At 41.6% G+C, this 226,881-nt stretch overlaps 1 protein-coding gene across 5 annotated transcripts; it reads left to right on the top strand.

The window, feature by feature from the left end:
- Window positions 1-13,221: 13,221 nt before the first annotated feature.
- On the top strand, window positions 13,222-131,965 carry LOC132406177 (neurturin-like). 5 transcript variants are annotated; one of them, XM_059991478.1, is made up of 3 exons: window positions 13,222-13,766; window positions 110,887-111,088; window positions 128,792-131,965. In XM_059991478.1, the coding sequence occupies exons 2-3, from the start codon at window positions 110,914-110,916 to the stop codon at window positions 129,235-129,237; spliced, it is 621 nt and encodes a 206-aa protein (XP_059847461.1). In that variant the 5' UTR covers window positions 13,222-13,766; window positions 110,887-110,913; the 3' UTR covers window positions 129,238-131,965. The 5 variants fall into 5 exon arrangements, with proteins under 5 accessions (XP_059847461.1, XP_059847462.1, XP_059847460.1 ...); XM_059991479.1 differs by lacking the exon at window positions 13,222-13,766 and adding an exon at window positions 14,423-14,510; XM_059991477.1 differs by lacking the exon at window positions 13,222-13,766 and adding an exon at window positions 14,526-14,760.
- Window positions 131,966-226,881: the final 94,916 nt, after the last annotated feature.

Consider the following 226,881-nt stretch of genomic DNA (forward strand, 5'->3'; position numbering starts at 1 on the left):
CCCAATAATTTTGCTCTGCTGAATGCCTTCTTTTATGCTTTTATGCTGTCTTTGACTTCCCTTGTTAGCCACAATTGCCTCATCCTCCCTTTAAAATATTTCTTCATCTTTGGGATGTATGTTTCCTGTGCCTTCCGAATTTCCCCCAGAAACACCAGCCATTGCTGTTCTGTCGTCATCCCTGCTAGTGTCCCCTTTCAATCAACTTTGACCAGCTCCTCTTGCATAGCTCTGTAATCTTCTTTACTCCACCATAATACTGATAAATCTGATTCTAACTTCTCCTTTTCAAACTGCAGGGTAAATTCTATCATATTATGAACACTGCCTCCAAAGGCTTCCTTAACAGTATCTTAAGTTCGTAATCAAATTTGGGTCATTACATAATACCCAATACATAATTGCCAGTCCCCTAGTGGAATCAACCACAAGCTGCTCTAAAAAGCCATCTTATAAATTCCTTCTCTTGGGATCCAGCACCAACTGGATTTTCCCAAAATGAAATCCCCCATGGTTGCCCCTTGTAAATTTCCAATAGAAATGAGACAAGATTCCTGCCAATTCATCAATTTTGAACAACTATTTATCAATTCATTTACAGACCAAGAATTTATTATTATAACTGCTCTAATATTTCATAAACTACATAACAGTAAACTAGGCCCACTACAGCTGACAACCTCTTGCCATCAAACACTGGGCTTTTCCCTTACGTTTAATTTTCAGAACTAAGGTTCTTTGAGTGGTTTCTCTAAAACCCAGACAACTGCACAGATAACATCAAAACTCATCACTGAGGAGGATCCTTAGCAACATCAGCTCAAAACATTTCCAAACATCCAGTGACAAACCCTACAATATCTGTCAAACCTAGCCCTAGGCAACAAGAATTAATCACGGAAGTGAACTCTCATCTCAATGCACTCTGGAAGTCACTCAAATCATAATTTTCACTTTACAACCCGTTTAGGGTCAACTCGTTATCTACTTCAGTGACAAACATGTGATCAGATCAAAGAAGGCAGCCAGGTCCCTTTTTTCACAGTAGAGAGAAAGAAATATTTATTTTAGAAGTGGAATGAGCTTCATTTTTTTAATTGAAGGTTAAGCCATCTCAATGAGCATTAATAGCCGCTCGGCTAGTTCAATGTGTTCCACCATTTTGCTGTCATGGTTCAGTTGTTATAGTTTGATTCTGTGGAGGGGAAATTCTACATTTTTGGGAGCAATGTTGGTTCATAGAATGGGTGTAACACTAAAGAGTTCCTCCAGCATTTTGGTGTGTTGCTTGGATTTCCAGCATCTACAGATTTTTTCTTATTAATGAAAACAACGTAATCAGTTTGTACATTTGGGCTTCTGCTAAGGTTATGTGATCCTTCTCTTTGTAGTCCTGAGTATAACCTTCCCTTTTCCATCACTGTCACCTACACAACCATTCCTTTGCAAAGTATCTCTCACCTTCTTCGATTGACCTGAAATCCTCTCTGGCCTCTTACTCACGCTACATGTTATCCTTATGAACTGCCAATAGCATTAACATTTCAGTTTTCATGCTGTACTCACTTCATCTAAACTGCATGTCTCTCAACCCTTTCCATCTTCCAGAGTCCATCCATAAATCTGTAGCACACTGCTCTTCAGCCACATTTTGACTATTGTTATTGAGACTAGTAAATTATAACTTTTTTTTAAAGTGGTAAAGTGGTGTCCACCAATAACGACTGAGGTAAAATTAGACAAGGGAAGGATAAATTAAAAGTAGAAAGAGAAAATAAAAGTTCCATCAGGCAAGAATAGAATGCTTTTAAATCCTGGTAAGAAGGTAGAAATGGGTTGAATGCAGCTGGTTGAGCTGCTCAAAGAGGGTTGAGGCTGAAGATGGAAGATTTTCAGAGGAGATTAAGTAAATAAGAGTCTGGGAAGCAAAGGATTGGTGCTGTTGTAATCTGGGATAGGATTAAAATGTTACAGTGCGTCGAAACCCATTCTGCAGATGTCAATGCAAGTCAACAATGGTCTTTTGCTGATTGACAAACCAGTGCTGACCTGTGGAAGCCAATTCACTGCAACAACCTAATCCTGCCCCCAAATTATAACTACATCGATCCATTACTTCCCTAGTCTAGTCTTATCTCAAACATGAGTGGCACTTGGTGGACACCACTTTACCACTTTAAAAATGCCACTTTACTGGCCACAGTGATATTATTCTCAAATAAGATATTTCAGTCCTTCTCCAACCACAGTGGTCTGATGATCTTCAATATCTTCCATCAATATAAGGCCAACATATCCCTGAACGTTATTGCTGTCCGTCATCTGACTAAGTCAGTTCTCAATCTGAATAATATTTGTTTTGTTCCATTCTTTGTAGTCAAATCTTGGCCATATATGTCAAACACTGTTTGTTTCAATCTGACCCAGAACCAATCACCCACCTCTTTCTCTGAATATCGATGATTATATCTGAGCTTTTTTGCAAAGTTGCTATATTTTCCACCTTCAATCACCTTCTACAATTACCTTCCAGAGGCACTAACTTCAACAATAACCAAGTGCATTGAGCAGCTGGTTGCAGATCACATTAATTTTCATTTTAATCTGTTACATTAGACCCTTTCCAGTTTGCTTATTACTCAAATCAATCCACTGATGATGCCATAGCCTCTGCTCTGCACTGTCCTGTCCCACCTGGAAAATGATGCCTCATATCCAAGATGTTGTTTATTGCCTTCAGCTCAGTGATATGATCAGCCCTCAGAAGCTGGTGGTTAAACTGCCTTTGTTGGAATTCAGCATCTCTCTCTGTAAGTGGATCCTGGACTTCTTGACAGGTAGGCTACAGTCAGTCCGTGTTGCCAGGAACATCTCCAGCTCTGTCATGCTGAGCACCTGCGCTGCACTGGGCTGCATGCTCAGCCCAGTGCTGTTCACGCTGCTGACACATGACTGCACTGCTAAATCCAGTTCAAACCAAATCCTGATGACACAACAAGTGGTTTCATTAACAGCAATGATGAGATGGAGCAAGGAGAGGAGGCTGGTAGATCGGTGCAAGAACAATAGCTTGAGTCTCAAAATGGACAAGACCAAAGAGATGATTGTGGACTTTAGGAAGGTGCAGGGCGACCACTCCTCACTGCACATATGTAGGTTTTCCATGGGGAGAGCTAGGAGCACCAAGTCCCTGTGAGTGCACGTAACAGGTGATTGCACTGGTCCCTCAACACCCCCTCCTTTGTCAAGAAAGCACAGCAGCATCTCCTCTTCCTGAGGAGATTGAAATGAACGAGGCTCCCCCACCCCCCAATTTTGTCCAGTTTTTGCAGGAGCACCATCAAGAGTGTCCTGGCTAGCCACATCTCCGCCTGGTATGGGATTGCAAGGCATCTGACTAAAAGTTCCTACAAGGATTGTGAGGACTGCTGAGAGGATCATTCGATCCAGTGGAGATATTAAACAATTTTAAATCCTGAACCTTGAATTTTGAATGGTAGAAACAGACCATTACTTCTGTAACATTCTGATCCACTCTCTCCACAAGGCACCTTCTTGTAATTCTTCGGTTTTTATCTTCTTCCTTCCCAGCTTCCATGGGACTAAATGCACCTTACAAGTGAAACATTGAATTACTTCTTCCAATTCGACATAACGTAGTTGCTGGTGACTCAATGGAATTTCCTACTCTGCGGAACGATTGAGTAATACCTGATCTGTCCACAAGTGGAACCCGGGGCAATCAGCCTCCAGTTGCTTTAATTTTCTGTCGCATTCTCATGCTGACTCGCTCGGGCCTTGACATCCAACTACATTCCAAAGCAGTCAATATATGCTTCAGGAACAGTACTTCAAGTTTTGTAATCAGTATTTTGTTCAGTCCCTTAAGATAATAATTATACAGCTGCATTTTTGAATTTTCTTTATCCACCTCCTTTTCCCTCCTGCTCTCCTATTACCCACTAGCTTTTGCTCCTCCTGCTTCTCTACCCTTTCAATCTGGCTTCTTCACTCTTCCTTTCCAGTCATGATGAAAGGTCTCAGCCTGAAATGTCGACTATTCATTTCCCACCATAGATGCTGCCTGATCTGTTGAGTTTCTCTTGCATTTTGCGTGTAGCATTTCACCTAATTCCATCTTTCCTACCATCTTGATTTTTCTTTGCCAGAACTGGCACAATTTTTTCTTACACTGTTCCACTTTTAAAAATTCCACATCACAGTTTATTTATCTTCTAATCTTGTTCATACTAAAGTTAGGGTTCCGTTATAGTTGCCACTTCTAGCTCTTCTACATGGTCATTTGGTGATAATTTCTAGTCTACAGTTTAAGCTAGGTCATTAGGTACTTTTAGCAGCCCAGGACTAAAAGGTTGTGAGACACAAAAAGAGCTTAATGTGATATGGGAATCTTTATTATTGAGAAAGAAAACATATGACTGTAGCACAAGGTGTAACAGAATTAAAAGAGCCATCACTGTATCTGAATGGTTCAATATGGGTGTCATAGAGTGAAAAATAATTATAGCCAATGTTCATTGTCCACCCCCCAAAAAAGAAAGTTAATCCAAGTAAAGACAAACTTTCTTTGATTAACTAGCAAAACGGAAACTTTACTGATTCTTGATTTTAATTTTATCCAATCATATGACTTCAGTCCTCTTAGAGATTTTATACTCACAGAGGACACATTGTATTTTTGACTACAGAATTTAGAGCATTAGAGCTAAATTTTCATTAGTAGATATTTATGCATTATTCATCCACAGGACAGACCATTTGGGCCATGATGTACTGACCTTTTAACCTACACCAAGATCAATCTAATGCTCCCCCCCACATAATCCTCCATTTTTCTTTCATCCATGTGCTCATCTACGAGTCTCCTAAATGTCCCTAATATATCTGCTTCTTTCGGCACCTCTGGCAACATGTTTCACACACCCACCACTTTCTATGTAAAGAAACCTATCCCTGACGTCCCCTATGCTTTTCCTGCAATCACCTTAAAATTATACCCTTATGCATTAGCCATTTCTGCTGTCACCTCTGTTAATGCCTCATATCATCTTATACACCTCGATCAAGTCACCTCACTACAATCAACATTATTTATGCAACTAAGAATTTTGTTATCAGTGCAGTCAAATAAGAAAAAAATGCAACCTCCTGAACACTTTCTAAAAATATGAGTTTATCTTTTCTGTTGGAGTAACCATCTAGGAAATATAATTCCTTTGAAAGATTCATTATGGGTGATCTGTCATATCTTCCCAGGCACACGTCCACAATCATAAAGGATAGGAAGGGTCAGAACTTATTGTGTGGTCATCAATTACCCCAATATGGGTTCATATGGGGTAATACTCTTTACAAGTATTTCACACTGTTGACAGATCTGGGTTGCACTTTCTTCAGTGAAAACTGATGTAAACAAAAGTGCAGTGATTTCACTGGCCTAATAATTCTCCAGTATTCAAAGAATTTTCTATCAACGATCTTGTAACCGCAACCCATTTGTTCATAATTATTCAACCTGGGGCTGAGCTGTTTGCCTGGCACACTCTCAGCAATGGAAAGAATCTAAAGCTACCCAGTCACAAAAGGTGTCAGCAAGGGAATCTGTTATATGAGGCAGAACCTATTAGGGGCTATCAAGATTTGGCCACCGTGTTGTCACCAAATCTGCTTGCAAACAGTGAGACTGCAGCCAAGACCATGTCGAGATAAAAGTGAAATGGCTTGCAGCCAGAAAATCAGGAAGGTGGGGACAGTGAATGAGTGCTTCTGATGAGAAACTAAAAGCTGTAGTAGAAATGCTGGTCCCTACTGAAGAAGATAACAGTTAAAACCAGTGAAGGAAGAAGTGCTGACTATGAAGGACGGACAGAATTTCATCCTCTGGGTTCTAGATGTAAATTCCAGAATAAAGGAATATATTTCTAATTACCTTTACACAGGTTTCAAGTTAGGACTGGGGCAAAGTCTGTTGTGAACAGTGAACTGTGCTTATTTAGAATATTTAAATATGCCTGTCAAGTAGTCAAGTAGAATTCAAACGTGCCATCTGTTTGTGTTTTAAGATTTAATCCGTGCATCAGCTTGTTAGTCTTTTATGAAAATATATCAGCTATTTAATCATTCATTGAAAGCCATCGGGTCAACCAAATGAATTGGCCAGTCAAAGGGTCAGGTGCTACTTGCTCTTACAGCTCATATGCAAAAATTTGAGCTGGAAAAATAAAAAATGAATCTAGGGTTTCTGGACATGAAAGTTACTGCAGTGGAAAATAGTCAGTGAGGTTGTGCATGACAAGAAGAGTTAAACAAATCTTTTAAATTAATTTCTTATTTCAATAAATCTATCTGTTTTTTTCTCACATTAAAAGCTTATTTTCCCAGAAAGCAGTTGCTAGTGATTCTAGGTATACTTAAATTACATAGTCTCTCCAATGTTAAACTTATTGCACCTTCGAATTTTCTGAAAGCTTCCTATAGGAAGAAATGCCAGCTATAAATTGGGATAATGCATGTAGATAACTTCAAAAAAATCATGACAAGTTCATAATTCAGAGCTGTGAATTTGAATTCACAGTTTACAGATACTACTGGCAAGGTAAGCACCTGTTGCTCATGCTAGCTCTCTGTAGATGTGCTAATTAGCCACCTGGAACGTTTGTGGCATTTTGTGCTATTTTCCAGAAATAATTCATGTGTTTCTAAAGGGAGAATTATGACCGAGGATGTCAGATTACCTTCATTGAATTACTAATAAGTCAGAAACATTTTTACATTAGTCTGAATTCAGATTTCACTCATGCTGGTTGGATCTCTGGATCATGAATCAAATGCGTGAGTTCGGTAACATAGCCGTGGTTGTCCTTGGCATTCTGTACACAGCCTGTCCTGAAAGGCTCAGGCAACTATGGCAAAAGATGCAGCTTCTGAGGTGGTGACTGGTGTAGTTAGAGATTTTACACTTAAGCCGCACAGAATCCATTTTGGTTAAGTGTTGTTTGAATGTGCCCTTTGCTACTTCTTTGTATGTTGCAATATGAAAACAAATAGAATCTAAAACAATAAATAAAAATATTAGCAACACACACAAAATGCTGGAAGAAATCAGGAGGTCAGGCAGCATCCATAAAGAAGAATAAACTGTACTCATTTCCATAGACGTTTCCTGACCTGCTGAGTCCCTCCTGAATTTTGTGTGTGTTGCTTCAGATTTCCAGAATCTGCAGACTTTCTCACGTTTCTAAGGAAAATTATTGTTGGGAAAAATTGTAGAGGCTACAATGTGGAGGAAGTCCTTGCGGGATGGTTATTTAAAATGCATTCAAAGACCTTCACGTTCATAGACATGTGATTGTCTGGACAAGGCTTACGTTGTGCATGTAACTTCAACCAAACCCATAAAATATGGGACCAGGAGTTGACTTATTTTAACAGATGACATGCATTTCTGATTTGTGGCCTCAAAGCATTCACTACGTATAGACTCTGACAATGGAAACTTCCTGTAGATTTAATTCTTGGAAGCAAGAAAGATAAATTTGCAGGAGTGAACCTGGTGAAGACTTGCCCAGTTCTGAAATCCACCCTGAACTCATTCAGCATTTGCAGATGACGTTGACTTTTGTCTGGATGTTGAGCCCACCTCAGACATTAGAATGTATTTCCTTTCACACAGTGCTCCAACATACCCAGATTTAGCGCACTGGTACTGAACAATAGAAAATGCATCAAGCTAATCCATGCATTAAGACGTACAAAAGTGCTGGATGGACTCAGCAGGTCGGGCAGCATCCATCGAAAGAAGCAGTCAAGGTTTGGGGTCGAGACCCTTCGTCAGGACTAAAGAAGGTGGGGGCAGGGTGGAAAATCAATCAGAGGAAAGATCAAGGGGTGGGGGAGGAGAAGCAGGGAGGGGATAGGCAGGAGAGGTGAAGAAGGAATCTAAGGGAAAAGCACTATGGGTAGTAGAGGAGGCCTTGTGAATTCTCCTTTACATTCCCATTCGGATATGTCCATAAATGGCCTCCTCTTCTGCCATGAGTCCAAACTTCAGTTGGAGGAACAACACCTCATATACCGTCTGGGTAGTCTCCAGCCCCTTGGTATGAACATCGAATTCTCCAACTTCCTGTAATTCCCCCCCTCTTCCTGCCCCCATCCCACCTTCACTCTGTCTCCTCTTCTAGCTGCCTATCACCTCTCATGACTCTGCCTTCTTCGACTACCCATAGTGCTTTCCCCTTAGATTCCTTCTTCACCTCTCCTGCCTATCCCCTCCCTGCTTCCCCACCCCCACCCCTTGATCTTTCCTCTGATTGGTTTTCCACCTTCCCCCCCCCACCTTCTTTATAGGGCCCCTGCCCCCTCCTTCGTTAGTCCTGACAAGGGCCTTGACTGCTCATTTCCACTGATGCTGCCGACCTGCTGAGTTTATCCAGCTTTTTTGTACATCTTGATTTGACCACAGCATCTGCAGTGTACTTTGTGTTTACTAATCGATGCATTAACTGATTGGTGCCAAATATGGGCAAAACTAAGGTTGGGCTTTTAGATATTAATCCTTACCAATGGCCTTTTGGGATTTTAGTGAAGGGAGTACAGATATCCTTGTGTGCTCATTCTACCCGCTTTGTTAGGACACTGAGGGTGGGAAGTGTGTTTAATGTTGTATTCCCTAAGTATGACCATAATACATCTGCTTAGGTTGTGGGTAGCTGTACTTTGCATGGAGAAAGGACTAACGCAACAAGGCCACACCGTGCCAACTCCCCCAACGACTCTATAAAGCGGAAAGGGTCTTTTGACTTTCTAATGCACTGAGTCCAAAGATACAAAACAAAGTAATGAACTACCAGAAGTTTGTTTGATTAACTACTCCGACGTGTCAACCTCCAGTTCGAATTGTCCTGCAGTTTTGTAAACAGCGCGCGTCCAGCGGTCTCAGCAAGCGGAGCCGCGTAAGATATGAAGGAAACTAGCATCAAGACAGAATGGATGGAGCACGTCCAATAAACATCACTGCCCTTGATTGTTATGTTTAACTTTAAGTGGTTTTAAAGGGACTATTTTCGCCACACAACTATTTTAGTTGTTTCCTTCAGAGCGTTAAATCTTTTTCAAGGGTCTTATAACGCTCGGTTAAAACCAGAGAGAATACAAACGCGACCGTTTTGATTCTCGCATATCAGAGACAGGGGAAGAAAAGTAGGAAAATTAACTAGGGAGGAAGAACGATAGAGGAGAAAATGAAAAAAAAATAGAAAGGGGAGCGAAAGACAAAAAGATAGAGATATAGTGAAAATATAAAGAAAGAAACATTAAAAGGAATGAAACAACAATAAAGGACGAAGGACAAAGTTGCAGTAGGAGTGAGGCTGTGCTGTCTCGGTGATCGCTCTTACTCCTGAAGGCTAACAACATATAGGATGTAGTTTAAAGTTCAGTCGCTTTTTACAAGTTCATAGTTTAACAGGAAGTAAGCCTGTACGGCATATTAAATGCAAAAGGTTAAGTTTCAGATTATATAGAAACTGCTCGGCTTTGAGTGTAAGAGTATTTATCGGGATTATGATTCGTATCTAACGGTCCTGGGCAGACTTAGAGTCTTTAAAAACACACACACACACACACACACACACACACACACACACACACACACACACACACACACACACACACACACACACACACACACACACACACACACACACACACAAAACAAGAGATACAATCTTTGTCCGTCAAATGCGAAACGTTCTTGTAGTCACGCTAGGACCCACAGAACATCCACTAGATAATAACCGAATCTGGCGGCCTTAAAGATTTCCCAAACCATTTTACAGCCTACTTAATGTTGGAAAACAGGAAAATGAGGCATTCAATTGTGCAGGTCTCAACATTATAAATAGATAATGTTAATATAGTGTCAGCATATCTCCGGTTGCTTAACGGATAAATGTTGGGAAGAGATCTCTTCATTAAGCAGCGGCGTTGGGTATTTCACATCTACACAAGATGGCAGATGGATCTCTGGTGCGTTGCCTCACCTGGAACCCCCCAGAGCCTTCGACAACAGAACATTTCCACTTCAATCCTGACGTGTGCATTCGAACTAGAGTAACAGAAGCGGTTGTAAAGAACAAGAGTACTGAAAACCCTGCTAAAATCGTGGATTACGGATTAAAATGTACTGGAATTTGCTGAAATAGCTCATCATATACTCTAACGACACACACAAGATGCTGGTGGAACACAGCAGGCCAGGCGGCACCTACAAGGAGAAGCGCTGTCGACGTTTCGGGTCGAGACCCTTCGTCCGGACTATAGTACTATTTATCTTTCCTTTCGGTTAGTCCTGACGAAGAGTCTCGGCCCGAAACGTCGACAGCGCTTCTCCTTATAGATGCTGCCTGGCCTGCTGTGTTCCACCAGCATTTTGTGTGTGTTGTTTGAATTTCCAGCATCTGCAGATTTCCTCCTGTTTGATCATATATTCTACTCAGGATTGGTCTCCCAGACCTCTCACTCTTCAAAGTGATAATGACAAGCCACAACGCTGAAGCCCAGAGTCAAAGAGGAAAACAATGGACATAAATATATTTTAGGACTTTTTAAGATTTCTAACTGCATCAATTCATTTCTTGGAAGTTAAACTCAATTTCCGACCCTTGGTTAGTGTTGCTCCTGGCCTTAAGATCTCGGGAAACATCTTGAAATATCTCCAGGGTAACGAAACTGAAATCTCGCTTGCTATCCTGGCTTTAGTTTCTGAAGGGACTTCAGTTCTCCCGCAGTCTCAAAATGCAATGAACCATTCATGGCATCAAATATCATTTACATTTATTTGACAAAAGATGGCCAAGTGTGTATTTACAGTCGTGGACTAGACTAGGCGTCCTTGAGTGGACAGAACAAGTCTGCAGGTTCCGCGGAGTGCGGCGCATCGCCCGCCCAGGAACGCGTCGCATCGCCTCTCAGCGACCGAGGTCGCTCCCGACGTTCGGTGCTGCCCGAGCGGAGGTTGTGCGTTCTCTCCAGTCCGCCGGTTTCCTCTCACATCCCGAAGACCAACTAGTCTGTAGGTTGGTTGTCCACTGTAAGATATCGCTTAGTGTAGGCGAATGGTGGGAGAAAGTGTGAAAGAACCGATTCCTGGGAATTGAGTGGGGAATGGGATCGCCTTATGAGCCAGCATCGACTCGATGGGTCGAATGCCTCCTTCTGTGACGTCATGGAACAGGAGAAGTGCAAGTCACCATTGGCTTCATTTCCCTGAGAAACCCACTTTGGAATTACCATGGTCCCAACAGAAACTAAAATGCACCACCACTCCTCGGAACTAAACATTTTTTGTAAACATACTTTCCAGGGAATGAGTAGAGGCGCTTTATTAACTGCCAGGGGTTCCAAACTATCTCACCCCCCCCAACTCCCATTCCCAACAATCATCAACCCTTCCAATTAAAATCGAAAACTTCCTCTCCTACATCTCCAAAAGAGGAATTTCCTGGAATACCTCTCGATTTAGATTCAAACGATCAAAATCAATAAAGTAGGTTTGTTAAAGTGATATCTTCTGTCACACTGTTAAGGTTCAAGATAGGAGGTGTGAATCGCTCACGTTCTGCGCTGTTTTGGAGATCAAAATGTGATTCTTGGGACGTTAACCCGCAGAGGGATGTCAGCGCAGAAAAGTACCATCAGGAGCCCCAGGTCGATAAAAAAATCGAGATGATTGACAAAGGTTTGTAGATCCAAAGTGATAAAAGGGCAGTTTAAGAAACGTCATAAGGTTCTTCAGTGACAGGGAGGGTAAAGGCAAAGAACAGGCTTCCAGGTGAGGCATTCGAGCTTTCCCTGGCTCCTCCGCAAGGTTGTTCAGTACCTTACTGTTACTGGAAAATAAGGCAATGGGAAACGACGAAAGGACCAAGGGATAGCCTCCCTTAATTTATCAATGAAGTAAATTTACAAACAGCCCCACGTAGTCCGCACGGAAACTCCCCGCCATCGAGGATGTCTACAAGAGGCAATGCCTCAGGGCGGCAGCGTCCATCACCCTCGCCGCCTAGGCCATGCCCCGTTCTTTTAGCAACCACCAGGCAGGAGCCCGAAGGCCCACAACTCAGGGTTCAACTCCAGCAACTTCCTCACTGCATCGGGTACTGCAAAGGACCTGAAATGCCCTAATCCTGCCTCGGACTCTTTCAACTTGTTCGAATGTCATTATGTTTATTTTATTTTGTCGAATGTTATATATTATTATGTTACATTATGTTTAAGTTCACTTATGTTTGTCATGCTGTGCTGCTACCGCATCTGGCTAACTGTTACACCCAGCGCATATGACAGTGTTGGTTGTCCATCGAGTCCGACGATGACAGGAAACCTGTGCGAGGAAGTTTTTAAAAGTGGAAAAGACGTTGCACGGGGGCATTTCCACTCTCTCCACCTCGGAAGACCGTGTCCAGTGGTACACGTGTCACAAGCTCGGGTTTTCCTTGGTTGCGGTGAACGGCCGTGGCGTGTTCAGTGTCTTGTCGTGACCTCCGCTCTCCACCGAGCGTTGCAGTACCACCTTCCTAGCGGCTGGATCTCACTCACCGCCCCGGTCCGACCGAGCTGACTTCGCATGCTAGGACAGACCACGTCCCTCTCCCAGCGGGGTAGGAGGCCGCCGGCTTACCCTCACCTGGGCCCCATCACCAGAGGTGCTACCCCCTCCCTGGACACCCCGGACAGCCCAGTGACAATACATTTCAACTGAAAACGAAATGCAGGCTGGCTGTAAACTGCACGCTCTGAATTCCAGCGCCTGAAGTTCAATGTGGATTCAGACCCCATCTAACTTCATCTTTCCCCGGTGAGAGTCCCGCGCTATCATCACCCACAGGTACAGCAGTCTCCCCTCCCTGTCGTCCGTGTGCTGTTGGACAACGGTAATGGTGGCAGATCCGGCGGACTTTGTGGTCCAGTTACCGTTCGGCCAGGTGACTGGACCTGGTTTCAGACCCGCCGGTGGTTTAATTACCCCCGGCTGCTATTCCCCACCTCAGCGTCGGGAAAGCGAGGGCAGTCCCCACAGCTGTCGTCAAAGTATTAAACGGTTCTCAGTAACCTGACACCCACTTCCGCAGGGAGGGGCTGGTTCAAACTCAGCCCCCAAAGCCCGTCCGGAGCCCAGCTTTTTTTGGGGGAGGGGAAAGAGCGGTGCAACAGCACAAACACACAGGCTTTCGCTCAGCTCGGAGCGCAGAAGAGATTCTACCCACATCATCTGGCGGCGTGTCCGGGACGGGGAGAGCCAGCTGGTGGGAGGGGAGATCGGCACTGCCTGCAGTGAGCCCCGGGGGTGTCGGGCAGCTCCCCGTACCTGACTACTGACAGCTGCGATTCAAACCCGCTCGCCGACGCTGGTGAAGGCGGGACGTGGGGAGGGGAGGGAGGGGGGTCACAGCAGAGTGCAGCAGGAGCAGGGTCACCCCTCCCACTCTGCCCCCGCTGTCCCGATAACTGTAGGTGCTGGGCGATGGCAGCCCCCCTGCAGCCCGGCGCTAAGTTTGATGCCCGTGGTCTCTGCAGCGCGGACGGAGGGCAGCGGCTACAGCCGAGGGCGCTCTACAAGTGAACATTCCCAGGGTCTCTCCTCCTGATGACTTGGAGAAGCATTTCAGCACCGGGAGCTTGAGACATTCTGAGCGGGACGACAGCGACAGTGCAGGGGCAGGTCTGGATAACCCGGGCTAAAGGTAAGGAGGCAGAGACCCTGACAAATTTGGATTGCGTGTGGGAATTTACTCTGGGTGTACTGCAGTCAGCCGTGAGTGACACCGAGCAAGAATCCGCTGTCCCGGTTGAAATGATCCCAGTTACAGGGGTTGTGACACGGGAGCTTAAAGCGAGCTGCAGAGACGGGGGGTGGGGGGTGGTATTGGTGGAGCGATGGGAGTTAGTGAGAGGTACCCCACTCCCCATCCACTCTCGACACCCCTAAACCAGTCTCACTCCCCTCCACCACCCTCACTCTCTCCTGATCTTGCACAAGCACACGCAGGAGCAAGCAGCACAAACTCCTAACGTTGAGAAGCACTCATCGACAAGAGCGTTGGCAGCTGAGCTGTGTAAATAATTGATTACTTCGATGCATGGTAGAGGTTAATTCATTCCTATTCGGTGCCCCGCGCCGAGTTTCCACTTTCTCAGTGTCGCCGAAATGAACAGCAGGTCTTTAAGTGTCTGCTGTCCTGCCTGCTCCGACCCACCGTCTCTCCGTCTGATCTCAGTTTCTCCCTCACTCTGGGTGACTTTCTCCAATTCACTTCTCGCCCAGCCAAGTGTCCTCCTCCGTGGCAATTCCTGCCTCACCCCCAACCCCGTTTGTCCCTCCCACAGTTTTAATCGCCCTCGCCTCCTGACCGTGTTCCTTTCTCTCTCCCGCGCCCCCAGTACTTGGCACTGGAAGCCGTAACACAAAACAGATACCACTACAGAAGGTACGTAATAATTATTCTCCATATCTGGGAGCTGCTTGCCTGCACTGACAGAGCGGGGCGGGTCAGAGATCCTTGCTCGTTCTGTCGGGAGACTGTCTTATCGCTGGTGTGGCTGAGAATTAGCGGACACTCTGTCGTGTCAGATAGACCCTGCACTCGATGGAAATATTTCACCTTTTATCTGCTACTGGGAGCTGGATTAAGCAACTGGGACCGAGCAGAGCGAGGAGCAGGCGGGCGAATAATGAGGGTAAGTTCCCCCTGCGTCCACCCCATGTTGGAATGTTCTGACAGTCCCCGGGCTGGGGCCCGGTCTCGGCTGAGGGAAACCCTCCACTCCTATTTCCCCTTTGGGGAAACCTTCACGCCTCATTGGCCTCTTTTATCCCCATTCATATAGATGTCTCATTTCCCCTGTGCTTCGGGCAAACCCTGAATCCTATTGCTCCTATTGGGGAAAAGCTGTATTCCTGGTGCATCTTTGCCCCCTCCCACACATGCTATGAGGATCTACCACGTCCAGTAACGCTGAGGGGAAAAGCCCCTTTCCCCACTACCCCTTGGGGAAAGGTCCCATTTCTCTTTCTCCTCAAGTAACTCCATCTTTGGGGGAAAAGCCCCAGCCTCACTGACTCCTGGGGAACTCCCCCAACCCCATTGCACTGGGGAAATCACCCACACCCAAACCCTCCTGGTGAAGAGGCACATCTCCTGCTGCTGAAGTAAATCCCCTACACCACTGGTTCTCCAGTGAAATCCCCCTCTGCAGCTACCATCTTTGGGAAACCACTCACTCTTTTTAATCCTCTTCCATTAAATCTTTGAGGAAATGCTTCACTCCCATCACCCAAACATCTCTTCTTAAACCCGCTAAGGGGACACTCTTCATTCCCATCACCCCTTTAGGGAAGGCCCTTATTTCCATTATCTCTTCAGAGACATTCTTCACTCTCATGGCGAAACAAGAAACTTCTGAAGCTGGAACCAGGAGCAACAATTAGATTGGCAGATGAACTCAGCAGGTCAGGGCAACATGTGCAGAGACAAAGGGGGAATGGATAACATATCGATAGACTACCTATTGCTTCCCAGCTCCTGCCTCTCCCTCAACTTTGTATGCTGACTACCTCCTCCTTGCATTCTCAGTTCAATTCTCAACCTGAAACGTTGACCATCCCTCTGGCTTCCCAGAGCCTGCCTGACCCAGCAGTTTGCTTCTCTCTCCCGCATGCTTAGCACCCCTCTTGATATCCCCCTTAACGATTGCTCAACACCATCTAAACCTGTGGCACAGACCAGCCAGACAGGAAGTTGCAGAACTTGTACCTGAATTTGGACTTGCTATATTTGGGATTCAGGATCTATGTGGGTTGGTAGTTTGAGTGTCTGAATGGAAGAGATCAGAGTCACATGGATAGACATTCTGATACAGATTGCAAACCACTTGATTTTTTTTATTCAAGAGGGTGAAAGGTAAAAAAAAAATTACAATTTGAACAAAGCTGAGTGGCTGTCAATTCTGACAACAAATTTTGATATTTGGCAGAGGACAAAATGTTTATCATAGAGGGATTGGTGGGATGTTTCATTTCCAAAACTATCCTCCTCAAACTGAATTACTGCTCCCAGCTGGTCCTGCAATCCCTCTTTCCCTGATCAACGCCATCCAAATAAATTAAACATTCTTTTATCCCCTTAACACTTTCAGGAAATTCTCATTTACAAGTTGGTTGCTGCAGTTATCTACTTAATATAAATGGCTATGTGTTAATAAGGATATGGGGGATGTGTGACACTTTCGTGTATTCAGAGAATGGGAGAGGGTCTCCTTTTAACGTCTCTGTAATGTGTCTTTTCCAACCTTGGATTTATAGTGACACTAACTGTGTGAAAACTTAAGTAGAACAACCTGAGGGTGACAGGTGATATTTGTATTCAAAAAATCTGTGAAAAACTATCAAAGATCACATGCGTTGATTTGTACAGCAGTGTTTTGGATAAATTGAATGAACAGTTAATAAATAGCACAGTCATAATTTTGGTGAGCTACAACAACAGTTGAGGGAATCTGGATAAGGATGTATTTTGGAACCTGCAGATGTCTGCAATTAACTTCATCTGCTTTTCTACTTCCTCATCCCACCTACTCACTGCAATCCAAGCCAACAGTTTAGGGCATTTGACTCCTGCAAGCATCCATCCGTGTCGTGTTTTGGTTAAGAGTTTGTGAGGGCAACTTTCTCTTTACTTTTCCTTTTGTCCCTGCGTGAGTTTATTCAGGGAGAGGCCTGTGTGCATTTCTGGTTGCCACACTAGGGGAAGGATGTAGAGGATTTAGAGAGGATGTAGAAAGCATTCAGCAGGGTGTTGCCTGGATTGGAGAGCATTAGTTATAAGGAGAGCGTGGATAAACTTGAATTGTTTTCTCTGGACCACGGGAGGCTGTGGAGGGACCTGATAGAATATACAAAATTATGAAAGATATAGAGTAGATAGAAAGAGTCTTGTCCTAGGATGAAGAGGACAAGTACTAGAGGGCATAGCTTTAAAATGAGGGGGGGGAGGATGTAAAGGAAATTTGAAAGGCAAGTTTGTTTTTAACGCAGTAGGCATCTGGAATGCACTGCCTGGGGAAAAGGTAAAAGCCAGGAACATTTCAGCAGCATTTAAGCAGGTACATGAACAAGCAGGGAGTAGAGGAATGTAAACCATGTACAGGCAGATGGGGATAGTTTAATTTGGCATCATAGTCAGTACTGACATGATGGGCTGAAGGGTCAGGTCCTAGGATGTACAGTTCTATCCCTATGTTGCTTGAGAGTAGCCGGGTTCTTCTCTAAATGTACCTTTGCTGGTAGTCAATAGCATTTGAAGCACCTGCCCCTTTTTTACAATTAGCACGTGCTGCTGTTCACAAGTGTGACATCATGAGACTGATGAAAACTAAAACTACTAAAGTTTAACTACACTCAGGCAGACTTCTGAGAGATTGGGCGCAACCCTTGGTTAAGACGTCTGATTAATTTGCTTTATTTTTCTTTCCTGATTGAACCAGTTTTATTTCAACTTCAGTCAGTAGTTTAACAAAACAAGTTAGATTTTTCTTCAATGATTGCATTGCAATTTACATGCATTGAAGTACATATCCGGTGAAGCTTGTTGTTGTTGTTCCATGAATTTAATCATACTGTTAATGCAGGAGAAAAACTTGTATTGCATTAGATCTGGTTAAATTGGTCAAGAATCATTCACTTTTGCTCCTTACTATATAGTATGTATATTATATATATTACTATATACTCTGCTATGCATTTTAGTTTTACTTTTCATCCCTTGATGTCTTGACATTGGATTAGCATTCAGAATTTTCCACCTTGCTTTTGTAAGTTTGTTTGGAGATTTCCAATTCTGGGACAACATAGGGATACAGAGATGGAATAGTTTTCAGAACGTGATAGTATTGTCAGAATTATGTTCCTCAATCAATAATTTCCTAGTGATGAATTTGATGGTTCCCAGTAATGCAAAATATTCTCTGAAAGAAATAATTCAAGAACACCTCTGTGGAATGAAATAGGATTCCTTCTTCAAATCTCCATTGCAGGATAGGGAAACGTTTATTGCCCGTGGTGCTAATTGCTGAATGGTAAACCATTATGGGGCTGTTTACTTTTCAAATCGACCCACTGGTGCTGTCCCTATAAAATCACACAGAGCAGGTATAGATTAACGAGTACCGTGGCTTGAAGCAGACAAGAATTCTCAAAATCGTGATGATGGAAGCATTGGTGTCAATGGACACCAAAAGCAACCATGATTGAAAGTAGTTTGTTCCTCTCTAACTTTGCTGAAAATTGGAAAATACTCAGAAGAAATGGAAGAAGTGTTTGTTTATGATATTTCTCTGAGGTTTCCGCTGGTCTTTTCGCCAAGCCATGGCAGGAGATTGGGAGAACACCCATGGAAACTCCAGGCGCCAGTGTATTGTATTATCATGAAGCTTTGTCTGTTTGCACGGGAACCCATCCACAAACATCCTAAAGCAATCTCCTTTCTTGGTTGAATAATTGTGAGTCACATGTGTGCTTGGGAAAGCCAGCAATTGCAAATTCCCAGGGCAGATGGCGCTGGTGCTGAACAAATTAGAATCTGGACGTTGAGAACGTACAGCGACCTTCTTCCCAATGTTCGGGGTCGGGTGGAGTGGTTCTCAATAACAGAAAGTGTGCTCTGGAGAATAGAAGAACTTGTAGTGTTTTGGCAAGGAGTTTTGAGCCTCAAAGTGGGGAAAATACATTGTTTCGTGGTTGTGGCAATATGACTTTGCTTAACATTTGCACCCAATTAACTGCAAGTTTCTGCACTTCACATTTACGTTTATAATTGAAATAAAGAAGTTTTCGTAGATTTCAGCCAGCGACCCTATTTTGTATTTCATATTCCACCAATCAAAATACAATGTTATGTCCACGTTAGCTGATGATGTATTTCGGTTTTTGATTTTTTTGCAAAAAAACAAAGGATTTCCTACATAGCTCTGAAAAGGACAGCTTATTTAGAAAAAAAAATACGGGTTCTAGATCGTGGCTAATACGAACCGCTGTGAACCAATTAAACAGTGTAACCCCGACGTTTGACAAACAAGCAAAACATTGGACAAAGATCAGTTAAACAAATAGACATGCCTTGGAAGCACTATAGTGCAGACTATCAGTGAGCATTAATCAGCAATGCTCCAGTCTTGTTAATCTGCTGGAGTTCCTTTGAAGAGGTAGCTAAACCATAGTATAGTTTATCTGAATATCCAGATGACTTTTGATAAAGATCCACATGGAAAGATTTTCAAAAGACATAATGGAATAAATATTGAAAATATTAAACTACTTTGGCAAATAGGCAGGAAGGGTTGAAAAATATATGTGGAGTTTAGTTTTATAGGGATCTAGTTTGAGTCTGTTACTCAAGAAACAATTTTTCATTTCAGGACTTTACACAGACCGTGAATGTATAAATGTCCTTGCTATTGTGTAACCATTATAGCAGCTGATTTCTGTACAGCAGCGAAATAACCTCAATGGTTAACGTGTTGATAGCGGTGCTGGTCGAGAGGTAGGTGGATTTAGATTGGAATATCCCAAAACTGTTCATGCAGACCAAGTCTGAGACTCAATAGCATCTTTTTTTTAAATGTACAGAGAAGCAACAAATGATAGATAAAAGAAAAAAAAACTAGATTATCTTAATGTCAAAAATAATGCAAGGAAAGGTATTTTACCTAGCTTCCAAGGAAAGGATTAGATAGCTTTGGTGTCAATGAAACAACTCTGGCAAGCTCACAGAGTAATAGTCACAATTCTGTGTGTCAGACACACGACAAGTGTATACATGGTCAATAACTAAAGTGGACCAGCTCCATGCTGCCTGTATAACCCCACTGGCACCATGCAATATTCACATAGAGTCAGGATGGGATGAGTATATTCATTATCTGTCAGGACACTGGAGCAGGAATCTAATCGCAGACCCAGTGCTGTGCACACAGTGATATTAATTGAGTAATAAATCTCAAGCTGCAAACTTCAGGCAGCATCAAAGTTCAGGCAGAGATTAATACATCCAGAGAAATCCAAAAACCAGAATCGGGAAACAGGCGGAGTCCACATTCAGATGGCCAGAGTACAGATACAAATGCTGGAAAGGCTCAGGAAAATTCACTGGCATAATCTGGCTACAAATAGGTGAAAACACAGGACTGAAATACACTGAGCAATAAACAGAGAGGCAGATGATAGGTGGAGCACAATGAGACACAGGTGGCAGCAATACAGGTAACAATGAGAAACAGATGAGAGATGGAGTACTCAGTGATACAGGGGCCGGAGTAGAGCAGGAGTGGGGACAGGGAGCACATAGCAATACAAAACCACAGACTGACAGCTAGGGGGAAACACACAAAAAGGCAGAGTTCAACTGGAGGTACTGATATTATCATATATCACACCTGGCCCCACCATTGCATTGTCTTAGCCGTGCTTAGGTGATCTAAACAGTGTCCAGGTCAACTGTTTCATTTACATTTGTTTTCTGTTCCCTACTATCTCCCATTTTGCTGAAGGTAGCAATATATGAAGATACAAGGCTGGAAGGATGTGCCTAAAACAATTTCCCATTAATCTCCTATTCATTCAAGTATCTTCTCAGTATTTCCTTTTTTTTCAATGCTGTCTCCCTTTACCTCTTCTCTGGACAGTCCATTCATACAACATGCTACTCTCTGCTTAAAATCATTCAGTTTAAGTCTTATTCTCTTGCCACCTTTTCTAAATCCGAACCTGTGTTCTTATTTTTCAGTATACAACTGTCCCAACCACATTATTAAAACCTCACTTCATTACTTTGTAGTCATTGCAAATATCTCTCTTCTGCTCCAGGGTCTTCAGCATCTCCGTGTTCTCAAATGTCCTTAGAGAAAAGACGATAATATATAGGAGGAGAATTAAACCACTCTGCCCATTGACTGTCTGCCATTTGATCAGAGCTGATTTTTTTTCTCTCAAACCCATTCCTCTAACTTTCTCCCTTTAACCCTTAACACCTTTCCAATCAAAAACCTATTGACTTTCCTTGGATGAACTACCTCAAAAGTCTGTACATCCCTTGTCCTAATAAGTCATCCACAATTCTTCAGCAGTTAATAATCATCTTCTAACACTGAGGAAGAACTAATCAGCCAAATATTATAGAGGTCCATATTTTCTTTCTGATTTAATTAAGACATATGTAAAAAAACTGAAGATTAATTTACCATTAGTGGTGATAATTTTCAACTTGCTGTACAAGGTATTAATCAGAGGGAAGGATTTCTGCAGGGTTAGAGTCTCTCTGAAGGTAGCACAGACGTTTCAATCTCTGTGTGAAGGGAGTCACTGATGCTTCACAAACAGACACATCTAAAAGCTGCTCTGATCAGCAAAATAACCCACTTTTATTTGGGCACACAGTAAGCATGCATTATCATCTCAGTCACTGCAGAAGAGAGGAAGGTAAACTGTCATAAAAGTAAAGTGTCACTATGGTTACCAAAGCATTTAACTAAAGTCATAACATCATCAAAGATATTGTGAACGGCTCATGATATGCAGTATATCCTGCATGAACTGTTTCCATTGCCAGCAAACCCTTCCAGGAAATTGTCCTATCATTTTGAATCATTTACTGCCTAAATTGAACATGCTTTCTTTAATATTCTGTTTTAGGCTGCACTGGAGAATGGAAATATCAATGTTGTGAATTTTCTTTGGCAAATTAGCACATTATTATATCTTCAGACAGTATGTACCTCAGTTATGTTTCAGTTTATCAGCATATGTGTTAGTGATTCTAATACTCATGTTTATATATTTCAATTGCATTCAGTTATCCCATGTCTTAATCTTTAGCCTTCAGTGACATGAAGGCTTATGACCCTGGTTTTTTTCAGATTCCTTCCCAAGTTTAGTTGCATTCTTGTCCCTGTAAGCTTTATGATCATACATTCCTGCAGGAATTGACTTACCTTCTACTCTTGGAATACAGTGAAGGTAGTCCTTAAATGCGATACCTGTGTCTCACTTATGTATTGATTCAACCTCTTTGTTGGCTTGATACAAATCAATTTTGCTTTAGTTGACAAAGAGTTGCACATTTCGCTTGGCAATTCCAGCCGCTACCTTATAGCCATCAGCAGTTGTTAAAGGTCTTGCCCCTGAGGCCGAAGATTGTGGGTATAAAACAGGAAAATTAAATAACTGCAGATGACAGAAACCTGAAATAAAAACATAAAATGCAAGGCAAACAGCACCTATGGAAAGAAAAACAGAATTAACATCTTTGGCCAAAGTTCACAGGTTGTGAGTACAAGTCCCACTCCAGAGATTAAGAATAAAAATTAAGGCTGGCACTTCAGTGCAGTACTGAAACAGCATTTATTATTGTTTACATACGTCATGAAAGTTCTAATGCAATACACTGTAAGAATTAAAAAAATACTTTAATGGCCTAATTCTCCCTTGTGTCTATGATCTAAGTTACAATTATTAAGCAAGTAAGTAAACAGTGCAAAAGAGGAATAGTGAGGAAGAGTTCATGAACCAGTCAGAAATCTGATGGCAGAGGGGAAGAAGCAGTTTTTAAAATGTTGAGGGTGAGTCTTTAGGCGAGATGAGGTTTCTTAACTCTGCCTCTGATGGACATAACATGTCTCTTGGTAGAACTGTGATTTAGACACTTTGAATTATCTGTTCACCTGGCCAATATTTTATCTTGCATGAAATATTACTAAAAACAAATTGCTATTTTAAGTGCCTTTTGTGGGGTTTTGTTGTGCATAGATTGGCTGTTGCATTTTCTGTATACTGACAGTAGTTACATTTTAAAAAAAACAATTTTTTTGCCTTTAAAGCTCTATGGGTTGTTCTGAAAGGCATGTGATGTTACATAAGAAAATGTCTTTTCTTGGTTATGTCTTATAAATATATAAGAATATCCATTGACTACAATGGACCATCTCACCTGATGAACTAGGTAATCTCAATCCAATCTCCTTGTGACCTTTGGTGCCATGTAGCCAAACTAATTTAGAAATCCCATTGTTTTTACTCAATGTTGTTTGTCTTCTGCTGTTTCCAACTAAGAGGATTACCAAAACTCTTGTCAAACCCCCAACAAAATGGGTATGTGGTGTTGACCAATTGCTGAGACGTTAGAGGCTGGATAAACTCGGGTTGTTCTGGAGGCTGAGGGGAGATCTGATAGAGGTTTACAAGATGAGGATGTTAGGAGAATTCAGGGTGACTTGGATAGGCTGGGTGAGAGGGAAGATACTTGGCAGATGGTGTTTAATGTGAATAAGTGTGAGGTTATCCACTTTGGGAGTAAGAACAGGAAGGCAGATTATTATCTGAATGGTGTAGAGTTGGGTAAGGGAGAAATACAAAGAGATCTAGGAGTCCTTGTTCATCAGTCACTGAAGGTGAATGAGCAAGTGCAGCAGGCAGTGAAGAAGGCTAATGGAATGTTGGCCTTTATTAAAAAGGGATTGAGTAATAAGGGGTAGGTCATTTAGGACAGAGTTAAGGATAAACTTCTTCTCCCAGAGAGTTGTGGGGGTCTGGATTGCACTGCCTCAGAAGGCAGTGGAGGCCAATTCTCTGGATGCTTTCAAGAAGGAGCTAGATAGGTATCTTATGGATAGGGGAATCAAGGGATATGGGGACAAGGCAGGAACCAGGTATTGATAGTAGTTGATCAGCCATGATCTCAAAATGGCGGTGCAGGCTCGAAGGGCCGAATGGTCTACTTCTGCATCTATTGTCTATTGTCTATTATCATGAGTGGCATAGATAGAGTGGACAGGGAGTATCTGTTTCCCAGAGTTGAAATGTCTAATACCAGAGGGCATGCATTGAAGGTGAGAGGGGGGAGCTTTAAGGGGGATCTGAGGGGTAAGTTTTTTGCTCAGAGTGTGGTGGATGCTGGAATGCACTGCTTGGCCTGGTGGTAAAAGTAAGTACATTAGAAACTTTTAAGAGATATTTGGATAGGCACATGAGTTTGAGGAAGATGGAGGGATAGGGATATTGTGTAGGTAGGAGGGATTAGTGTTTGGGATATTTTGATTTGCTTTTTAGCTGCTTTGGTACAATATTGCAGGCCGAAGGGCCTGTTTCTGAGCTGTATTGTTCTATGTTATATGATAATAAATTGCTTACCACTTACCTTGCATGAGCAAGCAACATAAGAAGGAATTTTTTTAGCATCTTATAAAGATACCATGTTAGACCTTCCTTTAAATAAATGCACTCAAGACAAGTTAAAGCATCATACTTGGTTTTTAAACCTATGAATAATTAGATCCATTAGACACCAATACCTTCATGACTATCAGCTAATATAGGAGAAACATGACTATTGTCTTTGAGACATTCAGCAAAGAGATATTACTATTTTGATCAAGATAACCACATGATCCCAGTTGTTGGTGGCATTTTGACATGGACTGAGAGAAGGCATTAAGAGTTTTGCAATAGGGAGAAATAACTGAAATAACGGACAGGATTTGACAAGAGTTTTGGTAGACCTCTTAGTTGGGAACAGCAGAAGATAAACCACATGGGATTTCTAAATAAGTTTGGCCGCATGGCACCAAAGGTCACAAGGAGATTAGGTCTGGTATACACTGGATTGAGATTACCTATTTCATCAGTTGAGATGGTCCATCGTAAGTTAGTAACGGAAATGCTCCTATGCACATAGCCTTGTTGCTGTGTGGCTGGAATTTTCTTTTCTATATAACGCACCGTGCAGTTATCAGGGCCGTTTTCTGCTCAGAGTAATAGTTGGTCCATGTGGCTGTAAAAAAAAACCAGAGGGAACATTGGTCTGAGAGGTGGTGTTGTTTACATGAGAGAGACGGCTGTGTCAGCACAAGAAGCAATGGTGTCAGTACAAGAGAGGCGATGGTGTCAGTACTGTGGTGGTAAAGTGTCAGTATGAGAGATGCAGAGATGTTAGTATGGTAGAGCTAATGGTGTCAACACGAGAAAGGTGACACTGGCAGCATAACAGACACGATGTTGTCAGTACGAGAGAGGCAGTAGTGTTAGCACAAGAGAAACCATATTAGTACGAGGGAGGTGATGGTGCTCATACCAGAGACTTGATAATGTCAGTACAAGAGAGATTATAGTGTCAACGCAAGATATTAAATTAATTCTAACTCTTGAATGAATATGAAGCAGCCTTTTTAAGTTATCTGCTCCCTTGTATATTACATTGATTTCTTATTGTTTATATTCATTTCTGTATTGTACTTGTAAGAGGTTACTTGTAATTTCTGCAGTGCTTGATGTTTGAATCAGTTTTGACTTTCAGTTTTTGATGCAGTCTGTGACAAAATCTGATGGATAACTCTGCCCCGTGGTAATGGTTAAAGGAGGGGTAGATGAATGCCGTGTTTTTAATAGCTGAAGTTTAGTGTTTCTTAGAAACTGTAAGAATTCCTGAAATATCCATCTGAGAATATTAAACTCTAATTATTAAATGCAACTCTAAAGCACTAAAATAAATAACTTGCTGGCTTTAAGTCTCATGGATCTATGTACCTCATGTTTCTACTGCCTCTCCACCCCTCCCTTTAGAACATACGTTACTGGGAAACATGACACTCACTCATCATAAAAAAAGATGGCAAAAATACATGAGATGGGTTTTCAAGATTCATTCTTGACTGCCTCAGACAATCTTGGCCCAGTGATTGAAATGGCCAGCGGGTGACAAATCAGAATTTAAATTTCTGTACATCTGTGCTAGCCATTTCTTTTCAAAGTGACAATGCTGCTTAGACTTGGATTTCAAGGCTCTGTTTGAAATTGTTGCACGTGATTGTGGCTGTGGAACTCTGTTGAAAAATGTGATCAGTTAATTTGAGGCCTGAGGGACACAATGCTTCTCTTTCTTAAAAGAATAGACTCAGAGCTATAGACTTACAGTCAGTGGCCACTTTATTAGGTACACTTGTACACCTGCTTGTTAATACAAATATCTAATCAGCCAATCATGTGGCAGCAACTCAATGCATAAAAGCATGCAGGCATGGTCAAGAGGTTCAGTTGTTGTTCAGAGCAAACATCAGAATGGGGAAGAAATGTGATCTAAGTGACTGTTGAATGATTGTTGGTTCCAGACAGGGATTTCAAGCACAACAGTCTCTCGATTTTACAGAGAATGGTGCAAAAAAAAAACCCATCTACTGAGCGGCAGTTCTGTAGGTAAAAGTGCCTTGCTAATGAGAGAGGTCAGAGGAGAATGGCCAGTCTGGTTCGAGCTGATAGAAAGATAACAGTAACTCAAATATCTATGTGTTACAACAGTGATGTGCTGTAAAGCATCCCTGAACGAACAACACATCGAACTTTGAAGTGGATGGCCTACAGCAGCAATAACCACAACCATACACTGAGTGGCCACTTATTAGACATAAGAGATATCAAGTAATGTGGCCACTTCTATTACAGACCATTTGTTCTGGGTTTCTGTATCTTTGCTTTTATAAATTGTTCTCTCTGGGAAAGGCAATAAGGAGCAGTAAACACACTCTACTGAGTTCCAATGCTCTGTTATGAAATCCAAGATTTGTTTAAAAGAGTTTATGCTGCGTTACTAAACATGGAGCTTGAAGTAAATACAAAAGCAAAGTAGTACAATTTGTTTACATTTCTGTGCAATGGTCTGAGTTCAACTATTGACTTAGCAAAGCTTCAACTTAGTGGGAATTAAAAAAGTATTTTTCCCACATTCTGACAGCTAGACTTTTAATTATATCTTTGTAATTGTATCCCTACTGCTACAAATATTACCCATTTGGCAGAATATTGACTGATTAAACCCCTGCTGATATAAAAGTCTCTCTGTTTTCACTGGAAATCTATTGGTCTGTGGGGACTAATTCAGTCTTTGCTGATATAAACATTTCCTTTTTGATTAGAGATTGGCTAATTTGTGGATCCTGACTAAACCATTCCAGCTTAAACGGCTTGCTCAGTGTTCGATTGAGCTCCAGCTAGTGTGACTGCTCTGTAGAGTCTGATTTGGTTATTTGTTGGGTATGATACTGCTCTGCTGTAGAGTTGCAGCCCAAAGTCAGATGATCCTGCATTTTTGTCAACAGTGCCACAAAAATATTAGCAAATGCTTTTTTCTCAATTTGTACAAGATTTAAATAATAGCAAATCTTCAATATTGTTCTCAAGTCTAAAGAAGCTCTTCCAATTTAAGTTCTTAAATTGTAACTTGATGACATTTGATCAATAAAAGCTGCTTTCCCAGTTTTTATCTCCTTTCCCATCATTTACTCTGCTTCTCCCCAGAGTCCTGGCTCTGATAAACTTAGCACAATTGCTCTATGTGTCAACTTTCACTCTTTGTTTTTGGCTGGTTGTTAGCAGTTAGCAATTCCCCAAGGCTTGTCAGGAACAATGTTCACAAACAACTCTGTATCCAGAAAGTGGCTGGATTGAAAATCTGCTCCATTGATTTCCTTGGATTCTTTGAATTGACTGGAGCTCTGTTCATAAAGCTATCATCAAAAAGTTCAGCCTTTAATTTTGCCAAAACTTTCCTCCCTAATTGGCTTTCATCCTTGTGAAATGGTATCTTCTCTGGGAAGCTTGCATGTTATATCAAATTGAATTTTTGGAATATGAGTAATCAACAATCTCACTGCATTTACATTGCTATCTTACTTGTTCCTGTGTTACTAAGTATGAAAACATAATATCATCTCATAAGCATTTTGATGCACCATCAATAACTCTCGGAGACATGAGGCGAGATATAGGCTTTTATTGATTGGAAGAAAGTTCAAGCAGCAATTGACCACCAGACTACATCCTGGAGACTGAGGGCAGGGCTCAGGCTCAGGCTCCAATCGCCTTTATACCGGGATCTGTGGGAGGAGCCATGGTCAGTGGGAGGAGCCACAGGAGCAGTCAGCGGGGGGTGGGGGGCGTGTCCAGACAGGTATATGTAGTTCACCACACATTTCTTCACCTATCTTGTCACTTAGAAGGCAGAAGAAACTGCAGTTGCTAGAATCTGAGTAGCCAACAATCTGCTGGTGGAACTCAGTGGGTCAGGCAGCTGGAGAAAAGGAATTGTCAATGATTTGGGTGAAAACTTTGCATCAGAACTGGTGCTGATTGTTCGTTGCACATGTTCCACTTACTTTTGCCTTGCTTGATCCAATGGACTTGGGTCTTCATGGAGATTCTCTGTAAGAATGCAGGAGGCAGTCACGTACCTTAAGTAAAGGTAAACATTGCTGTTTGCCAACTCTTGGTAAATGATGACATTTCAGTTCCATTCTACCCAGCCCAGTCATGTTTTGCTTCAAGGAGCATGGTTTTCAATGTTGAACAGTTTTATTTATTTATATACTTATTGAGATATAGCATGGAATAGCGCCTCTGGCCCCTTGAGCCGATTTAATCCTAGCCTAATGACTGGAGAACTTACTTTGATAAATTAACCTTCTAACCAGTACGTCTTCGGACTAAGGGAGGAAACAGGAACACCTGGAGAAAATCCACGCATTCCGTGGGGAGGACGTACAGACTCCTTACAGCAGACGCCAATATTGAACTCTGAACGCCAATGCCCCGAGTGGTAACAGCCTCGCACTAACTTCTACGCTACCGTGGTGCCTGAGCTGTGAGTTTTTCGGCTGCCATCCAGAAGTCACCATCCTGAGGACTTCTACCAGAATTATGAGCTGAAATAAGTAATATTATTTATTTCAGTTGATATTAATGCTAACAAATGTATATTACAAAATTCACGGGTTCAATTCTGTTGCTGTTATTGCATCTACTTCATGGCGCTGACTTTAGAGCTGTTGACGATGTATCATGGCAACTAGCCTTGTTCAACAACTCACATGTAAAATCACATGGAAAGGGCTTCCCGTCCTTGCTGTACTACAAAAGCCGTAGGTGCCAATCCCTGCTTTCAAGAGAAGCTTGTGGAAGTGGAACTGATACAAGTATGGTACTGAGTAGCTGGTGGCAGGCGGTTTGTACGTGTGTCTTCAGCACTACACGGACACCTCCCACCTTCTGAATTTTTACAGGCTTTTGCAAAGTGTGTGAAAATATCTCATTGTTAAAACAAAGCTCTTTGCATTAGTGAATGGAAAGTAAACCAGCTTCAGGTTATTTCTCCTCCTGATGAAGGGTTTTGGCCCAAAACGTTGTCACTACCTCCTCCCATAGATGCTGTCTGGCCTGCTGAGTTCTGCCAGCATTTTGTGTTTTCAAGTTATTTCTCTTCTTCATCCTTTCCTTCCTACCCTCCTTGTTACTTTCCTCCTCTCCTGTCCATTGGTTCTGTTTGAAGTATCCTCCTTTACCTTATTCAAGTGGTAATTCTGTATTATGAGCCTTGATGTTGAGGGTCAATGTGCAGTTCCCTTGCAGTTGAAGGCAAGAGGCATGATTCTAAACCTGCCCTGGTTTATATAGCCAAGTACAGTACATAAGTTTATAGCAGTCTTGCTGCACAAAATCCTCTCCAATAAACTCAAAGAATCAAGGATTTTATAAAGTCATACAGTCATAAAAGATGTACAGGCTCTTTGGGCCATTAAATTTGCACTGACCATTCACACTAAATCCTATATTAATCTCACTTTTTTTCTTCCCTTCTCATTAGCATCAACATCCATAATTTACCACTCACTGTGCACCAGTGGCAATTTACGGTGGCCAGAAAACCTACCACCCGCATCCCTATGATGTAGAAAGCTTTCTCTTTAGTAGCAAAAAAAAATTTGTCAGCTCAAGCTTCAATAATGCACCGTTTGCTGCTCTTTCTCAGAATTGTCAACTGGATTGTAGATTAAAATAGACTTTCCTTTGGAACAGAAGAGATTCTACGCTGCAGTCTGCTGGGGCAGTAGGGTGAGAGAAGCTGACATCAAGAAGATAAGCTCGCACGGAAGGCTGGTTCTGTTCTGGGAGTGGGGCTGGATTCTCTGGGGGGTTGTGTCTGAGAGGAGGGTGCTGCAGAAACTACAGAGCATTACAGACAATCCCCTCGCCCCCTCCATAACATACTGGGCAAAAGAGGAGCACCTTTAGTCACAGGCTGATTCGGTAGAGGTGCACCAGTGAATGCCACAGGAGACCCTTTCGCCCTGTGGCTATAAGACTCTACAATTCCTCCTCCTTAACTGTATAAGTATATGGCTTCATTGCATATCTGTATTTTGCTCTATTACTTTTTAATGCACATTTTGTACTTTTTGTACTCCAATGCTTATTTTTGTATTTTAAAGTACATATGCCTGACTGAGCAACCTTGTAACAATAATTTGGTCCAGTGGGGACCAAACATAACATTCAAAATGATTGTTGATACCTTCAAATTCTTCATCGTTCCTAACTTGTTGAAGAAGTGAAATCATTTCATTCTCACTCCCGGCCGCTTCTGGCATTTCAAGCATTCAAGCGTTCATGCTTGAATCCGCAGTGAGCAAAACAGTTCTGAGTTGTCTTACTGCCCATTTCTAGCCAACTACCAGTGGCAAAAACCACTGCTTTCTGAACAGAAACGCTTGCAACTGACGCTATTTAAAAACTGTTTGCTCGAAGCACGGTGAAGTGTCTAGTGGCCACACAAGCGCACATGACTGATGCTAGTTAGGAAATATTTGGCAATGGACTCCTGCCATAATTAAACAGCACAGAGTCCCAAATAAACAAAGCTATTTTCTTGATTTCTTTTTGTTATGTAAGAGATGATCCAAATAAATGGCTACCTCAATTAACTGATGGTCCAATTAATCAGAATCCAATGGAGATCCATAGAGCAAGAAATAATTTTAAGTTGATGCTCAAAAGAATTTATGTCCTTGTACTTGCATGAAAATATATTTAGGTCCATCTACGGCAACTGGCTTAGGTGGCAAATAGTAAATTGATCTTTATTATAAGCAGCCTGAAATATAAGAGTAAGGAAGTTTTGTTTGGAAGCATAGTGCTTTGATAGGACCTGCATACTGTAATCAGATTTGACCTCCATATTTTAGGATTTATTAGCCTAGTCAATGTTGAAACAAAAGTTTCGCTGACTTACTTCCAAGGATGGAAAGATTGTCCCATAAAGGAAGATTGAATTGGATTTACAAATTAAGATGAATGAGAGGTGATCGATCTGAACCATATGATAGTTAATTGCATGGATGGACTGAATACTGTACAATGGCTTCTATTTGCAGGAGGATCGAAGACTAGGCTGTAGACTAGATGCTGGCCATTTGGAGAGGAGTAGAAATTTCCTGACTGATGGTTGTGAATCTTCAGAATTCTCTAACCTACAGGGACATAGATGTTGAATGTTGAAACATATTGAAGACTGGGAATCAAAACAAAACTGCAGAAACTGGACGCCTGAAATAAAAACCTAAAATGTTTGAACTGCACCACAGAGTCAGGCAGCATCATGAAAAGAGAAACAGAGTTTCAAGTCCAAGACCTCTCTCCAGGATTGGGGAGTAAAAAATGAAATTAGTCTTCCATGGCGGAGAAGGTAGGCAAAGGATGAGCAAAACCAAGGGGTTATTTTTGGTAGGATGAGACCAAATGAGTGAACAGAGCAATGAGAATCAGATTATGCTTTTTTGTGTTGCTAACAGCAGGGTTGTGGGATGTGTTCCTACAGGTCAGACAAAACTAAAGGAAAGAGGAAAGCTGAGCAAAGCTCACAGAATGATGACTGACAGAAATGATCAGATCTGATGGAGACAGAAAGTACGAGTGAAATTGGAGGATTTGATACTGAGTTCAGAAGGCTGCAACTTGTCAGGGCACACAAAGTGGTGTTGTTCCTGAAGCTGATGGAGCTCAAATGCCAATTTGGTTTCTCTACCACACACACACACACAAAGTGCTGGAGGAAATTAGCTGGCCAGACAAGACCCCTCAGTTTTGGGCTGAGATCCTTCAGCAGGAAGGGATTTGGTTTCTCTTCACCTGTCTTGCTGCTGGAGCTGATGAGCATTTTCAGCACTTTCTGTTTTTATATTCAAGGCTGGCTTTGATAGGGACACAAGTAACTGCGGAAGCGGGAATCTGGAGCTTTAAAAAAACCAAAAAAATGCTAGAGGTTCTCAGCAGATCAGGCTGCATCTGTGGAGGGAAAAGAGCAGTCAATGTCTCTGGTCCAGATGAAAGGTTTCAACCCGAAACGTTAACCATCTAATTTCCTTCCACAGGTGCTTCCTGCAACTGTGGGCTTGATATGGTTCTATATGTTAGGAATCAAGGGATATAGAGATAGGGAGAGATAAAGTAGAGAATAATTTATCATTATATTAATTCCTCTGCATGCTGTAAAGAGTTAATTTTGTTTCTGTGTTGTTTTATCCTTATTCTTTATGTTTCTATGATCTGCCATGCTATGGGATGCTTGGACGAAGTGGTAATGATAGCTTTGACTCATTTAATATCACATATGTTATACATGGGGTTCGTCTCCAATCTGTACTGCTCTTTTCTTCACTAGGGAGTAGGGGAAATTTTGGATGTGCTACCAAGAATTATGAACACCGCTGAAAGATCATGTCGCAGCACTGAGGCAGGAGATGGGAAACTCTTTTGCATATTGTGGCAAAGCTAGCTGAATCCTCGGAAAAGAACTTCATCACCTTTCAGCAAACAAGAACTGGGAAATTTGCTGGCTTGTGAACCTCCCTGTCACTGGTTAACCTACAGCATGACGATCATGACTGTCCTTTTAATTGAATCTAGCTCCTTTTGGAGGGGTAGTCAATTCTGCAGGTGTGCAAATAAGAAAAGCCCAAATTAAATGACTGCATGGTTGGAAGTCTCATAAAGGGGCACCTCCATCCCTTTCCTTTGGGCGTTGTTATGAAATAGTTGGCAGAAAGCGAGCTTTAATGGAATTGTTTTCATTTTCTGTGCTGTCGGCTGACTCAGTTTGGATAGCACTTCTGTTTGTTATGTGTTTCCAATATTTTCTGGGTTGGAACATAGAGAGAAGCATTTATTCATTGAGAGGTACAGGGCAGTCGACTTGTTACTACCAGTATACAGAATTGCAGCAGAAAGATTTCTCGAGGAATTCTGCATACCAAACCAATCCTCAGAGCCTCTGAATGTGTCCCCCTTGATCCTAGTGTTAATATTACTGATGCACCATCAATAACTCTCGGAGACGTGAGTTAAGGTAGGCTTTTATTGGCTGGAAGAAAGCACAAGCAGCAAGCGACCACCATACAACATCCTGGAGACTGAGGGAGGAGAACTGCCTCCATTCGCCTTTATACAGGGGTCTGTGGGAGGAGCCACAGGAGCAGTCAGCAGAGGGGCGTGTCCAGACAGGTATATGTAGTTCACCACAATTACCTGTGATATTATTTTCATTACCAGTGAGAAGTTACATTAATTGTTCTTTGACACCTCATTATTAATGCCAGCTGAAAGAGGGTAGGTGGCTGGATACAAGTGTGGTGAACTACATATACCTGTCTGGACACGCCCCCCTGCTGACTGCTCCTGTGGCTCCTCCCACAGACCCCTGTATAAAAGCGATTGGAGGCAGAGCTCCTCCCTCAGTCTCCAGGATGCAGCGTGGTGGTCAATTGCTGCTTGAACTTTCTTCCAGCCAATAAGAGCCTCTATCTCGCTTCATGTCTCCAAGAGTTATTGATGGTGCATCAACATGGCTGGGGCTTGAGTTGTGGCAGAAGTGACCCTTCACAGTGTTTGGTCACCAATATTGGAGACTGCAGAAGGTATATGTTGAGGGAACTGGGTGGTGTTGTGGTTTAAATAAGCTTAACAATAGGAGTGGTCTAAAGCCATGACTTCCTCAACCATATCTAAATATCCTGGCAGGACCACTCTTCATTGACCATGAAATCAGAGGTCATCAGACTTCTGGTTACTGAGACATACCAAGTGCACCAAAGATAACTCAGCCCACTCTCTGAGGTTTGGATATTAGTCAACTGGCAGTGTCACCTGCATTTTCAGCAGAGTACATCTGCCTCCAATCAATTTAAACTCATGTGCCATCTGCTCAACTCACAATGTCACGGGTAAAAGCGATTGGCTGAAACATTCACGTCGTTTCTGTCTCCACAGGCGCCGCCTGTCCTGCTGAACATTTACAACATTTTCTGATTTATTTTAGTGTGACATTCTCTTTACCCGATCAAGCTATCTCATGTGTCTCAGTTTGATGAGCTGCTTTGAGCATCTGTTTTCACTGCAGACACATTTCCACAATGAATTGATTTGAATTCTTTTTGATCTTTAGTATTCATAGAAAGGGGAAAATAGGAAACTTTCTCATCTGTCTGGCTGAATTTGAAACCAAGTTCCCGAGGTGAAGGGGCAAGCTTGCTCATTCTTTGTCACACAGATCCCCTCTGGCTTTTGGGTCAGCTACCGTCCCATCTGGCTTTTTATCATTTGTCACAATCACTTTGACATCAAAGCCCACCAAGAGCAAGGTGCTCACGTTACTTCTCCAGAAGATCTGTGAGATGAATAAAGGACACTACAAGAGGAGTGCTGAATACCTTAAACTTATCTGAGTCTTGTTTGAAGAGCTAATGGAATGGAAGAATGAGAATTTTGTTTGCTTCCTGTCAAAAAAGAAAAGGAAGAAACACTTTTATAGCAAAATACTATTCTGTTTATGGACCCGTCATCATGTCCCCTAAAGCAACAGCATCCTCCACGCCCAGTGCTGGCAGTTGCTGAGAGTTGTGTTATGGAATATTGATATAATTGGTAAGGATTTCCATAAATTATGATTAGAATACTAATAAATATTGATCTGTTGATTTGTCTAGGTCTTTGCCATGTCTTCAGTGGACAGCAGGCTGCCTGGGACCCAAGCAAGACAAACACAATATTTTCAATATTTTTCTTTCCCTTTCCCTACTCTCCTGAGATATGCTGGGATGTGATTTCAGAGATTGCTGGTCTTCACTGTGGGTCTTCGTGTACTCAATGACACTTATGAAGGCTGTTATCACTATAGCAAGTCCTCACCCAATATTCTCACAATCCCAGGTTGGAGTTTGCATCTGGGACAATCGTATTTGTACTTTGCATCTTTGGTACTCCTTGTATTTGGGTGGGGGAATGGAACATCACAAAAGAAATGTTGCAGCCATGGTTGAGGGGAGAGAGGCAATCTCAACTGTCACAGACTAGTCAGTGTAATGAGATAGTGGGAAATGTGTAGGGATAATAAACTATAACAAACACAACTTTGGAAAGGTCTGTGCTAATAAGTACATTCAAGACCAATTCTGTTTAATGAGCTTGTTTGAATTCTCTGATGAAGTAATGGAAAGGATTAAGAGGGTAGTGTGGCTGATGTTTTAAATATGGAGAAAGCATGTTTGAAAGAGTGCCACATAACGGACGTGACAGGGCGGCAAGCGACAGCAGCAGCAGAGATCCAAGCAAGAGGAAGACGTGATTCAGTCTGGTGGGAAGTACAGAGGTTTGATCTTAAGCCCGTTTTATGATCGTCTGGATGGAGGTGAATTCCATTTCAGGCAACACATATTTCAGAAAGAACTGTAGCCCATCAAAGGACAGCAAGTTATTAAGGAGGACATGCAACACTGTACAGCAGTGTTGGGCACATTTGTGATTGTGGCTGAGGTGCAGAGTACTGCAGTAATCTTATGTATTGCACTGTGCTCCTGCTACTGCAACACAGTAAATTTTAAGATGTGTGAGTGATGATAAACCTGATTCTGATATGGGTCTCTATTGCGGAGTGAGAGTGGGAAGGGGGCAGGGGGAGGGAGTGGGAAGCACCAGAGAGACATTTTGTAATGGTAGCCCTTCGGATTTGAAGAAAACACTTGAACATGTGCGTGATGGAGTTTTAAGTGGCGCAGTCGTTGCACGGGGGCAATCCCGCTCTCTTGGCAGAAGATACCTTGATCCAGTGGCAGGGACAACTATTACGTCTGGAGACCTCTCCTGCTGCAGTGGATGACCAGGTCGTCTAAGTGTCTTGTCGTGCTCTTAGCGCTCCACAACACCTACTGGCCTGCCTTCTTGACCGTTGGACCATTAATCGGTCTTCTCATCTCAATCTGCCAGGGCCAGACTTCATGTGCTGGGACAGATAGATCCCCTACCTCACCGAGGGTCGAAGACACGTCAGCTACCCTCACCTGGTTTGGCCCGTCTGCCGAGACGGTTTACCGGGGGTGTGGCCCCTGCGCGTGCTACAGCTACTTGGAGCCACGGGTGAGAGCTGAGCGCCAGGTGGGGACCAAAGCTGGACGAGCTGCCCTAAGAGGGGCATGGCAGGCCCCTCCACCAGAGGTGCTACCCTGCCACCCCCAGACACCCCATACACCCCTGCACCCGCATCACCTCTCACCCCTTACACCTGTCCCACACCTTCCCACAATGCTCCACCCTCACCATTCCCAGGATCCCTCGCTTCTTCCAGATCTACAAACTCACTCTCTGTTTCACACTGGCGAATGGAGTACCGTGGAATAGTCTTGGGCACCCTAGTTATATATATGGGCCTAAGACTTTGGCATAGTACTGTACAGAACCTGATAATTGAACAGACATACAGTAAATAAAATTTGAAACAGGGAAGCGTGCAGAAGTACACTTTGGTGTGACAACTCAGGAGAGTCAATATAAACCATATGGTACAATTCTGAAAAAATGCATGTAGCAAAAAAGTGATCTTTGAAAGTGCTGTTAAAACATAGAACTATTGAAAAATATAGGGGCTTAATTGGATAGGTCTCAAAAAGAGACATCAGAGACTTAATGGACCAAAGGGCCTCAATCTGTACTTTATTATTTTATGGTCTCTTACAAGCCAGGAATTAATCCTCAAGTTTTCCCTATTCTTACTCATTGCTGAATTACTCATAACATCACTGACTACTAATTTGTCTGTTATTTCTCCCTTCACATCACACTTTGATGCAATTATTGGAACAATGCCAACATTGTCCTCCAGCTGGAGATGATTGACACCAGATGAAATTGCCTTGCCTCCTTATTTTCCCAACAACCCTGCTGGAGCTGACTATTTGTAATATTTTTTGGCAGCCATGCTGAGACTGGTAGCTCTCTGACATGTCAGTGAACAAACAGGCACGTTGTACTTTACTAATAGATATCTAAAAAGAGATTAATAAATGTTTCATAATTCCTAAATTTTTTAATCTCTTAATCCCAAAGAGCAGTTTCATACTGACCTCTCCACATACTCAAAATTTTAATCTCTAAATTATGTATGACTTGCTGGAATATTGTCTGGCTACATCACAGCCTGGTATGGAAACCCCAGAGCCTCTGAACAGAAAACCCTACAATAAGTAATGGATTCGGGCCAGTACATCAGGGCTAAAGCCCTCCCCATCATCGAGCACATTTACGTGAAACGCTGTCATAGGAAAGCAACATCCATGATCAGAAATCCCCACCGCTGAGGACATGCTCTCTTCTCGCTGTTGTCATCAGGTAGAAGGTACAAGAACCTCAGGACTCATATGGCCAGGTTCAAGAACAGTTACTACCACTCAGCCATCAGGCTCTTGAATAAAAGGGGATAACTACGCTCAACTTCACTTGCCCCATCACTAAGATGTTCCTACAATCAATGATCTCACTTTCAAGGACGCTTTATTATCTTGTTTTCATTATTTATTGCTATTTACTTATATTTGTATTCGCACGGTTTGTTGTTTTCTGCACTTTGGTTGGTCTTTCATTGATCCTGTTATAGTTACTATTCTATAGATTTGCTCAGTATGCCTGCAAGAAAATGAATCTCAGGATTTTATATGGTCACATATATGTACTTAAGTAATAAGTTTACTTTGAACCTTGAAGTAACATCTTCTCCTACTTAATGCAATAGAACATTGATGCCTTGTGGACCCTGAACATTATGACTGTTACACTGATGCTAATTAATTGGAACATAAATAAAGCAGAGGCATATCCCTCAAACTTACTCCACCATTCAATTAGATCATTACAAGGTCATTCTGAAAGGCTGATATCTGAAGATTCTGCAGATGCTGGAAATCCAGAGCAACACACACAAAATGCTGGAGGAACTCAGCAGGTCAGGGCGCATCTATGGAGAAGAATAACCAGTCAACATTTTGGGCTGAGATCTTTTATCAGGACTTACATTCAAGTATCAGAGCACAAGGCGCAGGAGCAGATTTAGGCCATTTGGCCTATCAAGTCTGCTCCGCCATTTCATCACCAATCTCCTACCATGTACCCATAACATTTCACACACTAACTAATCAAGAACCTATCAACCTCTGCCTGAAATGTGCCTGGCCTCCACAGCCATCTGTGACAACAAATTTCACAGACTCACCACTCTCTGAAGTTGTCCCTCTATTTTGAAGCTATGTCCTCTAGTTCTAGATTCCTCACCAAAGGAAGCATCCTCTTCACTCCCACTCTATCTAGGAGGATATAAGGATATACTGTATTATATTAGGAATATTATCTTTTAGGTTTTGCGATTTGCAGCTCATATATAAAAGAGCAGAGACTCTCAGCTTCAAGAGAAAGGACTTAAACCTTTCTCCCTTGAGAAGCCACCTAAAGGCAGTGTGTCCGTGTTCCCAAACCTTCAAAGGGTGGGTGAAATGCAGCTACCTCTTACTCCTGGTTCCACGTGTCAATCAAGATCTCTTTGTAAACTGGAAGCTCTCATCCTTGAAAGTACTGACTGTATGAGCAAAAGAAACTTACAGCTATATAACAAAGAAGCTCCAGTAATTTGTTCTCCTTGATGTAGCCCATTGCTCTTGCTGTATTGAGAGTCATAGAAACAGGCCCCTAGGCCCCTCATATCCATGTCATCAGTTGTCCCTCCCTACACAAGCTGCATTTACCTACATTTGGTCTGTTATCTTGTATACCTTGGCAATTCAAGTACATGACTAGGTACTTCTTAAATATCCTCTACTACCTCTTCGGATAGTGCATTCCAAAATCCAGTCACCCTTTGTGTGAAATAAAATATCTAAGGTTCTCTATTAATCTTCTTTCTCTCATCTGAAATCTATGACTCTTGTCCTAGACATCCCCACCACAGGAAAATCTTTTTCTTTCCTTATTTCATCATTATCATCATTATGTGCTATATTGTACGACATAGGTAATCATTGTCCCATGACCATGATTGTTCTTGGCAAATTTTGCTACAGAAGTGGTTTGCCATTGCTTTCTTCTGGGCAGTGTCTTTACAACCAGACTATGCAACAGTTTCTTCCCCTAAGCCATCAGACTCCTCAATACCCAGAGCCTGGACTGACACCAATTTACTGCCCTCTACTGTGCCTATTGTCTTGTTTATTATTTATTGTAATGTCTGCATTGTCTTGTGCACTTTATGCAGTCCTGGGTAGGTCTGTAGTCTAGTGCAGTTTTTTTCTGTGTTGTTTTTACATAGTTCAGTCTAGTTTTTGTACTGTTTCATGTAGCACCAAGGTCCTGAAAAACGTTGTCTCATTTTTACTGTGTACTGTACCAGCAGTTATGGTCGAAATGACAATAAAAAGTGACTTGACTTGACAAGGTGAGTAACCCCAGCCATTATCAATACTCTTCAGAGATTGTCTGCCTGGTGCCTGCGGTCACACAGCCAGGAATTGTGATGAGCACCAGCTGCTCATATGACCATCCACCACCTGCTCCCATGGCTTTATGTGAACCTGATCTGGGGGCTAATCAGGTGCTACACCTTGTCCAAGGATGACTTGCAGGCTAGTGGAGAGATGGAGCACCCTACACCTCCTTTGGTAGAGACTTACCTCCATTTGGCCACCCCACTCTTTATTTAGCCTTCTCATACTTTAGATACCTCTTTCAAGGCATCCATAACCTCCCCCGCTCTAGGGTAGTCCAACCAGCCTATCCTGTCCCTACTTGTAACTGTGACTCCAGGTAACATCACAGTGAATCTCCCTGCACTCTAAGGAACCTCTGTTCCATTACATCCTTTAAGGCCTTACATGCATACATCTTACCCTTGTTTGCCTTCTGAAAGTGGATCACCTCATGTTTGTCAAGATTAAATTCCATTTGCCCTTGCACTGCCTAACTTTCCAGTTGATCTACATCATGTTATGGCCCTGAACAACTTTGTACGCTATCTACGAGGAGTGATTGATAAGATCATGGCCTAAGGTAGAAGAAGTCAATTTTAGAACACCTGGCACATTTATTTATCCTACATTTACACATTTAGTCCAGCAGTTGTGAAGCATACGGATTCCTTCTTTGTAGAAGTTGGTGTCTTGGACCTCCAGAAGTGGTCCACAGCATAGGGTGATTGACAAGTTCGTAGCCTAAGGTAGAAGGAGTTGAGTTATTAACTTCAAACTTCAAATAGTTGAACTGCATGTGCGTGTAATGACAGCTGTATAACTCATCTCCTTCTCCCATAGGCCAGAAACTTATCAATCACCCCTGCTGTGGCCCACCTGGAAGTCCAAGACACTCTCGTTACATGCACGTGCGGGTCAACTCTTTGAGTGAAAATGCAGAAAGTTTGAAGTTAATAACTCATCTCCTTCTACCCTAGGCTACAAACTTATCAATCACCCCTGCTGTGGACCACTTCTACAAAGAAGGGATCCATATGCTCCACGACCGCTGGACTAAGTGTGTACATATGGGAGGGGATTATGTTGAAAAATAAATGTGGTAGGTTTTCTATAATTGACTCCTTCTACCTTAGGCCACAAACTTATCAATCACCCCTTGTACGACAACCAGTTCTTGTACCATCTGCAGAATTACTTATCATACCTCAAATGTTCATATCCAGATTATTAATGTACAGTACACCAAAACATCATTGATCCCAGTACTTACCATTGGGGCATGCCACTGATCAAAGAATTACAATCAGCAAAGCAACCCTGCACCAGCACCCTATTACCAAACTGACACTTGCTTCAAAAGTTAAATGGCCATGCTGGACAGGTGGACGTCTCTCAGAGATAAAAGCTAACCTTGCCCACATTCCAGTTTTGCATCCTTGGTTGAGTCCAAGAGCACACCTGTAACCACAGAGCTCATGGCACAAAGAACTTGATAGAGACTGTAATCTGGATCCTAGCCCTGCCCTTCCATCACCTGCACTACTAGCACAGTGCCTGCAAAGTGCACAGGGCAACTCTCCTGGGAATAAGCCTATAACCATCTCCAGCCACAGGTCCTTGATCTTGGTACCAAGAATGGTTGGCCTTTCTCCTATTGTTTGCTTTCTCAGTTGGGTTTGTTGTTGAAGTGGGGTTCCGATCCCATTGCCTGTCTCACCATTTCTTCAAACTCCCAATGAGAAGTCAAAATGGCGCCATTAAGTGGTGTGGAGCTCCAATGGGAATGATCAAATATTCCTGTTTAGGACCACTACAGCTGAAATCTATTGTCACAGCCATGGGTACTTCAGTAAGCAGCATTTTTTAAAGATGTTTTAAAAAAAATCTATCGATACTCAAAATCGACAAACTTCGGATGACAGACTTGGGTCATGAGTGCAGATCCCCTTTAAGAAAACGGAAGTGGCTGTGCTCCATTGGTCTACAAGATCGATTGAAACACAGGCTTTGAACCTCTGCCCCTGACTATCCTGCTAGCGAATGTACAGTCTCTGGAAAATAAATCTGAAGACTTCAGAGCAAGATTGCTGCACCAGAGGGACATCAGGGACTGCTGTGTGCTTTGCTTCATGAAAACATGGCTGTCCCATGCTATTTTGTATGCAGTGCCGCAGCTCGATGGGTTCATCATTCTCCGCAAAGACAGGACAACCTTCCGCCTCAGGTCAATGTGAGACAGGCACTGGAAGAACTGAGCACTATACTCAGCAAGCATGAAACTGTGCCCACTGATGTTTTCCCTATCATTGCGGGAGATTACAACCAGACCAGCTTGCACAGGTGTCTGAGATATCACCAACATATCATCTGTGGAACTAGAGGAGCGAACACACTGTTAAACCACCATCTAGAACGCTTACCGGGCAATCCCAAACACACACTTTAGAAAGTCCGATCACCTGGCTTCTACTCCAGGGATATGGGCAGAAACTAAAGACCACAGCACCAGTAGTGAAGATCAAGAAGGTATGGTCAAAAGAGGTGGAGGAGCATTTTCAGAACAACTTTGAGCCGGTGGTCTGGACAATATTTAGGGATTAATCTTCGAATCCGAATGAATATGCCAGAGTTATTATCCACTTCATCAAGCCCATGTGGATGATTGTGTGCCTTTGAGAACATACTGGACATACCTGAACCAAAAGCTGTGGTTGAACCAGGAGATTTGTAGTCTACTGAGGGTTAGATCTGTGGCTTTCAAGACCAATGATCCAGAACAACACAAGGTCCAAGTATGACCTATGGAAGGCTAGTGTAAGGGCATAAAAACAATTCCAATTGAGGTTGGAGATTGAATCGGACGCACATCAGCTCTGGTAGTGTTTTCAGGCCATTACTTCCTAACATTATGAATGGCTCTGATGCTTAGCTCCTAAATAGCTCAGCGCCTTTTATGCACGCTTTGAAAGGGAGAATAAAACTACATCCGTGCGAATCCCTGCAGCATCTGGTGACCCTGTAATCACTGCCTTGGAGGCTGACATCAGAACATCTTTCAAGAGGGTGAACTCTTGCAAGGCATTGGGCTCTGATGGTGTACCTGATAGGGCTCTGAAAACCTGTGCCAGCCAACTGGTGGGGTGTCCAAGGACACCTTCAACCTCTCACTGCCACAGTTGGAAATTCCTAACTGCTTCAAAAGGGCGACTATCCTACCAGTGCCCAAGAAGAGCATCTTGAGCTGCCTCAATGACTGTCACCCAGTGGTACTCACATCTACTGTGATGAAGTGCTTGAGAGGTTGGTCATGGCTAGAATCAGCTCCTGCCTAAGCAAGGAGCTGGACCAGCTGCTATTTGCCGATGGCCACAATAGGTCAACAGCGGATGCAATCTCATTGGCTTTCCACTTGGAGTTGGATCACCTGGACAATAGTAATACCTACGTCAGGCAATTTTTATTGACTAATCCATAATCTCCAAAACCTGAGCCTCTGTACCTCCCTCTGCAACTGGACCCTTGACTTCCACATCAGGAGAGCACAGGAACATCTCTTCGTTGACAATCAACACCGGCGCACCTCAAGGATATGTGCTTAGCCCACTGCTCTACCCTGTGTACAGCTAGGCATAGCTCAAATGCCATCTATAAATTTGCTGATGACACAACTATTGTGAGCAGAATTTCAGATGGTGCATACAGGAGTGAGATACAGTAGATCAACTGGCCGAATGATGTCACAGCAACAACCTTGCACTCATTGACAGTAGGACCAAGCAACTGGTTGTTGACCTCAGGAAGGGGAAGTCGAGGGAACACACAGTAGTCCGCATTGAGGGATCAGAAGTGGAAAGGGTGAGTAGCTTCAAGTTGCTGGGTGTCGACATCTCTGAGGAACTATCCTGGGCCTAATATATTGATGCAATTACAAGGAAGGCACAACAGTGGCTATATTTCATTAGGAGTTTGACAAGAATTTCTTTGGCACCAAAGGCACTCACACAGTGCTACAGATGTACCATGGAGAGCACTCCAACGGGTATGTAGAGGGTCACTGCACAGGATCTGTAAAAGCTGCAGGGGATTCTAAACTCAGCCAGCTTCATCATGGGTACTAGCCTTCCAAGCTTCCAGGACACCTTCAAAAAGCAATGCCTCAAAATGCCAGCAGCCTTCATTAAGGACCCCTCAACCAGGCTATGCCCTTATTACTACCATCAAGGAGGAGATACTGGAGCCTGAAGATGTTTCAGGAACAACTTCTTCCCCTTCACCATCAGATTTCTGAATGGACAATGAACCCATGAACGCTACCTCAGTATTTTTTTAAAACTTCTCTTTTTGCACTACTTATTTAGTTTATTTTTATATACTTACTACAATTTATAGTTTTTTATTATTTAGTATTGCTTTGTACTGCTGCTACTAAACAACAAATTTCACAACACATGCCAATGATGTTAAACCTGATTCTGAATTGGGCTTTCAGTAGTGGTTTGATTCAGTGATCCAATCTCCTTCAGGAAATCCGAACGGTATTATTGCGGATCAGATGTCCTGAAAACCAACAGAGAAAACATCTTCGTTAGTCTCTCCAAAGCACCCAAGCATTTTCGGACAAGATACAAATTGCAAATATAACTTTGAGCAGATCCCCAGAGCAATGTAGCTGTGCTAAAATTCAATTGCTAGGCCTTTGTCTTTTAACTAAATCACTTTATAAGTATTGCATTATACAGGCAGTGGCCACTTTATGTACACCTGTACATTTGCGTGTTAATGTAAATATCTAATCAGCTAATCACATGGTAGCAACTCAATACATAAAAGCATGCAGATGTAGTTAAGTGGTTCAGTCGCTGGTCAGGCCAAGAATCAGAATGGGGAAGAAATGTGATCTGAGTGACTTTGACTGTGGAATGATTGTTGGTGCCAGACGGGGTGGTTTGAGTATCTCAGAAACTGCTCATTTCCTGGAATTTTCAGGCACAACAGTCTCTAAAGTTTACAGAGAATGGCGCAAAAAACCCAAAAAAAAAACAAACATCCAGTGAGTGGCAGCTCTGTGGGTGATTTGTTAATGCGAGAGGTGATGGGAAAATGGTCAGACTGGTTCAAGCTGACAGGAAGGCAATGGTAACTCAAATAACCGCACGTTACAACAGTGGTGTGCAGAAGAGCACTGCTGAATGCACAACACGTCAAGACTTGAAGTGTTTTGGGCTAAGGCAGCAGAAGACCACACCTAGTTCCACTCCTGTACCTACTAAAGTGGCCACTGAGTGTAATTGGAAGGAGGAAGGTTGCAAGTAAAGAAGTAACGATTGTCACTTTCTGTTTGGTTTAGAAGATTTACTCAGTGAATTTTCAGTGAAATATTTGCCAGACTTCATGTTGCTGGCCGCTCTCTAGTGACCTTTGCTGGATCTGTGAATGTGGAGACCTTGGGGAAGCGTAGAAGTAAGTCGTAGTTCATGGACTTCTTTTAACTTCTTTTTGACAGCACATTAACTATCTCTTTGGTCCGATACTAATAGCCAGTGGGCAGCGTATGCTGAATGGACAGTGGATTGAAGTGGCGGGAAAAGGGCAAAAGGAAATTTGATGAGGAGAAAGAATTGAAACATTACTGGACAAGAAATGTAGAGCAAGACAATATACAGGCTGCCGAAGTTTTGCCAGCACTATGATGAGGTAAATATAGATATGGAAGCTGGGTAAGCAGTTTGCAAGCTTTGACCATTCATACACACTGTAGATTATTTTACAGGCAGTGATTATACAAGAGTAAATTTAAACAAAAGTTAACAGAGTAGCTGGAGGAAGTGCATCTCTTTAGCTGAGATAAATGCTACATGCTACATTAAATAGTCTAGCAGCATACTTTCCGTCGTTGTGTCACACTTGGACCCAAACTTTACTACCACTGACAAACTAAACCAAACAGAATGTTCAATATAAAATGCATCTGCAGATGCATTATAAACACAGGAGATTTTGCAGATGCTGTAAGTCCAGAGTAACCCATACAAAATGGTGGAGAAACTCAGCAGGTCAGGCAGCATCTACAGAAAGGAATAAAGAGTCAACTTTTTGGGCCAAAACCCCTTCATCAGGGCCCATAGATGCTGCCTGACCTGCTCAGTTCCTTTGGGGGGGGGGGGTGGTGTGTGTGTGTGTGTGTGTGTGTGTGTGTGTGTGTGTGTGTGTGTGTGTGTGTGTGTGTGTGTGTGTGTGTGTGTGTGTGTGTGTGTGTGTGTGTGTGTGTGTGTGTGTGTGTGTGTGTGACACATTAAAATTCAATGTTTATGTCTGGACTTTTTGTCACAATGAGTACATATCAATCTACTTCGGTTATTGATATATTAATACCAGCAGTTCTAGCAGAATCGAAGTGCGCTAATCACATGTGACAAAGCATTCACTGGCTGAAATGATAGGTTATTGACCACCATTAAGATAGTGTTGCTCTGGAGTCTGTGATGGGGTTGAAGAGGCCCCATGGAGGGACAAGATACATTCAGCCCTGGCTTTTTAATTCAAGAAGCAGTGAAGTAAACTTAGCAAAAACACACAGTGTTTTTACCTCATTAGGCAAATGTGCGCTATTTCTATTTGTGAATGAATTTCTGTATTTCTGTGCACTGTTTACATATCTATTAGCAATTTCATTCAATGTAAAGATAAAATATACTTAAATATCAAGAATGAGGATTTATCTCATTAATATTTAAACCTGAACAATAGATGGTGTTGGCTGGCATCCATCTGTCTTGAAGGACAATGGCTGCTGATCATCATCACAAGCCTGGGCAGAAGGTATGGAGATCCTGCGATGCCCAGACATCAAGATCCTCCTTTCAGCCTGATGCACTATCAATAACTCCAAAAGACTGGAAGTAGAGTAAATACTGAAAGGCTTTTATTAGCAGTAAAACAGAGCTCGTCCATGCTGGATGACTGTGGGAGGAGCAATGACACAATTACCTTTATCCAGGGGTCTGTGGGAGGAGCCACAGGAGCAGTCAGCAGAGGGGTGTGTCCAGACAGCCTCAACAGTGTAGTCCAAAGGAAAGCTTATGAAGCCATGTTTGGTACCAGCTTGGCTGCAGGAGCTGCTGGAAGGATGTTCAATGATGTCCAGCCACCCCAGGGGCTCCGGATTTGCTGTCTGGGTTTACTCCCATAGCCTTCGTCTCTCCTGAAGCTGCCCACAAGGCGGTGTGGCTAGTTACCCATAGCTGAGGACCTGGTTCATGAGCACCAGGGCCTGTCCACACGCCGGTGGGCCTGCCTGCTAAGTGTGCAGGGGCCAGACCTCCTCCCCATCCTCTGTAGTTCAGCCTGACTCTGAGAGGAGTTCAGCTTCCGTCTGTTGCCAGCGATGAGGCGCTACACGGGGCTGCTGTTGGAGAGGCTAACCACTGGCTGGGAGAGACTTACACATTCAGCTCTCCTTTTTGCAAGAATGCTAGCCAGCACTGGAAGCTGAAAGTGAGAGCGACAAGCACTACCGCACTGGACGCGTCACAACAACCATTTTGAGACCATTTAGATGGTGTACTGATAGTTTATATCAGGTCATACGGTGTAATTTTCCGACTCCAGCTGAGTAACTTAGGCCACTGGCCTGCCACGTGCATAAAATGAAGATTCCAATGGAATTTGGATGAAGACACGGTTACCATTATAATTGCCGCTTGGGGACACCTTGGGTCAGAAACGCTGTGAGAAAATCTGTCTCACAGCCTGAAATTTTTACCGGGCACTCTGGGTGTAATGCTTAAAGTACTTACACACAGTTACTTTCACCGTAGAGAGCTTAATGAACCTCTGGAGTGAAATTAATCCCTCTACAGATAACTAGAAATACCTTTAGGTGTACTTTGGTTTCCTTTGGCCACCTCTGTGCACGTTTGATGTTACTGCACTGAATGATTTACTTCTAACCAAACGTTTTGAGTGTGTTAATGCACTTCTTTTACAGTCCACTGGGAATTACCATAGCTTAGTACACAACTGCTTTTTCTGAATACTATTTCCCATGTTTTGTGGATTGTGTTTCAATAAAAGAAAACTATATTTTATCAAGTTTGACTAAAAGAAACTGAACGTAGTGAATCGCTTCCATCTGCTTGAATCAGTTTTCAGCCTTCGTCACTTCTGCTGTCAGCATCAGAATTTGCCAGCGCATTTTAGCATTCATAGTCACTGGTCTGATAGAACAGTTTATAAAAGGAATGAATGTCTAGACTTGCCAACCAGTAGTAAATGATGTTACAAGCATTTCTGTCTTGCAGGTGAGCAGACAGTGAAGGTAATTGTAACTCTTTAGAAGACACGGGATGAACCACAGAAGCAGTTCTTGAAAGTAGGAAATGATGCCTGAAGGTGCAGATGCTAGTTTAATATTGTTTGAAAAGCAATGAATACAATTTTGTCCTTGGCTGGTAGATCAAGTGGTTCTCTGTGGTTGAGTGTTGCGGAGCCAAACAACGAGAGGGGAATTCATTGGGGGTGCTAGTAATCTAGTGAGTGCTTACAGGTGGCAATTCCTGCATTATGGCTGTTTGGGTAGAGAACTCACAAAACACAACCCAGAAAACTGGGATGTGGAATAAAATTTGTTCTCACAGGATTTATGGGGAAAAAAGTAAATTCAAAAACACAATTTTTTTTCCTTTTCTACTTGCATTTCTTGGCACATGCACAGCTGATTTGGCTTTGCATCACAAAAAAGAATCACAATATGGACCGTTTCCTATGGAAATATGGAACCCTAATCCCACCTCCCCCATCCCCCGACTTCCCCTCCACCATTATGGTAAATGATTCAAACGTTGAGCTAAAACACTGGCAAGTTAAGGCCACAAAGGAATGGAATTGAAGTTTTTGTGTTTAAAAGCTATTAAATTCTACAGTTATCTAGAGGGGTTAAGTATGTACAGGATTCACAGGTCAAAGGAATCAATGAATATTTGATTTTCATAAATCAGTATTTAGTAGTCCATATTTCTGAAATTTTATTGGTTCATCCACAGAGTTTGCTTGGGAACAAACTCCATAATTTCGTACGTTCAGCAGTAAATGCTATGAGTTCACTGCTAAGTGATTTAATGGTGTTAAGCTGATATGAAACAGGTGTTGCAAGAAAGAGATTACAGCAGTAAATTAAATAAGGCCAAGTGAACCACTTTCCAATTCATGATCAGAACAAATTATGGGTTGAAAACGTTCCCAGTGCAAAAATAATAAGGAAAGATTCTAATAAATTAATAACTAAATGGATATTTTATGAAATGATCTGAATGTGGCTGTAACTATGAAGAACATCAAAAGCAAGATCACTCCATCACCACAGCTCTCATCAAAGTTTCTGATTAATTGATACTTTGTTTTCCTAATACAGAACTTGGCAAAAATATTCATTGCTAGCAGAGCAGCTGGAAATTTAGCACTAATTTCATTAGTAATGTATAACACATACAGTGCGACATCTTTTGCACTGTACTGTATCTATCAAAGTGGAATGGAGAGTGAGTTGAAAATTTGGCGGGAGCAAAGGATGTTGGGACTGGTAAGGGTGGAGTGCCGTGGGAGGGGGGAGAGGCAGGTGGCAAAGAAGGAGCACCAGGGGTGGGGAGGGTTGGCACGGGTGCAGACATACCCAGTCCTGAGACACCAGGCAAAGTCATTTGATTCCAAATAACTGGTGTATTGATCATTACAGAATGTCTCTCTGGTGCTTCCCACTCCCTCCGCTCTCTCTTCCCCTATTCCCAAACATGATTCCCCTCTCCCTGACTCTTCCCACTCTCAGTCCACAGTAGAGACCCATATCAGAATCAGGTTTATCATCACCCACAGATGTCATGAATTTTTTTTTTTGCAGCAGTAGTAAAGTGCAATATATAAAACGACTACTACTGTTTAAAAGTCTTGGGCACCCTAGCTGTATATATGTCCTGTAAAAATGCAGTAGTTAAAGTGTGTTAATAAAGGAACTACAAGCAAATTATTTTTTGAAATAAAACTAAAAATGCTAAATGCTTTCACTGGGCAGTCAATATTTGACTGAACAATCCACTCTAATTCTCTCACCATAGATACTCTCTAATCTGCTGAGTATGTCCAGCATTTTCAGTTCCAAAATTTACGATATTTTGCTTTTTCTGAAAATAATTTTGGCAAGTGCTTCTGTTATCTCAGATACCAATATTCAATACTGAAAATAAAAATCATAACTTTTTACTGACAGAATTAAACATGACTGTTACATGACCTCTTATGTATAAATTCCTTTAGCACCATTATACACACAGCCCAAAGCCTCTGCACAGCCTGAGTTCTGAGCTGACTGCATCCAGTGTATAGCCAGCTGAAAAGATGAAGTGGCTGGGAGTTGGATTTTAATTCCATCTTCCCAATGGAACTAGGCAAAGAAAGAGTTAAAGAGTTAAAATTAAGCACCAACTTACTGTAGTTTAAAGTTACTATATCTCGGAACACAACCTGCACAGATAACTCCAATCTGTAAAAGCTGGTAGATATCCATTGGAGACCTAGGAGATAAGTTTAGCACTTCTTATTGTGGGGCTAGGAACAGCTGCAATATTTCTCTAAGTTCCTCAAAATAAATATACACTCACTAGCCACTTTATTAGGTATACCTGCTCGTTAATGCAAATACTCTATCTAATCACCAACTATGTGGCAGCAACTCTACGCATAAAAACATGCCAAGAGCAGGAGTTCCCAACCTATTTTCTGCCATGGAGCCCTACCGTTAACCAAGGGGTCCGTGGAGTGCCTGGTCAAGAAGTTCAGTTGTTGTTCAGACCAAACATCACAATTGGGAAGGAATGTGACCTGTGTGACTTTAGCTGTAGAATGATTGTTGACGCCAAATGGGAATGGCTTGGGTATCTCAGAAACTGCTGTTTCCGGGGATTTTCACACAGACCAGTCTCTGGAGTTTACAGAGAATGGTGCAAAAATGTTTACAAAAATGGCGGTTTTGCAAAAAGCAAAAGCAGTGAACGGCAGTTCTGTGGGCGAAAACATCTTGTTAATGAGAGAGGTCAGGAGAGAATGGGCAGACTGGTTCAAGCTGACTGTGACCCAAATAACCTCGCGTTACAACAGTGGTGTGCGAGCGGGCATCTCTGAGTGCACAACACGTTTAACCTTGAAATAGATGGTCTACAGCAGCAGAAGACCATGAACATACACTCAGTGGCCGCTTTATTAGGTATCAGATGTACCTAATAAAGTGGCCACTGAATGTAGATTTCCACATTCTTGAGCCCCAAAAGGGAAACTCTTCCAAGACGCCATTTTGCTCTGCCTGTGCTTCGTCTGGAGCTCAAGTGTGGCTGAAACTCTCAATCGGTCTGTCTGACCATCTAGCTTCCTTACCATGTTAAGTTGTTGTTTTGACAACTACGATACCCATCATTCATCAAGGAGTGATGTGGTCTTCCAGCTGTCTCAGGAAACGGTGTGCAGCAAAACAAAGTGGGAAGTTGTGCAAACTTTAATCTCCTAAATTATGTGATTTGTTCCACTGAAGCACTTGTAAGTTCCTAATAGATGGATATCACAGTCAGGGTCCACATAAGCCTCAACATTTATTCCATTTGGTGAAGCTTTCCTTCTATTCCATAACAAAAGCAGAAAATGCTGAAATACTCAGCGGGCCAGGCAGCACCTGAAGGGAGAAAAAACAAGAGTTAATGTTTCATGTCTCCCAATTTCTCTTGCATTTTCAGTTCTTAATTTCAATTTTTAGCAACCATATTTTCTTGATATTCCTTCAAATCCTTCTTTGTTTGTGTATTTACAGTCTTGCAAGTGTTTTATTCAAATGTTGGTTTTGAAGTCATGTTCCATTATTTTGTTTTCAAGTGTCATCAGATTCTTTCTCCAAGTAACAAACTCTACTGGGAGTTGGAAATTCGCTTTGAGCTGCCCACATGGCATTCAATCAGAGTTCCTCAACCTTGTCTTTAGCTGTCCTTAATGAGTGACTTGTGGTCTAAGGCTAATTTTTTGTTAAGGTTCTTGTATGTGAACAGTGAAGTTCATGACCACACATCAGTGGTTTTGTTCGTGCCTACATTTTTGTAGAAGTTTATCCAGTGGACAATGGCACCCTGAGGGATAGAGGAATGTGAATAAACAGACATCAGAACCACTTCTCTGGTGTATAATATATGCCTGCTCAGTGTGAAAGACTTTCATTTCATTCCTTCTGAATCACACTCACCGTATTACACAAGGCGGATGTGGAGTGATATTGGCAAGCCAGAGCAGACTAGAAATAATTTTATAGAATATCCTATCATATCCCTTAGGAACACATTAAAGTATTATACAGAAGGTGAAATTAAGCATTATTTTGTTTAAACCAATTTACATGTTGATCCCACTTGATGTAGTGAGGCGATTTAACAGTGAAACTACTTTTACTGATTTTTGGATAGGAAAAAGTGAAAGCATTTGATTACTTAAAATAGCTTAATGGCCTCTGTCATGTTCATTAGACCAGATTTTCGACTTTGAAGTCTTAACCAAATGACAGAACTATCATCCTTCAGCATTAAATGACAGTGTCAATTTAGATTTTTGCTCTGATTCTAAAACCAGGACCTGATTTTGAGACAAGTATGAATAATACTAGTAATACTAGTATTACTAGGTAATACTAGTATAAACTGACCATTTATAACACTATCTTATTAAATCATCTGTACTCACTGGCCACTTTACTAGCTACCTCCTGTACCCAATAAAGTGGCCACTGAGTGAATGTTCATGAACTTTTGCTGCTGTAGCCCAGCCACTTCAAGATTTGATGTCCTGTGGCCTCAGAGATGCTCTGCTGCACACCACTGTTGTAATGTGTGGTTATTCAAGTTACTGTCGCTTTCCTCCCAGCTTGAACCAGTCTGGCCCTTCTCCTCTGACCTCTCTCATTAACGAGGCACCTTTGCCCACAGAGCAACCACTCACTAGATGTTTCTTGTTATTCACACCATTCTCTGTAAACTCTAGAGACTGTTGTGCATGAGAAAACCCAGTGGATCAGCTGTTTCTGAGATACTCAAACCACCCTTTTGGCACCAACAATCATTCCACCACCAAAGTCACTAAGATCACATTTCTTCCTCCATTTTGGTCTGATGGTTGAGGGGTAATAACTGCTCCTGAACCTGGTGGTGTAGCTTCTTCCTGATGGCAGTAGTGAGAAGAGAGCATGACGTGGGGGTCCCTGATGGTGGATACTGTTTTCTTGTGCTAACGCTCTGTATAATGCTCAAAGGTGGGACTGGCTTTACTCATGATGGACTGGGCCTTATACACTACTTTATGTAGGATCTTCCATTCAAGGGCATTGGCGTTTCCACACCAGACTTTGATACAGCCAGTCAACGTACTCTCCACGACACATCTATAGAAGTTTGTCAAAGTCTTAGATGTCATGCTGAATCTTCACAAACTTCGAATGAAGTAGAGGCAGTGCCATGCTTTCTTTGTAATTGATGAGCCCAGGACAGGTCCTCTGAAATGAACACACTGAGGAATTTAAAGTTGCTGACCCTCTCCACCTCTGATCCCCTGATGAGGACTGGCTCATGGACTTCCAGGTTCCTCCTCCTGAAGTTAATATAAGCTTCTGGGTCTTGCAGACGTTGAGTGAGAGGTTGTTGTTGTGGCTGCATTCAGCCAGATTTTCAGTTTCCCTCCTAGGTGCTGAATCATCACCTCCTTTGACTTGGCCTCCTCTACTGCCAATTTGAATTAAGATGCAGATTAGAGGACCAATGCTTCATCTTCCATCTTGGTGGTTTCCAAACTGACATCACTGATTTCTCAAACTTCTGGCCTCCCTTATTGCTGCAATGAGGCTACACTCAGGTTGGAGGAGAACCATCTCATATTCAGGCTCTGTGGCCTCCAACCTGATGACATGAACTTCCGGTAATTTCTCCTCTTTCCCCCATTTCCCCTCTCACTGTTTCCCTTCTTTTCACCCACCTATCACCTCCCTCTGTTGCTTCTTCCCTTGCTTCCATGGTCCATTGTCCTATCCTATCAAATTCCTTCTTCTTCAGCCCTTTACCTCTTCCACCTATCACCTCCCAGCTTCTTATTTCATCTCACCCACCTTTCCCCTCATCTGGTCTCACCTATCACCTGCCAGCTTGTATTTCTTCTCCTCCCTCCCCTCCCTCCACCCTCATATTCTGGATTCTGTGCCCTTCCTCTCCAGTCCTGATGAAGGGTCTCTGCCCAAAATGTCAACCGTTTATTCCCCTCTATTGATGCTGCCTGATCTGCTTTCTTCCAGCACCTTGCTTGTGTTGCAGAGATAAGTACCTGGAGGGGTATCTGTGGGGAGGGATGAGCAGATAAGGGAGTTGCTGAGAGAGTGCTCCCTGCAGAAGGTGGAGCAGGGAGGGCAGGAAAAGATCCCACTGGAGATGATGGAAGTTGCAAATAATGATATGTTGGATGTGGAAGCTCATGGGGAGAAGGTGAGGACAAGGGGAACCCTATCTCCATTACATCGGAGGAGGCGGGGAATGGGGTGAGGGCAGATGTATGGGAAATGGAGGAAATGAAAGTGATGGCTGCATTGATAGCAGTGGAGGGGAAACACTGTCTTTTGAGAAAAGAGGACATCTTTGAAGAACTGGAATAGAAAGCCCGATCATCACCTGTCAGCTTGTACAGAGGCGGCAGAGACAGAGCAGATGAGGGAAGAGAACAGCATCTTTGCAAGTCATGAGGTGGCAGGAGGTGTGGTCAAGGTAACGGTGGGAGTCGCTGGGTTTGTAAGATTTGTCAGTAGAACAGGCTGAACTCAGTTTGTCGAGAAGGGATATTGAATGGAGATGACTTTTGATGTTCAATGAAATCCTTTTAAGGAATATATGAAATAAATAACAAACTTAGCAGCTGGTTAAAAACAGGAAGCAGAACATGACAAAAATGGAATCACTGGATCGTGGGTAGTTCTCTAAATTAATTTTTATATGGGTGTCACCTGCAAGGTTGACATTTATTGACCATTGTTAACCTTCCCTGATACTGACAGTATTTATAACATGTTTTCTGGGGACAGTTTTCCTCCTTCATGGCATTTCTGTGGAGGTTAGACCAAACATGTCGGTATCCATTGCCACAAACGTGCCAGGAATATTGCTCCGGAGACCTTGGAAGCCCAAATGGTTATTCTAAGGAGACAAATTTCAGTGAAGAGAATATTCTCTGAATGTCTGTGCCATTTTCCATGTTTTACCTACTGAATAGAGCAACTGTGTTGGCGCGTGGCCAAGTAGTTAAGGCGTTCGTCTAGTGATCTGAAGGTCGCTAGTTCGAGCCTCAGCTGAGCAAGGCATTTAACCACACATTTGCTCTGCGATGACACCGGTGCCAAGCTGTATGAGTCCTAATGCCCTTCCCTTGGACAACATTGGTGGCATGGAGAGGGGAGACTTGCAGCTTGGGCAACTGCTGGTCTCCCATACAACCCTGGCCAGGCCTGCGCCCTGGAAACTTTCCAAGGCGCAAATCCATGGTCTATCGAGACTAACGGAGGCATACACACACACACACACACACACACACACACACACACACAGAACAACTGTGATTATAACAGGAATTTGGGTGCTCTGTGGGGAGAGAGGGAGAGACAGAGGTAGAGAGAGAGAGGGAGAGAGGGAAAGAGAGAGACAAAGAGAGATAGAGAGAGATAGAGAGAGTGACAAAGACAGAGAGAGCAAAATTGGGAGAGAAAGAGGTAGGAAAAGAGAGAGAGAGTGAGTAGAGGGTCCTCATTGCTCTCTTTGCATTGATAGAATTTTATTTTAGCAAAATAAACTTGGAATATTGTAAGCAGACAAAGAGCTTAGATGATGAAGATTTCTGCAATTTGTTGAGTTTAACTGAAGTTGAAATTAGAGAACAGGGCAATTAACAAACCTTAAAAATGATCAGACTAGAGCATGTTGGGACAGTCTGTTAGGTGATGCTGTTTCAGTTAAGCTTTTACAAGCAGCTGGAGTAAGCTTAGAAATTAAAATAAGGTTAAAGATGTAAAGGTGCAGCTGCGCATGATTATTCCTGGCACCGATTACACAGTTTGGCATTACATTAATACTGGTGATAACCCTTGGATTAAAAGAATGTTAACTCATAATGATAGAAAATATTTGAGCATGAGTCACCAGCTAAACATATCTCTACCGAACAGGGGTTGTTGAAAGACTGGATTACTACACTTAACTACTTTTAGTTAGAAGCTAAAGTTAGCAATTTCTGAGGACTTTTATGTTTGTGTCTTGCTAGTCCTGGATGGAGCAAGGTCAGTGGAAGTTGGAGGTGCCAAATTAATTTACCAAACAGGATTATATTCTTGCTGTTTTTTGTTCTTTGCATCCAGTTATATGTTTATTATTAATTTTCCTTCCACTAGCTTGTTCAAGCTGTTAACACTCGATCAAAAGCAAAATATTTGATGCGAGTGAAGGGCCCAAAGACATTGAAGGTTCTTCATCCTTTCTTATTTCTTATCTTTATTGAATAGCAAAGCAGCTATGAGTGTTATTCTTGCAGATGGTGCTGAAGTAAGAAGATAGATGTGAACATTTAGATTGATTATAGATTTTAGAAAGTATGTACCAAATACACTCTAATATTAACAACTGTGAAGCATAGGACAATGATTAAAAGATGACACAATTTACAATGAATGGTTTGAAAGAATAAATAGTCAAGGGCTTGGAAATAATAAGATGATATATATACTTCTTTGCATTGCTTTCATTTGGCTTCTGAATGCTGGCAAAATATCCAGAGGACAAGTGACCAATCGTGAGAAGGTGACACTTGGCTTTTTCCTGCAGCAGATGATGTTGTGATTGGGAACCAAGGCAGGAATAATTTGAAGGTGGGATGTGCACTTACACCCAGAAACTGCCCACTACAATCCTGCGATGTGCAGCCAAACGCATACGACTCCTACTATGGGAGGTGTCTAGGGATCAAAGCATTAAGCTGCATTCCTTCATTACTTTCAGATACAAATAGTTACTTAATTGACTTTTGGTTGATACTTGGGGAAATGATTTGCTCTTTTTCATGTTTTAATTCTCATGGGAGTTGGAGCAGCAAGGAATTCTCAGCTGGATTAATTGTTTCCTGTTGCCATGCTCCCCGGCCCACCTCCCCCCACCCTCTCCATTTATTCTCACCCTGCCTCACCAATTGCTCTCATTGTTGGATGGTTCAATGAAGGAGATGACAGATTTCCTGCACTTGGTGAGATGTCTTAAACTATCATCAAAAATAACTTGTTACCCCCCCCCCCCATGCCCCATGGAACCACATTAGAATCTCCAGAAATCAAAAAAGAATGCTTCCAGAATAGCATCGGCACTCCTAGAGAAACATCAAAGAAGAATAAACACTTCCTTTTTTGAGGCTGTTTCCTCGTTCCCATAGCAACACACATAAAATGCTGCAGGAACTCAGCAAGTCAGGCAGCATCTGTGGAAGGGTATAAACTCAGCATCCATAGGTCAACATTTTGGGCCTCTATTTCCTCCCCCACCCCCCCCCCCCCAATAGGTGCTGCCCGACCTGCTGAGTTCCTCCGGCATTTTCTGTGTTTTGCTCTAGATTTCCAGTGTCTGCAGCATCTCTCGTGTTTTCGATTTTCCCCTCTTTCCTATCACCGAATTGAACTGATCTGAGGATTCTACAGAAAGCGGGCAGCCAGAGTCTTCACCGCCACTCAACTGAAGTCCATATGGTGGAGATTTTTGTTATGGCATCCCTTACCTGGGGAAGGGCAGCACTTACTGTGACACCTTGTATAGGAAGTTATTTCAGAGAATTCGCTGACATCATAGGTATAGAGAGTCATACTGAGTGACTGACCTTTCCTTCGAACTAGTCCCCTCAGAGCAGTACCACACTTCTTTCCAAATGACATGTAGTTGCTTGATATTGATAATCATACATTCCTCTGTGCTGATCTTTTCTAGAAGTCTAATCGCGTTTATACCCCTTGCTCCACTCCTCATTCCTGCAAAATCTACTTTCCATTGAACCACAGGAAAATTCCCGTGGTACCCATCTGTTCCAGGGTAAACCTGACACTAATCTCAGCCATTTTCTCTCTTGTTAATACCATCAAAGACCTTTCTGTCATGGCAAGATAAGTCAGCCTGTCATTGAACAATGGTTTTCAGTGTCCAGGCAGGGAAGATCTCTACTTAATTATTCACAACTTTTCAAATGTCATGCTTGTGGAACTTATTTAGGGTCAGTAAGGTTAAAATTGTTTCTCTGTATCCCAATCTGAGTACAGCAGCCATGTTTAAAGCCTTGCATTACTGCAAAAGGGAACGTAGCTGAATCTGGAAATGCCAGAAACAGTAGTCTCCCCTCAAGTGCATCTATCAGGTATTTCCTGTACTTAAAAAAGTGGCCACTGGGTGTATTTTCATGGTGTTCTGCCCATCCACTTCAAGGCTTGATGTGTTGTGTGTTCAGAGATGCTCTTCTGCACAACACTGTTAAAATACGTGGTTACTTGTGTTACTGTCGCCTTTTGTCAGCTTGATCTAGTCTGGCCATTCTCCTCTCCCCTCTCTCATTAATAAGGCATTTTTGCCCACAGAACTGCCGCTCACTGAATATCTTTTGCTTTGTTTTGCGCCATTCTTTGTAAACTCTAGAGACTGTTGTGTGTGAAAATCCCAGGAGATCAGCAGCTTCTGAAAATCTCAACCCACCTCGTCTGATACTAACAATCATTCCACGGTCAAAGCCACTTAGATTACATTCATTCCCCATTCTGATGTTTGGTCCGAACAGCAACTGAACCTCTTGACCGTGTCCGCATGCTTTTTGCAATGAGTTGCTGCCACATGATTGGCTAATTTGATATTTAATGAGCAGGTTTGGAAGTGTACCCACTACACGTGTATTCTGGATAAAGAGGGTGGATTTTCTTTTTTGAAGGACATTAGTGAAATAGAAGAACTACAAAAACCTGTTTATTACTTGGCAGCCATTATTGTGACTAGCTTTATTTTCTGAGTTCCATATTTTTTAAATTTAATTACTTGAACTTATACTCCCAAGATGGGCCACGGTGGGACTCAAACTCATATTGCTGAGCAACGGTCTGAACTCTGGCTGCTAATTCGGTCACTGAACTACTTTGCCACTGTGTTGCCTGGCGGACTGACCTTAAGAATAGCGACAAGTCTTTAACTTCATTCTGTGAAGCAGAATTTCTGCTTAGGGAGTGAGAGCAGTTTGCAAGTGAAGTGAGCGCAGTGCATATCACACAGTCAGCTGTAATGAGGTGTTACCCACATTCTGAATAATGAACACTTACATTCCCTACATGGGCTGCTGAGCACCTGCAGGCGCCGCAAACTGGTTCCTGGGCCCGGTCAGCAGAAGCCACTTATCATGTTTGCCGAAAATCCAGAAATCCATTTGGAAGCCATTGAAGTAACAGGTTAATGTTCACAGGCTCGACAGTTTAATCTCTGGCCCCTGCGCGCCACAGCTTGAAAATATTAAACATGGCAGCCTTGGAATGCAGAGTGAGACGCAGGCAGGAGTGAGTCAAAGTCTGCAAATTCCAAGAGTCCATGAGGTTGAGTGAAGGGTAAAATGCCCAAGAAGCCCACAACCACAGATTAAGGCATAAAACAGTGCCAAGAGAAATCAGAGACATGAGCAAGGGGATTAACTTAATCAGTAAAAGCCATGCAACGCAGAAGCCTCAGTGATGAACCCTCCAGAGGACTGTGAGCGAAAGCCACAGATTCCTTTGATCTTACAAGTAAATTTTCTCACATCTTCCCCAAAGTAACCTATTTCCTGCTGTTCCTGCTGCTAACCTTGTTGCTTAGGAGCATCGTAGCAAGAAAACTTACATTTGAGGCGGTCTTAAAGCAAGTCGTGGACGCTGAACTGCCTTTGCAAAAAGATGTCACTGTCATAGCATGGGGCATGGTGGAGGTCAATTGGTGCTCAGTGAGGTCCCATAAGCAGGAATGAAGTGAACGACCAGAAAATCTGTTCCTGCCTGTGCTGGTTAGAATACGAGTTGCTAAGACACACCCGGGATGAATTTATAATAATGGGAACAGCCAGGCAATATAAAGTAAATTTATTATAAAAGTACATACAGATTATTATATACAACCCTGAGATTCATTTTGTTGCAGGCATTCATAGTAGAACAAAGAAACACAAAAGCATCAATGGAAATCTACGTACTAATGAACAAGCAACGTGCAAGAGAAGACAAACCGAGCAAATACAAAAATAAATAGTAATATAGATAAATAATACTGAGAACATGAGTTGTTGCCTCCTTGAAAGCGAGTCCGACGGTTGTGGAATCGGTTCAGTGCTGAGCTGAGTGTTACCCGCACTGGTTTAGGGGTCTGATGGTGACCCAGAAACTAAAGTGTGTGAAGATTGAAAATGGAGTTGTGTAGGTTACAGCAGATTATTGGGATCACATTGGCTTTGTAATCAACAGTGGTATAGACTATCTGGTAGTATTCTGGGCATACAGGATCCTTTAAACTGTAATGTCTGTTCTCTTCATTCTGGCACTGTAATACCATTAGATATTATCTGTCACTTCTGCCTGTCAGTATTGACACTGACATTTCAGTATAGCTTGAAGCTGGCTGTCAGTCCTGAATTCTTACTGACACCCTGTTGTTGCCTGTCAGATCGTCTATTAACACTGATGCTCTAGATAGGCAGCCGTCGGTCCCAGGGGAACATGGGTTTGTGTCTCTGGTGGACTGTGTCCTCTCCGGGGCACAAGCCTGGGCGGGACGATTTGAAGAACCAGCTGTTGCCCATGCAGCGGGCTCCCCCTCTCCACGTCACTGATGTAGTCCGAGGGAAGGGCAAGTGCCGATTCAGCTTGGCACCACTGGTTGCCAGAGTGAAGTTGTAAACATCAAACTGCCTTGGGGACCCCGGCTCCGGATTTCTTCCTCAGGGTTTACTCCCAAAGCCTTTCCCATGGGTGGGTATGGCCACAAGGCAGCGGAGGATTAAAATCAGAGTTCTCCTTCTCCTAGGCGGGCTGCCGTCCAAGGCTGACGAGCCCCACCTGCCCGAAGCAACTGATTTTGAGGCGCCAGTGGTCCGTCTTTGCCCCTTCTTGTGTCAGTAGAAACAGTTCCACCAGGCCTAGTAGCTAAGCCATATGTGAAGGCCAAGAGTTAGACGTGGTTGTCAGAGTCTGTCAGAGACACACGCCATTTAGAGCACGTTATAGGTAGTGGGAGCTTATCCTCACTACCACCCCCGGCTACAACCTTAGGAACTACTGACAATCTAACGTTCTGTGAAGTTGTCTGTCAGTACTCCATTAGCACCGATACTACACTATAGCCTGGTTACTGATAGTTAGTCTGGCATTAATACTGATTTTGGTATAGTCTGCTTCTGCTTATCAACCCTTGGTTAAAACTGGCACAGACAATCTGTTTAATCTGTCAGTACTTCCTTCACAGGCACTGTCTTACAGCCTGGTTCTGCCTGCCTATTCACCATTTGTATTGACACTATATTTGCAGCCTGGTACTGGATGTCAGTACTTCCTTCACACCAGCGCCACATTGAAACTCAGTGCAGACATCATGTAACTGACAGAGCTCAGTTACGCACTCTGCGAGCTTCCCTAGGAGCTGTCATCTGCATTAGTCCATAGAAGGACAGGAGCAAGCGAAGGAAAAAGATTTTCCATGGAAGAGGAAGAGGGAGTAAACAGATAGAGATTTCTTGTAGGGCTTTTCACATTCCATTTAGGGTGTCCCATCATGATTTACAACCAGTAAGGTGCTATTGCAGTGGAGTCACTATTATCATGTCAGAAGAAGTGTGAAACTGCATGGCAGTTTCTGCTAAAGGCCTGCAGGGTCCACTCAGTGGTAACCATATTAGGTCTAGTGGTGGAACCCGGTGTGGTATTCTGCTGCTGTAGCCCATCCACTTCAAAGGATCAACGTGTTGTGCATTCAGGGATGCTCTTCTGTGCACCACTGTTGTGACAGGTGATTATTTGAGTTAATGTTCCCTTCCTCTCAGTTTGAACCAGTCTGGCCATTATCCTCTGACCTCTCTCATTAACAAGGCGTTTTCACCCAGGGAGCTGCTGCTCGCTGGATGCTTTTTGTTTTTCGCACCGTTCTCCGTAAACCCCAGAGACTGTTGCTTTGTGAGAAAATCCCAGAAGCTCAACGGCGTCTGAGAGACTCGAACCACCCCGTCTGGCACCAACAATCATTCCACGGTCAAAGTCGCCAAGTTCACATTTCTTCCCCAGTTTGATGTTTGCTCTGAGCAACAACTGAACCTTTTGAGCGTAGCTGCAAGCTTTTATGCATTGAGCTGCTGCAACATGATAGACTGATTAGATATTGGCAATAATGAACAGGGGTTTACAATGTGTAGCAAATACAGCGACCTCTGAGTGTCAGTCTGTTATTGACAATTGCAGAGTGGTGCTGTCTGGACAATGCCAGCTGCTTTGTTCCTACTAGTGGTGTGCACTATGGCCTTGACCCTGGATGTATGTATTCTTGGAGACTTCATCATTATCTCCAGCTTTCATGAACTATGCTGAAAAATTATATTTTCAAATGTTGGGTGAGAAAACTAGGAAAAATAATTCTATAATGTACTAAAATAGCTGCACTAGGATTCAGCACATGCATATTAATACATTAAGCATTCAAATCAAAATAGAGTGGGTTGTAATAACTAAGAGGAAGATATATAATATAAAAGCTATATTGGACACAGCACAACGAATGTCATGTGCTTGGAATTTAAGGGGGGAGAGAGAAAGAGAAATAGGGGCGTGGTGTCAGTGTTAATGAGAAGCTTGTTTAATGAGATTGGAGTATAAAAGCATTCCAGGAGGTGTATTTAAACAGATGCATATGGATAGAGTTAAGGAATGGGAATGCAAGCCAAGAGATTTACTACAGGATATCAACACTATTAAGGGTTGAATAAAGAAGGACAATTTATCTTGATTTGTGTGGCAAGTCACAAGGTTCATTCATTTAAATCTGTGAAACTGAGGAGAGCTGTTAGCACAGTCTTTTATATACACTGGATTATCCGATCATAGAGAATATCCTCAGAAGGAAAGAGGCCCTTAAATTGCAGGGTGCCCAGGGCGAGAGAAAGGGTCAGCCTGCAGTTCATTTGGGAGGGTTGTGAGGAGAGTGTGGGATTGGAGGGTGGAGATCTCCCACCCTGGCAAAGTTCTGAGAAGGGGAAGTGGCACATCTTTATGCATGTGGCTAGCCCTACAGACATCAGAATCAGAATTCAGAATCAGGTTTATTATCACTGGCATGTGTCTTGAGATTTGCTAACTTAGCAGCAGCAGTTCAATGCAATATATAATATAGAAGAAATAATAATAAATAAATAATTACAGTATATGTATATTGAATAGAATAAAAATCGTGCAAAAAGCAGAAATAATACATATTAAAAAAGTGAGGTAGTGTCCAAGGGTTCAATGTCCATTTAGGAATCGGATGGCAGAGGGGAAGGAGCTGTTCCTGAATCTCTGAGTGTGTGCCTTCAAGCTTCTGTACCTCCTACCTGATGGTAATAGTGAGAAAAGGGCATGCCCTGGGTGCTGGGGGTCCTTAATAATAGACACTGCCTTTCTGAGACACCACTCCTTGAAGATGTCTTGGGTACTTTGTAGGCTAGTACCCAAGATGGAGCTGACTAAATTTACAACCCTCTGCAAACACTAGGAAATCTGCAGACACTGGAAATTCAAGCAACACGCACAAGATGCTGGTGGAACGCAGCAGGAATGACGAAGGGACTCGGCCTGAAACCTCGACTGTACTCCTTCCTATAGATGCTGCGTGGGCTGCTGCGTTCCGCCAGCATTTTGTGTGTGGTGCTTACAAGCCTCTGCAGCTTCTTTCGGTCCTGTGCAGTAGTTTCCCCACCAGCACCCCCACCCCCATACCAGACCTTGATGCAGCCTGTAGAATGCTCTCCACGGTACATCTTTAGAAGTTTTTGAGTGTATTTTGACATACCAAATCTTTACAAACTCCTAATGAAGTATAGTTGCTGTCTTGCCTTCTTTATGACTGCATCGATATGTTGGGACCAGGTTAGATCCTCTGAGATCCTGACACCCAGGGACTTCAGCTCTGGTTGGAAATGCTTGAATAGACTTCATCACATGGACCAGCTCTTCTAGTTGCCCCATTCAATCATGTATTTGCAATCAATAAGTTCAAAAGTTTAAGAAAATGCATTTTTAATGCTCTTATGACTTTGCTAGGCTGGAGAGTGGTGTAAAATTAATCAAAGCTGTGGCAGAAGATTTTCCACTCCTGGATCAAAGAAGAATATATTTGAGTTTTACCTAAATGGCAAGAAGTTAGGAACATATGATGGACAAAGAGAATTAGGAATCCATGCCCACCCGTGAGAAGTCTTAGATCAAAAATGTCAAATCAGATCGCCTGATGTGCTAAGTGTTTGTAGCGTTTTTTGTTTTTATTTTAGGAATAAATACCCACTGAAATGCAGTAGTGCAAAAATAAATCAAAATCATGAAAGGAATGTTAACTTTCGTAAACAAATGACCACAACAAGGAGGAGAAAGGAAATTTTCTTGGGGATTTACAAGCTCTGGTTATCCCACATCTGCACTGTTGCACGCATTCCTGTGGAACCACACTTCAGAAAGTTCCATCATTCTTGGATGAAAATGTCCAGATACACTCAATATGTTACCAGGGATTGTTTATGATGAGCAATTATACAAAAATTATTATATTCCTCAAAAAACATGGGAAGTTCATGGGTGATTTGAGATCTTTGGTATTTTGAAAGGAATTAATAGGGCGAGAAATTTCTCACTGGCAAGAAGTCTAGGATGAAAGGATATAACCTAAAATTCATTTTGGAGAAAAGGAGGAGAACACCTGTAAATCAAAAACAAAACTGTAGTTGCTGGAAATAAAAACACAAAGTGCTGGAAACACTTAGGATATCAGGCAGAACAGTGGAGGTGAAACTGAATTAACAACTCAGGTTAAGACCACTTTTCAGCACTGGAAAATATTCCTTTAAACTCACTCCCATGGAAGGAGTAGGTTTTTACATTTAAGTGTGATTTTAAATCTGAGATTGATGTATTTTTGCTCAACAGTGCTATAAAAGGACATGGAGCCAAAATGAATGAAAAACACAGCACTTATCCCCACTGAGTTTCCATCGAGGCTCAACAGCTCATTTTTGTTCGGTTGATTCTCCCTGGATTGATCTTAACAATGTCTAAGAAATAATCTATAATCTTCAATTGCCAGTGACTTTTGGAGGATCAGTAGATTGGAATGCTAATTGTCTCTGCTCCAAGAATCAAAGAGACATTTATTACCTTAAAAGAAGGTCTACCTGCATCTTTAAGAGCACTTTCGGTAAAAATTGTCTTTGTTCCTCCACCTGTGTGATGTGACATACCTCCAAGATTCCTCGCTGCTGCCTACATCAATACCTCCGCACCAGTACAGGATGCTTACTTTATTCAACCAGATAACCTGATCCCACATTTTGGGATATTCCCCAGGTACCAAGGACGGTCAGGAGTCTGGCTGATGAGGGGTATAAATTGGGCAAATGCAAGCAAGCTTTTTCCACTGAGGCTTGGTGAGACGAGAACTAGAGGTCATAGGTTAAGGGTGACAGGTGAAGTATTTAAGGGGAAACCTGAGGGAGAACTTCTCCACTCAGAGGGTGGCATGAGTGTGGAACAAGTTGGCAGAGGAAGTGTTGGACGCAGGTTTGGACTGCGACAGCTAAGAGATGTTTGGGTGAGAAGGGTATGGAGGGCTAAAGAACAGGTGCCAGTTGAAAGGACGGGGCAGAAAAACAGTGTGGCATGGACTAGATGGGCTGAAGAACTTGTTTCTGTGGCTCTGTGCTTTTAAACCAGGAGGAAGGAGGTTGGGAGAAGAGGCAGAAAAAGCAATCGCAACCTGACAAGTACACAGCTGCTGCTGTTGTTATGGTGGTGAGTTGTGAGATGTATGAGCATCCTGGCATGTGTGCAACACTCCATTAATATTTTTAAATCATGCTCCCACAATGTAATTGGGGAGCTGATTTAAGTTCAGCTGCAGCTGCAGAGGCTCAGCAGGGCTCCGGAAACCCAGAGTAGAACAGAGGCGGGAGCAGCCAGTTTCCAGAAGGCAGTTTCCTTTCCTGACGCTCCCTGTGTGCATCAGGCAGCATTTACTTACTCACCAATGACCTGTTCCCCCGTTGCACCGTTCCGGTTTCCCCAGGACCACTGGGTTCCAGTGAACCGGAGTGTGACTGGCCATAGCATCGAGGAAGCTGCCTCTCGTGCAGCAGTGGGAGGTCTGGTCCGGGGAACTGATGGAAATAAATCGGGATTGGCGTAACTGGGTGCTGGATGATCAGTGCAGATGTAGCAGGTCGAAGGGCCAGTCCTCAATGGCGAGTGAATCATTTCCTGACAACCCAAAGTTTTTCCGCCAACTATAAAGCCCAAGTTGAGAGTGTATTGGAATACTGTCCACTTGCCTGGTTGAGCGCTCTCAAGCAAACACTCTGTAAGCTTGTCCACGCTCCAGAACTAAGCCACCCAGTTAACTGGGACAGCATGCACCATCTTTAACATTCATTCCCTCCACTGCCAGTGCACTGTGGTGACAGCGTATGTTATCTGCAGAATGCTCTGTAATTACTTTGTATGATTCTTCCTTACCAGCAACTGTCTCTCAAAAGGCAGGAGATACATGGGAACAAAACCTACAAGTTCCCCTCCCGAGTTAAACACTACCTTAACTCAATTCTATATCATTGCTCCTTTGTTCTCATTGAGTCTAAATCTGAAAACTTTGTACCCAATTACCACTCTGGAGTATCTGTTGTAATTCAGGAAGCTGGCTTAACACTACCTTTTCTGTTAGGATTGAGGATCGCGGGCATTCCAGTGAGGTCCCCTTCCTGAATCATGGCTGACTAACTCCTATCCTGTATATTCCCATCTGGAGCCGGAACTTTGCCCTGAACTCCAAATCCTCACTCACTGGCCTGACATTTTTAAAAATATTGCATTCCTCCCAGTTTGCATTGCAGACAAAAGTTATCCTAGCTACTCGGCAGCCCACAAGTTGAAACAGATGGAGTTCTGCCTTGAGGAATAGAGAAGACAACTTTCTATCTTTCCACATTGCAGACCTGTACACCGCTACGGGTGTTGTTACACATGGTGTTGAAGCTATCCTGAAACTCAAGCATTTTTGCACCAACCACATACATCTAATCTTTGACTTCAGTCGTATGGCCGCTCCTTGCCACCTGTCATGATGTCTGCACTAGTAACAGTCCTGTGCATTTCCCAATTAATCATCCAAGGTTCTCCACTGCAGTCCCAGTTTGACACCCATAACACTGGTGTATACATTCTGAATACGCATGTAATGAAGAGCCTATAAAGGCTGTTGTCAAACTCAGCACAAGCATACCAAAGCAACAACTAAGATGCCTTGTTAGATGCAAGGAGCTCTAACATTACAGTCAGATCAAGGTATCACGTATCATCCTATTTAGCTTTATGCCTGCCAGATGTTGGAGCTATTTTTCAAGGAAACTCTGAAGGGTTTTGTCTTGCATAATCCTTCCTCCCCACATGCTCGTTATGTATCTAACATCTACTCCATCACCAATGGAGTTGATCACAATATCAAATATCCGAGCATGTGTTTTTTAAAAATCTTTCTATACCGATCTAATACATAAACACTGCTCATTGACAATGATCATTACTTTTTCTTTTCTTCTGTTGAATTTGATTTACCAGTTATTCATCTAATTGCTCAGGTTTTTCAATATCCATGCTTTCTCAGAGATGTATGAAATAATCTGTTTGGCACCAATAGAAGTTGGGAATAATAACTTATAGGCAACAGTTCTCAGAACATTTATTTGATTTCCTCCAATCAAGGGTTCACTCCTACCGAAGTAGCTCGGACTGAGCTCGTAGATAACATCCTGGGCCTACCCTTCTCCATCTGTCTGTGGTCTCTGAATGGTTAATTGTATCATCTTCCCTCATGAGAGTGTCAATGCACTAGCCAGGTTCCATTCTTATTTACATGTTGGCGTGACATGCAACTAGGAACGACAACATCCAATTATCATACAGAATAAAGATCCACATGCAAATAGAAGTTTGGATATGGAATATAATGTGCATAAACACACAAATATCACCATGTATTTACAATGTAAGTACATTGTTCTTTCTGAGGCAGAATCAGAGCAGGAGGAGATACAGACATTGTGGTTAATTAAACACGGTTAAAATCAGAAAAAAAAAGTCATTATGAACTTAAATAAACTGATTGGTACATTCTGACCATTTATTTTTCTGGTATTTTTTGGTCTGTAGGTGAAGGATTTTAAATATAGTAAAAACATATAAGGCTCATTTTCAAGATTTTCTTCATGCCGAGTCATATTTCTATATCACAATTGATGAATTATGTAGTTTTGAATATAAAATCATATTTTTATGATGCAGCTGTACTGTATTGTTTTACATTACAGAAGGTTGTTTATGACTTTATAATGGAGTTTATAGTACCAATGCGTTTCATGTTAGAAATTATTACCACAAAGGAACTGTATAACTGTGTGCCTAAAGTCTCAGTTGTGCCAAATACAACATTCAGAGGAGCATTGTTCCATCACTTATTCCCCGTGTTTAGAGGCTTTCTTGCAGATGGTTGTGATTGATGTTGTGTACTCCACAATTGCCTCTTTCGTTAAACTGCATTGATATCTAGAGTCAGTTGCTGGAGGCTGACCACAACACCCCAAAAAAGATATGCTTTCTGTTGCTGCACAGCTAGCTGCTTCAAAGAACTGATAAGAAAGCCAAAAGGTTGCACAAGATGTTGGCAAATTCCTCCAGGTTTAGTACCTCCAGGCAGGTGGTACTAAAAACGGCAAATAAAATATGAAACTAAACTTTAAAAGTGACCTTGGAAGTTGTTTCATGTAAAATTTGGGATGTTTGTCCCCATTTAAAACTGAACAACAAAAAGTCCTCTGGTTTTGGAATGGTGGGCCATGTAAATGAATTGATAGGTTTCTCTGGATATAACCCAACAGTAGCACAAATATACACATATAAGCTTCTAATATAAACACCTTGTAAGTTGTACACTTCCACAAGAGAGCGTGAACATGAAGCTTTTGCATCAAAAAAGATGAAGAAATTCTGAAAACTTCTTTTGATTTCCTATTATGACAGACCCTGTATCATGGGATTCTGTGAACTCACATAAACTCCTCTGTACCGCTGACTCAACTATAACCTCCACACACACTCACACACATAATGGAAACTCCAGGCACTCATGGTTACACGTGCAATCCTTTTGGGTCTTTGTGGAGTAACTGAAGTAGCCAGAGGCAGCAGAGACGGGCTTACATTATCCAAGTGGTACAGAGTGGAAAACAGACACTGTCAGTGTATCAAACTGACACTTGGCACAGAGTCATTTGGCTCTTACTGCCAAATCAACCAGAAATATCCTAGATTGTGACATTACTTCTGGGGTTTTGATAAGTTCTACATGTTTATTGTTAGACTTTAGAATCCCCATTCGTGGTAATAATGTTTTTTATAATATGACCTAATTTTAATGCTTTGGTCGTAGCATGATGGCACTGCTTTTGGGGAACTTATTGTTAGCCTTTGTTTCCAGTTGGCACCCTGTCTGTGTGATTTTGTCATGCATTTGTATGGGTTTTGCTGTTATTGGCTTTACAGAGACGTTTTGTTTAAGCAGCTCTTTTATCTTGTAATCTGGTTCGCGACATTGTCACCAGGGTTTTCAGTGTTGTAGGGTCTCGGTCATTTGATTTCCATCCCATGCAACGGATCGACAGAATTTCCTCTCTCTCTTTTGGTGTCGATGCTGCGTTTAATTGTCCGGTTTGGGCAACATTCATAGGAATTTATTTTCAAATTCATGGAATTCCAACTTGCATTTAACACTCTAGTTTTGTAGCATGACTGTTGGGACTTATCGTCACGATTCCACGGCTTTACTGTTCAGTTTTATTATCCAGTGTGGAAATCCGGTTTTATTGCACTATCTTTGGGTTTCATAATCTGTCTTAACATTGTTCTAATCTGTTTTATGGGCTGATTTCATGGTGCAACCCTTGGTTTTTCAAACCAGTTATTTTGGGGGTTTATCATTCAGTTTTATACCCTTACTGAAGCACTTATCATCTACTTTTATGTCATTACTACTAGATGTGATAATCCGGTTTTGTAAATCTGTAATATAGCTTACTCATCATCATTATGTGCCGTGTTGTATAGCGCAGGCGATCATGGTCCCATGACCATGATTGCAATTGGCAAATTATTCTACAGAAGATGTTTGCTGTCGCCTTCTTCTGGGCAGTGTCTTTACAGGACGAGTGACCTCAGCCATTATCAATATTCCTCAGAGCTTGTCTGCCTCAAATCAGTGGTCACATAACCAGGATTTATGATAAGCACCAGCTGCTCATATGACCATCCACCACGCTTCACGTGACCCTGATTGGTTGGGGGGGGGGTTGCTAAACAAGTCCTACACCTTGCCTGAGGGTTACCTGCAGACTTGTGGAAGGAAGGAGCACTATACCCCTCCTTTGGTAGAGGCGCAACTCCACCCCGCCACCCAGATAGGCCTACTATTATTCTATAATCTATTTTTCAACATGACAGCGTGGTTTTGGATTCCAGCTTTATACCCAACTGCTGGATGTTGCAATTTCGTGTTAGAAGTTTTTACAGGTTTTATTGGTCTTATTTAATTAATTGCTGGTTTTACACTTAATAGTTTAACACAATCTCGATTGTTTTATTTTATCCATTTTTACTTCCCCTGTTGTTGGGTTTAATGCCCTCACTTTTGTGTTGGATCTTCTCCTCGATATTCTTGTTGGCTTTTCTTCAAAGTTTAAAGTAAATTTATTATGGAAGTACGTTTAAGTTACAAAGTTCTACCTTGACATTTATTTTCTTGTGGGGTTTACTGGAAAATACTGAAATACAATAGGATTTATGAAAAACTATAAATAAATAGCTTTCCAATCTTAGGCCTTCTAGTTGAGTTTTACAGATCAGTTTAGATCAATATTATTGGGTTTTAGAGTTTGCTTTTCAGTCAGACGGTTAGATGTTACTGTGTCCTGCAATATCAATATATTGGGTTTTATAATCCACTTTTCAAACTTTGCCATAGTGTTTATAACCCCACTGGATGCCATAGACAAAACTTTGTACAAGAAGGTGAACTTGGAGTCGAGTAAAGTGCTGCATGTAGCACTAATCACACAAGTCCTTTTGAAAAAATTCAGCAATCTATCAATAGTTTAAATTTATATGTGAATATGTAAATCTCTTTCTTTCCAAACAGGGAAAACAGTATAGTATATGTAAATATGTACAGAGTAGTTAATGTGGGATTCTGTTATCTGATTTTACTTTACTATTTTGTTCTTAAACACTTACTTTTATTTATTGAGATACAACGTGGAATAAGTCTTTCTGGTCCTTTGAGCCAAGCCACCCAGCAACCTCCCCAACTTAACCCTAATCACAGAACAATTTACTTTGACCAATTAACCTACCAATAGTGGGAGGAAACCCACGCAGTACAAACTCTTTACAGACAGTGGTGGGAATTGAACCCCTGTGGCGGGTACTAAGTGTTGCACTAACCACTATGCTAATGCCCTTTTTCATGGAATAGCACAGCTTGATTTGAAACAACTGCTGGACTTTATTTTCCTGGATTTATTGTCTTATTGTGTTTCTGGGTTTACAACCTTCCTGTAGGTTCTTATAGTCTGCATGTTCACCTCCAGTTGTTGCATTTGATTTTTTGATTTTCCGATTTTTACTGTTGAGCTATGTGTATCTGGCCATGCACACTCAATTTTGGGTTTTATAGTCCTTACCATCGTGTTACGTTTCCAGTTTTACACCATAATACTAGATTATATAATCTAGTTTTATGACTGTTACAATGGATTTCTTAAAACTATGTCAGGCAATCACTGTTGAGAGTTACAATGCAGTTGTATATTTTGTAGTTCAGTTTTATACTACTTTTGTTGAATTATATGCTATTATTTTTGGATTATAATCCAGTTTTACATTTTGTCATTGAATTTTATGCTTTGGTTAATTCATGTAACTGTTATATACTTGTTTTATCTCCACTGCTTTATACAAATTCTGAATGTGAGTTTAAAACTGATTTACAACATTACTATGGACTTTTATAAACTAGTTTGATCTAGGGTTTCATAATATCATTTTGTAATCTTGCAGTAAGACTTTATAATCCAGTTTAAATCCTTACTGAAATATTTATAATCCAGGTGTACAGCTTTCATGTGCAGTCTTGCATCCTGCTTTGCCTCCATGAGGTTGGGCTTTGTAATCTGATTCAATGCCTTACCGTCGAACTTAATAACTGGTTTTACATGCTTACTAGAGTGTATATAATTGGAAGATTACCATTTAAGAATTGCCTGTATCATGTGCCACGACCTTTGATCCATTATGCACCAGATAGTTTGCAGCTCTCAATAAAAGATACTGTATTGGGTTCTCTTTGTCTTTGTAAGCAGCATCACTAAAGAGTCAATGTCACAACAATCCTTGCTGGTTTTGCCATCCATTATTGATTTATTAAGAGTTTCAGAACCATATCAGTTTTATAAAAATAATATTTCACATTTATTGACGGGCTTTATGATCCTGTTACTGGCTGTAGAGTCTAATCATCTAACTTGGCATTTTATTCTGTAAATTAATCTTTTCTTCGGCTGTCCTATCGATTTCGATATTGACTGAGGCCTGGGAAAGGTTGTATGGAAGACTGGCAGTTACCCATGCTGCATGTCTCCCCTCTCCATGCCACCGATGTTGTCCAAGGGAAGGGCAAGGGCCAATACAGCTTGGCACCGGTGTCATCGCAGAGCAATGTGTGATTAAGTGCCTTGCTCAAGGACACAACATGCTGCCTCAGCCGAGGCTTGAACTAGTGACCTTCAGATCACTAGACCGATGCCTTAACCACTTGGCCATGCACCAACACCTGTAATATAATAATTTAGCATGAAATCCCTTTTGGGTTTTATAAACCATTTAGTTACCTTCCTGTGTGTTCTGCTGATCCAGTGAGGCAGTTCACCATAGGGTCTTATAATCCAATGTGAAATTATACCCTACAGTTTTATAATCTGGCTTGGCACCACCTTCTATGGATAAGAGTAAGCAGTTGACGTTTGGGGCCAAGACCCTTCCTCAGGAGTCCTGAAGAAGGGTCTTGGCCTGAAACTTTGACTGTTTACTTTTTTCCATTGATGCTGCCTGACCTGCAGAGTTCCTCCAGCATTTTGTGTGTATTGCTTCAGATTTCCAGCATCAGCAGATTTTCCCATGTTTGGTATCACCTTGTTGGTCTTAATCATCTGATATGAGACCTTTAGAATGGTGTTTTATAATCAGGTTTTGCAACTCTATGTTGGGGTATTGGAGTCTATTTTCAGACTTCATTATAATCAATTTTACATCCTTATTTTCTGGTTTGATATTTTACTGTGGAGCTGTACATTTACAAGCATACTTTAGTTTTTTTAAAATTATGAGTAGGCATCTTTATGATTAGTTTTTATATTATATCCTTCGCGTTGATTTTTATAATCTGGTTTCATACACTGTTGTGTTAGATAATGCAATTTGGCAAACTTACTTAAGTTTTCAACATAGAATTGCTAATCTGGTTTTACATTTTACTGTTTAGATTTATAATCTACTTTACACACTGCAGCTGGATTTTATAATCTGTTTGTACAAATCTGTAGGGTTTTAAATCGGGTATGGCACTTTACTTTAACCACAAGTAGCCCCATTGCATTGGGTTTATAGTCTGTCTTTATACTGATATAGATGGGTTAAATAATCTGGTTTTATGCTTTTAGTGCTGGACTTTATAATTTAGTGTTATTGCCTTGTTAAGCAGTTTTATAATTTGCTTTTACACTCTATACGTGGCTTTTATGATCCATTTCTCAATCTTATTGTCGTATTCTATAATCTGGTTTTATAGCCTGACTGTTGGGTTTTAAAATCGTTTTTAGCTTTTTTTGTTGGGAAAATAATCCACAATCAAGTTCGCAGACGACACCACGGTGGTTGGCCTGATCAGAGGGGATGACGACATGGCCACGTGGTGTGCCGACAACAAACTGGCCCTTAACACCCAGAAGACCAAGGAGATCATAAGTCCACAACGCATGCTAGGAGCCACACTCATGTCCCCATCTACATCAACGGAGCTGTAGTGGAGCGTGTATCAAGCTTCAAATTCCTTGGTGTCCACATTTCCGAGGATCTCACCTGGTCCCTGAACTCCTCCATCCTGATCAAAAAGGTGCAACAGCGCCTTTCTTTCCTGCGGAGCATCAAGAAAGATCATCTCAGTCCCAGGATACTGACGGACTTTTACCACTGTACCATTGAGAACATACTCACCAACTGCATCTCAGTTGTCCCGTATCAGACCACAACGCACTCCAGCGTGCGGTGAAAACTGCCCAGCGAATTATCGGCACCCAATTGCCCACCATTGAGAACATCTACCATAAACGCTGCCTGGGCAGGGTGAAAAGCCTTATCAAGGCTGCATCTCACCCTAACCATGGACTTTTTACTCCCCTCCCATCCGGTAGGCGCTACAGGAGCCTCCGCTCTCGCACCAGCAGGCACAGGAAGAGCTTCTTCCCTGAGGCTGTGAACCTGCTGAACCTCACATCACAGCGCTAAGCAGTATTGCACCCATATTGGACAGTCTCAGTACTTTTATATTTGTGAGCTTTAGCACTTACTTTTTATTTGCAGTTATTTTGTAAATAACACTATTCTTTGCATTTCTGGTTAGATGCTAATGGCATTTCATTGGCTTTGTATCTCTACTTGGCACAATGACAATAAAGTTGAATCTAATCTATATTTATCCTGTTCCACATTCTGAATATCCAGTGTTGTAATATGATTTTAAAGGTCTACTGTTAACTTTTATAATCTGGTTCCCAGTCCTTATGTAGAGATTTCCAATTACAATTTCACTATCAATTGCAATGTTATAATCCAGATTTGTACCTTTGTTGTTGGTTTTTGTCATCAGGTATAATGCTCTTCGCAGTAGAGTTTGACTGATACTTTTTAGTATTGAGCCCTATAAAATATAGGATTTTATATTCAGGTTTGGTGATATAATCTGGAATTGCATTACTTTAGGTTATTATATTCCAGTTTTACATACCTACACTTGTGTTTTGCAATCATTTTTCATAGCTTACTGTTGAGGTTTAGAGTGGTAGAGTCATTGAGTGGTATACCAGGGGATCAGGTCCTGTGGTCAATACTGACCATCAACCATCCTTTAATAACTCATCCTATGTTAATCCCATTTTCTATTCTTCCCACATTCTCATTAATTCCCTACAGATTCTATCATTCAGCTCCACACAAGGAACGTTACACAGAGACCAGTCAACCAAGCAATCTGGGTGCCTTTAGAGTGTAGGAGGAAACAGGAGCATCCAGGGGAAATCCGTGTAGGTACAAGTAAAACATGCACAGACAGCAGGATTGGGCCCAGGCCTAACAGCTGTGAACCTTTTACAGGTTTGGATGGCGCTTGACCCAGTTAAACGTTAAACCATCATCACTTGTACTAACTTCTTGTGGCCATGCAGGTCTTACAGTCTTGTTGGCATCAGTACCAAGGCCATTTCATGAGGTGAGGCAGTGACTGAGCTGTAGGTAGTGGCATATCTCTGCTGATCCGATACAGGCTGCAGACAATTAAAGGAATTTAATGAATTACAAGTGACATGATTCATTAAAAAATACTAAATTAATGTTAATTAAAAATAAATTAAAATAAATGCAATAATCAAATATAAACTAAAAACCTGATTAAAGATATATTCTTGCGTGAAGGTCACTTACTTCTGTCAAGTGGCTGGTGTATAGCTGAGGGACCAGATGCAAAGTGCATCCAGATTCTTATTTCATTACGGAAAGTTCCTGGACTTATTGAGGAGTCCAGGAGTGCAGTGAGAAGGTAGATGTATGAACATTGGATGTTCAACACATTTCTGGGCTGCACTGCACATGTGTGGAAGTCCAGAATGCATTATTGCCCACGCTGCTGTTAAACTGGAACTACTGGCTAAAGGAATTCTGGCCAGACATAATTTTACACCCTTACTATTGGTTTATGCAATCCAGTTTTCAACCCTTAACATGTTGTTTTAATTGTGCACTGCATCTTTAAAGTAGAGGTTAACTTGTAGATTTGACATGGACGTAGTTTGTTTTATGCATTTACTATAAAGTTTTGTATCTGGTTTTACCCCCTTTTTCTATGTTTTCACCCTTAGAGTTGCTTGTTTCAGTTTTGGTTTTATGCCTCACTATTTGAATCTAAAACTTAATCCTAGGTTGTATAATCACTTGCTTTTGGGATTTTACAGCCCCTTTTCACTTTTACCACTGTGTTGGTCATCAGGGTTAACGATGTTGCTCTAGTTTATAAGACCATAAGTTAAGATATGGGAGCAGAATCTGGTCACTTCGTCCAGCAAGTTTCCTCTGTCATTTCGTCATGGCTGATCCATTTCCCTCTCAGTCCCAAACCCCTGCCTTCTCCATATAACCCTTCATGGCCTGGTTAATCAAGAATCTATTAACCTCTGCCTTAGACATATGCAATGACTTGGCCTCCCTAGCCACCTCTGGCAATGAATTCCACAGATTCACCACTCTCTAGCTAAAGAAACTCCTCTTCATCTCCGTTCTAAATGGACAGCCCTCTATTCTGAGGCTGTGTACTCTGGTCTTAGACTCTTCCACCATAGGAGTCATTCTCCCCACATCTGCTTTATCAATTATTTTCAACATTTGATAGCTTTCAATGAGATCTCCCCCTCATTCTTCTGAATTCCAGTGAGTACAGGCCCAGAGCCACCAAAGGCTCCAAATATGACAAGCTATCTAATCCTGGAATCATTTTTGTAAACCTCCATTGAACTCTTTCCAGTGTCAGCACATCCTTTCTTGGATAAGGGGCCCACTAGTTCCTTATAAATCCTCATCATTACATCCTTGCTTTTATATTCTAGTCACCACAAAATTAATGCTAATGTCGCATTTGCCTTCCTCACCACTGACTCAACCTGCAAATGAGCCTTTAGGGAATCCTACACAAGGACTCCCAAATCTCTTTGCACCTCAGATTTTTGAACTTTCTCACCATTTAGAAAATAGTCTATGTTTTTATTTCTTCTACCCTAGTGCATAACCACACACTCTGACATTGTATTCCATCTGCCACTTCTTTGGTCATTCTCCTAGTCTGTCTGTCCTTCTGTAGCCTTTCTGTTTCCTCAACATTACCTTTCCCTCTACCTGTCTTTGTACCGTCCTCAAACTTGGCCACAAAGCCATCAATTCCATCATCCAAATTATTGACATATTAGTGATTCCAACACACAGAACCCTGAAGCCAACCAGAAAAGGTTCCATTTATTCCCATTCTTTACCTCCTGACAATCAGCCAATTTTCTATCCATACTAGTATCTTTCCTGTAATACAATGGGCTCTGAACTTGTTAAGCAGCTCATGTGTGACGACTTGTCAAAGTCCTTCTGAAATCCAAATACACAACATCTACCCACTTGTTATTTCTTCAAAGAATTGCAATGGATTTGCCAGGCTGACTACGGCCTATTTTATCATGTGCCTCCAAGTACCCCGAAACCACATCCCTAACAGTCGACTCCAAGATCTTCCCAACCATTGAGATCAGACTAACAGGTCTATATTTTCCATTCTTCTGCATCTTTCCCTTCTTAAAGTATGGAGTGACATTTGCAATTTTCCAGTCCAAAATTCATTGTTTCTTGAAAGATCATTACTAATGCCTCCACAATCACTTCAGCTGCTTCTTTCAGAACCCTGGGGTGTAGACCATCTGTTCCAGATGACTTACCTATCTTCAGACATTTCAGCTTCCCGAGTATGTTTTCCTTAGTAGTAGCGACTGTATTCACTTCTGGCCTCCGACGCTCTCAAACTTCCGCCAAACTGCTAGTGTCTTCTGCAGTGAAGACTGATGGGAAATACTTGTTAGTTTGTCTGCCATTTTCTTGTCCCTCATTACTGCCTCGCCAGAAAAAATTTCCAGTTCTTCAATATCTACCCTCACTTTTCTTTTACAAAGTATATATCTGAAGAAACTTTTGGTATCCTCTTTAATATTATTGGCTAGCTTACCTACGTATCCCATCTTTTCCTTCTATGACTTTTTTTGTTGCCTTCTGTTTTTTTTTAAAGCTTCCCAATCCTGTAGCTTCCCACTAATTTTTGCTCTTTTACGTTTTCTCTTTGGCTTTTATGTTGGCTTTTACTTCTCTTGTCAGCCAGGTTGCATCATTCTGCTTTTAGAATACTTGTTCTTCCTTGGGATGTATCTATCCTGCTCCTTATGAGTTACTTCCAGAAACTCCAGCCATTGCTGCTCAGCTGTCTTTCCTTCCAATTTATTTTGGCCAACTCCTCTCTCATGCCTCTGTAATTCCCTTTACTTCACTGAAATACTGATATATTTGACTTTAGCTTCTCCTTCTCTAGTTGCAGGATATATTCTACCATATTATGATCACTCATCCCCCTAAGGGTTCCTTTACCATAAGCCCTCTAATAAATTCTGAATCATTACACAGCACCCAATCCAGAGTAGCTGATCCCCTAGTGGGCTACACCATGAGTTGATCTAAATGTCCTTCTTGTAGGATATTTCTACAAATTTCTCCTGTTGGGATTCACACCAACCTGATCTTCCCAATCTATTAATTCCTTATTACAGGCGTCCCCTGCTTTACAAATGTTCACTTAACGCCACTTTGCTTTTACAAAGGACCTACATTAGTAACCTGTTTTCACATTACAAAGAGGATTTTTGCTTTTGCGAAAGTTTTTTCCATATAAATTAACGGTTCTTTGCTTTATGTCTTTTCGGCTTAAGAAAGGTTTCATAGGAATGCTCTAACTTTGTAAAGGGGGCGGGCACCTGTATAATATGTTTTGCATTTTACTGTTATTGTTTCAATATGCTCTTCATGCTTGTGGTTGGAATTCTAATCCCATTTTTAAACATTACTGGTTTTATACTCTTATTGTTGAATGTTATTATTGAGTTAAACTTTTATAGATTCATTTCAAGGTTTTATTATTTAGTTTCATGTTCCGAATGCTGGCTTGTATAATGCTGCAATGCAGTCATTTTGTTTATTAATCTGTTTTTATGCAGGAATACTGGGTTTTCTAATCCAGTTTTACTGTTGTACTTTTGGCTTTATAATGTATTTTTCCACTAAATCCCATTGTTGGATTTTATAATCCCACTCTACATACTTGCTATAGGCTTCATTATCTAGTTTTCTATTCGAATGTTGGGTCTAAGCATTCGTTTATTTGCTGAGTTTTATTAACTGGGTTTATGCTCTTACTAGAGAGTTTTTATAATTCATCTATATTCCCTTATTGCTGTGTCCTATTGTCAATAAATATGCCCATTAATGGGTTGGATAATCTATATCTTGCTTTTTAAATTCAGTTTTCATATTTTAATGGAGTGTTATTAATTTTCTGTTGGGTTTCATAATCCAATTTGGTTTTACACTTTCTGTTGGCTTTTTTGTATCTAGTTCTATAACCTTGTTGTAATTTTCTATAGAACAGATTCAACTCTTGTCTAATTGCCTTAATACAGATTTCAATTGTACACTTTCACACCTTTTCTTCTGGGTTGTATAATAAAATATTTGGAGCTTTATAACCTGGTGTATAGGCGGCCTAGGCTGCACCGGTTTGGCCACGTCTGATGCATGCAGGATGTCCACAGCCCAAAAGTCATCCTCTACTTTAGACAAGCAAATCATTGGCCACCCATAACAGTGCTCCAAGGATGGCTGCAAGAGGGAAACAAAGGTGCTGGGACATCTCCATCGGTGTCCAGCCGCACCAGAGGGAGAAGCATCCTGAAAGAACACCTTAAGTCAGTGATGCACCATCAATAACTCTCGGAGACGGGAGGCAAACGATAGGCTTTTATTAGCTGCAAGAGACCACGATTAGCAGCAAGAGACCACCATACAACATCCTGGAGACTGAGGGAGGAGCAGTGCCTCCAATCGCCTTTATACGGGGGTCTGTGGGAGGAGCCACAGGAGCAGTCAGCCGGAGGGGGGGGGGGGGGGCGTGTCCAGACAGGTATATGTAGTTCACCATAGTCAGGCAAGGAGAAACTTCCTGAAAGCAGCAGAAGACAAATAGGACCATAGGAAGGAACACTGCCCCTCCTGCAGAGCTGAGGCGACTTACAGATGAGACCTTTGCAACAGAGACTGCCACTCTCACATTGGTCCCATCATCCACAGACAGCACTATACCAACAATGTAGACTGCTAGAATGCAACTCCCATGGTTGATCTCAACCAATGGAGGGCCACATTTAAACTCCCTGCAGCTAGCTTGTATAATCTGGTGTTAAGATGCTGCATGTCAGTTTGATATCTTAGTTTTATATCCAGTTATACGACATTGCACCAAGCTTTAACACTCCAGTCCTTATAGTTATTGGGTTTTATATTCAGGATTTGCGTTCAGTACGGGACAGAGAGTAACGTAATGAGGGAGAGGGCATTCCTAGAAAACCATCCTGCAATGTAAAGTTGTTTCATTTGAGTATGTGTCAAATGTGAGTTGAGAAAAGATACATTTTGTGCTTCTTGATTTGCTCTTGTCTCATGTTAATTCTGTGAGAGTGAATTCTCCGTGAAGTTTCAGATTTGACCAGAAGGATGTTTTCCTTTTTTTTAAATTATATCCCCAAAATGGACTGCCCAGTCTTTTTTTTGTTTTAGGTTAGTTTAGTGTTTTTTTTTCTTCTCAATAATAGAAATTTTGATTTTTTAAATGAATTGTTAAGAGGAGTTGTGGTTCCTTTTATATATTAGCTCAATATTATACTATACATGATTTTTGTATATTCCTTTGTACTTTTATTGAAATATGTATTTATAACTTCTCCTCTGATTTGTATTTATCCTTATTTTTAAAAATCAATTAAAAAAGATTGAAAATGAAGTGAATTTCTTCGTGTTTGAAAATGAAATGAATTTTTTTTCTGTATCTCAAGTTTCTGGTAGTGATTTGCGAATGCTGTAAGGATGATTTTCTTTTACTCAAATGTCCACAACGAGAGGGTTGCTTGTATTTCATTGCTGAGTTTTGCAATCCAGTTTTACATTTTAGTGGATTTGGATTTTAAAATTCAGTTCTAATGACGAGTTTTATACGCAGACTGACACCTTGCTGCAGAGTGGGATGATCCACATTACTATTGCGTTGAATAATCCAATACACTGATATGCTGTTTGCTTATAGATCTCATTCACTGAAAGAATGCTTTATAATCTGTTTTATGCCTGTATGAAGTTTGTTAAGATCCTGGTTTACAATTGTTTTAATCTGTGTTGACACCTCTCTGGGTTTTATAGTTTGATTTTACAACATAATATGGGTGTTACATTCTAGTTTTATGGCCCTACTGTTAGGTCTTAGAATCTGATTATACCTCTTAAAGTTGCATTGTCTAATCTAGTTTTATATCCTTATGCTATGGGTAGTACCCCAGGGTGGGGAAGTCTAAACCTAGAAGGTGTAGGTTTAAGGTGAAAGGGAAAAGATTTAAAGATTTATATGTTTAGATTTTTAAAATCTTTTGAAGACTTTTATATTTGTATTATTATATGATATTATATTAAAAATCAGATTATTTGGCTTTCTAATCTGGTTTTATGTCTTTATAGGTTTTATTATGTTTGACAAAATTCTACTGTTTAGTATTCCTTATTTTAAAACAGTTTTCCTGTCATTTTTCATAATCTACTTTTCCATCCAGTTTTATAATGACGACTTGCTGCTGGGTTTATAATCTGGAGTGACATTCTTCTTGTCAGGTTTTATAATCTGGCTTCAAACCTTTACCCTTGAGCTTCATAATCTGGCTTTATGAATGAATCTTGGGTAGTTGCGATTCATAGTACTTCTTGTAAACTTTATGAAGCAATTTTATTGCATTGCTTTAGTGTTTGATAGCTTTGGTTTATGCTGCTAGTGTGTTGCTGCATTACTGTGTTTAATGGTATGATTTTGTAGCATTGTTTGAGTAACGCAGGCTATACGTCCCTGTACTGTTGCACAGTGTAAAGCTGCAAGTTGTTATAATCAGTTTTATGGCAGTCTGCTGTTTTTTATAATCTATCTGGCATCATTGCTAAAGACTGTTGTTTAGAAATTGGATTGCATCCTTTTTTCAAGAATTATGGAATGATTACAGCACATAAGGAGTGTCTTCGGCCCACTGCCCACACTAGCTCTCTGTAACAGCAGCCCAACTGGTCCTACTCCCTGCTTCAACCACACCATCAGCAAATTCTTTCCTGTCGGATATATATCCAGCTTTTGCTGAATCTACCTCTGCTATTACCCCTGCCAGTGCATACCTTCCACGATATTAAAAAATATTCTTGTTTAAGTTTCATTGCAATCACTTTCTAGCTATGACACATCCACCAATGTACTAGGTTTCTAACTGTGTGCTTCATGATTTTATATATAGAAACATGGAAAACTTACAGCACAATACAGGCCCTTTGGCCCACAATGCTGTGCTGAACACGTACTTACTTTAGAAATTACCTAAGGTTACCCATAACCCTCTATTTTTCTAAGCTCCATGTACCTATCCTGGAGTCTCTTAAAAGACCCTATTGTATCTGCCTCCACCAACTTCGCTGGCAGCCCATTCCACGCTCTCACCACTCTCTGCATAAAAAACTTACTCCTGACATCTCCTCTGTACTTACTTCCAAGAACCTTAAAACTGTGCCCTTTCATGCTAGCCTTTTCATCCCTGGGAAAAAGCCTCTGACTATCCACATGATCAATGCCTCTCATCATCTTGCACACCAGATCTTCACCAGATCCCCTCGTTCTGCGCCAGGAAAAACAAGACCAATTTCTCCCATTTTATCTACATGACTAATGCACAGTGTCCCTAGAATAATTATAGTAAATCACTTCTGCGCTGTTGGCAAGGCTGTCATATCTTTCCTATAGTATGTTACACAATATTTCAGCTGTGGACAGATCAGTCGTTCATAAACATTCATAACACTCTATAACTTCCAAAAATCCCTAGCATTTTTACTGTCAACTGTCAATGAACTAAGCACATTTACACCCACGCCTTTCTAATCTTGTACCCCTTTTATATCTGTGTTGCACAACTTCCAGAGCTTCTCCTTATTCTTTCTATCAAAGTGTGATACTTCATATTTCTCGGGAATAAATTTCATCTGCCACTAACCTGCCATTTCACTAACCTGTCTACATCTCCTTGAAGTACATAACTCTCACACTTCACCATTTCAGACAAGTTTTGGAATGTCTGCTCTGTGCATCAAGTCTAAGTCCTTAAAAAGAATAAAGAAAAGCAGTGGATAACTCCACACTGTACATCCATCCTGTCTGAAGAACAAACTTTTACTTCTATTCCCTGTTCCCTGTTACAAAACCAACCTTCTATCCTTGTTGCTCAAGCTCCTTTATCCTATGACCTTCATAGTTCAAAGTTCATTCATGATGACAATCTGAATATATGACATCTCAACAAGTAGGTTGTCAAGCCCTCACCAACCTTCCCTGTCACTCAGTTAAAAACCTGCACCAAGTTAGTTAGACATGATCTGCTTATAACTAATTCCATGTGGAGGGGATTACCCAGATTGGGTCAATATTGTCTAGAGATCAGAGGAGGGATGCATACTCTTTGCGAGTATGAACAGTTACTTGGTGAGTTTTGGATGCCCTGTAAGTGACGTGAGCTAAGTTGTCCTTTAAGATACAGAGCTGGATGGATTGTGTTTCTTGTTTCTTTGTGACTGCCAAGCAATAATAATTTTCTGCATCTGGGATCTCCAATTGATGTTGGGAGTGTTTCAAACATGCATGGCATGACAATCAACATCATTGGATGCGTGTCTGGCACTGCGAGAGCAGTAGGACGAACCCTGACCAAAATTACAGGTCCAGTTTTACAACTGGTGTGATTTTATCCAGAAATGATACTGATACTTATAATGATACTTAATGATACATGACTTATTCTGTGGTCCATCAATATTGAATTGCACACAGATTGCGCTAAGAGATCCAGTTTCGACACAGATACCTTACTCAATGCGATTGCATTGCATCATGTCTATGCACTATTACATTTCTGATTGACTTGAGTAAGAGTTTGTCCCATGACTGGCACTTATTTTAAATTCTGCCTCAGACCCTTTCCTGTGCATGCAGTCTCCTCATAGAATCATTAAGGCATAGAGTTCTACAGCACAGAAACAGGCCCCGTGCATGCTGACTGAGCTACCCAACTGAGCAAGTCCCATTTGCTTATGCTTGGCCCATTCCCCACATAATCTTTCCTGTCCCATGTGACTGTCTAATCGCTTTCAACTGTCTAAATCCTCCGGCCGTGTAGTGTATGTGCTTATTGTACTTGCCTCTCTTATCCCTCCGAAGACAATCCAGGTCTCAAGGTCAGGCATTATCTTCTCTTCTCTCCCTCAAAATATAAGCTTCTCCTTAAAATCTACCTCTTTAGTCAGGCTTCTGGTCTCCACCTGTGCTCATCATCTATTTTTGTTTATGTGTCACGTGTACATTGAAACATCGGGACATGCTGTGAAAGGTGTAAATGACCAACATCGTTCGAGGATGCGCTGGCGGCAGACCACGTGTCACCGTGCTCCCGTCACCGTCGGCTTACTAAACCGAACCCTGACCCGTACGTGTAGGGACCGGAAAAACCTGGAGGCAGCCCACGCAGTCACGGGAGGATGTACCAACTCCTTACAGACAGCAGCGGGTATTGGACCCTGATCGCTGGCGCTGTAAAACCCCGCGCTAATCCGTCTGCCTGAAGTGTGCTTTTATACACACCCTTATTGAGTATGCGATACAGACGTGCGAGGCCGCGTGCCACAGAGCTCAAGCCTCCCGGCGCTGGTTGGACTGCGGCGACTCCCAGCCGCAAGCCCACGGCCTGCCACTATGTGGTGCTGTGTCACCAGGCCACTGCTGGCTTATTACACAGAGCACTGCAAGAGGGCTGCAGCCGCAACCCAAGAACTCTAATTCATACCAGCTGAGGTGAAACAGCAGGTATGGGATCTGTAGAGAACTGTTCATAAGTAATGTTTGGGATGGATACACCAACATTCTCTGCTGTTGTGGATTGGAAACTCTCGGGTTTCATGATCTTCAGTGTACCAGCAGAGGGAAATTGGTTGCTCCTCTCTCTAGATCTCAGGAAGACAGTACAGCCTCCACACCCCTACCACTCACGTTGTTGTAAGTTGAAGCCCCATAACCAGGACTCAGGCACTCATCCTGAAATCTGACACTGCAGCGGCAGGGGAGAGGTTAGGATGCTGGATCGGTGGGCTGAATGTGACCTGCGGACCTTGGATTGCATCCTCACAGATGGGGAATTCAAATTAAAGCAATTAAGTTAATCCGAATTTGGAAAAGAAAGCAACTCATCGTAACGGTGACTGCCAAGTCATCCTGATGTCCCAGGTCTCACTTCATAGTCTTTTCTTCAGGGAATGAAAGCCTCTCACCAATCCGACTCATCCAAGAGTCTGGATGAACCAGCGCAGCTGAATCATAACCGTCTTCTCAATTCGGGAACAAACAGGGATGGTCAAAATAAATAAACAAGGGCAAAGCTTTAGTACAAGAGTGTGTGCTTGCTCTCCACTTGGTTATTTAATTCTGGACCCATCTCCCAGTTCAGGAGAGTATCCATGGGAATTAAAACAGGAAATTCCCCGCACATGCTGGCAAGTGTCCTTCCTCAATCCAAAATTGATTGTTTACTCACTGGATGTTTTTGGGAGTGTGTTGCCTTGAAACTGGTAGACGGTAGTATGGTCCTATCTATAATACTGTATTCCATTGTCCTCGAAGTACAACTTCAAAAAGCAAGGATGGCTTTGGTGGTGCTGCTGCTTTTTTTCTGCTGCTGTAGGCATTTCCCTGATGCAAACTAATCTGCAGCCAGGACAGTGTTGGTGGTATTTTTCAGCAATTTTGGAGCTAGCAAACACTCACTCCCATTCAGGTGCTAATTCTGTGCCTACTTTTCCTTTAAGATGGCCAACTAAGTACATGTAAAAATATAAAAACTGGACTGCACACAAAACAAAGATATGAAATAGACATTCAGAAATAAACTGCCTTAGCTTTGATTTGATCATTCCAACCAGACAATTAATGCCATGAACAAGTATTTCTGTGCTTGTTATTCCCAAAATACTAGTGGTATTCAGAATGGTTTGAAAATTGAGATTGTTTCCACCTTACATTTTTACTTCCAATCCGAATTCCAATGTTAAGCAATTGACCTTAACCTTGTTCATCTAAACAAAGTGGTAATTAACCATAGATGAACCATAACATGAGTTAGTGCTATTAAATGCAAAGAGGGAGTAACATTCATTATGCTTTGAGCTGTCACGGGAGACTTCTGTGAGCAAGTGTGTGGGTGTGCCATACTTCTTTTCAGTAATTCTGCCCTGTTCTGCTGCCCTCCCTGTGTCACCCACTTAAGGGCTGGGGAAATTGGATTTCTTGCCTGGTACTGCCCCTATCCTTCTGCCTTCCCCACTTTCCACATGCAGCTCAGCATCGGAGCCTTTTCCCATCTACCTGCTGCATTCCTTGCTGTTCCCCGAATCTGTCTCACATCAGTTGGCCAGGGAGACAAGAACGCTGTGACCACCAGCTGCTCATTCTAAATTGGTTGGTTTAAGTGCATTCTTAGAACATTTACTGAAGCGTTTCGATAAATACCACCTGAAAAACAACAAATTATAATTCCAAACAGACCTGGGGAAGTTAACTCCAGCCCTTCCCTTCCTTACTCTATTTTGACCCTAATGTGTACAATGCCAGCAGTGATGGGCTCCCATATTCCAGTAATTACAGAGCTCTGTCCTCTACGTTTCCACCCTAGGACCTACTCCTAAATTTCCCCCAATACTCTGGCACTCCTTTCATCCTGTGACTACTTTAACAGATGTGAAATTCCTAGATCATACTTTGGTATTCCCACACAGAATTCAACCTAATGTCCCCAAATCTTACAATTTCTCACTTTTGTGGACTTGTCCTGAATTTGGCCAACTTGCCCCCGATGGCCTGAAATCAGTCCTTCAGTTGCTTCAAAACTTAGCATGATCTTCCAAACTCCATTTCTCATAGTTCCATGATCCCTTGTTTCACGTAGTCCTATGCTTTCAGTTGAGTTTCCCAGCTGTGGCCTTTTTGATGCGCTCAGATTCTTATTTCTATATCTCCATAATCTCAGCCATAGCACAGGAAAATGCCCTCAATATCAGTTCAGCGAAACCTCTTCCGCCAAAGCACCTACATCTACTCCAGTCACGTCCATTTTGTACTCCCAGTTTTCAGACCCTCCAAACAGTACTCGTTCTCTTCCTCATTATCTGCTGCTATCTTCTACCTACAATCTGAAACACTGTCCTCTGTTTTCTTTAAAAGTTAAGAGATACAGGTAACTAGTAAATTAATTAAAATGAATAACAGGGACCACTAATTCAGGTTGTAAACACATATGGATGTTATCAAGATCTTCCATCCCAAAACGTTCCTATTAGATCTACTGTCTAATCCAATCAATGGCTCTGATCATCTTTTATGTTAACTAAAACATAACATATGCTCACCAAACACAATTACTAGACAGCTGCATTGTTGTGTATGCTTAAATCTGAGTATTTGTCATGAACTCCCTTATGTACTTCTCATAGTGGAAAAATTAACAATTATATGGCACCTTCCTTGTCATCCCAATACAGTTTACAGGCAATAAAGCCTTGTCTGATTCCTGTTGTTAAGCATACATGATGCTGTGGCTGTCTTGTAACTGTGTTTGGTGAGGATATGATATGTCTTAGGTAAAGTAAAAGATGATCAGAACCATTGATTTATTGATTGAACTGGATTGTAGGAAAATGAGAATCAGATTTATGATTTATGAGAACCAGGAATATGTTGAGAAATTTGTTAAACTTTACAACATCAGCACAATGAGATACAGAGAGATAAACTGAGTTAAATTAAGTTTATACAGCGTATGTCTATTAAATAGTTAAAATAAGTAGTGCAAAAGAAAACAAGTAAAAAAGTAGTGAGGAAGTGTTCATGGGTTGAATGTCCATTTAGATGGCAGAGGGGAAGAAGCTGTTCCTGAATCACTGAGTGTGGGCCCGTAGGCTTCTGTACCTCCTTCCTGATGGTAATGGTGTGAAGAGGGGATGTTCTGGGTGATAGGGATCCTGAATGATGGAAGCTGCCTTCCTGAGGCACTGCTCCTTGAAAATGTCTTGGATACTATGGAGGCTGGTATCCATGATGGAGCTGACTATAAGCTTCTGAAACTTATCTTGATCTTGTATAGGAGCACCCCCCCCCCCCCACCATACCAGATGGTGATGTAGCCAGTCAGAATGCTCTCCAAGGTACACTTGTAGAAGTTTTCGAGTGTTTTAGTCGACAAACCAAATCTCCTGAAACTCCTAACAAAATATAGCTGCTATCTTCCCTATTTTACAGCTGCATCAATATATTACAACCAGGTTAGGTCCTTAGAGAAACTGGCGTCCAAGAACTTGAAGTTTCTCACTCTCTCCACTTCTGATCCCTCTATGAGGATTGGTTTGTGTTCCTTCGTCTTACCCTTCCTGAAGTCCAGTGCTATGTGTGTGAGAAGGGTTGGATTGATCTCAAAATTTGTTAAAAAGTCAGCACAAAGTTGTGAGCCAAAGGGCTTGCACTGTGCAATAATGTTCTATGTTCTAGTTAGACCGGAGGTGTAAGTGGGCAGTCTGCACAAACATATTAACCTGATACTCTGCTTCACGATGTCTTTGAGGAATGCGCACGGAGAGACCACTGATGATAACTCCTCTGCACTAGTTCCAGGGGATACTTCATATCCATCTCAGAGTGCAGACAGGTTCTTGGTTGTGATATCGCAGATGGAAAAGCAGTTTCTGTGACAATGTAGTACCTCTGCGGTACAGTACTTGAGCATTAGGTTAAATATTTCTGCTCATACCTCTGGAGCAAGACGTGAACTTAATAGCTGCTGAGTCAAAGACAAAAACGTCACTTATTGAGCCACATCCGATATACCACTCTTAGCGAATGGAAAATACTATCTAACAGAACCAGTAAAATGCCACGTAACTCATTCGGCAGAGTTAATAACTCAAATTCTGCTTCCTTCTGCTATTTACTGGGGTTTCTGAGCACTGATTCGTGTGACTCTCCATTCATCTGTTAAAACTGTAAGTGAATTGCATTGATGATTAACTCTTTCCCCTTTATTGTGTGCTCAGTTATGTCTTCCACAAGGGTTAAAGCCCAGGAAACAGAATAAGATGATACAGAGGTTGTACAGGTTGGAACTGATGTTAAACAGTTCTGGGAAGCACAGCCAAATAATTTTGTAGTGCTGCACATGGTTCCAATCATTAATTCACTGGTAATGGGGGATGAGAGGAACAGCTGCAAATCCAGATCTTTGGCAGTCTTGTAGCAGAGATACTGTTGAAGTGGGAGCATGGCATTAGGCAGAATAGTGGGTGGGACCTGGATCAGGGCTAAGCACCTCTGGCATGTCACTGATGTAGAAAATGACATGAATAGCACAGCATTAGGAACTATTGATATTTGTTTGTAAGGGAAGTGTGTGGAAAGCTGACATCCCTTGAACATTAACACTGCACTTACGTCATAAAGATTCCATTTTATGGCTCTGCTTCTTTAGATGGCAAGTTTAATAAAATACATGAAACGCTGGAGAAACTCAGCAGGGCAGATCAGGAGAGGAATAAGTAGTTGATGTGTTGGGCCAAGACTCTTCATCAGAAATCAAAACAGTTTAACAGGACTCAACACCCTGATGATGGGTCTCAGTCCAAAACGTTGACTCTTTATTTCCTTCCATAGATGCTGCCTGACCTGCTGAGTTCCTCCAGCGTTGTATATGTGTTTCTCTGGATTTCCAGCATCTGCAGAATCTTCTGCTTTACCATTAATTATCAAAATTCTGTTAGCCAGTCTCGCTGTTCTTGATGTGGGGATAGGACAGTGTGATAGCATTTGTTTGTATTTGAACATAAGAGCATTGACACGTTCACCTCTAATTCACCATTTATCAAGATTTTTCCAACCTTAGCACTAACTTCACTCTCCCATACGCTCCTCAAACCTCTTATTGCCCTTGTAGGTCAAATGTCTTTCGATTGCTGCCTCAAATCCACCTCTTCAGTTCTCTGGGGATAGCAAACTGCAAAGATTCACAAACCCCTGGGAGAAGAATTTCCTTCTCCTCTTGTAGATGGGTTACTTGTTATTCTGTAATCACCTTCTTCCATTCTAAATGTTCCCACTGGGGAAACACCCTCTCAACGTCCACACTGTCAATCTCCCTTGTCATTTTTCTAAGCCGCATTGAGTGTTTGCCCAACCTGCTTAACATTTTGTACCTCAATCCCTACATCCTCGGAATCAACTTCATGAATCTTATCTGTGCTATCTCCAACGTGTGTATGCTTCCTTATGTATACAGTATGTGGTACTCTAGGTATGTTCTCAATGTGTCCCTGTAAAACTCTATCAAACTTTCTGACCATACCCTTTCATATAATGATATAATATAATGATAATGATTAATTATCGATATGAAGATTTCAAACTTCTGAGTATGACATCGAGATCCTCACTTCCCTGTTTTTAAAAATTGCTTCCTAGTATTGATCTAACCAGTCTAATTTTAATCATATAATGATACTGGTCTAATTTTAATTTTATAATGATACGTTTTCATTCTGGATTTCCTCACTGGAAGAAAAAGTTTTCATTAATATTTTATAGGGTCTCAGGCTTGTACGATACAGAAGAAAACCTTTTGGCCCACCATGTCCATGCTTTCTTTTTCTCTTTATTAAATATGCGATAATCTCTTGTATTGAAGGTTCTCTAAGAAAATACTGGCCCCTGAACTTTCAAAAGACTTCCACTTGCCAGCTGTTTGTTACCAGCAAGAATCTGCTTCCAGTTTGCTTTTGACAGGTCTTTCCTTATGCTAATGAAATCAGCTTTCTGCAATACAAGATCTTAACTTGAGGACTAACTTCATCTCTTTCCGTAACTAGAAAATCATGGTTACGCTTCTACCACCTGCCCAGCTTCAATCCTAGGATAAGATTGAGAACAGACCTATCTTACAGTGAGGCGAATATGAGTCAAGTGTAGGGTGTCACACATTTAGTATTAAGGTTAGATTCACTATCAACTTTCTATATGTGCCAAAGTTCAAAGTTCAAATTTATTATCAAAGTGCATATAGGTAACCATATTTAACGGTGAGATTCAGCTTCTTGTGGGCATTCGCAGTAAATACAAGAAACACAATAGAATCAATGAAAGGCTGCCTCCCACAGGACATACAATCAATGTGCAAATACAAAAAAAGAAAATAAATAAGTAGATAAATAAACAATAAATATCAAGATCTTGAATGAAGAGCCCTTGAAAGTGAGTCCATAGGGTTGTGGGAACAATTCAGTGATGGGGTGAGTGAAGCTGAATGAAGTTATCCCTCGGGTTCAAGACCCTGATAGCTGAGGGGTAATAGCTGTTCCTGAACCCGGTGGTGTGGGTCCTAAGGCTCTTGGACCTTCTTCCGGATGGCAGCAGTGAGAAGAGAACATGGGAACATGGTCTAGTTGGTGCCAGGTTTATGAAACCAAATCTTCTGATCAAACTTTGTCAATCTGGTGTCAATCTAAGGAAAGATGTTACTTCCCTTCTTACAGGGACAATACGTGCTTAGTATCCAGACTGAAAGCAGTATTCCAGACAGTGTCTGACCTGGCTCCATATTGCTGGAGTAGCCCTTCCTTGCTTTCGAATTCCAGTCCTCATGAGATAGATGTCAAAATCCTCTAGCTGTTTTGATTAGTTCTCTACATGTGCACCATCTTTTAGTGATTTGTTTTCCTGACTCCTAAATCCCTTTGCTCCTCTGCACCTCCTAGTTTCTCAGTATTAAGGAAGCATTCCCATTTGTCTTTCACTGATCCAGTGACAATGACCTCACGCTTCTCCCACGCGGAACTCCATAAATAAAAAAAAACAGGATAGTCTCTGCAGAACACTTTGAACATGACTAGCTTGCAGATTAGCTCACATGGATCAGTGGACTTTGGAGTTAAAATGGAAGATTCTGACACCTCCTCCTGTGAGCTTTTCAAATAACCTCGGTAACGATAAGCATTGAATGTATTCAAAGCTTTACTGCAGATGCCGAAAACTGGAAGATATCAATAATCTTTGTTTTTGGGAGCAAAATGATTACAAATTTGCACATATGAATCAGGCAGGAGGACCTGCCAATGGCCATCCAGAATTAGAGACTTCTGAAAATATCAGTAGAAATATCCAACAATGGTTGAAGTTCATTGAATTGAAAATGTGTTGTTTTTACTTCCATAACTAAAACTTTAAGCAAAGTTTGTAGAAAATGAATACAAAAGTTGTAGATTGCAACTTGGCAGTTTAAATATCACTAATAAAACTTCATGACTATCTTACCAAAGGGTCTTAACCCAAAACATCGACTGTACATCTCCCTATAGGTGCTGCCTGGCCTGCTGCGTTCCTCCAGCATTCTGAGTGTGTTTCATGACCATCTTCATTAGTTTGTACAGCAGTCTGTACAAGTTACACTGACAGTTTGGAAAATATTTCCCTATGGCCTTTCAAGATATCAGTTTATTGAATAGGATGATTTTTAAGGAAGACCTAATTTCAAAGTTTCATTGGGCAAGTTTGTATACACATTTATTTTCCTTCAGGTGAAACAGAAACTCTCCAATGTTTAGCTCTGTGTATCTCAGAGACAAAGATTCAGGCAGATAAAAAAGACAATGACTTCAAACTTGTCACTTGGCAGATGACACCAAATAAATTTTAAATAAATGATTATTTGATCTTTTTCTCTGGAAGAATTTGTATACAAGTTTCACTGTGAGGTTTCATGAGGATCCTGCAGACTATTAAGTTGTATTTGATCCACGGTGGTTTGGCAGTTTGGTTTAAGAATTGGCTTGACGTAGAAATAGTGGAATGGTCTTTATTCTGGTTGAAGGCCTTTGATCAGTGGTGTTCTGCAGGCATCAGTGATAGGACTGCTGTTGGTTCTGATATATAAATGGCTTGGGCAAAAATTTAGAATGTTGGTTAGCAAGCCTGTAGATGACTCAAAAATAGGTGGAGCTGTGGAGAGTAAAGAAGATTGTCAAAGGATACTGCAGGATATAGATCAGTCACAGAACTGGGTGGAGCTTAATCTGGGCAAGCATGATGAGTTGCATTTTAGGAGGCTGAACGTAAGGGGTAAGTGTACAGTTAAAGGCAGGGCATTATTGGTGTACAGAGGGAACTTGGGGGTCCCTGCAAGAAGCAACGCAAATGGACTGGTTGATGTCATGCTTGCGCCAAACTGGGATCTCAACTAAAGTTTTCCAAATTGGCTGCAAACAAGCACAATATGGCGTCAAAGTTTCAAAGTTCAAAGGTGTATCCACATGCAACTCTGAGATCTGTCTTCTCCAGATATCCACGAAAGTTGTTCAGAGAGAAACATCAAACCCACTCCCCACACAAAAAAAGAACAACATCCTGATCATCAGCCCCCAAACCTCCCTCAAGAGAGAGAGAGTGAGAAAGCCAGAAGGGACTCAGGCACAGAAGGATCACCAAAGGTTCTCTGAGAGAGCCATTGATACACTAGCTAATGAGTGTAAAATGAGGTCCAGTGCTGGAACAAATATTGTGATATTACCAGATAAGACACACACATGTGCCTATTCCCCCTTTCTTTCCCATAGGCAATTCCCAATGCACAACTCTCTACATTTAGATCAAATTCATAAATGTATAACAAAAATGTTATTTGCTTTGTAGCCTGCACTGGAGCAGAAACCACCAAGAATAAGAAGGAGGTTGCCCCGAGGGAGGAATTCAACTCTCTCAGGCCCATTGCCACTCCAAGCTGAGGAGAAAGTCATCAATCCTTTGTAAGCTTTACTACTTTTGGATGAGTGTGAGGAGTCTCCAAGGAGTTTTGGTGCTACTCTGAATTGTCCTGAAGTGAGCTGAGTGGCTTATTTAACGTGTCTAGACGTAGAACTCAATGGGCTGTGCTCTGCGTATTTTCTGGTCAAGAATGCTGAGGGGTTCTAGTTGTTTGGATGTACTGAAGACAGCGCTCAATAGATTTTAGATCATTAAGGAATTGAGGGATATGGAGTTAATGCAAGAAAGTAGCACTGAGGTAAAAGAAAATCAGTCATGATGCCAATTAACCTATTCGGAGTTCTATTTTTTAATGTCCTTGAGAGGTTATTTTTATATACAAAGCTTTATCTACTGAATGCAGGGAGGCTAATCTGCATGATGAAGGGGTCACTGGTGCTCGTCGGACACTGGGAGACTGTTGACAACAGTAATGCCCATGTCTGCTGATGATATCCTGCCAAGCTTTGCCAGTTACTCTGTATTACAATAAACTAGGTTACATATGGCTGGGAAAACTCAAACCATCTGATCCAATAAAGCTTTCAGTTGTTTGGTAAATAAAGTCAATTAACTTAATTTTCAGCTACAAGTAAATTAACTTGTATTTGTTTCAAACAGAAGCACTTAGAAATGCATTTTTAAAGCGATAAAGATTTGCCTTATTTGTGCAATGTACATTAAAGCGTACAGTGAAATGCGTCATTTGTATTAAATCAAATCTGCATGGATTGTGCCGGGCAGCCCACAAGTGCCGTCACTTTTCCGGCATCCCACAGCTCACTAACCCTAACCGTACATCTTTGGGAGGTAGGAGGAAACCAGGGCACCTGGAGGAAACCCACAGGGTAAAGGGAAGAATGTACAGACTCCTTCCATACAGCAAGGTGAAATGAACCCTAGTTCATTAAGAGATTGGACAAGATAAAGGCAGGAAATATGTTCCAGATGCTGGGAGAGTCCAGTACCAGAGGGCATGGTTTGAGAATAAGGAGTAGGTCATTTAGGACAGAGTTAAGGAAAAACTTCTTCTCCCAGAGAGTTGTGGGGGTCTGGAATGCACTGCCTCGGAAGGTAGTGGAGGCCAATTCTCTGGATGCTTTCAAGAAGGAGCTAGATAGGTATCTTATGGATAGGGGAATCAAGGGATATGGGGACAAGGCAGGAACCGGGTATTGATAGTAGTTGATCAGCCATGATCTCAGAATGGCGGTGCAGGCTCGAAGGGCCGAATGGTCTACTTCTGCACCTATTGTCTATTGTCTTACAGCTGATGCTGATCACTACGCTACCGTGATGCCTTCTGTTACTGAATAGTTGCATCAAGTTGTTCACATTCTAATCCAGTTTCCAAAAGACTTATTTATTCAGCTGGACTAATTATTTCCAGTGGAACAGAAATTTCCAGGAGACTGATTAGATTTTTATTTTTATGTTTTCACTTGTTGGCAGTGTAAACTTCTCAGTTGTCATTATATAGAGAAAATTATGGGAGCTTGCATTAAGGAAAATATTGTTTATTGAGGTGATTTCAGGAAGTATGATTGACAGGTTGACTACTCGTTCAGAGGGGATTCCTTATGCAAGGCCCCACCACTCCCCCCCAAGAGATGGAAAGCAGCTCCTGATTATTGAAAACTGAAGTTAAATTTTATGATATCATCTACCCATTCACAGCTCTGCAGAGCCCAAGGGGAAGGAAGGGAGCTACGGTCTCATTTGCACTATTGTGATGTTTACTTATCTGGGCCAATGTGGTTCAAAATGTGAGCCATGCCACAATGCAACTCATTGTGAATCCAGATGTAACTAATTCCATCACTGTTTGGTAAATTTAAGAAAATGAGTGCTTGTCACTAGGTGATCTCACAGTTTATATTTACACAGCTTATTTGGATATGTTTAAATGTTTTATGTTGTAAATGATTAAATTAATAAGAAATGTAATCAGCTCTGTTATTGGTCTTTGTAGTGTTTACTTCCTTAGCTACTTAGTACTTGACAAAAATCTGAAGCCGTAGTTGTCACTGGCTAGCTCAGCTGTTCCTGTCCACCCCTAGATTCCTTGGAGAAGGCACTGACACAAGAGACTGCAGAGGCTGCAATCTGGAGCAGCTAACAGTCTGCTGGAGAGTCAAGCAGCATCTGTGGATCGAAAGGAGTTGTTGATGTTTCGGGTCAAAACCCAGCATTGGGACCCACCAGCCCGGAAATGTCAACAGTCCCTCTCACCCCAAAGCTACTGGGTTCCTCCAGTGAATTGTTGGTTGCATCGAGAAAGTGGTATTGTGCTGTAATCACAAAACGCTTTAGTTCAGATGGCCAAGTTTCTTTCATCGAGAGTGTAAACACAATTTTACATAAGAATATTCACCCATGATATGTGGCCTGGGGAGGAACTTGATGATGGGTTCTCATGCTGGGCCCTTGTCTTTCTGTCAGCAGGGGTCAGGGACTCCTGACGTAAGTGTTTATGCATACTGTACATGAAGTGCTATCGTTTGTACTGTGCATCTTCCAGTAAAACTCCATGTCAATGGAGACAGGCATGAACCTAGCCATCAAATACTCCTGAACTGATAATGACAGAACTAGCTGTTTCATGTTGTGGTTTGTAATTCCAAAACATGAAACTAATCAAAAGGAACGGAGCCTGGAATAGCCTATCTACTTTGTCCTTTACTTTCAGTGAGTAATGACATAAACTATTCACATACTTTTACATATAATCCATAATGAATGAATCAAACAAAGAATGTTTAATCCAACAATATATTTGCAATCTTACTCAAATATTATTGAAATAATGAATACACAACAGACTCACCCCACCATTTGCCGGCCTCATTCCGCCCACCCTTTCCTTGTTGGCCGAGGGTAGGAATCAATCAGTGAGTGAACTCCCAGTCTCTCTCAAAGTTGAAAGTTCAAAGTAAAGTTATTATCAAGTACATATGTCTCCACATAGAGTGCTGAGATTTATTTTCTTGTGGGCAATCACAGTAAATCAACGAGACACAATTGAATCAGTGAAAACAGACACATAACAAGAAGGACAAACAACAACAAACAACCGACATGCAAAAGTCAAAATCTCAAGTCAGTCATTCCCCAGTATTAACTCTTAATGCCACAGAATCTCACTCAACCTAATTCGAGCAATGGCACCGGAACACCATTGAACTCAAGGACCCTTTATCCCACCTCCTCTAAAATACAGGACCCTCTACTCCACCTCTGCTAAACTCTAGCATCCTTCACTCTATGTCTGTTGAAGTACAGGACTTTTCACAGCATTTCTGCTCAGCTGCAGGGTACTTATTCTTCAGTGGAAGGTTACCATTGCCCCACTTCGAATGAGTGGAGATAAAGCCCAGTATAGGAATAACCACATCAGAATATATTCAGAAATAGTAGCAGGAATAGGCTTCCTTTACAAGGTCATGACTGACCTTTTACCTTAGTGTCACTTTCTTGCACTAACCAACCATCCAAATCCATGAGGTCACCTGCCTTGCCAGTTGCAAATGTGGCTCAACGTCGAACTTAGTCTGATGTCATGTTGAGTAGGAATGATAGGTATTAGCATTCCATAACATCATAGGTCAAATCTCAGTATAATCCCATTAATTCCCATTCCCTCATTTATTTCCCTGTAACTACTGTCTCACCAGTTATCATGCCAGCTACTCCATCAGCCCCAAGTCTCCATCTATCCGTCTACATTAGACGTAATTCACAGCAGTTAACCTACCTACAGCCCCACCTCTGGATGTGAGAAGAATCCAGGGGAGATGTTTGGATGACATGGAGATCATGCAAGCTCCTTAAAGATATTGTCAGAGATCAGGATTGAACCAGGGTTCCATGTGATGTGAAGCCAGACTAATAGTTTCTCCACCACTATGCCTTTTATGTAGGTAACATGAAAACAACTGTTAATTTCAGTTCTAGCTTTTACAAAAGTATTGAGAAACTTATAAAGTGGGTAGTAAAAACCTGACTCTGACGCTGTGAGATAGTACACTGTACTAAAATCTCAAAAGGCAATGGCACACAAGATCCACTAACCGAACATTAGTCTCACCACCAAGGATAACATCTCTCTACGGTACACTGCTTTTCGAAAATGGGAGACACATTTGCTAAAAGTACTCAGATTTAATTGAAGTGTACAAGAAGCCAAAGGAGCAGTGTCAGGAGACACGTCTGTACAGCCATGGATGAAAGTGTAATCCACCGTTTAACAAGCCGACTGTTAAAAATTGGCATTAGCAAAACAGGAATCAGACACGTGAAAAAATAGTTCAAAGTGGTTGAAGCTGCTTCATTTATGAATAAGCTTGGTTTGTTAATAACGCATTATAAATACACACACGTTCTAAATAACATCAAAATGATACATTAGTTACCACTGTGTCCCATGGTGTGTAATATTGCTTTCCCTTATAGGCTTCTTGCTGTAACAGAAATTTTGGAATTGGGTTTTGCTGCCTCACTGATCTTCCATTGTTTGTGATAGCAGCTCACATTTGCAGCTTGCCCCTAGACAAAGGCACCTCCAAGCATTTTCCATGCAAGTAGTCTTGAGTAGGAGGGAAACTGGGATGAACAGCATGCAATGGGTCAGTCAGAGAGGAGCTATTGGAAGATAGGGAGTTGAATGGTAAGGCTAAAATCCTGGGGGAGGGTGTCCCAGAGATCAGGTGTATGAAGTTCAGCTCCCAGTAATAGAATGAGGGGACCATAAGATATAGGAGCAAAACTAGGTCATTCAGTACATTGAGGCTGCTCCTCCATTCGATCATGGCTGATTTATTTTACCTCTCAATCCTATTCTCTTGGCTTCTCCCTGTAACCTTTAGCACCCTTACTAATTAGCCTTCGCTTTAAACATCGCTTTAAACCATCTGTGGCAATGACTTTCACAGATTCACCAATCCTCATCTCTGTTCTAAAGGAACATCTCTGTATTCTGAGACTGTGCCCTCTGGTCCTGGACTCTCCCACTATTAAAAACATTCTCTTCATGTCCACTCTATCCAGGCCTTTCAGTATTTGGTAGATTTCAATGAGATTCCCCCTCATTCTTCTAAACTCCAGTGAATACAGGCTCAGAGCCATTAAACACTCCTCATACGTTAATCCTTTCAATTCTGGGATCATTCTTGTAAGCTTCCTCTGCACCTTCTCCAATGCCAGCAGACGCTTCCTTAGATATGGGGCTGGAAATTGTTCACAATACCCCAAATGTGGTCTGATCAATGTCTTATAAAGCTTCAGCATTACATCCTTGCTTTTATATTCTAGTCCTCTCAAAAATAATGCTAACATTGTATTTGCCTTCTTTGCTACCAACTCAACCTGTAAGTTAACCTTTAGTTATGCTGCTCTAGGACACTCAAGTGCCTTGCACCTCCAGTTTCTGAATTTGCTCACCGTTTATGAAATAGGCTGTGCCTTTATTCCATCTACCAAAGTGCATGAGCGTACAGTTCCCTATTCTGGAGAAGCTGGTTAACGTTTGATGTCACAGAAGAGCAGTCAGTGATGGGAAAATATCATGGAATTGGAAAAGCTTTCAGACACTATCTTCACGAGTGAGTGATGATGAAGAAGCATTATTGAATCTTCTCACAGTAAGTACTGGAGGTGAATTTGTGATTATCTGAAGGCGATAGTGAAAGTCACATGGAGAATCAAGTAAGGCTGGACAGATAACAGTAGGAGTTCTTTAGGTGAAGAGAAGACTTAGAGAAGGGCAATGTGCAAGGAAAGGAAGCAGGGCAACAGACCTGTCTAGTTAATAGATGATTAACTCTTTGAACAGGGTTTTGGTTATGTAACAGAATTTCTTGAGAACAGGCTTGGTGATAGATCTGATGAGGAAAGTTGATGCATTTATAGTTGTGACCAAGCCAAGATACTATATTTGTTTACAGATTCTGGGAAAGCATCTGGGGGAAGGGATTAAACTGGGTGGTGAACAATTAAAATTATGTTGGAATGAGTGGCTTTTTATTTCTGGTAGCAACCTCAATGTCAGATCACCAGTTGGAGTTGAAGGCTGTAATCAATAGAAAAGACGATAAGAGATGTAAAGGCTAAGTGACATAAGGATGTACATGAAAGGTAACTTTGTCCCTCTGGAAACAACAAAGAAACATAGAAAATAGGTGCAGGAGTAGGCCATTCAGCCCTTCGAGCCTGCACCGCCATTCAGTATGATCATGGCTGATCATCCAACTCAGAACCCTGTACCTGCTTTCTCTTCATACCCCCTGATCCCTTTAGCCACAAGGGCCATATCTAACTTCCTCTTAAATATAGCTGATGAACCGGCCTCAACTGTTTCCTGTGGCAGAGAATTCCACAGATTCAAGAGTTGTAGTAAAAGAACTGACAGTTTTCCTGGCAGTTGGTATCTTTTCTGATATCTAGAAAGCAAGTACAATGGAAACTGGTTGGAGGGGAAGATTGGTTACAGAAAAGAAGACTGATTAAGTGTTTCTTCAGACTAAATTTTGTAAATTTAAGAAGTCTTTGGTTATGGTCTGTGAGCTACGACCAAGCTTGGAATAAATGAAAAAAATTTTCAGATGAATGGACAGGCAGGCTGCAAATTCTAACCCAAAGTGGGTTACAGAGATGATCGTGTTCCAGAGAAATCTGGTTTTGCTGTCTTGTGCAGTCTCTGAAATTAGAAATTGTAATTTTTCTTTGCTTTTTTTCAGTTATTTGCCAATCATTTGTGGTCTGTGTTACACAGATAGGCCCGTGTTCTGTTTCCATGTGTGTTGATGGTTTCTCCCCACACTGTGAATACACGTGTGTGATTGTACTTTGTCTTCCTATGATGTTTATATACACTTAAAAAGGAAGGTTCTTTTCCTGTAAGTTTAATTTTGGCAAGGGTAATGCAAGTTTTGGGAATCTTGTGATTCAGTTTAACTACTTAGGTACTGCAATTTTAATTACAGAAATCAAAAATCTTGCAGACTCTGGGAAACTGAAAATAATTTTTATTTTTAAGTAATATCCATTGTTCAGAAACTTCAGCTGTCTGAAATAAGTTACACCATTCATGCACTAGATATTTTTGTTTATATTTTAATAACCCAAAAATCAGATGAATGGCATAATTCCTGGTGACTGGTGGGAACTGAAGTTTTTCTTCTACCTTCTGTTAACATTATATGTGTGGTTACTTTTTGAAAATGTTAATTGATAGTGGAACTGTCGTGCCCATCTTGCACTGGAGGCTCTGTAGTACTTTATGGTCAGTGTTAAATTGGATTCAAAAAGAGAGGAGAAGAAAGATAATTGCATGAGAGAAGGAGAGAGGATGGAGAGAACAAGAGGAGGGAGAGGGAAAAATAAAATAAATGGCACAAAAGTAAGAAACAAAACTGAAAGTCCTGGAGTCTCCCAAAAGAAAAAACATTCTCTCCACTTCCATCCTGTGAAGATCCCTCACAATCTTAAATACTTCAATCATGTCAGCTCTCACTCTTCTAAACACAGGCAGAGACCAATCTTTCCTCGTGAGATAACCTACCTACTCCAGATAGGCATGTGAGTGAACTGGTTCAGAGGGATATTGCAGTTTGGCTTATGATGGACTGATCCAGATCATCCAGTGGTTTGTGGATTTATCAATTTTATGTCTTCTCATCTTCCCACCAGTAATAGTGGGCACCATTAATTCAGTATTACTTTTCTAACAACTTTTGCCCTATGAGATCTAGTTTACAAACAATATTTTATTTTTGCCAGCTTGATTTCTAAGTTACTCCACTTCTTTTAGCATTCAGATTTTTGCTAATTCATTAAAAACTTCAAAACTTTTGAATGAACAATAAGTTTCTTGTGTATTAATATTTCACCTATCACCTGGCAGCTTGTACTCCTTCTCTCCTCACCTTCTCATTCTGGCTTCTGCCCTCTTCCTTTCTAGTTTTGATGTAGGATCCTGGCCCAAAATGTCGACCCTTTATTCCTCTCCAGATAGGCTGCCTGACCTGCTGAATTCCTCCAGCATTATTGTGTGTGTTACCCTGGACTTCCAGCATCTACAGAATTTCACGTGTTTGTGTGTTAATACTTATTTTGATTGTTTGAAGTGTTTTTGATACACAGTATATGTTAATACTTATAAACGAATGTGTTCTCTCATTGTCCTTGGAGCAATTAACACCATATGATGGTTATTGAATAAGAAAACAAAGAATAAAATTGCATTTAGTATACATCCATCACACTCCTGGCTACTTTTCATTAGTTGCTGGACTTCAGTCTTTCTCTGACTGTACCTCCTTCTGCTCTTCTCAGTTAGCATCAACAGTTGTCACTTTGGGAATCTCTCCTATTTGAGTCTTTTTGAGAGCTCAAAGAAGATAATAGGGCATGAGGCTTTCTAAATTGACGGAAGATCTAATTATCACTATCAAGGCCAGCATTTATTGCCCACCCCAATTGTCCTTCATGAGGCAGTGGTAAACTCCTTTCTAGAGCTGTAGTTGCCCTTCTGCAGCAAGTTTCACAATTTAAACCCAAGGACAATGACAGAATGGTGATACATCTCAAGACAAGACACAAGTTTTCAAATGTTGCTTTGACCTTGTGTGTGGTTGAGGCTGTAGATTTTGGATGACATTGAATTGGTCTTTGTTAACATCCTCTACCCACCATTTTGACTTGAATGGAGAAACACAGCAGAAGCTAATTTACCATCATCATATTACATCATCAGGCAACCTTAGTTACCTCGTTAGACTCAAACAGGAAATGGCATGGTAGAATAGTGGTTAGTGCAATGCCTGTGATTGCGACCGATGTTCAATTCCTGCCTCTGTCTATAAGGAGTTTGTACGCTTTCCCCATTGCCATGTGGGTTTCCTCCACTGGTTGGAGTTACTAATTTTGGGTATGCTCAGTTGGTGCTGAAAGTATGGCGACACTTCCTGGCTGCCCTCAGCGCAATCCTGAGACTATGTTGGTCTTTGACACAAATGACCCATTTCACTACGTGTTGTGATGTACACGTTGCAAGTAAAGCTAATCTTCATCTTTTTTTAGTTAAACCATGTTAGCAACTTTGTCTTGCCTCATTTGTATGATACTTGGATAGTCAAACGCAATGACAAAAATGTATTAGTAACAAATTTAGTTATACACCAAGTTTTAAAATCAATTCTTAGAAATCTGTGGCCAATGTAAGAATTCAACCTGAGCCACTTGATATGTGAAAACAAATGTGATTTTAAAAAAAAGCCTAGCTCAGATCACCTTTGCTGTGAGAAAGTTCTTTGCTTAGACAAGGCAGTAACTAACACTGAGATACATACTTCCAAGAAGCACCGTGGAGTGGACTCGGAATTCCAAAGGAAATCAAGTTATTTAAATTTTAAGAGTCTTTATTAATGCTGTGGGTGACAGGAATAAATTTCTGCCCCCCCCCCCCCACCCTCATTCATTATACTTCCTGGCCTTTTCTCAGTTAGACTGGATAAATGATTGGCTTACATTTGTAGTAGAGTTGTCATATACAGTATATACAGAGGACAGCTAAAGTTCAGCAAACAGTTCATAGTTGCAGGGATATAGTATAAGTTATCAGGGAAAATTAGGAGGAAGTAGTTTTGTGAAGCAATGAATATTTTGGTATGTGGACAACAGGAAAATGTGTAAATGTATGGTGGAAGCAGAATGCAAGAACTGAAATTCTTGTGCAACTTAGGGGCAATACTGAAAAATAAATAGACAATATCATAAATATTCAGCGAACCAGGAGCATTTGTGGGATGTGAAACTAGAGTTAACATTTCACGTCAACAACTTTTCATAAGAATGAGGAAGTATTAGAAATGAAATAGAGAAAGGTAGGAAAAGTGAAGGGAATTAGAGGGAAGGTTATAATGACAAGAATAATGAAAGGCACAATTTGATGTGATGTCAGCTAAGGATGGTAAAAATATAAAACAAAAATAGAAAATGGGGGGGATACTCAGCAAGTCAGGTAGCATCTGTAGAAGGGGAAACAGAGAGAGATGAGCCCCAACAGATCTCATAAAGCTACTTTCAAAAAAGTGTTATTGGTGGAAAATAAATGAATCTCTTCTGGGATCTGAGATTTTGATCATGCTTTTGTCTTTACACCTTCCATGATCTTCACTTTTATTCTTTCTGTTTTTCACCCTTCCTCTACGACATTAGTTTTATTTTATTTCGAACTTGTGAATGGAGGGTTGTTTGACTGAGGCATTAGCTTGACTTCATCTCCGCTGATCAAAGTTCAAAGTAAAGTTATTATCAAAGTATGCCACCATTTACTAGCTTGAGATTCTGCAGGAAAATGAAGAAATGCAATAGAATTTATGAAAAACTGTACTTAACAAAGACTGATAAACATCCAGTGTGTAAAAGATGATGAATTGGACAATAAATAAATGAAGCAAATTGTATTGAAGTGTAGAGTCCTTGAAAGAGAGCTTATACTATAGGTTGTGGAACCAGTTCAGTGTTGACCGAAATTATCCACACTGATGGTTGAAGGGTAGTAATTGTTTCTGAACCTGTCTGTGTGGGACCTAAGGCTATGTACCTCTTGCCCAGTGGTAGTAGTGAGAAAAGAATATGGCCTGGACGGAAAGAAGTCCTTGACGATGGATGCTGCTTTCGTGTGGCCAGGCTCTTCATCATGTGCTCAGTGATAGGGAGGCTGCCTGACCTACTGGCATGCCAACTATTTTAGTTTTTATAGAAAAAAAGAGATCTTTTCTTCTCAGATCTATACATTTATTTAAATAATAATTTTGTTTGGTTGCTGTAGTAAATAGTGCTGTCTAACTGTCTAATAGTACTACAGGCTGAGTCTAATTCCTCCTCGCCTCTCCAGCCTTGTTTGCATTCCCATTCACATGCAGATCGCATGTAGCAGCTCTCTCTCTCTCTCAAAACCTTTTGAGCAATTCTTGGATTTTCTGGAATGTTCTCTTGCACATTGCTTCTTTTATCTTCTGCATTCTGAGTTAATTGCCAATAGAAAGCGTTACTTATTCGCCCTACAATAATGTTACAATTGTAACCCCTCCACAGAGTTTATGAGACTACTCTACACTGAATAGTGAATTATACTGTATGTACTAAATTGTACAGCAACATTAGAAAGTACTGTTGTGTTCTTCAATTGCTTAGCAGATGCAGGACTTAAAAATAGAGATACTGCATATGTTGGAATGAAAACAGAATTGCTCATCTAGTCAGGCAGCATCTGTGGAAAGAGGAAGAGAGCTTTTTAACCTAACATTTTAGCTGAAGAAATCCTGTATGAGCTGTCCAGTCCAGGTGTCCCTGGCAATTTTCCATTTTATGCTGGCTTTGGCTAAAAGAAGGATTCTACACTTGGTCAGAATATACCTTATAGTCCTGGCTGGAACATTGACACCTGCTGCTAGAGTTGGATGCTCTCTACAGATTCCCTGGTCCAGATCGCAGAGAGACTGTATTTCAGCGATACTTTATTTCAAATCTAGTGGTTTCTAAGAATGTCTCACTAAGATCCGTTCCTTGGTGTACAACGAGTTTCACCCACTGTTGGCTGGTGAGAAGTTCCAGGAACCTGGGTCTTCTATGAAGAGGTGAGGAATGGAGACTAGAGTGGCAAAAGGTTGGAAAGTTATCCATGAAGGAAACCAAAGATGTTGTCTAGTATAATAATAAGTTACTGAAGCTCCATCAGTAAGCAATGATAGCATTCAGACTGCTCCTATGCAGTTAGGGATATGGGTTAGTACAGAAAGAGCTCTGAGATATCAGACAGAACCTTATTGAATAGAATAGCAGACACAGAGGATTGAGTGGTTTATTTCAGATTATATTCTTCTATTTTTATGTCCAACATTTATATACAATGATCTCAACATGACTTACATGTAAGTGTAAGTTTTGGATATCTAGATGTCGCTAATTACCGTATATTCTCATAACTCATTGTCAGCCTAGAACTATATCCAGAAAGTTTTGCTCAGGCACCTTTTATGCCTCTGACATTCCCATTGAAGAGTTGGGACTCCAGTCCTGAATGGATGGGGATCTCATCAACCCAACAAGCACAGACTAATCTGAGCCAGACTGGAAGATTCTATGAGGAGCAGACAGCTTCTGAACTGAGCTGAGCATCAACGCGTCAATCCCTGTGCCTCAGTTTGAATTCAGCTTTTGGATATGTCATTAAAAAAGACAATGTGGTGAAGCAAAGTTTTCTCCTGGTTGTCAGCAGTGATGCTCAGGAATCTCTTGAGAAACTGGGAGCATTGGTAATTTCGGACGGAATGTACACTTGCAAGGTTTAAGTCCGAACAAGAAAGATCACTTAAGGGAGGGAGCACAGGACTACAGAGATATGCAGAAGTGTATCTCTGTGCATTTAGGAGAGGAAAAATACATTGACAGTGAGTGATACTGTAACACGGGATTTAACGTTTAGTGGCTATGCACATTAAGATGCACAGAAATATCAGTGATTAGAACTCTTTGCCTGTCAGGCACACAATGTCAGCATTAAGTACACACAGGCCATGTAAAGCAGTGTATGTTGGAAAGAAAAGCTCACTTTTCTACATTAGTGTGCATTAACCTCATGTGACATTTCCATTTCCCTTAATAACCATGCTCGTAGGCACTTTGACAAGAGATTGTCACTTCAGTGTCAATTACTGTCTAATCAGGGAGTGTAGAAGGATAGAATTTCTTTCTACTGGTTTTAAGTCTGGTCCAGACTTTCAGGATACTATTTTAAGGTCAGCAGGCTAAGTCACCGGATCAAGTATTTGTCTATTGTGCAAACTAAGAATTCGTAATTCAAATCCATAAGATCCTGAAGAAATCTTATTTGAAATTGACTTACAATACAGGGCATGCTGAGCTAAAACTTCAGAGAGTGGTGGACCAATAACAAGTAACAGACACTGCATTGAATGATAACAATGTTTACACAATTGCTTCATGTTTCGTTGTTGGGTCAATTTAAAGACCGGCTCAGACAGACTGAAAAGACAGGGTGCTGTTTGGGACAGGGCTGATTTCGCTCGTTCTCCATGATGGTCATCTCCTTGGTGCTGAGGCTACGAGGACAGCCCCGGCTGCTGTGTTCCGCGCCCCCTAATATGATGAACAGAGAATTGAGGCTTTGGGCCTAGTCCGGACAGCTCGGGAGTTCAGATCTGAGGATTCAATTTTGGTTTGGAACTTTGTTGTTGTTCACTTCAATTGTTTGCGAGATTTGCTTTTCTTTTCTTTCTTGTGCATCAAGTGTTGGTCTTTTATTTTTAGTTTTTATTCTGTTTTTTTTTCCCCTTTTAATTGGGTCCTTTAGGTTTCTTGCTTTGTGGCTGCCTGTAAGCCAGCAAATTTCAAGGTTGTATAATATATACATTCTTTGATAATAAATGAATCTTAAATAAGCACAGTATTTATCACGCAGGCCTAATGTACAAACCATCAGTAAAACCATTAAATGTTTGACTAAATATCGATACCTGGAAACGGATCACAAAGTTAATTCCAAGCAAGAAAATAAATGGTACTCAGAATTTCCCGATCTAATAATTAAAATAATGAACAGGTGCCATTGACATAAAGCAGGACCATGAATGGGCGCATCAGTGAACAACCATAGACAAATAGATAACATCTGGTGCATGAGAAAATCATAATAATGAATAGACTGGCTGATATGCAAAATATGATAGGCAAGTGAGCATATTCAAGCTTCAGACTTAAGTACATAGAAACTGATGGGTAGACACAGTGAGTTATGTTTACCACAGCCTTGTGTGCAGTGGTAGAATTGTGGACCAGCGGAAAGTAATATACTCTTAGAGTTGTAACCTATGGGATCCGATGAGATAAGGGATTTTCTCTACGTGGACGGGTAAGTATAATAGACACAGAGTTTTGTACGTGAAGTAGGTTAATGACAGGTGTAGGGTAAAAAGACAGTCACATGCTAAGGCAAGATCAAAAATTAGTGATGGATATGGGTGGGCACCAGATTATGAATGAGTTGCAATTCAGTTCAAAATGACAGTTGTAGGCCAGATTTAAATATTAATTTACAATAGATAATAGACAATAGGTGCAGAAGTAGACCATTCCGCCCTTCGAGCCTGCACCGCCATTTTGAGATCTTGGCTGATCATCAACTATCAATACCTGGTTCCTGCCTTGTCCCCATTGTGGTGAACTACATATACCTGTCTGGACACGCCCCCTGCTGACTGCTCCTGTGGCTCCTCCCACAGACCCCGGTATAAAGGCGATTGAGGTCTGAGCCCGGCCTCTCTGTCTCCAGGATGTAGTATGGTGGTCAACCGTTGCTTGTTCCTTCTTCCAGTCAATAAAAGCCGATATCTCGCCTTTACGTCTCAGAGAGAGTTATTGATGGTGTATCATCCATATCCCTCGATTCCCCTACCCATAAGATACCTATCTAGCTCCTTCTTGAAAGCATCCAGAGAATTGGCCTCCACTACCTTCCAAGGCAGTGCATTCCAGACCTCCACAACTCTCTGGGAGAAGAAGTTTTTCCTTAACTCTGTCCTAAATGACCTACCCCTTATTCTCAAACCATGCCCTCTGGTACTGGACTCTCCCAGCATCTGGAACATATTTCCTGTCTCTATCTTGTCCAATCCCTTAATAATCTTATATGTTTCAATCAGATCCCCTCTCAATCTCCTTAATTCCAGCTTGTACAAACCCAGTCTCTCTAACCTCTCTGCGTAAGACAGTCCGGACATCCCAGGAATTAACCTTGTGAATGTACGCTGCACTTCCTCTACAGCCTTCCTTAACCCTGGAGACCAAAACTGTACACAATATTCCAGGTGTACATGAAATCCTGTTATGATAACATTGAACTACCGTGCCATTGCACAGTATGGTAATGGTTTTGCAGATGATTAGTCAAATGATCCCAATATGACATGATAACATCAGCTCAACTCCTGTCAAGCAGTGTTCAGATGAACGTTTGTGTTTCGCCTGCTCATTAGCACTGTGTCTCATTATTATTTGTTTTGCAACCATTTGTATCTGCTATCATCCTTTGGCTCCTGTGCCACCAACAGTTCACATCTGCCGCCCCGCACATCTGGTTGATGTGACAGTGAACCCGAGAGTCCACATGGAGGACTTCATAAGTGATGTTGAGGAGTGCGAGCCCTGTCCATCTTGATGAAAGACTTGTAGCCCCTAAATTACTGACACTGGCTCTGTGCTGGGAAGGCATCTGGATTGCTTAAGGTTACAATTTGGCTGCACATGAAGAAATTACTTTATTAATCCCATATTTTGTTTTCTTGCTCTGAATGGAACAAATACAGGCAGTGTTAGACTATTTTTTATTGTTGGATTTAACATCAGATGCAATTGGGCTCATTTTCCTAGATGTTGCAAGAGCACTATACTCTAAAATGTTCAGTTCACCATGAATAATTACTTGCTTTGTTTTATTATAAATCAATCCAAATAATAGAAGGCCTACAATTAGCCATGGTACAGACAGAGAGCATCCCAAAGTGCTTTAGAGTGAAAGAAGTACTTTTGAACGAGTCCACAAATGCGACTGTAAAAACCCTGAGCAAATTTTGCTATAACAACACACTACTTTCTCCACAAATCTGATGGTGAAGTTGCAGAGATATATTTCCTCTCCTCGATTATTTGAACTGGGTTTATGGTTGTTACTTCAGATCAGCCATGTGCAAAGCAAATCATTGTTAAAGCTTGGTCACTTTTGTAGTCAAGATGTTTGCGATGTTTTTATGTGCTGTGACATGTGACACAGGCGATCACGATCTTTTCATGCTCATGTTTGTTCTTGGCAAATTTTTCTGCAGAAGCAGTTTGCCATTGCCTTCTTCTGGACAGTGTCTTTAAAAGACAGGTGCCCCCAGCCCTCATCAGTACTCTTCAGAGATTGTCTGCCTGGTGCCACTGGCCGGAAAATGAGCACTTGTGATATGCATCAGCGGTTCACACGATGATCACTTGTCTTGATGTGGCCCCAATCGAGGGGCGAAGCAGGTGCTACACCTTACCCAAGGTGAATTGTAAGCTAGCGGAGGGAAGGAGTGCCTTACGCCTCCTTTGGTAGAGACATATCTCCACCCCCCCCCCCCCACCCCCCGTCTCCCAAGATGTACCACATCCAGTTTGGACACTGCAAAGTGGCAATACCGTATAATAATGATTGAATAACCTGATTTAGAAATCCTGACGAAGGACAAATATTGGCTATGAGAAAAGATAACTCTGCTGTTCATCTTCATCTTCTTATTTCCTCCTGAGAGACCAGGCAGGGCTTATAGTTTAAAATGTTACCTGCAATATTTTGGCAACAGACCTTTCCAAGGATCGATATAAATCATGCTCTTGGTAGACTGCAAAGAGAATTATCTGTTATTAAATGCTTTGGGAGACATTTAACACAAGCTGGGCAAATAAAATATTCATTTATCATATTAGACAAAATGACAGTGAACAGTAGTAGACAAATTGCCCAAAGCTAACGCTTGGTTTTTCTTGTATTTTGCAGGGCCTTGCTGCTGTGACATGCTCTAAGATGAAGGTATGGAAGGTAGTGGTGATCGCCTCAATGCTCCTCAGTACCATATTTTCAGCCCTTATTTACAGAAACGTGTCCATTAGAGGGAGAACAATGACTCCATCCTCATCAGAAGAGCTTCAGCCCCAGGACCCAAGACTGCCACCCAGCCCCCAGACTTACAAAGTGAAATGTAAGGGACCAGTACCTTTTTCCCTGACACATGTGGAAAGGTACATATAGGTCAGCTCATAGTAGCAGTATTGTACAGTAAAAATTTATTTCTGTTTCAGAGTTACTCTTAGATTGACACAGATGAAATTCTTGGCTCTATCGTTGACACAATGTTTTTCACTGAAATAGACACTGAAAGCAAAGACACTGCTGGTAGATTTATGACTGATTGCATTTAGGAATGTACAACAGGGAAGTGGCTCAACAGTCTCAAGTATTAATCTTGAGCTAATAAGAATAAGTAAAACAAGCATATTGGTACAGACACGAGGAAATCTGCAGGTGCTGGAAATTCAAGCACCACACACAATATGATGGTGGAACGCAGCAGGCCAGGCAGCATCTATAGGAAGAAGCACAGTCGATGTTATGGGCTGAGACTTGGCCTGAAATGTCGACTGTGCTTCTTCCTGTAGATGCTGCCTGGCCTGCTGTGTTCCACTAGCATTTTGTGGATATTGGTACAGAAGAGGTTTACCTGGACGTCACCTTTCTAAGAGAGCATGTGCTATAATGAGAAGCCGGACAAACTCTGGAGCAGTGGAGGCAGACGGGAGATCTGATAGAGGTTTGTAAGATTACAAGAGGCATAGATCGAGTTGATGGACAGTCTCTTTCCCTCAGGTTTGAAATGTCTAATACCAGAGGGCATGCGTTTTAGGGGGTAGTTTCAAAGGAGATGTAAGGGGGCAAGTTTTTTTTTTATACAGAGATCGCTGGGTGCTTGGAATGTTCTGCCTGGGGTGCTACTGGAGGCTTTTAGAAAGGCACATGAATGTGAGGAAAATAGAAGGATGTGGGCATTGTGTAGGCAGAAGAGATCAGTTTAGTTGGCCATTAATTACTAATTGAATTGGTTCAGCACAGGGTCTGTTCCTGTGCTGTACTGTTTTATGTTCTGTCTATCCATCTGTACAGTAGAAGACTGCCAGAAATTGTAGATAAACTAGTTGCAAAACTCAAGTAAGGAACTTACTGAGGTAAACATCACTGGGGGAAAGGGTTTGGATAAACTAATGGGAACAAATCTTCATGCGAGGATACCCTGCGTCCTTGGGTTCTAAAGCAGCATCTTCAGAGACAGTGGATGCATCAGTTGATAAGGTCCAAAATTTCCTGGATTCTGTTAAGTTTTTTTAACGGGTTGGGAAATATTTCTCAAGAAAAGAGGAAGAGAAAACGAACAACAAACAAGAGAGAATCTGCAGATGCTGGAAATCCAAACAACACACACAAAATGCTGAAGGAATTCAGCAGGCCAGCCAGCATCCATGGAACAAAGTACAGTCGATGTTTTGAGCCAAGACCCTTCATCAGGATACAGCCAGTTAATGCCATGTTACTTTTCAGGGAAATTTTGGAGTTTGTAGTTAAAGAAGTGATAATAGAATTTTAAGGAAAGCACAAAATGATTAGGAAGAGTCAAAATGAAAAAAAAAGTATAACAAAGTTAATAGAGTGAGAATGTAATTGGTAGGGTGGATAAGAGGAATCAGTGGGTTTGTCTCTCCAAAGGTTATTCAGTAAGGTTGCTCCGCAAAATAAGGGTTATTTGTAATGAGTCATGTACAGAAAATAGATAATGGGTTAACAGGCAAAAAAAAAGGATAGAGATACACAAATCATTTTTAGGACAGCAAACTGATTAGTGCAGGGCCTCAGGTATTTACACACTATATTAATGACTTAGATGAAGACCCCAGGTGCAATATATTCAAGCCTGCTGAAAATGCAGAGAGAGGTGAGTAGGTAAGTTTTTGTGAGAGCTTAAAGAGTTTGCAAGGTATATACACTTGTTGAATAAGTATGCAAAAAGATGGCAGATGAATGTAAAGGCGATAGACTGTGAGGTTGCTCCATTTAATTAGAAAGAATAAAAGGCAACCTTTTATTTAAATTGTGTGACAATTAAATGTTGTTGATCAAGGGCTGCTAAAAGAAGCAAGGGAGAAAACTGCAAGTTTTACTACATAAATGCAATATTTTTTGGTTCTCCCTGGTTACAGGAGTGGTGCCAACAGATGGAAGGATAGCTACTGCTGTACTGTTGTTTAAGAAGGGAGGAAGGGATAAACAGAGTCATCACAAGGCCAGTTAGTTCAACTTCATTGGTGGGCAAATTATTGCAATACATCTTGAAAGATAATATAAATGTTTGTTTAAAAAGACAGATTGCCTAACTAATTCAATTTATTTGTTTTGTAAATAAATAAATGACAACGTGGGCAGTGTATTTGATGTTTGGCCATGGATTTCATCAAGGCTTTTGATAAAGTCCTGTCTGGCAGGTTGGTCAAAATGAAAGTGCATTTGCGAATAAGAGAGTGGCGAGCTGGATCCAAAGTTGGTTCACTGGCAAGAAGCAGAGGTCAATGATTGAAAACTTCTTCTGTTACTGCTGGGCCTCCCCATCCTCCCTTGAATTTTGATGTATATACTAATAATGCTGACTTAAAAGGTTGAGTGGACAATTAAGAAAACTGCCTTTCTATAAAAATAGGTGGTGTTGTTGACAGGGAGGAGGATTTTCTTTATCGTCAGAGGGATGTAGATGCTCTTGGGCATTAAAGTAGCAAATGCAAATTAATACGGAGAAGTCTGAGGGTTGGGTAGGTTCAAAGTTCAAAGTAAATCTATTATCAAAGTATGTATATGATACCTTGAGATTTGGTTTCTTGCAGGCAGAAATGCAACAAAACTTTTGGGAAACTACAAACACTGAGGATTGACAAATGACCAACGTGCAAAAGAAGGCACATTGTGTAAAAAAAAACAAAAGTAAATTAATAATACTGAGTTGTAGAGCCTTTGAAAGTGAGTCTACGGGTTGTGGAGTCAGTTCAACGTTGAGATGAGTGAAATTATTCACTCTGGTTCAGGAGCCTGATGGTTGTAGGGTTATAACTATTCCTGACCTGGTGGTGTGGGACCTAAGGCTCCTGAACATCCTGCTCAATGGTAGTTGTGAGAGGAGGGCTTGGCTTGGATGATGCCGGTCCTTCACAAAGAGTGCTGCTTTCTTGTTGGGCTGCAATTTGAATGTTGTGTACAGTTCTGGCCACCACATGACAGGAAATGTAATTAGACTGTAGAGGATGCAAAAGATATTTATGAGAAGGCTGCCAGGATTGGAAAATGTTAATAATGAAGAAGGACTGGATAGGATGGGGTTGTTTTCTTTGGAATTAAAGGAGCCTAAGTGGAGAATATTAAGGGATGCTTTTAGAACTAGTTCCTTGTTCCAGCATTTAGACCAATCCCACTAATGTGGGAGACTATAAGATATAGGAGCAGTGTTGGGCCATTTGGCCCATCATGTCTGCTCCACCATTTAATTGTAGCTGAGTTTGTTCTCAATTCCATTCTCCGTTCTTCTCCTCATAACCCTTCACCTACTTAATCAAGAATGTATCATTCTTTACCTTAAATACTCCCAATGACTTGACAACTACAGCCCTCTTTGGCAGCGGCTTCTACAGATTCACCACCCTGTGGCTGAAGATAATCCTCTTCATCTCAGTTTTAAAGGGACGTCCCTTTATTCTGATGTGTACCCTGGGATTGTAACTCTCCTGCATCCATCCACTCTATCCAGGCCTTTCAGCATTTGGTATTTTTCAATTAGATCCCCCACCCCCCCCCCCCATCTTTCTAAACTTCATAGAGTACAGATCCAGAGACATAAAATGCTCCTCACGTGTTAACCCTTTCATTCCCAGGACCATTCTTGTGGAACTCCAGGGCCAGCACATCTCTTCTTAGATACAGGGCCCAACCATAATACAGTGGATTCCATTTAAACTGGGACACATCAGAACCAGTATATTTTGGCCCAAATAAGTGGCTGCCCCAAACAGCTGAACTTTCAAGAAATAGTTAAAAAGGTATAAAAAGATAAATGGAGTAATAAATTATGAATTTAAATGACATACAGAACAAATTAGAACACTGTTAATACTACTACAGTACTATAAAACTGTACTATTAGTGTCTAATAGTTATCGACGGAGGAATTCATCCAGTGTACACTGCCATCATTTTTTGATTGACTGTAAATGAACAAAAAATAGTGCAGAATCCTAGTGTAGATAATGGACTACCTTTATACAATGCTATCAACAATTGCATCATCCAAATCTTCATTTTCATTGTAACATTCAAGATGATCATCAATACCTTCAAATTCTTCATAGTTCCTAGAAGTAGTGAAATCATTTCATTTTCACTCCCAGCCGTTTCTGGCATCTCCAATCCTGAGTGTTTGAAACCACAGTGAGAAAAACAGATCTGAATTGTCTTACTGCTTATCTCTCACCTTTGACAAAAATCACTGCTTTTTGAACAGCAGCAAACACACCTGATATTATTTTAAAAATGTGCATTCTAAGCATAGTATAGTGTATAATGGCCCCACAAGTGCACTCAGCTGACACTAGTTCAAAACTGTTCTGCAACAATCCCCTGCTTCAATTAAGTGGTCTGGAGTCTGAAACAAAAGAAATGGTGGCTATTTTCTCAATTAGTAGTCGTCCCAAATAAGCAGCTGCCTGATTAACCAATGGCCCAATTAACTGGAATCCAGTATTCCTAATGTGGTCTAAATAACACCTTATATAGTCTCAGCAGTCCACCCTTGCTTTCATATTCTAGTCCATTCAAAATGAATGCTAACACTTCAATTGCCTTCTTTACTACCGACTCATTCCATGTACTGTCTCACATGCCCATCAAATCCACCTTGAACCCCCCATAGCCAGCAACGCATGGCTCAAAGGACAGTAACAATCTAACCTGTCAACTTGCACATTTGTTCCTATGTAAAGTCAACACAGACACAGGAAGTACATGTAAGTTCCACGAAATGGAGTTTGGGATGGAACCCAGCAGGAGCAGCACCAAGGAAGGATATAATTACCTCAGAGACTAGGCAACAAAAATTCTACTTCTTGATTCGCAGGCGTAAAGGGGTTAGTGAACAAGGAAAGGTTGAATACATTAGGTCTGTATCACTTGGAAACGTAATGATTGAGAGGTGATCTCAATGAAAAGAAAGTCATATTCTGAAGAAGTTAGTAAGGTAGATGTTCCAACTATGTCTCTCCTGAGGGGGGATGTTTAGAATTAGGTGGGGACATGCTTTTAGAATAAGGTGCCAGGCACTTAAAGACTGAAAGAGAGTGAATGCTTCTCTCAGAGCACTGTAAATCTTTGGGAATTCTTTATCCGAAAGAGTTGTGGATATGGAGTCATTAAGTATATTCAAGGCTGAACAGGTTAGATTCTTAATTTATGGGAAAAACTTAGGACTTTGGGAGTAGGGCAGGAAAGTGAGTGTGAATCCAATGGTGAGATCAGTCCTGGTTGTACTGAATAGCAGAACAGGCCCACAGGGGCTCGTGGTTCACTCAATCTCATTTTCCCCTTATATTCATATGAGAGATTCCTGCACCAAATTCTGTTTGGGTTGTAAACTGTGTTGTGTCTTTCTGTAAGATAAATGGTCAGATTATCGACCAAGGCAGTAGGTCACGGGAAAACAGTGAAAGCTAGTGAAGTAGCAGTAGAGAAGTTTATTTAATTTCATTTTCCCAACATTTCTATGGTTGATCTACAAAAATAACTGCAAAAGATCAGAAGAACCATTGCTGAAGATCATTTCTTTTATCTTAACTCTAAACTTCAGATCTGCTATTTAGAACATAGAAGAACATTTACAGTCCAGGAAGAGGCCCTTTGGCCCACAATGTTGTACTGGACCCAGCAACAAAGTAAATCAAAAACCCTCAAACACTAATCCCTCCTACCTATACAATGCCCATATCCCTCCATCTTCCTCACATTAATGTGCCTATCCAAATGTCTCTTAAAAGCCTCTAATATATTTGTCTTTATCACCATACCAGGCATCCACCACTGAGTAAAAAACTTATCCCACACATCCCCCTTGAACCCACATCCTCTCCCTTCAATGCATGCCTTCTGATATTAGACATTTCTACCCTGAGAGAAAGATACTCCCTGTCTACTCTATCTCTGCCTCTCAGATCCATCAGATCTCCCCTCAGCCTCTGCTGCTCCAAAGAAAACAACCCAAGTTTGTCCAGCCTCTCATGACAGCCAATGCCCTCTAAACCAGCATCCTGGTGACCTCCTTTATACCCTCTCCAAAGCCTCTACATCCTTCCCATAGTGGGGCGACCACAACTGTATGCAATAGTCAAGATGTGGCTTAATTCGCATCATAACCTCTTGACTTTCGAACTCAGTGCCTTGACTCATAAAAGCAAGCATTCCTTAACCTCCCTAACTACCTGTGTAGCAACTTTCATAGAGCTATGAACTTGGACCCCAAGATCTCTCTGCTCAGTGACACCGATAAGGGTCTAACCCTCAACAGTGTACTGTCCCCTTGCATTTGTCCTACCAAGGCTCACACCTTACAAGGTGCAACACCGGGTGAGTGGGAAAGGTCAAGGGAGATGAAGGAACTTGATAGGAGAAAGGGAAGGGGGAAGTGATAGGCAGGTCAGAAGAGGGAAAAGGACAGAGTGGGGAATTGAGGAAGGGTCGGGAGAATTTCTTTTTACTGGAAGGAGTAATCAATATTCGTGCCATCAGGTTGGAACGTAAACAGATGGAATGCAAGGTATTGCTCCTCCTGCCTGTCTTGGCACAATGGGAACGGGAATCAGAATTAAAATGTTTGGGCACTGGGAAGTTTCGCTTGGGGCGGATGGAGCAGATCCGCTCGACAAAGTGGGCCCCCAGGCTGCGATGGGTCTCGCCACCGTGGAGGGGGCAGCATCGGGAGCACTGGGCACAATAAATGACCCCAGCAGGTTCCCAGGTGAAGTGCTGCCTCACCCGGAAGGTCTGTCTGGGGTCATTAATGGAGGAGAGGGAGGAAGCATATGGGCAGATGTAACAAATAATTGTTTTCTGCCTCATTCTAAAAATATGTGGGAAGAAACAACACTGGAAGAAGAAATCCTTCCTCTGCAGAGCAGGGCTGTTCTGGCTGCATATGCCAGGTAAAACTCCTTCTCCAGCTGTACTCCGGATCAGAGCGTAAGGTAGCCTTCAGAGCTCTCTGCATTTTCTTAGTTGTTAGTCTGGGTTACTTATCACTATTTAATTATTTCTGGTTTTATTTTGCTCTATTTCTACTCTATTCTTGGTTGGTGCAACTGTAACGAAACCCAGTTTCTCTCGGGATCGATGAAGTATGTCTGTACGTTTGGGTTGTCAGCCATTCCCTCGTTTAGACCCTTCTTAAAACCTGCTCTCCTTGCACCACTCTACTTCGCTGATGCGTTAAGGTAACATCAAAGAAGTTTCAAGCTCAACCTCTTCTACCTGACCACCTAAAACTGCATCTGCAGTTGTTCTGACCAGGGAAGTCCCCTACAATTCTTACTTGGCACAGTTCCCAAAAATCTTAGTAATGTTTAGAACATGTTTGCTGGTGTCATTTGAGATAATCTGATATAATATCACTGGGGGCAGCCAAAAGCCTGTGTAACTACAGGTAGTTGACTGCAATTTCCATACACTGCAATTACAAATGCTAATTACTGATATTGATTTAGAAGCTCCAATTATTTTCAGCAAATTCCGATCTTGAGCCAGCTTCAAATAGCCCCTCACATCTTGTTAAGGTTAATTAGCTTAATTGCTTAATCCCCTAAAGCTGTCAATTTAAAAAAATAACGGTGCTTATTTAAGGCAAACTCACGTATCCCAGCAACTGTTTGATCGGCTCTTCACACCTTTATAGAATCAAATTTACAGACTAATTTAGTCACAACCCCAAACAACAATGCATAAGATTTACTGGTGGCAGAAAAAAGGAGAAAAATGCATTTCTCACCTTATGTCATTATATGATCAGTGTTGTGTATTTGATATTTTAATAATATTTGAGTAATCTTGTATAATCATTAATTAGTTAATATGTAAAAGTATGTTCATTGCATACATCATTTATCCACATGATATGTGCGCGCCCCATTAAAGTACCGATGCAATACACCCATATTCCTGGACTCCCCGTGTCTTCCTTTGAATTAAATTAAAGCATAACAATCAGGGCTAAGGATTTCAGGGAGCAATATAGCAGACCCTCTAGCTAGCTGAATGAGCCAGCAACCATATCTTGTATCGTTAGTGTAGATCAAATCAAGGTCATTTGCATGGCTGAGGTTATGTGCACTGCACCTGCAAAATTGCTTTGAAATATCTATTACAACCCAGTTACAAAAAAGCAGATAATCAAATGCTGTTTTGATAATTGAACCTCTTGAGTCAGTGCTGGTCCAAGATAGAGCAGTAAACTACCCGATGTTATATGAAGTATCTTTTATACAGCTGCTGAGAGTATATTGTACACATACATACACACACACACACACACACACACACACACACACACACACACACACACACACACACACACACACACACACACACACACACACACACACACACACACACACACACACCATATAGTCAACTACCTGTAGTTACACAGTATAAGTGGCTGGCTCCAGTGATCAGGGATTACACCAGATTATCTCAAATGACACTGTCAAATGGGTTCTAAACATTACTAAGATTTTTGGGAATGGTGCTGAGTAAGAATTGCAGGAGCCTTCTGTCGCCAGGGACAATTGTAGTTGGAGGTGCTCCGGTAGAAGAGTTCAAACTCTGGCTTTTGCATCACTGAAGCTGAGTGTTGCAAGGATAGCACGTTTTAGGAAGAATCTAAATGAGGGAATTAGTTAAGAAGTATATAAAAAGAGAAATTGAATAACAAATTAGGTATTTAAATAAAATGCAGAACAATGCCCTCAGTGATCGCATCCTTCATATCTTCATTTTTATTCTACCATTCAAGATGTTACTTTCAAAGTAGAAACTATGAAGAATTCAGTACCTTCACATTCTTCGTAGTTTGAACTTGTTGAAGTAGTGAAATTGTTTTATCTTCACTCCTGGGTGTTTCCGGCATCTCTAAGCCTGAATGCAAAACAGTTCTGAATTGTCTTGCTGCTTATTTTTCACCAAGTATCGGTGACAAATATTGTTGCTTTTTGAGCACAAACACACACAGATGATGCTATTTAAAAACTGTTCGTTCGAAGCACGGTGTTGTATCTAATGGCCATGCGAGTGCTAACGCTAGTTGGAAATTGTTCAGCAATGGTCTCTTGCCCCAATTACCCGGCAGAGTGTCCCAAATGAGCAAAGGAAATCCTGGCTCTTTTCTTGACTAGTTGATTAGTTTTTGTTCTTTACGAGGTGTCTCAAATAAGCAGCTGCCCGATTAAATGATGGCCCAATTAACCAGAATCCACTGTGTATATACTACATATAAGCATCTGCATATCTATCTAACTATATCTTTATCTATAGTATCTAGCTATCTATGTCTCTATATATGTATATAGAGAGATAGATATATGGGTGTGTGTGTCCAAATTAATATATAAATTTAAATATATATAAACTTAAACAGTGAGTATATCATTACTACTAGAAGATCCAAGTGCAATTTTCAAAATATATTTGGAATTTTCTTTCTAGCTATCTATCATGTACAAAAACAGACATATACACTGTATGTATAGTGTATATAGTGAATTTCAGTGTATATATACTGAAATTGCCAAGTTTGTTTGAAAATTGCTCTGTGCTCTTCTCCATCCAGTCTAGCGTGTGTGGGGGTGGACAAAGTAAGACAGTGTTTTATGTAGCTCCCCTACAACATAGCACTCTCTTGGTACTGCATTGAAGGAGCAACCTAGTTCTGTTCTCTGGAGTAAGATGTGAATTCATGTACAAAACTAAAATATTGCTGATGGTAGAAATAGCAGTGTCAGGCAGCAATTACAGAGAAACAGAATTAAGAGTTTGGACTGATGTTCCTGCACTGATTCATGCCAGTTGCCAGTGAAAGATCATTGAAAAAATGTTTACTCTGTTTCTCAACCACAGGTGCCAATAGACCCAGAGAATATTGGCAGTGATTTCTGATCTGTTTTGTTTGGGTCATCATATGCAGTTTTGCACCACAAAGGGATCTGTAACAGATGGTAGTGCCAACACTGGGCATCAAGGAGAAGACACCTGAAAAATGTGGTACCCTTGGAAATAATTTTTTGCTAAAAATAACACCCCTGCTGTAAAGACTCAAAGCAAGCAGATAACACACAGTAATCCATTACGAATGCTGATGTGAAGTGTACAGAGGGCTTATTTCAAGACTTTGAAGTAGTTTTAAACCTGATCAATCATATCATCAGCTTAGTGGTAATGAGCGACGAGGAAATGGGTGAGAGTAGTATGGCAAGGTGGTTCGAATTGTGAAATACATTTGTACTGGTCAAGTCAGAGGAGTTGGAACCTGCAGCTTATTGCTAATCATGGCAAAACGGCAATGGGAATTCACCTCCTTTACGCACTTCCAGCAAGTGAGTCATTGGTTTTTCTAGCACAGACAGAAGTCATTATGCCCACCATGCCTGAGCCAACTGTCTGAAAAGGATATTGCTCACCCTTTCTCTAAATTCCTTGCATTTTCATTACCCGCTTCCCTTTTAGAAGATGGGATGGATTCAGTCTCCACTGCTGTTTCTCATAGGATCATGTCTTAACTAGAGTTAAAACAAATCTATTTAATTTCTCCTTTACTTTCACTTTATAATTCTGGCTTTACCGACTAGAGGAATTTGTTTTCAGTTTATTAGCTGAACTTTCAGCTTCATGATCAGATCTCACTTTCACTTTTCTGATCCAATTAAAATTGCATCAATGTTTTTAGTTAAAATCTTTCAGTCGTTAATTTCCTTGGCACTCTGCCAGTGGTTTTAATTTGCTTTGTAATGGAAGATGAGGTTGATATTCTGGCTGTATCCTGACCAGTGATTTGTATAGTTTTAATATTAAGCGTTTGTACTCTTAGTTCTAAAATGGAAGATCCCATATATTTTATATTGCTTCACCAACTTTTCTGCCTACTTTGATGAGATGCTTGTATCTAAGTCGCCTTACCCTTTAACTCCATAATGAAAATCACGACACTACGGGAAAGTTGGATGAGAAGTGCTGTGGGATGTCATATGGACATAGTTAAGCACTGCCTACACTTTCATTTTCCCCTGGATTAAAGCTTTTCTATTAAGTGCTCAAGTTGCTTAGAACCCTCTCCACAGCCAGGCTGCAGTTTTAGTAAAATCGTCCAGGAATTGTATCTCTATTTTGCAAATAATTTCCCTTTGAATAGAATGCTCGGATTTAATTTAAGGCTATGCACTCATTTAGAGTTAGATGATTCCCCCGTTATGGAGAGTCATAGAGAGATACACTACGGAGCAGACTCTGAGCTGACAGTGACCAGCAACTAGCCACTTGCACTAAACCTGTTTTTCTCTCATTCTCTCTGCATCTGCATCAGAGTATAGTATTCACCTGCTCACTAGGGAGAATTTCACAGCGGTCAATTAACCAATCAATCAAGCAAGTCAAGGCAATCACAGGAAGAATTTTGCTAACTCCTCACAGAGAGCAGCCAAGGTCAGGACTGAACCCATGTCTCTCACTCTCTGAGTCATGTCCATGCAAAATATACCACTGGGTTGCACGGGGGAAATGACTGTGTGCCTTCACAGTCGACTGTCTCAGCTACAACAGAAAAGCGTTTCTTCTGGACCAGCCCCTCTGCCCTGTGGCCATTATTATAATGCACATTTTTTTAAGCAATGCTGTGTGAACTTGCATTATGAGAGTGCTGGAGAGAGAAGTCAGTAAAGATGTTGGCCAACTTTTAACAGTCCTTACTGTGTGGACAGCACAAAGTGACATTTATGATCAATTCACAGCAGAAAAAAAAGAAAGCAATTTAATTTGTTTCTGGGCTCTTTTGAGAATTGTCTACAAGTCTCCTTCACTAGTCCTCATGCTTGACCTTTAGTTTATGAGGTGAGCTGTGCATCAGCGCTGTATTGTAAACAGTGTTGTAATGACTGCTCTAACAGAGGGAGTCATTCTTCCCTTTTCTAAAGTTACATACCAATAGCTCAGTACAGAATATGACAGTTTATAGAGTTGATAATGACCTCTGTGTAAGAAAGCCTGCAACTGAATAATATCAGGGATCGATACAATCTGCTTTAATTCCAATTCACAATTCTATTTCTTGGGAAAATATTGTGCAAAACATTTCCTCATCCCCATACATATTCGCACATGCCAACTGTTGAAACTCAACAAATCTCCCAATTACCTTCAATTAAGATTTTAAAAATAAATAAATAAATGTAGAACAAGGCCACATGTTAAATTGGTTAAACTCCTCAGGTTTCAGGATGTTTGTGCCTGACTATGAACTGATGTTTACTGCTTGTTATCCTGTGATTAAATACAACCTGTGATCATAGAGAAAACAGAATTGGTTGTATAAATGCAGTCGATTTCTTGTTTTTTATATATATATACCACAAATTATAACTTAAAGAAAAAGTCACCAAATGACAACACAAATAGAGCTAAGTATTTGAAATTTTCTGTGGTCACTGTCCCACATCCTTTCCCCAAATCAAGGCCCAAATCTGGAGACACCATACTCTGTTCATCTTCCTGCTTTTGCACAAGAATGGGTAAAGTTAGCAAAGCGATGGATTATCAATGATAAACTACATTATGTTTTCATTTAGGAAATCTTCCCAGTTGATGATAATTTTTCTCCTTCCAGTTCATTCTCCTCCTGCCCTCTGTCCACATTCCACTCCCCCTCAAGGAGACAATATAATATTAGATTGACTTAGATGCTACGTTTGTATATTATTTCTGATTATTCCATCCTCCAGCCCTCTGGACTGTGTGTTGTGACTCCCAAAGGCTATGCCATGAACTGTAGCCACCTCCTATCTAGTGTTGTTGTAGAGCCGAGGGATGCCATACGAATCCTGTGCTCTCCCTCTCAAACAGCAGCATTGGCAGGAAGCAACGGCAGCTCTGGATTTCATTAGCAAACTCAGTAAAGCCTACAAAAATAGGACTGGCATCAGCCCACTGCTGTGCAATTTATATTTTGTGGAGCCATTTCCCTTTCTGACTAAAATGTGAAACATTCAGGCACTTTGTACAGAAATGGAGCAGTTCCCATTGTTTGCTGATTAGAATGGGGGAACCAAAAGCTGGTACAGATGATGGGGTTGGTTAGGTGTTAACTGAGACACTCTTCTGTTAATCCCTGAAGAACCAAGGGAAAGGCCATGTTTAATAGATAGGTCTAGATCTCAGTCTACTTTCATTTGCTTTGGCTATGTTGCTGTTGAAGTAATTGAGTTCTGCAGTAGTGTAGCAAAAAAGTAGCCTGAAAGTTAACATCGAACATAGAACAGTACAGCACAGTGCTGACCATTCAGCCCACAATGTTGTGCCAACCCTTTAAGCTACTCTAGATCAACATAACCCTTCCCTCCTACATAGCCCTCCATTTTTCTTTCATCCATGTGCTTACCTAAGAGTCTTTTACGTGTTCCTGTGTACCGGCCTCAACCATCACCTCTGGCAGTAAATTCCACATGCCCAGCACTCTCTGTGTAAAAAAAATCTTTGACATCACTCCCATTTTCCCCTCTAAACACCTTAAAGTAATGACCCCTCCTATTAGCCATTTCTGGCTGGAAAAAAGTCGCTGGCTGTCCACTCTATCTATGCCTATTATCTTGTACACCTCTGTCAAGGCAATCATTATCCTCCTTTGCTTCAAAGAGAAAAGCCCTAGCTCGCTCAACCTATCCTCACAATCCAGGCAACATTCTAGTAGATCTCTTCTGCACCCTCCCTAAAGCTTCCACATCCTTCCTATAATGAGGTGACCAGAAATGAACACAACACTCCCAAGTTTTGCATTGAACTGAATTGAAAAGTGCAGTCTAACCAGGGTTTTGTAGAGTGAAGTATTACCTCGCAGCTTTTGAACTCAATCCCTCAATTAATGAAGGCCAGCATACCTTCTTAACCACCATATCAACTTTGCTGCAAGTTGAGGGATTGTGGATGTGGACCCCACTGAGTTCATGCTTTTTCTCTAGACACTTCATTATGATAATAAAAATATGATGTTTTCTGTCCTTAATTCCTTTGTTCAAACCAAAAGGGATCCTTCTATAAGTACAATAGGTATTAACTTTGAATTTATTTCCACAGTTTGACAGCGGCGCCTGTGGATTATTATAAAACTCATCAATGTCTGAGCAGGAAGAGTGGGCTTAGCCAAAGCATTGCTCACAATATTCTATTTTCTTGGTTTGTAGACAGATCTCAATCCCAAAGGAAATATTGTCGCCTCTGATCATCTCTCCTCACCACTGCACCTTTGTCATTTCTTTAACAGGCACCAACCCAGATATTTGGGCACTGACGTAGTATAGCGATTTGGGAGATTCGGCCTTGTTTCACTGCTCTGTTGGAGCCAGGGGCAACAAAGTAGAGCTGACCATGACTGGTTGGCTGCTGTCATGTGACCAGAGCAACAATGAACTATAGTTAATCGTGTCCTAGTGTAATAGTGAGAGAACTGTGTAGGGCAGAACCTAACTGGAGATTTGAAAGCTGCACTCAGGACAAGCGCTATGGAAGTACACAGTGTGAGTCTTGAGAGGTTTTGGCCCTTGAAGTTCATCTGCACGGGATGGGTAAGTCCCCCATCTGAATTCAGTGCGAAGTGGATATTGGGTGGCATGAAGTCACCACAGGATTGATGAAGAGTCAGCTAGTAAGTGGTGTGTGTGGTTGGGCATTGGGATTATGCTCTTCCCAAACTATGAAAAAAACTGCAAAAAATGCACACCTTTCTGGTGCTCTTCTAGTCTAAGAGCCTTTCCACTTGGTCAGACAACAAGACAAGCAGCTTGAGTTACCTCTAGACTAAGCAGCAGTTGGGTGCAAATTATGTCATTGACACTTAATCTTCATCAGTGCAAAGATAGGTTTCTGGAGAACGCCCTGCTCACTGCTCAGAAGAGCTGATGGTGTAACTATAATGCCAGGACAGCATGTTAACTGATGGTTTGGTTTTATCCAGTTGCTCGAGGTTAAAATCAGGCCACATAGACCAGGCTGCAAAAGTACTGAGTGAGACTTCAGCTTAGGGTAAACTGTTGACTTGTCCACCTGATCTGATTTTCATTTATATTAGCATGACAATTGGTTGCTCTCAGGCCTGCGAATCTGGTTGTAATAGGTTTTGAAATCATCAGTAGCTCCTTGATGTCACTCACCATCGTCTTCCGAAGGGCATCAATAGATTCTGAAACTGTTGCTGCCAAAAATATCCTCATCCTATTGTAAGAGACAGGAATAAAGGACTGTATAAGGGTTATTACCCCTCAACCATCAGTTTCCTGAACCAACTCTCACTTCAACTCTGAACTGATTCCATAACCTATGAACTGAAGGATTCTACAACTCATATTCTCAGTATTATTTATTTATTTATGTGTTAGCTTTTGCATTTGCACAGATCGTCTTCTTTTGCACATTGGTTGTCCGTCCTTCGTGTGTCGTTTTTCACCGATTCTATTGTGCTTCTTTCTTCTACTGAGAAAATGAATTTCTCATGAAAATGAATTTCAGGGTTGTATATGGTGACATATATGTATTTTGATAATAAATTTACTTTGAACTTTGAATTGGAGAAAGATAGTTGGACAGTGATTGTTATCCCATCCATCGCACAAACATTTTACCTACACCAAGTCATTGTGATATACTCAAACTTGGAAATGTTTCCTAATTCAGGACAGTTGTAAAGTTTGCTCAGATTGAGTGTGAATGATTGAGTTATGATCTGCTGCAAACCAAAAAGACCTCTAAAGTATTCTTTTTCAAAGAGTTAGATGGGTACCAGCAGGGTATTATAACATAAAGTCAGATTGCTGGAAATACTTAGCAGATCAGGCAGCACCAGTGGATTTTGAGCTCAGGTTAATGCTGTGACATTTGGGCGTTGTCTATGAACAAGATCATGGTATGCAATTTATAACAGAGCAAGCAAAGTCAATTTACCCAGAAACAGAGCCTATTTAAAGAATGGGGAGAATATAAGACAGAAGCTGCAGGGTAATTTTTCCAAACACATTAAATATAAATACAGTTAGAAAATCAATCAGTCAGTTATTCTCAGGTGATTACTAACAGGACTGACAGCAGAATTTCTCACACATCTCCATTGTGGCTGTGAATAAGATTGTTATTCTACTTTTTAAGGGAGACGGGCTATTCAGTGTTGAGAGGAAGGATTTGCAAAATAATATTTCAGAGGATTATAAAATTGTTAAAATCATGGAAAAGGTTATCATGGAAAATCATGGATCACAGATTCAACAAATAAGCAGCAAATTTTGGTGCATTCTACCTTGCAAATAAAGGTAAACTCCAAGTGAAATAGTAAATCTAGTTCCTGTAAAAAAAAATGGTTGCCAAAGTGACGCGCGCAAAATGGGTGATTTTAGGACAGTTCAGAAAGACTGAACTTGGGTGAACTGAACATTCTTCTTTGTCTGTAATCCTCTTGCAGTTAGGGGTCTGATGGATCAGTAAAAACATCAGTAATGCTTCATGTCAAGATGAAGAGTCAGAATTCTGACAAAGAATAACACTTGGAAATATTCCATTGCTTATGTGGGAAGTTTTGAGGACCAACTGTTAAATATGGTTTTATCACCATATCCAATATCTTTTCCTATTGTTTAATTAAAACCAATTCAGTTCTTTTAAAAATAGGCTATTTTGCATTAAGAACTGAAGTAGACAAGCATAGAAATGAAGAACTTTGATGATGTATTGCTGCAGAGCTTAAAACAGCTTCAGGCAGTCCTTTCTTAGTTAATTTCAAAGGAGGTCAGAGTCCATGTTACATCTGCAGTCTGAGGAGGCAAGATTATGCTACCCGAGGAGAGGGAGGAGGAGGCACTCTCAAAGTATTTAAGAAGTATCTAACTATAACTTGAACCATCAAGGCATGGGTGGGATTAGTATAAGTAGATATAATGTTCAGAGTGGATATGGTAAGTCAAAGAGAATAGGCTGTATGACTCTTTAGTGGACTCTTTTGTGGTACATTTGTTATGATGACAGCAGTATCCAAAGAGCTCAGGCTGAAAGAGTGACTGTAACTCAGAAACAAGTGTAACACCAAAGGAGGAGAAGTTAAGTGACACAAAAACAATGACATAAAGCCCATACATCGGTTGCCCAAAGCAAGTTGCTTCCATGTACACAGGCAGCAAATCTCTTGAAGGGAACAAGGCAATGCTGGACCAACATTATGTGATCTGGACAGGAAGCAATAGTTGCTGTTAGAAAGACAGAACTCAGTGAAATCTGTGACTCAATGACATATTGCCTCGGAGTTACAGTCACGGGTAATCCTTTGCTTATGTTAGTGAATTATATATTAGGATTATGTTAAGTGTTGAGTGGCAGGTGAGATATCTGTTACCACGTGAGCCAGTGTAACTAAACATTGTTATAAAACTGTAACACTACCTGTTTTGCATTATAAATACAAATTTACATTTATATTCTAAAGTACATCATATGGATAAAAACAATTCTCTCGTGGTAAAGTAATATTCTAACCACTTTCTTCCAGATAAAAACATGTTTAAAACCCACACAGATGAAGAGGCCAGAGAGCTGGTTAGAGCCTTGATTCAAAGGTACAGAAGGTCACCTGACTGGAGACGTAAAACTCGGACTCATTCGCGACCAGCTATAAGAAGTAAACGAGCGAAGTCAAGAGCAACCAAAGGGTGTACACTGAAAGAAATCAATGTGACTATCAGTGACCTGGGAATCTCCCAGATCTCGGAGGAAGTAGTGCGTTTCAGATACTGCACTGGGTCCTGTGATGCTGAAAAGAAATTCTATGACTTGACTCTGAAAAACTTAAGAAATTCTAAGCTTATTAAAAAAGAGGTCAGAGCCCGGCCATGCTGTCGGCCGACCATGTATGATGATGATGTTTCGTTCCTGGATGTTAACTTCCGATATCATACACTTCGACAGCTCTCAGCAAAGGAATGTGGCTGTGTCTGAAGGATTGTCTATGCATTGAGAATGTGTAAATCCCTTCTTTGAAAGAGCAGGACATTTCAGACCTTGTTAGGCTCCGGGTCCTGCTTAGAATATGGTTTCTTGGCAAGATTTCAATGGAAGGAGATGAGTATCTTGAAGACAGGGGGATGTTATCAATTTTTATTCCCTGTTAAGGTTAAGATTTACAGTGCATAAAGAAGACTCAAGTGCATCAAAGACATTTTCAGCAAATTTGTGTTTGCCATGTCAGGTGGCATTCGTATATCTAACTGCACGGTGAAGTACACACCTACGGCCAGACATCATGAGGGAATGTGGTTTCTGTTCTGCAACTGACTCTCTAGAACTTTTCACTAGCATCATTGGATTCTATACTGCAGGATGTAATCCAAGGGTCACACTCAGTGCAAATGGAATATATTTTGAATAAATTCACCGCTAACCTCATTCCTCCCTCAATCTCATTTTTCCTCTCTGGCTCTCCTGGCTCTGTCCCTCTCTCTCTCTCTCTCTCTCTCTCTCTCTCTCTCTCTCTCTCTCTCTATCCCCCTCTCTTGCTCTCTGTTTGACTGTCCCTCTTCCTCTCCTTCTCCTTCTCCCTCTCCGTCTCCTTCTCCCTCTCCCTCCCTCCCTCCCTCCCCCTCTCTCTTTCTCTCTCTCTCTCTCCCTCATACCCCTCTCTCACTCCCCATTTGTCTCTGTCCCTCTCTCTCTGTTTGTCTGTCTGTCCCTTTCTCTCTCTGTCATACTCAACGGAACCAATTCTCATTCAACTGGCCACTGGTGCAGATCTCGGAGAAATCCTTCTTGGAACTTGTTGGAAAGAACTGTAATGCTCTCATTTGGTCTGTGTGAGAGTGAGTGGAGTGACTGATAGCAATAAGCAGGCACATGTAAATCATAATGACCTTAATCCCATTGTTTTGAGGATTAAATCAAGAACATTATCAAAGGATTGTACTGGGTCGCAATAGCACTGTTGCATTGCTAGTCAGCTAAACCCCGTTAAAAAGGTTAAAACCAAAGTCTATTAACTTTTAGTGAATGTCGGATGTAAATTCCACCAAGTTATCATTTTCCGGAGGCACAAATGTGTGCTTGAAATTCAGAATTCTACAACGTTACCTGATGAGATAATGTCAGATTATACATAATATGAGACAAAAGCAGTAGATACACAACAGTAACCTTAATACATCTTGTCTTTCATTCACATCACCTTTCTTGGTCCTATTATTTAGGTAGTTTTCATTATCCATCTCCACTGCCCTAGTTCCTGTCATCCTACTAGTTTGATTTTCTTAATCACCATTGTGCTTTGTATAAGTGATGTTAATAATGAAAATGTTAATGCGCTGTTCTGGAATGTATTTGTGTTCTGTTTTATTGTTAGCATGAGAGGGTCAGAGAAACAGCCAAAGAAATGTAATGTCAGCGTTAATTTTCATTATTAATAGCATATGGGTTAGGTTTAACCCAGTCATTTTATGCAAAGGTAATGAACTGTAGATTGATCTGATGAAGAGGGCTTCTGGCAGCTATTTGCTCCCCACAAGGCAGGGAGAAGGCATGAGGAAAAAATGCTTTCAGAATCTGTGCAAAACTTTCTAAGATCTGCAGTCTAGAACTTGAATCAGTACTCCATACAAAACATCTAACTTATTCCTCCTGGCATTAATATCAATGTGGCTCCTTTGTGTTATTGTTCATGTGTGATATTACTACAGACAGAAGCTCATTTTCCACCTCCCTCCTTCCATCCCTCCCCCCCAACCAGTGTTGGAAAAGATATTTCTCACTTGTTGCTTACTAGTACCTGTACAACTGACACTGATGCCAACATTGATGTGGTACTAGAACTCTCCAAACCACTGCTGCTACACATGTGCCAGTAACAATGCTTGTTCCCCATAGCTACAGCTTCAAAGGAAAGGGGAAAAACCTCCATGAAAGAATAATTGTATATGACCATGGTAGAGAGGAGACATAGTCTCAGTTATTATTGATGCATTATGCATTACCAGGATGGTAGAAGCCAACAGATGTTAATCCTATATGGGCCAGCAGTTCCAGAATTACAAGGTTGATATGAAATCCCAGAAACTTGATCAACAAGTCCTAACTGTTTCCCAGGCTTACCAGAGTTAATATTAAACTGTTTGATCTTGTGCCAACTGTCTTCCTACAGAATCACATTCACATTAACTGGCACAAAAGGGTCATTGCAGAAGTTTGAACACCGAACGTTACGGCACAGGACAGACCCTTTGGCCGACCTTTTAATCTACTCTGAGATCAATCAAATCCCTCCCTCCATTTTCCTACATCCATGTGTCTATCTAAGAGTTTCTCAAGTGCTCCTGAGTTCTAATATTCATGACATTTATTTTGAAGTACAAAATTAACCAATTAACATGGCACGCCCATTTATTGTTTAACTTTAATTTATCTTCAGCGGCTTCCCAGGCAAATTGTAAATACTTCAGGGCTCTTTACCAGACTGAAGTCTATGATGTTGTTACTTGTGAATAGATTTTGATATGTGTAGTTAGTGACATCAAACTCACACTCCTCCCCTCCCCATTGCCAGCCCCCTGTCTCTCTCTCTCTCACACACACACACACACACACACACACACACACACACACACACACACACACACACATACACACACACACACACACACACACACACACACAGACACACACACACACACACACACACACATCCAGGAAGGGATGGTTTGTATGATATGTATTAAGTGGATGTTTCAATGTAAATAGCCATGACAGTCCACACACACGGGGACCAAACCTGCTGATGAGGTTCATCACACACTACTTCTGTGGATGTAGCTACGGCACATCCACTTTAGCTGAAGCTTTGCATTTCCAATTGTTGCCAGATGACACACCATTGCCTTCCAGCAAATCAGTTTAAAGCAAGATTCAATTAAATAATGACGTCCAAGCCCCCTGGATCTGCGGCTTTGAATTCTGTAACAGCATTCCCTACTCCAGAGTCTCCTGGGCTCTGTTCCCCGCTGAAATTGAATGCAGTTCCATGACTCTATGTTCTTAGTGCTGGCACAGCTAGAAGAACCCATTTCTGTACATTATTGTTGGCATTCTTGGATATTAGCCATCGAACAGTAACTGACCTACAACCACTAGGAAAGGGAAGCAAGTGGGAAAAACACTCCCAACAATTAGAAAGGGGTTTCTTTCACCTTTAGGAGGCCAGTCCATGTCTAAAAAAGGGAGGAAAGATCAATAAAACACTTAGTGCAGATCCTGCGTAAATCTTTCTGTAGGTTACAAAGCGCAGATTGAAAGGATGCCGGTAACTACTGATGGATTCTTTGAGGTGAGAGTAACTTAGGCATGAGTATATCATCATAACTTTGGGTCCGGACACATATTAAAAGCCAACCCTGACTTAAGCTCGACCGGCAATTCTCACTAGCACAAAAAAAGTGAATATGACTTACACAAGTGTTGATGCAGGTCGCTGTAGTTGAAATGGTGGGGACGGTAAATGTTGTTTGACGGACACGTACTGGTAATGGAGCATTGCATGAGGAGTGCTGTGTTCTTTGTGTTTTATATCCTCATTTTTAAACCAAAAGCACTTAAACATTTACCTCTGTAAAACATACTCTGTACAAAATCATCTTCTTTCCTGCCTCTGGTGTTGGACAGCCATGACCGACTGAAGCAATTTGATGCAATGCATCGGTGTCAGTGAAACAGTCTATTTATTGGAGAGTAAATTATGTTATTTATTTAGTATTATTACAAACAAACAATCTGTTTATTTATTTGAAACAGTATAATGTGCCAAAGCAGAGTTCCTTTCATTACAGTCTCTTCCTATATTACCTGTGGGGTACACTTGTTGAATTGAAAATAAAAGGTGAAGAAAAATCAATGCAAGGTGTAATTGATTTATTCCCCAGTGTTTGGGAGGTGGGAATTAAATATGGAATTACTTATTTCTATTTCAACTTATTATCTATCAACTTGCACAGCTGAGTAAAAGATAATTTCAGTGGTTATCTTTATTCAGTGGACTGATTCAACGTGACTGAATCTAGTTCTTTTGACCATCAGCATTGGTTGTGTCTGGGGATTAGGCAAGATTCTTATTACTGGGGTCTAGGCAGCTGTGAGTCCTGCCCTTCAATAAATGGGCAGCTACCTGGGAGAGTGGTGACTTATTATGTCAGCTCTTCTGCATATAATTCTGAACATTACAAACAATCTTGAGAAACCATATACTGTATCTTCTCATTCATTATGTTACTCTAGGTTTATGAAAAGTGGTGGTTAAGGTTACAGTAATTTTCTTTCAGTCGATTCGCTTGTGTAAATTTGCATATACCTGATCAACCAGACATTACATGTTGTGATTTCAAAGTTATGTGACCACTCTGTACTGACTTTGCGATTCATCAGTATAAGACAACATACAGGCAGTTCTGCTCTCGTGTGATAGTTAAGTTCCATTCAATGCTGTGTACCTTTTCTTACATTAAGGGGCCCAAAATGGTTCAAAATACTCCAGGTGTGGTCCGACCAGTGCTTTATAAAGCCTCAGCATTACCACCTCACTTTTATTATCTAGTCCTCTCAAAAAGAATGCTAATATTGTATTTGCCGTCCTTACCTGTGACTCGACCTGCAAGTTAACCTTTAGAGAACCCTGCGCGAGGATTCCCTTGTCCCTTTGCACCTCAGAGTTTTGAATTTTCTCCCTGTTTAGAAAATAGTCCATCTGTTTATTCCTTCTACCAAAGTGCATGACCATACACTTCCCTACACTATATTCCATCAGCCACTTCTTTGCTCATTCTCCCAATCTGTCGACGTTCTGTTGCAGACTCCCTGCTCCTTCAGCTGTACCTATCTTCATATTGGCTGAAAATCTGGCCACACAGCCTTCAATTTCAATACTTAACATATAAGTGGTCCCAACAGTGACCCCTGTGGAACACCACTAGATTCCAGCAGCCAAGCAGAAAAGACTCCCTTTATTCCCATTCTTTACCTGCTGCCAGTGGGCCAATGTTCTATCCATGCTGGTATCTTTCCAGAAATACCATGGGCTCTTGTCTTGTTAAGCAGCCTCATTGTCAAGGGCCTTCTGAAAACCCAAGTAAACAACATCCACTGACTCTCCTTTGTCTATCTTGCTTGTTATTTCCTCAAAGAATTCAAACAGATTTGTCAGGCAAAATTTATCCCTAAGGAAACCGTGCTGACTTTGGCCTGTTTTATCATGCGCCTCCAAGTACATTGAAACATCCTTTATACTGGACTCCAACATATTCCCATCCACTGAAGTCAGGCTAACTATCCTATAATTTCCTTTCTTCTGCCTCCCTCCTTTCTTAAAGAGCGGAGTGACATTTCCAATTTTCCAGTCCATTGGATCCATTCCAGGATCTAGTGATTCTTGAAAGCTCATTATCAATGCCTCCACAATCTCTTCAGCCACCTCTTTCAGAACCCTGGGCTGCAGTCCATCTGGTCCAAGTGACTTATCTATTTTCAGACCAAGTACCTTCTCCTTAGTAATAGCAACTGCACTCACTTCTGCTCTGTGACACTCTTGAACTTCCAGCATACTGCTAGTGTCTTCCACAGTGGAGAATGATGCAAAATACTTAAGTTCATCCACTATTTCTTTGTTTCCCATTACCAACTCTCCAGCATTGTTTCCAGCTGCCAAATGTCCACTGTCATCTCTCTTTTACACTTTATATATCTGAAAAATTTTTTGGTATCCTCTTTTATATTATTGACTAGTTTACCTTCATATTTACCTGTTATTCACTTCAATTGTTCACATGACTGGTGTTTTTCTCTTTCTCTTGTCCTTTGGGTGTTGGTCTTTTATTTTTCTTCTCTTTTTTTTCTTTAAGTTGGGTTCTTTCGAGGTTCTTGCTTTGTGGCTACCTGTGAGCAAGCAAATCTCAAGGTTGTATAATTGATACATTCTTTGGTAATAACTGTACTTGGATCTTGAAATATTTCACCTTTCCTCTCCTTATGGCTTTCTTAGTTGCCTTCTGTTGTTTTTTATAAACTTCACAATTCTCAAACTTTTCACTAACTTTTGCTATATTAAATGCCCACTCTTTTTCTCATATGCTGTCTTTGACTTCCTCATCTTTCCTCATCCTCCCTTTAGAATACTTATTCTTTTGGATGTATCCATTTTGCACCTCCCAAATTACTCCCAGAAACTCCAGGCATTGATGTTCTGCTATTATCCCTGCTAGTATCCTCTTCCGATCATCTTTAAACACTCCTCCTCTCATGCCTCTAAAATTCCCTTTACTCCACTGTAATACTGATTCATCTGACTTTAGGTTCTCTCTCAAAATGCAAGGTGAACTGTATCATATTATGATACAGTCTCCTTTACCTTAAGCTTCCTCTTCAAATCTAGTTCATTACACAACAGCCAATCAAGAATTGCCTTTCCCCTAGTTGGTTCAACCAGAAGCTGCTCAAAAAATCCATCTCATAAGCATTTTACGAATTCCCTCTCTTGAAATCCAGCACCAACCTGATTTTCCCGATCTGCTTTCATATGGAAACCACTGGAGACCATTGTAACATTGTTCTTTGACATTGCCTTTTCTGTCTCCCGCTTAGTTTGTCTCCAACCTTGTGGCTATTGTTCAGAGGCCTGTATAAAATTCCCATCAAGTTCTTTTTATCCTTGCAGTTTCTTCACTCCATCACGTCAAAGTCAAAGTAAAATTTATTCTCAGAGTACATACATGACACCACACACAACCCTGAGATTCTTTTTCCTGTGGGTATATTTGGAAAATCCATAGAAGAGTAACTGTAAACAGGATCAATGAAGAACAAACTGTGCAAATGCAAATATAAATAAAAAGCAATAAATAGCAAGAGCGCGAAATTTCAAGACAAAATGTACTTAAAGTGAGCCTTTGGTTGTGGGAACACCAGAAATAAATTGAATGTAGTTATCCCCTTTTGTTCAAGAGCCTGATGGTTGAGGGGTAATAACTGTTCTTGAATCTGGTGGTATGACTCCTGAGGCACTTGTACCTCCTACCTGATGGCAGCAGTGAGAAAAGAGCATGGCCTGCGTGATGAGGATCTTTAATGATCAGCAATGTTTCATGTAGATGTGCTCAATGGTTGGGAGGGCTTTACCCGTGACGTATTGGGCCGAATCCATAACCTTTTGTAGGATTTTCCACTCAAAGGTATTGGTGTTCCCATACCAGACCATAATGCAGCCAATCAGTACATTTTCTATTGCACATCTATAGAAGTTTGCTAAGGTTTTTGATGACGTGCTGAATCTTCACAGACTTCTGAGGAAGTAGAAGCACTGTTGTGCTTTCTTTGCAATTATGTCTATATAATGGGTCCAGGACAGGGCCTCTGAGATAGTGACAGCCAGGAATTTAAAGTTCCTCTCCACCTCTGATCCTCTGAAGATTACTGGCTCATGGACCTCATGTTTCCCTCTCCTTGATCTTGATCTTGTTGACATTGAATGAGAAGTTATTGTTATTACACCACTGAGCCAAATTTTCAGTCTCTTTCTTGTATGCTGATTCATCACCACCTTTGATACAGCCCACAACAGTGGTGTCATCAGCAAACGTGTGTATGGTGTTGGAGCTGTACTTAGCCACACCGTCACAGGTGTAAAGCGAGCTGAGCAAGGATCTAAGCCCTCAATGCTGTGGCGCACCTGTGCTGGTAGAGATTATGAAAAAGGTGTTTTTACCAATCCAAACTGACTTGGGTCTGCAAGTAAGGAAATCCAGGTTCCAATTGCACAAGGGTGTATTGAAGCCCAGGTCTTGGAGTTTACTGATTAGTTTTGAGGGGGTAATAGTATTAAATGCTGAGCTGTTTTTGATAAAAGGACATCCTGATATGTGAATCTTTGCTGTCCAGATGTTCCACGGTTGTGTGAAGAGCCAATGAGATGGCATCTGCTGTTGACCTGTTGCTTCAGTAGGCAAATTGGAGCAGATCCAAGTTGCCAATCAGACAGGAACTGATATGTTTCTACACCAGCCTCTCAAAACTGTGGATGTAAATGCCACTGGGCAATAGTCATTTAGACAGGTTGCCACATTCTTGGGCATCGGTATGATTGAAGCCTGCATGAAGCAGGTGGGTACTGCACACTGTCAGAACAAGAAGTTAAAGTTATCTGTGAGCACATCAGCCAGTCAGCACAAGTCTTCAGTACTCGGCCAGGAACTCTGGGCAGACTGATGCTTTCCTTGTCCGTCTGTCCTGAAGGCATCCCGCAGGTCATCTTCACATACTGAGATCAAAGCATCATCGGGAGACATGGGTGTGTTCCCTGTTCTGGTGGTCAAAGCAAGCAGAGGAGGTATTAAGCTCACCTGGAAGCAAAGCTCTACTGTCCTCCTATAACGTTAGATGTGACATCAAGGTCTTTTTACCCTTGCAGTTTCTTCACTCTACCTACAAGGAGTCTACATCTCCTGAGTCCATATCACCTCTTACTAAAGATTTGATTGAATTTTTTACCAACGTTGCCAACCCTCCCTCTTTGCCTACCAACCTGTCCTTTCGATATCTGACCTTGGATGTTAAGCTCCCATAAGCTTGGGTGCTATGGATCTTCTTTCAGCCGTGACTTAGAGATGCACATAACATCCCTGCCAATCTCTAACTGTGCTACAAATCATCTAGCTTATCCTGTATACTGTTTGCATTCAAATATAACACCTTCAGTCCTGTTTTTATCACCCTTTCAGACTTTGCTGCAATAATAAAATTCAACTCATCCCATTGACTACAATTTTGCCCCATCACCTGCCTATCCTCATCATTTCACTACACACTGCATCTACTTGTATATCAATGCCCCATCCTCAGACCTATCACTCTGGTTTCCACCCTTTGCCAAATCAGTTTAAATCCTCCCAGACAGCTCTAGCATACCTACCCACAAGGACATTGTTCCCCCTCAGGTTTGTGCGTAGCCTGTCCTTTTTGTATAGGTCATACCTTCACCAGGAGAGATTCCAGTGATCCAGGAATCTGAAACCCTGCCCCTTGCGCCAGTCCCTCAGCTCTGCATTCATCTGCTAAATCATCCTATTCTTATCCTCACTGGCATGCTGCACAGGCAGCAATCTAGAGATTATTACCGTGAAGGTCTTGCTTTTCAGCTTTCTACCTAACTTTCTATATTATCTCTTCAGGACCTCATCCCTTTTCCTACCTATGACATCGGTACCAATATGTACAAAGACTTCTGGCTGTTCGACCTCCCCACTTAGAATGATGTGAAATCGACCCAAGTCATCCTGGTCCAAGCATCTGAGAAGCAACATACAATCTGGGTGTTTCTTTCATGCCCTCAGAATCTCCCATCTGCTCTTCTAACTATGGAATCTCCTATCAGTACTGCACTCCTTCCCCTATTGTTCTTGAGCAACGGAGCCATACACAGTGCCAGTGACCTGGTAACCACAGCTTCCCCCTGGTAGTTCGATCCCCACAACAGTATTCAAAACGGTATACAGTACTTGTTATTAAGGGAAATGGCCACAGGACTACTCTGGAGTGATTGCCTTCTCTTACCCTCTCCTGGCAGTCACCGAGGAACCTGCTTCCTGCAACTTGGGGGTGACTACATGGACTCTTAACAACCTCTTATGTTTGTAAGAGGTAGCTAGGGAAGGAAGAGGCCAGAAGACCCACACTACTTCTCAAAGGCAATAATGAAGGATTGGATAATGATGAAGCAATCAGTGTTGGATGAACCTGGGAGGACAGTTATTGCTGAGTTATTCATTTATGAAGTTACAGTACAACCCCTTACATAGTCAACCCAAATTTTTGTAGCATTGAAAGGCGGAGCAGGCTCGACAGGGCAGATGGTCTGCTGCTCCTATTTCTTATGTTCTTACATTATGTTTTGTTTAGTTATGACGGCAGGGGGGTGGAGTGGCTCTGTTGGTAAAAAGATGAAATTAAATCCTTTGGAGAGGTGACAAAATCAGAAGATGTAGAATCCTTGTAGGGAGAGTTAGAAACTGAAAGGATAAAACGATCTTGATGGAAGCTACACACAGTCCTCTGAACAATAGCCAGAATGTGGGCTACAAATTTGAATAGGAGATAGAAAACAATTGTAAAAATGGCAATATTGCGATAGTGATGGGGGAATTTCAGTAAGCAGGTAGAAGGCTAAAATCAGGTTGTGCTGGTTCCTGAGAGAGGGAATTTGTAGAATGCTTACAAGATGGCTTTTTAGAGCAGTTTGTGGTTGAGCTCACTCGGGGAATGACAATGCTGGATTGGGTGTTATGTAATGACTTAGATTTAATTAGGGAGCTTAAGGTAGAAGAATCCTTAGGAGGCGGTGATATAATGTTAAGAAGGAGAAGCTAAAATCAGATGTATCAGTATTTCAGTGGAGTAAAGGGAATTACAGAGACATGAACGAATATAGGGACGTAAGAAATAGGAGCAAGAGTCGGCCATCTGGTCCGTCAATCCTGCTCCGCCATTCAATGAGATCATGGCTGACCTGAGCATGAACTCATCTCCACCTACCTGCCTTTTCCCCATAACCCTTAATTCCCCTACCGTGCAAAAATCTATCCAACCTTGTCTTAAATATATTTAGCTTCCACTGCTTCATTGGGCAGAGAATTCCACAGATTCACCACTCTCTGGGAAAAGCAGTTCCTCCTCATCTCCGTCCTAAATTCACTCCCCTGAATCTTGAGGCTATGTCCCTTAGTTCTAGTCTCACCTACCAGTGGAAACAACTTTCCCGCCTCTATCTTATTTATCCCTTTCATAATTTTATATGTTTCTATAAGATCTCCTCTCATCCTTCTGAATTCCAGTGAATACAGTCCCAGGTGACTCAATCTCTCCTCACAATCTAACCTTCTCATCTCTGGAATCAACTTGGTGATTCTCCTCTGCACCGCCTCTGAAGCCAGGAGACCAGAACTGCACACAGCACTTGAAATGCACCCTCACCAGTACACTACGTGAGTTGCAACATAGCCTCCCTGCTCTTAAAGTCAGTCCTACAAGCAATGAAGACCAGAATTCTATTTGCATTCTTCATAGCCTGCTGCACCTGCAAACCAATCTTTTGCGGTTCATGTACAAGCACTCCCAAGCCCTTCTGCGCAGCAGCACGCTGCAATCTTTTACCATTTAAATAATAATCTGATCTTCCATTTTTCCTTCCAAAATGGATGACCTTGCATCTAACAACATTGTACTCCATCTGTCAGACCCTTGCCCACTCACTTAACCTATCTATATCCCTCTGCTGAATAGGAGGAACGCTTCGACTCTGAATGGGAAAATGACAGTGTGTAGAAGAACAACCTTCGGTTCATTCCAGAAATTTAAAAATATTTTGAATGAAGCTTCCAATCACTAAGCTATAATATGGATCTGTTCACCATCTGTTACTGTTTTGTGGAGGAAGTGAGAATAAGCAGGAGGGGCCATGAATAACTATGTAGAATACTGGACATTGCATCACTTACAATCTTTCCATTTAGTTAGCTTTAAGACAATAGAAAAAAGGATCATAGTTAAACGTAGAATTAATCATAAAAAGTCTTGCGCTAATGTGGAAAATTTAACAGGATGCCAAACATTTGCTCCAACTGCCAACCTAATGGGCAAAACACATGCAGAGATAAATAAACAGTGCTTAATATTCCGCAGGAGAACTCTACATTGGGAATGAAACTGCGATTTAGATGAACTACTTAGTACATACTGGGAAGGCAGTGACGGCTGACTATGAAACCAGTAAATAATTCCTCAATGGACTTATGGGGAATTGTAGAAATATCACTTTAATTGTTTACTTTCACACCATTAGCCAAATATAGCCACAAGGCAATTAGATTTCTTGTGTTGATGTTGAGGTGAGGCTAACAACGCATGCTGAACAGTTGATGGGTTACAGTACGCATCTGACCGCGGCAGTCTCTGGGGTCTAGATGCTCCAATTATCTGGAGTATGGATATCTGGCATTGTCCCTTTAAAGATTCTGGGCCCTTCCCCCAATTGGCGGCCATGTCTTAGCGCCAAGCTTTGGATATTTAAAGAGCACCTGAACTCAGGTTCGGGGCTCAATCGTCAGCTCAACTGTGATTGCATTTTGGGTTTCTGTCTCGCTTGGACTCTCAACCAGTTTCGTCAGGTTCTGGTCTAGAATCTAGCCATGGACCCTGTTCTTGTCTCAGTCTCGAATCTAGTCTCAGATACTCCTGAACTTGGGTCCTTACCATCCTTGCTTAGGCCTCTCATCACAGATGGGAGTTTGACTCCAGGTGACCCAAAGGAACATAATGGAAAACTGGCCAGCATCAATCCATTAACTAATGGAATCAGTTGCACTGCATAAAATTCCTCCAATTTGGCAAAAATTAATACTAAATTATTACATGAGGACAAATACTTGATTGAAAGAAATAATAAAAAAATAGTTACCCTGGCAATACAATAGGTGATATCCTTAAACCAATTGAATGAGAAGACACCATTCATGTCAGGACCTTCATTATCACAGTACATCAAAACCACTAAACTGATGCTGCCTCTGACGTGGAGATGACAGCTGTCAGTAAAATCAATGAATCAATCAATCAATTTCAACTCACTGAGCATTGTGCTTATGCCACATCAAGAAATTATGGCATAGGAGCCATCAATATTATAGACAAACATCACTACAGCTGAAATCTGAAATATAGTGGATTCCGGTTAATTGGGACACATCAGGAACAGTACATTTGGGTCCTATGAAGTGGTTGCCCCAATTAGCCGAAGTTTCATGGAGATAATTGAAAAGAAGACAAACTCAGTAACAAATTAGGTATTTAGATGAAATGCAGAACAAATTAGAATGCTACCAATAGTACTACAGTACTATAAAACTGTGCATTAGCTCCTAATAGTTATTGATGGAGGAACTTATCCAATGTATGCAATGAACAAAATCAGTGCAGATATCTAGTGCAGGTAATGGACTGTTTTCATATAAGGCTATTGATAATTGCATCCTCCAGATCTTCACTTTTATTGTAAAAATAAAGATAATCGTCAATACCTTCATATTCTTTGTAGTTCCTATCTTTCAGAAGTAGCGAAATTGTTTTATTTTGACTCCCAGTCATTTCTCCAAGCCTGAATGCTTGAAACTGCAGTGAACAAAACAGTTCTGAATTGTCTCACTGCTTATTTTTCACCAACTATCAGTGACAAAAATCACTGCTTTTTGCAAACACATGCAACTGATGCTTTTTAAAAACCATTTGCTCTAAGCACACTGCAGCATCTAATGGCCACACAAGTGTGTGCAACTAACGTTAGTTAGATCCTGCTTGGCGACTGTCTCTTGGCCCAATTAAGCAGCATAGTGTCCCAAATAAAACAAAGAAAATTTCAGCAATTTTCTTATTAGTTTTTATTCAAATAAATGGCTGCCTCCATTAACTGATGGGCGAATTAACTGGAGTCCACTGTGTTAGTCTATCAAGTCAGTCCAGGTGTCCAGCAATAAACATTTCATAATACTCCAATACTTCTCACATTATTCACTGTTTTACTTGTTATTTGCATAGCCAGCAAGCACAGTTTTGAAGCAGTCTTTACAATCAGCCATTGGCATTCCTCTTGGTAATTCATTTCATGCAAAGCAGTTAATCTAAATAATAACGTCAGAGACAAGATTAAGTTTTGTTTGCCCTCGGTCTGCTGTTTAGAAACTGTGATTCATCCCATTTGGTGTGTTAAACTGGTGCTTAGTTTAATGTAGTCACCCAATCTGGAAGCACAGAAAAATATCCTGAATTGGAAACTTGACCTTCAAAGGATGGGTTAGGCTTGTTTTCACCTGCTTCCTGTGTATGCCCAACCTGGGAGGTAAGCTGAAGACTTAAACAGGCATTTTCAGTGGCAGACAGAGCAACTCAAGATTCGAGACCGTTTCATTTCCTTTCCTGTACACAGGTGTAAAGGAGAATGAAATAATTGTTACTCTGGATCCAGTGCAGCACAAAGTAACATGACAGTAATTTAAAAAAATACATATAAATATAAATACACAAGGTACTTTATATCCATAGATTGATTGTATGTCTATAAAGTGATGCTAGACTACATAAGAAGACTGATGAAAAATGATAAAAAAGTGGTGGTTGGGGGTATGAAGGGGTGTGTTAGTGGGTGGAGATGTTGATCAACCTTACTGCTTGAGGGAAGTAACCATTTTTGAGCCTGGTGGTCCTGGCGTGGATGCTACGCAGCCTCCTCCCTGACGTGAGCGGGACAAATAGTCCACGAGCAAGCTGGGCGGGACCTGTCACGATGTTACTGGCCCTTTTCCAGCACCTTCCTGTGCATATGTCCTTAATGGCATGTAGGCTAGTACTGGTGAGGCGATGGGCAGTTTTGACTACCCATTGTAGAACCTTCCTGTCTGCTGCAGTGCAGCTTCCGTACGGTTTCCAGCTGTAGGAAAGGTTGCCGTGGAGATTATTGGACATGTTGGACAGAGTGAGTGAAGGTAACTTGTGTTTTCAATGCATGTGGACACATACAGTAGTCATTCGTATACTGTACGAATGTTCTTTGGTGGTTCCAAAGAACAGGGTTCATCCCTTTATTGATCACAATGGTTCCCTGTTCCGCCCAGCACTATGGTGCTTTTAAAATTTCAAGACTAGAGGAAAATTCTAATTATGTTAACTGATTCACAGCAGGAAGGGAACACCATATTCATGCACAATAAGGCCACATAGCTATGTTCTCTCCACACTCATTAATAACCCAACACATGGATCCATAGAACCCACCACTCATCTCTGGACACATCTGATGGAAAGAGCCATCACTGGTTTATTAAAGACAAAGCCGACATACAACATGATGATCCGCAGGTAGCATTTTCAAGGATGACCCTTCTCATTGGTCAGTGAAATTCTGCAATTAATGAAATTAGATTAAAATGATCAAAGAGCACGTGAGAATGATTCTGACTGAGTTTCTGTGGCTCCTGCAGACATCTCTTTGTGGCTGAAAGGATAAACGGGATTTTCTGTGGTTGTCAGGAGAGCAGCTATTTAATCTCCGGTCCACTGCAACGGAAGGAATTGATTAACTTGGGCCTGTGGTTGTGTTTCACCATGTAAACACTGCACAATTTTTAGGAAACTAATTACGGTGAATTAAGGCTGGGGGTGGGGGAAATAGAGTGTGAGCCAAATATGCATTCTTACGTAAATGTAAAGAGTAGAATTGAAATAACATTAAATGATTCATTACACTGTAAATACAACCTGCAAGAGGCAATATGGGACCGAACTGAAATGTCTGCAGGGTAATTGGAACTGGAAATGAAGACATCCAACCCTAAAGTCCATAGGAGGGATGCAGAAACCAGTAATGGGTAGAGAAAAGCCTTGGTAGTTAAGGATGCTATTACTTCCATGATAAGGAAGGTATAAGGAGAGATGCTCAGGCAATGGAGAATTTAGAGATAGAACTGAGAAACAGGAAAATCATTATCAGTGTACTGTAATGGAATTTGTGTTTAAGACAGAAAACATGAAGTGGCAGAATATACACTCAGTGGCCACCCTCATACCTAATAAAGTGGTCACTGAGTGTGTGTTTGTGGTCTTCTCCTGCTGCAGCTCCTCCATTTCAAGTTTTGATGTGTTGTGGATCAAAATGTTTGCCCGCACACCACTATTGCAACATGTAGTTATTTGAGTTATTGTCTCCTTCCTGCCGGCTGGCCATCCTCCTATGACTTTCCTCATTAACAAGGCACTTTCAGTCACAGAACTGACACACACTGGATGATGTTTTTTTTTGTTTTTCACACTGTTCTTTGTAAACTCCAGAGACCCTTGTACAAGGAAATCCCAGGAGATCAGCAGTTTCTGAGATACTCAAACCACCCCAATTGGCGCCGACAATCATTCCATGTTAAAGTCACTTAGATCATATTTCTTCCTCATTCTGATGTTTGATCTCAACCACAACTGAACCTCTTGACTGTGTCTACATGTTCTTATGCATTGCTGCTCTGCGATTGGTTAATTAGATATTTGCATTAATAAGCAGGTGTACCCATTAAAGTGGCCACAGAGTGTAGACCTTTTTTTAAAAAAAGGTCAAATAATAGACAAAATACCTTGACTTAATGCATCAAAATATTCCTGAGTATATTAAAGGTATGCTATGAAAAAATATTAATATCATGCAAATCAAGTAGATTTTAGGAGATGTATTTTAGGAAATGGTGGGCTATAAGAGGTGTCCTAAAGAACTAAATAAAATTGCAGATGAAAAGATTTAGGAAGAAAAGCCAAAGTTTTGAGCCTTAGCAACTGAAAGCTGTAAATATAGGAATAAGCAGAATGGCTCTTGTCAATAGAATAAAAACTTCTTGAGTGCTAGTAAGATAGTTATCTGAAACAATATGTTCTATGAGAAGTACAATAGTAGACTATTATATGTAGTGATATGAAATGAGCCAGGTTTTGTTAACAGTCTAACATTGTGAACAATTATCTAAAACTATCATAAGATGATTGAGATAAAAGCAGTATTTGAAAGGAGAAACACAGAACTTTAAGTAGTTTCTAGACTCAGTTAAGGCTCGCTTCAAGGGGATGAGACAGAGATTGTTAACTGTAAGCTGGCAAGCCTATTAATGGATAATTTTTCTGAATTTAATGTGAGATGTTCAAAAAAGCACTTGAAGCGACGCAAAACTGGTTGATGCATCCTAACGGCAACGCTCTCATCAGCAAATAAAAACCGCAATGGATGGCAAAACGTGTAAAGGGTGACATCAAACTAAGTGAAGCAGATACCAAACTGGAGAAAGTAGCACAGATCCTGCAAGAAATCAGCAAAAGCTGTTAAGACAGATGGTCAGAACCGCAGTAAAAGAATTAGGGAAGAGAACTGTAAAGAATGACTAACACTTGTGTGCAGGAGAAGATGGTGATCGGAAATTTCAAGGCACCTTGGAAACTGTTAATGACGATATTGTGAAGAGGAAACGTGCTGACTAGGTACTTTGCAGTAGTATTTACAACAAAAGAAGAGGATACCATGCTGAACATCTCGAAGAAATTAATAATGCATTGGTGATGGGACTAAGATTGTCAACTTTATATTACAAAAGTAAGAGGAAGGTTGTGGGCAGAACATGAGGGTTGTGCTTCCTCTGCATAGGGATGGAGCACAAGCTGCCTCCTGTAACTGTAGACATTATATGAAATCATTTTGAAAAGCTGAAGAAGAAAAAAAGAACACATTACAGGATGTGATAAATACCCTGAAATCTTGTACATTCAGAGGTAGACAGTAAAAGCACCACTCCAGGCCAATCAGGAAAAAAAATACCGAAGTATATATTTTATTTTTAAAAAAGCTAGCAGTCAGCCTAGACTCATTTATTCCCTCTCTGTCCTTAACAAGCTCTGCATTTCACAGATCAGCATAATCCTGGGAATCCTGCAAGTCTGTACTGACTGCCTGAGAGGTCCTGATAGGGATGATATTTCAAGGAATAATACAGCTCTTTGAGCTAGACCAGTGCTTTAAAAGTATTCTTTGAGATTATAGATAGAGTATTTGAGAAAACTGTATCCATAAACACAGTACTATTGCTTTCAACCTCAGTGTTATATTGTTGCCCAGCAGTATAGTATTAGAAAGATGTGAAATATAGTGACAGGCCTGTCTTACCCCAGGTTTGTTCAGCGATAGGTAGGTGTTTACATTCTTGCCCCTGATTGCAGTACTAGGGAGGACGGTCCTGGTTCTGGTTTTCTATCTATGTACCTGCCCAAATGGGTTTGTGGCTAAATTTGCAGATGGGACAAAGATAGGTGGAGGAGCGGGTAGTGTTGAGGACACAGAGAGCCTGCAGAGAGACTTAGATAATTTAGGTGGATGGACAAAGAAGTGGCAAATGAAATACAGTGTTGGAAAGTGTATGGACATGGTGGAAGAAATAAAGGGGCAGACTATTATTTAGTTGGGGGGAAAATTCAAAATGCAGAGATGCAAAGGGACTTGGGAGTCCTTGTGTAGGATACCCTGAAGGTTAACCTCCGGGTTGAGTCGATAGTGAAGAAGGTGGATGCAATGTTGGCATTCATTTCTAGAGGTATAGAATATAAGAGCAGGGATGTGACATTGAGGCTCTATAATGCACTCATGAGACCACACGGAGTATTGTGTGCAGTTTTGGGCTCCTCATTTTAGAAAGGATATACTGACATTGGAGAGGGTTCAGAGAAGGTTCATGAGAATAATTCCAGCAACAAAAGGGTTACTGTATGAGGGACGTCTGGCAGCTCTTGGACTATATTCCCTGGAGTTCAGGAGAATGAGGGGGGGATCTCATAGAAACATTCAAATGTTAAAAGGCCTGAACAGATTAGATACAGCAAAGTTATTTCCCATGGTAGGGGAGTTTCGGACAAGAGGGCACAACTTCAGGATTGAAGGACGTCCATTTAGAACTGAGATGCGGAGAAATTACTTTAGTCAGAGGGTGGTAAATCTGTGGGATTTGTTGCCATGAGCAACTGTGGAGGCCAAGTCATTGGGTGCATTTAAGGCAGAGGTAGATAGGTTCTTGATCAGCTAGGGCAGCAAAGTGTATGGGGAGAAGGGACAAGTGGAAGAATTGGATCAGCCCATGACTGAAAGGCAGAGCAGACTCGAGGGGCTGAATAGCCTACATCTGCTCTTACGTGTTATGGTTTTATGGTCTCAAATATCTTTTAAACATTTAAATTGTATCTGCCTCAACAGCTTGCTCTGGCCGCGTTCTATTTACCCATTACCCTCTGTGTGAATAAGTTTCTCCTTAGATGCCTTTTAAATCTTTAATTCTTTCCCTTCTCACCTTGTCTATGTCCTCTGGGTTTAGACTTTCTTATTCTGTGAAAAGGACTGACCATCCAACCTATCTACACCCCGCATGATGTCATCTACTTCCGTAAGGTCACCCTTCAGTTTCCTATGCTCCAGGGAAAAGGTCCCAGCCTATCCTGTCTCTGTTTACAGTCAAAGCTCTCCAGTCCCAATAACACCCTTGTGATTTTTTTCTGTGCCCTTCCTATAGTGAGAATGGAATAGGACAATAATTATTAACGACAATAATGACATTCCCATAATGACAATAGGTTGATAAAGGTGATCCAGGTTATCAAAGAACAAAGATTTCTGTACTTGTGAATATATGATCAAAGTGGAATTTCACACAACAAGCACATTAAGGGATGTCTACGAAGAAGCTGTTTATGTTAAACAGTTTGCTCTACAGGAAATATTTTGCTCAAATGCCCACGCATTTGTCCATCCAGCAAGCAGACCTCCCATCTCTACAGACAGGAATGCTTCTGGCTGTGCAGACCTAAGGACTTGAAAATAAAAAACCCATAAATTAAACAGAGAATCTGCTGATTGCTTATTACTTGACACACCCAACTGGCTTCCTATGGGAGGCAGAATAAATCAACACTCCAAGAGTGGATTAAATAATCAATATAAAGCAGCTATTGAACAGAAATAATTACTGCTAAGTGATTAAGAAGTTTAATCTCCATTATTGCAATCTTAATTGCATTGCTAAATGATGATCGAATGCCAGGAGTTTTGAGATGCGCAAAGGAAAATATTTTTCTTGAATAAAATCCATTAATATTATTTACACTTTTCACCTTTCTTGACTCAGTTTTATTATTGTAAGCTCCTTCAGTTCTGCACTCCAAAGATCTCTGAGTCCCTTTGCTTCTGCTCTTGGTTACATCCACTCCATACTTACACAGTAAGAATGTATTTTTTGGATGACAAGGGGAGAGGGGAGAAAAAAAACCTGGGAGGAGTAGCTAAACCAGGGAGAAAAGCCAAGAGCAAGTGGACTGTTCAAGAGTTCATTAAGAAAGGGATGGAAAGAGGGGAGGAGAGTAAGGGAGATGGGGCAGAGAGCGCCAAAGGAAGCGAGATAATGAGGAGGAAAACATAGATCCTTCATTGGAACTGATGAACAATTTTGGACCTGAAGATTGTTTTTCTTTCCACATTTGCCACCTGACCTGCTGAGTTTTTCAGTTTTCATTTCAGACTCCCAGCATCTGCATTTTTTGTATTTTCATTACAATGTTATCTCCTTCAGATTCACCAGGGTTCCTGACACCACACTCAGGTACTCCCGTGATGTCAAGGGCACTCATTTTCATCATGCATCTGGAACTTAACTCTTTGCAGCACATTTGGACCAAGGCTGTGATAAGAGCTGGGCCTGAGTTTTCAGCAAAATACCAACTGCAAGCTATTGGGGAGATGGCAGAAAAGTCAAAGTTCTCTAACAGGTCTCAGTTGTTTAGTGATGGTTTAAGGTAGGGTGGTGAGCAGTTGCTAGCTGCGTCAGATTTGAGCTGTTTTCTTGTGTAAGCTACACCCCTGGACAATTTTCCACATTATCAAATAGATATCAATGTGGTATTAGATTTGGAAGGGGTTATAGAGACATCATGGGAGTTCAAAGCATTGCAGTGAAGTTTTGTTAGCAGCGATACGCTCAATTGTCCGTTGATGCACCGGGGAGTGAATCGAATTCACTTAAGAAACCTTCTGCAGTGAATAGGAACTCTACTTGACAAAACAAACTCTTTACAATACGTTAGCAGTTAGTGTAGTACTTTTCTGTGCCAGTGATCTGGTTTCAACTCACGCCGCTGCCAGTTTCCTCCCGGTGCTCCGGTTTCCTCCCACATTCTAACAATGCACAGGGTAGGGCTTAGCTGGCTGGTGGTGGAGTGGCATCAGCGCTGGACTTCGGGCTCCCGAGTTCGAATCTATCCGGCTCCCTTGCACGCTTTCCATCTGTACTGGGTTGAGCTTCGAGCTAGCAACTCGACCTGGCAAAAATAAGAAAGCCTGCTAAAGAAAATGCTGTCACGACGGTGTCCGAATAACCCCACCTGGAGTTAAGGGCTTTCTTCTACAGGGCTAGTAAGCTGTGGCCATGCTATACTGACAGCAGAACCATGGCCGTAATTGTGGGCTGCTCCTAGTGGTTCCTCGGACTGTGTTGGTTGTTGATGCAAATGACGCTTTTCACTGAATGTTTTATCGCTTCAAAGTACACGAGACAAATAAAGCTAATCTTTAATCATTGAACTTTTATTACTTTTGTTGTATGTCATCTTAGCTTACCAGTAGTCCTATCTGGTAAAGGATTTCTCATACCTGTAAGGATATGACATTATAATCTGTCATTCTATGAAATCAAGGTCCAGGGCCAGATGGGTCTAGATGTAGAACACAAGTGTACTGTATGTTGGATAGAGGGCTATCACCAAATAATGTTAATCAATGCAGAACTGTCACTGTAGTAGATTAGCCATAGATATGTCATAGTATAATACTGGGGTCCAGCTGTGCTCCTGTAAGAAGTTACTAGTGAAGTACTGAGGGGCAATGATAGGGAATCTGAAGGAGAGAGAAACTGAAGTAGGGAAATAGGGTATGAAGGGGTGGAGCTGAGGAAGAGGCAAAAGATGGTGTGCCTGAATCTGTGTTTAAGTGCAATCAGAGAATACCTTTTGTGCTTAGGATACAGCACAGCCAAGTCTCCAATTATCTTGGACAAATTTATTCTTCAGGCAGTTTGCTTGTGTAATTGGTTAAGCCCGTGTGCAAGAAAAAAATTGTGCAAAGGCATTCTCCTCTCCTCAGAATTGGACTGGACTGAGTGATCCTGGACATGAAGGCAGGGGTCTGATACAGGATGACTCTGAGGAACTGCACCACCGAGTAAAGGTCATCACATTATATCTCTGTGAAACTGCGCTTTTAAATTCTTCTTGTAAATTCAAGAGTACCATATTTGTCATGATCAATGTCAAAGACAATTTTTCTAATCATTTTTCTGTCAATTTTGTACATACAGTAGACCTAAATTCAAGGTCAAGCATTTTTTTGTCATAGACAAAAATGGTTAAAATGGTTGTTGTGATGCACCGAGTGTGGGTGTGTAACAGGTAGTGCTTGGTGCTCTCACTTTCAGCTTCAACCGCTGGCTAGCACTCTTGCGAAAGGGAGAGCTGAATGCGTAAGTCTCTCCCTGCCAGTACACAGCCTCTCCAACAGCAAGCCTCATGTAGTGCCTCCTCGCAGGCGACACACGGAAACTGAACTCCTTTTGGACTCAGCTGAACTACAGAAGACGAGCAGGGGTTCTGGTCCCTGCACACAAAGCACGCAGGCCCACTGATGTGCCCGTGAACAAGATCTCCAGCTGTGGGTAAATAGGCCCACTGCCTTGTGGGCAGCCTCGGTAGAGACGAAGGCAATGGGAGTAAACACGGATAGCAAATCTGGAGTGGAGCCTCTGTGGCGGCTGGACGTTAGCGAACATCCTTCCAGCAGTTCCTACAGCCAAGCTGGTGTCAAACATATTGTTTCATAAGCTTTCCTTTGGACTACACTGGTGAGGCCGAGAGGGGGTCTTGACGACTGGGCATCTTCCGGCCAGGCTTGTGATGATGATAATCATCATCCATTGTCCTTCGAGACAGACGGATGCCAACCAACCAGCACCACATACATAGGGTACATATGCCGTGCAAATCAGCTTTTATCATTGAACATTGAACAAATTAGCATTGACCAAGACAAGGACAAACATAAATTAACAAAAACATATTTGAACTAAATTATACATTGCTTACCTGTATGCAAAATAAACAACAAAATAGCGCAAGATGGATGTATACAATTATGTATGTATATACTGTATATATGTGTGTGTGTGTGTGTGTGTGTGTGTGTGTGTGTGTGTGAGGGAGAGAGAGAGAATTGTCCCAAAAATATATCCTGTCTTTTTAATTAAAGTATTTTTATTAACAAAGGAAAATAGCAAAACATATGTTATAATACAACCAACCATTTTATACCAGTTACAAAAAGAACCCCCACCCCTCAATAAACAAGAACAAATAGAACTAGCCAGATCAGTCAAAAATGGATACAAAGTCCTAGTGTACATATAAAGATATATGTATCTTACTTATTCAAATAATTTTTTTAGCATCCATATTTTTGACAAAGCTTAAAAAGGGTTGCCAAGTGGTGTTAAATCTTGCAGACTGCTCCCCGAATAGTGGATCTTCTCAAATTTTACAAAATACATGATATCTTTGATCCAATGTCCATATGTTGGAGGGGAAGAGTCTTTCCATTTGCGCAAGATGAGCCTTTTAGCAAGAAGTGAACAGAAAGCGATGAGATTGGTTTGGAATTTGCTGAGGTTAACTTTCTGAGAAGCCACTCCAAATAGTACTATTGACAAAGATGGATTAATTAATTGTCCAAAAATGTTTGAAAAAGTTTCAAAAATCAAACCCCAGAAATTTACTAATTTTGGACATGACTAAAACATATGGCAGAGTGTAGCCGGGAATTGTTTACATCTGTCACACACTGGGTCAAGATCTTTATTAGCTTTAGCCAATCTAACTTTAGACCAACGACAACGGTGCACAATTCTAAACTGAATAACAACATGTCTAAGACACACAGAGGATGAATAAATTCTATGAATTGTTTTTTTGCCATATGTCATCTGGAATTTGTTCCTCAATATCCTCTTCCCATTTATAGTTTAATAAATCCAAGTTCTCAGGATTAACTACATTAAGTAGCTCATAGATTTTGCTTACAGATTGTTTCACATCAATTTTACACTTAAGGACTGAATCTAAGAGCAATGAGGGGGGGCAGTAGGGAAAGCACTCAAGATGAGAGGCCATAAATATCTACAGAAGTGTGTCCTAAGGATCTCAAATTTCTTATCTAGCTGTTCAAAAGAGGCAAAATTGCTGTTAATGTAGAGATTATACAATGAAGTGATACTGTGTTTAGACCAAATATCAAATGCTACATCCATTATTGATGGGGTGAACATGTAATTTTTTGCTACTGGTGCAGCGAGTGAGAGGTTAGTAAGAGCAAATTGACATCTAAATTGGAACCAAATTTTAATAGAGTACATTGCAACAGGATTCAGTGTGAAATTAAATGCAGGTTGTGACAGTGGTAGTTTAGCATATATTACTGACAAAGAGGTAAATTGTAAGGATGACTTCTCCATAATCACCCAGCTAGGAGCAGCAATATCATCTCTTGTCCAATATAAAACTGCTCTTATATTAGCTGACCAGTAGTAATACAGAAAATTTGGAAGTGCCAAACCGCACCACCCCTCCCCCCCTTACGAGGCCTCTGTAGTAATTTTTCCTTTATTCTGGGCTGTTTTTTATTCCAAATAAAACTTGAAATTTGACTATTTGGGTTATTGAAGGAAGTCTTCATCAGAAAAATTGGGAGGCTTTGGATCATGTATAAGAATCTTGGCAGGACAGTCACTTTGATTGTATTAATCCTCCCGCTAAGGGAAAGAGATAAAGAATTCCAGCATTCAAATTCCTGTTTAAGATTGGAAAGGAGATGTCGATAGTTGGCTTTATAAAGATCCTTGTAGTTATGTGTTATCCAGACCCCCAAGTATTTAAATATCCTGTCCTTTTAAAAAGTCCAGGCCCTTTGAGAACCAACTCAAAATCATTTGATGTTTAAAAGTGTCAAAAGTATTAAACATGTAAAATTTTGATATGAATTTAAAACATCCAGTATATACAGTCAGGTTAAAAACGATATTGAAAATTGATATGTGATTCCATATATTACAAGAATTGACAGGGTAGGTTTTAATGAAAAGCATATCTTTAATATTAAGCTGTTTCCCATATTCTTAGATTCACCATCATCTGTGGATCTGGAGAAATGTTGCTCTCAGAGACAGAAGTTTGCAGAGATTCATAGTGATGTTTCTGTGTAGCATCAAATTTGAATGCTCTTTTCTAAAAAAAGCTTTAGATACATATTTGCAATAGTAATGTCTCTAGTCTGCCCTTGTCTATCAGACGTTAGCTACAAAAGCCTGAAAGTACACTCCACCAGGCAAAAGGATAGCTTCTACTCCACTGTTAGAAGACCATCAAATGACTTCTGAGAAGGATAAGGACTATTGACCCCACAATCTACCTTATTATGATATTGCATCGTTCTGCACTTTCTCTGTAGTTATTACATTTTATTTTGCATTGCTGTTGCTTTACCTTGTTCTGCCCCAGTGCATCGTGCAGTGGTGTATGAACAGCATGAAAGACAAGCTGTTCGCTGTATCTCGGTACACGTGGGCAGAAAAATCAATTCTGATTTCAATTCATCGGAATATTTACAAAATCTACATGAAGTCCAAATTCATTTCCTGGAGCCACTTCAGCACCCTCGGCCCCCACTGGTCCAGGAAGGTCTCCTGTGAGGCAGCAGAGACCCTGTCCTCCCTCTCCAGGGAATCCAAGGCATAGACATATCATTGGAAAGAGGCAGGCAATCGGCTCGCATGAACCCTTAATGGGTTCCACTTGGTCCTGGGAATGATCACATCAGCTTGACCCAGGAACAGAGCAACAGGAAGGTATCATCCCTGGGGTGAGACAAGTAAACACTAACCTGTCCGCTTTCTCAACTGAATGTAAGAGAGAGCATCGATCAATGTTGAAGAAGAATTTTGGAACTCACCCTAGCAATATAGATACCTCAACCAATATCACTAAAAATAATATCTGGTCAATATCACATCGCTGTGTGAAAATTGGCAGCCCTTCCTCTATCACAAGAGTTATTACACTTGATGAGTATGTAATTGGCTGTGAAATGCTTTGGAACATCCTGAGACTGTGAAATGGGCTATATAAATGCAAATTGTCCCTCTTTTTTAATACCCAAGCCACAGCACTGCTTGGAGTTTTCTTTCACTGACTTCTCACAGAGATAATGGCTATGACAATTTATCGCTGAGATGTGCCTCCTTCTATTTTAATTGATTTACATAAATAGTTAAATGGTATTGTCACGGAGAAGATAGCCGTAACATAAATAAATATTTAAAGGAGAGTGCAGAAATCCCGCTCCCAGCTTCTATTTCTCTGCAGTCTGCTTATGTAGTGATACGGCTGAGTCTGCTGTGAAGAGAATTGACGAGTACCAGACTGACACAGCCAGCTCGGAACTCATTACTGTCAGATTCCCTTTAATCTCTGCCAGCAGCATCTCCCTATCCGATCTACTTGATTGTGCTGGTGTGCTCAGCCAAGCATTCTGATGGCAATTACTCTGTCACTTGCTACAGTTATAAGCACACTGGCTCCTTCCATAACCCTGTGGAGATTTCAGGAGGAAGCCTGTCTCCCCCTTAAATGCCAGAAATCCATAGGTTTCCAAAGTTGCTGTTCAGTTATTTCATGGTTGCAGCAATCAATCTTTAACATTCCTGCAGCACTGTTAACCGGTTAAGAAGTGTTAACATTATTCTTTACAGTAATGTAATAATTACATTCTTAGCTTTGAAATTCCTCTATAATTTTCGATGAAATCGATTCTGTTGCCCTGACTGTACATTGTTCAGTTCCATTTTTGAAACTCAGACGTGACAACTTTGAGATTTTCCTAATGCTCATTCAGTCCTTCTTCTGGACCAGGGATTAAACTAAACTAAAATATTGCCACCATAAACCCAGTAAAGTTATGTTTTATTTCTTTAGAATCAATGCAGATATTACCCCGCCGCGAGCCTCCAAGCAAAACGACATATCAAGGTCAAAATGACATTGAGAGAATAGTTCAACACTGCTTTTGTAATTTATGATTTCATGTCAACTTTTCAATGCATCTCTTGCTATAATATAAACAACCTGTGCTCTGCTTGTATGTAAAGGATTTAGCCTGTGCACTGGTCTCCATGAAACATGCTCCACATTACCTATCCCCAATTTAATGTATCTTGGCTAGTGTACAATAGTTCAAAACCTATCGTTTTACCGCAGAGAAAGATGCCTGTGGTGTGGCTGTGCTGTGCAAGCTCACAATCCGTGCGTGCATTCGTGTGTTCTCATTCCTAGCCATGTCTGTATGTAATGGCGTAGTCTGTACCCACACCTGAGTACGACATAATTAAAAACAGAAATTGCTGAGAACACTCAGCAGGTCAGGCAGCATTTATCGAAAGAAAAATAGAGGTAACATCTTTGTATCAAAGACTCTTCATCTGTATTTAACAAAGTTCTTTGACCTCAAATGTTAACTCTGTTTCTTTTTCCGCAGATGCTGTTTGATCTGCTGAGTGCTTCCAGCATTTCCTGCTTTTATTTCAGATTTCCAGCAGCTGCATTTTTTTCCTGATTTTCCTTTACTCCCAAGTAAAACATGTGGACTATTGTATGAAAAATGCCCACAACTTGTCCCTCCCATGGGTAAAACATAAACTGCACATGTGACACTCTTGTACGTAGTGTGTATATCTATTTGAAATCTGGTTCAAATTTCTCTCTCCGTTAGGTAGGATGGCTGTCTGTGTTTTACATTCCTGTATATTAAATGCTTACTGTGAATTTGCAACTGATTTGCAACTTGTGCAGAACATGCAGCCTTTCACTGTAGTATATAAGATATTTAACAGCCTGTGTACATGCCTCTAGATTCATAGTGCAATGCTTGTTTGAAGAAAGCCAGTGCTAGTTTTTGGTAGAAGTATTGAATTAATCCCACCTGTTAATGTCTGAGCCCTGAAAGTAGGTTATTCTGTGCGGGGGCAGCATTGTACTCCAAGAGGTCCCACAATCAACTTAACCAAGAACTCATAAGTTTTGCATGAAAAAGAACAATGTAAAGGTGGGTAATTGGTCAAAGGAGCTGATTATTTGACTATTGCAGGTAGTTGGGGCTGTATGAGATGTTCAAAGGGGAGTGTGTGGGGGAGAGCTGTGGCTGTCGTTCCTGATTTGCTCTGCTCTTTCCAATAGAAGTTCTTCCAGCAAGGATCATGTCCAAAGAGCCTGGAAATCTTTCTAGGGGACTGACACCAATTGTAGGTCTTGTAAGGATTGCTTGGAATATTAACCAAGTGCCGTGGAAATATGAAATGAGTAACTTTGAACAAAATGGTTTTCAAACCAATCTGAAGCATAGAGGGTTTGAGTAAAAGCTACACTAATGATCAAAAGTCTTCGTTGGTAGCACCAGGAATAAAACATTAATTTGGAGCTTGTCTGATTAAATGATAACTTTTGGAAGGCTGCTGTGTGAACTTGCAGGCAAGAGTATTGACAAGTCTAATTTTCTTAGAACTAATCTCACCTTCAAACTTAACTTGATGTAAGAGGAACATCCCACTGCCCAATCCAAAACCTTCCAACCCATCCTTAGCTTTCAGTTTCTATTGTTACACCTGTGCCCCAACTCTGAGGGGCCGAAGGGTACAAAGTAGCCCCCTCCTTTTTGAGAATCGCAAGATCGCTATTAATTCAGGTCAGGAGACCCAGGAAATGAAAGAGAGATGTTTGGAATGTGTCCTGGCCTTCGCGATACAAAGCCACGGATAACGGCCATTGTCTCTTGGAGATGGAATTATGTATTGAGTACTGTACTTCATGGAAGCACTCAGGGGACGACTAGAGTGGGCTGGTTGAAGGATTGCATCATCCCAACCTGATTGACATCTGAGACCCCATGAGTAAGGATAAAAGAGGGTCTGGGGAACAACCCCTTTAGACGCACCAGGAGAAACGCTAGAAATCCCGTGACAGCGTTCAATAGCGACAGCCGGTGGAAGGCCCACGTGTGTCCTTTCCCATTGCCCGGGATTGAGGCCTTACCATGGAAGACGGCTTAGCTAAAGAAGAGATCACCACCAACGACATTTTGAAGGATCGACATCATAAAAAGGAAAACGGGCAAGTTCTAAAAACATCGTCTCTCTCTCTCCAACCAAAAGCTGCAGCCTGAATGAACTGAAGTGACTTTTATATTTCCATTGGACAATACATTATGCCCTAGACAACGATAGAGCTATTTCTTATTGATGGTTATTATACCCGCGCTTTTAGATTTAGTATTGACGACGTATATTATCTGTATGTTTGCATTGATATTATTTTTGTGTATTTTTATCAATAAATACTGTTAAAAATAGTACCATCAGACTTCAACGGACCTCTCTATCTTTGCTGGTAAGTGACCCAGATACGGGGTACGTAACACCATTAATTGTTAACGTTCTGGAATTTCATGGAATTCCAGTTATTTGCTCCCTCTAATGCAATGTCTCTGATTTTGATGAAAGACGTGATTATCAATGACAGTTCTTATTTTAAAATCAGCGTCATACCAATAAACTTCCCTGTAATCCTGCGTATGCCTTTTGCAAGCAGAAGCATAATTTTAAAGATAAAATATTTGTAAATAAAGGAGATGTATTGGCTATTGCTAAAGATCAATTTCTATATTCAACAGGTTAAAATACTATAGTTGTTTGCATGGCTCTTGTGCAGCAGGCAGAAGGAAATTATTTTGTGCTTTTAATGTTAAATAGAATTTACTAAAAAAGACAGTGAAAACAAGCAAAGTTATACCTCCTTCCCCAGTCTTACCTTCACACCCATTACAATCAAACAGCTGGCTTCTCCTGACAAAAAAACCTACTTCTACATGTTTTTTTAGAGTCATAGAGTCATACTGGGCAGGAAATGGCCCTTTGATCTATCACAGCCATGCTGGCCATCTGCGCTAATTCCACCGGCCACCATTTTGCTTTATGCCTTGCCTATTTAAATGCCTAATTTTCTCTTATATTGATTCCATCATCTTATCTGGCACCACCTAGGATACACTTTGTATCAAAATGATAGGCAGGTAGGCAGAAGGGCTGGGGTAGCTCTGTTGGTAAAAAATTAAAACAATTCCTCAGGAAGTGGAGATAGAATCGGGAGATGTAGCATGATCCTGGTTAGAGTTAAGAAACTGCAAGGGTAAAAAAACCCTGATGGGAATTATATACCGGCCCCTGAGAGGTAACCAGGATGTGGGCTACAAATTACAACAGGAGATAGAAAATACTCGTCAACAGGGCAATGTTATTATAGTTAAGGGGGATTTCAATATGCAGTTAGGTTGTGAAAATCTGCTGGTGTTGATTTCAGATCCCAAGAGAGAGAATTTGTAGAATGCCTCTCTTTCAATATTTTTATTAATATTATATAAATTGCATGAATACAAATACAAAATTCATAAGGATACAAGTAATACAAATTACATTACATTTAAATCACAGTAATATGATCACAGTATCCCATATTCCAAATCAATCATATATCCATATAACAATCACAGCACGGAAACAGGCCATCTCGGCCCTCCTAGTCCGTGCTGAACTCTTAATCTCACCTAGTCCCACCTACCCGCACTCAGCCCATAACCCTCCACTCCTTTCCTGTCCATATACCTATCCAATTTTACCTTAAATGACACAACTGAACTGGCCTCTACTACTTCTACAGGAAGCTCATTCCACACAGCTATCACTCTCTGAGTAAAGAAATACCCCCTCGTGTTTCCCTTAAACTTCTGCCCCCTAACTCTCAAATCATGTCCTCTCGTTTGAATCTCCCCTACTCTCAATGGAAACAGCCTATTCACGTCAACTCTATCTATCCCTCTCAAAATTTTAAATACCTCGGATCAAATCCCCCCTCAACCTTCTACGCTCCAATGAATAGAGACCTAACTTATTCAACCTTTCTCTGTAACTTAAGTGCTGAAACCCAGGTAACATCCTGGTAAATCGTCTCTGCACTCTCTCTAATTTATTGATATCTTATCATATAGAAAAAAAGATTGAATTATGAAATAGAATAAAATAAAATAATTGTATTTTATTAAAATAAAATCTACCCCCACTACCAAAGTGAGCTGGTTGGTGAAAAAAAGAGAGAAAAAAACCTTATCATATAATATTATATTAATAAAGGCTCAGACCCATACTTTAATAACAGTTCAATGATTATGAAAATAATTCAGAAAGGGTCCCCATAACATTAGAAAATCATGTTTAGGATCAGAAATCAAACAATGAATCTTCTCTAGATCAAGGCCAACGTAATTTCAAATAACCATTGAATATGAGTGGGCGAGGCAGCCTCTTTCCATTTGAGCAAGGTTGCCCTCCTGGTCAGAAGAGGCATAAAGGCCAATACCCGCAAATTAGGTGGCTTCAGTTTTGTAATACTACCCTCAACAATACCAAACATCACAGTCAAGGGATTGGGCTTAAAACTAACATTGAAAAGTATTCGAAAAAGTTTGAAATACATCTTTCCAAAATTTTTCAATACTTGGACATGTCCAAAACATATGAATTAGTGTAGCCACTCCATTAGTGCATCTATCACAGAAGGGAGAGATATCTGCATAGAAACGAGAGAGCTTGTCTTTAGACATATGAACTCTATGTACCACTTTGAATTGTAATAAAGAATGACGAGCACATAATGATGAAGAATTAATCAATTTTAAAATACTCTTCCAGCTCTCTTCAATAGACAATAGACAATAGGTGCAGAAGTAGACCATTCGGCCCTTCGAGCCTGCACTGCCATTTTGAGATCATGGCTGATCAACTACTTCAGATATGTCTATGAATTGTTTTTTTAGAGCAGCTTGTGGTTGAACTCACTAGAGGATCAGCGTCTCTGGGTTGGGTGTTATGTAATGAACTGGATTTGATTTGAGGGCCTAAGGCATGGGAATACTTAGGAGGCAGTGATCATAGTACGATAGAATTCACCTTTCAATTTGAGAAGGAGAAGCTAAAGCCAGATTGATGCACCATCAATAACTCACACTGAGACGTAAGGCGAGATATCGGCTTTTATTGACTGAAGAAGGAACCAGCAGTGAGTGACCATCATATTACATCCTGGAGAATGAGGCAGAGGATCAGACCTCGATCGCCTTTATACAGGGGCCTGTGGGAGGAGCCACAGGAGCAGTCAGAAGGGGGCGTGTCCAGACAGGCACATAGTTCACCACACAGATGTATCAATATTAGAGTGGAGTAAAAGGAATTACAGTTGCATGAGAGAGGAGCTGGTGAAAGTTGTTTGGAAGGAGACACGAGCAGGAGTTTCTGGGGGCAATTTGGAAGGTGTGAGATAGATACATTCCAAAGATAAAAAATTATTTTAAAGGGAGGATGAGGCAACTGTGGCTGATGATGGAAGTCAAAGACAGCCATAAAATGAGAGAGAGAGAGAGAGAGAGAGAGAGAGAGAGAGAGAGAGAGAGAGAGAGAGAGAGAGAGAGAGAGAGAATATAATATGGCCAAAATTAATGTGAAGTTTAAGGATTGTGAAACTTTTAAAAATCAACAGAAGGCAACTAAAAAGGCCATAAGGACTGAGAAGATGAAATATGAAGGTGAGGTAGCCAGTAATATAAAAGAGGATACTAATAGATTTTTCAGACATATAAAGTGTAAAGGAGAGATGAAAGTGGATTTTAGACTGCTGGAAACTAATGCTGGAGAGGTAGTAGTCATGGGGAACAAAGAAATGGTGGATGAACTTAATAAGTATTTTGCATCAGTCTCCATGGTGGAAGTCACTAACAGTATGCTGGAAATTCGAGAGTGTCAGGGAGCAGAAGTGAGTGCAGTTGCTATTACTAAGGAGAAGGTACTTGAGAAGCTGAAAGGTCTGAAGGTAGGTTAGTCACCTGGATCCGATGGGCTATACAGCAGGGTTCTGAATGAGGTAGCTGAAGAGACTGTGGAGGCGTAATATTTTTCCAAGACTCATTAGGTTCTGGAATAGTTCCCAAAGGTTGAAAAATTGCAAATGTCATTCAACACTTTAAGTAGGGAGAGAGGCAGAATAAAGGAAATGTTAGGCCAATTTGCTTGACTTCACTGGTTGGGAAGGTGTTGGATCCATTATAAAGGATGAAGATTTGAGGTACTTAGAGGCACTTGATAGAACAGGCCAAAGTCATGGCCTATTTCCTTAAATGGAAATCTTACCTGACAAATCTATTGGAATTCTTTGAGGAAATAACAAGCAGGAGATAGACAAAGGAGTATCAGTGCTTGTTGATTATTTGGGTTTTCAGAAAGCCTTTGACAAGATGCCACACATGAGGCTGCTTAACAATGTAAGAGCACATGGTATAACAGGAAAGGCACTAGACTGGATAGAAAATGGGCTGACTGGCAGCAGGCAAAGAGAGGGAATAAATTTTCTGGTTCACTTCAGTAACTAGTGGTGTTCCGCAGGGGTCGCTGTTAGGACCACTTCATTTCACATTATATGTTAATAATTTGGATAGTATAATTGATGACTATGTGGCTGTTTGTGGATGATATGAGAATACGTGGAGGCAGGCATATTGAAGAAGCAGGGAATCTGCAGAAAGACTTAGAATGGACAAACAAGTGGCAAAGAGAATATAGTTGTAGGGATGTGTATGGTCACGCACTTTGTTAGAAGGAATAAAGACATAGACATTTTTTTCTAAATAGGGAAAAAATTCAAAATTCAGAGTTGCAAAGCGACTTCAGAATCCTTGTGCCGGATTCCCTAAAGGTTAATTTGCTAGTTGAGTCAGTGGTAAGGAAGACAAATGCAATGTTAACATTCATTTTGAGAGGACTAGAATATAAGAGCAAGGATGTAAAGCTGAGGCTTTATCAGGCATTGGTCAGACTGCACTCGGAATATTGTGAGCAGTTTTGATCCCCATTTCTAAGAAAAGATGTGCTGGTATTGGAGAGGGTCCAGAGGAGATTCATGAGAATAATTCTAGGACTGGACAGGTTAACATATGTAGAGTGTTTGATGGCTCTGGGACTGTACGCACTAGAGTTTAGAAGAATGGGGAGGGTATCTCATCGAAACCTATCGAATATTGAAGGGCCTAGAGAGAATGGACATGGGGAGGATGTTTCCTATAATGGGTGAGTCTAGGACCACAGGATACATACTCAGAATAGAGGGGTGTCCATTTAGAACAGAACTGAGGAGGAATTTCTTCAGCCAGAGGGTGGTGAATCTGTGGAATTCATTGTCACAGGCAGCTGTAGGGGCCAAGTAACTGAGTACTTCTAAAGCAGAGGCTGATAGGTTCTTCATTAGACAGGGCATCAAAGGTTATGAGGAGAAGGCAGGAGAATGGAATTGAGTGGGATAATAAATCAGCCACGATGGAATGGCAGAGCAGATTCAGTGGGCCAAATAGCCTAATTCTGCTCTTATGTCTTATGGAGTTAATGGTCTTATAGTGTGCTCCAAATAGCAGCCATTCCCTGTATAAAATATCTTCCCCCTCAAATCCTCTTTAAAAATCCTTCACACCTTGAATCTAAGCTCTTTTGTTTTCTTCTAGCTTTTGTATGCCTGCTTTTTATTAGTAATTGGCTATGAAGACCTGGACAAGTGCACACAGCTACAGGCAAGGCCTTTAAAGGAGAAGACACAAAAATCAGGAATATTAAATATTTAGATTATTTACTGGTCTATTAACAGAAATGTCCCCTATTTAAAATAGAATATGCCTGGTCTCTCTCCGACATATGCAGTGAGCTACCGATCTCTGTAAGGCTGCCAATAAATATTACGATGAGCCAGTTCCCACAGAGATGTTGAAAACACGTTAAGGAGAGAGACCCTTGCTCGGGCCATCAGCTCCAGATGGAGTGCACTTTTGTAATGATTCAGATAACATGGCACCGTGACAAAGCATACCGTGAAGTGAAATGGTGTAATTATCAAACAGGGTGCCACAGTAACGCAGTGGTTAGTGTGATGCTATTACAGTGGGGGGGGGGGGGGGCGTCAGGGTGTGTAGTTCAATTTCAGCGTCCTCTGTAAGAAGTTTGTACATCCTTCCTGCGGGTGCTCCTGCATCCCTTTGGTCTCCGGTATCCCCTGGGTGCTCCAATATCCTCCGGGTGCTCCTGTATCCTCTGGGTGCTCCAGTACCCGCCTATAGTCCAAAGACACACGAGTTAGTAGGTTAAATGGTCATTGTAATGGATTAGAATTGGTCGGCTGCTGAGCAGTGAGGCTCGTTGGGCCAGAAGGGACTGTCTGTGCTGTATCTCCAAATAATATAAAATAAAACTAACAGTCCGATGCTGGAAATCTTGAGTGGTGAACACAAAATCAACAAGTCAAGCAACATCTAAGGAGGGGAATAAACAGTCGATGATTCTGGTCGATAGGGACCATAATACATGGGAGCAGAGTAAGGCCATTGAGTGCATTTTGATTATGATTGATTTATTTTCCCTCTCTACGCCATTCCCCTCCCTTCTCCCCAAAATCTTTAATGCACTTACTAATCAAGAATCTATCATCCTCCGCTCATCTATAATATCCAGTACAAATAGTACTGGAGTACCCGAAGGATAAGGAGCCATTGAAATTGATTGAATTGGTGTGGCTTAGTGTAGCTGGGGCCCAGCTGAATAGAATTATTAAAAGATTTGTTTAGCTCTGTTGAGATTGAAATTTAGTTAACTAAATTAAGCTTTGAAGTACTTTCCAAAGCAAACCGTTTTCATCAGGGCAGCTGTTTCTGCCCAGTCCTAACACTGTCCTGTCACTGATTTATGAAAGTTGCAACTCTATTCAGCAATTTCCTGAACAACATCCTCCGCTGGCATAAGATTCTATCCAGTAGAAGCCTCCCATGGTACTTCATGGTAGCATTGGGAAAACAAATTTCATACTGAGTTATCTAAGAAGATACCAAAATGATGACCAGAAGCTTTTTAAAAGAAAGGTTTCAAGGGATGTCTCAAAAAACAATAGACAATAGACAATAGGTGCAGAAGTAGACCATTCGGCCCTTCAAGCCTGCACCGCCATTTTGAGATCATGGCTGATCAACTACTATCAATACCTGGTTCGTGCCTTGTCCCTATATCCCTTGATTCCCCTATCCATAAGATACCTATCTAGCTCCTTCTTGAAAGCATCCAGAGAATTGGCCTCCACTACCTTCCGAGGCAGTGCATTCCAGACACCCACAACTCTCTGGGAGAAGAAGTTTTTCCTTAACTCTGTCCTAAATGGCCTACCCCTTATTCTCAAACCATGCCCTCTGGTACTGGACTCTCCCAGCATCTGGAACATATTTCCTGCCTCTATCTTGTCCAATCCCTTAATAATCTTATATGTTTCAATCAGATCCCCTCTCAATCTCCTTAATTCCAGCGTGTACAAGCCCAGTCTCTCTAACCCCTCTGTGTAAGACAGTCCAGACATCCCAGGAATTAACCTTGTGAATCTACGCTGCACTTCCTCTACAGCCAGGATGTCCTTCCTTAACCCTGGAGACCAAAACTGTACACAATACTCCAGGTGTGGTCTCACCAGGGCTCTGTACAAATGCAAGAGGATTTCCTTGCTCTTGTTCTCAATTCCCTTTGTAATAAAGGCCAACATTCCATTAGCCTTCTTCACTGCCTGCTGCACTTGCTCATTCACCTTTAGTGACTGATGAACAAGGACTCCTAGATCTCTTTGTATTTCTCCCTTACCTAACTCTACACCGTTCAGATAATAATCTGCCTTCCTGTTCTTACTCCCAAAGTGGATAACCTCACACTTATTCACATTAAACGTCATCTGCCAAGTATCTGCCCACTCACCCAGCCTATCCAAGTCACCCTGAATTCTCCTAACATCCTCATCACATGTCACACTGCCACCCAGCTTAGTATCATCAGCAAATTTGCTGATGTTATTCTCAATGCCTTCATCTAAATCGTTGATGTAAATCGTAAACAGATAAACAAAAGAGAGATGAGCAGAGTGGTGGGGAGAATTAGAGAGAGCATTCCAAAACTAAAGGCTTTGGCAGTTGAACACTTGACCCGCAATATAAGAGTGATTAACCTCATGGATAAACAAAAGGTGAGGAGTGAAGATATATCAGAGGGTTGCCTGCATGAAGAAGATGACTGTGATAGAGATGGTGAGAAGATGACTGTGATAGAGATGGTGGGAGATAACTGTGATAGAGATGGTGAGACTATGGAGGATTTTGAAAATATGCCTGAGTATTTTGAAGAAGTAGGCCGATAAGCACAGGATTGCTGGGTGAATGGGACTCAGTAAACTTAAGACTGGAGGTGGGGATTTGGGGAGTGGAAGTTCAAATCAAGGCAAGTCTGGAAGTAATAGAGGCAATGATAAAGATTTCTGCAGAAGCAAAGCTAAAGAAAGAGCAGTCTCAGGTCAAGGAATGGAAATTGGTGACATTAATGGAGCAATTGCAGGATTATTTATTACATAAAGGCTGCATACAGCTTCATTTTGTATTAGAAAGTTGAGCAGAGAGGCATGAAACTTACGGTTAGTATTTGGTTTTCCCGATATCAAGGACTGTTCTGTTTTCCTGAATTCCAGCTACATAACAGTGGAATGAAAGTTCTTGCAATTAAAGAATCAGGGACTTCTTGTTTGCTAATAAAGCCAGCAGAAGCTGTAAATTCAAGTGCTCATTCAATCTGTCTGGCCTCATTGCAAGCAAAATTGAGATAAGTGTCCATACTGGTGAGCATGCCTTCAGTATCTTCCTCATGGTGCATAACATACCATAAATGACTCCACCGAAGCGGTAGATTGATCCTGAAGCCAAGAAGCATTGTAATGTTAACAGTCGCGGGTAAGGCCTGACTGTCAGATCCAGTAGGTCTTGTTCCAATAGTTGATAAATACTTGCCATATTCGGCAGGACTCCCTGGCCTCATGCTTCTCCATGTTGTGGGACCTATCTGCCTTGTGTGTGCACATACTGTGCAGTTCAATGGGCTATAATTCTTACTGATTATCTGACTTTTACAAAGCTTGTTCTAAAGTTTTCTAATTTCCAGTGTCAGTTTTTGTGAACAGAATCTCATCATTTTGTTGTAAGGACTTTAAAGCCTAGTTTGTCAAGGCGGTTATTGCCCGGGGTGGTAACAGGGACAAGCTCCCACTATTTATTAAACGCTCCCAATGGTGTGTGCTTCAAATAGCCTCTGACAACCAAGTCCAGCTCCTGGCCTTCATGTGTGCCTTAGCAACTAAGCCTGGTGGAACCATTTCTACTGACAGGAGGAGGGGAAAAGGCGGGTTACTGGCACCGTAAAACCAGTCGCTTCAGGCAGATGGGGCTCATCAGCTGTGATTGGCAGCTCATCTAGGGGAAGGAAAACTCTGATCTCAAACTTCTGCAGTCTGCTATCTAGATGATAGATAAAGATAAACTTTAAAGTCCTTACAACAAAATGATGAGATTCTGTTCACAAAAACTGACACTGGAAATTAGAAAACTTTAGAACAAGCTTTGTAAAAGTCAGATAATCAGTAAGAATTATAGCCCATTGAACTGCACAGTATGTGCACACACAAGGCAGATAGGTCCCACAACATGGAGAAGCATGAGGCCAGGGAGTCCTGCCGAATATGGCAAGTATTTATCAACTATTGGAACAAGACCTACTGGATCTGACAGTCAGGCCTTACCCGCGACTGTTAACATTACAATGCTTCTTGGCTTCAGGATCAATCTACCGCTTCGGTGGAGTCATTTATGGTATGTTATGCACCATGAGGAAGATACTGAAGGCTTGCTCACCAGTATGGACACTTATCTCAATTTTGCTTGCAATGAGGCCAGACAGATTGAATGAGCACTTGAATTTACAGCTTCTGCTGGCTTTATTAGCAAACAAGAAGTCCCTGATTCTTTAATTGCAAGAACTTTCATTCCACTGTTATGTAGCTGGAATTCAGGAAAACAGAACAGTCCTTGATATCGGGAAAACCAAATACTAACCGTAAGTTTCATGCCTCTCTGCTCAACTTTCTAATACAAAATGAAGCTGTATGTAGCCTTTATGTAATAATTAATCCTGCAATTGCTCCATTAATGTCACCAATTTCCATTCCTTGACCTGAGACTGCTCTTTCTTTAGCTTTGCTTCTGCAGAAATCTTTATCATTGCCTCTATTACTTCCAGACTTGCCTTGATTTGAACTTCCACTCCCCAAATCCCCACCTCCAGTCTTAAGTTTACTGAGTCCCATTCACCCAGCAATCCTGTGCTTATTGGCCTACTTCTTCAAAATACTCAGGCATATTTTCAAAATCCTCCATAGTCTCACCATCTCTATCACAGTCGTCTCCTACATGCAGGCAACCCTCTGATATATCTTCACTCCTCACCTTTTGTTTATCGATGAGATTAATCACTCTTATATTGTGGGTCAAGTGTTCAACTGCCAAAGCCTTTAGCTTTGGAATGCTCTCACTAAATCTCCCCACATCTCTCTTTTGTTTTTTGAGACATCCCTTGAAGCCTTTCTTTTAAAAAGCTTCTGGTCATCATTTGGTTATCTTCTTAGATAACTCAGTATGAAATTTGTTTTCCCAATGCTACCATGAAGTACCATGGGAGGCTTCTACTGGATAGAATCTTATGCCAGCGGAGGATGTTGTTCAGGAAATTGCTGAATAGAGTTGCAACTTTCATAAATCAGTGACAGGACAGTGTTAGGACTGGGCAGAAACAGCTGCCCTGATGAAAACGGTTTGCTTTGGAAAGTACTTCAAAGCTTATTTCAGTAAACCAAATTTCAATCTTGACAGAGCTAAATAAATCTTTTAATGATTCTATTCAGCTGGGCTCCTGCTACACTAAGCCACACCAATTCAATCAAGTACAAAGAGTAAAATACTTAGCAGGGCTAGGTTTACATTGACAGCCAGATTTGATTCATCTGCCTCCATTAAGCAATGCCAGACATGCTGCAGGAAAGAATGTTAGGTGTGCCAAAAACAATTAGGAGCTTTTGTTCAAAATCATCTTTTTTTAAATCTTAATTTGTTCAAGGGTATGTTCAATTATTCAAATCCGACGTCCTCTGTAAGGAGTTGGTACGTCATCTCTGTGAATAAGTACGTTTCCTCTGGGTGCTCTGGTTTCCTCTCACTGTCCAAAGATGTACCAGTTGGTAGGTTAATTGGTCACTGTAAATCGTCTCGTGATTACACTAGGGTTAAATTGGTGGGTTGCTGACGGAGTGGTTCGAAGAGCCTAGTCCATTCTGTATTGCTAAATAGAAATAAAAATAAAATTGCAATTAAGGATGGAAGAATTGGAGATAGCACAGGTTTACAAACACCAGGAGATCGTTCAGGTTGTAATGGACTACTGAGAGATTCCTTGGGTTGTAGGGCAACTCAGTGTGATTGCCCAGGTGTGTTATTCAAACACTATATAAAATCAAGCCTGCACCTCCCAGAGGTGAGGTGCTCAGGATACAATCATTGTGAGCCATCTGGACATCTATACCAAGCCAGATACAAGAACAGAATAGCTCCTGAAATCTACACTGATCGGTAAACACCAAATGGGATGTCTTGTATGCTCAGGGTTCTGAAAAAAGCTCCAGGAGAGAGTTGAAGCACCACTGGCAGGAACTTACCAGGGAGAAAGGTGTCCTTAGAACTCATATGGTTCCCTAGTACGGAAAGATGGACGCATGAGCTCGCAATTTACCTCATTATGATCTTGCACCTTATTGTTTGCTTACTCTACACTTTCTCTATAACTCTTACTCTTTATTCCGGGTTCTGCTCTTGTTTTACCTTGTTCTACCTCAGTGCACTGAGTAATGGTTTTATCTGCATGAGCAGAGTGCAAGGCAAGCCTTTCCCTGTATTTCAGCACGTGTGACAATGAACTGTAATTTCAACTACAATGTCGAAAGGTTCCCGAGGACATCTAGATTGGAGAACATCTCAAACTTACCAACAAGTACACTATCACATGCTGCATACACCTTATTTAACCATTCATAACTATTCTAGTGGTCACAGACGCTCACAATCCCAGCTATTTGACCATCATACAATAACTCACGCAAACACATCATAACTCAAAAATTGCCTTTCCCTTTCTGGTGAGCCTAATGTACAATGGTAGTGGACTGTCAGGGAGCCACATGATATGGGGAAGGTAAACTCTCAGAAGCCAGACTGTAGCCAGGAACAGAAGGGGATGGAGGGTATGACAGGCTACTCAGTTCTGAATTCCCTTCTCATCACAGTCCCTTCTCTCCCTCAATCACTTCTGCCATACAAGCGTTAAATTCTTCCTTACACAGAAGGTCTGCCACTGCTACTCAGAATCTTGTTTGACTTAAAGTGATCAGTATTCTGTCTTCCAAACTCAAGGGTATTCAGGCAATCCTACTCAATCTCTCCTCATGGGACAGCTCCCTCAGTGAAGAAATCAATTTAGTGAATCAACTCTCCTCTTACTTTAAGACAAGGGCATCTTTCTTTGGAATGAAGAACAAAATTGGATGCAGTGGTACAAATAAGATCTTTGCCAAAGCTCAGTACAATCTCTGCAGGACCTCCTAAACTTTGAACATCTATTGGACTCTCAGTGACAGAGATCAGAGCTAAGTTTTAATCTTTATTCCTAAACTGGCACTGACGATGCTCAGCAACCTTCTTACTGACTCACTGTTGTGGTTGTGCTGAGGGAATTCCCAGAGTGCTGTTATGAAGAACCACACATATTTGCATGTTAGGATAATGTGTGATTTGCAGGTCACCTTATCCGTTTTCAAGTACTCTAGGAATTGTCGCTCTTGTCCCCGTGTGCCAGTGGTTGCTGTGACAGGTCCAATGTGGTAGTGCAGTGGGTGGTGCTTGTCGATCTCTTGCTTTCAGCTTCCACCATTGGCCAGCAGTCTTACGAAAGGGAGAGCTGAATGTGTAAGTCTCTCCCTGCCAGTACACAGTCTCTCCAACAGCAAGCCTCATGTCGTGCTTCCTCAAAGGCTCCACATGGGAACTGAACTCCTTTTGGTCTCGGGCTGAACTACAGAGGATGGGGAGGAGGTCTGGTCCCTGCACGTGTAGCACAATAGAAACATAGAAAACCTACAGCACAATACAGGCCACACACACAAAGTGCTGGTGGAACGCAGCAGGTCAGGCAGCATCTATAGGCAGAAGCGCTGTCGATGTTTCGGGCCGAGACCCTTCGTCAGGACTAACTGAAAGGAAAGATAGTAAGAGATTTGAAAGTAGGAGGGAGAGGGGAAAATCCCTTCCATCCCTTCCCACCGATCTCCCTCCTGGCACTTATCCTTGTAAGCGGAACAAGTGCTACACCTGCCCTTACACTTCCTCCCTCACCACCATTCAGGGCCCCAGACAGTCCTTCCAGCTGAGGCGACACTTCACCTGTGAGTCGGCTGGTGTGGTATACTGCGTCAGGTGCTCCTGGTGTGGCCTTTTATATATTGGTGAGACCCGACGCAGACTGGGAGACTGTTTCGCTGAACACCTACGCTCTGTCCGCCAGAGAAAACAGGATCTCCCAGTGGCCACACATTTTAATTCCACGTCCCATTCCCATTCTGATATGTCTATCCATGCCTCCTCTACTGTTAAGATGACACCACACTCAGGTTGGAGGAACAACACCATATATACCAGCTGGGTAGCCTCCAACCTGATGGCATGAACATTGACTTCTCTAAATTCCGTTAATGCCCCTTCTCCCCTTCTTACCCCATCCCTGATGTATTTTGTTTTTTTCCCCCTCCTTTTTTTTTCTTTCTCTTTCTGCCCATCACTCTGCCTGTTCTCCATCTCCCTCTGGTGCTCCCCTCCCTCTTTCTTCCTCCCTAATGTCTCTGGTCCCATGATCCTTTCCATTCTCCAGCTCTGTATCCCTTTTGCCAATCACGTTTCCGGCTCTCAGCTTCACCCCACCCCCTCTGGTCTTCTCCTATCATTTCACATTTTCCCCTCCCCCTCCTACTTTCAAATCTCTTACTATCTTTCCCTTCAGTTAGTCCTAATGAAGGCTCTCAGCCCGAAACATTGACAGTGCTTCTCCCTATAGACGCTGCCTGGCCTGCTGTGTTCCACCATCATTTTGTGTGTGTAGATTTCCTCGTGTTTGCAGTGCAATACAGGCCCTTCCGCCCACAAAACCGTGCCAAACATGTCCTTACGTTAGAACTACCTAGGCTAACCCATAGCCCTCTATTTTTCTAAGCTTCATGTACCTATCCAGGAGTCTCTAAAAAGACCCTATTGTATCCACCTCCACCACTGCTGCCAGCAGCCCATTCCACACAGTCTCCACTCTCTATGTAAAAAACTTACCCCTGATATTTCCTCTGCATCTGCTTCCAAGCACCTTAAAACTATGCCCCCTTGTGGTAGCCTTTTCAGCTCTGGGGAAAAGCCTCTGACTATCCACATGATCAATGCCTCTCATTATCTTGTACACCTCTGTCAGGTCACCTCTCACCCTCCATCGCTCCAAGGAGAAAAGGCTGAGTTCACTCAACCTATTCTCATAAAGCATGCTCCCCAATCCAGGCAACATCTTTATAAATACACTCTTTCTATGGTTTCCATGTCCTTCTGAGGTGTTCTGAGGTGACCAGAACTGAGCACAGTATTCCAAGTGGGGTCTGACCAGGGTCCTGTATAGCTGTAACATTACCTTTCGGCTCTTAAACTCAATCCCACGGTTGATGAAGACCTTCTTAACCACAGTCAAACCGCGTAGCAGCTTTGTGGTCCTATAGACTCGAACCCCAAGATTGCGCTGATCCTCCACACTGCCAGGAGTCTTACCATTAATGCTATATTCTCCCATCATATTTGGCCTACCAAAATGAACCACCTCACACTTATTCGGGTTGAACTCCATCCGCCACTTCTCAGCCCAGTTTTGTATCTTGTCAATGTCCCGCTGTAGCCCTCCACACTATCCACAACACTCCCAACCTTTGTGTCATCAGCATATTTACTAACCCATCCCTCCACTTCCTCATCCAGGTCATTTATAAAAATCACAAAGAGTAAGGGTCCCAGAACAGATCCCTGAGGCACACCACTGGTCACTGACCTCCATGCAGAATATGACCCATCTACAACCATTCTTTGCCTGCTGTGGCCAAGCCAGTTCTGGATCCACAAAGCAATGTCCCCTTGGATCCCATACCTCCTTACTTTCTCAATAAGCCTTGCATGGGGTAACCTATCAAATGTCTTGCTGAAATCCATATACACTACATCTATGTCTCTACCGTCATCAATGTGTTTAGTCACATCCTCAAAAAATTCAATTAGGCTCATAAGGCATGACCTGCCTTTGACAAAGCCATGCTGACTATTCCTAATCATATTATGTCTCTCCAAACGTTCACAAGTCCTGTCTCTCAGGATCTTCTCCATCAACTTGCCAACTATTGAAGTAAGACTCAGTGGTCTATAATTTCCTGGGCTATCTCTACTCTCTCTCTTGAATAAAGGAACAACATCTGCAACCCTCAATCCTCCGGAACCTCTCTCGTCCTCATTGATGATGCAAAGGTCATCACCAGAAGCTCAGCAATCTGCTCCCTTGCTTCCCACGCAGGCCCTGGTGCTCGTGAACTAGATCCCCAGCTATGGATAAATAGCCCCACTGCATTGCGGGAAGCCTTGGGAGAGACAAAGGCTATGGGAGTAAACTGAGACTGCAAATCCAGAGTGGAGCCCCTGAAGCGGCTGGATCCCACAGAACATCCCTCCGATAGCTCTTGCATCTAAGCTGGTGCCAAACAGATTGGTCCATAAGCTTTTCTTTGGACCACACCGAGCATGAGAGGGGGATCTTGATGACTGGGCACCTCAGGATCTCCATACCTTCTGCCCAGGCGTGCCCTGAGGAGGTCACTCGAGTGCTGCTACTCCACTGTCCTTCGAGACAGACTGATGCCATCATCAATGTCGTTAGAAGTTGAAGATTTTCCTTATGCTGTCCAGGAAGCCTTGAAGCATTATTGGCGTCCATTTTGTAGATGGTACATGCTGCAGAAAATGGGTAACTAATAGTCAGCATTGAATGCTAATGGTGGCCCAGAATCGAGGGTGAATGACTTCAAAACTTCTCATTGTCCTTGGGGTGGTACTGATAAAGACTGCAAGTGAAGAACTTTTCTTGCAGTCAGGACTTGTGCCTTGTAACTGGTAAGAAAGCCTAGGAAGTTCAGGATTTGCTGCTCTCAGAGATGATCTTGAAGCTACTGTATTAAAGAGCCTCACCTGGGTTGGTTTCTCATCATTAGTGACTCCTACATGCTGCTTTTGGGGTTGGGAAAATAATGATGCAATAGTCTGTCAAAGAGAAATTATTAGGAGGCAGCCATTGCCAGGTACTTGTGTGATGTGATATATTTTAATTATTATCCCAGGTCCAAGACCTGGCTGCGTCTGTGCATTGTCTTTGCCTCTTTGTCAACATCTTCATCTAATGGGCAGGGAAATTAGATACTCTCTGAATGGCCAAGACTTCAAGACTTGTTCTTATTTCTCCATCTTATCTTCTGCTGTAATGGCCAGCAGCCAAGCTCCATGCCGTAAGTATAACAAAGAGGAGAGGCAATGTCAACAGTAGTCTGGTTGAAGGCCTCAGTCATTGTCTCCATGGCGGTCCCAGAGGTCCGTTAGCATTAGTTGCAATTCCATTCTCCCAGAAGAACAACTAGCCGTGGATTCAGGGGATAGCCAATGTTCTTTAAGAACTAACCATCCAAAAGGCATGGTAGCTGAAGTAAAGTATGCTTGAGGGGGACTGGAATCAGAATTGGTTTAATATTGTCACATGTACCCAGATACAGTGAAAACCTTGTCTTCCAGATCAAATCATTACTCAGCGCATAGAGCACATTATAGAGTAAACCTTAGTCACAAGGTAAAACAATGACAATGCAGATTAAAATGTATTTAAAAAACATTATTAGTAATTCTTAGAGACAGACAATTTAGATTTAAAAGATTAAAACCATCAGACCATAAGATATATGAGCAGAATTTGGCCATTTGGCTCTTCGAGTCTGCTCCACCATTTATCATGGCTGATCCAATCTTCCTCTCAGCCTCAATCTACTGCCTTCTCCCCATATCCATTCATGCCCTGAACAATCAGAATCTATCGATCTCTGCCTTAAATATATGTAAAGATTTTGGCCCCCACAGCTGGCTGTGTCACAGATTCACCACTCTCTGACTATAGAAGTTCTTCCTCATCTCCGTTCTAAAAGGATGCCCCTCTATTCTGAGGCTGCGTCCTCTGGTCTTAGACTCCCAGCATAGGAAACACTCTCTCCACATCACTCTATCAAGGCCTTTCACCATTCGATGGGTTTCAATGAAGTCACCCCTCATTCTTCTGAATTCTCATGAATACAGGCCCAGAGCCATCAAATGCTCTTCATATGACAAGCCATTCAATCCTGGAATCATTTTTGTGAACCTCCTTGGAACCCTCTCCAGTTTCAGCACATCCTTTCTAAGATAAGGGGCCTAAACCTGCTCACAATACTGCATGAGGCCTCGCCAGTGCTTTATAAAGCCTCAACATTACGTCCTTGCTTTTATATTCTAGTCCTCTTGAAATGAATGCTAACATCACATTTGTCTTCCTCATCACAGGCTCGACCTGCAAATTATCCTTTAGGGAACCCTGCACAGGGACTCTGAAGTCCCCTTTTTATGTCAGAAAATAGTCAACCCTTTCATTTCTTCTACCAAAGTGCACGACCATACACTTCCCGACACTGTAGTCAATCTGCCATTTCTTTGCCCACTCTCCTAATCTGTCTAAGACCTTCTGTAGCCTCTCTGCTTCCTCAAAACTACCTGGCTAGATTGCTTTATCCATGCAAGAACAATTATAATAGAAGCAATGAGTGAATCTGTAGGGAACAGCTGCCGACAAGTCGTCATACTCTGGCACTATCTTGCTATTTGAGTCATGAAAGAATTATGAATGAATGAATCATGAACAAGATGCATGATTCAAGATGAATGCTGATTATGTTCATATATTTTGGTTGGAGTCACGCAATATTCAAATGTTTAGAGAGTGATCACATTTCCCACTTGTGTTTAAGCCAGTGTGCACTGGTGGTGGTCCTTAGCATCACATGTGTGAATCTCACCATTTAAAATCTTCGGGAAGCCCACACCCTAACAAAACCTACTGCATGTGTCAGCATTTGGTGGTGCTCTCTACAGTTCTTAAACAGAAAGAGATTAATTCCTTCATTCTTGAGTAGAGGAGGTCCAGTGGCACAAATCAAAGACTTCTAAGTACATTTATTATCAAAGAATGTACTGTGTAAATGATACAACCTTGAGATTTGTTTGCTTATAGGCAGCCACAGAGTAAGCAACCCGAAAGAACCCAATTTAAAAAAATAGAATAAAGACCAACACCCAATGCGCAGAGAAAGGGAAAATATGCAAATCCCACAACAAATGAAGTGAGCAATGACATTCTGAACCAAAATGAGTCCTTAGATCAGAATATCGGAGTCTGGAATAGGCCCAAGCCTCGTTATCAGTCCATCATACTAGTGGGTAAGGAGCACCATAGCAGTGAACATTACAGGAAAGTGAGTGAAATCAGCTTTCGCCCTGATGCCCTGTCTTTCCAGTCCATTGTTAAATTTCCAAGCAGCCTATTGTACCTTGCACTAGGACCTGGGCCTAGAACACTCCACCCAGTGACTTGGTCCGGGCCCAGATTTCGCCGCCCAGCCTGAAGCTGCTTTCAGTTTCTCCAAATTGACTCAGCGCCCAAGCCAGATGTATGGGCATCGAAACTCCTCTGCCAGGGCTCCCCCTCTCCGAATGGCTCACTCCATCTATGTCAACTTGGCAACGTACTAGCGCGGTTCATCCCTCAAATTCGTTTCACCTTCGTTCGCCCGCCTCTTCATTATTTGCAGTGATAATTTGTCACTGGATTGCTGCAAACCGGAATATGTGTAGAGATCAAACACTGTCTGGAGGCTAGTAACTCCAATTTCCATTGGCATGGTGGGCTAAAAATGAAGATCTCTCTGCAGTTAGTGACAGATCTCTGTGATCAGTTGAAAGTTAGTCTCAGTAGCAATTTTCCTCTCACATGTACAATATAGTTATTCTTTCTCTCCTTTCCCTCTTTTGGACTTCTCTATCTGCAGGGCCTGGCTTTTGACCTCTTTGTTTCCTACACTCAGGTTTCCATCAAGTTCAAGCTCAAGTTTAATTGTCCTCAATCATACACATGTATACAGCTAAATTAAACTGTTCCTCTGGAGCCAAGGTGCAAAACACACATCAGTCACATGTGGCACGCAGCACATATAATTACAACAGCACAGACAGTCACAAAATAATATTAGCCCAAGTCCCTGAGTGGTGTGGCCTGAAGGTTAATGGTGTATGGGATGTTGTCTTGAAGCCATGTTTCTCTGTGAACAAGCACACAGCAGTTCCTCATCTCCCACAGCCACAAGACGAAGGCAATCCAGCTTGTCTTCTGGGAAGTGAACGCTAAAGAGCAGCACCAATAGGACAGCTGGCCTACAGAGGCCAGCCCCCAACCCGGCATGGATTTAGCACATCTGCTGCACCTCTGGGCTCTCCCACACTGCCTCCAGCACCTCCTCCCTGAGGTGACTGTAACAGGTGATGCCTCAGCTCCAGGGGCTGTTCCGCACAACAACGAGGCCACGCAGCTTGCCCCGCTGTTGGACTCATCACTGAACCAATGAACCAGATGTGCAGTATTTTCTTTTACCAATGTCCGTCAGGGTCCTGAAAACACAAGAGCAACGCTTAAGAGAAAAAATTGCCCCTTTTTGTTGGAACAGGAGAGGCCACTGGAAAAGCGTGCTGTTATCTTACTGCACTACCCTGTGACCTTCACCCAATGGACCTATTTACAAAAATAGAGCAGCTTTTACCTCAGTGATGAGACACAGCTTCTGTAATACCAGCAGTTCCAAATTGCAGTCAACTAAATCCAATGTGGTCTTTCCTAACTCAGTCTCCAAGTAAATCCGCAAGTAATTAAACACCCATTTAAACAGTGCAGGTGACTGCATTTCAGACTTCATAACATAGTAATACTCCTTGATATTGTGATCAGGAATTGTGATTAAGTTGTACAAAAGTAGGGATTGGAAATGCCTTAAAACATTTGCTATATAATCCAGGCCTTTATTTGTCTGTTGGAAAAATCATCTTAAATACTGTTTTTGTTTCAGAAGGATCTGGTTTAAGTCCATCCTCAGAAAGATTATTGTTGAAATATTTCAGTTTTCATCACTTGCACATAACTTCATCCTTTTTAATACTTTTTTCATTGGCATTCCTTCAACATGGCTTCCAATTTCTGGGAATGGTCATATTTCTGTGTACAGTAGGTTAAAATTTAATCCACCACAATTTCCAGACCTTCATGTGTTTCATGAAGTCTTGAAAATTATTCAAACATTGGAAAAAATCCCAAAAGCCTGTAAGCCAAGAGTAAATTGTGCTGGAAAAATAGACGGGTGACTTGATTTTTTTGTCTCTTTCTGATGCCAGGATCCATTCTTATCTTCCACATGAAAAAGGTTATGACCTTAAGCAACACAAAGAAAATGCTGTGGGAAATCAGCATTTCAGGTAGCATCTATGGAAATGAATAAACAGATTCCATTCTATTCCACTCGGTTCAGTCCTTTCCCACTTACATCAATGACATTTCTCACGTCATCGATCTTCTCAGCAACTTTCGACTCCCTGGCCCCGACCACCTCATCTTCACCATGGATGTTCAGTCCCTGTACACTTCAATCCCCCGTCAGGAAGGCCTCAAAGCCCTTTGTTTCTTTCTCGACAGGAAAAAAACAGCCAATCCTCCTCTATTACCACCCTTCATGATCTGGCAGAACCCTGAACAATTTTCCCTTGGCTCCTCCCATTTTCTCCGAACCCAAGGGATAGCCATGGGCACTAACAGGGGCCCAAGCTATGCCTGCCTCTTCAATCGGCTATGTAGAACAGTCTACGTCTGAAGCCTTCCCCAACACTTCCTCCGCTGCTTTGATGACTGCATTGGCGCTGCTTCATGCCGAGCTTGTCAATTTCATCAATTTTGCATTCAACTACCACCCAGCCCTTAAATTCACTTGGACCATCTCTGACACCTCCCTCTCCTGTTTCTTGACCTCTCCATCTCCATCTCTGGAGACAAACTGTTAACTGTAATCTTTTATAAACCTACTGATTCCCATAGTTGCCTCGACTACACTTCTTCCCACCCAATCTTCAGTAAAAATGCTGCTCCCTTTTCTCAGTATGTTTGTATCCAGTGCATCTGTTCTGAGGACGCAGCTTTCCTCTCCAAACATAGGAGACGTCCTTCTTTGTTAAAGAACAGGGTTTCCCTCCCTTTCCTGTTGATGCTGCCTTCACCCACATCTCGTCCATTTTGCGTAAGTCTGTGCTCACCCAGCTTTCCGCCATTGTAACAGTGATGGAGCCCCTCTTGTCTTTAACTACCACGCCATCAGCCTCATCATCCAACACATTATCGTCTGCAACATCCTCCATCTCCAATGGGACCCAACCACTAAACATACTTTTATCTCCCCCCCTCCACTTTCCACAGGAATTGTTCCCTCACCAATTCCCTTGTCCATTCCTCCCTCCCCTCTGATCTCCCTCCAGGCACATATCTGCTAGTGGCCTAAGTACTACACCTCCATGAGCTCCTCCCTCACCTCCATTCGGGGACCCAAACAGTCCTTCCAGGTGAGGCAACTCTTTACCTGCAAATCTGCTGGGGTCGTCCATTGTGACTGGTGCCCCCAATGCAGCCTCCTCTATATTGGTGAGGCCTGTTGTAAATTGGGGGACGGCTTCATCTGCCACGAGGGATTTCCCAGTGGCCAAACATCTTAATTTTGATTCCTATTCCCATTCCGATGTGAAGATCTATTGCCCCCTCTTGTGCCAAGATAAGGACACCCTCAGGATGGAGGAGCAACACCTTATATTCTGTCTGGGTAACCTCCAATCTGATTGTTTGAATATTCATTTCTCCTTCCAGTGAACAAAGTTCTCCCCCCCCCTTTGCTTCTTCTCACCTGCCAATCGCTTCCCCCAGATCCCCTCCTCCTTCCCTTTTTCCTATTGTCTATTCTCCCCCTATCAGATCTTTTCTTCTCCTGCCTTGAAATTTCCCAGCCACCTGGCTTCACCTATCACCTTCCAGCAAACCTCTTTCCCCTTCTTTCATCTTTTAATTCAGGCCTCTCTCCCCCCACTTCGCTCTCAGTCCGGAAGGAGGGTCTTGGTCTGAAAAAAGTTGACTCTTTACCCTTTTCCACAGAAGCTGCCTAACCTGCTGAGATCCCCCAGGCACCATGAGTGGGCATCTTGTCTGCACTGAAAGTAACAAACGTGGGTTAATAGTATGTATTATGAGCTTTGTGCCTGTTTTCAGGGCCTGTCTGGGGTGGCCTTCCTACAAGCTGCAATATCATGTTGGAAGTCAGGAGGCTGAAGTCACCAACTATGTCAACATAAGATACCAAATAATCCACATAAAACCAATGTATCTTCATGGAAAAGTCTCTAGCTTGTATGACTCATAGTCATTGCTCATAACCTCTTTATGAGGTTATGTGCCACAAGGCACAGCAGCAGAATTAGGCCATTCAGCCCACTGAATCTACTAGACTATTCCATCATGGCTGATTTATTATCCCTCTCAAACCAGCCCAGTTTTCCTGCCTTCTCCCTGTAACCTTTGACACCCTTACTAATCAGGCATGTCAGCTACATCTGAAAGATTGGTCTATCCTGTTGTTTTCATTACATATTTTTGGTGCCTCTGCAAAATCCAGCTGTTTTGTTTCATGAATTCAGTTTCACAGTTGACGATATTTGGATTTAAATTCTCCAGGTTGCTTGTCCAGCTCCCATCTCCCAGTCTGCAACTTGCCCCATCCACAATAGTATGGAACATACATTTCTGAACCTCAGTGCGAAGCCAGAAGTGGAAAGAATTCTTTCTTATTTAGCCTGAAGCTTTTGCAGTGTTTGAAAGTATTTCCAAACATCAGTAAAGCTGTATCTCTCTTTACCCTGCCGGTATCCAACATTCCTGAGAGCAATGCACCACATCAACTGGAGAACAGCAATGCTCACAACCACATGGTGTAACTGGAGAGCAAAGCTATTGTTTACTTATATTTACGTTGTCAAATAAATATACTCTATCCAGTATGCCACGTAACCCCTCTTACATAGGGTAACTGCATCGAAAATGGAACTTTTGGTTCTTATATTGCAATGATAGAACCTTAGGCTCTCTGCAGTTAATGCCCTCTTTTACAGGTCAGTGTGAATGCCCACATTTAAAAAGTTCCCAGAAGGCAGATTGGAGAGTGATCTAAGTTGAGAATAGTTCAGAAAGGCCTCAGCCTTCTGGAAACATTTGGATGCATTGTACAGAGCTCAACCCATGGAGGCAATGGCTCCAGTCTCTCAGATTTTTAGCTTAAACATCTGTTTGTTGTTCAGGATTAAAAGGTCTCCTGTCATTCAAAAACTGAATTGGATATACAGAGCATTGCCTGAATACTTGCCCAGCTCCGTGAAGTCTGAATAAATATACAGACTAAATATGGCCATGGTGTGTGGAACTGCAAACACTGTGAATGGCACTGAAACAATAAACAGATGATAATCACCAGGTGTTTATTAGACCTCAATTCTTACCTTGTCAGTTTCATTTCTTAAAAATTCTCATTCTCATCTTCCAAGATTCTGCCTTGCTGCTAACAACTATAATGCGTTCCACTTGAATTGGGAGCCACGCGTTTGGCACGAGGTGGCGACTGTGAAGGGTAGTTTCCTTTCGGTGCAGGGATGTACAAGCCAGATTGGATAAACTGCTGCGTTTGTGAGCGGCTGCATGCAGGTGCGGCAATGGAGGGAGGCTGGTCTGGCAGGGAAGCAATACTCCTGTAAGATGCAATGGCGTGCATTGGCTGAGAACATTGGTGGAGCCGAGGGGATGGACAGTAAGGACTGAGATTCCAAAAAGATTCCCTAATCTCATCCCAGAAACCTAGAAATCCCCGTGATTTAAGGTCACCTGCTCTCAGTGTTATTTATGCATGTTCTCTGAACTATTTATGTATCTAGTTTTTATTACCTATTTGTTTATCTATTTATTTATTTGTTTGTTTGTTTGTACAGAGTGCCTTCTTTTGCACATTGGCTGCTTGTCACAATTTGTTTCTGTGTGGCTCTTCATTGATTCCATTGAATTTTTCTATCTTACCAGGAATGCCTGCAAGAAAATGAATCTCAAGGTAGAATATGGGGGCATACAGTATATGTACTTTGGTAACATATTTACTTAAACTTTTAACTTTGAAAAAATCTTAGCTGAAGATCAGAGGATTCCTGGAATATTAAATGAAATGAGATAGCCTACGCATCTGAAAGGGCTATTTGGGAAATTTCTGCAGGACCTTGCATCTATCTAAATGTTCCTTTCTCTGTATTGCCCCAATAAGATGGGATCTTTTCTGTTTTTCCTCTTGTGGACAAGCTGTTAGCTACTGTGATCATCGTTCCAGGGGCCCCAAGAGCATGCAGAAGGGATAGCCCTTGTGCCCTGGCAGTCAGCCCTAATGCTCAGAGACAACTGGAACGAGGGCGGGTGCTTAGCTGGAGCAGTGCGACAGCGGCTCAGGAACCGGTCACAGACCTGCACACAGTCCTGGGCAGCCACACAGTGAGGGGTGGCCGACCCTGGCAACGGAAGCTGCTAGCTGATGGTCAGGAGACACGTGTAGGCAGTGAGTCCCCGACCGCATGGGTAGCCAGCTCCTGCAGTCAGGCCCAAAGCTTTTTTTGTTATTGGAGTGAGACCAGAGGAGGTTCATGAGGGTGAATCTGGGAAAGAATGGGTTAACATATGAGGAATGTTTGGCAGCTTTGGGCCTGTACTCACTGAAGTTTAGAAGAATGCGGGGTGGGGGAATCTCATTGAAACCTCCTGGATGTTGAAAGGACTAGACGGGGGGCATATGGAGAGGAGTTTCTTATATTGGGGGTATCTAGAACTGGGGGCACAGCCTTAAAAATGAGGGGCAATGTTTTAGAATAGATACAAGGAAGGAAGTTTTTAGCAAGAGAGTGGTGGATCTGTGGAATGCTCTGCCACAGACTGCAGTGGAGACCAAGCCCATGTGTATATTTAAGGTGGAAGTTGACAGTTTCCTGATTGATCAGGGCATCAAATAATATGGCGAGAAGGCAGGTAAATGGGGTTGAGTGGGACTCGGGATCAGCCATGATGGAATGGTGGAACAAACTCGATGGGTTGAATGGCCTAATCATGTTCCTATGTCTTATGATCTTATGGTCTAACCCCGTTTATTCTGAGCACCGCATTCCATTGAAAAATGAAATGGTCGCTGTGTAATGCAGGCAAAATGAATGTTTCAAAGGATTTAACGCCCAGAGTTTCATTGAGAACCTACTTTATGTGCTGCTGTAGTTTTAACTATCGAGTTAATAACAATGTTAACTTACACTACAACAGACAAAGCACAGCTACCTTTTCTGGTGTGATTTTTTCTGACAGGATTAGTTGCACAGGACCATCACAACCTGTCAGTGACGAGTACTCAGCTATTGCTCCATCTGCACGGCCTACGGGTGGGATGAAGCTGTCTTCAAACAGCCCACTCTTCGCCTGACCCCACCATCCGTCCCTTGCATGTCGTTGATAACGGACCCAATTATGTCTCCTGCTGAAGAATGCTAACTCGCGCCTCTTATTCCTCAGGAGGCTAAAGGACTTTGGTATGTCCCCGTCAACTCTGACCGATCAATACACCATAGAAAGCATTCTGCCTGGATGCATAACAGGTCGGTACGGCAACTGACAGCTCAGCACATCACAGGAGCCGGCCTCCCCTCCATGACTCTGTCCATACCTCTCGCTGGTTCAGATAATCAAAGACCCCATCCATCCCAGATGTTCTCTCTTCTCCCCTCTCCTATCAGGCAGAAGATAGGAAAGCCTGAAAGCATGTATCAACTGATTAAGGATGGCTTCTACCCCACTGTTATCAGACTCTTGCCTGGACCTATTGGATGATAAAATGGATGCTTGGCCTCACGGTTTACCTCATTTTGATCTCTCTGTTGACATGCATTGCACTTCTTTTGGTGGCTTTTATACTCTGCATTGTTATTGTTTTACCTTATTCTAGCTCAGTGCACTGTGGAGTGATTCGATCTGAATGAAGAGGATCCGAGCTTTTCACTGTGCCTGGGTGCGTGTGACACTGATGAACTAATACCAGCCGTTACCAGTGAGAGATGGTAGCTGTCTTCTGCTTCCTCCTCTCTCTCTGCAGCTTGACTCAAAATGGGCTAAAAATTCTATATCTGAATGCACAAAGTGTCAGAAATAAGGCGGATGAGCTTGAAGCCCAGGTAAGCCCAGGCGAATGGGTAACTATGATGTTGTTGGGATAACGGAGACATGGCTGCAGGGAGATCAGACCTGGGAAATGAATGTACAAGGGTATATGTGCTATTGTAGGGACAGAAATGTGGGCAGAGGGGGTGGGGTGGCCCTGTTGTTGAGGAATGAAATTCAGTCCTTTGCAAGGGGGGACATAGGGTCAGGAGAAGTAGAGTCTGTGTGGATAGAACTGAGGAACAGTAAGGGCAAAAGGATCCAAATGGGTGATGTCTACAGGCCACCAAACAGTAGCATGGATATTGGGTGCAAGTTGAATAGGGAGTTAACATTGGCATGCGGCAAAGGTAATGTCACAGTAGTTATGGGGGATTTCAACGTGCAGGTGAACTGAGAGAATCAGGTTGGTGCTGGACCACAGGATAGGGTGTTTGTAGAGTGCGTACGGGATGCATTCTTGGAACAGCTTGTACGAGAGCCGACCAGGGACAAGACTATTCTGGATTTAGCGTTATGTAATGAACAGGATTTGATAAGCGATCTTGCAGTAAAGGAGCCATTAGGAGGTAGTGATCATAATATGATAAGTTTTTATCTGCAATTTGAGAAGGATAAGGGCAGCTCGGAGGTGTCAATGTTGCAGTTGAACAGGGGAAACTATGGAGCCATGAGGGAGGAGCTGGCCAAAGTTGACTGGATGGGTAGCCTAGCAGAAAAGACAGTGGAACAGCAATGGCAGGTATCCTTGGGAATAATGCACAAGGTGCAAAATCAGTTCATCCCCCAGAGAAGGAAGGATTCAAAGGGGGGAAAGGGGCCAAAGTGGTTGACAAAGGAATTCAGAGATTGCATAGCATTAAAAAAAGGAAGTATGACAGAGCTAAGGTGAGTGGGAGGACAGATGATTGGGAAGTTTTTAAGGAACAACAGAACTTAACTAAAAAGACAATACGGGGAGAAAAAATGAGATATGAACGCAAGCTAGCCAGGAATATAAAGGAAGATAGCAAAAGCTTTTTTAGGTATGTGAAGAGAAAGAAGATAGTTAAGAACAATGTTGGGCCCTTGAAGAATGAATTGGATGAAATTATTATGGGAAACAGAGAAATGGCAGAATTTAATGAGTACTTTAGATCTGTTTTCACTAAGGAAGACACAAGCAATCTCCCAGATGTATGGATGAGCCAAGGACATAGGGTAACAGAGGAAATGAAACAGATTGACATTAGGAAGGAAGCGGTGGTGAGAAGACTGATGGGACTGAAGACTGACAAATCCCCAGGTCCAGATGGTCTGCATCCTAGGGTACTAAAGGAGGTGGCCCTGGAAATTGCGGATGCATTGGTAATCATTTTCCAATGTTCCTTAGATTCAGGATCAGTTCCTGAGGGTTGGAGAATGGCTAATGTTATCCCACTTTTTAAGAAAGGAGGGAGGGAGAAAACAGAGAACTATCGACCTGTCAGCCTGACATCGGTGGTGGGAAAGATGCTAGAGTCCATTATTAAGGATTAAATAGTGGCATATCTAGATAGCAGTGATAGGATTGGGCCGAGCCAGCATGGATTTACCAAGGGCAAATCATGCTTGACTAATCTGTTGGAGTTTTTCGAGGATGTAACCAGGAAGTTAGACGGGGGGAGATCCAGTGGATGTAGTGTACCTCGATTTTCAGAAGGCATTTGATAAGGTCCCACATAGGAGATTGGTGGGTAAAATCAAAGCTCAGGGCATCGGGGGGAAGGCATTGACATGGATAGAAAACGAGTTGGCAGATAGAAAGCAAAGGGTAGTGGTGAATAGGTGCTTCTCGGAATGGCAGGTGGTGACTGGTGGGGTGCCACAGGGCTCGGTATTAGGACCACAGCTGTTTACGATTTACGTCAACGATTTGGATGAAGGCATTGAAAATAACATTAGCAAATTTGCTGATGATACTAAGCTGGGTGGCAGTGTGACATGTGATGAGGATGTTAGGAGAATTCAGGGTGACTTGGATAGGCTGGGTGAGTGGGCAGATACTTGGCAGATGACGTTTAATGTGAATAAGTGTGAGGTTATCCACTTTGGGAGTAAGAACAGGAAGGCAGATTATTATCTGAACGGTGTAGAGTTAGGTAAGGGAAAAATACAAAGAGATCTAGGAGTCCTTGTTCATCAGTCACTGAAGGTGAATGAGCAAGTGCAGCAGGCAATGAAGAAGGCTAATGGAATGTTGGCCTTTATTACAAAGGAAATTGTTAACAAGAGCAAGGAAATCCTCTTGCATTTGTACAGAGCCCTGGTGAGACCACACCTGGAGTATTGTGTACAGTTTTGGTCTCCAGGGTTAAGGAAGGACATTCTGGCTGTAGAAGAAGTGCAGCATAGATTCACGAGGTTAATTCCTGGGATGTCTGGACTGTCTTACGCAGAGAGGTTAGGGAGACTGGGTTTGTACACGCTGGAATTAAGGAGATTGAGAGGGGATCTGATTGCAACATATAAGATTATTAAGGGATTGGACAAGATAGAGGCAGGAAATATGTTCCAGATGCCGGGAGAGTCCAGTACCAGAGGGCATGGTTTGAGAATAAGGGGTAGATCATTTAGGACAGAGTTAAGGAAAAACTTCTTCTCCCAGAGAGTTGTGGGTGTCTGGAATGCACTGCCTCGGAAGGTAGTGGAGGCCAATTCTCTGGATGCTTTCAAGAAGGAGCTAGATAGGTATCTTATGGATAGGGGAATCAAGGGATATGGGGACAAGGCAGGAACCGGGTATTGATAGTAGTTGATCAGCCATGATCTCAAAATGGCGGTGCAGGCTCGAAGGGCCGAATGGTCTACTTCTGCACCTATTGTCTATTGAGATTGATACCCATCTGAAGCTCTGCTTGAACAGCATGGCAGCCCAGTGGAAATGTAACAAATGCACTTGTAGCGTATGATCAGGGCATGAATCGCAAGGCTAGGTAATAATTGAGACTGGACTGGAGGGTGGGAGATTATTGGAGCAGGGCATTGATATAACTCACCCTTCATTTTTCAGCCATACATTATGTCATAGGGTTGTATCGCACTGAAACAAACACCCCCACCCTTCGATAACCTCGTGGGTGAACTACTCTTGGTCTTAGCTCCTCCTCTGTGCCAGATCCTTACAGTTCTCTATCCCCCAATCTTCCAGAAGTGTATCCAAATTCACTTTAAATGCTTCTAGTCATCTAGCCTCCACAACTCCCTGGGGTAGAGAGGTCCAGGAATTCACTACCCTTGGGAAGAAGAAATTACTCTGCACCTTGGTTTAAAATGATCAGCCACTCTTCACACTCAAGACCCTCCCTCTAGAGAGAACATTTTGACATCCATCTGTCAAGCCCCCCATGTGTTTTTATAAGATCATCCCTCATTCTTTTAAACTCTGAAGAATATAGGCCCAAGCTGTTTAGGACAATTATCTCATTGCAGATATTAGCTGTTGAATTGGGTTTGGACTGCTTCCAGTGCTATAATATCCTTTCCGTGGTAATGGATAACAACTTCTTGTTGTCTCCCTGTCTGCAAGTCCAGCCTGGAAAAGTAACTGTGGAGTTTATTAAAGTGTTTAACACGCTAGAATAAACAATGATTGGCAAATTGACAAGGAGTGCCATGCGGCTGAGGGAGAAGTTCCAAAGATTGCGCGATGTGTGGGCAGAAGGCTGCAAACAAGCATGGAAGGAATGAATGAAAGTGCAGACAGTGAAACGAGCCAAAATCCTTGGAGGGAGCAAGCTGTGAGCAGCGAGTGGACAAGGAGATGAGAAACAGTGCAGAGTTGAGAAGTTCACGAGCCGTCCAAGTGAGTGGGTGTGAGAGGGAGCGAGGGAGAAGATGGAAAGGGGAAAAAAAGGGAAATAGAAGAGAGAAAGAAAGAAAGAGTTGCAACACCATGGCCCCTGTCATCTGAATGTCAGGAGATCTGCTGCATCATGGGAAATATGGTAGCCGATTTCCGAACTGGAAACTCTCACAATGAATATTATGTTTAAATAGGCTTCAGTCTTGGTTGAGGTGAGGAAATTATAGATAGGTGAACAACTTTACATAAGGTGGGCAAAGGTGGGAAAAGAAGGGGGGGGGGGGAATTCCAATATCTTTTGTGCAGTCCCTGAATATTTGAAAGACAAGGACTTGCATGGTGAATGTAAACACTGCCTGTAGTGAAGGTGCGTACTGGAAAGGGAAGGATTCACCGTGTTGCTGAGGGAATTATAGAGTAGTTACCATTTTAAAAATGGAAACTCTGCTGCATCACCACGAGCAAACATATAGCAACGTATTCAGAATTAGAGGCTACCCTGTCATATGGAGAAGGGTAGAAATATTTCCATGAGGATCTTGAATTTTTGTAACATTTTTTGTACAGCACAGGAACTAGCATTTGGGCCCATGATGTTGTGCTGAACTATAGTTCTTTCCTTTTGCTTGTTTTTTTCTTGCCACTCTTTTCTACAAGTGTATATCCCAGATAAATACTTTGTGGAGATTTCTGATATATATGATTATATGATATATGTGTACAATGTCTAAAATAAATCTTATGGAAATGTTTGTTTGATGATGAACAATAAAAAAAATAAACTAGCATCTAAATGCCAACCTAAACAAATCCCTTCTCCCTGTACAATATTCATATTCCTCGATTCTCCGCATCCATGTGTCTATTAGCCTTTTAAATGCTTCAGTTGTCTTTGCTTGCACCATCACTCCCGAAAGCTCTTCTCAGGCATGAACCACTCTGTGTAATCAATTTGCCATGTACTTTCTCTTTGAACCTTCCCCCTCTTACCTCTAATATTATAGATCTAGACTCAGGGAATCATAAGCTCATAAGCTTATAAACATCTGCCAAGTCTCCCCTCGGCTTCCGCCACTCCAGAGAAAACAACACCAGTTTGTCCAACCTCTCCGTATAGCTCATGCCCTCTAATCCAGGCAGCACCCTGGCAAATTTCTTCTGCACCTTCTCCAAAGCTTCCCTGTTCTTCTTATAATGGCAAGACAAGAATTAAATGCAATACCCTAGATGTGGCCTAACCAGAGTTTTATAAACCTGCAACATAATCTTCTGACTCTTGAACTCAATTCGCCAGCTTATGAAGACAAGCATACTATAGGTCTGTTTTTAATACTCTCACAATCACTTTGAGAGAGCTTGGACTAGAACCCCAATATCTCTCTGCACATCAACGCCTTAAGGGTCCTGTTGTTAACTGTGTGCTGTCCCTTTACATTTGGAAACTTCCACCTCAGAGAGCCTTGGAAACTGAGTAAATCTACTCCTGCTTCTATTATTTATGAGGTTTACTTTTAAATACAGTTGGTAAGTCTTTTAGTGGCACAATTCCACATCATCCCACGAGGTTCTTTGGTCATGATTCAGCCCTTTCCCTTTCTTAAGCAGCTTACCTGACACCATATGGCAAGAATTCCCTCCCAATCATTCACTATAATAATAAAAGTGTTTGTGTGGCTTCCCTCTGTTTAGTAATGTGTTGTGAAATGTCAGTATAATCTCATTTTCTTTTAAGAATGGTTTTGTCCCATAAATTAGTCACTCGCCACGGTTGGTCACTTGGGAAATCAAGTTATGCAAATTGCATTTCTGAAGAGTAAATCAGTAATGAGTCATTTAGCATGTGGTCACAATACTTATGTTCATACAGTGCATTCATGTGTGACTTAACCTTCACTACATTTGTTAGCAGAATATTTATGAAAAGTGGAAAGTGATAGTGACTTTTGGTCATGTGAGTGAATTGCCTCCTTGGTTAAGATGTACTAATAGGTGTTTTTTTATTACTCTTGCAATCACTTTGAGAGAGCTCGGACTAGAACCCCAATATCTCTCTGCACATCAACACCTTTAAGGGTCCCGTTGTTAACTGTGTACTGTCCCTTTACATTTGGAAACTAAAAGAGTACATTAGGCAATGATTTTGCCTGTTAGTTGAGAACAGTGACCCATATCGTGTGTCCAGTGTTTCCTTTTAATTATTTTATGTAATTACTGTCACTGTAGCTAATCCTATGTTGAATTAATAATTTCTATGGAACAACAAAACACGTTCCCAAGTCTTTCTGACAGTACAACAAGAAATCACATTTAACCCATTTGGATACTCTCATGAATCTGAGAAGCAGGACGTGTGGCCATTAAATCCATGTCTGTAATCTCAGTTCATCCCATCCAGTTTAATCACACTGTCTCCTTTGTAATCTTTAGTATTCCTCTTTTTAAAGTAACCAATTCCCTGTTAAGAAACTTACTGATTCCACTCCAGGAGAAGTCATTAGCTGAGAAATCCACAAGGTATCCTGCCTTCTGCCGTTCTTCTTTTAAACATAACTTTACTTCTTATTGCACTTATCTTAAATCCGCTGGCAAATAGAAAGTAGCTATCACTCTTTCTCTGTCGGAATTCTTCGTAATCTTAAATATCTCTGTTCTTCACTAATCTCAGCTCTGGTGAAAATCATAATTCCCATAGAATCGTCGAATCTTAGATTCACACTGCTTGGATCAAAACCCTTCAACACACTGAGTCTGCATCAGCCATCAGTCACACACTTACATAAATCTTGTTTATTCTTCTCCTCACTTTCCCATCAAGTCTCCCCAGATTCTACCATTTCCTCATCCTTGGAATATTTCAATTAATCTATTTTCCACAATTTGCACTTGTTCTAGATTGCTGTGTATTTGTGCTTATCTTGACCCTTACAGGTTGCTGTCAAACTTCTCTGAGTGTTACGTATGGAACGAAATGTGAGAGGCCATACTGTGTAGATGATTTACAAGCAACAATTAACAGCGGCATGTTTGATCCTCACTTCTCCGACTCTTGTGTGTGTTTTTCACAGCCACCCGGCTTCCGAGTACCACAGACATAACAACTGGCGATGAGGTGACGTGCGATATTTATTGTCTGCGCCCTTCAGCAAGGGAAGTCGGTGTGCAATGCTGGCGGGGTACCGCTGTGCAATGTGGGTGAACGAAGACGCCACATACCATGAGAAAACAGCCATAGGAAGTGTGGAGAGTGAAGAATCTGAGCGGAGACAATGAGAACAGGACGGTTAAGTGAAACAGATAAAGGGGGAAGTAAGAGAGGTGGGTAAGATTAGTTAACTTTTCCAGGATGTGATTGTGTTTGAAAATGGTGACAATGTTTGAAGTATGGCACGGTATGACAAAACAACAGAGCAATGGAATTCATATACTGAAAGATTTGACTATTTTGCACTGGCAAATTAAATTTCAGGTGGTCCTGCCGCAGAGCCTCGGCCCAAAATTTCGACTGTACTTTTTTCCACAAATGCTGCCTGGCCTGCTGAGTTCCTCCAGCATTTTGTGTGTGTTGTTCAGATTTCCAGCATCTGCAGATTTTCTTTTGTTTCAGATGGTATTAGTGTTTCAACTTTTCTGATTATGATGGGTGCAAAAATATTTAATTTATTGCAGTCTAGTGCAACCTGCTAAACTGGGTAATAAGCCTTATGAAGACATAGTTAAAGTCTTAAAGGACTGCTATTCACTTAAACCTTTGATTATTGTTGAGAGGTTTATAGAATCATAGAGTCATAGAACACTACAGCACAGAAACAGGCCCTTTGGCCCATCTGATCCATGCTGAACTACTATTCTGCCGAGTCCCACCAACCTGCATCCAGACCCATAGCCCAACATCCTTTCCATGTACTTATCCAAACTTCTCCTAAAAGTTGAAATCGAAACACATCAATCACTTCAGCACCAAGCACTCTCAACACCATGAGTGAGGAAGTTCCCCCTTATCTTCCCCTTAAACATTTCACCTTTCATCCCTAACCCATGATCTCTAGCTCTAGTCTCACCCAAAATTAGTGGGAAAAGCCTACTTGCATATACCCCATCTATCCTCCTCAAAATTTTGTATACCTCTTTCGCAAACTTTTCCCAATAACGCAGGTTTAGATTTCATAAAACAAATCAAGAGAAAGGGGTGTCTGTTTCACAGTTTGTGGTGGTGCTGGAGCAATTGCCTGAACACTGATTTTGGAAGGTCACTGAAAGACACGTTATGTGTTAGACTCCTAAGGGGTTGAATAGTGAAATGATTTAGAAACACTTGCTTACAGAAGATAGAAGGCAATTGAGATTCGCACTTCTATGGAGATGGCAGCTAAAGAAGCACAGCTATTAAGGACTTTTTTTCCAAGTCCATAAAGTTTCTGCTGTCTTTAATAATGAGTCATCTATTGGTAATCAATGTTACCGTTGTGGCAAAAGTTGGCATTAGGCAAAATAATGCTGGCATGAGGACTTATGCTGTCAAAGCTGTGGCAAAAAGTGACATACTGAAGTAAAAAGACAGTCAACCAAACATACTATAATAAAAGAAATGACTTTTGGAAAAATGAAAAGAAGCATGTGAACAAAGTGGAACATACTGAAGACAGGGTGAATGTCTCTCTCTCTCTCTCTCTCTCTCTCTCTGTGGCTAAAGAAACTTTGCATGGTTTATCTGTTTCAGGACACAAAGGTGGCTATTGGATGACCCCACAGTTGGATTGGGTCATAGTCAGGATGCAGGTGGACACGTGTATTGCAGTATTGCTGGTGTCAGGGACAGCTTACAATTGTAGCACCTCATCCCAGAAAGGGCCATCTTGACTTTAAAAGCTTACACTGATGAGATATTCCAGTGAAGGGAGTAGTACATGTTACAGTGGAGATTAACAACCAGACAAAGAAACTTAATCTGTACATTGTTAAGGGCAGTTATCCAGCACTTCTGGACCACTTGTGATAGGAGCAGATCAAGCTCAACTGGCAACAAAGTGCACAATTGGTGGAAATACTGATCTACAAGAGATATTGAAGAAACACACAGAAATATTCAACAGAGAAATGAAGTTAAGATGGCTGTTAAACCAGACATGAACACTCAAACGTCTGAAGGCAAGAACTGTTCCTTATGCAGTCAAACCAAAGCTAGAGGTTGAATTAGAAAGATTGGTCCAGAGTAAGGTATTGGAACTAATGTGTGTAAGTAAATGGGCTACACTGGTGTTTCTATCCTAAAAAAGAGGTGAGCTTTTAACGTCTTGTGGCGATTTCAAGGTTCTTACTGCTGAACTATACCCTCTTCCTCTCATCAAAGCCTTTTTTTGCAGGATTGGCCAGATGACAGACATTTAGCGAGATTGGTATCTGTCAAGCCTACTCACACATGCACGTGGAGCCAGAGTCACAGGAACTGTTGAACACAGTGATTCACAAATGTTCAAGTACCAAAGGCTACTAATTGGCGTCACAACAACACACACAAAATGCTGGTGGAACACAGCAGGCCAGGCAGCATCTATAGGGAGAAGCGCTGTCGGCCTTTCGGGCTGAGACCCTTCGTCAGGACAAAGTCAGTCCTTCACAAGGCGCCATCAAAGGTGAAGGCAATCATGGAGGCTCCATCACCACAGAATGTAAACCACTTAAAATCTCTCTTAAGATTACTTACATTCCATGAAAAGTTTATTCCTAACCTAGCCTGCATGCTGAAACCACTTCATAAATCAACACAATCAGGCAGTGGACAGATTGCTGTAAAAGGCCTTAATAGCTATGTCACAATTGAAGCACTCATACACTTTAATCCGTCTTTGTCGTACAATTGGGCTGTGATACACCACACTATGGTATGGGGCCAGTTATCTTGCGCACCATACCCTTGGGTGGAGAGCTTCCATTGGCTTTTATATCAAGGACATTGAGCATTGACCACTATGCCCATTTTGAGTGGAAAGCACTCGCAATTGTCTTTGGAGTTAAAAGATTCCATCAATTCCTCTTCGGTTAATGATATACACTACTGACAAATCATTGCCCCTTGATGTCAATTTTTGGTCCACATGCAGGCATTCGATCCCTGGCTGCTAGTCGAATGCAATGTTGGGCTCTGTTACTATCTGCACATCAGTACAATATAAAATACAGGAGCTTCAGGCACCATTCGAGTGGTGATGGACGAATCAGTCATCCCTTAGCTTTTACAGCTCCAGAGCCATCCCCAAAAGCGATCTTTTACTTCAAGGAAGTACCTACTGCTCCGATAACTGTGGCGCAAGTCCTGAAACACACTTGTACTGACCCTGTTCTATCTAAAGTGGTGGACATGGTAAATCACCAATGGAAAGGAGAGCTAACTGTAGAATTGAAACCTTACCTGGCTCAATGGAAGGAGTTCACAGTCCAAACGGGATGTTTATAATGGGGCTATCACGTTGTCATTCCTCCTCTGTTAAGAAAGCAAGTGCTTGATGAGCTACAGTGGTGTAGTGCGCATAAAAGAAATTGCACACGGCTGCTTCTGGTGGCCAGGACTGGATGTAACCATTGAAGAGACGATCAAAGCATGCCCACATTGTCAGCCACTGAGAAATGTTCCTCAGCTTGCTCCTTTGCATCCATGGGAGTGGCCTGAAGAATCATGGCAGAGGATTCACATAGATTTTGCAGGACCTGTAGAAGTCCACAAGTTCTAGGTCATAGTGGACACACAGTGCAAATGGCCTGAAGTTGCCATCATGAAAAGCCCTACATATGAAAAATGCATTGAGGAGCTATGTTCCAACTTTTGGCTTCCTAAACTTCTTGCAAGTGACAATGACCTAGAGCTCCTTTCTGAAGTGTTCAAAGCATTTATGGAAGCGAACAGTATTCAGCACATCAAGGTAGCGCCATATCATCCAGCCGCTAATAGCTTGCTGAACAATTCACTCAACCAAGGAAACAAGCCCTCATAAATTCAGTGGGAAGTGGATCCCTCAAACAGCATCTTGGGAATTTCTTGCTGACATATCACAACACACCTCATGCCACCACCAAAGTGGCTCCAGCTACTGCACGATGAAAAGACAGCTTCACACTTGGCTTGACTTGCTTAGAATTCCAAACACAAAACAGATTGTGTTAAATGAACAGAAAAGCTCGAGCAGAGAGACATGCCAAAGTGCAGTACAGAAGTCTCACAGCAGGAGACAGAGTACTTGCCCAGAACTACACCTCTGGAACAAAGCGGATACCTGCAACAGTGATGCCGCAAACTGGTCCTGTATTGTACACAGTGGAAACTAGAGACCACAACATCTGGACAAGGCATGTTGACCAGCTGTTGCCCCTCTGAGGCTACTGAAAACCAACGCAAACTGACCAATCCAGATCTAATTGTAGAAATGGGACGGGATTCTGAGACAACTGCAGAACATCTGTTAAGATCAAATGACACAGCCAGTTCTCCCCCATCACCTGTGCTTCCTGAGGTGCCCCATATTTACAATGTAGTACCCAAACATACAGTACACTGCCAAGAGATAAAATTACTTGCCCGGCTTCCTCAGATCATTGGTACCCTCACAGGAACAGACGGCTTCCAGACGGATTGAATCTCTAGTGCTCAGCAGCTGGGGCAGAATAATCCCCAGGGCTATGACTGGGAATAGAGGCAGTCTACTGTCTTTCCCTAGTTTACTAAAAAAAAGTTATTTGTTGTTGGTTGAATTTGATAACTAATGCATAAAATGTAGCTAGTAATTAGTAGCTAGTCTGTGCATAGGAAGGGGAAGAAAACTTTAAAATAAGTGGAGGGGAGAGATATGTTACTGCTATGTTTTCTAACTCTAGAAACTAACTGAAAGAAAAACGTCGGAGCTGGGGATACTCTTGCACTTAGTTCTTCTTTTAGTGAGGTGCTCACATATGACGTGGTACCATTCACGTATTTTTACATATAGCCTGTAATGAATTATGTAAACTAAGAATGCTTAATCAAACAATATATTTACAAAGCTATTCACATATTATTGAAATATTAAATACACTACACTCCTCCCTGCTTAGCTATAAACTCCAACTCAATGTGGCATGCACCTCAATTCAAATATGTAACATATTGCTCTCTGGTTATATATATATGTAATGCTCTTGTTAAGATTTCTACTGTTATACTCTGAGGTAGTTTATATTAGCATTTTTCTGCAAAAGCTGTGTGCCATGCTGGAAAGCGTGTTTTGGCTTTGGCTAAGATTAGAACCCATGCTGTCCAACTTAGGAAAGTGAGTCAGCCAGTCAGGATTGTGGGATGTGAGAGAAGGTTCTAGAGATCTGTGGGGAAGAGTTTTCTGAAGGACAGTAGTCTTGTTTGGGGTCTTTTTTTTGGCAGGAGCTACAGTGTGGGAGAAAGGTGAAAATGCCGCAGAATGAAGTTGGGATGTGTGACCCCATTGCAAGAAGTGCTTTGTGCAGATGAATGGCTCTGAGGAGGAAGGGATAGTAGTCCTGAGAGAGAGCCAACTTGTTCGAGATGGGCTTCAAGGAAAGTTCGGTATGTGGTGGGTGCTGTCATGTAGACCGTGTGTGCAGTGCGTGATTAAGAGATACACTCCCGAATACTTCAGTATGAGCTCCAGTGGTTATGTGCACATTGGACTGGTTTAATGTGCTGGACCCTTTTATTTTTCCTAATGATTGTTTGATAAAGCTGAAATTGGTAAATATACTTTCTTTATAATTTCATGCAGTGTATGATCTGTTATTTCTTACCGACTGATAGTTGTGTTTGAGCAGTATTTACAAAGCATTTGCTCAGGTCGAGGTTCCATTAATTGGAACATCCCAACTTCTCTGTTTGGTTAAATCCCGAATCATACCGATACCAGACATATATTGATTACAAAGGTGGCATCTGGAGATGCTGACAACCCAAAGCATGCAAGCTTCTTAATCTGCTGATCTGTCACAGGCCACCAGGCAAAACTTCAAGCCAACACTTTCATCTTGACTATGCCTAAATGACCAGCATGTAGGACCTCCAATATTTCAGCTCTCAATTTGGGATGGCACAATAACTGTCAATCCCCACATAAGGCAACCCCATCAGGGCAAGCTGGCACTGATAAAAATTGGGGAACTGAATTATTGCTGCACATGGCATCTTGGGTTGCCACGTAGACCTGAGACTGTGTAGGGTCTTTTCTGATTTCCCTTTAGATCATCTGTAATATGCAGACTTTTGATCTGCTGTAGGGAGAATGTGTCAAAAGAAGAGTCATCTTTTGAAAATTTTTCAGGTATTTCCTTTTCCAAGGGTAGCGGGACAATGCATCAGCATTTCCATGATTAGTCATCGTCTTGAATTCGATCTTGCAAACGTGTCTTCCAAGAAACAGGTCCCATCTCTGCATTTGGCTGCTGCTGTTAGTGGAACAGTGGATTGAAAATGGACACTAGTGGTTGATGATCAGTAATGAGGTTTAAACTCTTTCCCATACGATCACTGGTTTCAACACTTTACACCTCAATCTAGACTCAAGATCTCTCTGTCAATCTGTGTATAATTTTTATCTGCAGCAGCAAGGGAATGTGATGCAAAGACCATGCGGTGTTCACTTCAACCACTCATAGTATATAACATGACTGCACTTATACCATAAGGCAGACTTCATAGGCAGGGTTCACTGGACAATATGGATCATAATGTGTGAGTCCAGTGTCTGATGTCACCATTTCCTTTGCCTTTTGGAAAACCACCTCAGACTGCTTTGAAAATTGCTATTTCTTCCCGATCTGCAGAAATGAGTTCAAGAAGTGGAGCACTGTGGCCAGGTCTGGCAGGGATCTGTAACTGACAAATCCTGGAAAAGGACCACAACTATGACACGTCACTTGGCATTGGGGCATCCAACACTGCTTACATTTTCTCAGCATGCTTGTGTAATGCTTGTGCATCAATGGTGGGACCACAGCAATAGATGCTCGGTTTTAAGAATTCGCATTTGTCACATTGTGCTCTGAGTCCATAATCTTCGTATCCTTTTAACACTGACTTGAGATTTTGGAGATTTTCCTTGACATCCTCACCAGTAACAATCTAGGTAATCCAGGTAACAATGAGTGCCTAGGCAACCTGGTAGCACCTGGTTCTTAGCTGTCTGCCAGAGTGCAAGTATAGATGCTACTCCAAACATAAGCCTATTATAGCAATAAAACCCCTTGTGAGTGTTTAAGGTGAGAAACACTTTGGACTCTTCTTCCATCTCCATCTGTAGGTGGGCCTAAGCTAAGTCGGCTTTGCGGAAGAGAAAGATTTGCAAAGATATCCTTTATCCTTGGCAGAGGGTATTGATCTACTTTAAGTAATGGGTTGATGGTGACCTTAAAACCGCCACAGGTCCTGACAGGCCCGTCATTCTTGGCTACTGAGACCACTGACATTGCCCATGGGCTGCACTCAAAATTGGAATGAATTCCTTCAGTCTTCATGTGATCTAGCTCACTGGCTACTTTATCACGGGAGAGCATCACTGTCTGGTATGGGGGGTGGGGGCTACTGCACAGGACCGAAAGAAGCTGCAGTGGATTGTAAATTTATTTGGCTCCATCTTGGGTTCTAGCCTGCAAAGTACTGAGGGCATCTTCAAGGAATGGTGTCTCAGAAAGGCAGCGTCCATTATTAAGGACCCCCAGCACCCAGGGCATGCCCTTTTCTCACTGTTATCATCAGGGAGGAGGTACAGAAGCCTGAAGGCACACACTCAGTGACTCAGGAACAGATTCTTCCCCTCTGTCATCCGAATCCTAAATGAACATTGAAACCTTGAACACTACCTCATGTTTTTAATATGTATTATTTCTGTTTTTCACATGATTTTTAATCTATTCAATATAAGTATACTGTGATTGATTTTACTTTATTATTATTATTATTATTATTTTTGTCTTCTATGTCATGTATTGCATTGAACTGCTGCTGCTAAGTTAACAAATTTCACAACAGATGCCGGTGATAATAAACCTGATTCTGATTCTGGTAAAGAAACATACTGGCTTTGTAAAACTTTGGTGTGGCATTTTTATTTAACATTATTTTACCCTTGATTTGTTTGAGTTTTCCAGTGCCTTCCTTGAACACTGCTGTGTCATCATCCAGTACCTTTCCTAATTTGCTTTCAGTTGACTCTATTGGAGGGGATGAGGCATGAAAATGGTGGATGGATCTCCAATCAAGCTGTAGTTGTCTCAGACAATCATGACCCCACAATGTTGGCTCTCCTATTTTTACCAAAAACAAGCTCAATGTGGCTTGTTGGTTGTTGTGTTTCACTGTTACAAATGTAATTCCCAGAGGGGTTACCTTTTCTTCAGCAATTTTTCTGCAGGCTTTTCAGTTCAGTATCTTTGAAATGCCATTCATTTTGTGTAATAACGGACACAGGCAAGCCAGTATCCAATTCGATTTTCATTCATTTTCATTTACTTCTGGTGTAAGCCACATCGCTTGTCTATTGTTAGTGTTCACATTGTAAATTTCAAGACTACCCAGTCCTGTGTCACTCTCATCGTTATCAGATTTTTCACCAATGTCATGCAGATTAGTGCTCTTTTTGAAACTGCATCTTGACTTTTTATCTTTTTCTCTTCCCTGTGCAGTGAATTTATTTTTGGTTGCCTGATATTTTCTTTGTTTGTGTCTTACTTTGTTGCATTTTTTTGCAGGTTTCGTCTTTAAACCTGCATTTGTTTGGTGAAAGTGAAGCCCTGCCACAATGCTAACACAATTAGTTCAGCCAGCCAGGTTTCTGTATAGAGATTGTAATCACGGTCACTTTCATTCCTGCTGCAAGTCAGATGCGTCTCCGCCTGCTGTTTCCATGGATACAGTGATCTCAACTGCTCTTTTCAATATGAGTTGTCCTTCGGTTAGGAGCCATTTTGAATGCTTTCTTGTAGGATTCCATAAACTAAATGAGCTCTCACTGCATCATTAAGCCCATCACCAAATTGCCAATGCTCAGACAGATTCTTTATTTAAGTCTCATAAGCTGAAATGGACTCTCCTTCCTTTTGCTTCCACTTATGAAACCAAAGCATTCTGCATTCGACAATTCTATGTTCTGCATGCTCATTTCATCTGGTTTGGTTGTAGCAGTCAAACTTCTTTGCAAACTGTATGCTTTTCCATCTATTGCACTCAGTAATACTGGCATTCACTTTTCATTGGCTATTTACAATTGCTTCAAAATACTGCTCAATTCATTCATTATGCATCATTCAATCATCTGTTGTGCAATCAAATGTATCTATCTTTCCAATTTAGTCAGCCATTTCTACTTTTAAAAAAAGTTATTATTATCACCCGATACTCACTGTTAATGAACCAATGGTCATACACATTGCTTGTTAATTTCATCTGTTTTCTGCCTTATTTTAACTCTCCCCATGTGAAGAAACAAGTGCTGCACTTTTTGCTTTAGACTCAAACATCTCCCTTTCCCCTTCCAAAGACAAAGTATGCTGTGCTTCAACAGCATGATAGTCATCTTGAGCTTGTTTTAAAACTTCGTCTGCATTGGGACCATTTTGTAACTTCAGAAATCAATTGAAAGAAAAACATGGGAGCTGAGGGTACTCGTGCTGTTAGTTTTATTTTAGTGAGGTGTCCACATATGACGTGGTGGGATAATGAGGTACATCATTCATGGACTTCTTATATACAACTCGTAATGACTTATGTAAACTAACAAAGAATGCTTAATCAGACAATATATTTACAATACTACTCAAATATTACTGAAATCCCTCAGTCCATTAGGCTTTTGAACTCCCTGCCACATTATAGAAACGTAGGAAACCTACAGCACAATACAGGCCCTTCAGTCCACAGTTCTGTGCTGAACATGTATTTACTTTAGAAATTACCTAGGGTTACCTATAACCCTTTGTTTTTCTAAGCTCCATGTACCTGTCCAGGATTCTCTTAAAGGACCCTATCATATTCACCTCCGTCACTGTCGCTGGCAGCCTATTCCACGCATTCACCACTCTCTGTGTAAAAAAAGTACCCCTGACATCTCCTCTGCTTCCAAGCACCATACAACTGTGCCCTCTTGTGTTAGCCGTTTCAACCCTGGGAAAAGTCTCTGACTATCCACACGATCAATGCCTCTCATCATCTTATACACCTCTATCTGGTCAACCTCCGTCGCTCCAAGGAGAAAAGGCCGAGTTCACTCAACCTATTCTCATAAGCTATGCTCCCCAATCTGGGCAACATCCTTCTAAGTCTCCTCTATACCGTCTCTATAGTTTCCACATCCTTCCTGTAGCGAGGCGACCAGAATTGAGCACAGTACTCCAAGTGGACCATGGCCCTATATAGTTGCAACATTACCTCTCGGCTCTTAAACTCAATCCTACGGTTGATGAAGGCCAATGCACCGTAAACCTTATTAACCACACAGTCAACCTGCGTATCATGTTCAAAGTGTCACTGGTACCTCACAATACTTAATTTATGAAGTTTAGTTGTTTATTTATGTGTAATCCACCTTTAGATTTTATCCTTACTTTCATACGTTATTATGTGTTATGTGTGTAATGGGTATTGTGGTGCTTTACCCCCTGGTCCAGAGAAACACTGTCTTGTTTGACGGTATATAGTTAAATAACAATAAACTTGACTCGACTACACTACGGTAATGTATTCGTGTTTATTTTGACCCTTACGGATTGCTGTCGAGTTTCCCTGAGTGTTACGTATGGAAGGGAATGTGAGAGGGCATACTGGGTAGATGACTTACAAGCAAAAATTAACAGCTGCACGTCTTTTCCTCACCTCTCCGTCTCTCATGTGTGTTATTCACAGCCACCCAGCTTCCCAGTATCACAAACATAACATAGCTCATTACCGAAATAAGCAGCCAGAACTGGGCACAGTTCCACAATGCTGAAAAGACATTTTTCAATGCCCTTTCATATTTCTATTATGTGAAGGACTGAGGAAGTACCAAACTAACAGCAGTGGTTCTAGAAGGTGGCTCAGCCTACTATCCCTAGGACAATTAAGGATGCACAATAAATGCTGGCATCGTTGATGATCTGTGAAGATGGTGCCAGCGAATAATGCTACCAAAGGTGACATTCTCAAGACAGGACACAAAGCAACTTCTTTCACGTCTTCTTTTTATTTCAGATGTAGTCCTTTTGCTGTTACCTACATTCTGGCAGTGTGATTTCAGGCTGGTGGTGCGATCTGGTGCTTTGCTGTCTCTGAGGGGGTTCCACGGGGCTGCAAGCAAAGCGTGTGACATGGAGGCCGGGACACCGGAGATAGTGTGAGTACACGCTCGACTCCATCTCTCACCAATCTCGCAGATTAAAGTGGTGTGATGAACTACATATACCTGTCTGGACACGCCCCCTGCTGACTGCTCCTGTGGCTCCTCCCACAGACCCCTGTATAAAGGCGATTGAGGCCTGAGCCCGACCTCTCAGTCTCCAGGATGTAGTATGGTGGTCACTCACTGCTTGTTCCTTCTTCCAGTCAATAAAAGCCGATATCTCGCCTTTACGTCTCAGAGTGAGTTATTGATGGTGCATCAAGTGGCAAGGAAGATCAAAGTAATCGAGGCAGATGAGGAGGATAAGCGAGTGTTCAGCACTATTTACCAGCCTCTCAGTCGCTGCTGCCAGAGGAACTTGTCAGCATGTAACAGTCTCTCTCTGCCTTGCGTTCGCTGCTCATGAGGGAAGACCTTACGTTCGAATGATCTCTCTCTCTCTCTCTCTCTCTCCCTCGATTCTGTCGAAGGATGGTGCCAGAGCAAGGGTTAATCTGTGCGGCTTGTAGGCTGTGAACTCTAATTCACATATGATATGTTTCTAGTTTTTCTGGTCGCTACTTTGTGTGATTTTGAATCAGGACAGCCGACAGATAGCAAACACTGAGAACCGAATACGCCTTTTGATTTTGTGTTTATATTCTGTGTAGTTCGCTCATTTTTGCTTGTTGCTGATTGCATGATTTGGGCTTTTTTTTGCACGTGGCTGGGGAGGGAGGTTTGATGTTTTTTTCTGAATGGGTTCCGTGGTTTTTCTTTGTATCATGGCTGTCTGTGGGGAAGACAAATCTCAGCGTTGTAAACTGCAGGCATACTTGAACTCTAACTGTACTTTGAATTTGAAGTTGATGCCCACATGCAGAAAAATGGGAAAAGAATCAATCAAAGTCATCTCTAAGTTCCTACTAGTCACTTCTTTTACAGGTTTTTATCAAAATGTTTGCTTTGTTGTGCATTTTCTTGTCCAATTTTGAGCTGCCTTACTCCAATTATATTACAAGCAAGAATACTCGGTATCTTTGCATCTTATTTCTTTTTTACTAAATCCATTGCTCTGAAAGAAAGATGATCCAGCCGCCAGGAGTTCTGTAGATGCTGGAAATCACACACTCAAAATGCTGGAGGAACTCAGCAGGTCAGGCAGCATCTATGGAAAAGAGTAAATAGTCAATGTTTTGGGCTGAGACTTTTCATCAGGACTGGAAAGGAAGGGGAGAAGTCAGAGTAAGAAGGTGGGGAGGAGGAGGGCAGGAAGAAGCACTAGGTGGCAGGTAATAGGTGAATCTGGGAGAAGGGGAGGGGCAGAACTGAAAAGCTGGGGAGTTGATTGGTGAAAGAGATAATGTGCTGGAGAAGGGGGAATCTGATAGGACAGGACAGAAGACATTGGAAGGAAGGGAAGGGGAAAGAACACCAGAGGGAGGTGATGAGCAGGTAAGAAGAGAAGATGCGAGAGGGAAAGGGGATGAGGTTTAGGGGCAGGTGTGGTACTTGTTCTACTTGCAAAGGTAATTGCCAGCCAGGGTGGTGCTGTCCACTTCTCATTGTTTTGCTCCTTGCTGAATTTCACTTCTTTTGCTTTTCAAACCCCACTACTAAGCTTGATATTTAGAAAATTTAATGGAAGTCTTGGGGAGAATAGAACACTAAAGTAATAAAATTTGTTCCAATAATACCCCAAGAATGGTTGAAAAGAGATAAAATACTAATGAATATTCTGCTTGTTCGTTCTTTCTTCTCTTTTCTATGTGCATACCTCAGATAAATATTATGTGGAGATGGGTGGCATTTATGACTATAATATATATGTGTACAATATCTGAAATACATCTTATAGAAATGTTTGTTTGATGATGAACTTCAATAAAAATAAACTTTTGAAAAAGTTAGCAATAAAAACAAAGTGCTGGAACAGAAGTAGTATCTGTGTTGCAGGCTTTGGTTCGATGGCCTTGCGAATGGAGTGAGGCTTCTCCCCAAGCAGATCCTTTACTCGCTCTCGAAGGAAGCTCAGCAAGACCCTGGTGGGCAAAGGAAAGGCTTCAAAGATAATATCAAAATCAGCTTTAATAAATTCAGCATTACATCTAAAACCTGGGAGGACATTGCTGTCCGTGGAAACACCTGGAGGAAATCTATTCAACAGGGAGCCGTGCAACATGGAAACGACCTGCGCTGGGCCGCAGAGAACAAGCGCCAGCTCTAACAAGAGAGACTGAGCAAGCAAATGACCCAACCGTTCTCCACAGTCACCGCGTTCCCTCGCCCACACTGCACCAGGATATAAGGATCCCAGATTGGCCTCTACGGCCACGTGAGAATCCAGCAATAGACAACCTAGGAGAACACCATACTCGACTCGAGTGATCGCACTACTCTGAATCGGAAGGAGAGTAAAGTTATAAATCAAGTGAGCTTTAAATTGGAAAGAAGAGCGAAGAGTGGAGAGGACAAAGTCTGCGATAAAGCAGAGAACAAGGGAGACAGAATGTGGTACCTGGAGTGAGAAGGCAGTGAAAGCACCTTTGTCGCAGCTGATGTGTCTGGAGGAGATAAAACCAGAAGAAAATGAATGAGATCAGAGATTGAAACTGATTGAAATGAAGAGAAAAAATAATGCCGGAACTCCAGATACTTCAGCATCTGGAGTGTTTCACCTCCCAAGCTGGCAAGTCTGGGTGTGCAAAATGCACAAAATAGCGCAGGGCAGACAAGAAACTGATTTGATGACATTATATGCTTGAGTAGTCTTTGTTTCCTGAGACAGAGCAATTATTAGACCTTCTTTTTAAATAGCTTGGCAATAGGCTGCTTCAGTTTCTCTACAATGCTGACCTAACCCAGTCTCTTTGGCACATCGGCTGTGTTATCAGCATTGGTCTTTGCACACAGATGGAGTCAATTAGGCGCGAGGTAATAGAGAGATTTCAGGACTAACTTTGGGAGTGGTGCAGAATAAAATAAAAATGTAAACTGAACATGAGCAGAGAAATATAAAGAAATGGACACACATACTGACAATTCATTATAATGGAATAACAGATCAGGTTAGTCACAATAAATATAAAAATGGTATGACCCAAATGTGACATACAGAACGAGAGAATTCATTGCTCCACTGTCTGAGATTCCATCCTTGAAATGAAATGTTAACTCAATGTTTGCTGGCTTCTTCAATTATGAATATAATGGCACCATTATAAAGAAGAGAGAAGTTCTTTCTAACAAAGCAAGAGTATTAGTAGGGGAATAAAAAAACACGAAATGCTGGCAGAACTCAGCAGGCCAGACAGCATCTATGGGAGGAGGTAATAACAACGTTTCGGCCCGAAACGTCGTCACTACCTCCTCCCATAGATGCTGTCTGGCCTGCTGAGTTCTGCCAGCGTTTCGTGTTTTTTAATTTATTTCCAGCATCTGCAGATTCACTCGTTGCCAGTATTAGTAGGGGGTTTTACTTTCCCAGTATTGACTAGGATTGCCTTAATGAAAGGGGTTTACATGAGGATAAATTTGTAAAATGCTTAAAGGAGGGCTTCTTGAAGCAATGTGTAGAGAGTCCTACTGGGGTGGATAGGGTGGGGCAGGAGGGGGGAATAGGTGAAGTAGCTGTACTTGATGTCTTAGAGAATAAGGACGGACAAATGATTGAAGCTTTTGTGGAGAAACTCTTTGGAAACAGTGACCATTGTTCAGTAAACTTCAAGGTAGTTACAGAAAAAGACAAAGTTTGCCCTCGATCGAGAAGTTCAGAATGAGGGAAGGATTTCAATAGTGTAAAACAGGACTTAGGAAAGGTGGAATGGCAGCAGCAGCTCAGGGGATAAATCAAGTGGGAGATATTTAAAGGTCAGATTGTGAAAATTCTGAGTCAGCTTGTCTTTCTAAGGGTAGTCATTTGAAGTTTAGTCAAGTTTATTGACATAGAACATTACAACACAGTACAGGCCCTTTGGCCCATGATGTTATGCTGACTTTTTAACTTACTCTAAAATCATTTCCCTCCTACCCAGCTCTCCATTTTTCTGTCATTCATGTGCTTATCGAAGAGTTTCTTAAATGTCCCTAATATAGCTACCTCTGCCACCACTCCAGCAGGGCATTACATGAATCCACCACTCTCTGTGTAAAAAACTACCCCTGGCATTCCTCACTATATTTCCCCCAATCACCTTAAAATTACGACCCTTTGTATTAGCTATTTCTGCCCTAGGAGAAAGTCTCTAACTGTCAACTCGATCTATACCTCCAATCATCTTGTACACCCCCTCTAAGTGACCTCTCATCCTACTTCACTCCAAAGAGAAAATCCCAGCTCACTCAACATAAGACATGCTCTCTAACCCAGGCAGAATCCTGGTAAATCTCCCCTGCGCCCTCTCTAAACCATGTACTGTGAGGTACAGGTACAACAAAGTTGCCTGCAGCAGCATTGCAGGCATGTAGGTATCGACAACACTGAATCGAAGTTATTCAGAAATTGTAGGTAAATTGTACAAGACAGATTAGAGAGAGAAAAAAAAAACTGCAATAACAAAACATTAAAGGTTGAAAAAATTCCTGTCTCTGGCCAATGAATAATATTTAATGTCTGCAACACTGTTTCTTTACTGTGGGTCATTGGAATTGCATTTCAGAACTACAATAGATCACTCCATTGGATCCAGGAGTTGAGTGAACGGAGAAAGCAGTTGTGTATCCTTTAACTAATGAGGTAACTGTGGATTGCACAGTGCACTGCCTGAACCAAAGAGATATAAGTTAGAAAGGTTGAATTCAGTATTCTACCATATGTCTTCCCTATACTTTCATGGTTTCTGGAAGGATTGCCAGGATCCTGAAGAAAATTGGATTAATACCATCCACAAACCCATAAGGAAGCTCAAATTACAGCTTATGTGGGTCCAAAATGACCTGGGACTCAGGACGGCTGATGTTTACAGGATTCCCTGTGAATACCAAGCAGCATATATCAGCCAGACAGGATGCACGGTGGAAACCGGCATCAAGAAGCACAGGAGGTGTATCCGTTTGGGTTACCCAGAGAAATTGGTGGTAGCAGAACACTGCATTCACAATGGCCATAGAATTGACTTGACGGCACAAAACTACAGTGCCATGCCAATGGCTTTTGGGATCACCTGGTAGAGGAAGCCATTGAAATAAAATTAGAGGAAAGGAATGTTAACAAAGACAAAGGCCTTGCTCTAAGTTAGAACTGCAATTTGATTGTAAACAAGGTGAGAGGCGGAAACCTGATTGGATGAGGACTAACCAATCAGGATGGATGGACGATGGGGGCACAAATACCATTGGACTAGACATGCCCAGGCATCATCCCTGATGAAGATGGCAGAGTTTGACATCAAAATGTCGGTTATAATCGATACCAGTACCTGACTGGATGCCTGAGAGGAGTTTATTCGTCATTTACACTGAGAAACCACGAGATCCTTTTCCATGAGGGGATGAAACTCCATATAGGAGCAGCTGCTTGAGGACAATGGGCAGGGTCACAAAGGCAGCTTGTGTCAGGGTCTGTTAGAGGACCCTTAGAGGGGATCATAGAACATGGAATCTGATGGGTAAGGGGCGTAAAATGTTCCAATTTCAGGTAACCCTCACCTTTGGTTATTTCCTCTCCCCTATCCTTGCAATCCTCCTCTGGTACCCCTACTTTTATCCCCGTTCTCACAACTCCTGCCCCAGCTCTCCATCGCCCATTTTCATTCCTTCTTTCCGTCCACCCACTACCTTGCATTTCACCTATTGGCCCTCCCTCCCCTGCTTCAACTGGTTCTGATTCCAATGGCATTTTGCCCCCTCCCTTAATGGCCGCCACTATCACCTTCCTTACTCTCCAGATTCCGTAAGCAATGGCTTTTGTGTCCCTGCTTCTCACTCTCCAGTGGCTATCTCCACCTTCACCATCCCCTCCCAACTCCTGGCTCCGTCTGCTTGCTTTTTTTCTTTTTCGGTTCGGCTCCATCTTTCATCCACTTGTTTCTGTCTCCCAACTCCAGCCCACAATCCTATACCTGGCACAATCTGCCTGTTTCCCAGTCCCCACCTCCAGTAAAGCATTGCTCTAACTCCCATGCCTGCATGCCACCCCCGTACCAGAATTAGTGGTTCCCCACTTCAATAAATTGGACTCCTGACCTCCTAATCTACCTCGTTATTGTCCTTCACCTTATTGTTTACCTCCACTGCTCTTTCTCTGTAGCTATCACATTTTATTCTGTGTGGGTATTGTTTCACCTTGTTCTACCTCAGTGCTCTGCGCAATGAAGGATCATTGATCTGATCTGCGGAACAATATGCAATGCATGTTTTTCATGGCATCTCAGTATAGATGACAATAGTAAACCAATTCCAATTCCAATTGAACATACTAGGGCAAGGTATTAGCCACACGGTAACACCTCCATCTGCACTTTATCTAAATCTAGTTGTTTCTGATCCACATTACAGGAGAACCTGGACCAAAAGGTTTGATGGCAATTCACCACCCTCTGCAGGGAAAGCAGCGATGGACAATAAATTCTGTCCTTGTCCATGATACCATGTTAACAGTAATCTTTGGGTTTATACAACACACACAAAATGTTGTGGAACACAGCAGGCCAGGTAGCATCTATAAGGAGAAGCACTGTCAACATTGACTTCTCTAACTTCCGTTAATGCCCCTTCTTACCCCATCCCTGACATATTTCGTTGTTTGTTTTTTTTCTCTCTCTCTGCCCATCACTCTGCCTGTTCTCCATCTCCCTCTGGTGCTCCCCCCTCCCCCTTACTTTCTCCTTAGGCCTCCCGTCCCATGATCCTTTCCCTTCTCCAGCTCAGTATCACTTTTGCCAATCACCTTTCCAGCTCTTAGCTTCATCCCACCCCCTCCGGTCTTCTCCTATCATTTTGCATTTCCCCCTCCCCCTCCTACTTTCAAATCTCTTACTATCTTTCCTTTCAGTTAGTCCTGATGAAGGGTCTCAGCCCAAAACATTCATAGTGCTTCTCCTATAGATGCTGCCTGGCCTGCTGTGTTCCACCAGCATTTTGTGTGTGTTGTTTGAATTTCCAGCATCTGCAGATTTGCTTGTGTTTGCTCTTTAGGTTTATACATCTGAATTTAGTGTGTATAGATAACTAAATACATTTTAAAACCAAATATATCCACTGTTTAAGGGTGAAAGAACAAAAGCACATTTTATGTGAGAAAGGGGAAGTTTCCTATCTTGATCGGAGCATTTATTCAGCAGGTAGACATTTGCACTACTCTAAGAGTGAATTACAATCTATAGCATTAAGCAAATGATGCATATTTTACTTTAGACTTCCCATAGAATCATATTGTTGGCTTAAGAGGATTTAAGTGTCTTACTTCTTCCAATTCTAATTGTTTGACTGCAATCTTTGGGAAAATCAAATGATATGAAATGCAGAGGTACAAATCACCAGTTCTGGCTTTGCCTCACTGAACTCCGTGACTATTTTGGTGCCATTCAATTACGAGTATAACATCCCATGTGGAGAAGAGTCGCCTCAAAATCGAATTCTATTTATCAGGAGACTCAAAACAACTTGATTAAATCAAAGAAAGTTCCACTTGAAGAACTATTAAGGAAGAGAGGAAGCAGCATCTGCTCTATGGTTTGACTGGCACTGAGTAAAACTTCACCTTGCAGGATGAACAATTAACCCCTTGGGAACTACCCCTGCTCTGTTATGCAAGTGTTACAAATTGCAGATGTGCCCCTGGATGTTTCCTTTTGTTTCATGCAGAGCGCACAGAGTACACATCATTTATGGAATACTTGTCACAAATCATATGTCATAGTATCCATTGGATCAATTTCACATGATCCACCTGTGACCCTTGCCTTCTGTTTCTTGACCTCCTCATCCCTTTTTCAGAGCATAAGCTAGTGCCCAATATCCATTGCGAGCCCACGGGTTCCTTCAGTGACGAGAAGGCTCTTGGCACATTGGCCATGCGTCAGGGCATGAGTATAGAAGCTGAGAGCTCTTCGTATGGTTGTACAATATGCTGGTAAGGCCATACGTGGAGTATTGTGTGTGGCTTTTGCACCCTGCTGTAAGAAAGTTACTAAATGGAAAGAGTGCAGAAAGATCTACAAGGAAGTTGTCAGGGCTTGAGGTGGGGTTATAGAGAGAGATTGTATAGGCTGGGACTTTTACTCCTTGCATGGTCTTAAAGGTGTATATGAAAGCATGAGGGGCATAGATAGGGTGAAATATCAACAAAATCGTGCTCATCTAGTTCCTAACAAGTTTAAGGTGGAAGAATAAATGTTTATTAGGAACTACATGAGCACCATTTTCTTTTACACAGAGGGTAGTATGTATGTGGAATGTGGAATGAGGAAGTGGTTGAGGCAGGTACAAAAACAACTTTTAAAAGACAATTGGATAGAGAAGGTTTAGGAGATGATGGGCTAAACCCTGGCAAAAAGGATTAGTGTGATGGAGCTCTTGATCAGCTTGGATCAGTTGGGCCAAAGTTCGTGTTTCCATGCGATACCATTCCACAACTCCATTACTACATTTCCTATCACCCTATTACCTTTAAAGACTTTATTCCATTCTCTCAATTTCTTTTTCTCAATTGAATCTGTTTTAATGATGACAGTTATAACACTAGTGATTGCAAGGCTGTACTTCTACCACTGGTCTGCTATCCATGTCCCATTCCCTACATTTTTCATTCTGCCACCCAGAGTATGGCTAGAGTTTCCCTATCCTTATCTTCCATCCCAGCAGCCTTGATAGGGAGGGAGGGCACGAATCCAGATGTTGTGGTCCATGTAGGGACCAATGACGTGGGTAAGATGAGTGAGGGGGTCCTGCGTAGGGAGTTCAGGGAGTTAGGTGCGAAGCTGAAGAGCAGGACCTCCAGGGTAACAATCTCAGGATTGCTACCTGTGCCACGTGCGAGTGAGGCAAGGAACAGAAGGCTTATAAAGATTAATACGTGGCTGAGAGGATGGTGCAGGAGGGAGGGCTTCAGGTTTGTAGATAATTGGGCTTTGTTCCAGGGAAGGTGGGATCTGTTCTGAAGGGACAGTTTACACCTGAACTGGAGCAGTACTAACATTCTTGCAGGGAAGTTTGCTAGTGCTTCTTGGGGGGGGGGTTTAAACTAAATTTGCAGGGGGCGGGGATCCAGAATGTGAGGGAGGATAGTGAGAGGAAGAATAAAGGACAGGTGGGGACTACACGGTTCTGGAATATTAAGTGTGCAGTAGAGGAAGGTGGGGCGGAACAAGTGATAAGGAGGACTCATGTACAGAGGGATGGTCTGACGGAACATGGAGTTAAATGTGTTGAAAGAATAAGTAAATTTAGGAAGGACAACAAAATTCTAGGGGCGTATAGCCCGATGGGAGTTTGGGGGGCTGGGTTAAGCACAATAGGCAGCGATTCAAACAGAGAGAGGAGAAATAGGTTAAAAATTTTATATCTGAATGCATGAAGTGTCAGAAATAAGGCGGATGAGCTTGAAGCCCAGGTGCGAATGGGTAACTATGATGTTGTTGGGATAACGGAGACATGGCTGCAGGGAGATCAGACCTGGGAAATGAATGTACAAGGGTATACGTGCTATCATAGGGACAGAAATGTGGGCAGAGGGGGTGGGGTGGCCTTGTTGGTGAGGAATGAGATTCAGTCCTTTGCAAGGGGGACATAGGGTCAGGAGAAGTTCAATCTGTGTGGATAGAACTGAGGAACAGTAAGGGCAAAAAGACCAGAATGGGTGTTGTCTACAGGCCACCAAACAGTAGCATGGATATTGGGTGCAAGTTGAATAGGTAGTTAACATTGGCATGTGGAAAAGGTAATGTCACAGTAGTTATGGGGGATTTCAACATGCAGGTAAACTGGGAGAATCAGGTTGGTGCTGGACCACAGGATAGGGAGTTTGTAGAGTGCGTACGGGATGCATTCTTGGAACAGCTTGTACGAGAGCCGACCAGGGACAAGACTATTCTGGATTTAGTGCTATGTAATGAACAGGATTTGATAAGCGATCTCGCAGTAAAGGAGCCATTAGGAGGTAATGATCACAATATGATAAGCTTTTATCTGCAATTTGAGAAGGATAAGGGCAGTTCGGAGGTGTCAGTGTTGCAGATGAACAGGGGAAACTATGGAGCCATGAGGGAGGAGCTGGCCAAAGTTGACTGGACGGATAGCCTAGCAGAAAAGACTGTGGAACAGCAATGGCAGGTATTCTTGGGAATAATGCACAAGGTGCAAAATCATTTCATCCCCCAGAGAAAGAAGGATTCAAAGGGGGGAAAGGGGCCAAAGTGGTTGACAAAGGAATTCAGAGATTGCATAGCATTAAAAAAAAGGAAGTATGACAGAGCTAAGGTGAGTGGGAGGACAGATGATTGGGAAGTTTTTAAGGAACAACAGAACTTAACTAAAAAGACAATACAGGGAGAAAAAATGAGGTGCGAACGCAAGCTAGCCAGGAATATAAAGGAAGATAGCAAAAGCTTTTTTAGGTATGTGAAGAGAAAGAAGATAGTTAAGAACAATGTTGGGCCCTTGCAGAATGAATTGGGTGAAATTATTATGGGGAACAGAGAAATGGCAGAAGAATTTAATGAGTACTTTAGATCTGTTTTCACTAAGGAAGACACAAGCAATCTCCCAGATGTATGGATGGGCCAAGGACAGAGGGTAACAGAGGAAATGAAACAGATTGACAATAGGAAGGAAACAGTGATGAGAAGACTGATGGGACTGAAGACTGACAAATCCCCAGGTCCAGATGGTCTGCATCCTAGGGTACTAAAGGAGGTGGCCCCGGAAATTGCGGATGCATTGGCAATCATTTTCCAATGTTCCTTAGATTCAGGATCAGTTCCTGAGGATTGGAGAATGGCTAATATTATCCCACTTTTTAAAAAAGGAGGGAGGGAGAAAACAGAGAACTATCGACCTGTCAGCCTGACATCGGTGGTCGGAAAGATGCTAGAATCCATTATTAAGGATGAAATAGTGGCATATCTAGATAGCAGTGATAGGATTGGGCCAAGCCAGCATGGATTTACCGAGGGTAAATCATGCTTGACTAATCTGTTGGAGTTTTTCGAGGATGTAACCAGGAAGTTAGACGGGGGAGATCCAGTGGATGTAGTGTACCTCGATTTTCAGAAGGCATTTGATAAGGTCCCACGTAGAAGATTGGTGGGTAAAATCAAAGCTCAGGGCATCGGGGGGAAGGCATTGACATGGATAGAAAACTGGTTGGCAGATAGAAAGCAAAGGGTAGCGGTGAATGGGTGTTTCTCGGAATGGCAGGTGGTGACTAGTGGGGTGCCACAGGGCTCGTTATTGGGACCACAGCTGTTTACCATTTACGTTAACGATTTGGATGAAGGCATAAAAAATATCATCAGCAAATTTGCTGATGATACTAAGCTGGGTGGCAGTGTGACATGTGATGAGGATGTTAGGAGAATTCAGGGTGACTTGGATAGGCTGGGTGAGTGGGCAGATACTTGGCAGATGGCGGTTAACGTGAATAAGTGTGAGGTTATCCACTTTGGGAGTAAGAACAGGAAGGCAGATTATTATCTGAACAGTGTAGAGTTGGGTAAGGGAGAAATACAAGGAGATCTCGGAGTCCTTGTTCATCAGTCACTGAAGGTGAATGAGCAAGTGCAGCAGGCAGTGAAGAAGGCTAATGGAATGTTGGCCTTTATTACAAAGGAAATTGAGTACAAGAGCAAGGAAATCCTCTTGCATTTGTACAAAGCCCTGGTGAGACCACACCTGGAGTATTGTGTACAGTTTTGGTCTCCAGGGTTAAGGAAGGACATCCTGGCTGTAGAGGAAGTGCAGCGTAGATTCATGAGGTTAATTCCTGGGATGTTTGGACTGTCTTACGCAGAGAGGTTAGTGAGACTGGGCTTGTACACGCTGGAATTAAGGAGTTTGAGAGGAGATCTGATTGAAACATTTAAGATTATTAAGGGATTGGACAAGATAGAGGCAGGAAATATGGGGGTTCCAGATGCTGGGAGAGTCCAGTACCAGAGGGCATGGTTTGAGAATAAGGGGTAGGTCATTTAGGACAGAGTTAAGGAAAAACTTCTTCTCCCAGAGAGTTGTGGGGGTCTGGATTGCTCTGCCTCAGAAGGCAGTGGAGGCCAATTCTCTGGATGCTTTCAAGAAAGAGCTAGCTAGGTATCTTATGGATAGGGGAATCAAGGGATATTGGGACAAGGCAGGAACTGAGTATTGATAGTAATTGATCAGCCATGATCTCAAAATGGAGGTGCAGGCTTGAAGGGCTGAATGGTCTATATCTGCACCTATTGTCTATTGTCTGTTGATACTCAACAGATCATCTCCCATACTTCCCATTACTTTTCACATGAAGTCATTGCCAGACACATCTTCTTCCCTCCCCTTTTAGTTTTCCCCTGTGACTCCCTGATTCAACCTTTAATTTGCACCAACTCTCACTTCACTTTTCATCGCACTTTTCCATGCAACCAAGGGAGACGCAAGTCTGCTCTTTTACCTCTTCCTGGCATTCCAGGCTATAAGCAATCCTCCGAGGTGTAGTAGGAATTCACTTGCACTAATTCCAATTAATTGTAGTGTATTCTGTGCTAATAATGTTGCCTTATCTACATTAGAGACATCAAATGCAGCCAATAATATATTGACATGTTTTGAGAATTGACTGCAGGACATGAAGCAAAGAATAGAAATAAATGGACCTTTCCCAGATTGTTGGGCTAAGAGTGGTGATATCGTATAGAGATTGATACATTTGCCCTGTTAGATTATGGTGTAGAATTGTTATTTTTCTTATAGTTTAACTTTCCTATGTTTGCTAGTATACTTATATAATCACCTATACGTAATTGTTCAGTAAATTTTCCAGCTATTATGGTACTGTTGTTTCTGCATTTTCTGCTTGAAACTGGCTATTTTGTTGGTTAATTGTTATCACTGGAATACTTGTTATCTCTACTCTAAGATGGTCATGACTCGATTTTCTTGTTTATTTCCGGCTCTTGTAATACTTAATAGAACTGCCGTAAGCAATAAATTTTATGCCTCATTTTTGACTTCCAAAGAACCTTTGGCTCACAGAAGTATCAGGATTCAACAGCGTCAACTATTTTTGATCTACATCAATTGTTTAATTGAGGGAACAATGGATCACATTTCCAAGTTTGCTGATTAAATGATACTTCTTTATGCAGAGGATCATGAATCACAGGAATTGTCTAGCATAGAGGTTCAGCTACTGACTTCATACAAGTCAGAGGTTGTTAAATTCCTGTTTATTAAGAGAATAGAGTAATACAGAGGTAGTACAAGAAGATAACGCAAATGTTAAGAAAGTTAGCACAATCTGGTTGAACGGTGAAGAAGCTTCAAAGGACAAAATGGCTCACTCCTGCTCCTATTTCTCATGTTCCTTTGACTCATTTATCCCAGATCTCCTTTTCTGTTAGTTCGCCACTACACTACCTATATCAAAATATTAATACCAAGCCTGTACCTTCTTATCTTGTGCATTAATCTTTGATGTGGCAATTTATTGAATGCCTTCTTGGAATCTAAATACACTACATCTACTAGTTCCCCATTATCCACCCACCACTTCCACAAAGAACTAGAGTAAATATGTCAAGCATGATTTTCTTTTCATAATAGCTTGGTAACCCTGACTTGATTCTCTTATACCATTCCAAATGTCTTGTTATTACCACTACAATAATGGATCCCAGTATCTATCCAATGACATACGTTAGGCCACTTGGCCTGTAGTTTCCTGCTTTCTATCTTCTTCCTTTTTGAATAATGACATTACATTTGTAGATTTCCAATCCTTTGGGACCTCTCCAGATGTCGACCATCAGTTCTGGGGAACTTATCAGCTAATTTACACATTGCTTTTTCTGTTTAAAGGGTAGAGGTTGTTCTAAGTTCACCTTCTCCCATCACCCCTTTGTCCTTTGATTGTATGTTATTATTGTGATGTATTCAATGTCTTCTGCCATATGATCCCATATTATTATTTAAATTTCTCTCATTTCTCCCCAGCAACGTTCCCCCTAATTTTTTTAACAGCTGCATGGACCAACCATTGCTGTGAATATGAAACTTTTACACAGCCTAAAAACTGACAACTATATAAATTACATGGAAATGGAACTCATGAACAAAAGAGGACAAAGGTGGTGCAGATGGATAAATGGCCCAATGATTCCAAGGACAAAGAGATCATTGAAAGGCAGAAGCAAATAGTTTAATTAAACGATTAAAGGGGAGTTCTTCAGTCTAAGAGGATGTGATTAGTGTGGTGTATTGTGGGCAATAACTCAGTGGGCAATTAGGGAATTTGCCAAGATCTGTCAACACCTTTCCCTCTGATTGTGCCTGGACTCAGTTACCTACTCTTAACCAGTCCCAGTTTCTTTATATAAGGCTCGTAGTTGTGAGCATCTGTTATTTTCTGTGCTTGTTGTCTTGCTCCCAAGTTCCTCCGCAGCCACTTCCATTCTTGTTCTAGGGCCTTGTGCAATCTCCCCAAATCTTCTACATCTTAACGTCCATCTCAACTGAAAGATGTCCATACACATTTGCTCTCAATGCCTTCATGTTTCAGCCTTGCCTGACGCATCAATGCAGTTCCTAAGTTTTCCCTCTTTCAATTAGGCTGCACCTCAACTTGCTTCTCTTGGCTATTCCGAATGTTGTTGACTCTAATTCCTTTCTTAGCGACAATCGTACTTGTCAGTTTGGAGTTACATATAGTCAGCAAGACAGAGTAAGGGTGGTAAGGAAGAATATGAGTAAGCTACATTTAAAAAAAAACATTCTTATAGTTTCAGATTACCGTTATTGATATTAGATGTTTGTTTTTCAAATGTAATTACTTGAATTAACGATTCCCAGCAAACTTAGAGGGACATTAACTCATATTTTAAACAATGCTGAAGGATGGTAAATTAACTACTATTCTAACCATACCCCTTAGCAAAGCTGAGCATTTACTTCCCTGGTTTTCACTCTCTCTCAGCTCCCTCCCTCCATTTATTGACATCCCTTATCTATCCCTAGTTCACCTTGTTCTTGACCTGTGCCTTCTTTTCCCCTCTTTTTTCCCTCTTACACTGCTCCTGCCAACACCGCTGTGCCTTCTTTTCCCCTCTTTTTTCCCTCTTACACTGCTCCTGCCAACACCGCTGTGCCTTCCTCTACTCTTCCCCTTTGTATCACCTGGTACATTCCCCTGCCAGTATTTGATCCTGAGCAGTGATTGAAATGCTGCAATGAACAATCCCTTCTGAGTGTGCACAGGCTCCCCCAGCCCCTACTCCTCCCTTTTCCCCTGTACACTCCTTTCACAAGAACAAAACGAGTCAATTGTTTCAAACCTTATCCTTGGCCTGCATGGATTTTAAAGTGCCAGACATTGGGGAGACACTGAAAAAATTAACCACATCCAAACTAAGTATGTAAAGCTGGCATCTCTACAACTACATCTGTCAGCTTCACTTAAAAGCATCCATTAACATGGACTATAATAAATAGAAACTGAGCTTATCGGCTTACTGTATGTGGATAAATCATCATCTTAACACAATAAAACAGAGGAAGGTGTCTGCGTGTGATGGCCTTGTGTTTGAGTGGTCTCTTTCTCCCTCGATGATGTCAGAGGATGGTACTAAGGTTCTGGCTTTGGGGTTTGTGGATTGGACTGTAGTTCCCAGTCCTTCTTTTTCCGTTGCTGTTTTGGGCAACTTTGAATCGGGGTGGCCTGCCGATAATTAACACTGAGCTAAACTGACTATGGACTCTTTTGATTTTGTGTTTTATATCCTTGTGATTTCGTTCATTCTTTCTTGTAGCTCTTTGCAGGGTTTGCATGGGTAGGTTTTGATGATTTTCTCGGAACAAATTTCTTGGTTTTCTTTGCTTTGTGGCTCTCTGTGGAGAAGAGGAATCACAGGGTTGTATACTGCCTACATATTTTGATAATAAATGTATTTGAATTCTTTAATAACGCTAAAGTGCCCACAGTGATAATGGAGCCCTTCAACGATCCAGTTATAGATTGGGAAGGCAGTGAGGGACAGGCGACAGAAAAGGTTTGTGAACTGCAGAGCAATTAATGATGAGTGGGATTAGTGTTGTCACCATGACAGAGACTTGGCTAAAGAAAGTCCAGGAAAGGAGTTCTAAATTTTCCTGTGTGCAGCTTTTTTGAAAAGGGTAGGGATGAAGGAAAGGAAGGTGACTAGTGGTATTGATTATGGAGAATATTGCACGACCAGAATGATCAAAGACAAAACAGCTGTTTATAGACTGGGATAATAATAAAAGAGGGAGAAAGAGGATGAGGAGTTTTTAATGTGTATTCTTAGATTTCTCTTAATCAGTGCTGTGCTGGTGCAATAAAGATGAAATTGGTTCTTTGAGATCAGCCGGGACAAATGAAGCAAGTATCAGTGGGGGAACCTCTAGGAAATAGTGATCATAACATCATGGTTAAGGATAGTAATGATTAGCATTACTTAACAAGAGATAGCCCAATATCATCGGGATAAACACTTCATTGGCCTGGTAAATTGAAATGAAAACCTAGTACACAAAATTATAATTGAATGAAGGGAATATTTAAGTTTCAGTTTAAGTACAATGCCATGAGGGAGAATAGTTGAGACAGTACCATCTGAGATTCTTAGACCCAAATTAAAGTGAAAACAGAGCAGGATGAGAAAGAATATCACAGTTGTTAACTGAAGTGGGAACCAGGCTAGTTACAGGAAGTTCACATGGGAAATAATAAAAAAAGAAAAAACGAGGCAAAGAGAGAAAGCAAGAAAACACGGGTGCCAAACATTAAAGGAAATCTACAAAATATTCCATAGAAATATAAACAGAAAAGTGGATGTTGAAGAAGAAAAAGAACCTATAAGATATCAAAATAAAAATGTTCCTGTGGAAAATCCTTCTCGAAGGATTGTCACCGTGTCACAGTCAAGAGGCCAGTCAGTTCCTGAGATGCCATTTGCCACTTAGCTCCTGGTAGGCTCACCCATGGTGGTACGGTCAAGGGCACATCACAACGGCAGTCAAGGTGGAGGAAGGCTGCAGCAGTGAAGGGTCCCCAGTTGTCTTGCATTCCACGCCACTGGACCCTGACCCCCATCTCTCATGGACTGTATGGTGTTTGCCTGTGCACCAGTCTCTCCATGCACAGGCATTCTCCACAAAAGGGTTCCACAACTCTTTAGAACATCATACTCAATTCAAATGATTGCATTACTGCTACTCATTGAAGCAGAGAAAATGGCTGAAATAATGATATTTTGCAGTGGCCTTCACCAAAGAAGGAGATGCTGTTGGAGTCTCAGAAAAAGGTGTTTGTGAGGTGCTGGATGGAAAGAAAATTGATAGAGGTACAAGGACACCTGACAGCAGTTTAAGCAGCTAACTCACCAGTTTGAAATGGATGCCTCCTGGATTACTATGGGAAGTAAGAGAGGAAATTACAGTGACTCTGTCCATAATCTTCCAAACATCTATAAAAATTCAGAGATGGCGCCTGAAGATTAGAAAATGATAATATTTCACCTTCACATAATAAACACACAACCACAAACAATCAGATTCAACCTGGTGGCGCTGACAGTTTAAGAAACAATACAGAGGTCCAAAATTTACAGTCAATTGAACAACTACAAATAGAAAAGTCAGCATGGATTTGTTAAATACAAATTATGGCCAATGAACTTGATGGAGGATTTATGAAGTAACAGAGGGCATAAATAAGATAAATACTGCTGATGTGACTTATTTAGTCCTTATAAATATGTTTGAAAAGTTTCATTCATTCAGTTTATTATCAAGATTAAAGGTCATAGGAGAATTAGCACTGTGGATAGAAAATTGCCTAAATAACAGGAAGCGGTGAGTAATAATAAATGGATTTTTTTCCAGACTGGAGGGAAGTATAACGTGAAGTTCTCCAGGGGTCAATGCTAGGATCAGTAGCTTTCTTAAGACTATTAACGACTTGGATGTGGTGCGAGGATACAATTTTCAAATTAGCAAATAACACTAACCTTGTCGCTGCTGGATTGTGAACTGTGAGAAAATGTTAAAAGACTTCAAGCAGATAAGGAGAAACTAGAGGATGAATGGATAGCTGATAGGTAAAAATTAATGCTGAGTATATGAAGAGTTGCATCTTGGTAGAAATAACGAATAAAGGCAGTGTGCATTCAAGGAACCAATTCTAATGACAGCAAAGGAATTCAGTTTTTAGGTATAAATCATACTTTGTTGAAAATGGCAGGGTGGTATGAGAAAGTGGTTAACAAGGTGAATGCAGTTCTGGGCTTTATAAATAGAAGTTCAGAATACAAGAGAAGTTTTGATGAGCCTTTATAAAACAGTGGTTTGGCCACAGATATAGGATCTGGTCTGGTTCTGGCATTGCAATTCAGAAAAGGTGTTAAGGCTTGGGAGAGGGTACAGAAGACATTTACAGGAATGAGGAATTTATTTATGTGAATAGACTGGAATAATTGTGGTAACAACCCCAGATACTCTAATCCAGCCACATAAATAAATTCCATGGAACAGAGGAAGTTATGAAGAAATCTGAGAGAGGAAATTTAAAGCATGAATTGTACGGACAGAGAGATAATTTTATTGGCAGAGGATTCAAGGGGACATCAAAGGTTGGCAAAAGAGCCAAAAGTAGAATATGGAAAAGTTTCTATTGCACAGGAAGAGGTTAATTCTGAACTGCAGGCTTTGAAATTTATCTGAATAGGTACCTGAAAAGAACTAAATTGCAAGGCTATAAGGGGAGAGTGGGACTTGGCGAATTGTTCTCAGATGGAGCTGATATGAACTAGGAGTCTTTATCCTGTGATGTAAACACACTGTGAATCAGTGATTCTGTTGTTTGCCTACAGCTGGGAGTGCAGAACTAAGTGAAAAATGGACAGATATAGATAAAACTTCTTTTGTGATTGTTTTGATTAATATTCTTGCAAAAGCAGTGGAAAAAGATTTAATAATCATTTCCAACAGAAAATGGATGATAAGGAAAATATCACAGAGGTACGGGGTAAAGGAAGTATGATTAATTGACTACACATTTCAAAAAAGGGCAGGAAATAGAGGGCCGAACAGCCATGTGATTCTATAAAAGGTTTTCTTCAAATCTGTGCAAAACTGCAAGGCAGGATATGTGACAATTGACACCATTCCCATGCAGTGTTCAATGCCAGACAATTATAGGGAGAAATACAGCTGCAGAGTCTGAGTTGCTCCAAAGATAGACTATGCACAAGTTCACATTTTACTGCCTGACAAATCGTTTAGCTGTCAGAAGAGCTGGCTAATTGCACCATGGAAGCACAGACAGCTGCTGATTAATGCACACCTCATTTACCAAGAAATGTTATGTTTAGAGAATGTTTTCAGAGACTCAGTGTTGAAATGAATATTTTTTTTTACAACCATTTTACAACTGGTTTTGCATTGTTGCAGTCATTTTGAGTGCAATGATAAGAGTATAAGAAGCAGGAACAAAAATTGTCATGAGGACTTTGAGGCCGTTCTGCTGGTTAATAAAATTGTAATTGATCTGATCCTGGTCTCAGTTCCATATATCTGCCTGGTCCCCATGACCCTAGAATCACCTATAGACCAAAAAGCTATCTATCTCATTCTTTAGTACATTCATTGTTTCAGCATCTCTGCTGTAGGAAATTCAACAGATTCATGGCCCTCCAAGAGAAGAAATCCCTTCTTGTTTCCATCTGTTACCTAACCCTCCCTTTGTCTTTCTAATTACCTGCAGCATATGCATATTAGAAGAAGCAGAAAGCCCTTAACTCTGAGTGGAGTGATCGGTACACCATCGTGACAGCGTTTTTTTAGAAGGCTTTCTTGTTTTTATGAGGCCGAGTTGCTAGCTCGATGCTCAATCCAGCACAGATGGAAAGCATGCAAGGGAGCTGGCTGGATTCGAAACTCGCGAGCCTTCACTCCAAAGTCCAGCACTGATGCCACTAAGCCACCAGCATTCTGCATTTTGTGGTTGAATGTGCCCGCACTCCTGCCCATCTTTGTGCCGTCAACAATTTGGCAGTGGTAACGCAAACACAAGAAAATCTGCAGATTCTGGAAATCCAAAGCAACCCTAGCAGGCCAGGCAGTATCTATGGAAAAGAGTAAACAGACGACATTTCAGGCCGAGACCCTTCATCAGGACTGGAAAGGAAGGGGAGTAGTATACCTGGTCCTTTACCTAATATGTTGTATAAATAATTGAGACTTTAGCACTGATCCCTATACCAAGGTTACAGTTTTCCAGCATGTAACTGAACCATTAATTCCATCTTTATTTTCTCATTCTCTATCCATGCGAATATACTATTTTTATTTTATTATTTTTAAAGCCCTGAGCTCTTACGTTGTGTAGTCACTTTTTATATGACACCTTAAGGACTGTCTTCTGGTATTCCCTTTTATTCACCGGACCCATCCTCAGTGCCTTAGGGTTCAGGTCATCGGATGATAGGATTTGACGGCCTTGGTCCCTTTATTTTATGTTTATTCTGGTGGTTGTGATTGTTTCAATAACCTCCCTTGCTTCTGGATGTTTTACTGGGAAACATCTTGTGTTTTTTACTAAGAAGACAGATACCAAGTATTTCTTCAAAGACTCTGCTACTCTTTATTTCCCATTATTAACTGCCACTTATATTCAAAGGGATCAACATTTATCTCAGCTGTCCTCTAATTGTGTTTTCAATCTTGTAGAAATGTTACTATCCTTATACGTACTTACAAAAAAAATTTTCTTAATATTTTATTGGTCTCCTGCTGGCTTCTAGAAGTTGGCCATCTTCTGGCTGATCATTAATCTTTGCAACTATACGCCTTTCTGATCAATATGATCCACTCCTTGCGTAGCCAAGGTTGAATCATCCTTTTGTGTAGCCCAGATTTCTCAACGCACTTCCTCGTTTTGATAAAAATATGAAACATTGGCTTAAATGTCTGCTGCTGCTAATTTGCTATCTTCTGCGCCTTTTTTTCCCAGTCAATGTTATAGAGCTCTGTTTCATACGCTCACAATGGTCTTCCGGTTTAAGACACTAGCTTCAGGCCTAGATTTCTCATTCTCACACATGAATTGTATTTCTAACATCTTATGATTATCTGTCTCAGAGGATTCTTCACATTGAGAGCATTAATTAATTCTAACTCACTACACACTGCCAGATCTAAAATAGCTTGTTCCTTAATTGGATGCACAATGTATTGTTCTAAGAATCTGTCCCAAAATAAACTCGATGAATTCATCATTGGGGCTACTTCTGCCAATTTAGTTTGTCCAATCCATATAAAATTTAAAGCCACCTCACCTATAATTGCAGAGTTCATCTTACAGGCCCCTGTTGTTTCTTAATTTATATATAGTACTTTCCTGCATTTAAGTTAAGGACCCAGAGATTACTCCTCTAGGAGATTTGCTTCTTTTTATCTCCACTCATTGTGATTCTGCATCTTCACCTACCAAGCCAAGTCATTTCTCACTACTGCAATCATCTTATTCACCTCCTTTCTCTTCCAATATATTAAGAATTCCAAACTATTTAGTTCCCAACCTTGGTCACCCAAATCATAGAATGTAGAACACAAAACAGTGCAGTGCAGGAACAGGCCCAGCAGCCCACGAGCTTCCTTAACCACCTCTATCATATCCGCATCCACCACCCCTGACAGCGCATTCCAGGAACCCACCACATCTGTGTAAAATATCATGCTTCGCACATCTCCTTTGAACATGGATCCTCTCACCTTAAATGCAGGTCCTCTTGCATTAGATATTTTTCAACCCTGAGAAAAAGATGCCAGGTATCTACACAATCTATACCTCTCATAATTTTATAAACCTCTATCAGAGAAATAAACCTCATTTTGTCTAAACTCCCTTCATAGCCCACACTCTAATCCAAGCACCATTCTGGTAAACCTCTTCTGCGCCCAATTCCAAACCCTTTATTTCCTTTGAATAATGGGGCAATCTAAACTGAATGCTTTACTTCCAGATGCAGTCTAGCCTGAGTTTTGTAAAAGTGCAATATACCTCCTGATTCTTGAACCCAATGCGCAACTCATTTCAATGCACGGCCACTTTCAGGACAGTCTGGACTGGAACCTCAAATCCCTCTGTATGTCAGTGCTGCTAAGGGCCTTGCCATGGACTATGTACGTTCCCTTCATGTTTGATTTTCCAAAATGCAACACCTCACACTTGTCCTGATTAGGCTTCACCTCCCATGTCTCCACCCATATCTGTAACTGGTCAATATCACCCCGCATCCCTCGGCAGTCTTCTATTCTAACTACAATGCCCCCAATCTTTGTGTCATTTGCAGATTTCCCAATGCACCCATCCATCTTTTCATCCAAGTCATTCATATACAAAAGTTTATACACCACAAACAGCAGAGGTCTCAGTACAGATCCCTGTGGAACACCAGCAATCACAGACGTCCAACCAGGAAAACACCCTTCGACCCCCACCTTCTGTCTTCCATGAGCAAGACAATTCTGAATCCAATGGGCCAAGTCGCCATGGATCCCATTATCTTAATATGAATATATTTCTATTTGCACCACTGTTGTATCCAATGTTGCAGATATTTTATGCATTCAGTTACAGAGTCTAGAAAAGTTTGTGCCAGCCATTACTTCCTACTTCTAGTGTATTTTACGCTTCCATTCTCTGTCTCTTCCAGTCTCTTTTATGCTGCTACCCTATACTAGGTTCACTGGACTGATAATGTGGGGAAGTATGATAAACATTTTTTGAAGGACTGGCAATGGATCAGATTGGACGGCTTCATTCATATGATTAGGAAGGAAGTCACAGACTAACAATGGCATTCACTTTGGCCAAGGTAGTGGCATCATCCAGTTAATGGCACATTCAGTCAGGTAGCTACTGCAATATCTGAAAGAGAGCTGATGCACACTCTGTGCTTGTCTATATTTCTCAGTGAAGGGAACATTTTCGTTTCAGCAGTTGTCCATCTATGGCAGTGAATGAATGGGAAAGCACAGGTTGGGGACCAGAGCCAGAATATTTTCCCTGTTGTCTATCTGGCTCCTACAAAAGAGGATATTCTGTCAATTTCTTGCAATGGAAACACTGGGACAAAAAAACTTACCAAATTAGAGTATATTACATATTTCTTCTTCTTGAATAGGTTCTTTAAATTCAGGTAAACGTGCTGCAGATGCCTTCATTAAATTATTGGCATCTGTGTGTGTTGCAATATTTGCTTAATACCAATAACTCGTTACCTTTACCATAATCTACAACCAGTTCAACATTCATTTGAAGCATGCGGCAATAACAATGGACCTTTTAAATGAAGCGTATCTTTAAATCCTAGAGGCCCACCAAGATGCAAGCAGATACCATGTGTAATCTTGTTGAATTGGCCTCTTCTGATGGTCTCTTGAGATCTATAATCCTTCCTTCAGCGCTCTACCATTGAGTTATTAACCCGTCTACAATGTTTAATGAGATGGGAGAGTTTGCAGATGTTCCTAATAACTAATATGATCTCCAGCTTTCCTGGATTAGATAAGAATACAGGCATAATATAGCTGTCCTTTCCTGTGTATTTATCCTCTGTTGATACAGCAGTTCAGTTGCTACTTCTGCTTGTCTCAAGTCTTCTGCAACTCCTCATTACTTATCTCTTGATGATGTATGGTTGATACTGTATCCTGCTGGGGTTTAGCTGATTACAGGTTTAGCTTTATTTCTCATTACTCTCATCAATCTCTGATCCTTCAGCCACCCAGGTAGTTTATGGCTGCCTATTAACCACATCAGCATGGTGTTGGGAAATGGGAGGAAACTGGAGCACCCGGGGAAATCTACCAATCTCAGAGAGAATGTGCAAACTACACACACACAACACCCAAGGTCAGGAGTGATGCTGGAACAGCAGCACTG

Source organism: Hypanus sabinus, chromosome 16 (assembly GCF_030144855.1).
Source record: "Hypanus sabinus isolate sHypSab1 chromosome 16, sHypSab1.hap1, whole genome shotgun sequence".
NCBI lineage: Eukaryota > Metazoa > Chordata > Chondrichthyes > Myliobatiformes > Dasyatidae > Hypanus > Hypanus sabinus.

Bases quoted from the DNA above. Each gene is read 5' to 3' on its own strand.
- LOC132406177 (XM_059991475.1), top strand. From the start codon at position 110,332: ATGATCACTTGTCTTGATGTGGCCCCAATCGAGGGGCGAAGCAGGTGC. The intron at 110,395-110,886 runs GTGAATTGTAAG...TGTATTTTGCAG, and splicing joins GGTGCTACACCTTACCCAAG to GGCCTTGCTGCTGTGACATG. The intron at 111,089-128,791 runs GTAAGGGACCAG...ACTTTCTTCCAG, and splicing joins CCAGACTTACAAAGTGAAAT to ATAAAAACATGTTTAAAACC.